This window comes from Vanellus vanellus (genome assembly GCF_965231255.1).
Source record: "Vanellus vanellus genome assembly, chromosome: 1".
Lineage (NCBI taxonomy): Eukaryota > Metazoa > Chordata > Aves > Charadriiformes > Charadriidae > Vanellus > Vanellus vanellus.
In genome coordinates, this window is record NC_138905.1 from 188,029,741 (window position 1) to 188,271,589 (window position 241,849).

The following is a 241,849-nucleotide window of genomic DNA, read 5'->3' on the forward strand; positions in this document are numbered from 1 at the left end:
TTTGGAAACTATAGTAGGTGACCTTACGGATGTTGAACAAATCCAAGCTGGAATGCAGATGTGGGTACAGATGGCATGGGGCATGATTTAGTCATGACGACAGCAAAAATATCTGGGACACCGTTCCTCATATCACTCTCCCATATAGCACATTTTCCTAACCAAGTAGCTATTTTTGGACTTTTTCCAAACCACCGTCTGCATGTAATATTCTCATCTTACTCTGAGAGCCTGGCCAGAGAAGTTAACATAAAATACCCATTTAATGATTTGAACTGAAAATGCTGTTCCTAAGAATGGGTTTTGTATCAAGTCTTGGTATAAAAAGTTTTTTTTTATTTCATGTTTGTGAGATGTATTTAGTTTATAGGTGCTCGGCAAATGTTTCCACACTCAGTAAGAGGTTCCAGGGACTTTAAAATTTCGTCTTGTGTTAGAAGGAACTAACTTGTATGCATTTAAAATGGAAAAAAGCTCACAAAATTAGTATTCTAGGAACATACCTGTTTCAGCCCAGTCCCCACATTGCTGTTTGTCTGATGATAAGGAGCTTCAGTTCATCCTGAACATGCATCTGGGGTAGGGGAGGACTTTATTTTCTGCCTGTTACTGATGAGGACGCTTAAGCAGAGAGTTGAAGGGCTGTAGCCAATGGGACCATAATGGCTCCAACGTAGCGCTGGCTTCAGAAGCAGAGATGTGTCTCCATGCCTACCTGCCCTGTGTGAGGATGGTTTTGTGTTGCGTGGTCCCTGCAGCGGGTCTCAGCCACAACACAGCAGCATCTCACTCCTGCTCAGTGAGCTGAACGTGCCTCCTCTGCCAAGCACCTTCTGGCTTTGGGATGTGGTTTTTATTGTGGGTGATTTTATTGCTGTGGCTGTGCCTGGCAGATCTTCCCAGCCCTGCTCCTTCATCTGCATGTTTCCACCTTTCTCTCTCTGTCTCCTGAACATGTTTGCACTGGCGCTCAAGACAAGCCAGTTCAGGAAGCTGAGCAGGTTGAAAACGAGGAATTTGTCCTTTTTTTCCCCTCCCTACCCTCTTCCCTTATGGTTGTTTTTGAACTGGGGGAGATCTGGTGCCAGATTATACCCAGTTGGTAGGGATCCGCAGCAGGCAACCAGGGGCAGGGTCTAGTTTCCAGCCCTACCTGGCTTTGCACAGTTCAGCCTGCCCATAGCAAAACTGTATGTGATGGCTGGGGAATCCAGGGTCAGAATCGGAGCTGTTTTTTACATTTCGAACTATCAGTATCATAGAATCATAGAATAGTTTTGGTTGGAAAGGACCTTGAAGATCATCAAGTTCCAACCCCCCTGCCATAGGCAGGGACACCTCCCACTACACCAGGTTGCCCAAGACCACGTCCAGCCTGGCCTTGAACACCTCCAGGGCTGGGGCCTCAACAACCTCTGATGCAGCCCAGGATACAGTTGGCCTTCTGGGCTGCGATCACACATTGCCAGCTCATGTTGAGCTTCTCGTCAATCAGCACCCCCAGGTCCTTCTCCTCAGGGATGCTCTCCAGCCATTCCCCGCCGAGCATGTATTTGTGCTTGGGATTGCCTCGACCCAGATGTAAGACCTTGCACCTGGCCTTGTTGAACTGCATGAGGTTGGCTTGGGCCCACCTCTCCAGCCTGTCCAGGGCCCTCTGCATGGCATCCCTCCCCTCCAGCGTGTCTACCTTGCCAAACAGCTTTGTATCCTCGGCAAAATTGCTGAGGGTGCACGCAACCCCACTGTCCATGTCGCAGACAAAGATGTTGAACAGTACAGGCCCCAGTACCGACCCCTGAGGAATACCACTGATCACTGCTCTCCACTTGGACATTGAGCCGTTGACCGCAACTCTTTGAGTGCGACCATCCAGCCAGTTCTTTATCCACCGAGTGGTCCATTTGTCGAATCCATGTCTCTTCAATTTAGAGACCAGGATATTGTGTGGGACAGTGTCAAACGCTTTGCACAAGTCCAGGTAGATGACATCAGTTGGTCTTCCCTTGTCCACTGCCGCTGTAACCCCTTCATAGAAGGCCACCAAATTTGTCAGGCATGAAGCCATGCTGGCTGTCACCAATCACCTCCTTGTTTTCTACGTGCCTCAGCAGAGTTTCCAGGAGGATCTGCTCCATGATCTTGCCAGGCACAGAGGTGAGACTGACTGGCCTGTAGTTCCCTGGGTCTTCCTTGGTTCCCTTTTTGAAAATAGGGGTTATGTTTGCCCTTTTCCAGTCAGCAGGAACCTCGCCAGACCGCCATGACTTCTCAAATATGATGGCTAGTGGCTTAGTGACTTGATCTGCCATTTCCCTCAGGACCTGCGAATGTATCTCATCAGGTCCCATGGACTTGTGCACCTTCAGGTTCCTCAGGTGGTCTCACACTTGATCTTCACGTACAATGCATTGTTCTCCATTTTCCCAGTCCTCGCCTTTGCATTCTGCGTCATGGGCAGTGCGGCTGCAGTCCTTGCCAGTGAAGACTGAGGCAAAAAAGTTGTTGATTACCTCGGCTCTATCTCTGTCCCGGGTAACCAGTTCTTGCGTTTCCTTCCGGAGAGGGCCCACATTTTCCCTAGTCTTTCTTTTCTCACTGACATACTTAAAGAAGGATGTTTTGTTTGTCTTACTGTCCCTGGCTTGATTTAGTTCTATCTGGGCTTTAGCTTGTCTAACCTGATCCCTGGCCCTGATCACAGTATACCTACTGTGATTAGTTTTTTCTGGAATAGGATCTTCCACAGGTGTAGCACGGAGGATACAGAACAACCAGCCAACGCCAGATGTTCAGACTAATGACGTCGTGAGTAATGTTAAATCTGTTTTTTTAAAGTAGATTTTCATGTGCTTATTTATCCTGTCAAAAGATGGAGAACAGATAGTCCTGAAAAAGAAGTTATTCAAATTTTATGATGCTGTCCTCATGTTTGAAAAAAAACCCTTACCTTCATCTTGAAGAATGTTGAATCTCTTCTTCAAATCTTCCCACATATACTTATTTCCCAGGAAATGTAGTTGACTTTAAAACATTTTATTCAGTGATGATGCTGTTCACATTGTCACAATAATCTCAAAAGCAAAAGCTCTTCTGAGTTAGACAATTTGTTACCTATTTATTTTGATGACACCGTGAACTTGAGGTTATTTTCACCTGTTTGAGGACTAAAGAATAAAAATAAACTTTTAATGCTTGTAATATCAGAGAATAACTTAGTTTTCCTTTCTCAGACTTGCTGGTAAAGAATAGATACTGTGCGTCACGCTGCAGCCATGTGCATACTGGGAAATAAAATACGGATAAAGTCGTATTCATGCAGCAATTTTGCAAAAGGATTTCCTAAAATAGCCTGCTTATGAATTAGTGCATGACTTGTGATAAAGACACACCTTTTCTGGTTTTAAGCATTAAAATGTCTGGTGTAAAGCCTGTCTCCTAGAAGATTAAATCCTTTAGCTGAACCGTTTACTTTGCAAGCATTTTGGTTTTTTTTCTGGGGGAATTTGTTTGCTACAAACTGCTGTAAACAATCACACATTCTTGAGTTAGAGACCACCAACATTCCTAGCAAAGAGTATGGTCACATCAAGCAGCTACCCTGAGAATTGTCTTGGAAAAAATTATTACTAATAGCCCAGTCCCATATGATGTGGGAGGCATTTTAATTCAAACCGGGAGGGTCTTGACTTCACTGGACTACTTCAAAATCCTTAAATGCTTTGAGCATCAATATCTACCATTCACTAACTGTAACACCCAGAGCGCCTACCCAGGGCGTTAAGACTGTAACTTACCTCGTGTGATGTTCAGGGGTTGTTGGACCCCTATTACGCTGGATAAAATGCCTTCCACACGTTATGGACTATGTAAGACGCTTCCACATATTGAGTGCTGTTACTACACAGCACACACAGAACACACAGAGGCTGAGAGGGAGAAACATTCACCTTCCTTTTCTAAAAGGTTTGTTGTCAGGGAGAACAGTGTGTTTACTCTTCCCAGATGCTGGCAGAAAGAATACTAAATGATAAAATGCAAGGTTGTTTTTGGTTTTTTTTTTTTTTTTTAACACAGGGCCAAAATAGACGTTTGCCCCGGAAGCAGCATTATTTAGGAGCGGAACAACAACTTCCATTACATTTACAGCAGACAAACTGAAGAGCTTTTACCTATTTACACTAAACCAGTAGCATTTAAAGGACTAACTAAACCCTGAACATTTCCTAATCTCGAGGTTCTGCACAATAATTATCTTTTCAAATCATCTTTCCAGATTCGATATATGGTTAGGAATTTGATTTTTATTTCTGAATAAATATCTTGTACATTTTCATTTTTATAGGGACATTACTTATTAATAAACATGATAATGTGCAATAGCCAACCCCAATAGCCGAGCCAATTGCTTGGGTTTTTTTAATTGTCCAAATTATTTTAATACTTGTTTGGTATTAATTAAAAAAAATAATCTTAACTGTATAGATAAAAAAAACCCTCTAGCATTCTTGCTTCTCTTACCTGTACTCTCAACTAGGCGTCAGGGTCTCTTTTTGGTTTGAATTTGCACACATAACATCCCATCTAAATCTCCTGTTGTATGCTCGTTTGCTGGAATATTACATCGGTATATTGGATCAGCAATTAAGATCTTTAGTCTCAATTTTAGCAGGTTAACAGTTAAGCTATAGCACACAATCGCAACCACTTTTGACATCCAGCATTGGTAAAGGAAAGAAGTGAAAATAAAAAAAAAAAAAGACTGCTAAAGTCAAAAATTATGAGTCCCTCCCAACTCTCCTTGCATTTCATGCTAACCCATCACTTTTACACGTAGTTGAGTGAAACTGCTATGTCTCTAAATGTTGAACGTGCTTTACTCCAACTGAAATCACATCTGACTGGGCTTTCTGTATATATATATATTTATTTTTTTAATCTCAGTTAAATAATAATCCTAAATTGACTGTGTACTGTCACTAACTGGCTAGTGAGTATGAACACATTACATATATAAAGGGACAGGGAACTGCTGGAGCGAGTCCAGCGAAGGGCAACTAAGACGATCAAGGGCTTGGAGCATCTGCCTTATGAGGAAAGGCTGAGAGAGCTGGGACTCTTTAGCCTGGAGAAGAGAAGGCTGAGGGGAGACCTTATTATGGCATACAAGTATCTAAAGGGTGGGTTGAAGGAGGATGGAGCCAGGCTCTTTTCAATGGTTCCCAGTGACAGGACGAGGGGCAATGGGCACAAGTTAGAACACAGGAAGTTCCGTTCAAATACACGGAAAAACTTCTTTACGGTGAGGGTGACAGAGCACTGGCACAGGCTGCCCAGGGAGGGTGTGAAGTCCCTTTCTCTGGAGATTTTCAAGACCCGTCTGGATGCAGTCCTGAGTAATGTGCTGTAGGCAATGCTGCTTTAGCAGGGGAGTTGGACTAGATGATCTCTAGAGGTCCCTTCCAACTCTGAAAACTCCGTGATTCCGTGATAAACAGAACTAGACCAAAATCTACATTATAAGAGTTAGCTAAAATCACTACTACTGATGTGACTAATGCTATTAAAGCATTAGCGAGAGGTCAGGACCTGCTCCAACCGGCAGCTCTATTCATTCGCCAAAACAGTGCCTTTTCATAAAACCCGATGAGTGCGAAAGTGCCTTAATAAACCATGAGAAGAGATGAAAAATACCTTAACGCGCTTTCAGAGGGATTGAGTGACACACAACGCTGGTGCGCGCATTGCAATGAGAGCAGTCACCGGTGCTGCTGTCAGTTAAACAAAGCCACGTTACTCTTAAGCATTTTACTAATTAAAAATAAATGCGTATTAAAAAGCTCTGCAATTCCCAGGGACATGAAAGAAGAGTGTTTGCTTTCTGAGTGGTGAAATAACACTGCCAGCCCTTGCGAGACAGGGAAAAGCACAGCTGCTGCTTTGATTTCCCCGGGGTAGCGATGGGCATTAAAGTAGGTGAAAGATGCACGACCAGGGGAAAATTTTGCCCTGAATTGTTACAATTTCGAGAGTTGCTGTTGGGTCAACTATGCTCTGCAATGAACCGTTGTCAAAAGCAAAACCCCAAACCTTTCCTTCTGTATCAAAAACAAAAAAAAAAGGGAAAAAACAAAAGACAATTTTCATTCATTTCTTCTCCCCTTCTCTCAAAATTTACCGGGAACTGCTTCCACCCTCTCCCAGCCACCCTCCCAGCCAGGCCTGGCCCTGGACATGGCCATGTCCTGTGGGCCCATGAAACATGAAGTGAAACACAACAGACGTCTCCCGAAACCAAGAATAAAATTAAACAGTACAGAAAGGCAACTTTAAATAGCATGACATGAAATACAATTTACAGGGATAATCAAACAAAAGGTTTAAAATTGGGCTTACCTTGGAGTTTCCCTTAAATAACACTATTTTTTTACAATAAAGGTAACAGCTTTATACTGCACGTAAATCTGAGGTGAGGAAATTTATCCACTCAAGTAATCTAGAAAGTGTACAGTATATCTGCTAATTAACTGTAATAAAATGCTTCTTTTTTTGAAGGACTGCTGGCAATAAAAGCAGAGATGCGGAAGGAATTTCCATGTAAAAACACATTTACTAACAGACTTATTAATATGCCAGTTCTTTATTGCATTTAGTATCTCATCGTATTTTTACAGGACCAAGATATTTATATTTTGAAGTGTACTTCCCCTTAGCAGCCGTGTCTGTGTGTATGTGCGTGTACATGCATTTGTCCCAGCCAGGGATAACCTTCTCCTCCCAATTCCCTTCTCTCCAAACAGGAATTGCATCTCCAGCCTCTTTGTTTTTGCATATATAGTTATCATAACAATACTAACAAGCCTTTGAAAAACGTCTTCCGTCCTTCTCTTGCCATAAAGTTTCAAAGCTGGCCAGGCTTTGGAATAAATATGGAACTAAATATGGAACATTTCTGATGCTCTGGTAAAGATTTTTGCTGCAGGACTGATGGAGTAGAGAATGACCACTAGAAACTGGACCCTTTAAAACTCTGACGGTTGTATTTAACAAGATCAAATTAATTTGCCTCCTCTTCTCCAAATATACTGCTCACAGTGCGGTTTGAGCAACTGTGGGATTAAGAGAAATATTAGAAGTGAAGTATTGCAATTGCTGCTTCAGATTTTTGTAAGTACTGTCCCTTGACTTTTTTCTATTCAGTTACCCTCAAATTAATATCAGCAGACTATTAGTGATGATGCACACCCCCCCGCCCCAGCTTAATTAAATCGTACATTCAATTCATCAAGTATTCCAGTGTTCCTGATGCACTACAAGATATCTATTCTTTAGCAGCTACAGAGGAATTATTGCCTCATGGGACAAGCCAAACACCAGCCAATGGAATTATAAAATAAGTCTTTATACTTATCCTGGATATTAAATATACCACAACACAGATATCTTGCTAAAATAAAAATAGATTTTTTTCCTCTTCCTTTATAAAAAAGACCTAATTTTCTCATGCCTAGATCTCTCCTCCGGTTTCATCTTCAAAAGACCCAAGCAAAACAGATCATGAAGGAGCTCTAGCAAAGCATTAGTAACTTTTTGTCTCCTGACTGTAAAGGCACTTCCATGTACTGGGGCCATCCCAGGGATTCTGGACAACACTGCCGTGGGACAGCATCATTGGTCATGCAAAGGAGATGCAGTAGTAGTGCCCCCTATGAAACACTGGCTGTTGGGTTCTTAAGACGGTTTTGACCCTTTCCCCTTACTTTTCACAGACAGAACTGAAAGAATCTTTTTTTTTTTTTTTTTTTTTTTCGTTTCTTAACAGCCACTTTCTCCAGATCTGACAACTGAGCACCGTGCCTGATCAGATAATGAATGTTTACACGCCACGGTCAGTGTTTCCAAACTGCTCCATTGTTCCCAGCATCCAGCGGTGAAGCCCCGATGCCCGTCAGGACAAGAAAGCAACAGCAGAGGAAGGAAGGGTTTCCTGCCTGACAAGAGCAGGCCTGTTTAAATCAGAGATGGAGTTGACCACCCATTCAAACATACACGCACAAACCACTGAAACAGATTGCCCGGCTCTGCCTTGCATAATATTAGCAAATCCCAGCGAACCGTGTTTAATAAAATAGGGTGAGATGATACCGTAGTGCTGGCAACACGGCAGGCAGAGGAATGATCACAAACTGTCCTTTTATTTGTTTGTCCCTCCGGAAAAACATTCGCCATTCTGCGATTTACCTCCGCCCTGCTGCAGTTCTTTGAACGTGCTAAGTCGGCTGAGAGATTTGGGGTGAAATTATACAGCCTGGCTGTCGTGCAGATTTGGGTCGCTTTGCTGATTAGAGAACAGCATGTATTTTATTAATAACTGTGTTTATCCTCGACTTTAGGGTTTGTATCTCCAGCAGGAGCGGGTTTCTTCTTTGAATTCACGCCCTGTGACATCAGTGATGCTTAGGCACTTGACAACATGGTAGATGTGAAGATCTGCTGCAAAATCTGGGGGATCTCTTTGGTATCCATGGCAATAAAAGACCGACCTGCTGGTAGTGTCCTCTGCAGCCTAAGGGGCAGAATGAAGGACAAGACACAATAAACATTTCAAATTATCTTCCACAAGCCAAGGTTCCTTAAGAACGGCTCTTTTTCCTTTTGAATACCTTCCCAGTCCATGCCATTCCCGTCGCTGTCACCATGCAATTAAAGGCTTGGGAAAGCAGCAGTGGGAGGAAACACTGAGAGCAGCTAAGTCACAGAAGTCCTTTCAGCAAGATAATCAAGGGTGTTTCCAGAGACTTCTATCCCTGCCCTCCTTCTGATGTGCAAAAACTCCATTTTGATCAAGGTACCAGTGACCCCATGAGGTATTACCACAACTGGTTTTCTGAGGGCAGCTAGAGATTTACTCTGGAAATGAAGATATTTACTTACTCTAAACAGATTACCATGAGCCCAGAGCTCTTTCAGTTCAACACCTCCAGTGATTCTAAATGTGCTCTTTGTATTTGGTCTTTGAGATTGCAGCAGATTAGATGGAAAGATATTTTTCTGCCAATATTAGCTTGACGCATTTTTATTCACAGCTTAACTCCCCCTTAAAAAAGCTAAACAAGATGCACGTCACAAACCCCATCTCCCTCATGTCCAGTCAGCAGGCTTGGCATTTATTTTTTTCACTGCTTTTTAAACGAGTTTATGCTCCACACCATTTCTCCAATGCTAAGTTAACTCTCACTTTTAAAGTGAGTTTTTAAAAAAGCTGCAACAGAGAATTCCCTTCTCCTTCCCCCACAGCAGTTACAGGAAGGCTTTGTCTAATTCTGTGCTTCCACGTACATAGAAATGCATTTCAGTCACAGCATTGTGTGCATTTTCCATCCCCAGTGACCTAGGCAATTATACGATCTCCTCTTACACAGCAGGATATGGTCAATGCTGTTTTTTTTTTATTCCTAGCAGAAGGAAAAGGACTTTCTGTAATTATAATCTTTCAGAATGTATTCTCTTTTCATGCATAATGCAGCTCTGACGCACAGACCTGCAGACACGACCAATGGTGGCTGTGGCAGCTGTATCTTTCAACTCTTTTCTGACTAAAACTATGTACCAAGGGCCAATTCCCTTTGGGCCTTCTCTTATTCTGCTCTAGTTGAAGACTCAAAGAGAAGAAGAAAAGGCACTGCTGATATTTGTGGCTATACCAGCTCTTTGCTGCATGTACTGCTCCTCAGTGGATGTGGAACCAAGGGACACCTGGGACAGAATCTCCTTCTTTTCCCCTGTGCCCAAACAATTTAAAATTAAATTATGTAGTAGCACTAAAAATAGGTATATTGGCTCAGATTCTCTGAAGAACTTGTCTCTAACACAAGGAGAATATCTGACTTAAATATCTGGCAGTTTTGAAGACCATTAAACTCCAGCTTCTCTTGCTTTAATCTCTTTTCTTAGGCCCACACACATTCCAACCGCGTACTGGGCAACGGCAAAGGCACCGTGTCTCCACCACTATTACGTAGTGATATTACATACGGGGATAGTGCACATCCTCCAGTGGGAGGACAGCTTCAGGTGCTCCCTTTGGATGCGCAGAATGCTCTGAACTATCTGGCTGTAAGGGATGTCTGCAAGGACCCATGAACCAGTCTCCTCCCTGACACAAGTCAGAAGCTACTGCTTCTCACTAGTAGATTAAACAAAAAAAAGAATGATGGATGAAAACTTTGACAAGAGCTGGCAATGTGCGCTTGCAGCCCAGAAAGCCAACCATATCCTTGGCTGCATCAAAAGAAGCATGGCCAGAAGGCTGAGGAGGTGATTCTGCCCCTCTGTGCCGCTCTGGTGAGTGGGACCTCACCTGGAGTACTGTGTCCAGCTGTGGGGTCCTTCCTCAGCACAAGAAAGACGTGGACCTGTTGGAGCAGGTCCAAAGGAGGGCTACAAAGATGATCAGAGGGCTGGAGCACCTTTCCTATGAAGACAGGCTGAGAGAGTTGGGGTTGTTCAGCCTGCAGAAAAGAAGGCTCCCAGGAGACCATATAGTGGCCTGTCAGTAAATAAAGGGGGCTCATAAGAAGGACAGAGAGAGATTTTTTGCCAGGGCCTGTAGTGACAGGACAAGGGGCAACAGTTTTAAACTGGAAGAGGGTAGGTTTAGACTGGACATAAGGAAGAAATGTTTTATGATGAGGGTGGTGAGACACTGGCACAGGCTGCCCAGAGAAGCTGTGGATGCCCCGTCATTGGAAGTGTTGAAGGTCAGGTTGAGCAACCTGATCTAGCAAAAAATGTCCCTGCCCATGGCAGGGGGGTTGGACTAGATGTTGAAGGTCCCTTCCAACCCAAGCCACTCTATGATACTATGATGTGCAAAATACCAGCACGGGCAACTATGCCTAACTTCACTGCAATAAACCCACAGTTTAGATTTATGATGAATGGAAAGAAAGTAAGTTATATTAGGCATAAACCAAATATACTTACCTATCTGCCTGGTCTCCTAAGGATCCTATAAATATGGCAAAAGCATTGACTTGAGCATTGGTGGTCAAGACCTGGGCAAACCTTGATGGCTGAATACCATATCGCTCGAGATTTGCATCACTCAAGACGATAACAAAATACTCGTCAGCCTCTTCTTTGGCGATTTCACGAATGGCGTGCTCTGTCCCTTCCAAGGTATGGTCTCCACTCATGCAGAACTGAGCGTGGGCATGCATGATCTGTGTGCACAGCATAACCAAGTGGAAATACGTAAAATGACTTTAGGAATAAACATTCATTTCAGCTGGCACAGGAGGTAGTAAATATTCAGTTATGCCATATTAGGGGATGCTTCAGAAATGTGGACAGTGCTCCAGATACTACAGAAGATGCAGATTTTTGTACAAAATATGTATTTTAAGACAGGCATCACTTCTTAAAAACACAGTGGGTCAAACAATCAAAACATGGACGTAATTAGATTGAGCCTTAAGGAAGGTAAAATACTTTGATCAGCTGCTGTTTGAGTAGCTACATTTCTATGTATTTAAGGAAGAAAACAGAGCTTCATTTCTTAATACTATGACCAGCTCCTGCCTCTTTGTAATTCCCACTAGACTTCCAAACCCTAGTAGTGGCACAGTCATTATCAAATATCTGACTCCTGACAGAGGCAGAAAGGTTTTAAAATGTTGAAACATTTTGTTTGAGCTTATATGAAATAAATACACTGTTTTCACTGATGAAGCTGTTTCCTATGCAGAAGGCAAGGAATTTTAGACATTAGAAAATCCAGTCCTTCTAACTCAAGTAGCTGCCACTCTTTTAAAATACTTTTTGAAGGTAGCTCAAATACACAGTTCTGACCTATGGAGCTGCCAACCAGGTAAATCCTAAAATATACTCAACTTCTCTTCATCCTTTTATAGTAAAATCTTGGTGAACACACTCACTTTGCAATTGTGATTTGACACTTTTTCAATTTAGCATCAACACATTTTCCCACTGCTACTGTGACACATAACTTCTTGAAGGTACCAGGCTAAATCACTGACCTGGGATCCCTCTACAGTTTAAATTAGTCACTTACGCACTAATAATATCACCACACGGTTTAGAGCGAGCTATCTGTATGACTGTATAATGCTTGGAACTTCCTATATTCTTTGACAGGTAGTGAAAATGACATATTTATGACACAGCAGTCCAGAAAAAGGCATACCTAGCTTCTGCTATTTTGGCATAATTTGTTTTCTGCCATGTTTCTGATAGGTCCTGTTTCAATTTTATGCAAATATTCAGATTCTGCTTTCTTGTCTTTCTTTTATTTTACTCTCCTTATGTTTTGCATTCTGTGACCCACCTACAATTTTATCTTTGCAGTCATAAAATCCTTAATTATCCGACATCACTTATCCGTAGGATTTACCTTAAGAATCTCTAATCTTTGCTTATTGTTCTTGGGAACTTTGTCACTCCCAACCAAGGCGATGTCGAAGCCATCTCCTGAATGTCCAACAATATCGTACTGCAAGAAAGAAACTTCATCAGTCATCTGTTAGTCACAAATGGCCCTTGGGTCACAATGACACGAGACAGATCAAAGGCAATTTGCTTTCAACAAGAAAACCCAAATACCGTTCCCTGCTTCTGCTTATGAGCTGCTTAAGGGAACTACTCGCAGTTTCTCACCGACATGAAAACATGGGAAAGAATTGCTAAATAATGAAATTACAGAACAGTTACTTATTTCCATGGTCTGTTTCTCACATCACCCCACCAATTGCAGAGCGGTGATGCGTAAGATCAAGACCTTGCCCTCTCACATTGTCTGTGTATTTTTTTAAAGTAGCGATTTTCATCCTCTCGAGTTTGACAAACAAGAAGTGCATTGTTTGAGAGTAGCTCCCATGTTTGATGGATCTTTTTTGTGACCTCATTCTGCTCTGAAAGAAAAAGTACTACAGGCTTTCTTTTTTTGAAAATTAGCACTCCTTATTTTTGTGCATAACAGATCAAAGTCATTGCTGAAAGTATGTAGAGAAGTGAATTCCAAGAGTCTCTGTATGTTTTCAAAGATGATGTGCACATCATTCTCCTGTGAAAGATGCTGCAAAAAGGACATGTAGAGCTGTAATAGTTCAAATTTCTTGTTGAACAAATAATGTAATATTGGGAAGGTCTTTGTTTTATGTGAGAGTTTTATTGTCTTTACATGAAAACCAAGACAAGCTGAGTTATGGCAAGGTCCTGACCTGCCCTTTGTGTTGTGGATGTGGCAGTCACCCCAGGGAGAATTCATAAGCAGGACAAAAGTGGATTTAAGAGCTGTCTACACCGAGTAATAGAGCACTGTGCATGGACCCTGAGCCCAGATCTGTGACCTGAGTTGGCAATTCCTCAACATGAATGTCCCCCTGACTAGCTGGCACAGACCTGTCTTTCGCTGACAGGGAGCCCTTGAGCAATATTTTGCTTTTCTGCTATCTTTTATTCAAGTACTGCCTACAGGTCCCTGACAGGTTCACCATCCCTAATTCCCACATAATAATTTCGTAAAAGGCAGGTCTACTCCTCAAAGTTTTTCTGTTTTTTTCTTTCCTATTGAAGACCACTTTATTTGGTGTAAGTTGGGTCCTGGAGACTGGAGAAATGACATTCTTTATTGACAAAGCTTTTCTTATATGTTTCCGTATCACTAATTTGCTTAAAAATATACCAAGAGTAGAAGAAAGCTATAGCAGCTGGAACAACACTTTTAAAGGTGACACCTCCCTCTGCAAAACAGCAAATGTGCCACATACCGTAGATTACTTTGCCCAAGGTCAGATCATTTTATGACAGCCCCACGTAACCCAGACTTCTTTCCCCTAGGAAATCTTTATATAATCTGGTCCCCACACTATCCCATTTATTTCTGCTCTCTTGGCTTTTCCCATTCCTGTTCTCAGCTCTTCCATTTCTCTATTTGCTACCCAGCCTTATGTAAAGCTTCCAGTCTGACACATGCTTTCTCTTTGAAACCTATTTTTTATCACCAATAATACTTCAGGCTCTCTTTCCTGATGAATATTTAGCTGGTGTTTCTGTCTTCCTCAAACTGTTATCCTTCCCAGAGAAAAGACATGGCAAATGAAAATACAAAAATTTCGAGAATAACGTTGAGGTTACATTCAGCATACTTCCAAATTAACATAGCAATAAATTCAGAATGTGAACCACACACAAAGACAGCGTGCATTTGTATTGTTTTAAAAACTAGAGGTTATTCAAATCAGAGGAACTAAATAAAGCAGTGGTTTAATGGAGCAGAAAATATATAGTGCTTATGTGGTTCTTATGTAATGTCAGAAATGTCCACAACTCTTCAGACTCTTAATTACAAAACCCTGCACGTCCTTTGCTGAACAGTTTTGTGTTCGGTATCACTTTTAAATCAACAACCTAATTACAGAAAGCAAAATGCTGTCATTCTCCTGCATAAAAAGAAGGCTGACTCCTTCGTAACGAGCTCCTTCCCAGCATTTCACGGACCTCTCCCACCAGGTGTCCTGGTATCAGCTTTGCCATGCTGAGTTCATGGGAAGAGGCCAAACTTTGCCATTTGGAAATATCATTTTAGTTCTTGGCACACACTAATAACAGACCAACCTTTCATCTCCAAAAGCCTGGGCTTAAACTCAGTGTGACAGCCTGCGTAAAGGGAACTGCTGTAGCTCCTCGATGAAACACCAGAGATTGACCCTACGGTTGGGGCCCCTCCGCATTCTTGCACGAGGTGGGAACGTACAACCCGGGTACGGGCAAGGCGAGGCTGAAATGATCTGAGCAAATTATTGCAGGCACGTAAAGGCATTCACCTGGGAACATCATGTCCTGTCTGTTCCCTCCTGGGGGAGCTGCGTATTATTCTCTGTGTGTGCCCATGCATGCGCCCGAGTATGTATACTTATATTTAACAGATGTTAACTGTTTCCTTGTTTCTTTGCTGACAGTTTACTACGCTATTTGTGATTAAAAAAAAAGCATGGTGAGGCAGCAGGGAAGAAGTGGCTGTTTGCTTCATCCTGGCTGCTGCATTCTGGGTCAAGTAGGGCCTCCCAAAAAGCAGGGCGAGATCCTGCCGTGCTGTGGAAAAGAAGTGCTGTGGTCACCAGCCCTCATATGTTGGTCCTCGTGGTCCTCTGATCCCCCTGAAAGTCAAGCCAAGGACCAGAGTAGCCAAAACCTAACGAGCGTGAGGTCACTTTGGGGTAGCTTAGCTCCTCAAACTGTGAGGTTGGATGAGTGTTTGTGCCCCAGCAAAGGAGGGGACGGAAACGAAGCAGTACTGACTTGGATTGACTTAAGTCAACATAGGAGTGCAGCCTGGGAGGCCCTCCCTAAGAGGGAGGGATGGATGGGAGCAGGCTCACAGCCAAGCTTTCGAGGTGACAGAAGGGAGTTGTTTCCCCAGGGGAATGTATGGAGTCTACCGCAATTTAGGAATACAGAGTTTGGGGCAGGAGTAAAACTGGAGCGAAGCAGCCCACTGCAAGAGCAAAGAAGGAGGATTTAAATCTCTCACCCAGGTTTTCTTTCAGTAAATTATTACCTCCTCCTGATCTGTGTTCTAGTAAAATGAACCCTTAGTGATTAGATGTTATCTTGGAGCGATCATTTTAAAGAAAAGGTGCAGACAGCTCCACAGCCCTGGCCAACTGGGAACCCCAACGCATGCAGGCACACGCACGCTTTGTCAGAACCAGTTTCCTTCCTTCGCAGTAGCTAAAGATGAGCACAGAAAAAGGGGCTCTGAGAAGCAAGGATCTGATGCATTTTTTTTTCCCATAAATTCCCTAGGAGAATTTATGCAGACGGTGTTACAAGCGAGAGAAGAGCTGTGATACGATCTTACTTGGAACTGACTTCCGTTTTGTTTTACAAAATAGATTGCAAGCATAGGCTCTCAGAACAAATTCAGCAGCAAAATACATGTTTGCCAGAGTGCAAGCTTAATTGAATTAATTTATTATTGTGGTAGACAGTGTCTTGTTTTCCAATAGCCTCAGGTACATGGAGACAAGAACTGCTCTATTCAGACCTGTGAGTACCCAATATGTAAACACGTCTCTCAAAATAGCATCATTTTGTTGGTTTCTTTCCTTACAGGTTAAAACAATCCCTATTCCGCTGTCACATTTGGCACTGAATGGATGGTTGCTGCTGCCTAAAATGGGTAAAATGGAAGACTTTGTCTTCTGCAGCTGCCATGCCAAAAGGTTTAATTTCCGAAGGCATTTCAAAAGCTGAAAGACGACGCATGCTGAATGTAAAAGGCAGTGTGAATTAGACAGGCCTCTGCCGGAGGGTTTGATCTTTATAAATTCATCTGTTCTTTGCACAACACTGAACATTCTTTTTTTCCTGAAGTTATTTCAACCCTTTTGTTTATTATTTAAAAGAGACTATTCTGCCAAGCATGTGGAACGTTTCTTCTTTTCCTGAATTAACAGTGCTGCCTCCATAGTAAATTTTACGAATGGGGAATGCTGAAATGGGCATATAAAATCTGCAATATCCCTTTAATATAGCTATAAATAACAATTTGGGCTTTTCCTGCCTGTTACATAACATGCCATTTATTGAGCCGTTTGCAATATTTTAAAGGCTTCATAAAATTGCTGTTGGATAATTTACTGGACATGCCTCCTAAATCTGCCATCATGTGTGCAAAAGATGGTAATTAGGGATGATATAAAACCATATGGTTTGTGTGACAGACATAATACTACCTCAGATGAAACAGAGAACAAACTGCCCTTCTGTACATTTTCAAATAATTGGCATCTAAAATGAGGTGTATAAAAGATGTAAGAACTTTAATCCTGCAAAATAACTTGCTTATTATAATGTACACTTATAAGTGATGCATCTACACATTTAAAGGGGCCAAGGGGCATTTGTAGGAACATACTTAACCCCAATTATTAGGATGAGACTGAGAATGTGGCTTCTATTATCTCAGTCACTCCCACTCTTTTTTTTTAATAAAGCACTTCAGAGGAAGTGTGGATGGGATGACATTGGAGGAGGGCTTTGAAACATGGCTGTTAATTTAAATGGATTTCCCGACTGTGGGATGAGCCTCCCATTTGCCCCTAGACAAGGAATGATTCACTGCCTGCACTTATGGGAAATGGAAGCAGGGAGGTTGTCCTACGCAAGCATAAAAAGCTGACAAATACCTGCTGGCACTTGTCTGACTTTCTATGAAGGATAACTTCGTTACGGGCTTGGTACAGCCACATACCCAATACTTAGCTCTTCTGTATAAAAAAGCAGGGAGAGAGTATTCTCTGCCTTCATTCAGTGCTGTACAGACCAATCATACAATCAAGATCACCAGTGATACCAAGGGGTACAATACATGGGGAGAGCTCAGCCGGTAGGATAAAACAACCAAGGAAAAGCCAATCTCATTAATTCACAACCTTTTTTTTAGCAGAGAACTAAACCAAGCACTAGCAGAAAAGTGATCTTGAACCACAAATTGGTTTCCGAGGTTTGCACTGCACTTAGATAGCAGAAGGGAACTTCACTATGTAAATCCCCTTTGAATGCTTTGCTCAACATGCCTGATGGTCTTCCAGGTTCAACACACATTGTACAAGAAACCCCTCAAATTTGCAGCACATGTTGTTGTGGTCCTGGCAGATGGGGCTACAACAGGAACAGATAACAGCAGGCATATCTAAACCCCAAAAGCGTCTATTTTTATAAACACACTGTTGGAAGGCGATGAGAGGAGAAGGAAGAGAAAGAAAAAAGTGATACACGGCAGATTTCTCATCACACACAACACAGTAGTGTGTTCTTTTCTCTTTTTTCATATGGTTCCTCTTTTAGACGTGAGAAACGTATGCCATTTTTGCGGGCGTACCCAAATTTCAGCTTTGTCCCGAGAAAAATTAGCAGCATCTTGCAAAGTGTCAGTGTTTTACAGACTGGAGTCACAGATATTTTAAAACAATCACTGGCTCTCTTACTCTTTGAAGACCTAATTACACTCATTAGAAAGTGAGGAACTAGTGCATGTTCTGGTTATTGATCGCGTTCACGCAGGTGTAGCAACTGCCATACCAGATTACACATAAAAAAATTAAATCTGTATTTTCAAGCTGGAGATTTTAGAAATGCTATTTATTGTTATCAAGGGAATGACTCAATGAGTCCATCAGCACATTTCTCATATGACAGGACTGTGTAATGTAGGTTAAAAAGAGATACTTTAGCCTAATCATCCAATCATATTAAGAATATGGTTCAAACGCGTCTAGTTAATAAATGCCTCTGTGCTCATTTTGGGGGATGACTTCAGTGGCCAGTGAAACATAAGGCCACATCTTGTTTGCTGTCCTAGTAATCTCTGGTCTACTCTTGTAGATATTATGCCTAGAGTAAATCAAATCCCAATAAGGCAGAACAGACAGATGTGGAGGAAGAAAAATACTTTTCTTCCCTTGGGCAAAAGCAGCTCTGAAGTTGACAGAGTTTACACTGGATCCGGCCAGCCTTGAATCAAGGGGGGCTGTAACTGCTCCCTCAAAGTTCTCTATCCAGTGGAAGGACCCCTTAAAAGGAGGAGAGTTACCCTAGAGGCAATTGAAGTCGAACAGACACAGGGGCTGATGACAACTTTTTTTTTCTTGGTACGTCACTAAAATTTCCAGCATCTTCCTCACCACTGTTATTTTAAATATAAAATTGGTGTTACAGCTGTCCTGACTCAGAGTTTGTAAGGATAACATTACTACTCCTGTCTTACTATTATGAAAGAGTGGCAATTTTCACATCTAATAACTACACGTGGGTTTTGTGTAAATGTTTTTACAAATGGTTAGTGGTTATTAGAGGGGCACATTTACTATTACAACTAACTGCAGTTTGAGCTATTTGCTCAACCAAATACAGGTTTTCACTATATGCATAGCAAAATACTGACCAATAGCAACTACTGCCAAGCAAAATGGAATAATCTGTAATAGACACAGAGGGATTTGAAAGGTAATGAAACATAATATTTTAAAATCCCAGAACTAAAGACAGTTCTTAATGATCTTACTAATTCTGCACAGTGGGCTGTCTGTCTACTTCTCCATGTTATTCCTTAACCATGCACCTGAGGGTCATGTCTGGGTTCTCAGCTATAGAACTGCACTGGAAATAAGGACAGCTGGTTGTCTACCACTGCACTGCATTTTTTTTTCAGCATCATCACCTTCTAAGCCACTGTCCTCTGTCGTGTAAATGTAAAATAATTCATTATTCTTAACAAGGGCAGAACGGCTGTAGTAGAACAGAACGAACAACTGTTCCCTGGTCACTGTTTCCATTTTACTCAAGGTTTTAGAAGTTCCTTGATTTTTATGTCCTCCAAACCAAGCAGTTCTTGCCTACTCAGCCATTCCTTGTATGTGGACACTTCCATGCCCTTTGTAACCTTTGTCACCCTCTCTTCTTTTTCAGGTCTAGAAGAACTTCTGTGAGATGGGGGACCAAAGTTGCACACATTATTCCTTATGTGAATGCACTATGGATGTTTACAGCAACATTCCGATGCTTTCTGCTTTATTGTCTGCTTTTTTGCTAATAGTTTCTAACACTCGATTAGCTTTTTTGACAGCTGGTGGGCACTGAGTATTCAAAGAACCATACAAGATTTCTTTGTTGAGCACTCATATATAGCTGAGAGAGAGCACTAAGAGGTAGCTGAGACTTCCTCACTGTGTATTTAAAATCAGAATTGTTTGCTTCCATCTGCAGCACTTTACATTTAACAGCACTGAACACCATCTGCCATTTTATTTCCCAGTCACCATTTATGGCCAGGTTCTTCTCCAACTTCTAGCAGCTGGATTTCCCTTTCTGTTTTCCCAAATAACTTCATAAAACTAGCAACTTTTGTCACCTCACTATCCACCCCCTTTTACGGATCACTAATGAATATGCATAACAACATGGGCTCTGGGACAAATCCCAACACCAGTGACCTTTCATCACTTCTTTACTCTAAAAAATGAACCACTTAAGTCTGTTTTCTACATTTTTAGCAGTAGTTCATTTATCTGAAGGCTCTCCCTTTTATCCCCAAAGCACTATCATTTCTTCACGAGCCTCTGGTGAGAGACTTTGTCAAATAATTTTGGCTAAGGAGACTCTATCAACCAACCTTGCTTGTCATATACATAGAGACTCTTGAGAATGCATTACTTCCCTTTACAAAAGCCATGTTGACTATACCCCAATATATTGTATGTATCCTTGTGTCCACTACATCTATTTTGTCTTCATTTTTGGATAATCCTGCATTTATTTGGCCATGCTAATATGTGTGCTGCTCAGATATGCCCGATTGACCAAGACACACAAATTGTGTTGTATAATTACACTGCCCCTGTTAATATATGTCATTGACTTTTCTATTAGCAGTGAGCAGGAAATACATGAGCGGCTGAACCAATAAACCCCTTGTTTCCCATGATTATCTTAATTACATTCGAGTTTCCACATGGCTTCCCTTGGTTACAGTCTAAGCTTATGGTCTCAGCATTTTTCTCCAACAGGAATACAGAGCATCACTCTCTACCTGGCCTATTTTCATGACATTTGCAGGAATTTAGTGTCTTTGGGAACAAAACCACGGCTTCAAATTTGTTTGAAATTGTGCAAAATGCTCTGTTTAAGCATGTTTAAGGGGAAGAAAGCATTATGGTAGCACACGCCTCATTTCCTTAGGAAAGTAGGCCAAAGACATAATGCCTCTTTACCTTTATAGCCTTTTACCTGGGAAATGGAAGTTTGAATGCCTGTACCTTAGAAGACATTCTAGAAGTACATGCCTCTGTGTGGCCTATTTTTGTACACGAGATTCTATGGAAGAATAGAAACCTGTAGGATTATGCTGTTGGAGGAACAATTTGAAGCAGATCTAGCTGAACTGATCTGCCCTAAATTTTCTATTAATTTTGTTTAAGAGATTTTACATTTAGTTTAGATGTATTTTCATAGAATCATAGAATCATAGAATCATGGAATGGTTTTGGTTGGAAAGGACCTTGAAGAGCATCGAGTTCCAACCCCCCTGCCATAGGCAGGGACACCTCCCACTACACCAGGTTGCCCAAGGCCATGTCCAGCCTGGCCTTGAACACCTCCAGGGATGGGGCCTCAACAACCTCTCTGGGCAACCTGTTCCAGTGTCTTACAACCCTCAAAGTGAAAGATTTTAAGTCTTATGTTTGAGATACTCTTTGGTAAAAGCATCAGACATCTTTATTCTTCCATTAAACACTAAGTCCGTCAAGAATTAACTTGAGACTGCCCATTCCTGTCATTTTTAAGGCTAAACAAACATACCCTAGACCTTGTTTAGGCTTATTGAGACAAAAAAGGGTATAAAACTTATTTATGTTTCCTTTGCAGGCTACCATTAAATAACATTTGGAACCTAATACCTTTCAGCACAAGAAATTATTTACTTGCTTTCAGGTAACTGGAAGAGAACACAAGTAAGGGACAAAGAAGTTTGGTCTTCTCCTGTGACAAAGTACTACTGTCTGTACTCTGGGCAGATGGAAAGGCAGGGCAAGTTTGCATGTTTTGAAGCTCATATTTACTTGTATTCTGTAGGCTTAAGTGTTTCTGCTCAAAGAAACAAATAAGCAGATAAATACAGAAAAAGGCAGCAAATTTCACTAAATCAAAGTCTTTAAAGTCTTAGATTGAATTCTCCTCTGCTGAAGCGTGTAATGTTTCTTATCCATTTACTAGTATTATTTTTCAGGTTGCTAGAAATAGATTAATGTCTTTATTTCCTTGCGGGAATGAATAACGTTCTTTGGCCAGACTGCCTGCTGAAACACTTTTTCCACTGCTCCGCACAGCCTGTGCAATAACCACAGAACTCCTAGCCCAGCCGTAATTACCTTGAATTTGTGCTCATAATTCTCAAAAGCTTCCATGACCATGCAGACAGCCTCCATGGAGCGTTCCAGTCGTCCATCCACCCCGTTAAAGCGGTACATGCTACCAGAAACATCCACCACCAGACGCAAGCGTTTAGGTTTTTGCTGGGGGCTCCCAGGCTGACAGGGAAACATAGCAGGAAAAAACCCAATATAAATAGGAAAGCTAAACATCAGTAATGCTAAAACATTTCAGAAAGAGAACCCAATGGACTTTGTGAAGCAAGAAACTTTTATCCAGCAAACGCTGATTATTTTTAAAAAAAAGAACAAAACCATTTTAACTTTTTTTTCTAACCGTTTCAGCCCAGTTACTTGACAGATATCTCAATTCATTCTTTCCCCTCACCTTCAATGACTGGAAACAAAATACTTCCAAAAATTCCACCCATGCTTGTCAGGAAAATAGTTTTTCTGCCTCAGTTTTGATTCTTAACATTTTATCTTAGTAATGAGACTCTCAAATTTGCTCTTTCTGCCAAGGCTCATAATGAAAATGCTTTTCCTTGGCTTATGGGACTAACAGGGACCTGTATAAGAGTGCAAAAACTTGCCTGGTGAGGTTAATAACATTCCAAAAATTTTTGAAATCTTGTTCTGATTAACTACTAGTTTCTTCTTCATTCTGATCTTGAAACTATTATTTTTTTCCTGAAAACAATCCCCATCTGTTTTAACAATTTTTGGCACAGTACATTCAAGGGAGGTGTTTTATTTAGTGTGCAATGAGCTGAGTTTGGATTCAAGTGTAAGGCTATTAAAGAGGATCTCGCAAAAAAAACGGTTACATTAAAAATAGATAACTAAAATGTTTCTTTTACCTGTAAAGGGTTGCAAGCATTTGTGTGCTTTATTCATTTAATTATTCTCTTAACAGACTGTGGCATCCCTGTCCTCCCAAAAGCAAAGGGAGCGAGATAGTCCAGTAAATCCTACATTTCTTTTGTTTTTTTTTACTCAAAACTTAAAGGTGCCTTTTTTTTTTCCTAATGGAACTATTTTTACAAAGCCTTAAAACTGATACATTGAGTAAATACATTTTGAAAAAAAAAGGAGAAACGAAGATCTAATCACTTTTCCCTTATTGATCTTTCACACAGGCAGTGCCAAGTTCCATAAACTGTTCAAAGCAACAGACACCAGGGCCAAGTAGCATAAAAAATAACACCAGGCATTCATCAGATGTGGGTAGCTGATGAGCAAAAGGATGTTGTACTCAGCTATTTAAAAAAAAAAAATAATCTTAGTGTAGTTAAAAATTGCAATCTGTCATTAAGTATTACTGTTAAATACTATGGACCAGCCCCAACAGTTTTGGCCAGGTTTTGTTGGTCTGATTCAAGCGGTTTCGGTGTTGCTGACTCACACTGGCCCAGCCATAATGTCTTCTAAGGAAAGGCTGGCTTGAGCCATAGGACAGACAACTTTATTGTATCTTAATGGCTTTTCCTCACACTTTTTCCCCATTATAATATTTATTCTTGTAAATCCAAATATCTGTGGAAGTTGAAATTCTTTGCATATCATGGAATAAGATGATATTTGTAAAAGTTTTTTTTTTTTAAACTTCCCAGGGTACCAGGGTATTTATTATTGAAAATGAAATGAAATTAAGTTAGTGAGAAAGTATTTTCCTTTTTCTTAGACAAACAAATGAAAATAAAATATAAATAAAGCTAAATAAAGTATAAGAACATAAAAACTGTTGCACTGGATCAAAACAAAGGACTGCTTAGATCAGCATCCTCTCTCTGAGAGTGGCAAAGAGCAAATACATGTGTATGACTATAAGAAGTGAAGCAGATCTTCCATCTTGTGGTTGGCTCCGTCTCAGGGACTTCCCAAGATTCTTCCCAATCTTGCCAAGATTATTCTGAGTTTCTCATCCCTATAACTCACTGACACTCCACTTATATTTGTACAGCCACTATGAAAACAGCAAATGGGTTAAGCACTTCCCCACTTCTCCCTGCTACTTGTTGGACACTTACTTGTGGTTCAAGTTCTCCCCGTCGTTTATATATGGCTTTTTCTCCTGTCAGCCCATCAATGATTTTGGCATCATCTAGCTCTCCAACAGCTTGGTGTCTCAGCCATTGTCTTTCCTTACCCTTGGCCTACAATGGAAAAGAAACCTTAGTTCACTCAGTGATGTGATTTTAAGCAATTTAAGACATACTGGCCATGACACATGAATGAATTTTCTTTGTAATGATGTGATAGTTTTGGCATAAGTCAAAGAAATCCGAACACATTTTCACAGCTGTCCTGTTCTTTTCTCTGAGAGAAAAATTAACACTGACAAAGAACACATTCCCTCTGTAATTTTGTCTTCTTTAAGTCATTTCATATATGGGAGTTTAACCATGGACTGTGGAAATGTTAACCTTTTTTCTTGCGAATGTGCTGGAAATCTGTGTAGCTTGTGCAGAAATACATACAACCAGAGGGACAGACACAACTGACCGTTTGTTATGTGCTCTCCATCCGAGCAGCGCAAGAAAAAATCATTGGGTGACCTAAAGGTAAAACTAAGTAGTATTTATCTTAGGTAATAGTAAGTGGTTTCTTTTAAAGTAATATTCATAAAAAAACATATTTATACTGTAAAATAAGAACCTTGAAAATTATGATATCTCAAGAGACAGTCCACCGAATGTTTCTTTTATTTTCTTTAAAAGAACACTGGTTACCTACAGCCTGACTTGATGAACATGCATTACAATCCAGGAACTCCAATATTCATGGAACTCCTGTACATAGAAGCAAGCACTAAAGATTGAAGAATCAAGTGTTTTCAGATTATAAGCAATATATTTAAGAATATTTGCAATGGATAGCTTAATTGTGGTTCATAATACATGTCAAACTGGCACAATACATAAGATCCATCTAAAGATGGCAAAGTCTGCATATATGGGTTTCACGGTTTATTTAATTCCTTCTGCTTAAATCTTCAGGTTGAAGTTGCTCATCCTAGTAGTAATCCCAGCAAGGAAAGAAGATTTTAAATGTATATATATATATATATATATATAATGCTTTTGCACTTTCAGCAAATTGCTGGTCAGTAGCTGGAGGAAAATCAAATATCCAGCAGGACACAAACTGCCTTAAACATTGGTTTTCAGTAATGAAAATCACTTGCTCTCCGATGAGCAGGAAGTGTTACATTACAAATCCCCAGTAAACTGCAGGGCTGGGATTTGAGAGGACAAATCTTTATAAGTTTTTGCAGTCTGAGCAGTCAGACAACAGCTTATTAAGCCTCAGAGAATCTTTGATTTTGCTTTGGTCAAAACTTATGACTTTTTCTTTTTGGTGTGTATGGAAGAAGGAGTTCTGCACTATTGTCTATTGCCTATAGCTACTCAAGACTAATTGACTATTTACCTATGACAATAAATGGGCAGAAAGAATACAAGACCAGAAAGAAAATGTTTTGATTAATTAATTTTAAAGTACAGAAATAATATAGTTGTGAAAAACAGGTTTATTAGTTAGGTTGTGTCAAAAGCTTTACAGATGTTTCCTGATGGGAGGCAAAAATAGTGCCAATACATGAAAACCTCAGCCTTTTAGTAAATCACAGAAGGGGAAAGTAGAAAAGTTTTCTTAGGTTGTGAATTCAGTCAGCTGTGCCTTCTGATACATTCTCATGGTGCTACAGTCAACCTAGCTTTAACCCACTTTGGCAGTGGGGCATCCATGAGTTTGTTTGTACCACCAACTAGTAGTTTCCACTATCATTAAATATTCTTGGGAAGAAATTTGAAGTCCCTTCTTCCATAGGATCGTTGGCTCCTTTGTTGCCCAAAGAGTTGAGTAATATCACAAAAAGACACCTGCAAATTCCAGGTGACCTCCACATGCTCCACCAAAATGCCACAGTGTAGGAGTTTTCCTGCTGTGAAAAACCCAGTAGGATAACCCATTGCAAATTTCAACAGCACTCCAACTAACCATTAAAAAAATGCTCCTGGAGACAACATGGAGTGAATGAACAGAGCCTGTCTGAAATTAATCATGCACCTTCCAGGATGATGCAGACGAGATTACTTTGTTCCTAGCTATTTTAGGACTATAAATACTGGAACAGAGGTAGATCCTTAATGCTTCCTTAGGGCTGCTGCTTTGTCAAATTTTTGTCATTTGCTTCCTTTCAGTAGGCAGGAGGGACAAACGACAGAAGATTATAAGGTTTTGGCTTCATTGAGCAAATTCTCAATGAGTTTCACTACTGTTTTTATTGACAATGCTTTAGTTTTGTGGCTATTTGCTGTTCAAGGAACAGCAGTGTGAGAAGAAAACTGCTTTTAACTATGGACATAATTAAAAACCATTTAATAACTTTTGAAGCTTATGCAACAAAAGCCAGTATTTGAGCTGAAATTTTATTGGAGGAAGAAAGAGTTGACATTTTCTCCTAAAAAAGGAAAGAATGCCAACAAAATCTGACCTCACTTCTTTCCAAAATAATGCTAAAATTATTTTGACTACTTAGCATCTGCCTCTTCCATGCAGAATTCCTAAGAATTTATTTCCTTTTATAAAAGCTGAAAAAAAATCCCCTTAAGCACGTGTTATACAATGCACATACATAAAAAAAAAAAAAAGCTTCAAAGCATTTTCAATATATAATTTTCATAAGCTTAAAAGCAACCTAAGTTTAAAAGCATTTACAATTGTAAGAGAAAAACAGAACTATTACATATATACCTTGCTTTGATATTTTACCAGAAAAGGCATACAACCCATTACTATTGCAATATACTGCGACCATATTGATGAAAAAATATTGTATATATATTCATTGTGTTGCTTTTGAAATTAGAAAAACGTGCGAGATACCGCATCTTATCCACATGGCAATGGCTGATCACAATAAACACTGCAGTAATTCTTTTCACTGCAAGATATCAAATACATATTTACAAACCCCCCTGCAAAATATAACTGTGATGTCTGTAAATATCACAGAAATAGTTATGTATGTGAAGTGATCACATCTACATACGTAACTCGTAATGGTATTGGATGGTATGAAATAGAGCCAGTTGTGGTCTGCATTTGTTTCTGGGAAAAAATTATGCTAATGTTCCCTTAGCTGCTGAAATCAGAGAACTGCTACTGACAGGGCACAGGGTGTTTCGCATCGTCAGCTCTCTAAGCTGTGTTTATTATAGGACCGCCACTATTTTATTTTTGCTGCTATGACCAGACAGTTCCCACGTGGTCTAAATCAGACAGACCCCCATGACGCTCAGTGACTCAGGCTCCCTTTTGCCCGGTTTAAACGTAGATGCTGAAATGATGCTCAGAAGCTACAGGGACAGTTGTCCCAGATTCCCTCTGTAATAATCAATAAAAAGAGAAGTACTTTCTGGAAGGCAAGTAATCTAAAATCCAAGGCGGCCTTTCTGAGTGACTGACTGACCACAAGCTTTTGAATCAGGAGTTCAGACAGACAAGCTTTATTCAGGGTTTGGCCAGCATTAGGAGAGAGAAGAAAGCTCATCATTGACCGGATTTCCTGGACTTCTGGCTTTGCTACTTCTACAGAAGATAAACAACAACTTGTAATGTTTTGTTAATGTTGTTCAAAGAGCTGAGAGAGATCAGTGAGTTATGCAAAGTAAAATGAACAATGAAATTACATTCCCAGACCATATTTATGTATCACTTTCAAGGATCAGCCTATTCCAAACATCTTTTTCTGCTGCTAGTAATTTTTGTGAGCCATCAATAACGGGACCTGAATCCCAGCCTCTCGATTCTTGGGATGTAAAATTTAATCAAAGGAAGATATTTTTTTAAAACCCCACAAACCTAACAATAAAAAGGCACATGTTGTAAAGAAAATCCAAGTTAAACAAACATGGACAATACATTTCCATTATGTGAATACACTGAGTTTGAAAGCGGACTCAAACATTTTTAAAAAGCCAAAAGTATTCTCTACTGAGAAGGTAATTTGGGATTTTTACAAAGTTAAAACAACACAGACAGCTGAGCTGCAAAGTTTTCTGCAATTGACTGTGCCATTGACTTGTTATTTGAGAAATGAGGAATGTCTAACTGATAACAGGAAGAAAACAGTTTTAGCTAAGAACCCATGGTGTTCATAGGACTATGCAAAAAAAAAAAAAGAAAAAGAAGACAGAGGCATGGTCCTTCATCAGGGTTGAATGACTTACCATGCTGAAGAATTCAAATAATATTTTTTTTCTCAAAAAGATAACATGAAACATGTTTGGACTCAGCTTCCCGATTAACAGCAAGTATATTGCAACTAAGTAACTCCTGTTATTATTTATCTTCATTTTCCTAGTGTATCTTCTAATAAAAAACCCTACCAAAATCTGTATAAAAATGTATAAAGTTAAAAATTTGCTTTTAATATTGCTCTTATCCTATGAGCTAGTTTTTCCAAATGCAGTGAGTTTGTTTTTTCATCATAAAGTACATTTACTAGCTCTATGGTTAGCTGTTACAGATTTTGTCAGGAAGTTAGCAAAGTCTCATAAAATACTGAGGCTTAAAGGACTTTGCCTTAATATTAAAATGACCTTTTTAACAAAGCAACGGGATATATCTCCTTATATTAAAATATGTTATATTTTGATTATGATTAACGTGATCTCTGAATGTAAGAATTTTGACTCCAAGGAATAGATAAGGCACTCTAAAAAAAGACTTTAAACTGAAGATTCACTTATTCACTTCCCACCTAGAATGTACTTCCAATGGCATGTCTACTAGGAATACTGTAAATAAAACCACCCACATATAAATGATATAGGAAAAACTGAGATTTATATGTAAAATTTTTCAACTGAAACCTGTCTTTACAAGCCAAAAGCCTATGTCCTGAACTGAAACATATATTAGGTGCATGAATCACCTCATCATGACAATCTTAAATGTTCATTATATGAGGAGCTCTCTGAATTGATAAATTCACAATAAAACTGGATAATGGCTTTCTGTGCATATATGTGATTGTAGTAGTGTTGTTGTAGTCACAATGGCTTAAAGATAGGCAAAGAAAAATGTTACCTTTCTTACTTGCAATACCAGGGGATTGGATGTTTTGACCCAGGAGGAGTCTGTCGATCATACAAAATAATTCCTTTCTATATTTCAGTTTTATTGCTTAAGCAAGGAGACAGATTAGACACAGCACAGTGACTAACTAACAGACTAAGATATATGTATACGAGTGGTTGGTAGCCTTCAACAGAAATATTTTTAATCAGAGACATCTTGTAAGGAGTAAAATTAATTTTCCTTTAATTTTCACTGAAGATTAGCAGATTCTTCCTAGAAACAATGCACTTTTTATTTTATTTACCCCGCATAAGAATACCAGTATTAATAAAATCTGGAACCAAAGGATCAATTACTAGAAGAAAGGCAAACTGGTGGGTTTGGTTCACTTTCCACTTAGATTTGGACTACACCTATTTTTATTAGCAAGAGTTAAAAATAGATCTGAGAAAAATTCATGTTTTCAGCTGCATATGCAGTAAAGCTATGACCTGGCATGTTTCTTTTAACATCTATAGCATTTGCATTTCTAAGCTAAAAAAGTCATTTGGATAGCAGGTAAATACAAAGGCTGTGATCTACAAACCGCCACGTATTCTTTTAATAACGTATAGTATTTTCTTTCACAAAATTTTACTCCTGAATAAGTAATGTCTGTAAGATGGGGTATGGCAATACTGTAATTTGTAGAGATGAGCACTGGGATCCACTTAAAAGCTGCCTTTGAAATAGTAATATGAGACTTTTTTTCCTAACCATGATTATAACGTGAATCTGCTTTTAGCCCTCAAAGGTATGATTGTCAGATGCTAACAGGATATTAGCAGGATAGTATTTGGGGTCTAATGTAACGAGATCACCGTGTTTCTTTATCAGTGATCCTAAGATTACCTGCAGATTGTCTAAGATGATGCGGAGTGACTGAACTTGACGTCGGACTGCTCCAGAGAACCTTTCGTAAGTTGATGCATCATATTCACTCATCTGAATCTCTTTCAATCTAAACCAAAAGAACAGGGAGCCAAAAACAGTTTAGGAAACATGCATGTCATCCATTTACAGATGTAAATTACAAGCTTACTCGATAACAGGCAAATTCAGACTGTAATAACCAGACACAAGAGACAAACTGAAGAAGTGGCAGTTGCTTTTGTGAATTTTTGAAAAGGCAGGTGATCACCAACATCTGCAGGGACTGCATTACATTAAAACTTATTAAAGTTACTAATCCTTTGTCTCTCTCCTAGTCTGCTTTAATGTTTGAGAAGTAAATCAGATGTTCTGAAAACTGTGATCAAATTCTAAAGGTTTTATTGGCTCAGGTGTTGCTATCTGTACATAAAAGGATCATGAGTGTCTATTCATTACTTCACCGTCGGAGTATTTCAAACATATCATGATCCACGCTTTAACACAAAGGTTAAGTAAAGTCACACTATAAAATCTGTCCTTGAAGACCTACAACTAGTAACTGTGTAAAATACCTATCTTTGTGCTTCATAAAAAGATGAAACCTTGAATCAGAGAAGTTTTAAAGAAACATTAACAAAAATGTGCTCCCTCACAAAGAAAATGAGTCGTGTCACCAAACACTATTCTGTCTGGAGGTCTAACAGAGAGTGCAACATCTGCACCTTAAAAAAGTATATATATGCTTTTTCTATAAGATAAGATGAGGCCACTTAAAGTTCTGTATAATTTTTCTCAACATTGCAGCTAAGCAGATACACTTAAACTGGTGAAACTCACAACTGGCATTTAATTACAAAGGTCTAGTGGTGAAGAATGAGCTAGGGGAGAGGTGGATATACTGGGATCGTGCACTGTTCAATATTTTCCATGACCCAGCATCATGTAGTAAGGCAGCAATTGTGTCTCTGCCCACCCTACCATCCAGCACGTTGCTGGGTTCAGTCCTGAGCTAAAACATATTGGCCTATCTATGCACAGCTCACTTCAGACAAGTGCTTTGTAACAGTATGACCTCACTCACACTGCTTTGAAAATACTGATTTTTAAGTGAACTATAAACGGATAGAAAAGTATGTATAGGCTAGTTGTATTTCTAATGACAAGTTTTTTAATATCATCGAAAGTTACTTGCCTGGAACATACACTATACATAAGAATTGCTGTTTAGACTAGCCCTTTAATGATAATACTAAAATCAAACATCAAATCTTTGTTGTCTTTAGTATGACTATGTCTTTTTCTGTTTTGAATTTTGCATAAACATAGTCACTAAAGCCAACTATTATGCATTAGAGGCAAGAAAAGGTAACTTTCAGTGCTATACACTTTATTTCATGAATCCTGCCAACAGAATTCAGTATCGTCAGAGCAAAGAAGAAAACATTTTGTTTCAAACAAAAAAACTCTCACGTGCAGTTTCACTTTTTTAGATTCTACATCAATCCACAATGAAAGCTAGTTCAGAAAAATACCATGAAAAATACTGCACCTATTCAAGAGCAGTTGCTAACTTCATTCTACTGAAATAGGGCAATTTAAAATGTTTTCCAACATTTAAAATGTTTACTATCTAGCCAGGAAAACAATCAATAGCTTTCATATTAAAATTTTCCCTTCCAGATAATCACATATAAAGAAAGCAGTGAAATTTGCAGTCCCCTTTATTTTTTTCTTTCGGTCTGAGGACTCCAACCTCCCTACTCTTAACTTTTATCTGTTAGTTCCCACAACTATCCAAGAAGTACAGAATCACAACCCAAGTCAAACATGGCTTCAGAATAGGCGATATTTACAGCTGGTGCACACCAGCTCACTGGTTTCAGCAGGACGCGAATTGTTGTCTCACGTACAGATATACAGATTTTACAGGACACAGCCGCATTGTTTCCACAACATGTAGCAGTATCCAGGAATTTCCCCTAGCACGAATTTTTTAAATCACCATACAGGCAGGTAGAAGCTCATCAAAGCATGCCATGTGTGTCTATGGGCATAGGCACAAGGAGATGTACAGTATCCAAGACCATATATATCAATTGTTTCTCTTATGAAGCAAATGATAAGCAATTTTCAAGAATGGAGATGTAGAAAGGGTTAAAATTAGTCCTTCTCACCTACCCCCCAGTAAAGCAGCAGGAAAAAAGACAAAATAAGCTCTGCCTTCCCCCTGGAAACAAAACCTTAAGTGACTATTTTTCATTTATATTTCTGTATGTTGCTTGTGTAAATTATATCACTATTAAAAGGTGTTTTGCCTTTCACGGTTTTTGCTCTGAAGCACTGATAAAAAAAGCTATACATTTTCCTTGTCCTGATTAATCCCTAATGCTCTAACAGCAATGTTAAATGCTCCATGTAATTTACTAATAAAAACATGATGAAAAAAGAAACTTGACCTGAATGCAATAAATAAACTGTTTTTTTTTTTAAATACAGTGATTTATGTACAGTATGTGCTGTATGCTTAACAGCCTTTTTATTTATACATCACTTGAAGCAAATGGCAATCTCACCTGCACCTCATGGCACGCAGATTTGCCCCCTATTGGGAATCACTTTGTTAACAGCATCAAAATGTGAGCTGATTAAGCAGCTTCTAAATTTATTTGCTCTGGTGTTTTAATCTGTGTCTAGTACTCTCTACTTCAGACAGATACTCACATCGCAGTATGTCCTGGGCTGAAACATAAAACTCATTTGGAATGACTGTCAATACACTTTGATTTTTTTATGCAAAGTACCAGAGTTTGACTTGAGAGTTCAGTCAGCGGAAGAAATCTGAATCTCTATGCACAGTCTGGGAAACAGTTGATTAGTAACCACACACTACAGTAATGCTGGGGAGATATGTGGCTTGTGTAAAAGTCTCTGCTGAGCTCTAATAGTTGAAATCATCTCACCATTTGGCTATAGGTCTTTCAAACAGAAGCAATTTGATCATAATAGTCCATTTTGAAAGACATTTGTCAGGTGATGAATTCCTAACAACATATAATCTGGATTCATCATAATTCAAACAAACTTTCATATGGTAGATCCCTTTTATAAAAAGATAAATATTCACATCAGTCTCCTTATCCACCTAGCTATGTTTTACTCTACCAAATCACACAATCATCTTAAAAGTGTGGCTTAATTCAAGAAAACATTCTATATATCTTGTCCAGAACAGTTAAACACATGCTGGTAAGCTCTGTTAAATGATAATGATCAAGGCAAGGTAGTCAATAAATACAGTTAAGAAAAGACAATTCTTTTTAGCTATCTTTTTCAAATTCTTCTGGGAAAAGGAAGGGAAAATAAAGACTTTCACATTACCTCTGTTTAAAGGCCTTTTCACCCATCTCTCGAGCAGCTCTCTTAACCTCCTCAGGAACAGCATCCTTTTCAGCTTGAGATATTTGATAAACCCTGTGGCCGGCATCCAGGCGATATGGCCCACCTTTGCCACCTAACCCAGCAGTGTCTCTCCCACCTAACATTGTTGAAATAAAAAATAATTAAAAATATGCATTTGATAATAAATAAAACCACATTTTCTTTAAAGCTCCCATTGTCATATCTATAGACATTCCAAAAATTTTGCCAACCATCCCCAGTAAAAATATTTATTGCTGAAGATTTTCAAAACCAAACAGCTATCACGGTTAAGAAGAACTCCAGTGGAATACTTGTGTTTATAGTCTGCTGAAACCAGATTCATAAAGGTTTCCACCTTGTACAAAGGGGACTATAGATCATAAAAGTATCATACATTTCCTCAAAGCTCCTGGTTCTTAAAGACATTCATTCAGACTGTCTTCTCCCTAGAATTTGTTGGTTTACACTGTTTCCAAACCACTTTATCTAGTGATTATTATCATGCCCTTTTAGAAGTAGGAGGCATTTTGCCTATTGTGTGTGCCTTTTGTCTACACCACCTAAACTACTGCAGCTACAGAGACATCTAAGACAATGGCAAATGACTCAGCCTAGTTTCTATGGCTGCAAGCTTCTGGTTCTCTATATGGCCAATGAAAAGAAACAACAACCAAATGTAATTGAAGTAGAGATCTGCTATATACAGATTAAGTTAGACACTGCAAATACTTCTTTTCACTAGCAATAAAGCTGTACTGAGTAAAATAGCTCTAAGCAGAGGGTGGCTTTGTATAAATCCATCTTTTGACTGGCACAGTATCTCCCTTAGACATCCTTTGATGATGCATTAAAAAAAAAAAAAAGAATGGAAAACCTGTTCCACCAGCCCATGTATTTCCACCAACATGTGGCATGTTGTCTGGATCCACTTTTCCATGTTTGGGGGAACTAACATCCAAACCACTGTCTCTCTGAATGGTTATCTGTAAAATAAAAAAGAGAGCTGTAAACCTCTCTTATAGCAAGGAAAATCACTCAAACCTAATAATAACATACTAGGTCTGCTGAAGAGCTCTAGGACCAGAATTAATTCAATAAATGCAACATCCCACCTGCTGGAGACAACGGGATAAAGGAGAGTAAAACGGGGGTCCTGAGCGGCACATTAGACCCACACCAGATCTAAGACTACTGCCACATCTGAAGCACCCAGTGCTTTCAAATCTTACCCACACTAGAAAAATGCTTACTGATAATTGCCAACATAATTCAAAATCCCCCTGTAGATGGGATCATCTGCAGTTTGGACGCTTCCCGTAGTATTGGCAACACCTCGCTGTACACCCATTCACAAATTTTAAGCACACCCCAACTACAGCTCCGCGACCTTTGTTGATGAGCAGACTGATCTTCCTTTCATGAACAGGGACTAAAGATACAATATGCTCTTCTCCAAGCTTTGTCAGTAAATGGCTAGTCCAAATGACACGCTCACGTAATCTTTAACTTCCCTGCCACGACCTGTCTACAGCGGTGGGTTTTCGACACTACTGACTGCATTTTCCCCATCGATTCACTGCACAGCTGAACACCCAACAGCTGTCAGACGGTCAGGGCTGAGTCACTTTAGGCTGGGGCTGGATTTAAGTGGGTGACTGAAGGTAAAAATACTTCCCATTACCAACTCTGAGTCATGTAGGGAATCAATGATTCATGTGTAAACTGCCCTTCAGTTACTAATCTTCTATAATTTAATGCCAGTTTATTTTTTTTTTTATGAAACTTAATGACAGAGCTGTAAAACTCACATCTTTAACCTCTACAAATTAACTTCCTTCTCATCTGACGTCTAATTCTCTGATGAATTTATGTGCCCCAATAACCACAATTTACTGCCTTCTCAGAAGTTCACTGGCATTATCAGGGTTTTCACCGGGACTGTGGAGCAGTTTAATCCTTGAATTCACTGTCTTGCAGACTCAACTTCGTGCTGACATGAATTCCATACATGTTTCTGAACTGAAAACATGTGCTCTAACAACAGTGTCTTGGCAGCTATTCAAAAAATCATTTTCTTTCTCTTTATAGAATTTATATTCATTCAAAGAGGTACAATACATTCTCTGTGAACAATGTCATTAGTGTAAAATCAAGCTCTAATCTGATAAATTACATTAATTTAACATTTGTATAGGAAGAAAGACACTTAACCACAACAGCATGTCACCCTTAGGGTTATATACATTTTTGGTTTAAGAGATTTCCTCCAAAACAAACAGTTCTTTTTTGCATAACTGGTAGACTTCAAAACCATCAGAAACACAGGTCAAGAAAAATAGCTGAACTTAGTTTAAAATAAAATCATAAAACCGAAACTGTAGTGTCAGCCTCATGAATCAAAACAAAATATTATTCTGTAAAAAGAAACAATAAAATGATGGAAAATCCTTTATTGAGTTCTTCATAGAAAAATATTCAAAATTCTGCAAAAGGAAGCTCTGAGGAAAACATAACCACAATCAATACCATATTCTATTTTTGTCAAGTTTTTCCATTAAAAAATGTCACTAAAAATTTTGCAATACAAGTAGTGTTTAAATTTTGAGTGAAAAGTTCTGTAGACAACAAAGCTTTGTTGCTTATGCAGATTTCTCACATATAAGAAGTTGTTCAAAAATAATATTTTTAGTACATATGTACTAGGTAAGTTTCTAACAAAAACCTGTTTTACAATAGTGCTGATCTGATTAAAGCAGGTATTTGTAACTTCGAAACAGCACATGGTTTACAGAAAATCTTTTATTTTATAATGATTTGACTTTTGTTCTTAAAAGGACAGCAGAACATCCAACATCTGATTTCTATTCAAACTTTGAAAAAAACTGCATGAGAGAAAGAAAAAGAGACAAGTGGTACAATATGACAATGTGTAGAATGTGACTTCCTTATTAGGTTTTTTTTATATATAGTTAATAGGTTACTGGCTAAAATAATTGAAGATATAAGGATACTAGCATGGAACACCACCAGCAGATGTGTAAATGTCATGCCAGTGAATTGCAGCAGTTTATTCATTCAGTTGTTTTTTAAGTAACATCTATGCACACAAAAGGTAGTAGACTTCTGCTACATCTGAATACTTTATCAATTTTTATTAGCACTGCTTTGCTGGGATAACTGTTTTTTAAATTTACCATACACTTAGAAATGGCATTAAATTAACACACTGTAGGGCCCTTTGAAGAAAATCTTCTGGATGTACTTTCCTGGTTTTCCTTTGAGCTCTTAGATAATTCCATTAGTGACGTATGCTTTTCTCCTCCCCATCCCTGTCTCCATGGAAGCATTTCAAGGTGATTTTACAACTAACAACTCTCTGCTCTGAAGGCACCTCTATAAAGTATAAGTTAGACCAGCGAATACCTAGCTTAGAAATGAAAATATGTTTTAGAAGAAATAAACAGTAAATCCCTGAGTCTGCACGTGAAATCAGAGGAAGGATGAGGAAAACAAAAAATGAAGAGAAAACATTTTGGACAAAGACACGTTCTTCAGCATGACAGATATAAAGAGCTGGAAGAGTTACAGAAAAGTCACCCCTCTGAGGGTTGGAGCAATTCTTGATGTTAGAAACGGTTTGAAAGGTAGATTTAAGGGGGAGGATCCAAAACTGGATGTATTATGAACCTGGCAAACTGAAAGACAGTCAGTAGAAAAAATCTCGTTAGCCAAGACAAGAAAAACAAGGACTGAAAGTAGAGACAAAGCTAAAATAAATCTAAGAAATCCACAGTAACTTTTCCAAGCTTGTCTGATTGGAATTTCTAAACCTACTGAATTTCTCTTAATGTTGTGATGGATATTTTCCAAATACAAAAATAATTTGCTGTCTCAAAAGTTGATCTGTCCCCTCCTGAATACTTTTCGCTTGAATCTACTGCAAGACTTCTATAAACTTTGTTTCTTTCAGCAAGAGTTTTGACTAAACGTCTCTTTTTGAGAGAAATCTGTGCTCTTTCTAGCTATACACTCACTGAAAGGCGCTATTCATTACTGCATTATTGTGAAGATTTCATACTGCCTAGTGTGCATATCACAGCTTTGTAAAACAACAGAAGAATTCAGGCAAGTAGCCTTCAGTTTCAGCTATGAGGTCAGAGTAGAATAGCTGGAAAAACTGTGAAATTTTCCTTCTGAGACTTCCTTTAGATTTCCAAAATAAGCGAAATTTCCAAAACACACGGCACACATGTGTCAGTTGTGCATTATCTAAACTTGTTTACACATATTGGTGATTCATGATCAGAGCACTTCTCCACTGCCTGTTTGGGCAGGTTCTTCTTCAAAGTTCTCACCACACAAGAAGCACTACTGCCATCCTCTCCTGAAATACACGTGATTCTTTATTCCCTATAAAGTCCAAATTCTCAGTATTCATCAATTCTTAGTTCCTGGTCTACAGTCTTGTTGTTCTCTCCTTTTCTTTGACTGTATTGGATTCTCAGGCTCTGACACCAATGGGTAATGGGTGCATTCAAAAGGACTCTGAGGATGGAGGCTCTGTAGGTCTCCCAAAGTCAGTGAAGCAGTCAGTGAAGCAAACAAACAAAAATTTTATGCGAGAAGAACATGAAGACTGTCAGGTCAGAAAGATGCTAAAAGAATGTGCATTTCTGAAGGGGCAATGGTATGAAGGAATCACTTGAGAAAAAAGAAAATGAAGAAACAACAGCAAATACCAAGACTTGTTAATGATTTGACTTAATTTTCTGGTCCTGCCTCTTACACATCCCTTCACCCCTGACAGCAAGGGCAGCCAGACATGAATAGAACTGAACTCTCATTTTACATTCAGTGAGAGATATGTGGTATCTAAACAACTCACTCTATATCAGTTCCATGAGATACATGAACGGATGCCAAAACAGTTTTACATGACTACACTTCATTTTTTTTTCTGACAACACTGGGATTCTAAGAGCCAACTGAATAAGGGAAACCGATACAAACATTCAGTTTGGAAACTAAGTGATCTTATAATCCTTCATACAGTAATGTAAAGAGGATAAAGAGGCTCAGAGAAGCCAGTTACATAATTTAATGCACTTAACAACACAATGAAACCACGTGTTTCACATCTGTGTCATATCTGTGCCAAACAGCTATAAAATGCATACCAATCCGTAATAGGAGGCACTCTGAAGATGAGTCAAAGGTTGGTAGTTTTGTCTAGACTTCAGCTGGTCAGGCAAACTATGGTAAGGGAGCTTTATACTGTGTACTAACCAAATCTTAACTATGTTGCGAAGTGGATCTAGAACCACATTCATGCCACTTAAGTGAATGTAGGGTTGAATTCTATTGAATTCCGATGTGAAATAATCCAATTTAATAAAATTAACCCCTGGAGGGTAAGGAAGCACTGGCATACATCACAGTTTGATACATTTATCATCCCTCAGTAAAAGACTGGAGCTGAATTTGTTGAGGATCACCCAGCTGACCCAGATAAAACGCGCATTGCCTCTACAAGACACCATCACAACAAAGAAGGAGCTTGCAATAACCCATTAACAAAAGTGTGTGAATTATGGGGAGGGCTGCTGTACTCTATTATTACAATGATTTATGTACCACACTTTCATTAGCATTTTATTCTAGTATATGAGCTGTTTCCACAATTATAGTACCTCCCTTTCGAGCTCAGAATTCATTTTCTTCTAATAACTTGCAAACAAACCTTTCGGGCTCTATGAGTAAAACTGACCAAAGGTCTTATCAAATTTACCTTCAGCTGATTTCATACAAATGAGCTTAACAATATTTTAGCTCCCAGTAATCTTGCTCATACATTGCAATGAAACTGAGAAGAAAAAAATTGTCTTTAAAAGAAGCTTCACGACCTCATAGGCAGTCCCAAGTAGCACAACTGTGCATTTCGGTATCTTATCAAATGCTGGTTACCCCCAATTTGCTTATGCTAAGCAAATAAATATAAAACAAGAAATGATAGGCAGTCTTCAGCATTTCACATTTATATGTCAGATGGCAATAAAATCATTAAATTGGCTGACTTTTCATTAGATGTTTTTAAGGAACTATTCAAAGTACATCTAGACTGAATATATATTGATTTATCTATTATTAACATGTTTATATTAGTATCCGATTTAATGAGTAAAAGACACTTAGCAAAGTCAACTGAAATGAACATTTCAGTGTGTCTAGCATTCAATTATTCATGTTTCAGAGTATTCAGAACCTTCACCACAGCCATCTTTTCACCCATGCATTTTAAGCCCATACACCAGCTGCTTGTTCAAGACTTACAATAAACTAAAGACTAAAATTCCAGGAGTTATCTCTATTGCAGAGACAGGGAAAGAGAGAGGGAATCTCATCTCCTCCTGTATCTTCCCGCTTGAAATTCTCTTTATTCCTGGGAGTTTCATGCAGAAGATAAAACCAACGACTCTCACTGTCTTAGATGCCCATACCTCCATCACAGTCTTGTAAAAAGCTCACTAAAACAAGGGGCAGAACATGCACTTGGACTTAACTGCTGGCAGAAAAAGAACTGGTGGTTACAGGTTAGGAAATATCTTTTAGACTTTGTAAGCAGAAGTCAGATGAGGTTGAAAATATTTCTAGCTTTGAATAGAACAGTAATAAATAAGTGATGGCTTTCAGTAAAATGTGAAGCACTTTTTTCTTGATGTAGCCCAGGATGCGTCTGATGTAGATCGATTTTTTTTGGTCATAGATATTCCTGTCACCCTAGCGTGTACACGACAAGCTTCTGTTCAACATGGCAAGGTGGCTGGAGAGGACATGATCTTTTAATACAGCAGCTCACTTTTGTATTCTGATGCAGTTAACTTCATTAAAATTCCTGAAGGGTGCAAGATGTGTCAGTGGCTCCCATTCAGAAACGCTTGCCAGGAAAGCTCCTTTGCAGTGCTCACAGCAACAAAAGCTCATTTCTGCTTGAGGACTGGGCAAGAAAATCTGGTTGCCAATGGGGGCGAGCTGCCCCACGTACAGGGGAACAGACCTTTCCCCTCTTAGTTTCAGTACATCTAGCCCTGCCAAGATTAATTCATACCTAGTCCTCTTATGCAAAACACAATGCTTATTTTAATACTCTGGATACAACTTCAAAAAGGAGAAAAAAAAACAAGAAAAAATACTTTAATTCCAGGCTAACATCCTGCAGGTGTAAAGGGATGCAATTTGTACTTTAAGAAACAGACTATATTTCCATTCCCCAAACCACCCCAAACCATATTTTTTTTTTTTATCATTTTGGGAAAGTTTAAACAGAGCTGGCCATTCCTTATAGGATTCTACATCTTCAAAACAGAAATAAAAGGAATGCCTCCTTGTTGTATGCGGTGACAAACAAGTAACCAACCTTTCTGCTAAGCCATTTTAAGCATTCTTTGGAGCATTCCACATACAACACCTTTACTAAAACAGAAACAGACACGATTTCAGGTGTTACAACTTAATAAACACACAAATGGGCAAACCATCACTTTACAAAATAAAAGCAAACAGGGCCACAGCTGCAGTATTTACAGCTGTAGAGGATATTTATGTAGGAAGACTTTTTAAAAAGAAAAAGCTAAAGTGACCAAACAATAACTGCTTTCACAAGCACTTATTCTAGTATTCGCAATAATACTGCATTATTGGGTGTTTCTTACTGTTGATCAAAAAGATTTGAGGTGGAATTTTAGGAAAGAATTTTTCACAGAAAGGGTGGTCGGGTATTGGAATAGACTGCCCAGGGAGGTGGTTGAGTCACCATCCCTGGATGTGTTTAAGAGACGTTTAGATGTGGTGTTGGGGGATATGGTGTAAGGGAGAACTTTGTAGAGTAGGGTAGATTGTTGGACTCGATGATCCCAAGGGTCTCTTCCAACCTAGACAATTCTATGATTCTATTCTATGAATACAGTTCACATGATTTAGGTTCTTAGTTTAATGCAAGTTAAGGAGGTGTGCAGTAGATTAATTATTTGCATGATCAGACAGTCCTGGAAAGCAGGCAGATGTAGGCAAGATCTCATTCTTCATTTAGTCTTTTCATCATAAAAGAAAGAACCATGATAAGATGCAAATTAGAAGATATCTGCTCTTATCACACCTAGGACACAGCAGGTTTGCTATTTTGCCTTTTTATTAATATACAATCTATTAAACAAGGCAGTTTATAGTTAATGAAGAATATATGTTACTTTCCATACAATGCAATAAATTATTGTTGAAAAATATGAATTACCTTAATATAAAAACACTACAAATACGATAAAGTTAAAATATCAATGTTTTTTAAATAGTTTGCTTTCTTCATTAGCATTGTGGAAAAAGATTGAGCATGTATGAGATCACTGCAGGAAAAGAAACTAAATCACCTTAGACTTCTGTCCTACAGGTGATTTGGGAGATGTTAATTTCTTCATCAATGCCACAGAAAAATCTTTTGTCAATACCATACATTACTGTGAAAGAAGACTGACTTTGGCCATAAGGAAACATGACTATTCTCCAGGTGAAAAAGGCATTAAATAATCCATCCCACAGTGCCACAAAGGATTAGGAAATGCATTCCATGGAAAGCAGAATGTATTTCAGCAGATGTGCAAAAGACTGATTTTTCCCTGAAACAAATCTTTGTTTTCTTTTATCCCTCCCCCTACCCCTGCCAACAACCTTAAAACCTCAGTGTTACCCCAGGCTGCATTTAACAAGTCACAAGAACATCCTTTCCTCCAACACATTCTTTATCAGCAGCATGAATATACGCATTATTTTCTCAAAGAGTATATAAAAATTCTGGATCAGGCAAATAAAAGGCTAATCTGCTTGTTCCATGGTGGTTTTATATTCTATTGTAAAACGGATTCTACCAAAGACAGACATAAAACGTTTTATAATCTACTTACACGAACTAGTGAGAGAAAGGCAAAAATAGGGAAAAGAAAATCTAATGGCTTCTGTTACTTTTACTTGTAGCTTATCATGTACAGCTTTTTACAGCGTGCTAAAAATTACTAGCACAATTGCTATTCACATCAAGAGTGCAAAATTGAGCCCACAAGTCATTTTTCCACAGAAGGAATACTCAGTACTAGACAAGACAATAATAATTTATGAAATACATTCTGTCTTCAATTGTATCCTGCAGTGAAAAAATATTAGTTGCACTGCAGTATAAAATACATTTAATAGGTTTTCTTAATTCATGTTGGCTTCATTTTGATTTTCTATCTTGTCTGTAAAACTTTGCAAGAATTCAAAATGAACCAATGAAGCTTCATGCATCATCTGACTCCTGTGAGCATTTCTCTCTAAAAGTAGCTCTTAAAATTCATACAGGCATTAAACTGGTGCCACAAATAGCAAAATCGTTCAAAGCATCACAGCTTTAATGGAATTTTTGATTTCTAAAATAAAAGTGAAATCACAGGTAGGTTAACCTGGGTGGGGAAAGAGGTGGAGATTTGGAGTGAAACACATACAAAGGGATATCTGGCTTGTAAATGAAGTTTTTATACACCAGCTAAAAAAAACCCCACTATATAAAATGCAGTTGTCACTCCTGTGGGTGGGTCTTTGTTTGAACTAAATGCTGTCACTCTAAGAACCAACTCAGAATCTCTGCAGCGGTAGATGCATAAGAGTCTCTTGTTCACAAATACGTACTCTGTGGCTTAAAAGCTGGATAAACTAAAGGAAGTAATAAGAGTGTACATACATTTGTTTCCATCTAACAGATTCTCCGTTACATTAACATCTGTGTAAATTCCATCTTCCTCCGTCATTATTAAAATGTGCCTAGTCAATCACAAAAGATGTGAGGTCATAATCTTTTCAGTATGCGAATCCCCTACAAAATATAATCAGAGCACACAGACAGTGTCCGGCTTGATGATTTATCGTGAATAGTACACACCCCCTGAAAGTTAGAAAAAATTACGCATGGAAGCAGAAAAGCCTCATTTTCTACAGACCTAGGACCTTGTCAAATCTGTTCTTAAGAAGCACAGACCTAAGTTATTAAGGATCAACTATGTTGGTTTGTTTTGTAAAGGAAAGCCTCCAATATTTAGCACTACTGTAACAGGTCAGATGATTTAAATTTTCATTACATTTCACTAATTAGGGAACAACTGACGTAAGGGCAGAATCATTAGTATGCATTTGTCTCACTGGGACAGCAGGATTTCACCGGTGTTGGGAGCTCCAGCCTTTACGTCAGCAATGTGCACTGCTGCAGGCTTTTTGAGATCTGCAAGACGGTGTTGAGGTTATTATATTTTCTCCCGTGAGAACTGTGGGTTTTCACAGGAAGTTCAAAGGAAGAAAGAGGAACTTTGTGCTGGATCCGCCTGCTCTAACAGAAAGTTAAGGTTACTTCCACTCCTGCTTTTTGTCTGTCTGCTCTAATTAGACTGGAAGATCTTCAGGAAAGGGAATGTATTTCAGACGTGTTTGTATAGTGTTTCCAGCAAGGGCTTCATTTCCACTGAGGACATTTATGAGGAAAAAGTATCTGGCCGAACCCATGATCTTTATCTGAGTTGCTTTACCCAGTGGAGACTTTTAGAGATACGAACTTACTGAGCTCTGTGGGTTCATGGCTTTCTAGTCTTATGCTTCCCCATACTCCAATGCCTTTTTTCAAGGGGCAGTATATGTTTGCTACTCCTCACTTTTCTAAAACGAATCATGCAGCCCAGTAAAAGGTCACAGACCTAAACTGTGTATTTGGGATTCACAGATCTCACAACTGCAAAGGCTATCAAACTATACCTTGTAATCCACTTACTGACTAGATAACTCTGTAATCTACAGAATTTCAAGTTTTCAGGATCCCGCGCAGGACTGCAGAATGCCATCCTATGGTTATTCTAAGCTTACAAAAACTCTCTGCTGCAGGTATTTTTCATAATTTATGGCATTTGTACCGACAGTATTTAAGAGACGAGCAAACCCACTGTTACTAGCTCACCGATGCCCTCATGTGGTGAGAAAAAATACTTTGTCTAAAGTAGAACCGGAGGTGGTGGTGGGAAGGATTAGCCACTTGCTATAAAGGTCACACTTTTATGTCGAATCAAGAACTGCAGCTCTACCCAGTTCAGTCTTAACATCAGGAAAAAGGTGGATTTTTGTTTAAATGTTAAAAAGTAAGACGTCACTTTTAAGAAACGAAAAAAAAAAAAAATTGTCAGTATAGATTAAAGTAGATCCTGAGCAGTACATATAAACAAGTTGGGATCATTGAAATTCCTGAATCAATTATTTTTCAGGTAAACCTAAAAAATAAATTTCATCAGATGAACCTGCATTACTCTAAACTTTCAAGTACAAACTGCAGCTTCAGAAAATCAAAAGAAAAAAAAATGCATTCAATAAAACCAAAAATATTATTTCACTTCAAGGGTGAATAATTCATTGTAGAGTTGTGTGTAGTTGAGGGGAATACAAATAGAATAAATAAAGGCTATTCAAGGAAGGAAGTAAGATGATCATCACCCAAAGACGGCGGAGAACTAAACTATTACAGATTTTCTAGTCTCAGCCCAAATAACAGAAAGAGGCATAAAGCAAACCCCTCTCCTTTTCTGAGAATCCAGTTCCTTAAATCCATAAATAATGCCTTGCACATCATTGGGGATGGGACTCGGATCCAGACTGCAGAGGGCTGAAGGTAGGGATCTCCCGTAAGCCATGTGTCTGAGATGCCACTACGGGCAGTGGCCATACAGCCATACAGCAGGAGAAACACCAGCGTCTCCTTCAGGGTGAGCTCTTCAGGCTCTCTTGGTGACAATGGGACCTCACATGCTTAGCTTAGAAGTAGGCACTGAAATGCCTACAGGTCTGGTGCCAGATCCTACTCCTTCTCCCTACTGTTACTCTTCAATACTTCCAAGCACAGCCACAGCAACCTGCCCAAGCTGCTTGTGTGCAAGTACATGCAAACGTTCACAGAATCACAGAATCACAGAATTTCAGAGTTGGAAGGGACCTCTAGAGATCACCTAGTCCAACTCCCCTGCTAAAGCAGCATTGCCTACAGCACATTACTCAGGACTGCATCCAGGCGGGTCTTGAAAATCTCCAGAGAAGGGGACTCCACAACCTCCCTGGGCAGCCTGTGCCAGTGCTCTGTCACCCTCACCGTAAAGAAGTGTTTCCGTGTATTTGAACGGAACTTCCTGTGTTCTAACTTGTGCCCATTGCCCCTCGTCCTGTTACTTGGAACCACTGAAAAGAGCCTGGCTCCATCCTCCTTCAACCCACCCTTTAGATACTTGTACACCATAATAAGGTCTCCCCTCAGCCTTCTCTTCTCCAGGCTAAAGAGTCCCAGCTCTCTCAGCCTTTCCTCATAAGAGAGATGCTCCAAGCCCTTAATCATCTTAGTTGCCCTTCACTGGACTCACTCCAGCAGTTCCCTGTCCCTCTTGAACTGGGGAGCCCAAAATTGGACACAGTATTCCAGTTGTGGCCTCACCAGTGCAGAGTAGAGGGGGAGAATGACCTCCCTCGACCTACTGGCCACACTCTTCCCTATGCAGCCCAGGATTCCATTGGCCTTTTTGGCAACAAGGGCACATTGCTGGGCCATGGGTAATTTACTGTCTACCACAACCCCCAGATCCTTCTCCTCCGAGCTACTTCCCAGCAGGTCCGCCCCTAACCTGTACTGGTGCCTAGCATTCTTCCTCCCCAGGTGCAGGACCTTGCACTTGCTTTTGTTGAACCTCATTAGGTTCTTCTCTGCCCAGCTCTCCAGCCTGTCCAGGTCACGCTGGATGGCAGCATGGCCCTCTGGGGTGTCAGCCACCCCACCCAGTTTGGTATCATCAGCAAACTTGCTGAGGATACACTCTGTCCCCTCATCCAGGTCATTAATGAATATATTAAACAAAATTGGACCGAGTATTGACCCCTGGGGGACACCACTGGTTACAGGCCTCCAACTAGACTCTGTGCCGCTGATCACAACCCTCTGAGTTCTGTCCCACAGCCAACTCTCAATCCACCTCACTGTCACCTCATTCTTTAAAGCAATGAAAATGAACTGCTCTTGCCAGTAAAAACTGAGCATTATTTACTAAGTACCGTAAATCTGCTGCTTTTTTTTGACCTAATACAATCTTGAAAAGAAGCAGGGTACAGGGCATAGTTGACCATGTGTATCCTTCTCTGGGAGGTAAATATTAATCTCCTAATTCTCCACAAAGGCTTGCGGAAGGCTGTGTGGAGTTTAGTGAGCATAGGTTTAGGTGAAAAATTGTAAGAAAGAAAAGGAGACCTTCTGTAAACAAGCTGAGATTTTAATAAGATAGTTTGATCAACAAACTCCCATGAGTGAGTTGAACCTGAAACATGTTTTCAAAGGGTTTAGCCATTAATAAAATGAGTCATGACTGCTGTAAAGGAAAACACATTCATTTTTTATAAATGAGAGCAATCTTTATGTTACTAATATTTTATTTCCACAACAACTGTACAGGTGATTCTCAAAGACCTCAAAGGAAAGCACATACATCATATTATGAAAACTCAAAGGCAGCTACACAACATCTCTTTTGCTGTTTAATAGCACTATGACAGAATGAAAGAAACAAATCTAAGAGTCCTTCCAAAAAATCAACTATAATTAATTTAGGACCAAAAGCAGTACTACATATCAGCCACCTTCCCCTTGCTCTTGTTCTGGATGTACAACAGAGAAGTCAAATTCCAAAGACTGTCGATCCAACGTATTTCTAATGATGGACCTGGCATCCCATAATAGCTACTTTGCCTTTGCCCTCATCAGATCTAAAGGTTAACTGATGGATTGCAGTCTGAATGTTGGGAACCGCTACTGAGTGCTGCAGAACTCATTGAAATGCTGGTTTTAGCAAAAAGCCCTTGCGTCGTGGGTGATTTGAGCAGTTAAGACACATGAAAAAAACACCCTTAATTTTTTTAGCTATTGGTGATGAACACATATACATCGCTGTTTTACGCTGTTTTACACTACTGACCTGAACCATATGTTAATGTCTTCTAGCTGTTCACAGGACATGGAATAACTTATGTGTTCTGTTATCATTTTTGAGCGCTGCTATAAGACTGTGAAGACAGCTATTTAAATCTGAAGAAAAAAAAATATCTATTTACTGCATTTCTTGACTTTTGCTGAAAATATCTATATTCATCCCAGCTAAGCAAGTTTCAACCTCAAGCTGTTGAGAGTTGACATTTGCTTCCTTAGGTGGCTGCACTGCATTTATATGCAATTTTTTGCCCAATTTAAGGTATGTTTGTACTGATTGCCCCATTCAAGGATGTTCAAGCTGTTCAGCTTGGCAACATAGGTACAAAATATGTTTATATAACCTTACGGGTGTATACTACATCTATCCCACCTATGACACTGTAGTGTAGATATATGGCATGCGCTTGAACAAGTGCCCTGACTTGCTTATGTCTCAGTTCCCTCCTCTGGAAAGCAATGATAATGCCTACTGGCTCCAGATGTTGCAATAATTACATATTTAAATGTTTAGGGGTGTCTACAGGGAAACAGTTATGGATGGATGAAGTAATTTTTTTCACTTCTCCATTTAGCTAGTTACAATGATTCATGCTTTGTGGAGACACTATATCAGTAAAATGTTAACTAGTCACAGCAGAAACCAAAAGAACATGCCTTTAGGGCTACTGGGAAAAAGAACTGCAATTTAAGACAAAAGCATTCATTTTTGACAGAAAACTACTCTCTCAGTCAGGTCTCCAGGGCAGATCTTGAATGAAATCTCCCAAAACCTTAATCTAAAGCCTTCCCTATTCTTACATACATTTCATTCATTTCTCGTTTTAGTGCCAATGCCCAAAACATATCCAAAATATATACAAGTCATGCTGAGTTGTTCACCTCTAGGGCCTCTTCTAACAGTAAGAATCTGGGCCAGTACTGCATGAATTTCTACATCTACTGCAGAACTGTCTCTAACGCATTTGTTGTTCACTGGTGAGAAGCAAATAAAAAAGTGAGAGAACATTTCCAGGCTGCTTCTTGTGTCTGGAAGGACCTGTTTCCATATTAAGGAATTGTCCAAATAAAGGTCAGCCCCAATACATGGACTATTACTGATAGACACTATGTGAACAGTCTTCAGTGACACAAAGAAATGTTTTTGACCCAGGCGGGTAGAAACCTGCCCTGAGCAGGTGTCAAGTGTCTCTCTTACACACTTCCTTTGGACTGACTCACCTACAAAGAAGTACATGATTTTTTAAACTGAATGTCGCCCATCAGTCTTGAGACTAAAGAGCTGGGATGACGGAGATGTTTTAGTATTCAGATTCTACACAGTGCATGCACATGGTCATGGGTGAGTATAGGTGTAATTTCACTACCTGAAGCAGAAGAAACTCCTGGTAGCTGAGCTATCAATGCCAAGTACGTTATCTATTTTTAAATATTAGCAAGGCTGGTGCCTACTCTACTCACATTTGCTGTATCTTTTCTCAGTTTAGTCCTACCGTATGTGATCTTGACATTATATCAGCGCAATCTGCATCATTTAAGAAATGTGCTTGAGCTCTTACAGCAGATATAGCCTGTGCCAAACATTTCAGATTTTTCAGGTTTTGAAGAAAACACATACTATACAGAACACTTATGTATTGTATCATAGAATCATAGAATACCAGGTTGGAAGGGACCTCAAGAATCATCTGGTCCAGCCTTTCTTGGCAAAAGCACAGTCTAGACAAGATGGCCCAGCACCCTGCCCCACCGAATCTTAAAAGTGTCCAATGTGGGGGAATCCGCCACTTCCCTAGGGAGATTATTCCAATGACTCCTTGTGAAAAATGCTCCTCTTATGTCCAATTGGAATCTCCCCAGGATTAACCTGTACCCATTACCCCTCATCTTTTCCATGTAACTTCATGTAAAAAGGGAGTCTCCATCTTCTTTGAAGCCACCCTTTAAATACTGGAACATGGTGATAAGGTCTCCCCTAAGCCTTCTTTTCTCAAGGCTGAACAAACACAATTCTCTCAGCCTTTCCTCATACGGCAGGCTTCCCTGTCCTTTGATCATCTTTGTGGCCCTTCTCTGGATCCTCTCCAGCCTGTCCACAACTTTTTTGTATTGCAGAGACCAAAACTGAACATTATATTCCAGGTGTGGCCTGACAAGCTCTGAGTAGAGTGGGATAATGACTTCTTTACTTCTGCTGGTCATGCCCTTGTTGATGTGACCCAGCATCCTGTTGGCCGCCTTTGCTGTGGCAGCACACTGTTGGCTCATATTGAGCTTGTTATCCACTCAGACCCCCAGGTCCCTTTCCACAGTGCTGCTCCCCAGCTGGGTAGATCCCAGCCTGTGCTGCACTCCTGGATTGTGTTTTCCCAGGTGCAAGACCTTACACTTGTCCTTGTTGAACTTCATAAGGTTCTTGTTAGCCCACTCTTCCAGCCTATCCAAGTCTTCCTGCAGAGTGGCTCTTCCTTCCAAAGTGTCCACTTCTCCACTCAGTTTGGTATGATCAGCAAAACTCCTCAGGGTACACTTGATCGCATCATCCAGATCATCAAGATACTAAATAGTGTTGGGCCCAATATCAATGCCTGGGGGACTCCACTTGTGATAGGTTACCAGTTTGAAAAGGAGCTATTTACCACCACCCCCTGGGTGCAGCTTGTCAGCCAGGTCCCCAGGCACTGCATAGACCTCTTGTCTATACCACAACCATCAGTTGCTCTAGGAGGAAGTTGTGGGAAAAAGTGCCAAAAGCCTTGGAGAAATCCAGGTAGACAATGTCTGCCACTCACCCCTCATCAACTGAGCAGGTTATTTTGTCGTAGAAAGCCATCAGGTTTATCAAGCACGATTCGCCCTTGGTGAATCTATGCTGGCTTTTCCCAATCACATGCCTCATTTGACTTGTGATAGCCCCCAGGAAGATTCATTCCATAACTTTCTCAGGGACTGAAGTAAGACTGATGTGCCTGTCATTTCCTGGATCCTCCTTTAAGCCCTCCTTGTAGATGGGAGTGACATTAGCCTTCTTCCAGTCTTCCAGGACATCCCCCAATCTCCATGACTTTTCAAATATTATGGAGAGTGGCCTTGCAATGATGTCAGCCAGCTCTCTTAATACCCTCGGGTAGATAGTGTGAGGGCCCATCAATTTGTAGGCGTTAAGTTCCTGTAATAGTTTGCACACCATTTCTTCCTCCACTGACATTGGGTCCGTGTTTGCATCAACCTGGATTTTTACCAAGGCCTGGGGCCCAGCAGTGCTGGTAAAGACAGAGGTGGAGAAAGTGTTGAGAACATCTGCTTTTTCAGCATTGCCAGTGACTAATTCACCTCTCCTGTTTAACAGCAGGCCAATATTTTCCTTCTGCTTCTGCTTGTTGTTTACATACCTGAAGAACTCTCTCTTGTAATTTTTGACATCTCTGGCTAATTTCAATTTGAGCTGAGCTTTTGATTCTCTAACCACATCTCTGCACACCCTTGCAATGCCCTTGTAGTTCTTAAAGGGCACTTGTCTGCTTTTCCATCTCTAGTACGCTTCTCTTTTGATTTTGAGCAGACTCAAGCTCTCAGTTAAGCCAAAGGGGTCTATTGCTCTGCCTACTTCCCTTACTTTTAAAGGGGATGAACTGTTTTTGTGCTTCCAGAAGAGTGTTCTTGAAGAACTCCCAGCACTTGCTAACTCCTTTATCCTTCACAGAAGCTTCCCACAGAATCCCTCCCAACTGAGCTCTGAGCAAGCTGAAGTTTGCTCTTTTAAAATCTAAAATCTATGTCTTAGTACTAACTTTCAGCGTGCTCAGTAGGATCCCAAACTCCACAATATGTGGATCGTATTGTGATCACTGCCACCAAGGCTACCACTGACCGAGATATTACAAAGCAGGTTTTCTTGGTTTGTGAACATCAAGTCCACTAGTGTCTCGTTCCTGGTTGGCACATCTAATATTCGTATGAGGAAGCAGTCCTCTACGCATTCCAGGAGCTTGATGGATGACGTGAGCTGCTGTATTGTTCTTCCAACAAATGTCTGGGTAGTTGAAGTCACCCATAAGAACCAGGTTCTGCTGACCCAAAGCTTGCTTAAGTGACCCAAATATTGCTTCGTTGGCCTTATTGTCTTGGTTTGGAGGTTGGTAGCAGATGCCTGCTGTAAGATCCCCCTTGGAGATGACCCCTCTGATCTTGACCCAGAGGCATTTGATAGGGATTCCACAATTCACATAGTTGACCTCTATACAATTCAAGGTTCTCCTTAACATAGGATGTGACTGCTTCTCCTCTTCTTCCCTGTCTATCTTTATGAAATAGCCTGTAGCCATCTATCACGATCCTCCAGTCATGTGAGTCGTCCCACCATATTTCAGTTATTCCTATGATATCAGAACTTTCTGACTGGACGTGGAGCACCAGTTCCTCCTGTTTGTTGCCCAGGCTGCATGCATTGTTATACAAACACTTGAGGTGGTTGGTCTTCTGGTTCTCATCATGGGAGGCAGCTAAGGAACATTTGTCGCTGCTCTGGTTGGCCTGGCTTATTCCCCAGTTGGTTGCAATGGCGTGAGCGTTGCCACTTTGGACCCTCCCCCCAAGAGTGGGCCTCTGTCCTAGGCCAAAGAAATGTAAGCAATAACCATCCTTGAAGAAGCCAGTGTACTGTAGAACAGGCAGGCCTTGAGCTTTAAGATGTGGGATCTTCCAGTAGATGTGACACTGTTTTAGGACTACAGCAGAAATATGGGAAAATGGAAAGTTTTGGGTTTTTTTCTGCTTGTTAACTATTCACTTGGATAAAAATATTATTTCATTTCAAACTAGGTACCTGAATGTCTATGAGGAAGGCTTGCTACACTGCCAATAGAAAATGAGAGAGAAGAGTCCATAGGAAAACAAGAGTTGAAACTACATAACTCATTAGGCATTTATATATAGCCATGAACGCACAGCACTGGAATTTCAAAAACTCATCTCATGCACGTAAGAGATGATGCACCTACTGCAGACTCCATACACACATCAAATTAACACAGATACCAAAAATACCGCCAAAATAACCCCCTAAGAAATTGCAGGTAACAACAGTGTCATTTTTTGGATCAGTCAGATCACTTCTTTGGACAATCTTGTTACTGAAATAACAAGGGACTATCCTCAGCTTTGGGATGTCATTTTGCATGATGATATTGTCTACACAAGGATTGCCAAAAACGTTGTGATTCAGTTTTGAGGTTCATATATATATGTTATCAATAATTACAAGTCAGCTCTTTTGTAATCTTTGACCAAGTACATTTTTATGATCTCAACAGGTTTGGGTATGTCCTGGGCCTTTTGAAAACAACGGCATTTTGAGTATAATCTTCACATAGCATAAAATATTTTGGGCAACAGTCTACAGCAAGAGAACATTAAGTGGAATGAATACAGAAATAAATGGTTTTACTGATAATCACAGCATAAATGAAAAAAGATTGTATTGTGGAGAATTCAGGTGCCTAAAGGGCACAAAGCTTTATCACCTACTTAAATACCTCTAAATGATGCACCTTTTAATTACTTTTATGTAAGCACTCAGAGCTCAGTTGGGAGGGATAGGAAGCTTCCATGGAGGATAAATTAAAACATAAGACAATAACCTTCATTATCAAATATCTGAAAAGGATTCGAAAGACAATTTATATTTAAAATCTTGCCCTAAAAGTTTCATGGCAATAGACAGACACTGGTAAGTTTGTGTTACTTTTTGCATCAAAGGGTTATTGATAGAAATTAAATAGAAAAAACACTGATTACATTCTGATATAGTTGAGCTATTTTTTTTCAGTAAGCACTGTTTACTGTTATGTCTCATTTAGGTAGAATACTCAGTAAATAATGAAGTGACCTTGTTTTCGGAAACACCAAACAGTGGAAAAGCTCAACAATTTTTTGATTTCAAGTAAAGTTCATAGCTTTAGAAAATGCAGTGTTTTGTTTAGATATTGTATTGTAGGCACTCCAGTTTAATCATTTCAGAATACTGTAGTCATATTTTGAGTTTAAAAATTCAATAAATGAAGAAAATTTCTGACCTGCCTCTATAAACGCAAACTTATGTAAACATAAACCATTTTTCCAGAAAATAGTTTTGTAGCCTCAAGACTTCAGCAGTTTGAACTCTGCTGAGTACCAACAATACAAACCAAATGTTGACTATTTTGAAGACTGTGATGACATTATATCAAGGGAGCCTAATTACTGAGTTTAAGTGGAACAGCTGTTTGTTTTCCTCTGTTTCATTGCTTATGTTCATACAGCCTGTTTCTGAGATCTAATGTGTTTGTGAAAGCCAAAATGCAGCCCTAGAAAACAGTACCAACAATTCCAACCAAAGCCTGAAGAGTTGTTTCCACTTCTTTGAACCTATATTTATATTGAAAGCTCTCTAATCCTTTTTCTTTCAAAGGTCAGGAAGCTTCAGAGAGATTCTGTGTGTTTTTGCAGAACAGTGGTTCCCAATCACCTAGACAGGTCTTGTGTTAGTCTAAGACCATCATCATGAAGGGCAAATAAGATTTGCTAAGCCTGTAGCATCTTTGTGGGATGCAGCAATAGCAGCTATTAGGGTAGGGTAAACTAGGGTTGGATGGGGAATGAATCCTAGTGGTACGTGGAACACGACAATTTTCTTAAGTGAGTTTCTGCTACAAGATGATTTGGAATGGTGGGTTTGGTTAAGGAATTACAGATGCCTCATTAGACTCCAAGATACTTAACGTGAGCATGAGCATGAAACGTTATACAAAAGAAGGTGATTTTCATACACCAGAATGAACAGGTCAACATGAGGTTGCAAAATATCTCAAATTCTATAAAAACAGATACCAGGAAATATTTAGCTGCATCTTTCTTAGCAAATTAACTGTCTCTACAACAGGAAACACTGGCGTTCTTGCTATGCTTACCTTACACAGGGTATCTACATGAATATATTTTCAAGCTAACAGGATCCTTTCATTTCCAGAAATGAATGCCTTAATGAAGTACTGCTTTTATGTCTAGGTCCACTGAAAAATTGAGTTAAGTAGGAAAGGTGAAGGCCCTTATCTCCAAATAGCAAAGTACAGAGTTTACACAGCAAGTACATATCTATTATCTTATTGGATATGTACATAAAATAAAGCAAAAGAATTAATTTATTGCTTATTGATCTGTAATGCTTTGGTAAACAAAGTTTCTTAGGTCTCACTAACTTTCCATTTAAAGCAAAGGGTGTAAAGTAGAGAAAAAGAAGTTAGTGATAATCATGCAAGTCTGAAGATCACACAGAAGGATTTGTTTTAGCCCTTTAGCTCAAATCAAACAGTATGCCATTTTGAGTTCTGACAAACCAGTGGCTTGAGCCTGCGTTGACAGATAGAAAGAAGAAAGATAGTCTAAGAAGATTTTACCCTCTCACTAATTAGAGAGCCAGACTGTCAGGAGAGAAAAATTCTACAACAGAACTTGAACATTGCTTTTTGACTGTGGGAAAACTTCTCAGCCTTTTTTTTTTAAATGGTTACTTGACATGACTAGTTAAATGACTTAAAATTTTCTGATGATGTGTACTTTCCAGCCAGTATTCTCTAATATTTAGTTGACTACGATTGACAGTATATTGATACTGTTGAATAAAATTCGAGTTTATCAAAAAACATTAAAACAAGTAAAACTCTAACTGCTCCTCCTGGCTCTTAATTTCTACTACTCAACTTGATCAGTAAATGAAATTGGTCTGGTGAAAACCGACTATATCTGACCATAAGATGGTGCTAGTGCTACTGCATTGGTAATAAAAATGGCACTGGTAAAGCAACAAACAACCACACAAACATGCTACTGGGTAACAGCTTCCTTTTCTCATTACTTTATAAAAGGCATTTGCTGAGGTCCAGTAACAAGAACACAACAGTTCTTGCACAAGTTTCTGTAACTGCAAAACATCTTGTAGAAAAGGAGCTCACAGCGGGAAAAGAAAGTGAAAGAAGAGCTACATTTTTCTGCCTAATAAATCTCATTCACACTTGAGATAGCTGGGCACCTTGTAAAAAAAATGAGAGAGATCTACTTTAGAAAAGACTCATCCCGTTTCTCCATTCTAATGTACTGTGAGAGTTGTTACAGATTTTTAAGAAACAAATAATTGCAATTGTTGATATAGACAGACTCTTTCCAGTGAAAAGTAGAGAAGTTCCCCTAATGCACACTTGTTCTTCGAAGTAAAGTGATACCTTCTCCAATCGCTAACAGACATTAAAGATGCAATTGAACAGTCCTGAATTTTCCCTTTGTGTTGCAATGGTAATCATACATATTAGCCAGTACATTAACACTTGCATATACATACATGCATGCACAGCATACATGTATATGTACAACATTCCACAAGAGAACATGGCCGTATGGAGATCCTTGTAACTCTGCTCAGCTGAGAGAATTTGCAAAATTAGCCAAAGGCACTACTGTGAGCTCAAGGCATCTTCCACCTACGTTTCATGTTTCTTTTCTAAAGTACAAACACAATAATTTTTTCCAAGTATTTGAACTTTGGAAAAGTATATGCTTTCCTTAAAAATTAATTTCATTATTCTACATTTTGAAAGCTGAAGTTAAAAATCAGCAGGAGATAAAGAATTCATTTGCATTTAAATGTGCTGGAATTTGGCACAAATACAAACAGTGCAAGACAAAGAGATTGTCAGTAACCATAATTATAGGGGTCACAAATAAGCTTTCTAATTAAGCTATTGTGTTTTTTCTTTCAATGAAAACATCTATTCAACTTTTCTCGAAGGCATATTTCTGCTTCATGGTGTTTTTCAACACAGCTCTCCCTTGACACCTCTCCCAGATGAAAATTCATTTGCATCATGAGCTTTGTGAACTCCTACCTGCACAGGACGACCGTCTTCTTGGCCAATCATGTTCCTCCAGTCCTGCAGCGACCGCTGGAGGCTGTCCAGCCCGGTCTCCCAAAGCCTCACACCGCCTCCCATGTCCACACTGACCAAACCTACTTTACCCAGTGGTGCCAACAAAGCATCAGCATCTGAGATCTTAGAGAGCCAAGATGTATAAGGAGAGAGAGATTGTGATCTGAAAAACAAGAATTAATGTGATTTTTCTTGAAGCTGCAATTAAAAAGAGCATGAGTATTTCTGTAGTTAAGGTGGCAATTAAATGAAATTACATCCTCATTCCGTGAGAGACTGTAACTAAGCCCTGCAGACCTGCTATTTTATCTGAAACATTCCATCTACTTAAAGTGAATGTGGTTGAAAGATACTCGTCAGTATAAAAAGCAGTATAAAAGACCAGGCTGAATGGGAATGTGTTCACAGTATCACAGTATGCTAGGGATTGGAAGGGACCTCAAAAGATCATCTAGTCCAATCCCCCTGTCGGAGCAGGAACACCTAGATGAGGTTGCACAGGAAGGCAGTTGCACAGTTAGGCGTTGCCTAACCCACTGCTATATCTCATCTACCTGAAGAAAATCACTTTACAAAAGCTATAAAGAATATGAAAAATTTAGAAATGTGTTACAGAAAAATACAAATATACAAAAGAAATAGGAGAGAACATGACCTGGGCACTGAGGAAAACACCTATCAGCTTAATGTAACACCTTTCTCTAGTGCTTTAATAAAAAAGGATGTTATAAACACTCATTTAAAAATGGCACAGCTTTATGCACAGAGAATCTTAGCACTGTTTTATACAGTCATCTTGCAGACAAAAATTTACTGCTGAAACAGAGGCCCCAATAGCTACATAATAAGAGGGGATATTTAGATAAAGTATGAAAGATTCTTTGCATTTTTTCAGTATTGTTAATGACATGCATAATGACTTGGCAACTTGCACTAATGCAACAATTAATAATCTTCGATGATAAAAGATGCAGTAACACATATGCTTCTACCTAAGACTGAAATTGCCATGTACTAATTCAACTGAAGAAGAGTTATCATAGCATTTGACCAGGCTACCTATGCCAGAAGGAGGAAAGCTTCTTAGATTTTAGCATAGAACTATTCATATATATGAAAAGTCACTTAATTTGTCAGTTCTTAATGGAGTACATTTTCAAATCTGGACTTCCACTCAGATTTGCCATAAATAGCTTAAATCCTCATACTAGGTTAAGGGTCATGATGTTAAAATTTGGCTTTGTAATTTCTTATAAAATCCTAGTGTAAATTAAAGTGTGATTCACTACTATTTCTTTGTTAATGCCTTACATTTTTGAATGACTGTGCAAGATGTAGGCCAATGGGTCAATTATGGATCCAATTTTGGTCCAAAATTAATTCTCTATTAATTCAAAAATTCCACAGAAGATTAATGAAGCAGAATTATTTAAATAAGAATCAATTAATACTATCAAAACCAACATATACTGGACAGAATTTTAAAAGAAGTATAAAATTCCTATTTAAAATTCCTATTTGCTATTTAAAACAAAAAACTTTATTACTAGGGCAGTGGAAAAAAACAATTTGTAACCAAAATATATTTATCCCATAAAATATTTGCAAATGTGCTCTACAATGGCAAGAGAGAAATGTTAAAACCATACAGAAGCCACATAGTCTGGCTATTTTAATGTATCATGCAAGATACTTGTGTATCATGCAAGATATTTGTGAGGTAATGTATATTTTCCAAAGGGAGAACCAAAACATAGAGAAGCTCAAGTTATTTTCAACGTGAACTTCATATTGGACCAGGACTTGATTCCTGGTTTCCTAACACCTAGATCTGGCTATCTTTGTTAGACCCTAAAGACAGAGAAAAGGGAAATGAAAATAAAGACAACAAAACAAAATGGAAGAGGACAGAGGATAAAGCAGGTGAAGAGGGAGAAAGTGCAAAGGGAATGAAAATCAGAAGATGAAGCTACCTTTCATATTTACTAATTAACTGCTATGTTTTCATTGCTATCACCTAGTAAACAGATAAAAAATATGCTGCAACAGTTGCAGAATTTTACACACTAAGTATGAGTTATTCTTATTTTCCACATCAGAAAAAATATTTGCTTATCCTGAAATAATATCGCACACTAAATTCTCTTTGCTTTTCCTGCAAGACAGAAGCTGCTCTAATCAATAAAATCAGTTACCTCGGAATAGCAATGTATTTGATTTTCTTTGAGTTAAGATCTGTTACTTCCAAGTATCCAGCCGCGTGTGGAGGAGTGACATCTGAAAATAAACAAACATGTTATTTTCCTGCTGCATGATTAACTGGTTATTGCATTTGCATTTAACAGATTAGATCTAAACATTTCATTTTACAGTACCTGTCAGAAAATGATAAGCTTTCACATTCAACACAGGAGTATAACTTGCAAATACGGAACTGTTTTACTATTGTGATAGTGAGCAACCAGACAGGCACTATTATAAAAGAACAATGCATTTGCATAGCAAATGTCAAAATTACACACAAATATAGCCCTACTCACAAAAGCACTAATCAGGCATTAATGCAGTCCCTAACTCACCGCTTTAATCTGCCACTGACGATGTCAGATGTATTTCTGACTTTAAAAGCATATTGAGGAATACCTCAAAACATTGTGCTTATGATTCCCACTTGAAAATTTCTCAATAATATTAACCTAAATATTGTTGCCTTAAATTGGACCATTCTTTTGGCAGGTAGATTCTCTGTATGCAAAGATTTTATACCTCCACAGTAAATAGCCCTAGACTATCAGGCACTTAATATTCTGTTTATAGACAGTTTCATGAATATAGCTAATACTATGGTCCCTCTCTCAGAAATAGATTTCTGCATGTGTCTGTGTCTGCCTACATTGGCTTTTGCCAACATATGCGTACACTCTGTCTGGGCTCAGAAGTGGCTTCCAGTTAGGAGCTAGCTTTCATCTGCTTGGAGTAAATTGAGGAACTTAAGTTTTTCAGAAAAGAAACCAGAAGACTGAATTACGCTGCATAGAATAGCTAAAAAATATCATGATTGCAAGATGAAAGCAAGTCCAGATTTCCTTCTGAAACACCTCCTTGAAATGAAGGACAGCCTGATGTTACCTGCAGAAGTGTTGACGATTGCATACAGCACACACAGAAAAGACCAGTATGATCTGCAGTATAAGGGGATCTAACATTCAAATGAATATAAAGAACAATCCACAACCACCCTTTATGCATATCTACTGTATCTACGTACCTATAGTACACATAGTACATATAGTGCACCCTCAGCAAGTTTGCCGATGATACCAAGCTGTTTGGTGAGGTAGACACGCTGGAGGAGAGGGATGCCATCCAGAGGGACCTGGACAGGCTGGAGAGGTGGGCCCAAGCCAACCTCATGCACTTCAACAAGGCCAAGTGCAAGGCCCTACATCTGGGTTGGGGCAATCCCAAGCACAAATACAGGCTCAGCGGGGAATGGCTGGAGAGCAGACCTGAGGAGAAGGACCTGGGGGTGCTGATTGATGAGAAGCTCAATATGAGCCAGCAGTGTGTGATTGCAGCCCAGAAGGCCAACCCTATCCTGGGCTGCATCAAAAGAAGTGTGGCCAGCAGGTCAAAGGAGGTGATTCTGCCCCTCTACTCCACTCTCGTGAGACCCCACCTGGAGTACTGCATCCAGCTCTGGAGTCCCCAACATAAGAAGGACATGGACCTGCTGGAGCGTGTCCAGAGGAGGACCACGAGGATGATGCGAGGGCTGGAGCACCTCTCCTATGAGGAGAGGCTGAAAGAGTTGGGGCTGTTCAGCCTGCAGAAGAGAAGGCTCTGGGGAGTTCTTATTGCGGCCTGCCAGTACCTAAAGGGAGCCTCCAGGAGAGCTGGGGAAGGACTTTTTACTAGGGCAAGTAGCGATAGGATGAGGGAGAATGGCTTCAAACTGGAAGAGGGCAGGTTCAGATTGAACTGTAGGAAGATGTTTTTCACTTTGAGGGTGGTAAGGCACTGGAACAGGTTGCCCAGAGGAGTTGTTGAGCCCCCATGCCTGAAGGTGTTCAAGGCCAGGCTGGACGTGGTCTTGGGCAACCTGGTCTAGTGGGAGGTGTCCCTGCCTATGTCAGGGGGGTTGGAACTCGATGATCTTCAAGGTCCTTTCCAACCTAAACCATTCTATGATTCTATGATATCTACAGTAGCACATCTGTTGACTTTACTCATCATTATCAAAATGGAAATATCAAACACATTGGGAACAGGAAAAAAAATTCTGGAAAAATGCAGGTTTGTGGACCACAGAGCACTTTTTGTTTTGCCTACATTTTGGTACTGTTTTAAAATGTGCTCTCTCTTTAGGTAGTAATGAAGAATAAGATATACATTAAAAATTCTGATGAAAATCTAGAACATAGAGCTGATACTGAATGGGAAGGGGTAGACTGTTGGATAAGAATTAAAAATTAAGTTAATAAATTAGGGGTAGAACACAAATTAACCAAATGAAATTATAAAAAGACAAAGGATTGCAGAGTAGAAAGCTGAAGAAAAGGTAATCAAATATTTAAATGCCACACAGAAACAACTGGCCAGGCCCCAGAACTGCACATGAACATCAAACAAGTGCAGTTTGTTTCTCTTTTGCTGAAGCCCCACGGAGAAGAATAGCGACACACAGCTCTAGACATCCAACTTTAAGGAAGACATAGGCACATGAGATAGTCCTGGGTGTGACAAAGACGTTAGAACAGATGGGCTATAAGGACAAATGTAAGGAATTAACTTTTTTTTTTGTCTAAAAAGAGACTTTATTTAAAAAAAAAAACAAACATGTCCCATAATATTGAAGAGATTCTTCTAAAGAGAGCAATACTATCCTGACTGAGTGGAGGTGACATGAAGTATTCAGTTTTGTTTACAGCAAAAAAAGCTGGATACCAGGAAAAGCCTTTCTTATACAAGGAGAGTGAAGCATTGCAATAGGCCAATTGTTTGACAAACATCAGTTAAGAACAGTCTAAACATGTGTCATCCTGTCCTTATATAAATAGGTGGACCAGATGATGTGTTGAGGTTATTCTTGTAACTGTGTGTTATACTACATGTTGTTGCAGTTGCTATCACACTAACAGAGATACACACTCAGTAACAGACTGTTATTTTATATTCATATATGGAAAGTGCTGAGAATCCAAGTAAATATTTGCTCTCAAGTAGCCCTCATTTCTACAGCCTTGTTTTCAGAATAAACATTAATACTTATTTGCTGGATTCTGCCATGATCGCTTGTCTGAGTTTATATTTTGTGGCCATACATCTATTTGGCAGTCTTTGGGGAAATTACTACTATGTTTCTTTTCAAACATAACTATTATCCTGGTTTACAGTTCCAATAAAACATAAAGGAAATTATTTCTTTGCTTGTTATTCCTGGAACAGTTTTGGTAATACATACTGGAGTACACTAGAGTTTGGCTGAGTACTTTGAATTATTAATAGAAATGGAAGGCTGTGTGCCAGAACTGACCAGTTGTCCAAGAAGATGAGAAAGAAAGCCTGATAGATATGCAAACTGAAGCACGAATATAAAACAATTTCTCAAAGGCAACATAAGAATTAGTGCAGGAACTTCAAGGGACTGCCACATACTTGATTTTATGTAATAGGATGCCTTTGCTTCACTATACCATCTCCCAGGAAAGGAAACAAAGACTTATGAATGAAGCCTTATACAACTTTCGTAGGTAAGTAACTGCGGGTTTCCAATGCAGAAACAACAGCACAGATGAATCACCAAATGTCCAAAGGCCCCAAAGGCAGCACAATCAGGAATAAGCAACACTAAATCTGCAAGGGACCAGGACTGTTAAGCAGCTACTGAATCTCAAATGGACACTGTAAGGGCTAGTACCTTATAATCTCACCTTCCAAGTGAGTACATGAATGCATGGGTCTTTTCTTCTGTCTTCCTGTTTTGACTTGGAAAGATTTTGGATTCATGCCACAACAATGGCAATACTAGGTCCCTCTAATCTAGTATCCTGTCTCCAAGAGTAATTAGATGCTTGAAAAGTGTAAGAACTGGAAAAGCCCATGGTATTTTTACCAAGTCATCAGCCAGTTCCAATCTAGGGGCTCCTTAAGCTGCATGTGGTGTCTATGGGGTGGGTTTTTTTGTATATCTATTTAGTAACTTTCCATGAGTTTGTCCAGTTTTCCTTTGGATGCCATGTTTCAGCATTCACAACATCCTTTGGGAAGCAGTTTCACAGTTTGGTTCCCTGCTCTGTGAAGAACCACCTCTTTTTTGTTTGTTTTAATGAATTTCCAACCAGCTTCATTAGCTGCCCCCTAACTCTGGTACCGACTGTAAAATTTTTGCTTTTTCCACATCTCCATGCCATACATGTTCTTGTAGAACTCCACCGTATCCCCCTTTCCTGATCTTGTCTCTAAATGCAGGAGATTTGGCTGACATAATATTGCTCATCTTTGTTGCCCTTGTCTGAACTTATCCCAGTTCAGCCTTCTCCCACCTTGGGACAGTGGACCAAAAATACACAGTGTTAAAGACACATGAATTTACACAACAGCACAAAGATGTTCTCTGGTTTTGCCTCTGTTTTCCCTCCTTTCCCTTCCCTTCCCTTCCCTTCTTCCCTTCTCCCTTCTCCCTTCTCCCTTCTCCCTTCCCCCTTCCCCTCCCCCTTCCCTTCCCCCTTCCCTTCCCCCTTCCCTTCCCCCTCCCCTTCCCCCTCCCCTTCCCCCTTCCCTTCCCCCTTCCCTTCCCCTCCCCTTCCCCCTCCCCTTCCCCCTCCCCTTCCCCCTCCCCTTCCCCTCCCCTCCCCTCCCCTCCCCTCCCCTCCCCTCCCTCCCCTCCCCTCCCCTCCCCTCCCCTCCCCTCCCCTCCCCTCCCCTCCCCTCCCCTCCCCTCCCCTCCCCTTCTCCCTTCCCTTCTCCCTTCCCTTCTCTTCCCCTTCTCCCTTCCCTTCTCCCTTCCCTTCTCCCTTCCCTTCTCCCTTCCCTTCTCCCTTCCCTCTCCCTTCCCTTCTCCCTTCCCTTCTCCCTTCCCTTCTCCCTTCCCTTCTCCCTTCCCTTCTCCCTTCCCTTCTCCCTTCCCTTCTCCCTTCCCTTCTCCTTCCCTTCTCCCTTCCCTTCTCCCTTCCCTTCTCCCTTCCCTTCTCCCTTCCCTTCTCCCTTCCCTTCTCCCTTCCCTTCTCCCTTCCCTTCTCCCTTCCCTTCTCCCTTCCCTTCTCCCTTCCCTTCTCCCTTCCCTTCTCCCTTCCCTTCTCCCTTCCCTTCTCCCTTCCCTTCTCCCTTCCTTCTCCCTTCCCTTCTCCCTTCCCTTCTCCCTTCCCTTCTCCCTTCCCTTCTCCCTTCCCTTCTCCCTTCCCTTCTCCCTTCCCTTCTCCCTTCCCTTCTCCCTTCCCTTCTCCCTTCCCTTCTCCCTTCCCTTCTCCCTTCCCTTCTCCCTTCCCTTCTCCCTTCCCTTCTCCCTTCCCTTCTCCCTTCCCTTCTCCCTTCCCTTCTCCCTTCCCTTCTCCCTTCCCTTCTCCCTTCCCTTCTCCCTTCCCTTCTCCCTTCCCTTCTCCCTTCCCTTCTCCCTTCCCTTCTCCCTTCCCTTCTCCCTTCCCTTCTCCCTTCCCTTCTCCCTTCCCTTCTCCCTTCCCTTCTCCCTTCCCTTCTCCCTTCCCTTCTCCCTTCCCTTCTCCCTTCCCTTCTCCCTTCCCTTCTCCCTTCCCTTCTCCCTTCCCTTCTCCCTTCCCTTCTCCCTTCCCTTCTCCCTTCCCTTCTCCCTTCCCTTCTCCCTTCCCTTCTCCCTTCCCTTCTCCCTTCCCTTCTCCCTTCCCTTCTCCCTTCCCTTCTCCCTTCCCTTCTCCCTTCCCTTCTCCCTTCCCTTCTCCCTTCCCTTCTCCCTTCCCTTCTCCCTTCCCTTCTCCCTTCCCTTCCCTTCCCTTCCCTTCCCTTCCCTTCCCTTCCCTTCCCTTCCCTTCCCTTCCCTTCCCTTCCCTTCCCTTCCCTTCCCTTCCCTTCCCTTCCCTTCCCTTCCCTTCCCTTCCCTTCCCTTCCCTTCCCTTCCCTTCCCTTCCCTTCCCTTCCCTTCCCTTCCCTTCCCTTCCTTTTTTTGACTGCTACTGAGCTTTGAACTGGTATTTTAATGAAATTATCTGTCATAACACCAAAACCATGCTCTTGAGATGTTCTGATTGGCCTCATAATTTTAGATGTAGAATTAGGACTCTCTCTTTCTTCCTTTACGTACATTGTGTTTATCTATCCTGAATCTGCCATTTCTACTGCAGTCAGCATTGTAGTCCTTCTGTAATCCTTCATGGTGAATCTTTATTCTACCACGAATAATAACCAGTATCATCAGCAAACACTGTCACCTCACTGTTCATTCATGTTTCCATTTTTTTTTCCATGACCATGCTGAGTAGCGCAGGTCTTGGTATGACTCCACTTATAGCTCTTCTTCTACTAGAAAAACTGACCATTAACTGAAAAATGGAAATGTCTGAAGTCCTGAAAAAAGGCTACTGAATAGAAAACCTAGAGTCTTCCTCAGGTCCAATTTAATTGTATCAGCAAGGTCAAATTAAAAATGATTCAGTTAAGATCAATTTTGGTAATTCATAAATTAAAACATCATTTAGAAAAGAAAAATCAATTATAATGATCTTCAAGAAGGCCTTACATCTTTCAACTTAAATGGCCATAAAGCACTGTACAAACTATACCTCATAGAATTTTCTATAAATTTAAAGCTATCAATCACTATTCATGAATATATTTCACCATAGTTGAGGGAAAAAAAAAGTTAGTATCTTGTTCAGCTATAACAACAGATACAAAATAAATTACTCAGTCAGACAGAAACCAATTCTTAGACAGATGATTTGCTCAGGTCACTGGTATTCAGGATTCACGAAGAATGTCCCCTGGTTTTTAATTATGCTAATCTAGCATTATAAATTGTTACATACCACAGCAATTTAAAAGACTTTTAGAAATAACTGTCAAGATCTCAAATTTAGGTATCATTTGAAAGCACTGTATCCCTCCCACACTCACAAATTAATAAACTAATTTTAACAAAAGCTCAGAAGATTTACCTTCTGAATTTTTATACCATCCACTTCAGAGACAGATTATTTTTTTTTACCATGAAGGCCTGAAAAAAATGACCCAGTCTGATCCTTCAGCAGTTTATAATGCATGAAAAGATTACAGCCTGAAGTGGTATAATTAGTTCCAATATCATCATGCTAACTCTTACTATGTTTTATAAAGTTTAATCTTTTTAAAAGCTAACCTTTTCTTTACAAATGTAGGTAACTTCAGTTTTCTATCCTGTTTGCATCCTTGACTTTGCTTCTTTAGTCAAGTAAATGTTTTATCCTTTTAGTAATAAATAATCTGCCTTAAATGAAGGCAGACATATGAGATCATTTATTTTGTAAAAGGGAGTTAATTTGGAGTAAAGCATTTATTGTGGGACAGAGAGTTCACATACAGAACAAATCATGAATAGCTTCTTGAGCTGAATTCGAAAAATCTGCCATTCTACCATATACAAATATTTTTGGAGTTTTCTCTTTTGATAGTGACCTTTCCTTGGAGATTTCTAGAGGTAATTAATGCAAAACTCAAAAAGGCTGTTATTCAGCACTAATGAGTATATTTTTAGTTATTGGCTGAAGAAGTTAAAGATACAATGATAACACAAAGCTTGGCATGGTAGCACAAAAAAGTCTGAAGGTCTGTAGTCTATACCTGCTTTATTAGTGTACAAGCAGGGGATGGTTTTGCTGTATGCGAATGTTGCTCATGCAACATCCTCTTGGTCAAGAGAAGAACTAAAGAAGCCTGGGTCTCTTCAGTTTGGAGAGAAGACAAGTGACTGAAGTTTATAAAGTCATGAAGGTGATGGTTAAGGTGAATGCAGAACTGTCATTCATGCAACCCTGCAATGCTAGATCAAGGGGCACTTGATAAACCTGGTAGCAGATCAGTTGATCACAGAGAGCAGTGAACCTGTGAGCTTGGTGTGGAGACACACGAGTTCAAAGAGGGACCAGACAAACTTGTGGACAACAGGTCCATAAAAGGAGATTTCAAGGCTGAGGCAGGGATGTCCCCTGCAACATCTCTAGCAAAACAACTGCAAATGTTGAGAAAGTATGAAGGGAAAGACACAGAAGTGGCCAGGCTCACATGCATTCCCAAAATAACCTCTCCTATTAGCCCTGCTGGAGACAGAAGACTGAGCTAGAGGGACAACAGATTGGTCTTATCACTGCATGTCTGTGTGGCACTGAGCAAAGGCTGGAAATACTGGCAAAGGCTGACTGCTGAACTAGAATGATCATATTACTGTAGCTGGTTCCCAGTGCGGAGAGAGGGAGATCCCGTCTACTGGGATACTCACAGTGTAGGTAGCCTGCTAATTCCTCAGAAGTATAATTTAGCACATTAATAAAATCCAAATTAGTTTTACAAATGAGTGCAACGAACTCATTCCTCAAATGCTTGCTTTGTGACTCTTGAAAAACATTTTGGAGAAATTAATGAGTGATTGCAGTTTACAAAACAAAAACAAGTGCGCACAGTTGTTGCAGCACAAGTATTTGAACCTCTTACCTTTTGGGTAAATGTCTTTCAACGGCACATCTCCAGGTGCTAAAATTCTGACTATTTGATTAGAAGCCAATAAAGTTGCACAATTGGTTTGTTTTGCAGCTCCTGTTTTCCTCCGGGCTCCATAATAAAATGGATCAGAAGGAGAAGCACGTTTGCGACTCAGAGAGGAGTTTCTTTTCCAGCTATACACTTCACTAGGAGACTGTAAGAGAGAAGGAGTCTACTGAACCAAATGTTACTATTATTGAGCCTAAGAACAAATGTTTCTTGTAAGTTCCACTTCTTACCTAATTTCAAATCAAATGTAGCAACTGTGGTTAGCTTTCATGTCACCACATGACAAGGAAAAGACCTGGATTATTTTGTCATTAAAAACTGCCAGAGGTGTGAAAAACAACAGACCACCTACACAAGTTTTACGAGATTCTTTGAAGATCCAAAGTTGAATCAACTTTTTTTTTTCACATTGAGCCAAGAAAGCATTGAAATAACCTAATCTGGAATCACTATGTAACAAACTGTTATCATAATCTAAGTTTCCACTAATGTAGATAACTGCAAACAGATTATTTCAGTAGTGAATTCAAAGCTAGGCATTAAGGCTGGGATTTGGCTCCCAGTGCAGAGACATAAATGTAGGTGTCCACATGTGAGCCAGGTGCTTCATCTCCCGTTATAGTCAGTAGGGCCTAGAGAATAAATCAGCTCATCTTGAAGAAGGCCTCTATGTTTGGTCAGCTGAGCATCGCTGCTACAAATTACAGCTTAGATACCCTGTTCCTACTAAATACCTACACCATAAACACTAAACACGGAATCTGAAGTTTTGTCCCACCACCCTCACATTCACCTTTAGCACTCTCTCTTTGACATTCACATGGACATTTAAAACCAATTATAAGGAAAGACAGGGCCTAGTCTAAATCAAGGAGAACAAAATGCTTCAGCACCAGTGTTGGTATTGAAGTGTGTAGCATCTTTAGTACTACCTCCTTTTTCCAGCAATAAACTCACATCTATTATAAATAATATGAAAAGCTAGTATAACCATCAGCAAATCAAGTAAAACTCAAAAGCTAATGGCAAAGACAAGGAACGTCTTATTGACAAAAACATATTTTTGAATCCTTTTGGATTTCAGAGGATTTTCTTTAATCATTTGGCTTTCCCAAAGTTCACGTCTGTTAACAGTTAAATTTTTAATGTGCCCCAATTTATTAAGCAGACATGGCATAGAATCATTTATTCCATAAGCACCACCCTTTTTATGTATCACTAGATAAGAAATATAAATAAATCCAAAGAATTAAGCATACTGCTTTTATTTTCCTGTGTTTACCTCTACTTGCAACAGCCTTAGTCATCACACTGTTAAGTTTCACTTTCTTTTCTGGTCCTTTTCTATTTGTGTCACAGGAGTGAGCACAACGATATGCAGTATTTACACTTAACTACATTATTAAATAGTGAAGAGGCTGTATAGTTTTGGTACCATTTTGGGGATCTTTTTTCTTTTTCTTAAATCTAGAGTCTTGCTAGCTGCTGCACACTGACCAAAAAGTTCACACTGAACAGTCCAAAGTGATACTGACATCCTTTTTCTCAGTGGTTATATTTAATTAAAAATCTACAAAACCACAGAATTTAGAAAATATTCCTTTTCCCAGCACTATTCAGACTTACCTACAATGAATTTTGTCTGTGCTAGACACTGTTGTTGAATTTTTTATTATTTCAAACTCCACTGAAATCCCTCTAGATTAGACTACCCTGCCAAACGGTGTACACTACATGAATTCGTCATTTACTGTCATTCCCTTCTTTTTCTGTATCATTTGGTAAACAGGTACTTAACTGGTTACAGAATAAATGAGATCATATTACTTCATTGTATAGTAATGCTGAGTATTTACCAAGAGGTCTGGGAAACCAATAACAATAGTAGCGTAATTATGTTCATCTGAGAAAATCCTGTTGGGGGAGCTGATCTTTTGTCCCACAGCTGCACTGAGGTTTTCTGAAGATAGCTGGTCACTCGAAACTGCATGCGGCACACACGGCTCTGACGCTAAACAGGGAAATTAAACGAAATGAAAGTCATTAAATCCAGATGTGCAATAGGAAACAATATTAACTGTAAGAGTGCTGAGCACTGATCATTGCTATTACTTTGACCATAAAATTACTAAAAAGCAGAAGATTTGATTATACTATACTCTAACACAGAAATGAAGTCAGAAGATAATGTTATTTATTTGTAAAGTTAAGTACTAGTTAAGTACTTAAAATCAGGAAATTCTAGCTTTGTAGTTGCTTATACCACTTAATTTTGCCCTCTGCTGTGCAAATGAGGCAGGAAGCCTATGGAGTAGAACAGCATGTGATCTCATTGAAGATTGTTATAATGCAAATGCACAAAAAGGCAAAATGTAGGTTTGCAGAGGTAAGTGTCAACGTGACATTTCTTGGTAGCTGTCTTGCTGTCTTTGCAATTTAAATAATGTTATTTGTAACACATTTCTGGTAAATAATGGTCTAGTTTTCTTTTTCTTAAAGCTAGGGAAAACTAAATTTTATTCTGTGTAACTGTAACAGCCCTTTACCTTGCCTGAAATTATCAACACAGTCAGAACCCGCTATCTTTAGTTCTGCAGCATACACTGTTTCCACTTCAATGGGCAGACTATCTCGGTTACCTGGCAGCAGGAGAAAATCTTTCCTCCCTCAAAGGATGAATGGGCTACTGGTTTGGGTCAGTGGCAAACCCACACTGGTCTACCTTTTCTTAGTTCTCCTGCCACAGGTTGTGCCTCAAAGAATGATAGCAGGCTGAAGATGTTACATTCGGGGTTTGCTGGACGATTTGGAAAAAAAGTGGAGAGGGGATATGATAACTTTTGAGATTGGAAGAGAAGAAAAAAAGATAACAAAGGATAAAAATAGCACAAAAAGCATGCAGCAATAAACTGTCCACAAATACTTTGAGACTGGAAATTATAATAACGTTTCTCCCCATCTGAGGAATGATACTCTATAATGGTTTCTAAATAAGGTAGTAAGAGGAAGGAAACTACTGTGCTCTGATGGAGCTTGATAAGTTGATAGAATAAACTGTGCAAGAGATAAAAAGGATCCTAGATACTTAAGCTGTGGTTAGAGTCTTTGGTATCCAATTTGTTTCTGTTTGTGTAAAATAAGCTGTATTTGTTATTTGTTAATAACATTTGCTTGTATCATGTTTACACTATGTTAATCTCATTCTTCATACTTAGGCTAGCCACAAGGACCAGGATGAAACTTTCTCCCTCTTTAACAGGTATAAAGTTGTTTCTCTATTTTTTTCCTCTGTCTCTCTGAGACACACTGGAGACAGACCAAAGCCTATAAACTGTTAGGTGGGATGCACGTGTACTTGCAGTGTTATTAAATCAGGTAGACTAAGGATTATGTGCACCGTGATCAAATGCTCAGGGTTGAGAATGTCATCGGATCTGAAGACAGGGAGATCTTACCAGGCAGAATGATGACCACTGGAGATTTCTGCTGCCTTCTGTAGATAAAGATATACCTCAATGCCTAGCACCATCTGGGAATTTTATTGAAAAAATTCCCCCTATGTTTTAACACAAGTGTGAGGGTCTCCTGAACACTCTCTGCAGAACTTTAGAAACTGTGATTTCTGTTCTGTTCTAACAGTAGGTCTTTTGTATTTTTATGTGTTGGGAAATGTCTTCTAGCTCATCTGCGTGTGCGTAACAGACCTGCAACAGCATACAGACTGGACTCATCAACATATTTCATCTTTTTCATTCTGTATGCTTGTACGTTTCCTGAAAGTCCATGACTGAGGGTCTTAAATGTTGCAATGAAACAAAGATGTGTTGTTCAAACAACCTGGAGTTTGAGTGTGGAATTTGCCATGTTTTGTGAAAAGTTATTATTAACCAAACATGATAAGGTGAGGACAAAAAGAGAATCAAGAGAGAAGGTTACCCAGACCTTTAAAGAGCCTTGTTTGTGCAGCTGCAAACACAGAAATGATTTAATAGTAATAATAAAAAAAAAAAAGAACAAGCCAAGCTTGCATTCAATACCCGTTGTTAAGCCAAATCCCATGTCAGCTGGCTCTTCACTCAAGGCATACAGCTGGCAAACCTCACTGTCTTCACCTTCCATATGGGCACGCTTGGTTAAAAGAAATTTCCTGTAAAGGATACACGTTTATAATAATTCCTGATTAAGCTTGTAACTCTAAACAAGGACTTTTATCTTCTGAAACAGCAAAACATTCTACATTTATATAAACAAGCTTATCATCACCTTTTGCTAAAACTAAATATGATTTACCAAACATCAGTGAGAGAGAAAGGGTAAGCCAGCAAGTGGCAGATTTGTCTTCTGGTAACTATTTACACACTTTTATTTGCTGTGCATTTATAAAAATAAGACAGGAGAGTAATATTTGTTTCACGTGACCATGAAAGTAAAGCAAGCAGACACTAACTCTGGACGATGTGGCTGTATTTCCAAAGCTAGGTCCACCAACATTCTCATTTCTAAAGATCACTACCACTTCAGTAAAACCAGTATTAACATGCATACAACCAAAGCTAGTCTAGATTTTCAGAGGCATGAATTTAGGCAGACATATCCTGTTCAATTCCTACTCTAAAAGCCAACCTGCACTTTCACCAGAGCAAATATGCATCTTAAACACAACTGTTTAAGGCTAGCCACTCTCACAAAGTGAAAAAACAACTCTGAGACCAAGAGTGAAACTCCTGAACATAAACCAGACACAAACAAGAAATAGTGGCATCAGGAAAACTAGGCTTAACTAACCGATTTGTTTCGTTTTCCACCAAAAGCCACCGGTCTTCAGCCGCCAGGAAAACAGATTTCAGACTGATTGGAAGCGAGATGGTATGAGTTTGACCCTCTAATACATCCAGTACAATAAGGCAGTTTCTGTAAAATTCGAAGCCAAGAAAAGAATAATCATATAGGCATGTACACGAGGAGATCTGTTATAAATCAATGTAATACAAAGATATAATTTATTCTCACCCTGCTTCTTTGTAGAACACCAGCCAGTTTTTGTGTGAAAACTCTCGGCACATTTTGTAATTGCTCTGTATAAAAACACATCATACAGCAATTAGTGTTTGTTAGATTCGTCCCAGTGAGTTTCCCTGACTGTCCTAAAATTGTACTATATTTTTCCTTTATTTAGAATAATCCACGTATGTATTACCTCTCAAAATGCTATCTAGTCTGCCTTGACCTAAGTCATATAGCTGCATCATAATTGAGTTCATTATTTTGGATATAATCCCTTGTAACAAAATGTTTTGTTATTCCCATTTCTAGCTCCACAGAGGGATATTTTAAAGATACATATCCTCAGACAATAGAACTTATTTATACCTTTCATATCACTATTCCATAGCAATGCTATTTCATGTTTAAAGCATTTAAACATACATAAAAGTAATTAATTAAGTGCTTGGGCTGTAAAACCAGAAAGATAAACGATCCTGGGGCAGTTTTTCCAATATTGAGCTTTGATTTTAAAAAACCCAGTATAATAGAGGCAGGTACTATTCCTTACCATCTCTTCTTTGTTGCTCCACCAAGATGTTCTCTTAGGAGACTCTTGAGCATCTGGTAAGAGCAAAAGTCGGCGAAGAGCACCATTGTTTGTATCCAGCAACAACACAACATTGCTCTGTAAATGAAAAGCAGATCCATGTACATCTCAAGCCCATTTAAGAGACTACAACAAATCTATCTATCTGAAGCCCTTTTGCAACTCTAGCAACTTAGGACATTTTGAAAAGATGATCTAGACTTTGTTGGAAAATGTAGGCTGAATCTTCTTCATTCATTTCACAGCTCATGAAGAAATTTAATTGTAGAGGTTAAGTACGTGCAAAAAAGGCTGGAATGATATTTCAGTTTTTCCATAATGTTTTATCTATACATCTCACATTCACTTGTACATAAGCTCTAGGAACTAGACTAGTATGGTTTACATGTCCAAGCTGTAGTCAGCTACATGTGAGAGAGTTATCAGTTTTGTTCTGTCAAGTCACTAAAATACATCATTTCAGTTTTTATATTTTCTTAGCATTCCTCTAAAGTAGCCACTACTTAAGTTACACTGAAGGTCACTGGGGAGAGAAGAAATGGCTACAAGTTCATACTTATGATACCATGGAGCTTATTAAATACCCCAGTGCGTGACAATCCTTCTGCAACCTGCACACTCATACAGCTTACAAGGTCAGAGGTAGGACAGCTGTTGGAGGACAGCGGGATGATTCGAGGATGGAGATCAAAAGCAGACAGGATACTGAACAGAGTGGTGCAAGCGTCCTCCACATATCACATGTGAAAATATTGTATGCTAAATATTGAAATTCAGATTTCCCAGTTTGTTACTCAATGCCCCACAGTCCACTCATGATGTCAAATGATGGGGGACATTTTAAATGCTTTTTTTTTTTTTTTTTTTTTTTTTCACAAAGTACTTAATTAAGAATTCAAGAGAACAATCATTCAGGGCTAACCTTAACTGCAACAAATGAAATTTAAAAGGTACAAAAGAACAAGTTAATTAAGCCTTGGGTTGAATTTTTTGTTTGCCATTCAAGGAAATGTTAGGTTCTGCAAGGACATTAGGTTCTGCAAGGACTTACTAAAAGTAAACTGCCTACGTACATCATCCGCAATAACGCATGATGGACGTTAAGGGAGTAAAACATAAATTTCCACAAATTCTCATAAATAAAACAAATACAAACATCTGAGTCACAGTGGTTTTGTTCTTTTTAGGTATGCCTCATACTTTCACTAGGATTATTCGGGAGAATTAACTTTATTTAATAATGATAATAATGGGAAGCTAAATATGGTAAAGCATTTAAAATATTACCATGTTATTTGGAGCATTTGGGAATTTCAGCTAGAGTTCAGTACCTCTAAAAAAAGAAGTTTGCTTATGTATGACAAACCAAAATTACAGAAATGTGGTTCAGGAAAAAAAAAATAGGGCATTTGCTTTAGATTTTGGTTTCCTGCCATATTTTATTTATATAATTCTGCAACAGCACCTCTGAACCAAAGCGATGCATTAGCCTTCCACGTGAGATAAAGAACACATATGAATCAATTACATTCCTCCAATTAGCGTTAAATTTATGAGAGCAGTTGGTAATATAAAAAGCCTCTCTACTCCACCCCTTTTGATGTTAATGGTTTCCTTCTGTGCTAAGTGACTGATGTATATTCTGTCTGTGTTTAAGAATAGATTTTTGCGTCACTTGCGAACACATCCAAGAGCAGCTTTGGCAACTCTTCAAGTGGGCTGGGAAAAGACGTTGGTGTGCAATTCCGCTGTGTTTGTTCTTGACTGGGAGAAAAGTAACCTTTGGGTGACCTCCCGACCCTGATGTCTGGAATTCCAAACTCTGGACAGATGCAATAACCAATCTCATGAAGTGGTGTGCCTTTATTTTTAGTTACTGCAAAGTTTCCCTTTCCTTACTGCTGTTTTTATTTTAGCCAGCATTTTCCTCTTAAAAGTCCTTAAACCAAACAGGGCTGTGATTTCACTTTGCTGGTATGGGAAGCTGTTCCTTATGGTCTTGCAGACAGAGAGAAGAGTTGGGGAAGGAATACACACAAATTTCAGAGTGGGACAGTACAAACAATTCAGTTTAACCCTCTTGTATTCTTCTCCCTGTACTCACTCCCATAGTTTTGTTCTCTTCTGCCCTTCATGCTTACGTCCCGAGCAAGCAAGCTTGCAGACGCAGATGGTCCTTAGCTGTCAGCTTCAGATGAGGCTGATCCTTAGCTTGGCAGGGTAACCCCTCTGTACCTCTCCTCGCCTCCTGTCCCACGAGCACTTTTCTATTAGTGCCACTCAAGGACCTCGAGTGATACACACATTAACAATCCTGACGCTGTAAATATTAGGCACAGATATAGACATATCATATTGTTCCTTGGGTTCAAATGAAAAAAAAAAATCTGTTGAAGAATTTATAGCTTTGGGCTCAAACCACCATGCTTTCAGAGGTGGGAAATGTACAAAAGCAGATTACTGGTGTTCCAACTAATGTGAGTGGTATCTTTGAGATGATTTGGGAGACTTGATTGTACTAGAAGTTTCAGGGAACTGAGAACAGCAAATAGAGATATAAGCTTTGTGCTTACAGAAAAGTCTTCACCTTTTCTATAGAAGGTGCGCACATTTCTATATAAACACACCTTTTCTTTTCTACAAGGTGTGCTTACAGAAAAGGGAAGTCTTTTATATGATCCAAAAAAAGGAACATTTAATAATGCCAACTAGTTTTTGAAGAAAATACACCCTTCCTTCTGAACGCATACATCAGAATGTTATGGTTTCAGACTATGGACTAGAGGTTTCAGACGTTACTGAAACCTACATTCAGATGTAGGTTGCAGGTTCTTCCATTCGGAAGTCCCCACTTGTGTTTCAGGGCAGATCAAAAACTGTTAAAAGAAAGTCTTCATTTAAAAGGGGTCTGCCACCTTCTACATGTAGTGAGCGAGGTGGATCTCTGTGTCAGCTGCTGTGCCACAGACTCTCTCGCGCCATTGCTATATGAGAGCTTTGACAAAGAGCTCCAGTGGCACGTGGGATAGGAAAAAGCACTTCCCTCCCTCCCTCCCTCCCTACCCCACTTCCTGACCGAGATAGACAAAAGCAGAGTTAAAGGATGCTGGCAGGACACTGCCTGGGCAAAGCTCATTGTGCTCCCTCAGGCAGACTGTAGGTTACTCTGTCCGTCCAGTTGTAGCCTTTCAACAGTGCAAACTTGTTGTATGAAAAAATGGAAGTGTGCAGTTAATTTGTATGCAAATCAATTCTCCACGTGCATTTTCCTCCTATAATCTCATATTAAATCATGCATAAAGTTCTCAAAATTCTTTTCAGGCTGTATTTGCTCTCCTCCTGAGCTGTAAAAGCAATAGGTGCAGAAAGAAAAAGGTACGTGAAGTAGGCAGGCATGAAGTTTTATAGGAAATAGAGGTATGCCCTGAAGTACTCTTGGGGAGGAGAGTGCAGAGGCATTGCTGCTTTGAAACGATGAATGCCATTCCCACCTTATGAGGAAATGACTTGAGATTTCTGAACAGTCTTTTCAAAGTCTATCAGCTTAGTCTGAACGAAAAGATAGAGTCAAAACAGGCTGCGCTCACCGAGACCAATAGCCACCACAAGGAAGAGAATCATCTACTCTTTCTTCCAAGAAGATGTAAAGGTGGCTTAAAAGCAGATAAATCTCTGGTTTGTGCTATTAAGTTAAATCCCTGAGGAGTTTAGTTTTAGTAAAATTTTATTTAAAAGGACAGGAAGGAATGGTGATTTTTCATTTTATTTCACTGGAGGGCTCTATTGAATCCAGATGGATGTCATCTGGGAAATAAATCACACAAGCTTATTTGAAGAGCCACAATATCATCTTCTCATCCTTTCCAATAAGTTTATCATCTGTTTAAAATTGTTCTTTTTTATAACTTAGTCAGAAACATTATTCTCCAAAGACCTTTACTAAAACAAAATATTGGGAAAAACCTTTACCTTTTGGTATTGTCTAATTAATGGATTATATTATTTACAAAATTTCAGCTGTCCAGTGGACTACTTTTTATTTAATGAATCCAACTTCTTATTTCTACAAATACTGTTAATACTTCCTGGTCTTGCAAGTACACGTGAGTGAACCTCTAAAGCATCACATACACCATTTACACCACTTGTTTTTCTTGAAGATCTGTTTGATGCACCCCGAGGCCCAAGTAGCTAACCCTTGGAGCCTTGCCCAAAGTACAGATGTGCCACTAATCTACTTTCTTAACATGTGAATGCTGCAAATTCTGAGCTTACGGCTGCCAGTGACCTTAGTACACCTGAAGGCAGGCATCTTGACTATATGTCAAGGCTCCTTCTGTAGACAGTGGAAAGAGAGAGGCACCTCCAGAGGGCAATTTACCATGCTCTACATTAGCTGTGATGAATTGGTCTTGCAGATCACCTTTATCCTCCCAACAGATACAGAAAGTACTTGGATGATTAGCTTAGACTATATGCTTACCTTCTAACATCAATAATAATGGATTTAATTTCATATACAGCAATATCCACCTCATTTCACAGGTGCACAAAGGAAGCACATGATTTTTCCATGGCTCCATTGCGGAAGAGTTGGGAATAAAACCTAAGGTCTATGTGGAAAAATTAAACTGCTTGAGAATCCCTCTTTAGATTCAGTGGGAACTGAAAATGCAGAGATCCTAACATGAGCCCTAACGTAAGGAATCAGAATCATTGAATGGCTTAGCTTGAAAGGGATGTTGAAGACCATTGAGATCCAACCCCCCTGACATAGGCAGGAACACTTCCCACTAGACCAGGTTGCCCAAGGCCACATCCAGCCTGGCCTTGAACACCTCCAGGGATGGGGCCTCAACAACCTCTCTGGGCAACCTGTTCCAGCACCTGACCACCCTCAAAGTGAAAAATTTCTTCCTAATGTTTAATCTAAACCTGCCCTCTTCCAGTTTAAAGCCATTCCCCCTTGTCCTATCACTACATGCCCTAGTAAAAACTCCTTCCCCAGGAAGGACAGTAGTGGCTATGAAGACCACAACAACAGCATTCTGCAAGACAACTGCATAGGCAATCACCACAAGCAGGTAATTTGAGAATCATATTTTCTCCAGTTGGCATTGGAAAGTGTCCAAGGCAAAGCTAAAGAAGGTATAGGCAGTCCTACTAAAGGCAGAAGAATTGTGTTTCTCATAAGGCATCAAGCTTAACAGTAGTGTTTGAGACCAGAAAGTGGTGTCATCACTTGACAAATGTTCCTGGAACAACAGTATCACAGAGACACTACTTATGAAATGACTGAAAACTATGTAATACCCCAACTCAATGTAGGAAAGGTTCTTTTTGATCAGAGTCTCTCACCTACTGAAAAATGGGCAGATGAAATTCAGAACAACAAAAGGAAAAGGAAAAACCAACCAACCATGATGACCGGATTAAACGCCCATGTCAAACCACTATGACTGGTAGGTAACATAATAAACTATTATTAAAATTAAAAAACAAACAGCAGCAGCACTGTATCAACTGTTGTCTATTCCCATTCCTGGGCAAAGAAGTTTTGAATTGGAAATGTTCCAATCAGTTCACTGATAGTAATGGAAAGTGCAAAGTATGTGGAAAGTATGCAATACTTCAAAAAAAGGATTCGAGTCAAACCAACACTAAAGTCGTAAGTGGTTCTAAATTTGCATTGCTGATACACTTGATGTCAAGGCTTACATAGTCTTCTTTCTAGTCTCTGTACTTCAGATGTTACAGAATGAGAAATATCAAGATTCACAAAACAAATAAAAAAATACAAGCAGAATTTTACTCTGTGACTCATAAAATGTCTCATATACTATTTGAAAAGTAAAAAGGGGACTAGATCAGAGCAGAACTTAAGTTCACAACATAAAACAGCTTACTCGGTACTTTGCATTTAGCAAACATAAGCTGCTTTACTGAGATTCCTGAACTCATCTCACTATCTCCCTTTCTCCCATGAAGGCCAATCTCCCTCTATCAGTAAGAGAAATAAGATAAGCAGGTAGAACTCAGTTTCAAGAATGCAAAAGGACATTGTCCAGCTAAAAAAGTGCAAGAGGAAAATCTCCATATAAAAACTAAAGTTGAAGGCAACTCCCAAGATAGTGAAAAAGAGAAAATTCAGAAGGGGGTAGGCATGTCCAGGCTACTTCCATAGAGGTAGACTCCTCAGTGATCCTACCCTTATGATACTACTTTGCTCATCACTAAACATTTAGCTGCATTTGAAATTTTATTACCTCCTCTTCATGTAGAACCACTTGACCTTTGAGTGGATTTCCCAGCGGTGCAACAGTCACAAAAGGTTGCCAGACACTTCCAACTGTTCTTGGGAAGAGGTCATAAAGATCCACAAAGTATCCACTCTTACTAGAAATGTTCATGAAGTACAAGGAAACAGGATTGCACGTGGCAACATAAAGAACATTTTCAGCTTCCTCTTCTGAAATAAAAAAATAAAATTAATGAAAGGCTCCTGCTATCATGCATTACTCTTCTGGAAATATATACGTAATAAAATCAGCAGCTGACAGAGCGAAATGTATAGCAAAATTACCACCATTGACACAGGAAAATAAAGAAAGAAACGGTATCTTGATACTAACTAAAAATTAACAGGCGGAATCTTGCCACAACACTTTTAACTCTTTAAACAAGTAGTCCACGGCACATTTGTGTAGACATGACTGTAGTGTCTGCCAGCTGCTAGTATACACAAAATCTGTCCAGATGTTTCTGTTTAGAAACTTGGTTCTCCTTCCTTCTCTACCTCATCCTCCCTTTCAATTAATATATTTAATACTTAAACAAGGGATGAAACTTCTTACAGAACTTTTCACATATAGCATCTTCCTGATTGATTTCAGACAAATTCTTAAAATCAATCCAAACCCATGTAATTTCTGGTTTGCTGTCATAGAACTTTGTTAATGTATTTGAAACTATGGCTACAGGCAGAAACAGCAGCATTCCAGTACTGATCATTAACGATCTATTTATAATACACAATAAAGTTTAGACGTGTTTAATGATGAACCCTAAAAACATTTATGAATATTCCCAATAAAGCAATTCACTTTGGAACATAAGTAGTATAGGTAACTAAGGCAGGCTTGATCCAGTGAGAAAGAATTTTAATCGGTAAAGCACAGGGAAAAAAAAGCACAGCACTCTGCAACTTACAAGATTTGTATTAAAACGGAATTAACCTAGAGAGAGAGGAAAACTCAAGGAACCATTTTTCTGAAGCAATACAGTGTCGAACACTGAAAACTAGACAGACTTGCAATTTTGTGGCTGTGTCCTACTTTAATTATATATCCTTCTCTTAGTCTGAGAAGAATGCATATCCTTACAAAGACCACGTTTCAGTGAAATTATGCTCCCATTTCAGTGGCTGATTATTTTTTGTATTTCATCTGGTGTTACAAAAAAGTGCAAAAAGATAAATTCTTATTCCGCTACTCCACTCCTATACTCCATATCCTCCATTCCTGTATTCAAATTCTTAGTATTATTCCTATACTCCATTGCAAACATAGCCAGAAACACACACTATTGTAAATACACTGAAGTGGTGTTATTATACTTAGAATCCCTCAAATTGCCCTTTTATATTCCACCACTGGTTATCAGCAAGCACTTACGAAGTCAACAGCCTAGTTCTTCCTCATCTCTAGGATATTTCATGTATTTATAAAATTGGGGATCATTACAAAAGTTATTAGTTTTTCTTACCGCACCTTTTGTTACCGTGACATCGCAAACTAAGTTAACTTCACCCAAAGGCAGTGTCCAAAAAGCGAGTTCTTCTGTAAAACTGAGGGATCTGGCTTCATGTCGCTCCAGTGGAAAGCCTTGAATATTTAAGTACACAGGGCCCTAAAACAAATTATAACAATGAGAGCTTGCTAAAATATTTCACTCACCGTTCTTTATGGAAATCTAGAAGTCCTTTTCAAGACTGTTAATACTATTAACAATTGAAACAGACTAATTGCTAAATAAATATAAGGGAAAAGGAAATGCTTTTCTGGAAGCTGTCTGAATGTGCACACTACCATCCTCTTTACAGTACAGAAACCATCATGCCTTTCCTCTTTAGTCTTCTATTGGTATGAAACTATGACTGCTCAGTGGTATGAAGGAGGTATCATGTTCTGATAAAACACAGTCCATACAAGGAAAACATCAGAATATTTTTGTTTCAAGAAGTTCAACAGCAATTTCTTATTATATAAAGTTTAAATCTCACCCCTACATCACATTAGCAGTTCAAGTTTTTCCTTATTCACTGGAGTAATAATTACTGAAGTTAAGCCAAGAACTCAAAGCTGAAAAGGACTTAGAAGCTTTGGTTGCAGGTCAAATTGTGCCAAAGGTTCAGATTCAAACTTGGCAGTGCCAAAGACCCATAAGAATTCAGCTGCATGCAAAATAGAAACAGAAAACAGCTTTCTTTTCAGTCTCTGATCTTATCAAAAAATTGAGATCTGAGGCCTGAAACGGGCCACCTCCAAGCATCCTACAAAGTTCCTTCAAATATGGTATTTTCAATATCCTTATAAAAACCTGTTTTCAAGAAATTCTGACCAAACTTACTGATTTTAAAGCACATTTCACATTTTTCTAGTCAGAATAAAAAACCCAAGAGCAGGTAACAAGGACCATGCTTTGTATATATATACTCTTTCCTGAAGAAATTAGTCATAGTTCAGATTCTTCACGTCCCAATACATAAAAACAGTATTATATGAATTAAAAAAAAAAAAAAAGACAAACCTTTACATCTATTTTTTGAGTTTCTGTTGGACACAGCAGTTTCTGTTGTGCATTCCCCGGCTGATCGATTTTCCAGTAGCCCATAAATTTATGATCTGGTAATGGCAGTCTGTCAAATAATGTAGGAACAAACGAATTTTTACACTCATTAACCAGCAACTGATATGGAATAAATCATTTAAACAACAACTGTATTTTTTCCAAAGAGACATATCTGAAGATTCTCTTGAAGAAAACACTTCCTCACTAAAATATTTCATTTCTTTTACATTTCAAATCACAAAAATTTTAGCCTTCTGGAATACTAATACAGTCACAACCTAAAAAGCATCATAAAAGAAGAAGCAATTCACGTAACATGGCCTCAAAAGGAAAACTTTTCCAGTCTGAATTATTTGAGATATGTAATAAAATATATCCAAACCATCTCTTGCTTTGCTTTATTGAGATCAGGTAGGGTGTGACAGTACCACTTAAAGGAACTCCTGTCAGTGGCACACTCATCTAAATGAAACAGCGGAATAAGCACAGTAAACACTGTGGCAAGTTAATCATGCAATAAAAGTTCAGTTAATTATTCCATATATTTTGCCACTGACATGAACTCAGGCAAAAGAATACAGCCATGAGAGTATTCCATTGCCTTTTGGTGAGTACGGTCTACAGAAAGGATGGGGACATCTCCAAAAGCCTCAATTGCCTTGGTCTAATTTCTTCATTTCTGTACCTTTTATTTAGGGAAGAAATATATGGACTGCAGCAAAACTTTCTATTCTATAGGAATAGAAAATGCTGGTGTATGACAAAGTAGCTTGACAGCAAAATAGGGACAACACAATTTTCATTTCTTTCCTCTGAAGTGATTTGCAACAACTGAAATCAGGTTGATTTTGTTAATTGGCATGAATACCTTCAAGCTAATGAACTCATCTCTTGGTTTCTTTTATTTGGGATCAGTTGCTCCTAAAGAGACCTCATATTAAAACTATATTCTGTGTTACACACTGTTGCACATTATTGTACAGCTACAGGACCTGGCAAGAGAACAGAAGACATTCCTTCTCCCGGTCTCTATAAATATCTCCAGAGTCTATTTTAAGGAAGATTAGACTGTTTGTTAAAAGTCTGTACATGGTCTCTTCTGTCCTGTCTGATGACACTCATTCCTACTGTTACAATTATTTCCTCTCTCCTCACCGACCAACCTGGCCCCTCTAGATATCAGAGGTCTGTTTCATTTCTTCTTGATATTCTTTTCAGAATGAGAAGGGATCCCAAATCAAAAAAACTCGGTTGAACTATATGTATGAATCTTGGGGAATTTTAATTTTACTTTCATCCCACTGGAAACTTAAAGGAAAATTCAGGGAATGAACGCTAATATCCTCTAATCTTTGCAACTCATGCAGGAAAGCTGTATAAACATTTCTTACTGGTATATTGACACCAAATCTCAAGCAACCTGGAGAAGCCGGTAGTCACAGGTAGAGAGTCACTCAGCCCCCATCCCCATTCTGCGTTTGGACTATCTGCCAAGGCAGTCAGATAGCCAAAGACACTTTTTGCAAACAGAATACGGTTTGGATGCTATAGATCATCAGTGCTGACAGACAAACACCCAGCTGCCAGCAATATGCCAGTGGGGCACGTAATGAGAAAAGTGCATCTCATTAGTTCCCTCTCAAAGAACCAGTAGAGTCTTCATTGCCTGTTTGTTGCCTAGTTAAGAGTATAAACAGATACCAATGTTTGAAGAGTGATTTATTCTGCCTCACTTCAGTTTGCTTTTTTCCATTCTTTACACCTAGCTAGTCTAGCCAGATTCTTCCCAAATTAAGAAGAGAAATTAAGCCAGACTCAAAAAAAAAAAAAAATGTGAGCACAATGTATTGTAGATTACAAAATTCAACACCTTTAGGAAAAAAAAACATTCAGGATGCACTATTTCAATATACACACAATTCTTAGATAAATTTATTCATGCAGTCAGAAAATGGGCAAAGAGTAAAGTCACTAGACTAAACGTCAGTTTATCCATGAACTGGAATTTTACTTCAGGCTTTCATTTGGGTTTCAAAATGATTTGTTGGCAAAACGTTGGTTATGTCTTGAGCCAAAACTGTCTTGTGTGCAATAAGAAACTGGAGATTATTTTTTTTTGCTATGGTGACTATAAGTAGCATAATCTCTGATATGCCTATAATAAGCAATAATTGTTTCCCGTTAGCACAATGGAACATCAACTTCTACAAGGATTTGGATTTTGGTTTTAATTCCTAACACATTACTGCCATGGACAACATCCTAGAAATCAACGGGTTCACTTCTAATCACAAATACTTATTAAATTTTAAAACAAACCATATGTGAATAACCAGCTCTAACCAAATACTCTGCTTTATATAGCAACAGGATTACAGATTGCATTCCCAAAGAAACAAAACATTTCCACTCTGTTTCAGCTTTCTGGAGATTTGCTTTGTTAATAGTTCCTCTCTTCCCTCAGGAAAACTGATTTCTCCTTTCTCCTAGATTCTTGAGGTTTTGTTCTCTTTCCTGTTTCTGAATGACTTAGTTTCTCTGGGGCAGCAGACCAAGTCATCATGAATAGCAAATAGGAGGGAATAGGTAGACCAGAATTTAGTAATAAAACAGAAAGCAGAATTCATAATACAAAGTTATTTTCAGGAGTAATCGGGATCTTACTCTTCCAGGGCCTGACAATTCTTTTTTACTCCATCTCACTGTTATCTCTTACAACTCTGGCTTCACGAGTATTGAAGAAGCTGGTGGCATTAAAGGTGTTATAACCAGTCTGCGTCCTGAACAATTTTCAGGAAAGACTAAGGATGCAGATGGACTGAAACAACATGCCCATGCTGAAAATGTGGATACATCTTAACAGTTTTCCTCTAGTGAATATATACGATACAGTGAAGAACAGAGATTTTCTTTTCCCAGGACTTATAAGTAACAAGCAAGTTTTGAAAATAACTTGACAGCAGTAGTAAAAAGCTTCACAAGGTGCTCTTGCCATACTGCTGTATTTGAAATTAATTAACCAAATACTGTTTACATAAAAGGTAGCCAGAATATTATGGAAGTGCCACTACTGGCAAAAAATCTGCTAAGCCAAGAGATCTGATGAGTGTAAAAAGTGCAGTGGCTGGGTAAGAACAGTACTGAAACTCCACTGCTCTCTCCAGCTGGGGTGTAGAGAGCGATATGTGATTTTTGCTTTCCTCAAAAGCTGGAAAGGGTTTCTAGAACAGAAAAATTACACGACAGACTGCAGCAATCTTGTAAGAAAGCCAAGACTTAAAAGCAAGTTCTAAGAAATTATTCCTGATCAGTTCTTTGATTATGGATCTGTCAAAGCCTGCTGCTTCAGGAAAATTTAGAAATATTTTTTAATGTTAATTTACTCTTAATTTTACATCCTGGTTTTCTACAAGATCACTGCTGCCCATGAAATGGTTATATAAGCAGGTATTTTGTTTAGAAAATATGATTGCACAGGACCTACAGCTGATGGGGCAACTCTACAAAAAATTACTATTTAGCCTGATTTTCTTCATGCACAGCAGACTAAGGGGAGACAACCTGTCGAAAGATAATTCTTTAGTGGCTTCTGCTGATGGAAAACTTTTCAGTGTGACACCTACAGAACACAATTTCTTATCATTTGTATCTTTTTGATTTAGAAAATAAATTCACTTTAGGCTAATTAAAAGAAAAAAAAAAACAATACAAAAAACCCAAGCACCAAACAACTGTGTTCAAAAAGTCAACAGAACCCGCTTTATAAAGTGATTTATTTAGCTTTCTGAGAACGTACTGGAAAACAGCTACGAATCTTGTAAGACTGAAATTCCACTAAATGCAAATTCTCTACAGTCAGCTATGGTACTGGTACAGCTGTGGACATGAACTATGACAGGCAACAAAGCTGCTTAATACATGATCTTGTAAACCAGCTCAGTGCTGGCACAGAATGTATTATTCAAGGACCTCAGTAACAGCCTGTGCTCTGCATCTAGCTGAAGAGACTTCAATCCCACCTAACTTTTTTGGACTTAAGTAAGATATAGTTTGAAACCAGGAAAATTCCTTGCCAACCAGATCTCCATACTTTATTTAAACACCTTTCCATTAAAAATATAAGCAGTGGATATACAGAACAGTCTTATGTTAGGCGTCCCGTTCCCTGACAGTCAAGGGCAGACAACCTCCCACCCCACCCCCCCGGCTTCCCCTGCAAAGCGCAAGACAAACAAGAGACACATATGGTATGAGAAAGGTCCAATAATTAACTACAGATTACCTGGGGGGAAATAAAACAACAAAGAGTCTCAAGAGAAAATTAAAGCTGTTAAAATTTACATATTTATATTACATTTAAAAAAATCAGTTCATATAAAGTGAACATTCAAGTTATAGCAAGCACCTGCAAGTGGGCAGTGACAGGAGGAAAAATATGGCAATTTCATCAAGGATAAATGCCAGAATTAGAGCTGAATGCTGTTTTACCTAGGAATTGCAAATGGTCTGAACTGCGCACCAAAATGGCAGATTAACATGAGTTCAGACAAATGTGACATAACAGATGTCAATGGAAAAAACAACGTGTAATTGTACATAGAGAAAGATAATGAGTTAGTACAATGAGTAATCCATTTTACCCACTATGTCTTGGCAAAGCATCATACACAAGCCATCTGCTTTACACACAATACTGATAAAAATTATAAACTATTGAACAGGTGATACCAAGAGATACAGACAGTATCAGGATGTCATAACCTGACAATACTGAACATGTCAGTGCCTTGAAGAATGATCATGCTATTTGGGAAAAAAAAAAACAACAACAACAAACTGAAGGAAACAAAAAGCCCAAGTAAAGCCTTACTCTACACGTTTAATATATGATACTAACTTTGGAACTAAACGAATTAGCATCCACAAATTAATTTCTCTCTTGAAAACATGACTACTGCAAGAATTCTTTCCTAAATGATCATTAGACACCACCTAATCTTTCTTTCCAAGATTAGGAATATTAATTTCAGAGGCTAAGATAAAATTCCCATAAGGGTCACTGGTACCTTAATTACCGTAATACTGTAATTTCAGCTGGATACAACCCTCGAAGTGCCTTCTATTGAGACCGTGTTGTAGTGTGTTGCTCGTGTGTCTCATGCTTTTGTTCCTATGTTTACAGCAGTTATGTTTGAGCAGCAATTTAAATAATTCTTATTTATTCAAGTTTTCTTTTAGATTAAGTAATACGTGACAGACAGAATTCTCCAAAACTTATTAATAAATTAAAATAAAGATTCACAAATTGTTTGATCCAAGGAGAGTACCTATATAAAGGAGTCAGCATTTCAGCACAATGACTCTCCTGTCCTAGAATCTCCTGGAAATGCTTCTGTATCGCATCTATTACAGTTCTTAATTGTACAAGATTCGTATTCTTATCAATAGCAATGATTTTGCTGCAGGTATGACTAACATCCTCAGGCAGAACAGGTTTGGATTATTATCCTAGTTTTCATGTTACTTAGACATTTATTATGCTAGCCAGTAAGTCTTAGAAGTCTTGAAAACTAAGACTGGAGCACAGAAGTGAACCTCTGTGGGAGTACACTGTTGTTACTAAGACACTGTAGAAATCCCACCTAGTAAACCTTCAGACTGCCAACTTTTCAGAGACTATAAGCAGGTAGGAAAACAAGCTTAAAATTCACAAGTCAGAGAAACAATCTGAAAAAAATACAATACAATAAGAAAAGTGTAAACACAAAGGAACTTGATTACATAAAGGGAAGATGGGGTAAGTGCTATGCGGGGTTCTGCAGAAAGGATCTGGAGGTTCATGTTTAGAAAACTAGACACGAGTTAAATATTGCAAGAAATGAAAACATACTGAAATTTTTAAAAGGGACTGCTGCATGAAATACTTCCCTATCCTATACTCTGATACTACTTTACTCGGCTCTAGCAGAAACCAACCTGACTAGTTTCATGCACAATACTTAAAGACAGACACAAATGAAGTGGAGAGGGGAAGCATAAATGAAAAAGAACCAGAGGCCTTAAAAAAGGGGGAATATTGAGAGAACTGGATGTGTTTAGTCTAGAGATGACTTTCTAATGGCAAGGATATTTAGAAACAAGACTGACTTGCTTTGGGAGGTTATAGAACTCCATCTCTGAAGGTTTTCAGGTACGAATCAGACAAGAAGGTTTTAGATTAACTTGCATCTTTTCTGAAGGAAGCGGAATGGACTAGATTAGCACCACTATACTACTCTCAGATTCCTGGAAAATAATATAGAGGTGGTCAGTACTCTGGTTCTAAACATGGAGCAACTTTGGGAAATACCTTTTCTGGAGTGGTCCAAACACCATACCCAATTACCTCAATGCGTCCATCATGGGAGTTTGCAATATAGGCTGAAACAGATTTGGAGAGATTATCTAGATGTTCTTTTACCCCAAGGCAGAATCAACTGTGCCTAAACCATTCCTAAAAGATGTGTCTGTAACTCAAGGTGATCCACCTGTGGCTTACAAACTCCACAGGGTTGAATATCATGACTAACAGCAAGGCTTGTTTTGAAATGGAGCAGTGGGACAACCTGAAATGCCAGCTGTGGTGGATGCACGTGAGATACCAAGACCAAGACTGCTGGATCATCAGAGCCAGGTGGTCAGCTTAGTTGCAATCTTGCATAGTGAGATCTAAGAAAAAGTTGTTTTTATCAACTGCATGTGAACTGCTCCTGTAGTTCCTCCTCCTTTTAGCCTTCAGTGTATAGAGTATGTGCTCACAGCTGCCAGTCAAGTGAAGTTTTTGATGAGCCTCTTGTGGGGGTCTTGTAAGTCTGACATCCTTGGTGTAAGCAGCACTATAAAACCTCAGTGTTGGATTCAAAATGATCAGGTGATTATCCCTAATTCAATATGATCAGATTTTTCTTCTATCATCTTCTCACTTCTAGACTGAAGATTTCCCAATTACAGCAGTCTTTCTCTTATCTTTTCTAGACCTCTGATCTTTTCATTACTAAAGAGTCCTTTCTAATCCACCCATGTAGACCCACATCTAAACTTTTGAAAATTATATAAAGTACAATTTTCCCAAAAACTATGACAATCATAATTCTTTAAAACAGAAATTACCAAGTGACTTTTAGCAAAGAAACTATGGCCAGTTTCAAGTGTGTACTGTTAATTTGACAGACACCGTAGTTGCTCAAGTACTGGTTCCCTAGGCATGTAATTCTTCTGTCATCAAAATTAAAAGGTACACCACAGTCATTACACTGCCAATCTTCTTTTAATAGTTATATTTAGGGTGTTAGATATGATAACAGTGGTGCTCAAGCAGGAGAAACCTACACATGGACTACTAACATCATGACATCATATCATAAGAATTAGTCACTCCTCAGCAAATATAAAATATATATGTCCCATGGCAAACTCAATTTTCCATATATCCATAAAGCTTTCTTCATGAAAGGGAAATATTTGTTTCTCCATAAATAAATTATGTATTAGAGTTCAAGCCAGAGTAATTTTTTTAATTGCTTTTCAGTATGATCTGCCTAAGCCTGTTACATGTGAATTGTAGAAGAATGAGTTAAATTTGTTTCATAATTTAGTTTGACTAAAAAAAAAAAAAGCTATTTTGATTTTAACTTCAGAAAAAGTATATGGTGTATTATGTCAACTAGTAACGTCATTAAAGAATAACAATGATATACAGACACATACAGAAATGGTTCGTAGAGCTTACATGCATTGTCCTGTTCTGCAGAAGTATTTTTGTAGACCCTTTTGTGAGCACCAAAGAAAAAAATCCCAGTACCACTGAAGACAACTTATTTGGTTTGCTACTGATTTAAGTGATAAATAACCAGACAGAAATGTGTTGCAATTCAATCAAAAACACAGGAGAAGAAACAAGTATTTCCCTTTATTAATATATATCTGTTTACCATACAAGCTATCAATATGTACATGGACATTAAAGAGTAAATATTAGTAATAAGCAAATACTCTATCATAAAGTAATTTATATCATTGTAACTTATTTGGAGGAATATAAATTTGAACCAGAAGAGGATTGACTTCAAGTATTCCAGGTTGTTTTTAAATCAGTTAGCAGCAAGATAACACACTAAAAACCCAGTGATAATGAGAGACCTGTCTTCTTAATATATATCTTATGTTATTCTTACTCCTTGGCCAGCTGTACATTGGTCGGTTTCGCTCCAATAGGTATCCCATATTTGTGCAAAGTGTTGATTAATATTTCACGCATTTCGTTGTTGTAGGAGTCAAAGTCAAATACATTACGAACAACATTTGCCAGTCCTTCAGTTGGAAATTTCTGTGAAGAAACAAAGATCCCCAAATTTATTTTACTGAATATCTGTAAATTACAGCATATCATTAAATACTTCTAAAATGAATTGTTATAACAGTAACTTTGCTCAGCTTAGACAAGTGCTCATCTTTAAGTCTGTAGAATAAAGAAAGTACTTTGCTTAAAGTCAGAATGAAATTACTGACACCAAACCTGAATTAAAAACAAGAAGGAGATAATTACTAAAATATTCAGCATCATTCATGTTTTAAAGAATTGTTTGCATTACACACATAACAAGATTATGTAAGCACTGGAACATATAATTAAACATAGCCTGTATTTTTTAGATTTAGAACTGCTTTCTGCTAGCCATGAAGATGACGCGAATATATGTATTTGTAAAATTCAACTATACAATTCATATAAGAATTCTGAGACTTAATGCTGAATATAGAAAAGTGGAAGATACACTGCTTACTAAAAATGACTTTAGGTCATGATGGATTTTAGTAGAAGCAGAAATTCACTTCAAATTCACAAACATTTGTTTTCTTAGTGAAGAATACTACTTGAAATGTGATGTGTCCATAAAAAAAAAAAAGTTTATCAAACTTTCATTAGTATTTACAACAAAGGAAGCTTTGCTGCTGAACTGGACTGATGATTTAAGGCCAGTGTGCTCTTCTCGGTTTCAGAACTGCCGCTCACATATTCCCACACCTTTTAATTATTGTTGTTCTGCAAGAAGACAACACAATTTCCTGCCTCTTATTTCCCACTAAGAGCTAGAAGCAAGTAAGACTTAAAAGCCTTGACTGAGCAGTCAATTGAACTTATGTAATAGGAATAAACTGAAATGAAGAAGGGTTTTATGGTACCTGCAGAAGACACTACAGGTATGAAAAGCTGTCTTAGCCTTTCTGCAAACTGGTTCCAAGTGCTTAGTCAGTAACTCCTACTGTCTTTTGATCTACCCTGGAACTCCAATAGCAAACATGTACCTGCCCCCATTTAAATTAAGGCAGATTCCAGTAAACATGGACCTTAATGAATGCAGCCATAATTTCAGGCTTAAATAAGATTATTTTTTAAAGGAACATTCAAGTAATTTAAACGGAATATGTATTGTGCAAAATTTAGGTTTGACTTGCCATTGATAAAAACAGCTATTTGTTGAACATGTTGACACAGCTAAGTCACTGAGCCCTTTCACAGACACTCTTTAATAAAGCATTGAAAAAATCATCTTACTCTTGTAAGATGTAAATAGAGTAAATCAAATAAAAATAATTTAAAAAAATAATCACCAAATTACTATATATCCTAGAATTTTATCTGCTTTATTTTACCTTTTTTGGCAAGAGAGTGGAGTGAGAAACTTTTTATTTCAAACTTCTCACTTTTTCTTCGTATGCCTTTCATTGAAATACTAGATCTCTGAGGCAAGGACCTGGATGCCCCCAGTCTCAGTATGGCACATTTACAGTGATGAAAATAAACATGTGAAGAAGTATTTTAGGGACTTGAAGTCTTAATTGTTTTTTCCCCGTTAGTAAACAAGGCTGCTACAAAAAACTTGAAGAACTGATAAAACACAAATGTCAGAAAAATTTATGAATGTATTAAAAGTAAAGATATTTGAGTCCTGAATAAAAACTGAAATAGAAGAAACCAGAAAATTTTCATAAATGTTTTGACCTGTACTCTTAATCACACATCAGCCTTAATCAGGAGTTTAATATTTTCCCAACTTAATAAATATCTAATCTCTGAAATAAAATAACCGTGACACAAGAAATACTAAAATTAGCTAGTTTCTGTGGTAACATGGAATACCACTGTTAGAAACAGGCTTGTACAAACGTTTTTTTAATCTGTGGTGTACATGCCACAGAATATTTCAGTACTAGTGTTGGTATAAAAGCACGCTAAACCATGTCCTGCTTTTTAGACCTGTCCATGAGGAACCTATTAGAAGTTCTGCATTATTACAGCTTAGCAAAATACAAGTTATTGTGGGATAATATAAAGTTGTCCTATAGCCTGTGCTATCCTGGTTACAATGTTTCATTCAGTAAGGAATGGACAGGTACTAAAAATAAAATTTATCCCAACAGCTATTCTATGTAAAGACTGTATAAATGTTTCACATGTAACATACATGCAAAAAGTTTGTGACGAAGTTTAGTAGTTAAAGTACTAACTTCTATAATGTAAATTTCACTTGGGAGTCAAAGTAAACATCATATTAAAAAAAAAAAGCAAGCCCAGACTTAAAAAAACATGCATCACAGTTAAGTTTAAAACCATATAAAGCACCAAAGAGTGGTGCTCAATGGATTTAAATCCAGCTGGTGGCCGGTCACAAGTGGTGTGCCTCAGGGCTCAGTGTTGGGACCATTTCTGTTTAATGTCTTTATTGATGATCTCGATAAGGACATAGGGTGTCTCATCAGCAAGTTCGCAGATGACACCAAGTTAAGCAGCAGTGTTGATTCCCAGGAGGATAGGGAAGCTCTACAGAGGGACTTGGATAGATTGGATCATTGGGCCAACATCAATGGTATGAGTTTCAACAAGGGCAAGTGCCAGGTCCTGCACTTGGGCCACAATAACCCCATGCAGCACTACAGGCTTGGGGAAGTGTGGCTGGAAAGCTGCCTGGCAGAAAGAGACCTGGGGGTTCTAATTGACAAGCGGCTGAATATGACCCGGCAGTGTGCCCAGGTGGCCAAGAAAGCCAACGGCATCCTGGCTTGTATTAGAAATAGCGTGGCCAGCAGAAGCAGGGAGGTGATTGTGCCCCTGTACTCAGCACTGGTGAGGCCACACCTCGAGTCTTGTGTTCAGTTTTGGGCACCTCAATACAAGAGAGATATGGAGGTGCTGGAGCGAGTGCAGAGGAGGGCAATGAAGCTGGTGAAGGGCCTAGCAGGCAAATCATATGAAGAGCAGTTGAAGGAGCTGGGACTGTTTAGTTTGAGGAGGAGGAGGCTGAGGGGAGACCTCATCACCCTCTACAACTATTTGAAAGGACACTGTAGAGAGGTTGGTGCTGGTCTCTTCTCACAGGTAATTAATGACAGAACAAGAGGGAATGGCTTCAAGCTCCAACAGGGTAGATTTAGACTGAACATTGGGAAAGAATTTTTCACAGAAAGAGTGGTCGGGCATTAGAATAGACTGCCCAGGGAGATGGTTGAGTCACCATCCCTGGATGTGTTTAAGAGACATTTAGATGTGGTGTTGGGGGATATGGTGTAGGGGAGAACTTTGTAGAGTAGGGTAGATGGTTGGAGTCGATGATCCCAAGGATCTCTTCCAACCTAGACAATTCTATGATTCTATGATTCTATTCAGCACTCAGTGTGCAGGACTCTATCTCAGTCTGTTTTCAAGTGAGTCTTCTTTTTGTTAACAGGAACAAAACATGTCCAGAAGTGTGCATACTTTATATAACCAAAACCTTTCCTTAAGTAATTATTTTAGAACATTTATGATGATGATGAATACTGCATTTTATGTGTTCTTCCCTTCTCACTGCAAAGCACAACGAACAAACTGGCACCAAGATATCCTCTTGTTCACTCACGACCTACTCTGTTGCCTGCCCTGCACTAGACACTGCAGAAATCTTGGTCAAGTGCTTCAACTATTATCTGGTGTTTCCAAGCATGTTCATGCATGTTCACAACTTTTGATATCTGTACCATCCTCCTCAATGAATTGCCTCAATAGTTCCATGCCTCTTACCAGTAAGACATGATAACAAAATTTATTTCCTCACGTACAACTGATTGCTGCCGTCAATAAAACCTGTTTTGAACACAAGCCACTTGTGAAAAGACCCTCTACTTCAATTATTAAAAAAATCACAACTCTCTTGTTTCAATCAGAACAAATCCAACCGCTTTTAACAACCCGGACAACTGTTTACTGAAGAAAGGCAATAACAGTTCACTTGAAGAAAAAAAGAAAAGAAAAGAAAAAAAAAGTTGAATGTTTGAATTGAGCATTTAAAAAAATCATTTGGTTTCTATTGATTTTTAAAACCAGATTACTGGAGAAAATATTGATCTCTCATCAGTCTGTCTGGTTCTCATTCACTGATTCTTCCCCTTACAAGTAACGTATCTCTGTGTACCTTAGAGTATTTTCAGTTTAGATTCTTGGCTATTCCTTAAAATATTAAGTAATACAGGTTTTGCTTTTAACAATTTTATATTTACATATATATATTATGCTTTATTTGATACAGAGTTGTGACAGAATTCAGCTTGGTGAAAAATCCATATTTTTATGGATCTAACTTTCCATGAGTACATGTATTGCTACAGTCTTCTTAAAAGCTATCAGCAAAATAGTAGTTTCCTACTACAAATACAGAATCTTAATCAAAATATGCTATACACATTGAGGTCTACTGTACTACTACCACTACCCTGAAAACAAAGTGACAAATTATCCGGTATCAAGTCTGTAATAAGTCCAGATTTTTGCTTTAAGACTTCTACCTTGTGTTCTCGCTACTACTCACTTCCCTACATATTACAGTGCCTCCAGATGCCCGCACATGTCCCATCCTGCCAGCACCATCCCAGGGGCCCACCCCTCCCCCACGACACTAACAGATCTCTCCCTACCTGCTCGTTCCTCCGTGCCCTTGGCTTACCCCTGTATGCCCGATGCCTTTTCACCGAACGCTGCCACTTTTCTCTGTGTCTCCTCAACTGTCCTGTCAGCAGGGCAAGAAGCACCACATCTATGGTTCATCCTGAGTGACAGGCATACTAATTGATTAACCAGTGCTCGTGTCTTTAGTGGGCATTGTCTACTGCCAAGCAAAACAGCTGGATTCTCCCCCTGCCTTTTCATTCACAGAGACGCTAATTTCAATCTGTTCCTCTCTGTCACAGAGCCGCTGATTTTGATTAAACCAGCAGAAACCTAATTATCTTTGAAAACTGGTAACTGAGATTCACTGTGGTTGGCCAAAAGGGTAAATGGTTATTATTGATGTGCCTTTGGCAGCAAGGTGAGAAAGGGATACCAACTGTGATGTGACAAGTCTACTTTCCCCTTTCAAGATTAGATTGAACAGAAAAAAGTGCTATCTTAACACAAAAGCTCACTGGGAAGGCCTAAAAGCCTGATGATCAGGATCAGGCCCTGACTCCAGGGCCAGAAGGTACCTTAGACATTCACTGCCTGAAAACTGTTATACTAGTGCCTACTATTAGAAATCAGTCTGAGATACAAACAAGAAAGAAGGCCTATCAGAAAAAATCTCAGCTTTCCCAAACTTAATAGAGTTAGTAAAAAAGCTATTTCCATTTTATCTGACTAATGTGGCTTGCCTGATCAACATCTACAAGGGACGTGGGGTGAATCTTGACTCTGTAAAACAACACACAAAAGGTCTCGTGAAAACTAGTGTATGAGATTGCAGAGAAGCAGTCATAGCATACACTGGTAGTTACAGACAGCATATGGCAACCCAATGAAGCGAGAGCAGAGCTTCTCACCTTGCCCGTAAGTCACTATTAGCATCAATATTTCTGACATTTGACACAACCTGAAAAGTGCAGGCGAGTAAGACAAGAAGCTATGTTCACCTGCAATCTAGAGCTGCAAGGCCTAATTCCCTATACAATCTGTGGGGAAAAATAGATGCAGCAACCATGTTAGACAGCCACAGTGGACAACTTTCCCTGTGTCTGCAGTTTTAGGTCCTGATAGAATGGATTAGGTTGGAAAGGACCTTGAAGATCATCGTGTTCCAACCCCCCTGCCATAGGCAGGGACACCTCCCACTAGACCAAGTTGCCCAAAGCCACATCCAGCGTGGCCTTAAACACCTTCAGGGATGGGGCCTCAACAACTCCTCTGGGCAACCTGTTCCAGCGCCTTACCACCCTCAAAGTGAAAAATTTCTTCCTAATGTTTAATCTGAACCTGCCCTCTTCCAGTTTAAAGCCATTCCCCCTCGTCCTATCGCTACATGTCCTAGTATGAAGTCTTTCCCCAGCTCTCCTGTAGGCCCCCTTTAGGTACTGGCAGGCTGCAATAAGATCTCCCCGGAGCCTTCTCTTCTGCAGGCTGAACAGCCCCAACTCTTTCAGCCTTTCCTCATAGGAGAGGTGCTCCAGCCCTTGCATCATCCTTGTGGCCCTCCTTTGGACACGCTCCAGCAAGTCCATGTCCTACCAGTTTGGTATCTCAAGATTCACCAAAACACAAAAAGTGTTACTTTCCTTAACAAAAAAGTTAATATAGAGGCAACCTGGCTCTGAATGCAGTGTCTAAGCTACAACTAAATTGCTATGGGTTCCCTACTTGCATAATCTTTATGGGGATATGCTCTTATAACTACACTGTAGACACAATCTTTTATGTTGAAGATCACAATTAATCAGATTGCAGAGTTTAGCCTAATAATATGTTTATGTCACAGTAATCAGAACATTCTTTACTGACTAGCCCTGATGCTCAGATGCTCTCTCAGATAACAGTAATCAACAGCAATTTTTTCTCTGAAACAACCAACTCTTTTTTGCAGAAGCAAAGAATTCCAAAATTATGTGAAAGAAATCAGCACAATAGTACAAAGAGAGTGGGGCTGTGGAACTGCTGTAAGGGAAATTGTTTAACAACATGACTAACTTCCCTCCTTCCTTCCTAAGGACCAGCAATTTTGACTCATTTCCCTCCTTCCTCTTTCTTCTCTACCTGAAGACCTAAAAGCTTCTTACTTTGGAATAACCATTATGTTTATATTCATTGTTTACATTTGGCTACTCCCAGCCTTTTTATTATTCAGACTGAAAAACAAGTTACAGTAAACAAAATGTTGCATCCTTTCAAAGAGATGGGGATCTTGAAAACAAATATTACAGAAGAAATCAAAGCTGCATGTTGGAGATTTATTTGGATATTTACACTTGACTTTGAAAGAATTGAAAACTTAGCAGACAGCAAACTTCCCCACTGAAGTCCAGGTTGAAGTGACCATGCTAAGCTGGTTAAGTGAAGGAGACATAAGCAGAGAGTAAGTGCTCTTAAAACAATTAGCAATGCAGCTCTTCCAATCTTCAATTAGAAGAAGATAAGAAGAAAAAAAGAATTAAGTCCATATGTTTCTGCACTATTTGGTGACAGAAGAGAGCACAAACTTCAGATTACTTGGAGACAGAAGATGAAGGAAGAAGGCTAGGATGGAAGGTAGGAACAGCCAGAGTAAGACTGGAGTAAGGAAGGAGTTCATTTAACGAAAACCCTTAAACCACCAGTTTTTCAGCAGCACAACTGTTCCTCAAGTTTGTAATTTTTTGCACTTTCATTTCAAATGTAACTCTGTCTTTAAAAATATCAGTGATATTATCAACATGGTACACGTTCCTATCAGTTTGCTAAGCAAATACCTTTCAACTGGTATTGGATCCTAATAAAATACTCTGCTTACACGTTTATTTGGATGTATTCCTCAGCTGAGGATTTTTGTTAACTCTTAGTACAAATTTATAAAGACAGAATTATTTTTTATTTATATTATTGATATCATGGTAGCACCAATTTACTTTCTCTTAAGATCTTGTTGCACCCTAGAGACCACAGAGCGTGAAAATCTATCCTTCCCAGAAATGTGGATCAACTCAAGATTGTTAAAAGTAGTAATTCTAAGCTGCAGGGTCTAAAAGTTTGTGTATATAGATGAATGTATGTGAATATGTTCCTGAGCACAAACACAAAACCATCATGCAACCCTGTTAACACTATGCAGTGTTAAACATGCGAACAGTAGGTCAAATAGAATTAGAATATAATTTCTCACAAAGTAATAATTACATTGATATTTCCACTAATCCGTTTCAATCTAGGATTCAGTAATTCAAAAAATAGTCTATAAATTAACAAATTACCGAATTTATGACTAGAAAACAGAACAAAATAAAAGCACTGCTATTTCAAAGAGCATTAAGATAATTTATATTTCAAATACTTTGAACAAAAGGGTCCTTCAATTTATAAAGATAGAAGTTAGGCTGTACTGTAATATTAAAAAAAATTAATCATTAAATCAGAATTCACGATTTTTCAGTTAAAATGTGTGTAGGAGGCAATCATGGATCCTATTTACCTGTTTGCTAAGTTGTTATCCATCTAACTTTTCCTTAGAAAAATTCCACCAGTGATGTATTACTGTTATGCAGCAGGAACTTGTATTCCCCCAGGAAATGATTAAAACCAAAAATTTTATAGCAGCATAAAGTGAACAGTTGAACTGTCCTAGTGGTATTGTATGCTGAATATAGAATTTTATAATGAAGGCTAGTATGAACATTGCATACTGTAGTCAGGGTTTCTTTTATATCTATAAATAAACATACAGAACAAATATCTGCCTTTGTACACCTGTGATCCTTAGCCTCAGACTATCTGAACATCTGAATATGACGATTACTTCAAAATGTAAAATTTTTCACAAGAATTAAATAAAAATGCATGAACAATAATGGCAACTTTTTCTAAAACCTTCAAGCATTAAAAAATTAGCAGTAATGAACTCAAGTTTTTAATGAAATCTGACATACTGTACCTGTAAATGTTTTACAATATTCACAACTTCTCTAGTTGAATAGGGATAGTTAATAATTCCTTGGTCAGCTAAGCTCCTGAGTTCTCCAAAAGCAGCCACCAGTTTCTGAAGAATGGGCTCTGGAACATCAGGACCATATTGTCTAAGCATAGCCAGTTCAGACTGCGGTTTGGGATTATCAACAGCATGGCAACTAAAAATGTCCCCTAAAAAGAAAAAAGCATACAGTTAAGTAATTTATAAAAAGATAGCATCACAACAGCCCCTTTAAGTTTCACACAGCACCTTAAATGGAAAAGCAATGGCTCAAGAGGATGCTGAGTACCTGCTTGTTAAAACAAGATAAAAACTACTTTGAAAAATGTGAAGGATGAACTCGCTATGCAGAACATCAAGGTTCCCAGAAACATGGAGGTCTCTCCTGTCATTTTAATGAAAGTGATCACAAAGGAGAAATTAACTTCAAGAAGAAACACAAGTCAAATGAACGCAGAAAAAAAGAAATGAAAAAAGGTTTACAGAAAGAATAACCGGTTGAATGGGACCAATTTGCGAACACCTTCAAAACACCACAGGATGCAGGGAAATCTTGATATGCAGGAATGCCCTAATGCAAACCCAGCTGAGAGTTCTAGAGGAAATACTGGTTTTATCTTTTCTCTCTGCCTGTTTGAAGTATGGTAAGAAATTTGGCAAGATATTCTTTCCATACATTCAAATTATATTGGTCCCAATCATATAACTATAAAGTTGAGTTAATTCGTAAAGAGTCCTTTAACAGTTGTACAAAACTTTGCAGAAGCATGATCAGATCCTGCTGAAAAAGGATTAAAAGCAGAAGAGCCCCTATGCTGGAAAAACAAAATCAGTGAAGAACTCCAAAACCTCAATGAAATTTCTGCCATGTGGGCCAAAAGCAATAATGCTGGGATGAGCAATTTTGTTAAATGGGTCCACGTAAGGAGGGAAATTAGGTTATGAAAAAGACATAGGCTATACTAAAAACATGTTGGGGCAACAAAGTTGGGTGAAATTCAGAGCCAATGAGTCTCTGACACAGAATGCCCATTCACTGGGAACTACAACGGATAAACAAAAAGCTTTCATGCAACATGGAATTGGGTTTGCACCTGCTTTTATGAGTAGGTTATTATTTCTTGCAGAATAAGCACTATGGCCAAAGCTAACAGATAAAACCACACAAATTAAGATGCCTGCAGACAAATGGCTAAATTAACATAGATAATGCAGTCAGTGGAGTCTGGAGGGCTATTCAGTTCATAGCCCTGGTGTAATGCTGCCAAAGGCCCATTTAGATTAACACTGGACTATACAAGCCAATGACTTCATCACTTGCCCTTATGCAACATAAATTCTTGCTTTTGCTCTGAGATGAAGCTGTGGGGAATCTTTGCTGATACACAGGATTTTTAGGACCTACCAGAAGCTTTCTGAAATAAGGCTGCTGTTGATATGAAAAACTTCGATGTGAAGGTTGGATAGCCTTACCTGAAACTAGGATAAATTCAATATCTTGTCAAATATATATATATTTTAATAAGGCCTATCGCACATAGCCATGGGCATGGAGAGGCTGAAGAGGATTAAGAAGCAGGTAGCATAGTGCTAACACAAAAAAAGACAGTAGCCTCCACTGCTGAGAGGAGAGAAAAGAACCATTCATCACGCTCCCATCTCTTGTACTGAAGAGGACTGCACCTGGCTGGTGGCTCGTTTGATATGGGGAAAAAGGAAGGGTGAGCAGTTGCGTTAACCATTGATGTCAGCTGCTTACATCTCATGTTTTTGCTATATTTGTATACAATATATGCTCATTAACAAAGATTGCTTGTAACCTTGTCTGCCTGTTGTGTTTGTCCAAGTCCCATAAAGCAAATTAGTTGCAACACGGATGACCACGTATAGCTGTTCACTTCAGGGCAAGTTCAGGCACTTTTATTAAGATATATATACTTACATCTTAGTCTTCAAGCTGAATCTCACCCTGAGTGTCTTATGTGAAACAAAGTATCAATATGCATAAGGACCCCTTCTCTACACGATATCTAATGAATAAAGACAGTCATTCTATTAACCAATTATATTAAAGATCACCATTTAATATGAATCACTTACCTAATGTGCCAAAAAAGTCATTACCCAAGAAAGGAAATCCAGGTCTATTTGCTAGAACTATCATTCTAAAATCAGGATGAATAACTATTACATTTTCTCTCCCCTCTACATGAGCTTGATCTGGAAAAGAAATAAAATTTATTAATTGCATATTTAAGCTTTGCATTATGAATGAATTAAACGAACATAATTAGATTAGAAGAATTCTTAGAATTAGAAGAATTCTTCTTCTAATCTAATTATGTTCTTCTTAGAATTAGAAGAACAGTTACAAATAAAGGCTCAATAGCTTCTTAGCATGTCATTCAACTATGAGTGTTCTAGGTCTCATTTTAAAGTTTCATAATTTGTTTCATGAAAATTTAACCCAAGTGTTTAATCTGAAAAAATAAAAATGCATCCACTGTTTTTGGGGTGGGGACTACCCATCCTGTTTATATTTAATTTCACCAAAATGCTGAGGCAAATGATGAATAGCATTTCTTTTTATGTAGGTCTGACATTATCTGATCTGGAAACAAAGGACTGAAATTCCTCCTGACTATTACAAAAATATGTGAGAAGCCAGAGACACATGATTTCACACATGTGAAGACTCCGTTCCCCCAAAATGAATAAAGTGGCCCCCTTTTTTTCCCTTGCAGCATGTTTCCAGTGGCACAGGGAGTTTGGTAATCCTTTTACCTCCTCTAAAAAAACTACAGTAATAATTGAGACTGGCTAGCAAGATATTTTAAAAAATTCCCCTCTACAGTTTATAATGACAAGAAAAATTAAGTGTTGTGCCATGCCAGTGCTGAATGATTGCTCAAACATTGTTCCCAATATTGTTAAAACCAAACTCATTACAGTGTCTATAAACATTAAGAGGGCATTTCAAACATGGTCTGTCTTTGAAAAATAATGAAAAATATTTAGTTCCTGCAATTCATATGAATTAAATTCTATTAAATTACAAAATACTTCCATACTGCAGGTCATATTTAAATAATATAAGCATATGCAATATTTGATTAGATGAAACCCTTAACAATTCAACCTTAAATATATCTCAATTCTAGATTTGATCAAATTATACCCCGACTGTCCAGATGGGCATAACCAAGATCATAATTTGGTCAACTAGATCCTTGTTTCTTGTGGTGAATGAGAAAATGAGAAGCAGAGACTTACAGTTTGTTGTTTTTTTTCTGTGGTTTGGTGGTGTGGTTTTTTTTAATTTTTCAGCAAAATTCGTGAGAATGCTAACTAAGAAAACCTTTGTGGATACTGAAAACGCAGTAAAGAAAACTACTGTAAATAGTAGTAACTGTTAACCCTTTAGCATCAAGTACTTTTCCCATTTGGACTCTTTTGGGTCTCTACTTAGTAACTCAACATGTTACATTTTACTGTAAATTATGAAAAAGCTTTCTATCTACTTACTGGCAACAATTCGCCTTCCGTCTGACAAAACCATTTCCCCACTTTCTACTAAAGTTTTTAAGATACAGGTAACATTTGTTGGTGCTTTGTCTGCCTCATCAATTACCAAAATATGTCCAAACTTCACTGCTTTTACCTAGAAGATAAAAGAATCAAAACATCACAACTCCCCAAAAATACTGCAAGAAACTGCATTACTGATTTCTCAGTCAGTAGTAGTGACATCTTGGTGGCATTGAGATAAGAAAGGTACCCAGAACAGGGATAAGCTATGACTGAACCAAGCAGAAAGAAGATGAAGTGAGTACGACAAGAAAGATGTGTGTTTCTCTTTCTTCAGGATAGGGATGAAAAGGGCTGTGCTAGGAAGGGAGTGAGGAGCTAAACTGAGATGAGGTGGAGTGCTGACAGAGAAGTGCAAAAGCCATTTGCATCTGTCAACATGAAACTGAAAGAAATAAAGAATGGCTGCAAGAGCTGCTTGAAGTCCAGTTTAGCAGGTAAGTGGGAGATGCTACATAAGAGGAGGAGGAAAATACCACTCTACCAGTTAGAATGTGTCAGGTTAATACTAAATTATTTTCCATACTTATTTTGTGCATGCAGGCTCTCAAGACTATCATCTGACTCAGCATTTGGCACAGCAAATGTGACAAATGTGACCAAAGTAAAAGTTAATGAAATGTTACCACACTCACTGACTATGCCATGACAGTAATCAAATCACAAAGAATCTTCTTATTTGAAAAGCCAGCATGTTTAACTACTTGTTTTTAATGAAAAACATTTCCAAATATGCAATCCAAATATTACTACTGACCAGTGGTGAATCTTCATATATAATAAGACCATCTTTAACAGAAGGTTGTAGAGTAAGGCTTTGTACAGTGGTATCCCTGAAATGTGGAAAAATAGACAGTATTAACTAAAATACACAAGAATTTTAGTTGCAATAAAATGCCAAATGAATAAATGAAAAACTGAAGGCTCTTTTTTTTCTAAGAGGAAAAAATATCTTTTTTTTTTTTTCTTTTCAGGGTGTGTGTTGGGGTGTGTGTGTGTGTATGTGTGTTTTTGGAATTCTTGAAGAACTTGAACCAAGAACAATGCAGTGCCAGCTTAGTTGTCAAAGGTTAGTATCCATGTCTCTGCCAGGGCTTTTAAGGTAGTTCTCAATTTCTCATAAAACCCTGGAAACCAAAACACCGAAAAGTGAATCTGTATCTTTTGCATATAGGCACATTACTACTGTTACTACTATTTCTAGTTAAGCGTGTTTAAACTGTCACAACAAACAGTGGAATCTCCCCCAAAAAAACCCAAACAGGAATTTGCAGTTTCATAGTCAAATCATTAACGTTTTAGTTGCTCTTCTACATCTATCACCAAAAGAAAAAAAAAAGAAAAAAGACTAAAAATACTCCTGTGGAATTCTAAAAATCAACTGCTTTTAGTTCTGTCTAAACCATACCAGATGGAATAATTTTTACTAGCACTTGCTACATTTTATATCATGGACTGTGTCAGCTTTTAAATGGGACAGAGGTTTTAATAGTGTAGCATTTCTTTTTGAAACTGTATTCCTGTTTGAATTGCTCAAATTACTTTTTCCTTCAAATGTAAAATAGCATTAATTAAAATCTGTAATGAGAATATTCCTTAATCTTTGCTATTTTCATCGATTTCAACCACCGCTGAATGTACAGATACATAAAAAACCATTGCAATTCAGAAAGGTCCAGCAACAGACATCGCCACACTGAAATTACCTATATAAATTATGTCCATAACCTACACCAAGCCTCTCCTGATTCTATACAATACTTGTCAAAACCTTTGTCAAGATCTGTAAAACCAACCTCACTGACCTTGGGGGTTCAGGGGGATCAATGAGCTAAGGAATAATCAAGAGGTGGGTGATGACAGAAGATCCCCGTGAATCCCACAGTTTCATGGGCAACTGGATATCCAACTTAATCTTAGGGCAAGCAGGCTATGCAATCCCTTTCCTCCTGTATTTCAAAATTTGTATTAGTCTGCATCAACAGAATGAGGGACTATTCACGTGTCAGAACCCATGAGGAGAGCCTGACCTATGGTGTTTGAGATCCACCCGCTGGTTGATAGGTAAGGTTGGTAACCTCTGCGCTGCATGCGAGATTTGATGCAACAAAAATCTCTTACCTTTCACAGCCATGCCACACAACAAAACTGTTTGCTTAAGCTAAGCTAACTCACTGTTCCAAACATCCACCTCAGCTCTATCTTTAATTTTTGTAACACCTTGTAAAAAAACAACAATATTCTGATAAGCTCCATGGGTACAGGAAATCAAACACAGTACTGTTTGCAGCAAACTATTAAATGGCCAGCTTCCAATTGCACTTTTAAACTGACAGCATAACATGCAAATTTCCTTTATTTGAAACTGCCGTCAGCAGGATTTCTGTCCCTAACAACTAATAATTTCTTGTTTAGCTTTAAACTCATGATTGATTTATCCCAGTGTTTCCCATGCACAGGAATAAAGCATAGGTCAGGAACAGAAATTCTTAATACTAGGCTACTTCATCTGAAATGTAATCCCAGATGGGAAAGGTTACAAAGGTGGGATCACCTCCACTTCATTTCACCCCATCAACCGAGGCCTCTCACAAGCAGCAAGAGTCCCCAAAAGAGTAATATTGATATTGTATTTAAATGCAACACATAATTTTTTTAACCACCAAAATAAGCAGTAGCATTAAACTATTACCTTAGAAATCCTACCACGGACAGAAAAATAAAGCTTCTATTGTCATCCTACTTGTCTGCTCATTTCTACATTGGGCAGAGAAATCAATAATGGATGCAAAAATAACAACAAACCAACAACCATTATTTCTTGAACACAGACTATTTAGGGACTAAATTCTCAGATTGTCTGTATCAGCCTACCCTCCATCAGCAGTTACCATTTCTGGTTCAATACTATACACTCACAGATGTAGAAGAATTTTACATATGTAAACCAAACCCTAGAGTGTACGCAGGCACAGTCACATGTTACTAATTAGTCAGAAATTATTCATAGAAAAAATATTTTAAGGAATTAATCCAAGGAGAAAAGAGGAAGGATTTGTCAAACCTGAACTGTAATCTCTTTTAAGTAACAGAAAGGAAAAAACCAGGAGGATCTAAGGAAGGCATAGAACAGGAATAAGGTAAAGGAAGGTGAAGCATTACAGGATGCTTTACAGATCATAAATTTGCACTTAGCAGTCAATGCATGGAAAAAATAAAGTGAGCAGAGAGTGGCAGGAAAGGAAGAAATTGGCATGGATGGGCAAAAGTGGCAACGGAAGAAAAGAAACAAATGTCAGACGGTGTTTTACTGTAACAAAATAGTGCGTTTTACTTTTGGTGAGCTAGTTAATCCTCTGGCTCTGCAGAGATTATTCACAACCACCTGATACAAAATACTAACTTGTGCTTACTAGCACCAGCAGCCCACAGAAATCCTTAGGATGATCTCAGTCTTCAGGGAAGACAGAATTGATCTTATCTCTGGGGGAAATAAACACTAAATCCAGTTTCTAATTATTTTTTTTTTTTTATTTTATCTGTGGTTCTCTCCTTTCTTCTACTTTGTTGCTATTCAGCTCTAATATTTTAAGGAAATATTTCAGGGGATTTACAATGTATTATAGAAGCTAAATATACAGCCAGATATTAATTCTATTGGCTTGATGACATAAGTGAATGCAAAACCCCTGTACTTGCTTAGGCTATTACATTCAGCCATGTATATAAGAATGATTTTGCAAGGGTTTCCTTTCAGGATCAGAAGCTATGCAATTAGGTGTCATTCATTTCTGTTCTTCAGAAACCTAACATGACCCAAACACAGTAAAGAATGGCTAAAAATAATCTGCCTCCTTAGGGTTTTTTTCTTCTTAAATTTCTACTTTGGAATGAATTATATAAATGTAAAGACACTGAAATACAGAATAATAAAAATAAAAGTATCCTAAGTCTGAAATATTTCTGAACAATACGGTATGCAGATTTTCCTAAATGTAAAATATGTCTGGCGCTCAAAACATTAGACTGTAGAATTTCACTCCCACAGGAAAGGAACTAAAAACTGTAATTCACATTCACTTATTAATATTAGCATCTTAATATTAACTAGGCTCTAACAAAGACATGAATATCAAAACCTCCTAATTTCATCACATTTGGCACCCAAGATGAAAATAGTTCCGACACAAAGAAGCAAGACTGTGGGAATGTAGAAGCGAGTGAGAAAAACTGTCTGACATACTGTCATCCTACTCAACTGAACTGATTTGTCTTCTCCTGATTGCAAAAGAAAAATATGAAAAGCTCGGTAATGTCTTTCCTAAGAACGTATTTTTATTTTTATCAAGGAAGCCATCCTCACAAACAATCTCTAAAAAAAAAAAAAAAATCTGCTACTTAAACTCAGCAACTCTTCTGACTATATCAATCAAATCATAGTAGGACTTCTGAGAATCCTTTTGATTTTTTTTTATTAGCTCACATCACTGTCTTTTTATTTATTTTTTGTTAGTGGTGCATTGTTTACCCTAAAGGCAGCTTTTTCTGAGATCTATAGACTTACTTGAACATACTAGTCTGTGACAGTTACTATTTCTTTGACAGCAATGCCTTCTTTCTGGGGAAGAACTATGAGATCTGGCAGAACTTTCCATCAACCACAGAGACTGTCCAGTTCATTCTGTCCCTGTCAATTTTAAAGATTTACCCAAATTCTATTAAATAATTGAATTGAAAAAATTATTCCAAAAGAGAGGAGAGGAACTGCACCTGATAACTATTTTATTGTTTAGAATAGAACTCTCCCCTACACAAATCCAATGAGTGCAGCATTGCTTATTCCATTCATTTGAGACAGAAAATTTCTTCCAGGCTCTTTTCAAATGAAAATCTGGAGTTGTTTGGAAGAGCGGAATACATCTATTGATAGACCTTGCAACAGAGCAGGATGGGTGGCAAAGATGGGAAGAAAGTAAATCTCAAAGCATTCTGCATATGCTGTGGTGAGACAGAAGCTGAAATTAGCTAGGAGGAAAAATTAAGGAACAAAGGAGAACGATGTTCCTCTTCTCCTGAAATTTGTGTTAGTTCATCTGGAGGACTATCTGGCTGAAAGATGCTTCTTTAGAGAAATTAAATCAATGTGTGAAATTCTTCATTAAAAATGTTAATGCTGTCTATATGACACATCTGCAAATACTCACTATATGTTTCGACACTTCTCCCCAGAACACTGAAATGGAACCACCAAAACAGAACTTTATCCATTTTATAATTTACTCATTGTTATCTAACTTAAGAAAAGGAAAAGGTATTCCAATGCTTTATTTTAAGACTTGAGCCCCCAAGGAGGCCTATGCCCAAACACAGGACACAGTGTCAGGACCTTAGTTAACACTGCAAACATCCATATCCCCAGGAATTACTCCATCTTGACAAATACTGAAGAATACTGTCCTGGCTTTTGTATGTACTTACACAGAGGCTGAAAGGCTAAGAGAAGATCTATGGAAGGTAACCTTGTGTTTTAAGGGTGGTGCTCGTGGTAACAACCTTAAACCAAATTCAGGTTTGGCCTTCCTCTTATTCTCCAAGCGAAACTTTATGGTAGTCGAAAGCAAAAAGCAGAGACACAAAATATATGCTCTAAGAATTGTTGGTTTTCATTTTTGTGAGATACCTATCTATCTAAATACCTATGTACATCGATCTATATATCGTCTCAATTACATTTCGATGAGACATGAATGTACCTATGTGCTGTGACCTAGTTTTAAGAGTATTTGAAAAATAATTAGGACAAGGTCCATTTGAAGCTGTTAATTGCTCAGCTAATCCACTCATGGATTATCCTGATGAAGAGCAGGCGATGTTAACACAAAGAAAGAATCTCCATGACTTTGACATCTACAAATTAATTTCTTTAGCCAACCTATCATACAGTCATTGCGTTGCACAATCTGACCACTATGTTTAGGGAACTCTGAAATATCTGAAAAGCCAACCGGCTGTCTCATTTCTCTGTTAAAATGATACTGTAAAGCCTTTTTGACTTATCTCTATGCACTGATAATTAAATCCCTGCTTTTCTTCTGCTAGGCCATTATAGCTACTCAGCAGGACATATATTTGTTTAAAATCCAAGAAATTATTTGGAGTATAAAGGTACTCATTAGTCAGTATGACTGTGGGTGGCAGAACAAAGGCCAAAGGGAATTGTATGTTTAATTCAGGTTGTATGCTTAAATCAAATTACAGAATTACTTCTACGTGATCCATCTATCCAAAGGAGATGCAATGTTTTCACCTAATTTGTTCTCACAACATAAGAAACTCACTCACCCTAACTATAAAATCCATAAATGAAGAAACACGACACCCTACAGCTTCCCTTACTGTGTATAAGAATAAATTTCACTGAGTAAACAGCGAGAAACTGTTACTTCAACTTTAGAGGAAAATGAAATAACGGGGTCTTCCAACCTAAGCTATTTCTCCTTAACAGCCACGCAGCATGATATTCACACTGAATAAAATTGCTACAAAAAGATAAATGAAGGTGCTCTCTAACACCTGGAATATGACAATAGCAGAGTAGTCTGACAGCTTGTGAAAAGCTAGCACTGGAAACAGAGACCATTAGCTTCCATGAACTATTGGAAGCTTAGCAATGCAACTCTGTATTGATTGAAAATGTATTTAAGAAAAGGGGAAAATACAACAAGAAAAGTAAAAAAGCATCAAGACACCTATTATATGCTAGCCAATACATTCAGTGCTTCACAACAAAAATCATAGAATTGTAGAATGGTTTAGGTTGGAAAGGACCTTGAAGATCATCGAGTTCCAACCCCCCTGACATAGGCAGGGACACCTCCCACTAGACCAGGCTGCCCAAGGCCACGTCCAGCCTGGCCTTGAACACCTCCAGGGATGGGGCCTCAACAACCTCTCTGGGCAACCTGTTCCAGTGCCTTACCACCCTCAAAGTGAAAAATTTCTTCCTAATGTTTAATCTGAACCTGCCCTCTTCTAGTTTAAAACCATTCCCCCTTGTCCTATCGCTACATGCCCTAGTAAAAAGTCCTTCCCCAGCTCTCCTGGAGGCCCCTTTTAGGTACTGGAAGGCTGCAATAAGGTGTCCCTGGAGCCTTGTCTTCTCCTGACTGAACAGCCCCAACTCTTTCAGCCTCTCCTCATAGGAGAGGTGCTCCAGCCCTCGCATCATCCTCGTTGCTCTCCTCTGGACACGCTCCAGCAGGTCCGTGTCCTTATTATGTTGGGGATTCCAGAGCTGGATGCAGTACTGCAGGTGGGGTCTCACGAGAGTGGAGTAGAGGAGCAGAATCGCCTCCTTTGACCTGCTGGCCACACTTCTTTTGATGCAGCCTAGAATACAGTTGGCCTTCTGGGCTGCGATTGCACACTGCCAGCTCATGTTGAGCTTCTCATCAATCAGCACACCCAGGTCCTTCTCCTCAGGGCTGCTCTCCAGCCATTCCCCGCCGAGCCTGTATTTGTGCTTGGGATTGCCCCGACCCAGATGTAAGACCTTGCACTTGGCCTTGTTGAACTGCATGAGGTTGGCTTGGGCCCACCTCTCCAGCCTGTCCAGGTCCCTCTGGATGGCATCCCTCCCCTCCAGTGTGTCTACCTCGCCAAACAGCTTGGTATCATCGGTAAACTTGCTGAGGGTGCACTAAAAATACGTCGTCTTATTATGTATTTCCAAACCTGAATTGCGTAAAGAATAAAGCACACACTATATGGCTACTGTGTACCACATTAAAAGAAAATATTCTAGACATATGCATTCATGATTCAAAATCATCAGGAAAAACTACATAGCCTTTTTTTTTTGTGGCTGCCAACATACAAACGCACAACACACACACATCCTCAGTGTGTTCAATGGATTCCTCTCTAACAAACCAGTGCAGTTCCAGAGCACTTGCTTCAACAACAGTCCACTACAAAACCAGCTTCTCCTGGTTGTTCACTGTTAAAAGCAGACCTGCAGAGCTATACTAGCATTTAAATTTTTTTTTTACATGGTCCTATATTCTTTCAAGAGAAAATAACCAAATGCAATTCTGAGAACAAGTACACTCTAATTCTACAGTATCAGGTGATCATCTGTGTCTTGGGTGAAGGAAGTTATTCCTTCTGAAACAACCTTTTTCATCAGAATTTCAAAAATCTGGAGTCAATAAAGCTGAAAGGGTAGTTTTAAATTATCTCAATAGGGGAAACAGGTAATTAGATTTTATACTGTTTACATGTGGTGAAAAAAGAGGGAAAGAAAATTAACATCTAAAGATTAATGGACAGTTTGTAGGAAGTATTGCTTGTAGGGACACCATAAGCTTATTTTCCTACCCCAAACCTCTCCGTTAATTTGATTGTTAAAGATCACAGCAAAATTACGTTTATTTTGAAAAGGATAACATATGTAAACTCATTTAATTCTTGGAAGAAAAGACCATCAGATTACTGTAATTTATTAGGGAACCAGAAAAAGCACATCACAATATGTAGTAGATTTTTGAAATGAACCCTCTATCACACTTTCCAATCATCAGTCACTAGAACAAACACAGTAACTTTGGCAGGAAGACACAATACCATTGGTAAATTCTTTGAAAGGAAATGTAACATTAGGAAAAACAGAGTAAGGTAGTGTAGTATCTTCTAAAATAATAGTAAGATTATCAGATAACAAATAGAATTTCTACAGCAGTTAGTATTCTGTTGACAGTGGTGAGACATGACATTTACTACAAAGCTAAACTGCTTTAGAATATATGTTAATGCCTAGATAAATGGAAAACAAGTGATCTCAACTTGTAAGAAAAGGTATCACATAGAGAACTAAGACTTCATATGGCTAATTCAAGGGCACAAACCCTTTTATTTAAAAGCTAAAGAAGAAAATTTCCTACATTCGCTATTTTCATGAAAAGGCATCATAATCATATTCATAGGCTGTTTTAACTCTCTCAACCTTACAGAGAACAACTCTCATACACCAAAAAACACCTCCTCTTTTTGTCATTTGACTTTATGAAGATTTTCATTCTCTTTATTGACAATAAACTAATTTTCTAGAAGATTATTTTCTTGATACTCAGGAAGAGAACACTTGAACAGGACTAATCATTTCATATCTTCTGCAGATTCACTGAAGCTCCAAGCAGCAAAAAATCCATTCATAAGCCATCGATAAATTATTGACGTAGATTACACTGCAGTCTGCTCAAAAGATTCTATTTCTGCAAGTGGCAGCGATGTTCTTACGCAACTAAATAATTACAGATCTACATACTGAAGACGTCAGAGTTGAGGTTGACTAGTTTTACTTATCATGGCTTCAGTGACCGAGTACGTAGTAGCTCAGGGGCAATCCAGTTCTCCCACTAGCTGCGAGTAACCAAGTTCCCATCACAGTGGAAAGGATTGGTACTTTCCTGAACATTTCGAATTGCTTAGAGGAACGCCTGTGGCAGACACACTACAGAGAAGATGGCGGGCTGCAATTTTTGCATTTCCTACAGCTGATCTCCGGCTGAGACAGCGTGAAGCCAGGAAACATCTCAGAGAAATTTCTCCTTAACAACTGCTCGTTATTTACACCCACATCATAACAATAATAAATGTTCTAGAAGTTATCAGACTTAATCTCATTACACAAAATGTTCTAATTTTTCTTGTTCTGAAAATAGTAAGTCGGAAGGTGCTTCTTAATTACCCTCAACTTTAACTACTGTTCCATACTGACACATTTAGGCATCAGCTAAGGACAGTGCAAATGGACTCCCCACATAGAACAAACACTGCTGGATTATCTGATTTTATGAAGACAAGATAAACTAATTCCTTTTTTTTTTTCCCTACTGAACAATTTCGATTTAGCAAGAATGTTACTACAACATACCTAGAATAAGAGCTAGCTGGGGTCATCCAGCTACTAGCTTGCAGAAATTGTTGGTAAATCACAGAATCATAGAGCAGTTGAGGTTGAAAGGGGCCTCCGGAGGACATCTGGTCCAACCCCCCTGGCTCAAGCAGGGCCACCTACAGCCAAGTGCCCAGAACCGTGTCCAGACAGCTTTTGAATACCTCAAAAGTAAAGGACTGTAATGTATACCAAACTTTAAAGAAAAGGTACTGACACAGAAAAATTAAGTGTGCCTTCCTGAACTAAGCAAATGTGCTGCTTGGAAGACAATTTTTCTTAAAGGGGCTAGCAAGACAGAGAGGCTTTTGTTTGCTATCAGAGTAATTGGGAGAAAACTCATGATGGCAGATAATAATTTCAGAAGGTTCCTGTTGCCACTTGCTCTTTGTGTCTATATGACCCAAATCCCAGCAGAACAGAGGTGACAGCTTTCACAAGTCTTTAGTTGACACTGTGTTCTTCACAGTATTTTTCCAGTTCTCTTTAGTTGCCTAAATTAAGATTTCAGATGAGAATAAATTACATGTAAATCTCCTTGCCCTTTTTTTAAGCTCCTGTATTAAAGACTAGAAGTGTATTTTAATGAAAGCTGAGATCAGATAACACCATATGACTCCAAAATCTTGATGTATATATTAATCCAAATGCCTTTAGCATGTAAAACCTAGCACCTCATTTATACTAGCAGAAACTACTATAAGAAGAGAGTCACTGGATTGTACATCTTCTTAGTCAGAACCTAAGCTTTTAGGGAACTTTCTATTAGAAATCTCTTCCCAATTAAAAACAAAAAGAAAACCCACACAAAAGCCCAAAACAAACAAACAAAAAAAGGGAGCCATAAATCAAGTTTGCATTAGAAACAAAAGGATAAATACTGTAGTTCTGTAATATAGTCTACACAAAAATAGTAACTTCAAGGAGGAGAAATCATTGTTATTAAAATTTAAAAAGCAGCTTGACAGTATGACGTAATTCCAAATAGGTGCAAACCTAAATGTTTAACTGACAGGTAAAAGACATTTTACTCCACCAAAGCCATTCTTTGTGTGCAATTAGTTACTAATTTGATGATAAGAGAAGTAAAATTAAGTCTTTTTTTCATTGATCACATCAAAGGAGCAACAGTCTAAAGTCCATGATACTTTCTTCTGACGTATTTATGCAGGAGAGCTAGGAGCTTACATTTTTATATTTATCTATTACTCTCATCAGTGCTAAGAAGGATTTTATAGTCTTAACAGGACACATGTTCTTCCCTGAGTCTTCTGTAAAGCTTTAATTTTTTTTTCTTCCTACTCTGGAATCCTCTTGGTCCAAGAGATTTTGTAATCAAAAGCAAGATATTATCTGTTTCCATGAAAATATTTTTCCTGATTCAATGAAATTTGCTTTACAGATTGATTATTTAGTCTACCAAATTTGGCTTCAGATTTCCGTGTAGAACCACTGGCAATTTATTTCCACACAACTCACATGAGAGATAGCAAAAGTCGTAACAGCAAGGTTCATAAAATGATGAGGTTTTCCAGGGTTGACACATTTAGGAGCAACACAACTACTTGACTCTCTTACATTTATTTGGAGGACATCAAAGCTTCTATGAAAATCATCCAGTATGTGTTTAATTTCTATATAGATCTCTTATTGGCCTGCGACTGCACAGGCCTCATAGATTGTCACCCTTCTAGCAGCATCATGAACGCACACTCAAGGTGAAAGCAATAAAAACCTAAAGTTTAATATTAGGCAAGACAACACTGCTGTATGTTCTGTAATGTGTAGCCGGTGTCCTGGGTGCACAAAACTGAGACAACCACCCCGAGGGGTAAACGAAATTTAGGATTTCTCTGCTGAAATTTATTTTTGTAGAAAAGGAGTGACTGGAAAATCCAAGCAGATGAAAACTCTTCCTTCAACACAGAAAAGGAGTTAGATGCTTCATAAGCCCAGTCCTAGAAAGAGGCTGTGCAGGGCCTACCCAAATTATCCGTTTCAGAATAAGTCCTATAACCCCACAATTAAAGCGATGAGAGAGCTGGTCAGCTCCTGATCAACTCCTACTATTGGGAAGTATGTGAGAGGAAGTAGCCAACCTTTTGAATAATTTATAATTTTTCTTAAATGCTTTCCTTATTAAATCTAATCACAGCTTCCTTCCAGTTGAGATTTTCAGTTTTATGGTCCAAAAATGATTTATAAGACTTAACAATTTCAAGAAAATAAAACTCTCAATGAGGTGCTGTAAGAAAGGTTAAGAATAAGGATTTATAACCTCCATAAGCAATCTAAACCTTAAAGTCGGGCTGACCCTTCCATGGGAATCAGTGGTAGAGCAAGTAAATACAAATGTCAAACGGATGTTTAAGGAAAAGCACTCTTTTTCTTCTGTCTTCTATTTCCTCTCATCATCTTGAAAGTATAAGATATAAAATGAAAGACTTGAAAATTACTCCTGGTAATAGCTCTTCGTCTCTAAGGCAAATATTCCCTGCTTGAATGTCACTGAATATATGGAGTGTCAGATCAGCAAAACTCCTTATACTATTTCATCAAGACAGTAAAAAAAACCAACAACAAAACCCAAACCAAACAAACAAAACCCCCACCCCCCCACACACACCTCTCCTTCCAAAAATCGCCCCCAAAACCCAAAACAAAACACCACCACCCCAACCAAACAGCCAAGAACCAAAACCAAACCAGGTTTAATAACATGTTTAGTTCTTTTATGTTCGTGTTTGTTGGCAAAAGGAGTAAGGTATTCTTCTATGAAAGACACCTACATCAATTACATTGCATAACAAAATGTACTACACTACATCCCCCTTATTTATATCACAAGCTGTTGAAAGTAAACATTTCTGGAATCTCTTCATGATTTTGGCACTTTAATATCGTTAAAAAAACAGGTCTTGAAAAATGGCAATTGGAGTCATAAATCAGAATACTTCTGAAATTCAGTCTGATTATTTTTGTCTATTATTTATTCACTACTTTTATTTATTACATAACACTACATTTTAATGAAGATCTTAATCACATCCATTTTAAAGCTCTTCTTACAGTTTTCTTCACTCCAACAGTTTCTTCTCTGGTTATATCTTAATTATTGCCACCAACAAGGATATTTTATAACTAAGGATCTCTCTCTCTACTCCAGAATGGCTACTATTCAGTTGCAACACCCATTCAGTACTGGCATTATTATACATACATGCATATTACTTTTTTTATGGCTAATTATATGAAGCGACAGTCAATACGGGCAAGTTCAAGAGCTCATAATGTCATCGTCATCCATTTTCCTACAGATTCCCTACCTCACTAGGAACTCAGAGCCTCGGGATATGCAGCTGACAAGTGCACGCTTATTTCCAGAGAGACTAGTTGAAGTGGAACTGAAGAGTCTGCAACCCAAATTACAGGGACTACTGAGGTATTACCATCTGTCAGACACATTTCTGAACGGGCAGAGAATGCCCACCTTCATCTGACACTGAATCGCCTCCACAGATTTTGCGAAGAAAGCAGTAAAATTATCTTTCCCTTCCAAAGTAGTCAACTAAAATGCATGCTTTGAATTCAATTGGTCTAGATTTATAATCCAGGTATCTGAGCACAATTAAAAATATGAAATTTAGAAATACTTTCCAGTTTGCATGCTTAACGGCACTAATGGTAGCTAGTTAGGAAATCTGTAGAAATATCCAGGACTATCAAAGATGAATTGCACATTCTAGCATATTTTCTGATAAAATACATCTATGCCATAAGCTACTGACTGCATTTCTCCCCACAAAATATCCAAAAGCTTAGTAGTGAACTGGCTTGGGTTTTTTTGTAAACTTACTCTTTTTTTTGCTTTGCAATCCAAAAGTGTACGCTAACAACATTGTAATCCTTGTTTAAATGCCCTATTGTAATCCTTGTCTAAATGCCCTATAAAGTTTATCAAGATATTATATAGACTGGGTTCTTCACAAGGTATTTCAAAATGCCACCCAAGAAATAGAAATTTCTGGATTTTCTATATCAGGAATTATTTTTGTAGAACTCCAGAGGACTACTCATCATTTCCTACATCAATCTATCTGTAGAACCCTGTAACCATAAACAGTACTTCACAGAGTTTATAAAAGTTTGTCTTGACTACACAATTTTTTTTTTCCTAGAGATGCATCCACTAGCTTGTTGTTACTAATACATTCTGCCACCCCAACATGACCTCAAACATCGTGCTTATGCAATGTTCTCCGGAGCTATCTGAATTTACGTTAAAGTACTGTTCTGTTTGACCACACCTCACTGGAGAACAATTTTTCAAAAAGACACACACTCTGAGTGACAAAATTCTGTAGTATTTTGTTAAATAATTAGGATTTGCAAAAATGATAGTGTATTTCATCCAGAAGGACAGGGTGGCTGCTCCAAGCAGAGAAGATGGTAGGAAAGTTACCACAAAGCTGAAAGTAGCAGGTTACAAAAGCATTATTTGGGAAAGAAGTGATGGAAGTCTAGGTGAGGAAGTACCAAAGAAAACAGCAATAGAAAAGTGATGAGAGAGAGCTATCCATGTATTAGGAACAGAAGGACAAGACATTCGAAGACAAAAAGCTGGAGAGAGAGTGTTACAGAGAATGTTGTTAAAGGGCAAAATATCAAAGATGTACATTTTTATTAGCGCTATTTAAAAAACAGTGATTATGGAAAGAGACAGGGTGATGAAACTAGGAAGTTGAAGAAAGAGAGGTAAAGATCAGGAAAGAAGCTGAAAAAGGATGCAATTCAACCAAAACTGATTCTTCTAGACATACCCAGTCTTTATTGCAATTTCATAGAATCACAGAATGGTTTAGGTTGGAAAGGACCTTGAAGATCATCATGTCATAAAAAATAGGTAGATAATTTGATACTATTTCAGCTTTTGAATTGTTTTCAATGAGTTTGGTTTTTAGCTTGCATGTGAAAAAAAAAAAATATAATTTTCTTATCCAAATATGTTTCTGGGTGAGAAAGATATATGTGAGGTCAGCAGGAGTAAGTAACCAAACCAAACCAAACCAAACCAAACCAAACCAAACCAAACCAAACCAAACCAAACCAAAACCAAACCAAAACAAAAAGCCTTTACTCTGTAAAATATTTATTTTCTAACGAGTGACATATTCAAACAAGCACCTTTGAACTTTTTCCTTCACACAGTACCTCATGCTTACGGAAATCTCTCCAGAAATGACAGCAAAATATTACTCTCTTCTTGAGCATGGTTTAATGTCAATACGCTCTGACTTCTACTTCCTCTTGTGTTAAGCAATGTGACTGCATTAGATTCTTGTACCCCCTTCTCAACCTGTCAGCTTATTGCCTCTGTCTATAAACCAGACACATTTCTGTGGTCTGTGTGCTACCAACCATAATAGGGTCTTTGTTCAAATAATGAGAACAAATTAAACTTCAGAAGCACGAGTTTTAAAGCGTGGGAAATCAGACTATGAACACAAAGTACGGAAGTGTAACACGTTCTTACCTATGCAGCTGTAAATACTCTCTGGGCCTGTTTAAAAGGTGAAGGAATCTGTCAACAATCTTGTTTTTCCCAACACCCTGGAGTAAATAAATATAATATTAAGACATAATACAGATGTACACACTTAAAAGTTATAAACAAAGAAAAGATAGCTTTCCAAAATTGCTGAAATACTCTCCATGTTCCATTATAGGCAAACACAATTTCGATCCATATCAAAGAATTCTGAACACAATTTAGTGATACATATTTTATTTTAAATATGTATTTATTTGCAAAATACTTACCTGTCTTACTAGGAATAACCAGAAATAGGGTTGAGTCTCTAGAGTTATGTCATGCATGCCTATGCATTCCTTTACATAACACCATTTTTTTTACAACCCTTTTATTTCACACAGGCATTGCAAGGCTGTGAATGCTAGGAAGTTGACTTCCACTTAATATGAAAAGATAATTCTCAGAGGTCATAGGAAACATCTTATAACTGTCACCTGAAATTAGAGCATTGCCTTGGTAATATTTGCTAATCCCATTCCACTGGAGTTAGTAAAAAAGGCCCAGATGGCGTCAGAATTGGGTTGGAGACCAAACTAATCTATAACTCTCTATTGCAGGTTGTCTGCATTAGCAAGATATGCAGAGCGATGACAGTGGATTGATGGAGTGAATCAGGTGTTGCTAACACCCTGGTGCATCCAGTACAAGAGGTTCAGGAGATGGCACTTCAGCCCAGGCCTAGACCGGTTCTATGGAAGGAATTAGTAGGGGAATCAATTCAGTGTGATGCTGGAGAACATCCTCCAGCTTAGTCTCATCCTAAGAGAACCCAGGTCATACATCCCTTGACATGCATCAAACTGCAGTAAGGACATTCCTTTCAAAAGTATATTCCTGATTGGGTCAAAAATGCTAATGTAGATGCAGACAAATATGACAGTACAGATGCTTATCCCTCCTGCAAGGACATGGCTGCAGATTTGGGAGCTCAGAATGACAGTGAGATTGCCAAGGGTTGCAAAGGAAAAAGGAAAAGAATTAGTAGAAAGAAAAGTTCAGTTGTAACCCAGCCAAAAGCTGTTTGACTTGACACTGTCCTCTGCTGAGATTCTCACTCTCACTGCATGAATGCATCTAGTAGTCCACACCAGCATAAAGTAAAGCAGATAAATATAACCCACAAAAAGATTAAAGAGATTAGATTAGACCAATTTGAGAGTCGCTAATCTGTTTCACTTGGCATTGAAACAGAATAGGAGCATTCAGAGCTGCAAGTTATGACATTTATGACTGTAACTTCTAGCTGAAAGACAGTAACTGCCAGCTGCAGAACTGCAAACTGTTCAAGCTTCTCAAAATGGGACCACAGTCTCTCATCTGACTACATTTATAAGAATGGAGAATTGTACACATATGTGTAGTAGTTGAAATCACAGAAGAAGAGTTCTCACCACAAGAGCAGAGGAAAAAATACCGCAGAGCTGTTAAAAATAGAACTACCTAGATTCTACTGCGGACTCAACTCCAACACAGGAAAGTCAACTCAAGTTAGTGATCTGCCACACGTCTCCTCACGAACCTTCTTCCATCTAATTCTTCAGAAGAATCAACAGCTTTACACACAGGTGTAGTAAGAAGCTGCGACACACTTAATATCTATCACCAGTCATTTCTGAAAACTGTCACTGGAAGCACAGTTCTCCACTGCTTTGAAACAGGGGTGACATTCTGCTAACAGATTCTTCCAGGAACTCAAAGAACATACCCATTTGGGGGGTAATACGCAACTTCAGGAATTGCATCAGAAATATCAAAAGTAACAAAAAACAGTAAGAATCCTCTAGTAGTGCACACAGGCAGTTTTATTCCTATGTGTTTCCTACTACTTCCAGTCAGATACTTGGAATTATAAATGGGTGAATAAACAGGAATAATCCTTATGTCAAACACAAAACACCCATGCTGAAAGCAGCTTCCTTTACTTTTCCTAAGAGAGCTAAAGATGACTGGGCAGATGTCAGCACGCAGTTTTCTGCACCAATCCCAAGTGGATTGCATATCCTTTTCTCTGCAGAGTGGGACTGCAGCCAGCTGTGGCAAGTACAAAGATGAAGAAATAGATCAGCATATTGAATCAATGTAAAACATACTTAATATCAAACAAAATGGTTACTGTAATTAAAAAAAAAAAAGGCTTTCATGTGCATATCGGAAAGTGCGTGTGGTTCATATGTTTATGATAGATTCTTAAAATTATGCCTGAAAATAATATTTTCCCAACTACAAAATAACACTGCTAGATTTTTTTTCCCCTCCCTCTCCCGTTCCAATAGAAAGAGAACTAAATAGCTGGTTTTGTGTATTTCTATCCATGCTGTTATCACCAAAGGTATTAAGGGGAGTGAACCTCACTTTTGAGAGAATGCTGAGAGGACTCAAGCCTGGAGGAGAACCACTGTGAAGGAGGTGAAAGAGCACGGTTACCAAAGTAACACAGTGAAGTCAATGGGAGTTGTGCCATGACCCCATCTCGCCCCTTCTTCATTTGTATTTGTGCATCTCGCCAGATTCCCCGCACACCTCCTTTTATTTCATTTTAAGTATACCTCTATTTCAGAACGTGATACATTTTTTAAAAGGTGCATGCAGTATTCAAATGCCAAAAGGCATTCCCACCAGATTTTAGCTATTATAAACACTTTAACGTTGCCCAACTTCTAGATTGAACTGCTTCAGACAGTACATTATGTGCCTTCCTAGAGGCTGTGGTGTACCACATAAAATCCTCGGTTGGCAAAAGTAGCTGGAGCAAAGTTCAAGTCAAAGCTTTTTGATTCCATCCCTCCACATTCCTACTACATGACAAGTTACCACTTCTCTTTGTCTCAGCTACTCCATTGAGAAGACACAACATAAAAGAAAGGAAGGAGGAGACCAAAGCTATTCAGAAGGCTCTTTAGCACCATTAAAAAACTGAAAAAAAAAAAAAAAAAAAAAGATCTTGGCTGAATTCCTTCTGTAAGTATTATTCATTAATGTAAGGCCAAGAAAGGGAGGTTTATTCCAAATTCACCTGATCTTCATGGGATAAAGAATATGCCTGGTAGTTTTCTCCAGGGGAACAAGAAACGTGGAAAATACTAACACGCTTTGGGAAAAAAAACCTCTGAAATGAGTTACTGGCACCTCAGAAACAAGGAATCACAAAAATGGCAACAAAGTCACCCTCCTTTTCCCTGAGTCTATACCCAGTGCCAAGGAACAAGCTGGATCTTCTGGACACCCACATAGCCAGCAGTCAACTATTTAAGCAGAAAGAATCAGAATTACATTTCACACGAACATACTAAAAGACTGAGTTGAAATTGGATTGGATTCAGAACGTAATCTCATCTGATTTGCAATTATTGCACCCTAAGGTAACATTCAGAGGACAAACCAGTTTGCCACTAAGATGTGCTGTATGTTATTTATATATGCGCTATTGCAGTTACTTAATTTAACAGAAATATAAACATATGCTAATTAGAGAGAAAAGAACATCTGTGTTGGTGTTTCAGCTGAACTGAATAAAAATATTTCAGAAAGTAAATATTAGACAATTTTTATTCCATCAGACATATGGGACAACTGAAACAGAAAAAATGGGAAGTAAATATCTGCACTAATGAATAACAAAAAGGAAATTATGCAATTAGAAGGCAAAATAATCCCTTAGTTAAAAATTCTCCTAACTGACACTGTAAACACTTGTTACCAAGGATAAAATGACTTAATCTTCTAGCAGTAACTGCAGTTTCAAATATAAACAAGGTTGTTACAGGTCCCAGGAGGCATTTTGCAATTCAGGATGCAGCTATTACAGCAGTGGGACAAATTTCTCCCCTGCACAGCCCAACTAAAGTCAATAAAGTTATAGTCCAAAAGAACTGGACACAAGTTTTTGAAATTAATAGTTTGCTTCTTAGAAAAAAAAAATAATTCGGGGAAAAAAAAAATCTAAACCGTAGTGCCTCATTTTTATTTTCTTTTAAGTGATTTGCAGGTCATCCTAAAGCAGTTAAAGAGGTCGTCATGCTGTCCTCTTCAGTACTGTCCTTCTGCCGAGACACTGCAATCACACCTTTTCCATTTCAGCACAAAGCCATCCGGCGTAGCAGAGCTACCTGTTTCTTTGCAAAAGAATGAAACAAAATTTGAAACTGGTGAAAAAAGTGGTTTATAACTTTTATTTTGCCTTAGGGAATTTTATTTTAAAATTAATTTAAATTATTAGGGATTATTATTATTATTAGGGAATAAACGACGATCTTGACTTTTCATTAAATACAGGACCCTCATGTCAGAGTTCTCAGTTTGTGACTTCATAGAAAGAGTTATACTGATAATGTCATTATCATAGAAACTTATGGCTGAACAATGAAAATGACAAAACTGAAAACACTTGCTAATGTACGGTTTCTAACACTGGGTCTGGCACTAAACCACCTTCCATACCCACAGCTTGCCTGTTTCTGCCAACAAAAACATTTGGAAGAATGCATGCATTTTGATTGAGGCTGCTATTTTTACACCAGAGGATGTAAAAAGAAATGTACTGTTATCAGCAGAGCAACAAGCAGCACCTATACAGAACTCTCTCAAACACTCAAGATGTTATTAAGCTCATCGCTCCCTGCTTGGAACAAATGTGAATGATGCAGTGTAATAATTTTCGAAGGTGTGGCACTGGCAGACACTAGATGTTGCTACCAGAGGACCACTGCAATAGAGCCCATCGTTGCTACCTCTCTTGGATGTCAGTAAGGAAAATAGCTGCGCAAAAGCAGTGGTGATTTAAGTCTTGCCCCAGCTGCAATCTATATATTTATTGGTCACAACCGTGAATGCTCTGTGGTTCAGTATCTCGTTATTTAATTTTGAGTTTATTATTTGGGACAGGCAAAAAATATGGTGATAGTAAAAGAGTAAAATTTCACCATAAGAACCAATAAACTTATTTCCCTGATAGAAGTCATGAATCAAATGCTTTGGATACATCTCTGACTAGAGGTCTAGATAATCTTGTAGAGTTTATGCCTTTTTTTGAATTTAAGTACAACCTTCAACCCAAAGCCGTGCCAGGCTAAATACAATCCTCACATGTCCAGCGAGGTAAGACAATTGTGGTTCAAGGGAGAGGAGCATCTGAAAAATTTACAATAGAAAGAATCTGTGGGAAGAAACATCTGAAAGAAAAATCAATTAACGATTCTTTTTTTATTTTGGTTCTTCAGTATAACTTGTAAAGGCAGAAAGCAAAAATGTAAGCAGCGACACATTTAAAGAGCATGCCTGTTCTCATATGTGCACACACTGTTATGACTGTAGCAAGTAAAAGATATTTTCTGAGTTTTCCCACAACTGTCACACAGAATTCCTTAGGCAAAAAATATAGTATTTTGCCCAATGTAGCTCATTTGGAACTCAATTTCTTTACGCTCATAATAATAATAAAAATTTGGGTTAGGATAGTACATTCTTGCCTTGCAGAGGAAGCTATCTACTTTCACACAAGTTGAAGAAGGAAAACAAAGTCCTTTATTCCTAGGAAAGTTAAAAGACCAAGCATTTTCTATTTCAAGTTTTCTGATGACTGATATTATTACACTCTCAGTATCTACTTAATTCAATTTCACAGTGAGATAAGGAGGAGAATATTACCTTAGAAGGATAGATCTATTCAAGCATGTCCTTTTAAATATCTTTAAGAAAGACTCAATCATTTGTCCTACTAAATTCTTCGAGAATAAAATAAATTCCTAGTGTGAGCCCAAGAGTTCGTTTAAGTTGATCTCTCAATTAAGAAAAGGCAGCAGAAAGGATGAAATTGCATTCTTCTATCAGGGAAATAATTACCAAACGTGCCAAAAGGACATTACATTCATGTATTTGTGCTAGTCTACTTACTGTGGGCTCACATCAACATTTTTACTAAGTGCTGCCAGAGATTTTGTCACGATCTTCTTTCAAATTATTTACAACAATATTCAACACCTTTATAGACTTCTTCATTCTTATTCTACTTCATATTTCTTTCTGATTTTCCCTTATCTATACGTTGCCTAATTAGACTGCAAGCTATTCAGGAACAGGCTTGTTTTGTTACCTTGCGAAGTGCTTTCTTTGTACATGGGGAAGTAGAGGGGAAGCAATTTTTACAATCCAAATTTCCACACCATCAAATGAAGAAGGACAAAATTTAAATGCTCTCTGTATTCAGCAGTAATTTAATCAGTAACTGAATGGCATTTCTGATTATTCTTATTGATTATTAACTTTGCATTTCTAGTTGAAGACAGAACATAAGCAACAGAAAAGCCAGAACATGATGTAGAACTCCAGCATCCACTAATCCGTAATAATACTTGTTGAAGAGAGGAAATATATTAATTATTGGTTTGTTTGGTTTTTTTTTTTTTGTAGCTCTTCCTTGTTAAGAAATTTACATAAACGCAGGATGGATACTGGTAACACAAATATTTCATAATCAAGGGTAGATCAGCCAGTACAAAATACTTAGAAACAGCCATAAAGGTTGCCAATGAAGAAAACTACAAGCCAAAAGAGAAACTGAGAATTCTGGAAAGAGAAAACCAAGCAAAAGACGACAAATAGGGAATGGTCCTGATGAACATGAGGTTATCCCAATGTATACTGCATTTCATCTGTCCACCCTTCAGGAAGACTAACGAAGACAACGGTCCTCATAATTTTGGTAATGTTTATACGATATGGAAGGTGATATCCACTCAATCACTTTTCATTGCTATGCTCTACACTTTGAAAATGGTATAAAGCCCATAACAGATGACTTAAGTATAGAAGGCCAAGCACTGTGTGCCAGTGCTGACAGGGTACAGTCAAGCAGAGGGGCACACACTGACTAAAATGCACCTAAGAATATTGGCTGTACATATTGAAACTTGAATCAAAATAAAAATACATGTATCATTTAAGAGACACATTATGGAATGGATAAGGGCTAGTGAAGCATTAACGACAATATGGCCAGGGATCGCACGCTGTTCTCGAGGCATAGCGGAACTCCTGGACCTGGTACCAGCTGCATCTGTCCTGTTACACAGAATTTCAGTTATGCTGTTTTAGATAACTCACGATAGATCATGGTAGGAGTGTATTTAAAAGATATTTATATACTATATTCATATTTGTAATATTTACAGTTATGCCATATTTATACAGTGAATGAAAACAGAGTAACTGTAAAAGCCAAAATGAACACTACTTGTTATATTTGTTAATTCTGCTACATTAACTATGCCCTAAAGCCAGAAATGTTCAGGATTCATTGCTACAACAGAATCTCTTTAATTTAAGAGATTAGATATCTGAACAGCTCGTACTATAAATTATGGCAACAGAACAATGCCAAATAAAAAAATATCCATTTTGTTTAACGTGGTTTGGTGTTTTAGAACTTCAGGGCTATAAAATAATTCAGAAGTGACAAGGCTGTGAGCCTTCTCTCTCTCCAGAAAGCCACAAATCCCTTGAACTACGAATATTTTGTTTGGCATCTTCAAAACCAACTGATGTTTTCCAATACTTCAGCTATGACCAATAAAGGTGAAAACATCCAACAGCTCTCTTTAGACAACTTCCAAATGCAACGCCTAGGGAAATGTTATATGCAAAATTTAAAATTGCCAGAAAAAAATGAAAGTCTTTCAGCCATTGCTATTTTTCAAGTTTTTCCACAGAAACAAATTCTGTTTATTAGCATAGTTTCTCTCCTATTTACCAAAGATAGGAAATTCAAGGAGACAGTAAAAGATACCAAGTAGTGGCCAATCCACAAACTGCACAATGTCCATCAGGAAAACTTTCACAAAAACACAGCCTAAAAACTGTCCTTGATAGTAAGAATAAATACTCCAGTCTGTCTCATGAAACTTGGGAGCAGCTGTAAGAACGATATCTAATGACTAAATAAACAGTCACTGCAAAGTTTGGAATAAGCAACCTTTACTAAGACGAACTCATGCTGTTGTTTGCCTGTTGCTTTGAGAGTAATAAATAGCTGCTTAGGCAAGGAAGAAGCTGCTTTATAGCTGCTTTTGAAAAGCTGTAGATGGTCATAGATAGTCTCATTCACACTCAGGCTACAGGCGCATTCAGGAAGCAATATCAGGAGCCATATAGAAAGCACTGGCATTTCCTTTAATTGGAAGCTATTTCATAGCTGAAAATTCGTATCTATCCGCTGCCTTTCCCAAGGACCCAAAGAAACTTGTTTGCTTACATATGAAATGGAAGCACCTTCCAGTTAGCATCCAAAATAAATCAACAACCAATGTAAAATATTTAGACAAAGTTATATTTCACATAGTACATTTATGCTGTGAAATCCTGGGCCATATAGGCTCCAGGGAAAACACATGAATGAAGTGGGTTATAAAGTAAGTTTACTTCAGAAGCTGAACACTTCTAAAGGCATCTGTCTGTATCTAACACTTGTCTTCAAATTCCCCTCAGTTTCACTAAGAAAGCCAGTCCCTAATATCCACCAAGATAATTTCATTTTAATTTATTGAATTTCAAATACTAATCATCAAATCATATCTTGAAAACAATCTTGATAAAAGGACTCTCATCAGGCAGCTGTTAACTAAAAACAATATGCAAAAGAGACTACATCTACAGAGTTTGAAACAAAGATAGAGGTCTTAAGCCAATAGGAATTTTGTGTGTGTACATGTGTTATGAAAACAAAAGAAGCAAAAGAGGAAAACCACATTCAATCAACCAAGCAAACCCAAATCCAGCCTCTAAAAGAAAGACTACAGGTCAAGCCTTGCGCATTGAACCACACTTGAACAGAGATACTCGCTTACATAGACATCACTTTGATGGACCTAATTATGTTCTAAGGCATATGCCAACTCATTCAAATATCTAGGAAATGACACAAGCATTCAAAGGGATGTTAGTCATGTATTTTGGAATACCCAAGTTCAGAGTATTTGAATTGCCAGTTATTTACACTGAATTTCCACGATTCACTCATTCACCAACAAGTACAACAGAAAGGAACTCAAAACAGCACTTCATATCTCCATGCAAAAACATTATCTATTTCTTCCCAATGAGGAACACGGGTCCACACCGATATATGTATCAAGCAATCAAAAAACCCTACCTTCTTATTACAGACTGAACTGTTAAAGTAACTGAACAGCAAGAACTGGTTTTTAATCATTTGCTTTACAAAATGAGGATGAAAACTCTACTATTTCGAATGGAAGGTATCTGCACATATAGCATAAAAGCATATTGATGTAATATGGTTTCTTTTAAAGTCCTTGAACAGGATTCAGCAAACACTGCAGAAATTTACAGTAATATATTTAAGGAATTAGCCAAGCAATTTCTAAATGACTAGTGATCGTCCCTGAGAAATCAAGGATGATTGGTGTGGTCCTAAAAGACTGCAGAATGGCAAATACAGTGCTCAAATTTAAAAACAGTATTTCAAAAAGAAAAGGCCAGCTGGCCTTTTCTTAGTCACACATAAAAACAGTGGAACAAATTAGTAAAGAGTAAACCTGGAAGTACTCAGAAGTATGTTAGCAATTAAAAACCAAAACCTGTAAGTATTACTGATTTGCCAAAGAGAAATCACAGCAAATCGATTTTCCAACTTAATGGTTCAGCTGAGCTGATGTCTAGAACCAAAGCAGTATGTTCCAATACTTCAACTCAGTTAAATCTTTTAACACTGTCTTCAATTAGAGTTTCATAAGCTTGGAGAAAATGTGGCACACATTAAATTATTAAAGATGAGTCTATCACTGCTGGGAAAATACCTTACACCCTAAAAATTGTACTTGCATAGTCTTCAAAATTCTTTTGCCAAATTGGTAGAACATAGGAAGCATGTGTCAAGGGCCCTGACTGTACCACCGGGCTCTGCAAGCTCTTCCCCCAGCTAGGGTTTTACTTGCCTGTGTTGATGGTCAGCTTTGACGTGGTGCTGCTGCCTCACTGGGGTCTCCTTTGACACCCCCACCCCCACCCCCAGCCCACCCCCCCACCCCCTGTGGCTTGGGAGCTTCATCTACACTCAGGCCCTTTCCTCAGTTCCTTCTCATCCTACACTGTGGTAATGCTGTGCCTGGCTCTGTACCTTGCTGATCGCAGCCCGGACCTGCTGACCTGACTTCCTAGATTGACCTCAGACCTGCCCCATCACCTGTCTGGTGGACCTGTCTGGAAGCCACTGGGCACTTGTCTGACCATGGCTGCTGTCCCCAGACCTGCTCGTCTTGCTTGGACACTGTGAGACTATGAACCTTGTCATTAAGGACACTGCCTCTGCCTCCATTCCCCTGTGGAGCAGCCCACTCTTGCTATTCCCTGACAGCAGGTCCTACAGACAATCTGCATTATATAACATTTTCAGTACCAACTCGGAAGCCGGCACAGAAAGCATCGTTTATGAAACAGAATAAATTGATCTTACTTCATTTATGAAATAGATTCATTTCTATTTATGAATAGATTAAACCTTTTGGGAGAAGCTGGCGTCATCCAGCAAAAGTTTACAGAGGATTCAAGTATAACATCTTTGTAAATTCAAGCTGTTAACAAGGACTCTAAATAGATGAGACTGTATATAACTGTACACTGTAATTTTAATCTACGCACATTAATAACAATCAGCATTTTATATTCCTTGCCATGTAGGTTAGACCATTAGTGTTTTGTGTCAGACTTTTTCCAAAGGCCATTGCAAAACATGAAGAGAAACACCTGCTAGAAACTCATCATACCCTTGCTAAGGGAAAGCTAAACTAAAGGGAGATTACTTTATGAGGGAAAACCCAACCTGGTAGCTTGGGAAGTATCACTTTCCTGAACACTTCAAACATACAGAAATAATAACAAAAGCTCTCTTTTTTTTCCCCAAAGCTAACTGGCAACGCGTATAAATCTGTTCAAGTCGCCTAACAGTTCCACTAATAGTTTAAGATGGTTCTGAAGAATGCAGACTTTCAAATGTACCCAATTGGAGAACATCTGCAAATCTTGGGGAACCTATAAACTGTTAGAAGGTGTCATGAAACAGCAATGACCAACTAAAAGAACACAACAGCCACTATGATCTCACCAATGAAGTCTCCATCAACAAAGATACCAGCCAAAGAATGAAGTGAATCTATATATTTTTTAGAGAAAACTAACATTTTGCTATCAATAAATAAGATTTAGATAATACTTATGTGTACACCTCTTATCTACCTTATCTACCTAGTGGAGGTTTTAACGGAGAGATTTGATACATAGCCATAAAGGATAACCAAAACCATTAACTGAAGATTTTAATGGCAATGGTATTACGTATAACTATTAATGTTTTGACTTGTTATTCTGATAGGAATGTAAAAAAAATTTAAGGCATTTACATTTTCCACAGATATGTGCCCATAAAAACGATGGACACTAGTAGATAGAGAATCCAAAAATAGGTCAAACACCTCAGCAGTGAAAATTAATGCAATTTCAATGAAGCAAACCAAAGACCTAATTTCATTATTAAATGATGAGTTAGTTCCATGCATTGTAAGAGATGTTTAACTCACCTGATTGCCAACTAAAAGAAGATGTTCTCCCAGCAGAAAATCCTTTAGCATATCTTCCATTACCATCATGTGCTAGAGAAACAAAAACCACAATTTTCACCGCTGTCTTTATACTCTCAAGTTTATGCATTCACTAATGATAGTAATACAACAGGAACTTTACTTCCAGGATTTGGTGCTAAAGTTTTTTGAACGTTATACTTACAGCTATTTATTTCATAGCAAAAGTCTCTCAGCCAATAACAGCAGTGCCAATCCATCCAGTGACTAAAACAATGAAACACCAATACTATCTCTCCTTATATATTTCCTCTGCTACAACTGATTGTGGGTGGCCGATTTCCCTAAATATATTTAATTCTCTGTAATCACTCCTAATGCATTTCTTTTTAGCCTAGTTGAATTCTTGTCACCTAGAGCTTAGCAACTTTCATTAATATGTGTATGACAATTTTCCAGCAATTGTACCGGGAGGAAGCAAAATGTATCCTGGTAGAACTTTACAGAAACCAAACAGACAGAATAAAAAGCAGCTGACATTAATATGTAAATTATACACATTTATTTTATTAAAGATTAAACGCCAAGTTTAACTTAATGATAAATACACTTTCCCATTCTAATTAACCTTTTTTTTTAAGGAAAATAAGGATAGGAAAACGCAAGCTCAACTCTAAAAGTGTTTATTATGTTTCTTACAGCTTCTAAATTAGACTGCCTAATTGAAGCCAAAGTACTTGAGGTGTATTTTCTATATATCCAATATCATAAAAGGTAACGCACAATGTGCATCATTTAACCTTACCTTGCTTCTCACAAATAATTTGTTTAAAAGGATCAAAAGGATTTAAGGATAATGTAGCGGTGCAGACTACTTTACTCACAATAAAGTCGCATATATTTCTCCACTGTATCTAGTAAAAATAGGTCATCTGTAAGTAGGTCAGACAACCTACTTAGAGAAATGAATGCTTGCCTTTAGATAAACATATATATTTTTTCACACTGTCATCTCATCTCTAATATTTGATTTAAACAACAAAAAAAAAATAGTCAGTAGCTTGCCTGTAATTTCTGAGCATACAAATGCTCGGTTTCTAACTGTGTGAAAGATGTTTTAGGTTTCCAAATCTCTCCAGAACAGAGGCTGGGGGTGGGGGAAGAAACTCTTGTAAACACAGCTTAATACCACGAAATCCTAACCAGGCATGTCAAAAGACTACTGAATACTCAATATACAAATTAAAGAGAGGACTTCACTGCAAATTACTGTATCTTCTGGCCTGCATACACACTGGAAATTTATAACTGATGAGAATAACTTTGACCAGATACAGCATAAATTCTAGGAAGTCAGTTTTGCCACACACACTGATTACATTTTTTATTTTATTGCTAAGGCATGAATACTTCCTTCTGATGACTTCTTTTTTTATCCTAAATTGCACAAACACATATACATTATAATTTCCCTGCAGCTTTCCCACAAGAGACACTATGTATTGATACCTTTTTTTTCCACCAGGACCTAAATTATCATTGTATTAGGATGCATGCAGACATTTCAGATTAATTATTTACACAAAGGACTTGTAAGTAAACACATCAATATTGTGTCAACTTTATCAATCCACATTCCCCAAAGCCTGGCCTGAAAGCAGCATTTGGCAATTTGGCAGATCACTTAAAAATTATTTCCATCCCTTTACCACTTTTTGTGAACAAGAAATGTTTCACGACCAAACACACAGAGGAAAAAACTATGTATTTCATTACATTGTGCAGTACTGAAAAGGCTGAGGATATATTTTGTTGTCTGTTTTGGTTTATTTCTGCAGTTTTTGCATACCGGAGAGGAAGTATTGCACTGGACTCATAAATCAAATTTGTTCTCCAGCAGGTTTTGCTAAACTATCATTACAACACTTGAATGACCAAACTACAAACTAGCAATACAGAAAATAAGAGTAGAGTTCATTTAGAAATGGGAATAGCTATCTTGACTGGTACTTGGTTGTTATTTCCTTCAGCATTCAGAGTGCATAGCTACCAGGGACAGATACAGAGCAGTGCGTTCTCTGCAGTACTTTTAACAGACGTTGCCTAAATAAAACAGACGCATAATATCTGAACACAGGTTGTGTACAGATTTCTGAAGCTATAAGCAAGAAGGTGGAAAAAGCAATGTAAATGTAAGTCCTAGCAAGACTCAGGATTTCGTTTCCAACAGACCCAACTTAAGTACTTTACCGAAATGGCAACATGGCAACACAGAACAAAATCTCATATGAAATGTTAGTGGGGAAGATGAAGAAGACTGTCATCTGTTCCCCTTGCACGGCCTGTCATCACCTTCAGTAGGTGATACTCATGTAGCATAGTCTTTCTGTGGAGAAATTGCAAGCAAGGGGGCGGGGGGGGGGGGGGGGGGGGGGGGGAAATAGGAAAGGAAGAGTAAGGCCCGAAAAAGAAAAATATTTCACAAGATCACACTATCAGTGTTGCCTTTGAGAAGTAAAATATCCTAAAGGTAACTCAGGGGGTAATTGTCTTGCTAAGAATACCCTTGTCTGACAGTTTTGAAGCTTCCACGCTATGTGGAGAATCACAGAATCACAGAATCATCAGAGTTGGAAGGGACCTCTAGAGATCATCTAGTCCAACTCTCCTGCTAAAGCAGGATTGCCCAGAGCACATTACTCAGGACTGCATCCAGGCGGGTCTTGAAAATCTCCAGGGAAGGGGACTCCACAACCTCCCTGGGCAGCCTGTTCCAGTGCTCTGTCATGAGAAGAAAGCTGCAGTAGGCCCACCTCTAAAAAAGGGGCGGAGGGAAATAAAAAACAAAAAACCCACAGTCACCAAGCCCTTCCCTTTCATTGTGTTCACTAATTACTCTTATGCTTCATTACCACGAACTAATTAACACTAATAACACTAATGACTAATTAATAAGCTATGCTAATTGAAATAAATAATTATTAACCAATTAACTAATAACTAATTAACTAATTACTCTTCACCTTGCTTTTCAAACATGCAGAGTTGATTCTACTAAAAGGCAGGTATAACTTCATGTGACAAGCCTGTAAAACAGGGTCTCAGGATGGAATTGATAATACAGCCCTAAGAGTGGATGAGTCCAGCAGCAGCCAAAAAAAACCAAAAACAGTCACTCAACACAACATCTGATCAAATAATTCTAAATAAAATTCAGTTTCAGTCACTGTAACATCATATTTCCTGAATGTTCAACAGGACTGTTACGATCTCTTCACAAAAGGATAGTGAAGACACATCTGAAATGAGCACCAAATCCTGTGAGAAAAATTTTCAGCCTAAAGAAACTATTTCAGAAATACACCCTTAAAATTCAGTTAGCACATCATTTAATATATATGAGCATGCACATTAGTGAACCTTTAACAAACTTTTTGCACCTCAGAAGCCAGAGATTTGTACTTACTTGTGTATTTTCATAAAACAAAACATCAGGCACTTTCATTTTCTCGGTTGAGTTATAAATTGGCATCGTCACAGACCCTATCTTCAGAATCCCATTGTTTATTTCACCTAGACATTTTTCAGGAAACAAGCAAATGCATTACTTACAGCATCTCTGAGCAGACATGCAATCGATCCCCAACACTTGCAGGGGGTGATTTACAAATTTTAACAAAGCTGTGGGTTGCAGTAAATAACTTCTATCTCAAGAAAGAGAATGCTTGAAAGAGTATCTGTTAAAAAGAGGTTGCATTACCATGAATTTGAATTGCAGATAAGTCTATTGTAATAAATGATGAATAGGTGATCTTATGGGAAAAACACCAAAAGAAACACTAGAAGTTGTGACTTGGTTTAATTTCATATTCTCATTTTATTATTTGAATATCACTAATATCATGAGGCTACACTTCCTCAATGCAGAAGTTTTCTCACCCTCCTTCTCCCTGTTCTCTCTCCCTGTCCCACTGGGGAGTGGGGTGCAATGGGGAGTGAGTGGGTGCTCAGCTGAGAGCTGGGGCCAACCCACCACAACAGTATAGAGCCACTGTTGATTCTCCCTTTCAGCACTGCATTTTTGTTCAAATGGGTTAATGTCAGAACATGGGCATATTTAACATTTTGGTGAAAAGTGGTTAAATTTGCACTTGCTGAAATTACCTTCAACTACAGCTCTGAAAGAAAAAGTACATTAGAAAAATTTCTTGGATCAAAAGAATCTGAATTCTGTCCTTAGGAAAATATCAACTAAGTGTAAACAATACCATTGTGCAATAAAAACAGAAAATTTTTTTTTGCCACTAATTTATTAATCTAGCATGGTGTAAAAGTGAAAATAGCATAACTTCTAGACAGATGTTTTCAGCTGTTCACCTGTTATTCTACGTGGTTCTATCTTTATGGCACGAAAGAGAGAAACATAAAGAAAATTCAAGGGAGGTATTGAGATAAAAGAAAGAATTGTAAGAGGTAGCATCATACAACTGTCAAGAGTTCAAATTACTTTATATATAATTTTTATATATTCAAAAAATGAAATACAGATATAATACATGGATGGGTGCATATGTATGTGTGTATATATGTATACACACATACATATGGCTGCACATATACATTATACTGTATATAATACACACATTACTACATCTGTATTTACATATGTATTTTTATATACACACATAAATAAAATCTATAAAAACAGAATCTATGTTAATTAAAACTAAAGATGTGTTTACTACTGCAAAGATCTAACAGTAAAAACACAGAAGTCAAATACATCACAAAACCGAGAATAAGCATACAGAAGAATGAGAGCAGAGATAACACTGGTGGAGTAAAAGAAAAGTTTAGTGAATGGAAAATAGAAAACGGCAAATTGCTCAAAATGTGCTGTGTGACAGAAGATACGAAAAGACATACAGCTAGTATGAAGACCAGGAGTCATGCAGGAATGAGAAAGCATGAGTGAGAAAAATGGCAGAAGCAGAAATATATCCATAGCACTGAAGGCTACTGCAGACAAGTACAAGTTGGAGGAGGTAAAGAAACAAAAGACCTGCTCAATACAGGTGACGTAACAACCACAGCAATTTAAAGAAAATAAAAAGAAGGGAAACTTTTACAAGAGTCTTAATGAGAAAAAAGTTGATTTTAACAGGGGAGAGAAAGAAGCAATGGTAAAAAACAGAACAGAGAAATATTAAGATCAAACCAAGAGTATAACCGTACAGAAGAGTACTTATCAGTGGTGAGAGGGGATAAAAAAAACAAAAACCCCCAAAACCAAAACAACCAAAAAGCAAAACAATCCAAGAAAACCTGAGGCCAGGGATCTTATAGGCTGGGAAACACTTAAACATGATGGAGAACAAAATTCCATGAGCTGGGACAAGACAAGACAAAAGTATCAACATACTGAGAGCAGCACTGTATTCTGATAGAATAAAGTCAAAGGGATATAACTGGAGCAAGCGACATTCAATTTTGAGTATAATTAACACACCTTTATATGCTCAACTTTCTGAGTAACATTCATGAAGAGCAGGACAAAAGATGGCAGAAACTTACACGTGTAATCCTTTTCCTCTAGTTTCTTCATGTCATCTGGACTTGTCTCAATACGAGAATCCTGCAGATTTTTCTGTAAAGCTGATCTGGCAAGGTTTGGTAAAAACCTAAATGAAGAAAAATAATGGGGAGGTTGTATTTTAAGGAACTTTTTAAAATTAAAAAGTTTTCAGTATTTTCTGTAATCTAAAATCAGTATAAGCTTTACTTGGACCTCCAAACCCTGAATGTCTATTCCTTTCACACTTAAATAGACTTCAACATTTCACTTATCCCTAAGGAGAGGAACTGAGCTTCTTCCATAGGCAATGAACTATATTTGTGGCTGCACGCTCATTTTAAAAGGCTTCCCTGTTATCAAATATTGCAACAGGGTTGTAACTTAGGATGGGTTAGGACTGGAAGCATGTGATGACCTCATTCCACTGCCAGTAACAGCTACAATCGAAACAATGTTTTTTCAGAAATACCTTTTCTCTTGATTCAGTTCACTTGGAGAGTGAGCTCTGAGGTGACGGGAACTGGGCCCTTTCAGTTTCCAAACCTTTTGATAATTACAAGTTGCTTTCTTTTGAAAAAAACAAAACAAAACAACAAACCAACCCATAAACCCACCAACAAACAAACAACAAAAAAAAAACACCTTAGATGTTCACATCTGTTTCAGATACAGCTTTTTGAGCTGAAACCAAGCCTTCACCAAACATCTAGCTATACCAGACATCAATATAACTCCTCTTTGAGTGTTTTGAGACAGTGAAGTAATGCTGATAATGGTGACCTAATTTATATAATGTAATGAAATATCTTCATAAAGATGTGAAAAGAGTATAAAGGCATTTCTACTTACCACCTAGATTTGAGAATAACAAAGAAATACTTCTAAAGAAATGACAATACTTCTAAAGAAATGACAGTATTTAAGGAGTAAGACAGCAACTGTGTTATCTACTAACACACGTTAAATGCTATCTTGCATGTTAGCAACTGACCAAGAAGCTCTTGAACTTCCACAAAAACTAGCACTTCTACCTGGAAAGGCAGGCTTTATTAACAGCATAGTAAAGGCTCTCATCTGGATGTTGTGACAGTCGACGACAAATCCGCAATAGCTGTCGAGTAGATAAAGATGAAGCCAGTGACTGTGCCTGTCAAAAAATACAAGGTAGTTTAATTATTTGATCTCTGGAACTGGATCTCAGGGTTTTAAACTGAACAAGTAAGGAGGAAAAAGTAATCCAAAAGGAATTATTTCAACTTTTCTCCTAATTCATAGGTGCTTTCTGCCTTCCACAGCAGCTTGTGCTTTTTAATCTGCAAGCTTGAAATTCTCTATTTGTTGCAGTAACTCACTGCCATGGAAATCATGATGTCATCAAAAGATTAGCCTTACAATTTCACTTGATAAGCAACAGGAAGAAAAATGTGCTGATAACTGAATTTTATTTGTTTTGTAAGACCTAACAGTAAAAAATATTAACAATAACAAGAAGGTTAGCCACTGTAAAAGGATCAATGTCCTAAAAATTCGTCTGCTCTTCACAAACTGAACATGAGCTCCACATGAATGCTCTGGCAAAAGGGTCTGGCAGGATTCTTGGATGTATAAACAAGACAACATTGGGCAGCAGTATGGAGATTGTATCACCTCTGCACACGCCTTCTGGGCGGGCCGTTACTGGAACACTCTGTCCTTTTCTGTTGTCCACATGTTAAAATAAATGCTAAAAACTGGATATGATTCAGCAAAGAGTTACAAAAATGATTCAATGCCTGGGAAGGCAGACCTCAAATACATACAACAAGATTTAAAAAACAAACAAATAAAACCCCAGAACAAGTGATCGTGTATTTAAAGAGAGATATAAAGACTGAGAAAGACATCATTCTATAATTATATCTACCGGATGAAGGTACCTAATACAAATAGGTTCCTTATTTTAGCAGGAAACACACAACAATGAGTGTGATCTGATAAGTCACGCCATGCTTTGCTTGGGTCAAGTGAAGTATTTTAATTAGGTAATTTCAAAATGTTTTGGTTTGGTTCATATAAATGATTTCTAGCTGCATTAAAATTATCTTAATATATTATGCTGTTTCAATTGGGGAAAAGTCCTGAAATTTGCCATCCAGGGAAAAAAATAGAAAAAGCAACACTTGATAAATTTCTGAGCCTTTTTCCCCTGCTTAACAACTTTTAAGCTTGAGAAATGTCTTAACATCAATTCTTTAATATTTAAAATAAAATATCATTCTATTAAATTGTACAAAACTGTTCTCAAATGCTAAGAAAGCAAAGGATAATACTTTTTAGCATAGCTCTGAGCAACGAGCAAGAATGATTTTGATTGGGCTAACTGCAAAGATTACTACTCCTGCTCCTCCTGCTTGCATTGATGGAAGATTGTGAAGCATCTTCTGAACCATCATAGTTTGCCACCCAGCATTATGGCCACTGTGATATAAATGATGGCATTTCAGGTATTATTTCAAGACCTACTCAGCCGTGTGTGAAGCATGGGCAAGGGAGAGGGGTGAGCGCTGTATCCTTGTTATCCCTGCTCACTAGCCAGAACCCTTGCTGCCTTTGGAGATTATATTCTCTTTCCAAAAGTATCTTAAAGAGCTGAAAGGTTCCCAAGAAGACTACGTTTTGGCAGGTAAGCAATGCTCCTAAGTCACAAGCTGTAGGACTGCACTGATGGAGAACAGCAACTGGGCACAGTAACTGAGGTAGTGTATTTCATACATTTTACCACCTTGACAAGTCCAGTCTCTCAGGACACAGGCATTTTAAAGTCTGAATTATACACAGCATCAGATCCTGCACTGAAGTAAATAAGCATTGAGGACAGGACCACAGAGGAAAAGCTGTATCACATCTTCTGAACATTTGCAACTAGCAGTTGAAGTTTAGGGAACAAAAATTCTTCTTTTGTCTTACCTGTTTGTTTTTTTTTAATATTTTATATTGAACAACTATAAACTCAAAATTGGGTTAGTGACAGCCTTTGTAATATATATCTATGAAGCATCTAATTCAACAGGATCTTGATTGTGGTCTCTAGATTCTATTGTAAACCAAGCAAACAATTACAATGACGTAGACAACGCCCACAGGCTGAATAGTCCACAGGTATTTTCCTATTGTTAACAAAATCACTTTAAACAATGGTTAATATTTCAGGATAATCTCTGGCAGAGGCTTACTTACTTAGGCAACTCTATAAATAGCCTAACATACCTAAGGCACACATTTCAGCTCTCCGCACAGGCATGCTATTCCCATGTCTCATGTCACTGCTGATCTACAAGAATCCTCCCTCAGTCCGTACTGTGACTCACTGCCCATCCAACATCATAAACTTCATTTAGATATTTCACAATGCTATAGACATCCACATATTTGGAAAGGATTTTTGTAATGCTCTGTTCAGGCATGGTATGTCTCCAAGTATGTCAAAACCCATACATTTATACATTAGGTGTAAGAAGCTAAATAGATGATAATAACAACACTGTCCCAAAGGTATACATAAAAGTTAACCTTTTTACTACTTTTTTTTTAAGCTCAGAAGAGCACAACAGTCTCTCTCAGCTTCTTAAATGGTAATACTGTAAAAACTATTACCCATGTTAAAGTCATGAAAACTAGGAACAGATTACATTTGCATACCAGCTGAACTGCCGGATTCCGCTAAAAATGTTTTACATTTTAGTTACATTAAAAACATCCAATGCTTTAGTTGTCATAGCAATAATTTCTTTTTCTTTTCACCGTGATTTGACTGTATCTTTTTAAAGAATTTTGTGGTTACTATGTCAGCAGAACTTATTTTTCTTGACAACCGAATAGCCTGTAGCAGTAACACAGCCAGGAGTTCTGGAGCTTTCCCTTTTCTTAGTCTTTGCTGTTGCCCATTGGCATTTTATAATGGTAAGGTACTTCCCTTTGCTCAAAAAGCCCGAATAATTTCACCCATCAAAGTTCCAGTGACTACAGCGAAGTAATCAAAAAATATTTGGACACACACGATTATATGCATACCTATCCAAAAGGCACCTCTAGCATGTTTCACTGCGAGCCATGTACTAAACCCACTGACAACGTGTGCTGTTCTTCCTGACTTCTCTGGGATTTGGTCAATTTCCTAAAAGCTTTATTTATGCAGATTCTAAAAATGTACATTATAAATCAAAAAAGTTTACAGTATGTGGTGCAGTAATTGCCAGCAATAATTTTCTGGGGCTGGTTTTCCAATCAGACAGTCTTTGAAATAGCACTATGGCTTAGCATGCTTCACCCAGCCTTTGTTAAAACAAACAGTCACAGTAGGAGAAAGTAAATTTAAAAAAAGAAAAAAAAAGAAAGGGCTCACTGTGGCATCATTTGTCTCCCGAAGCTTGTGTGTTAATGACAACAACTGCTCCACAGCAACACTGGGTACATTTGGAATCTGCTCAAAAGAAAAACAGTATTAATCTTACTGCAAGATGCGCAAGTTCCATATGCAGCTATACCCAGATGCAATGAACTTACAGTTACTGAAGTTGTTTTATGTCAACCAAAAAGGAATACAGTTTTAACGAAGCATTTTTCTATTACAGCATCATTTAATATCGCAATAAGAATGCTAATTTATATCAACACCATTAAAAGATAAGCAGATATGCTGCTTTGATAAGCTTTGAAAATGAAGACATTTATGCTACACTGCAATAGCAAAATATTTGTTATGTAGTAAATAATCATGTTTAGTAAGCTACAGTCAATAAGTGCCTAAAATACTGAACGTAGTTACCATTTCTTTAATAACTTGAATTTCTTCACTCTTGCTTAAAGATCGAATATTATGAAAAAGAAACAGCGTCAGAAACTCTGGACCCAGCCATTGTTGGGTACTACTTCCAATGACAGGTGGTTCTGCTAAGACCACTATTCTGAAAGAAGGATGGATAGGAAAGATAGACCTGCAAAAAAAAATTTAAACACGTGTTAACTGGCTTAAGCAGTGAATATCAAATGTAATTTTTACAATAGAAAAAAAAAAAAGAATTAAATTATTTTACTGAGTCATATCACTGCCCATTCAGTTCATTTGCAATGAAACTTTATTTTTAAAAATAAAGACAAAGACTGGATAATGCAACTTGCAATTTTATAAATTTACATTTTTTTTATGCTCGGAAGGGTACACAAGTCTCCTCATCTGCAACAGGACCTGCGTGCCTCAAGACAAACAAATACCAGCAACTGAGCTACAGTCTACTGCATTGTATGCCTGAAACAGACACATCTAAAGGACTTATACAAGCGCTTTACCTAAAGCAGGATGTCTCACAGGCAAATCGGGGAGAGAACAAGAGCTACCAGAGCTGCAGTAATGAGTGAGTTCTTTTACTCAATTAGACTGACAGAAAAGATGACACTATAGAGACTGGCCTAGATACCATGAAGAGCTGGATTTAGTAACAGTTTAGGAACATTTCCCCTTACTCATGCTCTTTGTGGTCCTTGGAAAATCACATAGACTCTTGGGGTGGGATTAATATGCCTAACTTCATAATATTTCTGAAAGTTAGACTTCAAAGACCAAACCAGTCACCCCACCCTTGGCTCATTTTAGAGTCACCATGGGGAGACAGGTCCCTCCAAGGGCAGATTAAACACTTACAAGAACTTAAGAAATGCCCTACTGGGTCCTTCAATCCACCCATCTAGCTACGTGTCCTGTCTCTGATTATCATAGCTGGAGATACTCCTTGAGTAAAGTACCTAAGCCTAGCAACTACCTGTCCTGCTCATACTCTCCCAGCACCCTCAATCATATCTTCAAGGACATTGGAGCGTAGATCTCTATTTGCCTTAATGTCTGTTTACCCACAAGTTTGTCTAAACCCTTTCATCCTATGTGCCTCCACAACTTCCTGTGCCAACACATTCGCTGTTCATTGTTGTAAAAGATATTTCTGTTACTATTATTTTTATAAAATCTTTACAGAACTGACCTGCTAGTTTCAGTGTCCCCTAGTTCACACTGCAGGATTTGGTGACTAACAGTCTCTTAGATACCTGCCTATTTGATTCCAGTGAAGATAATGGGAGCTTACTGCGATCAATACAAACTAAAATATACATTTTTAGATGTGTGTGTTAAGGCAGTAGAAGACCACTGCCTCCGTTTTGGGTGTCTTTGCCTTCTTCACATCTTTTGTCTCCCTTATCTATGCAATATTATCACCTCTTCTGACTGGGAATTCATTAGTACTCATCAATCAGCACAACTGCATGATCTCTAGAAGCAGCAGAAATAATAGACAGTAACAAGTCAGATACAAAAGCCAGTCAAATTGTGCAAGGAGGGTCTGTTTTCAACAATTAATTTCACAGTACTCCTACTAAAATAGGAGATGTTAATTTGGAAAAAGCAAGTGAAATTTAATTAGACAGCTTATATTACCAGATATGCCTGTTATCATGTCATTTTCCATATAAAATACTGCATTTGAAATCAGAACACTTGGCGGTAAGTATTCTTCCCGGGTAAAGTGAGGGGGGAAATGATGGCATAGCAAGAAAATCTGAAGACAGAATATGACTATTAAACACAAATTAACCAATCTACTGCATAGTTGGCGCTCATCTGTTCATCAGAACAATAAACCTGTGATACAACAGAACTATTATAGCAGTCTTTTGTATCAAAGCAAACACAGTGGGGTAGCATGAGTTATTCTCAGCTGAAAGTCATAAGCCTAGAAGCTACTCCCTGATTGATAAAAATAGAAATAGATGCCTGAAAACATCACATGAAAGAGGAACCAATGGGAGTGTCACTGTCACTAAGCATAAAAGAAGGTCAGGGAACATTACCCAACCTTATTATAGAAGAAAATGTTTCCTGGATAGGATAAATACATATACTCCCAGACTCACCTCCTATCCCCCATTACTAAGAGAAAAAACAATGCTCTTCCAGCAATCCACCAAATTCAAAGGACCAATTTTGGTCCTTCTGCAGTACAATAACAGAACACAAGAAGCATTCAGCTTTCCCTAGAAATGGGAACACATTTCTCTTGTACCACCTCCATGTCACTGCCTGACTCGAATGGCATGGTGGGGAGAGCCAGGGAGGGCATGGGGAGAAGCGGGAGGAGAGGAGATGCAAAGTCAGGGCAAGCTAACTTGGTGATATCACTTAAAGTCACTGGACTTGGATGTATCACAACATCACTGCTCTAGGTTTCACGTTTGTAAACATGAAAAAAGCTATTTGGCTACTTCAAAAGCCTATTGTTTGGACTGATGTTTGCAATGTTGAAAACGTCAAGCTAAGTGTATTATTATAATAAATGACACAAATGACTCCTGCAATGCTCTGAAAGTTCCCAGCTTCCATCAGCACAACTGAAGTGCTTCAAAGTTGTTCCATCATATTTCCGTATTTCAGATCAAGTCTCTAAAGGAACATAATATGGAGCTCCTACGTGGAGCTATATTTTATAAAAAAGAAATCCTTGACATCTTGTATTCTTTGCAGATGAAGGCCAAGTAAGTATATCTTGTTAAAAACTTGACACCTTTTAAATTAATGAGCCTCAAGCACAGTGGGAAGATTTGGTGTTAGTTGATTAATACAAAGAGTCTCTATCCTTCTCTCTATTAAATGTTTACTGACAACACAGTGAGCAAAGTACTCTCTGAATAATATGCATGTCCCTCTTTCGACATCAGTGTTTAATTCCAAACAAGGATTACCGCCACTGCTCTAAAGAGGAAGATCAGAACACAGTCTGTTCAGGGTGATTTTAGGGAAAGATTTTCTTGTTATTGACACATGGTTCTGATTAATTGAAGCTTTTCCTAAAAACAAACAAACAAACAAACAAACAAACAAACAAAAAAAACAACAAAAAGAAGCAGAACAGCATTCCTTTTGGTTGTCTCTTTCTGTAATGTGATTTAATAAATCTCATTTTCTATCAAATTTTATGAGTTGGGAATTGTTATAATACTAGGATCACAATGACCTATTGCTGTTTGCTTGTTGTTTTTCTTAAATTTCATCACAGTCTAAAATTAACAGATTGCTTTATCTGAAAATTGATTAACTGGAAAAAAAAAACACAACAAAAAAATGAAGTAAAAGCTAGGAAATGTAAGCAATTAAAAAATGTTATTGCTTTTTAAATTCACTCCCTGCCACATTTTATATTTGTCTTATCTACTTTGTGTTCCCTTCAGCCTAATCGCATGGAAAATAATCCACTGTCTTCAGGGCATTAAAACCACCCATGCATTATGAGTGACTTCTTTTAGCTTTTGAAGAATCCTATTATATACCTACTTCTAGATTTTCCTATAATAGCTGCCTTTCTGCTCACCACACCAAGGACTTATCTCTCTGTGTGTGTGCACCTGTGCTGGGGAAGGGGGATATCCACCCAAACAGGTTAAAATACAGCACCATAACACAAACCAACACTTTTACAGTATCTGTCTCAGTGAAGTAATGGATGATTACAGAAGACATTCTATGCAGAAATCTTGGATATGCACAGTACTTGAACGCACTTTCTCCTTATCTCTGAACCTGTTCATGAAAATGAATCATACAATCATTAAATGAATAAGGAATCAGCAGCTATAAATTCCTTCTACGTAAAAGATCTTTAAGGACCATCTGTCACTTTCTCAAGGGCAACTTTTTTTTTTTCTTCTCTTCAAACTCATCAACTAAAATACCTAGTTTCCTCAAATGAGTGAACGTCATCATACTATGACTGTTTGCTAACTTAACTCCACAGCCAAACTGGCACAAGAAAAGAATAAATGAAAAAGTACTCTGTGCCCACTGCTAGTTACCTTGCAGCTTACAGGCTTTCAGCACGCCAAGTATCCCAAAATCTCACAAAGACTGCTTGCACTTGTCAGTCCTGACAGAGCTATTGCACCCACCAGTCTGAAGCTCTTCTGAGAAAAATGCTAGTAGATACCACAGATGTAGAAACGTAATGAAATAATAGTGAACATATAACTCAATGACAATAATTAACATAATTTAAAGTAAGAATATATTTTATTAGCTCTTACAGAGGTAATAAAACTTTTAAATGAAGTTGTACAAAAATATAATTTATGAATAATAGTGTTTTAACCTGCAAAACTTGAAAACCATCTGAAAACCAAACAATACTTTCCTCTTTGTCCAGCACTGCTAATAACACTGCCATGGTTTAAGTACGTTCACATTCTCTACTGTAATACTGTTTATATTTGTATACAGAGGCATGTGATTTCTTTATACCACAGTGTGATCTGAAATACTATCACTTAAAAAAAAAAAACAAACAAACAAAAAACCCCAAACAAACCTCTTGACTTATCAGGGTTAGAAATTAAGTGACAGATTGTGCAGTATTGTCCTTTCTATTCTACTACACATATTGAGTATTATTGTTGAAGTACTAAAAATTAAACGCACTAGGACTGTGAAAAAAAATCTTTTTTTTTACTATCAAATATTTTCATATAGAAGCATGAAAGTTTAGTACAAAATGTGTCTTGCTTGACTGAAGAAGAGATCCTAAACTTCTCCATTAGTGTCTCAAATTTTTCTCTTCTTAGAAGTGGGAAAAGTCTTTAGGTGTGTCAAATCCTTTTATAAATACAGACTAAAAAAAAATGTTTACAGAAGTTTTGCCTCATTGGTTAGCAATAGTATTCCCTTTCTCTGAAACAGATTTAAATGGAAATCCTGTTTTAAAATTCCATTCATAAAGTACTGAGTCCAACTAGTCCACTAAAAAGCATTAGCAGTTGTTCTTTTCCATTATGAAAGACATATTTGTATTTATGTAACTTACAACTGCATCTAGACACCTCATTAGTGAGTCCTAAATTAAGGGAACAGGGAGCAACAGTGAGTTATTTTGTACTTATGAATGATTAGAAGTAGCACAGAAGACAGAAACTGCAAAATATACTACAAATAGTCACTACAATCAAGGACACTTATGTACAGCAAAGCTGACCCGAATGGGGGGAAAAAAGTATGTGCTCCATGTTCTCAATTTTTTAATTTTTTTTTTCTTTTACACATGGCAGTAAGGTATCAGTTCTTCTCCATCACTGCTGCCTTCCAGCCTCCCGCTACTGCTTTTTCTGAAATCCTGAAGATGGCCCTGCCCGCTCCCGAGCTAATGATTTCCTAATGAAGCTTTTGGCTTCTTTCTTTCAAATTCCAGTCCTTCAGAAATATTGCTTTTTCTCTTGATTGTGTATTGCCTCTGTTTATGACTATTTTCAGCTACTTCATTTAAGTCTTGTCTGACTGCTTAGACATTTAAAACTGTCATGCGCTTTCACTGAATCATTGATGTGTCTTTTGGTATGTTTTTTCTTCTTCCACTGTTTCACACGAGAACTACATTAGTACATGAGATCAGGTAGATAATAAAAAGGTTAACACAAAATAAACTCCCTACTTTTTTAACTGAACAGTATATATTCTACGTACAATATTTAAAATATGTATGCTGATTCCCAATATATAAATGAGAATTCAGGCCTCAGACAGAATGAGTGAGACTGGGAGGCAGGGGGAAAGAGGGGATGAGGTGGGAAGTCAGAATAATGTCCTGATTCAAACAAAACTTGAAACCACCTTCCCTAGGGAACTTTCTTATTGGAAAAGTAATCTTAATGTGTCACTCAGCAAACATTCCAGATTCAGTCGCAGAAGAACTGGGAATGGCAGCGTATATTCTGTGTGCCTGGCAAAGAGCAATTGTACTGAAATTACTTTAACCAAATCCAGTAAATCAGGATAAGTAAAGCTCTCACCTTGCTCTAACATCAGAACGCTAGCCACAGCCACTGACACACAGTGAAAGACGTACTATTTCTCACCGACATGGAAAGCATCTCCCAGTCATGATTTAGAAGTAACAATTTTCCCAGCCAATCTTCTAATAAATTCAAGGTACAACATATTCTCTATAACATCTCCACAAGGCAATCTTTTGTGGACAAACAAGGGATGGTTAGCACCATGTTGTCTTCTTAGGCTGTGATTAAATCAGCTGTCAGTACCTAGGTATCACCTGCTGAGAAGGTGTCTGGAGAGAAGGGCTAATTCTGCACAGCCATTCTGCACCACTGGAAGGTACTGAAGCTTGCAGTGACGGATAACTGCTGCTGAAAAGGACGAGTAGCAGGAAGGAATGCAGTATTGGAATCAAAGAGCAACTATTGCCATTGTGTCCTGGAGCCAGTGAAAGGTAGTGATGTTTGCAGAATACATAAGGGACCAAAACCAAGATGATGTCCTGGAACACCTTCAGTTCCTCAAGGGCTGATGAGAACAGTGCCCTCTCTACAGAGGAGTGGTTCACTGATGCCAAAGAAGCCCATGGCCAAAACCAAGGAAGTGGATACATGTTTGCATTACTTTACCCTGGCTTCTTTTGAATAAGTTACTAGAGGAGAAAGTTGAACAAGGGCCAGATTGAACATTTCAGCGCAATGGACTTCAGCTAATTCAGTACAAAACATTTTCATCTGTACCCAAGACAGTGCTAAATGGTCACACTGAGCTTCCAGATGCAAGAATGTCTATATAGTGAGGTTTCTCTTTATTTTTTTTTTTTGTTTTAAGATCAAGTACTAATCAGAAATTCCTGTCTAAGAAAATAGATACCCTGCATTCATGGATTAGAGGGTGAAAGCTAACTCTCAGTTGAGTAGATCAAGTAGAGTTAATAATTCACACTAAATTCTGTTGCAGAATATAAAGGTGGCTAGGTAAAAGCAGTACATTGCGATCTGAAGGAAAGGGGACACCCTTCTGAGGAAAGCCAAAGACTTTCAGAGCCTCCAAAGTAGTCGAAAGCAATGCACAATTACCATTGAATAGTGGAACCAAAAGGTTACTCAATGACACCAAAGGGAAGGAAAGCGGGTACAGAGGTAGCACAGTAAGAAGATAAGTCTGCAGAACAGTCATTAAGATGACAGCTTGGACAGTTGTCATAGTCTAAGAGATAATGTAGGTTATAAGGGAGTCCGCTGCCGAAACAGCCATAGTTAGGACAAACAGGGAGACATGGAATCCAGATGGAATGCTCTATTCTTGTGAGAGACATTTGATCCAGGAAGATGGGCAGCACTGAAGATGAATGTGTGATGAATTTTCCAGGTTTTTGGAGTATATTGGCATGAACTAAAAGGTACCACATAGTAAGCAAAACAGCACAGCCACTGCCATTCTGCCTGGAAGCACCTCAGACAAGACCATGAACACAGAGCAGGGAGGAGACTCACACCACGACTAGATGTATTTTGAAGTACAAAGTCCAATGAAAAGTTGGGATACAATCGAGATGGATCCTTGGGGCTTTTTTGCTTCTCTTTTCAAAGCCTGGGCTTAAAACCCTGATAAACAGAATGCTTCCCCGATACACAGTCCTTCACTCAAATAAAACAAATGCAGGAAATGCCCATCTAGCTGGGTGTACGGCCTCAGCAGAGTGGATACAATTTGCAACAAGTAGGCTTAGATCACACCATACCCACAAAGAATCAAAATAAATGCTATGGAAGACTTAAAATGAAGTTTGTTTTGTTTCGTTGTTGGTTGTTTTGTTTTGGGTTTGTTTTTTTTTTAAAAACACAGTATTTTGGATCAAAAGGGAACCAGAAATAACAAAACAACCAGGCAGTAAAAGAGAAACAGCTTTTTCAAAGGGCAGACTACAAAGGAGGTCAAAGAAAAAAAAAATCGTATTCGGAGAAACAATTGAGAGAAATGGGGTGTCACATCATGAATGCGTCCCTACTATAGCTGATAAGACCTCTTCAAAGTTTGGTCACGTGCACAAACTGCAGTGTAAATATGAGCACAGACACCTGATATAAAACTTCAGCTGTTCTTTCAGAGGTTAGAGCCATTTAGGAACCACAGTATGTTTAGCTCTTTGTATATTACTGAGTATTAGATTGTAGTTGTTTTGATGTACAGTCAGTAATACCCCTCCAATTAACTAAGAATTGGTCAGCAGTGTTTGACTATGTATCAAGTATGGCCATTAGAGGACTAGAAAATGTTTCTATCTGTGGAATGTTTCTAGCAGACAAGTGGAAATGAAGAAACAAAAAGAACAAGCATAATGTGTCCCAACCCATCCTTAGGATTTCCTGCCCTATATTACTTGTAAATTAAATACCAGCTTTCTAGCTAATGAGGTAAAAGAAAGTCACAAGTTGCACTTAACTTCAATTTAGCTTTATTTTCCAACACCCTTAATAAAATGTTCCAAAATCACATATTGTATACCTTTATATCTATGTTTTTATGTACTTATAATTTCTCTTCAATTTCTAACTCCTTCTGTTAAAGGATATTGAATGTTTTCCTTTTTAGTTTGAGCACTCTAAACAGGATATAATTTTCTCATGCCACAAAAAGAAAAAAGCTCTTGAGGAAACTGATGTTTAAAATACATTTCTCTTAGTGATTAGAAGGTATCAATTTAATAGGGAAGCATTTTGGATTATGTTACTGTGAAAAAAACAAAACAAAACAAAACAAAAAACAAAAAACCAAAACAAAACACAAAAAAAACCAAAAGAAACCTCCCCCCAAAAAGGAGATTAGGCTCCTTACAGGATGAAATGCTGTTTGCATTATATAGTCGTAGCTGACACTTTACCTTTCCTGTAGTTTCTCATCAGAAATCTGTAATTCTTCTTTCAAGTTTTGGTATCTATCCTTCCTTAATAATCTGGTACCATCATAAAGGGTCAGTTCTCTGTCATGTATTAATCTGTTTGAAAATGAAGAATAAGCTTTTGATTGTTTTTTAAAATACTTGTATCAACTAACACTTTTCTAAAAAGCTACCTCAGTCAACAAGGGTCATAGTAAAAAGTTATACCAATTTAAGATGCATCCAGGTGTGGAGGTAAAATAATATGCATAAGTAAACAGATTCAACGCCTAGTGAGTTAGTGAACTTAGTTTAAATAGATGTGGTGAGAAAATGAAAAATAAAAAACCTCTTTCTTACTAGTAGAGTGTGCATACATGGCATGTAACAGCCATTTTATTATACTTGTACCAAGTAATATACTCCTGTTTTGTTTCTTTAAGCAATATATTTCAGTTGACTTTAATGATTAGCATACATACAGACCCAGCTGTTATTTTTTTAATGCAGAAGTTGATTAGATATAACACATGCACAGAAGAAGAATCAGAAGGCAAAGCTAAACTGATTAAAAAGGAAAAAAACGGGCGAGCATGTTTCTCTTTTCTGCCCGCCTGCATACATATATAATAAAAGCAGGCACAAAATGTTTTTGCTACAACCTGCTTTTAAAGCTGGTGATGTCCTTTAAGTTTGCAAAAGGCAGTATACGATGCAGGCACATGAAATTGCAGAAAAATTTCACCTGACAATATAGATTATTATTAACATAGTATTTGCTATTACTACTTCTGTTCTGCAAAGTTTAATATATTTTTTATTGAATTATGAAATAATGTTTAGAAAGAGTTCTTTGCAGTCAATATAAAGTATGTTTTTACATATAACTGTAATGATCACATTTTATTTAGAAGCAGAATGCAAAGTATTTTAAATGTTTTCTGGCATCTTGCATTTTCAAATCATTGCAGAAATATTACTAAGTTTTAGATTTCATAAGTTCAGATTTTTCATAAGTTCATTCTTCAATTCAGACTTACATTCTGTATTTACAAAGAGCTGAAACTTCTTGTATTCTCATAGATTTACAAAGAACATGAAAGAATTGCTCCTGCTTTTAAGTATGTAAAGACTGAACATTACATATTCTATGAAACTTCAATGCTCAGCTTCATTTTTAGAGTATTCTTGAAGTTATAAAGCGTTATTCACCAGAAGGAAGTTAATTTCTCAGTATGCATGCGCTCAATAACAGATCACGTGCACCCAACTTATCCATGCTCACAACCTGACCTTTGAAGTACAGCTAGAGTGCCAGGGTTAATTCGATGAATGCCATCAAGAATAACAAGCTTTCCTTCCAGGGCAGCAGTAACAAGTGGCGATGGTCTCCAAGCAGTGTCTCCGTTAGGAAGAGTATACCTTTGCTGTAGCAAATCTCTAGCCGTCATATCCTGTAAGTATCAATTCATAAGAAGAATGTATTTATGCTCCATTTTCTTCATCTACAAATACATGTTTTCTCCTTTAAAAAAATGCATTCTGTTTTTCCTGAGAATATACTCGAAGAACATTATCAGGAAATCTTCAATTACTTTTCCAAAGAGTATTAGAAATACACACACACACAAAATGTTAAACAGTCTTTGGAAGTTCTAGACTGCCAACATCACCTCTTTGAATCCAGAATAAAAGCCCTTTTTTTCCCCCCCTCTTAAACGTAATGCAAGCACATGACAACTTGTACACAGCTTTGTGTACAGAAGGGGGCAGCAATTTATACCTGGAACAAACAAGAGTCATTTATTTCACATAGAAGTAGTCACCTGAAAGAGCAAAGATTTCATCATTAATCTTGAACACAAACCAGCATGACATTCCACCTCTCAGCAGGAAAATGCAATGGAAGCATCAGAGAATAAAGGACAGAGTAAGAAAAAAAAGTCAGAACACACAAAATATCAAAAGTACATAGAATATCACAAAATAATACTTAAGGGATAAATCAAAACCAAAGGCAAAAATCTAGCATATCCTCCAGCCCACATATTTCAGATGCTCCATTATAACAGGTAAGCACTAAAGCAACAAAGACGTAATAGCCATTGTGTAACCTGGAAGATGAAATTCCTTCCTCAGGCTGTGCTGTGAACACAACTTAAACCTAAAATCAGATGCGAAAAATATTTTCTATTGTAGCTGTAGCTTTTGCATATGTCCTTTTCACAACTATAAAACCCTTTGAACTTTAAAGAATAAAAATAGAACACATTACGTCATATGCGCTGAATCATTTCCTCTTTTTACATTTCCTTAAAAGCCTTAAAATAACAGGACAAAGTCTGGTTCCCTCAGTGCTTCCACGTTTGTATAATTTAAAGCCTCACATTCAAATCCACAAAACCAGACCACATTTTTATTGTTGTATTTCTGGTTTTTTACTGCTGTGTTTGCTCTTGTCTGTTTTATTAATGAATTAAACTATAAGCAGAACGTGAAATATTTTTATCAAAGCCAGAGATGAATGCAAGTTTTTTTAGGACTCGCAGCAGAAGTGTGCATTCAGTAGATAGTAAATGCTGTATAACTGAATATTTAACTAACACACCTTCTGAAAATTCACCTCTAGTGGAATGAAACAAGGTGCAGTATGAATTGATTGGGAGCCTAGTATGCTATATAGCATGTCCACCTATAATCCAAAAACAACTTGAGAACCATGCATTAATTTTCCGGAGATAAAATCAGAAGAGTATTTTGCTGCAAAATATTTTCTGAAATATAAAATGAATGTTTATATTGAAATTTAAATGGTTGAATGATATGAAATTTAGTGATGCGTTAAAAAGAACTATCATTCACTAACACTTGCACAATTTCTGTAAGGGATTTGTTTTATAGCTAAGTACCTGCCCAGTGATTTATTGTTTCTATTTACTTACTCTAAACCAATTTTTAATATATGATATTAAAAATATACATTATGAGATATAGTGTTATAATACTCTAAACACTAAAAAACCTTCCCTTTGGAGGGGAGGTAATAGAAATATATGAATTATTTTTTTCCCCTTGTTTTGGGCAAAGAAATGGCAACATTATATTGCCTTGTGAAACAAAATGCTTATTTTAATTTGTAACAGTCATTGTAACTTACGTGTTTTATATTGCATTGCTTATTTCCTAAAATATCTTTTATACAGGATATATACAGTATACAGGAAAAAAGATGTTTAGGAGAGAAAACAAGTAGGATAACTTCTATTTCAGCCCCTTTAGCAGCTATAGCAATACAAGCCTCCAACCTAGCCGTTTTCCATGGCTCACAGTGATAATCATATTCTTGGCAATTATGAGGTGAAAAATCTACGTCTCCTGCTTTTCATGCCAATTTGGACTCATATTTTGTTAGTATTTCTCAAATAAAAAATTGGAAGGAATTTTTTTTTTTAAATTATGCAAAAAAAAGAAATAAAAAGAAATCTTAGAAACAAAAACATCACAGTACACAAACACTAGTGATGTGCTTAAAAGACTGGTTTTGCTGGGGAAGAAAAGGAGCAAGCTGCTGGAAAATGTTTTAACATCACTTTGAATATTGCTTTTTGTCCCCCCTGAAACTCTGGGGGGAGAAAATGTTTTATTTTAAACAATTTAAACCAAAAGTTCCCTAACTACATTCCATGAAGAACTAGCTGGCTGCTGCTTCTCATTTGCTGTTGCTTAACTGCATTAAGAGACAACATAAAAACAAACCTTTCCTAATCAGGATGAGTTTCCTTCGTCAGCAATTTGCCTACATGGAATTATATATAATGAGAAATCCATATAATGATGTCAGATATCACAAACAAGACAGGAGTTGTTCTCTGAGCCAACTGTTAGTATAAGAGATGATCAATGTGCTCAAAAGGTTTGGGAGTTTTTTTTCCTGTGAAATCAATATAAAGAGCTATGCCTGTTCACACTATTCAAGCCCTTAAATCAACTTCAGATGGCAAAAATGATGAAGCAAATATTAAAACTAAAAGTAAACATTATATATATAAACATCTAAGAATTTGTCACAGAGCTTGAAGAAAACCAGTGCTATTGCTTCAGATCAAGGATAAGTGCCCCACTACTTATTTTTGTGCCTGCAGAAATTATTGGAAAACAAAAATGAACCATAGGATAAATAAAAGCCTCCTTATTTTTAGAAATGCATTGAGGACAATACGATGTCTCTCTCAAAAAATCAAAAAGGACACTTTTTTGAACCAAAGTAGAAAAATCTGATAGATTTACAGCATTATCAAACTTCTCATAGCCTTCATTGCTGAATTACTGTATGAAATAATACATTTAACATTTGTACTGTCATTTAATTATCCTATTATTTAGCTATGCAAAGCCCCGATAAGTTCTTACATATTTTAAGACAAACAAATGCATTCTTAAAAGTTATCAGAAGATGTATAGCTGAGCTACATTCAATCATTTTTTTATACGCTACTTCCAGTAAAAAATTTTGAGATTATGTAAGACATTGCACATAGGAATTATCTACACACATAGATATACATGTGGATCTTACCTAGACTTGACTACACAGGAATTCATAGTGAACAATAAGCTCACAAACAGTCATTTATTTGCCTTAGCGATAGTGTTCATTATCACCAAAAAGCCTCTCTATAAAAACCCTCTGCCCTTTGAACTTGGTCAAACCCTGGTGAAACCAAAGGAAAGGTTTGCTTCAGTGGGAAATACTTCAAACCTTTGGCCTAGATTTTCTTTCTGTAGGAATTACAGATCCCTCCGAAAGAAAGATGTTTACCAAGTACCTAATTTGTCAGCTCTTCTCATGTGTCTCCAAAAAGGAAGTCTTCTGCTCCTATCCAGTGAAGCCATACTAATTAAAGGTAGGATGTTGAAAAACAGTGGCCATGTTTTTAACCAAAGAATTGTCTAATTTTGCTGGCAAGTACCCAATACCATATTACATGTGTGCCTGTCCTTAAGCTGGTTGTCAAGTCACAAAAAGTTTTTTCCTGGGATGATTTAAAAATACATTCACGGTGACAAATACAGAGAGAAGTATGCAGGCTAGATGGACACATTCAGTTCTGGCTCAAAAAATGCACACCTAACTCACTATACCACTGTACAGATCTAATAGGCGCTGCTGGGAATCCAGGTATATTACTATAAACACAACACTGCATTGATGAGGCTACATAGCTTTAGAACCGAAATCTGTTTGCACCTGGCAACGTTAAAGCATAAGAAAAGGGCACAAATCATCCGTCTGACTTCATCTACCCAGACACAATTTCAGAGTCTGTGCCTTTATCAGCTGAAGCCACATAGGGGGAAGGAAAAGCAGTGGGATCCTGTCTGGGGAGGTTCTCAGCAACGCAGGAAAACATAAAATGGACTGGCTTTCTTTTTTTCATCATCAGTAATATTTCCCTTTTCTATTTTCTCTCACTTTGTGTCTGTTTCAACCCTTCAACCCCACCACCCATTTCTGTCAGTGTCTCTCTCTCCCCACATGCCACTGCACTGCCAAATCAGCTGCCACTGCCATTTCTTCCTTTGGAGGTCTCCATGCTGCCTGGGAAAAATTTAAATAAGCTAAGGGATGGAAGAAAGACCAATATATTGCATTAAATCTGATGCTAAAGTTCCCCTGCAACATTGCCAATTATCACTTACAACTGTAAATCCTGGTGTATTTCGACTAACAAGGTCATGGGAGCCTCTTGACTTCATATTTTATTTGAGAGTGTTTTCATTCCTCAAGGTTATGGAGAAAAAGAAAAACCTTACATATTTGATCCCTACTATGAAAAGCTAGCAAATTAATTAATTCTACTTTTTAATCTTGTAATTTTTCAGTTTCTGTCATGAGGTTAGAGCATATCAAGATCTAAGACTTACAATACTTTCCAAACATGTACTAAGTGACCACTGGCTATGGGAGATCACTGTTAAGCATGACAGATCTTGGGGTTTGCAAAAAATCCTCTAGTGCTGTGACAAAGCCTGAAGCACTGTCTGGATGAAATCAAAGGAAAAAACCCTAAATGTACAGCAACCCCACTGTGCCATGTTTACCATACTCCAAGAAAACCGACAGCTCCAAAACCTTCATTCCCATACTATTCTGCATGTCCGACCTTCCTGGAACCATTCTTACTACTTCTATGTTAATCTTTTTAAATACAAACTTCACATTTCACTCAGTAAAAACATTCACTCTGCTGTCACCACCTTCAAAACCCATGGATGCCCTTAAGATTTCTCGAGTTCTTCTTGTCATTTTGCCCCATGACTGTCCTTCTAAGGCAACTACATCAACTGCCTCTGCACCTCACAAACAGAGTTTGTGCACATTTCTCCCCAAATTTATCTTTAAAGCCACATCTGTACTACGATACAACATAAATAAACTAGAAACAATTAGGCTAAGGGCAGAAGATTGCTGTCTCTTATAGCACCTATGAGTAATGAATGCAACATTTTTGAATATGGAACCTTATCTTCTAATCTCTACTACAACACAGTCCCACCACAAAGGTAACTGTCAGACTAAACAGAAACATAAAAAAAGAAAAGGCAAAGAATCTATAACATTGATTAAAATTCCACCTGTTAGGCACCAGAAAAATAAACATGTAAGAGAATATTAGGTGACCTTGACAGAAGAAACACACACCCCAAGAAAAAAAAAAAAACAAAAAAAAAACCACAAAAAAGCCAAAAACCAAACAAACAAAACCCCCAAACAAACAAACAAACGCACCAAAAACCAGAATAAAGATTAAGCCTATGGAACATGAGAAATAACTTTAAAAAAATTCCCCAGAAACATAAACCCAATTATGTATTCTCAATACAATAAAGAAACTGTCTTTCATAATAATAAAAAAATAGTATTGATACTGGAGAATTCCATTATAAGATTAAATAGCATATGGACAAACAAACAGAAAAAAAGACAGACAAAAGGTCTTCCGGAGGCATTCAACATACATGAATTACAAGTGGTTATCACTCTGACCTATAGGCAGGAAACATACTTCAAAAGGGAAAAAAAAAAATCAAAAAAGACGACAAAAAAGACAAAGTTTTTTTTATTACACTTAAGTCACACCAAATCACAGAATGAGTTGTCAATTCTCTGCAGCTAGGAGAAAGACCACTGTATTAAACTATTCTCCCTACATTTTATTTAGATTACCTCTCTTTCACATTCACAATGAAGTCAATAAAATCAAAGGAAAGCAGTATCAGGGCTTGTTTATATATAACAACATTGTGCTATCTATACTGCTGCACAGTACTCCCTCTGTTTAGACCTGCAATAAGACAACTTTTTAGATGAGTATTCTAACAAAGAGAGTAAAAAATGCTCTAAAAGGATCAGAAAGCTTTGCTGTCTTTGAAATGTTTGCTATCCTTTATTTTTTAACCCATATGAGTGATTATCAGTGATTTTAAAAGCTGCAGCTGCATGTGAACATATCTGCAGCTTTTAAAATCACTGACAGAGAGAAATGTACACAAAGAATTGACATGTGCATATTATATTTCGGATCATATTTAAAGCACGAACATCAGCAGACAGTTTACTTACCTGGTACAGCATGATAGGTTCTATGCTGTATCCCAGTATATCAGCAAACTCCTTGGCAATAACTGTTTTGCCGCAGCCCTAAAAAGTTGAAAAATAACTAGATTACATTCTAAGGAACATGGGGAAGGAGGGAGAAAAGAAATTTAAGTGCTTACTTTTCCTCCAATTAAACACATATCTTTAACCATATGGGACTGCATCATTTCTGCCAACAATTGATTATGGCTGGAAGTCCTTATGAAAGTATCTGATTGAGGATGCTTTTTTAACAGCCCAGTCCCAGCTGGAACCTATAAGAAAAAAAAAAAAAGCTAAATAAGCTATACTGCGATAACTCTAAGATTTGTGTGGACTGGCTTATGCTTCTCCAAAACTACTCTAATATTTTGCTGATGACTGTCATCCATCAAAACTAGATGTTTCATTTAAAAAACATTAAATCATATAATTTCTAATAGACAACCTCCTTCACACCTCCATCACCCATGCTTCATGAAAAAAAATGTGAACCAATTCAATCACAGCATTGTGGTCTGCAAAGAACTCGAGGCTGTTTGTGCTAGAAATAAAATACAGAAATCACCAATATTTATTGCTCATCAGAGAAACATGGAAGAGGAAGAGCAATTAGTATTGCGAAAACCTGAAGGAGCTACTTTGACCAGAACTTCGGAGAGTCCCCATGTTAAGGCACCTGCTATATTTCCACTTCCCATTCTAATTTGGGAACTATTTCATCTGTAAACTACTTATGCCCTCCTGCTCCCAAAGACACATTCTGCAGATGTATTTTCAGAAGGTATCACCTACACGTCAAACGAAAGTAAAAACTTTCACCTCAAAAAGAATTGAATCAGGTCCCTAAAGATGCACCTTTTTCTGACAAATTCCTATTTGCTGCTGTTCCCCGTTTCACTTTGTCATGCCACAAACTCTCTGAGAATATTCTTCACTGACAGCAGCCCTGCAGAGAAGGACTTGGGGGTACTGGTGGATGAAAAGCTGGACATGAGCTGACAATATGCACTCACAGCCCAGGAAGCCAACCATATCCTGGGCTGCACAGTGACACAGACAGTGGGATCGAGTGCACCCTCAGCAAGTTTGCGGATGACACCAAGCTGAATGGTGTGGTTGACACCCTTGAGGGACAGGATGCCATCCAGAGGGACCTGGACAGGCTGGAGAAGTGGGCCTGTGTGAACCTCGTGAGGATCAACAAGGCCAAGTGCAGGGTCCTGCACCTGGCTCGGGGCAACCCCCGGTATCACTACAGGCTGGGGGATGAAGGGATTGAGAGGAGCCCTGCCGAGAAGAACTTGGGGGTACTGGTGGATGAAAAGCTGGACATGAGCCGTCAATATGCCCTCACAGCCCAGAAAGCCAACCGTATCCTGGGCTGCATCAAAAGGAGCATGACCAGCAGGCTGAGGGAGGCGATTCTACCCCTCTACTCCTCTCCTGTGAAACCCCACCTGGAGCACTGCATCCAGCTCTGGAGCCCTCAGCACTGGAAAGATATGGACCTGTTGGAGTGGGTCCAGAGGAGGGCCACAAAAATGATCAGAGGTCTGGAGGACCTCTCCTGTGAGGACAGGCTGAGAGAGTTGGGGTTGTTCAGTCAGGAGAAGAGAAGGCTCCAGGGAGACCTTACAGCAGCCGTTCAGAACGTAAAGGGGGCCTACAGAAAAGATGGGGACACACTTTTTAGCAGGGCCTGTTGCAATAGGACAAGGGGTAATGGCTTTAAACTAAAAGAGTGAAGATTTCAATTAGATATACGGAAGAATTGTTTTACACTGAGGGTGGTGAAACACTGGCGCAGGTTGCCCAGAGAGATGGCAGATGTGCCATCTCTGGAAACATTCAAGGTCAGGCTGGACGGGGCTCTGAGCAACCTGATCTAGTTGAAGGTATCCCTGCTCATTGCAGAGGGGTTGGACTAGATGACCTTTAAAGGTCCCTTCCTACCCAAACTATTCTATGATTCACCAATATTATCTCTCTGACTCCCATTAATTCACCTTCTTTTCAGATTCTCTAGACTCTCCAAATTCAACATTAACTTCAAATTCTCAGATCAGCATCTGTTTCCTGAATAAGACCGTATTTCACCACCTAGCAGGTCACAAACTTCATTGGAAGAAACTCAAACTAATCATATTTGATGTGATTACTTGTGTTCCATTTTCCCAACATCCAGTGTCCGAACATTACCAAGCACTCATTAGATTTTATTTGAAGTGTAGACAAAGACAGACTATTGTTTTTATTAATAGAAAAAGGGAAAGCAGCACCAAGAGCATCACAAGTACTCTCTGTTATTCTAATCCAATATAAAAATATGAAATTTAGAGGCTTTACTTTCATCCATTCTTTAGCATTTCTTTTAACACAAGAAACTTAAATGAATCGCATGTAGACAAGTATGAGTTTCTAGAAATAAAATCTCATGTGTCCATAATCTAACATTCCAGTATCTAAATGTTTTTCTAATAAATATCATGCGTTACACTACCAAAAAATATTCAATGCAAATAAGTTTTAATATCAAGTGTAAGTGTCAAATTCTTGATGACATGAAAAGAAGTTAATGATATCTAAAAACATATATAGTTTGATGAATATATAAATTAATACCTGGAATGTCACTTCTTTTTCACCAATCTGGACAGTTACATCAGCCTTGAAGGGTTTGTTTCCATGTGCACTTTCTACCTTTGTAATCCTTCTGGGAAGCAAGTGGCTTGCTGAATCTTGAAGCTCAAAACGCTGTAGAATTGGGAGGTGGGGGAAATTAATTATTAAATACAGCTTTCCGTTTTGTTGTTGTTTTTTTTTTTTAAAAACTGTTCCTTCTGAAAACAAGGCCAGAAGCATATTCAAGATTAATTGCTTGTGAAGTCCTAAATCCATTCACTTCAACTTTTACTTCACATACCTATGTTCACATTCTCAATGAACTATATACTTTACATTTAAAACCAAAGCAAAAAGATCATATACCATCAACTTATTCTGACTGTAGTGACAGATGTAAAGTGAAAATGTCATATGGTGACTTTGCCAAGTCTTAGCCTGACAGACCAAAATAATATGAGAAACGGATGATAGCCTTTAGCATGTGTAATAATAGATCACCTATCTCTGCAGGTCATTATAACCAATTGCAGATTTAAACATCTGGCTACCAATAAAAATAGCCATCAAACATTCTGTTTACTTAGCTCCACTGCCTTATCATACAATGAAAATTGAGGACAACCTTTACAAATTAAGCCTTCAGCATGTTCTGGGCATATCAAGGACAAAAAACAGGACGTTTGTCTTCCCAATCCTCTTTTGAGTGTTACGCTCTCTATTTTATGCTGTATATGGAAAGCATGAAAACTATTTTTAAAAGTCCTGTAAAAAGTCTATTTTGTTGGAGAAGGGGAAGTCCTATCAGGGAGGGTTTATGCACAAAAAAAGCCACTAATTGAAATTACTAAAATCACAGAGCCATTTTATTCAACAGAGTGAAAGCTGAGTAAACAAGAGAAAAAGGAGTATTATGCAACACCTTAGAATTCTTAGAAAAAAGATTTTATAAACAGACATCACAAATGTAAAATAATTCTTAAAAAGCACGTAGTTTTATTACTGCTAGGATTCACAGCACCACCTATTAAAGTTTAGAAAGAAAACTGAGATGCTTTGGCTCTTTGTTACCCATTCTGGAACAGAAGCCTACAAAAATTTCATGTTTAAACATGAATTTAAGACAAATGTGCTTTATTACGAGGAATACCTAGGTCTTGGTGGAGTCTCAGTGAACAAGGAGGCATGTAAGGAAAAGATTTACCCAATTTGAAGATACTGTTTGGGAAGACAGTGCCCGGAGAATACGATCTCTTCAAGAAATATGCAAAGGGGCTAGCAACTGCCAAAACCAGCTGTTTAGCCTTACTGCTGGCTATCTCACCACTCAGCTCTGACAGCTAACTGGAAGGAAAGACATCCTGAAATTCAGATATGTTATCAGCTAGATTACTACTTCCCTGTATCTGTCTCCAAGCCTGATGCCTAAACTTTACATTTTATTGTATGAAATTTGGTTTTATTTTCTTTAAATGTTACCTGATGTTAAGAAGTGATTCAGTTCACACACATTAACCCATCGATTGCAAATATATTTCAAGTATTTATTTTTTCAACTCTCAGTACCTCCCAGTTAATATTAGTATTTTCTAACTGTATTACACAGAGAAAAGTATTCAGTGGCAAATATTAGCTAGACATTCTTCGGAAATCTGTAGGAAGGTAGAGTAAGAAATCACCTTGCTTCTGCCAGACTCCTCTCCCTCACATTTCTTATGAAATGGGAAAAAAATAATTTCTTATCTATATTTAAAACAGTTCTGGAACTGCTATTACTAAAATATCATTATAAACAGAAGTTCCTCAGTACAACCAGTTATTTTCTATATTTCTTAAGGTTCATTGCTTAACAAGATTTGCTGTGTGCAAATAGAATAAAATACCAAATAAAATTATATGTACTTGTTGATATAATGGGACAAGTTTGTATAAGTAGTGATGAACACATTAAAATGTAAATTATAAGGAGGTATTTAAAAGCAGACAATCATTGAGAAAGATTTTACTAGTCAAATCAACCTGCTTTACACAGGAAACAAAAGCATGTACAACACATAAAATTAAATATAGGAAATGGAAAGTGGAGGAAACTAATGGTACTGAACATAAGGACATTCCCCATCTATAACTGATAGGGGAAACAAAATTACACAAAGGATTTAAAATAAAGGCATATTAAGAACAGAAGCGACCGTTACTGCTCTGCTAACAGATAGAAGTCTGTATTTCCACCCCGACCATGGTTCTTACAGGCAACTTCAGTCACCCTGACATGCGGTGGAAGGGCAACACAGCATGACACAATCAATCTACATTTCTGAGGCTGCCTGGAATAGCGTTTCAACCCAGGCACTGCGCTGGCTAGGCAGGGCTGGATGCAGGGACAGCTCCTGCTATTGACAAACAAGGAGCAACTGGTTCTGGATGTGGCAATCAATGGCAGCCTTGGCTGTAGCAACCATGAAACAACAGAGTTCAAAATCCTGAAGGGGAGTGACGAAGGCAAGTAATACTGACTACAGATCCTGGATTTCAGGCAAGATTGGCTTACGCAGAGAAGTGGTAGGTAGGACCCTACAGGAGGCAGCTTTGAAGGTTTGTGAAAGCTAGCACATCATTAAGGACAACCTCCTTCAAATGCAAGAACTGTCCATCCCAAAACTCGGGAAGACAAGTAGGAAACCAGCCCAGTTAAGCAGAGAATACAGGACCGAACTGCAATGCAAAAAGGTGGTATATGGGAGGTGGCAGAAGGGATGGGCTACAAACATTTCCCTGACATATAGGCTTGGTTTTAGAAAAAACAAAAATTCACTAGCTACAAAGGTGGTTATTTCTAAATATGCATATACAAATAACTTAATTTTCAGGACTGAAAGAGTTGGGTAAAATGCTCAAGGTTGTGAACGCTAATTTTCAAAAACATACATAACTCCTAGAACATATTCAAAAATGGAAGAAAACCAGCACTGTGCTGGAGTTTTAAAAGGATAAATGGAATAATCCAGAATAATTATAGGCTTTATAAGATATTATTAAACATGGACAAAACAACAAAACAGATCTGACCAATAACAAGCAACCAAAGGCTAACACAGACTAAAACCAGAGACTAGTAGAATCCATAATCATGCTATACTGGATGTATTTTGTGCATATGATCTCTATTGTCATTTTAGTATCTCCTCTTAAAAGTCAAATGCCAGAGGTATTTTTTAAGCATTTGACTACCTAAACCATGTAAGTAGCTACTTTCATGTTAATTAACCCCTTACATAATTAGGGTTTTTCTATAGTTTTGAACAGAGGACTAAATACTCTACAGAACTTAAGAGGTTTCAGCTTTCCCCTATAATGAAATCTACTAGCTTATGAAGTTCAGGTTTTTTAAATACTGTTATAGCATCAGCAATACTGTAGCCATTTAGTTTACTTAAGAATTTGTTGGTTTTTTTTTTTACAGAAGTAATGAAGCAACATTAGTCAGAACTACTGTCATAATCCATCACTCGCTGGAATTCTAATATATATGTGTAATACTTACTTTTAATGCATCTTTGACTGCAGTCCTGCCTTCCTTTCCAAGGAAAACATTATAGGGGTAAAGCCGGTCAATAACATGCTGGACTGACATCATAGGGAAGGAATCCTAATTCAAATTAAAAAATACAAATTTAAAAAATTATTGGCTCGTTCTATCATCACCTATTAACCTGAAAATCCTATACCACGCTGAACTTAAAATAAAATTGTAAGGGCAATATACAAATGACCACTATATGCAGTATTCAATCAAATGTCAAAACAGGCATTTGTCACATGCAATTCATTATAATATAAATGTCTAAAGTAGATTAGAAGAACTACGTCCTAAAAATGACTTTATTTCCTGTGCATAAATGGATGCTACAGTGACTGGCTCAGACACCTAAAGACATTTAAGGTTAGGAGAGACAAATCCCACCACAGGTACTAGAAGAAAGAATCAATATGATAAGAAATCTGTATTACGTTGATGATCTACTCATTCACAGCAATTTCTAGTACTTAATTTTGATTTTATTACATTGTACAGAGTCTACTTAACAAATCAGTTCCTAGAAATTTCGTAACAGTTTGATCAAAACTGTTTTGTTTTGAAATGTTACTAAGTATGCTTGCACTTTCTACAAAAAAATTGAAAACTTTTTTTTTTTTAATATCTCCTTGTTAGTTGTAAGTACTAACTCTTTTGTCAGTTGCTGCCTGAACTAGACAAAGATTTAACTACTTTGCTGCAGTAACAGAGACAGAAATGGAAGTGTATTTAGGAATACTCAAGAAACATGCATAAAGCCTTTCATGGTGAAAAAAAGTATTTCAGTCCCCCTAAAGTAACATTTGATTGTTTGTTTTACAAAAGACCTGCAAATTTTTAAGGGCTGCTTGTGTGTAACACTGGTGAAAAACAGTCAGTGGACTGGCATTACTTCATCATAAGCCTTCATCAGAGTAAGTAAATAATGTAATTCAAATAAAATCAACTGATTTTCAGTTATACACTTAGATTTAAATATGCACTCAACTGAAAGAAGAGTTGCTTAGAAATGAAATCAGGAGATGCATATTTTATGAAATGCATAATTCAATTCATACGTATAATCAGTAATACTATTTATAATGTTCCATATTAAAAAAAGATCAGTAAAAATAAACCATTTAAGGCACTGTAGTAAATGTACTGCTTAAAGGATCAGGGAGCCTTTTATTGCATTTTAAAAGCCCTCTGTCTATATATAAAGACGTAACATATAATTTGTCCACATTATCTCAAATTAATAATAATTACAATGGCGAGTATGAAATTAGCCTCTTCAGAACAGCACCCTATAAAAAATTCTCCCTTTCAGCGGGCAGGAGTTTTCAACCTAAGAAATACATTTTGGGACTACGTGGATCCATGATAGAAGATAAGAACCTAGTCATTACAATGCATTCCCTCCACACTTTTAAACGGTTAAATCAACCAAGCTAGAAGTAGAGGATGGCAGTGACCCAGCATGGGAAGAAAAAATGCTATAGCTAGAATCACTGAGAACAGTCATCTTAGAAAACCAAGTGATTAAAACTAATTCTAAAAGAAACAGTTCTCATCTACCTAAAAAAGACACTGTCATACAATGATAACACTTCACATTCTCTAATGTAAAATAAAATGCTTCCTTCGTTCCATAGTTTAGATAATAGCTTAGGGCTCATTTTCTTTCCATTACTCTGAAAGCCATCTGGCATTCATTTAAAAATAATTTTTCACTACAGGGCTCAAAGAATAAAGTTGCAATTTATTTTAAAATCCAACATGTATTTCTTTCCTAAAGCCCTCCAAATTCATTTCTCTGAACTTGAAATTTAATCACTTCTTAACATCCGATGTAGTATCACTAATTCAGAAAAAAAATTACGTCTGCAAGTATCCAGCACAACTGAGGGGACTGAGGACCACAGTAACACAAGGAATTGCTATGTTTTAATGTATATAATCCAATACAATATGTAGACGTAATCTGCCACTGTGAAGTACCATAGCACAGTGACAGCACAGGAGACACGACAGGGGATTATCCTGAGTCCTCTCTACAGATACCTGCACCTTGAAGAGAGGGTTTGAAAAACTGTCCTGGTATTTTACTCTCCTGGGTTCACCGTATCTTCCTGCATGCAAAAGGGTACAAACCCCTCTCTCTCTCGTTACACAGACCTCATCGCCCTGACTTCCTGCAGCAGGCACCTCCTGGTTTTACTTTCACTCTTTACCGTGTAAACAAAAGCCTGTCAGGGAAAGTAGAAAGACTGACACAGCTTTAGTCCTGACCTGCCACTATGAACTCAGCAAGTGTACAGTTGTTATATTTCCCTATGGACTGTAGCTGTCAGGAAGTATTGCATCTTCAAGTGTGCACAACCTGCATCTCCAGGTAACCAACCCCCTGTGTCTGTGTTTATTCTAAATCCACCAGCCAACCCAAAGACCTAATGTAGACTTTATCTCATACAACTTAGCTGTCTCCTATACCCGCATTTGAATAGTTGCTTTGGGTCCTTTTAGGTGTCAATGGAGAGTAATAAGTGTCTTTGTAATGCAATCAATCTGATTTATATGCATACCATTAAGTCAGAAGCACTTTCAGGCTGTGATTTTTATTTTTCTCCACTGACTACCTCAGTGTCACCAGGTAAACTGTAGATGGCCTTGAAGTCAGGTAAGATGATTTAGCAGAATAAAAAACATTATTTTGAGCACTAAGATATATTTAATCACATCACAAATCTTAGGTCATGCCATACTTTGTCCTTCAGTGTTATGCTATATACTTGATTAAAGTATTATCCAGAGATCTGACTGGGGCTCTTCTCCCTCAAACCATCCTTAATTTTTTCGGGTTTATTTTTTAAATGTTCATGTTAATCTTCTTCTAACAACAGGAATAATCCAGATCTAATTTTGAGAAATTTTAAGCCCATACAGCTTCACAGCACAAGTGTATGCACATACCAAAATCTGAACTGCAGCTGATAAGCTGTCTAACGGAAAATCTGGAAGTCCCAATGTAGAAGATTCTTGAGAGCAGAGAGTTGTAGCAAAAGACAGGAGCTGAGAAATTCTGCAGAGGAAAAAGTAATTACAGAGTTTTATACATGCCATCTATATTTAAAATACTAAAGCCTAAAAAGTTAAATACAGTATAAGATGCTGAAACTATTTCTGAGCACAAATAAGTTAGGTGTGATTGAAGTTCTAAAGCATTAAGGATTCATTATACGAAGGCTGCATATGAAAAGCTGTGTGAGCATACACCCACACATATTAAAAAACTTCTTCAGTTCTGGTCTCCATGCAGTGAGAAAAGATATAAAAATAGCAAGGAATCCTGAAAGGACACTGCTTTTCTTCATTCATTCCTTTTTTTTTTTTTAATTATGAAAAATTACCTCTCTGTGGAAATGTTTGATCCAATTGAATATAATAGCTGAAGATGGTCCTGAAAATAGAACATAAAAAACCAGACTAAATTAATTTTGGGATCATACTGTGGGTCACAGCTTATGATGTATGAGGCATTTTCTATTTTTCCCTCTAATTTAGACATGTGGAGTCTACTTGCTCCTTGAGACAGAATTACTTTTATTTTATTTAAAAAAAAAAAAAGACAATCAAATCTTTGTTTTGGGGCTATACTGTTTTACGGAAGTTTTTTTTCTGCTGTAGCATTCCTTGGCAACTCTAAGCCTGCTTTTGAGGAATTTATTAGGCCCCAGTATGAAAAATACCCCTGAAGATAAATTTATTACTCAAGGATTCTTTTCAGAGGTGAGGTAAGTAAAACATAACGTCAAAATATTAGCTCTACTCAGTACAAATACTCCAAGTCTTCTGCTAGGAAATTTACCTTAAAGGGCAGATGATACACATCTCTAGCTTGAAATCGAGAGCGAAGGGGCGGATCCAAAGGGTTACCAGAGTATTTAGGTACTGGCAGGCCCAAAGCTATCACTCGAAAATCTTCACTAACCCGAACAATCTTCCACGAGTCTAACTCCGATTTTGTATGATCCTAAATAAATTAAAATAAAGCAAGAAGAAGTAAATAACCTATTACATCATTAAAAACTTATGATGACTAAGCTGCAGATTGACCAACAGCCCTGGTCCTACAACCTAAATGTTGAAATGTTCTTGTCTTCAATTCAGAGGGTCTAGAAAGCATTGGACTAGTCAAATTTGTGGATGGTAAAAGCAAGTTTTTCCAAAATGAACGTAGATAGAATGCTTAATCAGGTGCAGCTTTCAGGCCTGCAGCAATTTAACCAAAGACCCCACAGATGGCTAAAGCTGAAAAGGTATCATTACAACATTTTTTTCATAAAGAACAGAAAATAAACAGACCACAAAATTTACTTTATTCTAAAACATTAGAAGTGGGTTACCATGAGCAAGTTTTTTTCTTTTTTCCCCTCTTATAACTGTAAAGGAGACTAAAATCTGCATTTAAAAATTTTCATTTGCAAATTATGCTTTGTGATAAGCACTAATACAGAACTAGACTCCTTCCTGAGGACATTAATTGTTGTATTTCAGTTGTCATGTAAAAGATTCATTGCATAAAAAAAAAAATGCACTCTTTAGTCTTCCCCCAACACAGTTAAGTTTTCCTTGAAACCATATATGAGTACATTTCCTGCAGACCTAGATGTACAGTAATTATTCACACAGAAGAGAAAATGAACATTAGCTTATATAACACAATATTCCCCAAACAACAAAACAACAATATTAGATTTAGTATCATAGCAAGAGATTTATTTAATTCATATACTATTAGCAGTGTGCCTGAGGCACTCATTTTGAAACATTTTATCATTAGAAAAGTGTTAAAAAGGCAAAAAGAAAAGAGGAAGATGTTTTGCATAATTGCAACCAAATCCTGCCTAAGTCTGAATTCTCATTTTCAGTCTTTAAATACAATTAAATTTTAAAAGCTTACTTTTAAAATACACTAATAATGCTTCCAACAACCGCATCTACTAATTAAATATCATAAAAATGGTTTTGGAAAAGGCATGGATCAGAAGAATTGTAACCACAGATGAGACGCATACGAAACAATTATATATTTTCAGAAATCCATGACAGTACTTCAGTGTGGTTGGCAACTTCATACAATTGGGATCAATGACAGAAGGCTTATTGCAAAATTCCTTCCTGTGCCACATGGGTCTGAACTATATACCTAACCACAGTTTAGGACAACAGACAGAAACAGGAGTAAGCAGGGGTCAGACTGTTACGGGAGACTGACAGGTATGTGATCGGAAACTACAGTACATGAAAGTAAGATGCGGAGTAGAACTGGAATCTGTCTGATGAAATTTACTGAGGTCCTCAAAAGCCTGGAAAGTATCCACTCAAATTTAAGCAGTAGAACTCAAAGCCCAAACAAAAGGAAAATGGTTAAAGTAGCAATGGCAGCAGATACTAAAACCCCATTTCCTATCAAAAGAAAATTCTCTAACCATTTCCTATAATGTAGATTGCCTGTTTACATATACTTTTGAAAATTAAAGGCAACACAGCACTGATAAATACAGCGTCACTCATCTTAACCTCACTTTTTTTGGTATCCAAACATTTTAAAAGTTTAGCGACAAGGTGATTGCAATGTTGAAGCGTTATCTGAACTTCATGGGAACAATTTCAACTTAACACCCTTTTCAGAAGTATATTTTGGTTACTCACACATTGTGGTTTTCACATTTTAGAAATATACAGGCTTCATACAAGGTTAACATGACTACTCTTTTTCATGTGGATAGACAAGATACAGATGAAAACCTTTTTTTGTTATTGCAAGCAGTATTTTGATTTATCGCCTAGTTTTCATCCTGCCTATTTCATCCCATGGAACATCCCAGAAAAAAACACCTTGTTGACATTTCCCCCACTTAGCTCATAGAGACTTTCTCCTTCATAATGGTATTTCAGGTCTATCACGGAAAACAAAAACGGAAAATCCAAACAGCATTTCCATACCTGCAGAAGTTTGTCATAACGCTCTGCAGACATGAGAAAACGACCATCTTCAAGCTGCATTTCCCTATTCTCCAGCAAATTGTTTAATACCGGCAGGACGTTCCGCTCGGCCTTCTCCAAACCTTCCAGCACCAGGATTCTACCTTCGGTAGCCGCACGAACTGCACACTTTTCAAAAATAAAACCCAGATATTATAATAGAAATAAACATTACATATCTTATCAAATCCTGCTGAAAAAGAACCTCCAGGTGCTTCCCAAAACAGTATTCATTTCTGTAAGAATCAGTAAGATTCACATCAGTAGTGACCAGGAAGAGTAACAGCTGATTGCTTTAACAGTGCTACACATTCATGAGCTGGAGTTTTATCTCTTACTAAGGGACTGATAAAAATAAGTTCCAGTATCTTGTATCAACAGAATAAAATGTAAAACCTTCAAGACATTTTTACATGTTTCACATGTTTACAACTATATTAAAATATTTAGGAAAAAAGTCAGGTATTCTTCTGTATGGGTCCAGTTACGCAACAGTTTAATTCACCCTCAGTACATTGCTTTAGTCTGACTAGGACATAAGTCTACTGAAACCAAACACGGATGATAAAAACAAAATAATGCTATAAATAATCAGACATTTAAAAATGTGATAAAATCTAAAAGATTTCAAATTATATTCTCTGACTAAACATGACCTTCTCAAAAACGTAATAAAAATGTAGCCACTAACTTGATAATCCTTTGGAGCCTTTGGGACAGAAAGTGGTTTCTTGCCTATATTTCACTTTAATAGTTTATACATAGCTGTTTATTTAAGTGTATAATGTGGAGCCAAAATGTAAAACTAAACTCTGGTGCTGGTAATTTTGTGCAACTTTCTTGCAGTCAATGACATTCACTCAGGTAAATTAACTACACTTCATATCTAATATTCACAATTACTGTCCAGAAAATACTCTGAAATTCAATGCATTCTTGTCTACTTCCAATTTGCAGAAGTTTAATCAGATAATAATGAGCAGGTTTAGGCACAGGCAACATTTAGAGGCACCAAAGAGTCTTCCTTTGTATTCCTATAACATTTTAACACAATTTTAGACACAAGCACAGTTGCAAAGGGAGAACAAATGAAATCTCTTCCCAGCATCTCTCCTATAAACTCCCTACAGAAGAACTTGTCCTATGATGCAAAATGGAAGTCTCTGATGAAAACAATAGATGCCAAAAACTGGGACAGAGAGAAAGAAGGAAGCTATGAGAAAAATTAATGAAAAGGTACCAGAATATAAAAATAATTACACATGAAAGGACAAAAGCATAATCATAAACTAGAAACAAAGAACAGTTCAGCACAAATGAATGTACAAAGCATAGCACATAATCAGAGATCCATCTGCAGAGGTAAAGAAGACACTATATGATAAGTCTATCTAATTTAGATGCTTCTTATGTACAGTATAGAAGCATAAATAACTATTGGCAAATTAGCCATAATGTAAGGTTTTCACATCGTTATTAAGATGGAAATAATTCCTTTATCTAATCTGGATTCAAGCAAACGTTACAGAAAAAAGGCCCTCACAAATCCTGGTACACACATCCAGATCAAGCTTCCTTCTCTGAAAGACATTCTAAACAACATTTTAACACTTAGCCTCATAATCCGTATCTGAGGAACCTGGAACAATCCCATTAAACAAGTAATAGTCCTCAGATTATTTCTCTTCCACTGAATCACTAATTCTTTCCAAAAGCAATCAGTATGTGAATTGATTATTTTTATTTTGTCAATTCTGGACATCATACTCTACTAACAGGCAATATAAAATTCTTCTCTCCTCATCCCATAAAAGTTGTATGAAGGACAAATTTTGTACTAACATTCTTCTCTAGGAAGGTCATTGGTCAAGTCAAAAATCTGCTCCAAGCCGCTTGAATAGAAAACCTGAATCTCCAGTGGCCAGTCCAATACCCAGCACGAACAAAATGCTACTTTGTCTAAACGTAGTTTGGAGATGCAGCCAGAATATGCTTTAACAAACTATTTATTGCCAAGTTGGTTGAATTCTGCATATTATAAGTCTATGAAGACTTTATGACTGAGTTTTACTAGCTAGAGGAAAATACACATTCTGTTCATATGGTTTCAAAATATTTTGAGTATCCATAGAATCTTGTTGACTCGAGTTGAGACACACACTATACGGATGAAGGCTTGCTGAAATAACAGGCTTCCAGTATCAACACAAATATCTCTCCTGGGCTTGTACGTGAAGACAATCTGCTGTAGGGGTAGACTGTGAATATCTGTAAGTATATACCAATCCTTAGCTTCAAGAAAGATGTTCTCCATTATCCGTGCAATCTTGAGAAACAGCCTACTACGCTATGTTGCCTGCTGATCATCAGCTTACAGAATCAAAATTTTAAAAGTACAGTGTTTCCGGAGATTGGAAACTATTTGAAGTTTTTATTCAAAATTCTATTGCTCAACACGATATTTCAAAAGATATACTAGAGATGGTCTTTGCCTACCTATATGTATCTTTTACAATCAGCTTCAGGAATGTCTGAGTGCACAACCATCGCAACAGGCCCTGCTAAAAAGTGTGTCCCATCTTTTCTGTAGGCCCCCTTTACGTTTTGAACGGCTGCTGTAAGGTCTCCCTGGAGCCTTCTCTTCTCCTGACTGAACAACCCCAACTCTCTCAGCCTGTCCTCACAGGAGAGGTCCTCCAGACCTCTGATCATTTTTGTGGCCCTCCTCTGGACCCACTCCAACAGGTCCATGTCTTTCCAGTGCTGAGGGCTCTAGAGCTGAATGCAGTGCTCCAGGTGGGGTTTCACAGGAGAGGAGTAGAGGGGCAGAATCGCCTCCCTCAACCTGCTGGCCATGCTCCTTTTGATGCAGCCCAGGATACGGTTGGCTTTCTGGGCTGTGAGGGCACATTGACGGCTCATGTCCAGCTTTTCATCCACCAGTACCCCCAAGTTCTTCTCGGCAGGGCTCCTCTCAATCCCTTCATCCCCCAGCCTGTAGTGATACCGGGGGTTGCCCCGAGCCAGGTGCAGGACCCTGCACTTGGCCTTGTTGAACCTCATGAGGTTCACACAGGCCCAGGTCCCTCTGGATGGCATCCTGTCCCTCAAGGGTGTCAACCACACCATTCAGCTTGGTGTCATCCACAAACTTGCTGAGGGTGCATTCAATCCCACTGTCTGTGTCATTGATGAAGATATTGAACAGTACTCATCTCAGTGCAGACCCCTGAGGGACACCACTCATCACCGATCTCCATCTGGACATTGAGCCATTGACCTCTATGCTCTGGATGCGACCATCCAACCAATTCCTCATCCACGAAACAGTCCACCCATCAAATCCATGTCTCTCCAATTTAGAGAGAAGGATGTTGTGGGGGACTAAGTCAAAGGCCTTACAGAAATCTGGATAGACAACATCTGTAGCTCCTCCCTTGTCCACTGAGGTAGTCACTCCATCATAGAAGGCCAAGAGGTTGGTCAGGCAGGACTTGCCCTTGGTGAAGCCATGCTGGCTGCCTTCAGTCAAATCCTGTCCTCCATGTGCCTTGGCATAGCTTCAAGGGATGTCACCTGGCTACTGTGAATTTTCAAATATCGTGGAGAGTGGCTTGGCAACTACATCAGACAATTCCCTCAGGACTCTGGGATGCATCTTGTCAGGTGCCATAGACTGCTGTATATTCAGGTTCCTCAGATGGTCATGAATCTGATCTTCTCCTACAGTGGCTCCCCCTGTCCCTGCCTTGTGGTCCATCCACTCAAGAGGTGTGGGCAAGAGAGGTTGCCAGTGAAGACAGGCAAAAAAGTTGTTGAGTACCTCAGCATTCTTCCTCGTCCACTGTTACCAGTTTCCCAGTCTTGCTCATCCCAGGGTTATTACCTTCCTTTTCTGGATGACATACCTGTAGAAGCTCTTATTCTTCTTTGCATCCCTTGCCAAGTTCAGCTCCTGCTGCGCCTTGGCCTTCCTGACCCCATCCCTACACAACTGGGCAGAGTCCCTATAGTCTTCCCAGGATACCTGTCCCCGTTTCCACTGCCTGTGCATCTCTTTCTTGCCCTTTAGTTTGACCAGCATGTCAAACTGAGTCTCTATTCAGCCATGCCAGTCTCTTGCCTTTCTTTCCCGATTTCTTACACCTGGGGATCGAGAGCTCTTGTGCTCTACGGAAAGAGTCCTTAAAGATCTGCCAACTCTGTCCTGCTCCCTTGTCCCTGGAGGGCAGTTTCCCAGGGGGTCCTATTGACTAACTCCTTGAAGAACTGGAAGTTTGCTTTCCTAAAATTCAGCATCCTGACTTTACTCTTCCTCTGACCCATATCCCTCAGGACTGCAAACTCCACCAGTGCATGACCTCTGCAGCCCAGGCTGCCTTCAATCTTGATGTCACCAATTTGCTCACTTGCATTGGTGACCACCGGGTCCAGTATCGCATCCCTTCTGGTGGGGCAACTGTTCTCCAAAATACAACAAAATACAAATTGTTCTCCAAAATACAATGAAATGCATAATTCATCTACCTCTAAAGTTCCTGTGTTAGATAGCATAAAGTCTGCTCTTAAGACCAAAACAGCTGTATATCTCTGGCTGAACTCAGTATTCCTGCATTCTGATTGGTAACGAGTAATAAGTTTTTCCCATAAGCTAGCCATACTACAAGGCATCCTTTGAATCATTACTTCAGTTTTATCTGTGTATTGGTGGATCAGTACAGAAACTAAAATGCATTTAAAAAATCAGAGGAAGAAAAGTGAGTTTGCAATCTGTCACTGAAAAGATTATTTTAAAAATGCTTCCAAGAAACAAATCTTCACAATTCTATAATGAAAACCTGGAAAGAGCCGCGCAGCCTCCCTCTCTCACTAGCCTTGTTTGTTTGAAATGTTCGAAACATAAAACACAGTTTGACAGGGGGGAAATTACATTGTGCAACTTTGATGATACACCTGAGATTAAAAGCATTAATTTCTGTTAAAAGGCCAGGAGGGATTTGTTAAATGTCTATTTTCAGATTTATTGTAACTGCAGTGAGGGAACATTTTGCTCATCAGAAGAGGACAGATGCTGCTGCCTCCCACCTGCGCTCCTAGGGCTCTGGGAGGATGGTAACCTGGATACCTGCTCCAGGGAATACCTGCAGTTACCACAGGCCTGGAGCAGAAACCCTTCACGTGGTGCTGCTCTCATATTAATGGCTTTATGCAACAAATATATAACACAGATTGCTTACCCCAGTTTAACACTGCACCTACAAAAATGTATTTTTATCTTTAAAGGCAAAACCACCATAGGAACAAGACGTTCCTAAGCAGACTTTTTGTCTTTCCTGTAGCTGAACTATGGTGAGCTTCCCCACTTGAGCAATGCAAAATACGACAACTGCAAGAAGCTGTAAACCCCAATTTTGACACAAATCACAGTGTATAAGCACACGGATGAAGTTATACAGTGTCAGAAACGGAATAAGGACAGAAAAAAGCTCACCACAATGCATACACTAAAACGCACAAACACCAGAGAAAGGAGGACATTTTTATAAAGCTAAGGGAAATAGTTTGTAAAGACACCAGAAATTTTAACAGTATGGTTTAAAATACCAGAACTGAAATGGTAGTTCTCTTTTTCTCAGGAAAATGCATATTGTCAACCAGAAAATTCTGGTCACCCTGAAATCTGTGAGGAAGGTTCTTGGGGAACTCTAAAGGGCTTTAATTTTTCAGACCTGGGCATCATTCTGAATATGATTTACAGGCTATGTTTCAGAACCATATTAAAAAGTGCTGCTACAAATTGCTGCTACAATTGTTCAAGTAAATAAGTGTCTTTTTTTAAGGAGCTACCTCAAGACAAGTCTGTTTTTAGAAGATGACTTGCCCCTGGTCTGAAAACTGGATCCCTGTAATGACAATACAAGCACGGCAACCAAAACTACAAAGTGGCAAAACAACAGAACAAGTAGCTCAGTGAACACGAGACCTAATGAGGTAAGGTTTCCCTACATCTGCAGCCTACATTTCAGATGTTCTTTCCAACACAGTATCTTGTTCCCACCACCCACACAATATCCCACACAAACTCATCCACTGAAGTCTTTCCATTCACTCCTGTATCTCATAAACATTCCAGATGTCTCTTATGGTGAAAAGAGACCCTTAATAACCATCTGGTAAAGAAAACACAAAGCTTTGGCTGGTTTCAAACTAAGATGATGCTGCCTGGTTGCAGCAGGCTAACAGAACTTGAACAATTAAATCCAGCCTGCCTTCCAGGGATGGGAGGTGGACGTTAATTTGAGGTACCTAACAAGCTACCAAATACCACAAAACTCAGAAAAAACTTCTAAATTTCTTTCCATGGGTCAAATACAATTAAGCAATTTTTTCAAATTTAAATCATTAAAACTAACCAACAAGTGAAAAAGTAGGAAAAGAAATGACAGAGACGCAGAATGGAATATGCTATAAGGTTTTACTCCTCATTTTACCAGGGAAGGACTTGTAATTTACTGTAAGTGCCTCAGGTTATTCTTTTAAGAAGATGCAACAGAAATAATAAGATCATCAAATTTTTTATAATACTTACATGGAAATAGCAAATTATCTAGACAGAGACAGTCTTAAGACAGATGTATAAACAGATGTTGAGGGCAGTGAAGCATATAAGGCTGTCTCCAATTGGGGAACCTACTTTGCTAGATTTTAAAAATAACTGTAAACAGCATGTCTAATGATATGCCTCTACCAAAGAATATCTTTCAAAATATTTTTTCAGTTTTAAGGCCTCTTAATTCCTTAGTTACTGTTTTCCCTCATGAACTGAGTGAACAGGAAAGTTGTTGAGCAACACTGAAATGGATGACTATTGAATGGACTGAAGTGATAACATACTTCCTCCAAAAGAAAAGTATTGTCAAAAATTAAGTAGTAAGATAAAGGGCTATTAAAAGTCATGTTCAGCCAGTTTCAAAGCAATAACGTCAACTTTTTATAAAAGCTTACTGTTACCTTTTTCCTGAAATATTTGTAAAATCTTGTTAGTTGTTTAAAATAACATGTATTTAATAAAAAAAGTTCTGAATGTATGCCATTGAAAGTTGAAATTACAAACAGACCTACTATTCACTTAAAATGTGTATTCTACTTTTCATGACAAAATTTTTCACTTTGTAGAGGCCACAAACATACTGTTACATGTATTCCAAGTTTGATGTTCAGGTTTTATTAAAATCAATGTAATAGTAACTAATGTAGTTAGTCAAATTAAAAAACTTAAGAACTAAGTAATTCAACCTTTTTCTCCCTCTGTAATGGAGGGGGGGGGCTACATCCTCACTATTCGGCCTACCTCCCTGCTGAGTTAATCAAATGTTTTCTGGGTGGCTTTTATAGCTAAGTGAGGTTAGGAAAATTACAGGGCAGGTTGCATTTAATACTGTCATTCACTCCCTTTTTTTTTATTTAAAAAAATATATACGACAGAGAAATCGCAGTATACCAGAACACCGTCAGCCAGGCTAGTTAGTATCCAAAGACTCCAGTTGTCTGCAGTAGTTAATGTTCCAGTGAAGAAGAATGGCCTGAACTGGTGAGCACCTAATTCACGATGCAACACCACGGCACGGCATGAAAAGCAATGAAAAAAAGAGACAACCTGAGTTTATTGGAGGTTTGAATCAGAAAACTAGGCTAGAAAAGTTTACGCTAGGAAGTGAATCGACATATGATAAGATCATAAATATGTTAATGTGACAAGAACTGGAACAGTCTTTCATTTCATAGTCATTGATTTTAGCTTCCCCAGTCATTGATTTCAGCTTCTTCCACAATTTTTTTTTTTTGTTTTTTGAACTACACGTCAAATGATCTATTTTATTTACACCACCCCTTCCTCTAACACAACAGTCAGGTGTTTTTGCAACAGTGCCTGCAAACTGCATTTACAAGAGATTATGTCCCCACCTACGCAGGGGCCGGCCATTTTAGCCACTTTTCACCAGGTATATTAGTACAATAATACATTTACATCAGGTATGTGAAACGTTTTGCATCTTGGACAGAGAGCAGGCCCAGGAGCAAGCAATCTGAGTTTCTGAACAGATTTACCAGTGCAAATATCTACAAAGAAACCTAGGGGGTTTTATCTTCATTCTATACAACTCTTGTCTCCTAGACAAGAATAAGGGAGATGGGTTGTTTAAATTTTTCTTCCTGAGGAGTAGCAGAATAAAAAAGAAAATCAAATACTTGACAGGTATCTAAAAATGATAGTTACTTATCACTTGTAAATCACTTTGATTCACTGCACCATCCCTCAATACATATTACCTATGACCGTTATGACCCCACATATTACAAAGTATTGCCCCTTCCTACATTGTAGGAAATAGTAGCTGAAAAGAAAGTTGAATATATACGAAACAGACACAAACATAAGAAAAGAGAACCCCACACCTTTGAATCTAGAAGGAATTATAAATACACGGTCCTAATATTTCTCACATTACACCACAGACATTCATCTATATGCCCTCTACATCAAAACAAGATACGAGTCTGAACTGCTAACCTAACAAATCCAGTTAAAAGATGATACATACAGAAACATAAAAGAAGTATTGCAAATGATTAAAACAAAACAACCTCTAAGAGTTAAGATGCTACTATATAGGGGTCCTTACGATGCATTTTCTTTTGAGAGAGAAGATGTCATCATCAGTATGTCAACATCAATACAGATTAACTTCATCCAAATACTGTTGGTTTCTACCTAATATTTCCCTCTTCCTGTGCAATGTTGGACACAAGAAGAAACTTAATATTACATTCATGCTTCTGGAGCACTGCATGGCTTACCTCTTCTTTCTACAGATTTTGCTATCTAGCTCCCTGTACTAGATAGACAGATATTGTGGTGACAGTCAGTCAACAAAGTTATTCTTTCTGACAACGCTTTTGCTGCGGCTAATTTACTGGCTCATCAAAAATCTACTGTCACCTCCAAGGTAGTAAGTGAATAAGTTACAGATTACACAATTTGCACTCACTGGTAATTTTTTTTAAAAGTGGAATTATTCTTACCCATCTCTTTGCCAGGGTATAGAAAGAATTTTTTTGATATGTATACAGAAACATATATACATAGGTATACACACACACTCTCAAATATGATTATAATTTCATTCAATTAATCTCATGTCTCATTTTTTAATCAAAAAAGATTAGAAAGTTAATTATAAGAAACCAAACTGAAGTCTGTGTAGTGCTACTCCAGGGGATTTCATGTCATGTTCATTTTACAGACAGGATAGTTTAAGCTGTCATTTCTGTCACTCTGGGTATTTAATTTACTACTACTTGAAGTCTTTCAAGCCATGGTAGAAGATAATTTTTCTGGTATCTTGACAATCAATTTTAAAATTTTTCATTGTATAACGTATGATGCTGGTGCAGTTAGGGTTGCAAAAGTATTCTATTAAAATGAGTATGTTCACATAGTTCAAAGATACACCAAAACTGAGTCTAATTCAGAATATGACAGTGATAGAAATACTTATCGACTCAGTGGATACAGCTTAATCAGCAAATCTTCAAAAACATAACATTGTATTTGTAATTTTTAGTTTTTCAGCACATAACCATATGATTTTTTTCTACTTTTTCCAACCCCAGTTAGTTTGTTTGTGCCAAACAGAAAAGACTGTACACTTAACATAGTAGTCTGTGTTTGGGAAGCTTGTTTCATTTAATGCAAAAGCTGGAAGATGCAGGGTAAACAAAACTAGGCATTCCAGACAACTTGGTTTGTGGCACAGTCCTGGAGCAATACACCTCTCAAGTGCTAAGAAAATGGCTTAGCTTCTCTCCCAGTTGCATCTACTACATTAAAATAACATAGGATTTCCTTAGATGTAATAGTTAATAATGTAGCAGGCCGTAGTAATAGGAGTTCAAACCAAAGGTGTGCCTTTTATAGCTGCACACACACCATAAAAAGCAAAACTGCATCAAAAAAGGCAGAAAAGGGGCATAAAAATATCACATCTAATTCCTTAATTTTTGAAAATACAATAGACTGATATTGAATCTCCATCCTGGTTCAATCAAGTTGGTGGCTCAACTACAAAGAGTTAAAGAAAAAGAAAATTACTATGCAAGACAAGCTTTTCTATCAATATAAGCAAAATTTGAAGCTGCCATTTAAATATTTAAGTAATATAAAGTAATTCTAACCAATTAATTGATACACAACATAATTAACCCATGCAATAAATTGCAGGATAAAACCAAGAGGTTACTTAATTGTCTCAATAACAGCAATAATGACATTTCTGAGGCTTTTAACAGTGAATTAACAGCTGAAAACCATAACTTACAGCCCAAGGTAAAGAGTAGAAAACCATTTTCTGCTGACAGTATGTGAATGAGAACAAATAATTCACCATTACCCCATTATAAGTCCTTTATTTTACACAATTTTAATTGGGAATGAATTTGATAATTCAATGTTTACCTTTATTTTAATAGTCCCTATTTCTGAGGTAAATAAAACCTTTTTTTCCCCCCTCATAAGATATCTCTTCTAACTTCCTAACTCCAAATCTTCTCCCATTTGATTCACTCTAGTACTAAGAAATGCTAATACGCAAGGATATTTGATACATTGACACTTCCATATACATTTCAATATGGAATTCCAATCACTGCTTCCAAATCACCATCTTCCAAATCTATCTTAAATAATTAACTGCAATCATATTCAGTAACTTCATGTTAAAATATATCAGATGTTTTGAAACCTCTGAGATATCCATTTACAGTATTTAACCTATCACTATTAAATGTAGAGCTAGAAACAACCACAACATCTTAACAATCACCCACAGGCAACTTTGCAAACCTTTGTGGGTCTGCCAACCTGATGATTTGCTATATTCAAGTTATTTCTGGTAACAAGATGCCAGCATTCGTTACAGTATATTATTATTCAAAGTGTAAGATAACTACACTACTATAGTATGACTTGCATGCAAAGAGCCTCATCTATCTTAAATGAAAGCGAAGTTTTACTTGACCCACAGAATTCATACAGTGGATGTTCTGGAAACTAGACTTGCCAGCTTTTCCATCTTCTCTTTGGTGTCATGAACTGCAAGCATGAGATTCTACAGGAAGGGACATGGTTTTAAATCGTTTATAGAGTAGTGGTGTCTGGCTTCTGTAGTGTTTTGAATTGGTACAGCCATCTACAAAACTCAAAATCATTAAATGAACTAATTAAAATTGAAACCCCAGCATAACCTGTAAAACTTTATTCCCTTTTATTATTAAGCTATAATTATATCTGTGATGGTTCTAAACATAAAATATGGTACATAGTTATGTGTCTAACTAAAATGTAGGACTAGAAAACTTCAGCTGGAACATCCCTCCCTATGAGATTCATCTTTCATGTTTCTAATATTTTAAAAGTGCTCATCTAAATACCAATTTCTTATTTTCCTCTCAGAGCTTAAACATACATTGGTTACATACGTGATGAGTAACACATGAGATGAGGAAAGACATCACGATTCTGATTGATTTTAGTACTTTGGTATCTTGCTAAAGGAGAGTCTTGGTCGGAAGTACTGCAGTGTTGGATTCTGGTAAAAACCTTTTAACTGAGAATTTCCCACAGACTGAGGAAGAAAAGCAATCTTAGACCTTTACCTTAGAAAGCTAATCTTCCTAGAGTGTTCTTATTGCAGTGAGATCACTCAAAGTAACTTTACAAACGTGAAGCAAGCTGCCTCATACATACGCTGGGATCAAAGTCTTCAGACAAATACAGGTTAACAGACCATCTCACATCTTGGTGAGCTTCTTACAGGCCCCGATACAGTGTCTCTTACACGTGTTAGTTAACTAATGCTCTTACACCAGTGGTAAATTACCTTGACCATCCTGTAGCAAGCATGAGGGTAAGGTTGTCCATAACAGCAGTTAGGCATAGAGCAAACATGAGTTAATGAGTTAACCCCACAGCCTACACAAATACTACTATCCTCTGATAAATGAGAAGCCATTTACAGCCCTAAACCACAGTACAGTACTTTAAATTATCTCATATTATGCAACCATCATATTTCCAGATAAGCATGAGATAATTTGAAGTCCTAGAATTAACTAAAAAAAAAAATTATTTAGATTAGTTGGTACCCTTTTTTCTGAGGATCTTCCATCGCTCAAAGTCATTTATCATGGTTTCAAGAAAATCTATTTAAAGTTTTCTTTAAAGTTTGGAGGTTGAAAAGAGATCATTGGGAATTAAAAAAAAAAAAAAAAAGAAAAATGTTCCTTTAAAACAGAGAACAAAGCTTTTAGGTTCTCTTTCCTCTCCTGTTTCCATCTCCCTTTCCACCTACAAATCACTCATATGCTGGTGATATCAATAACCCCCATAGCATCACCAGCTGAAAACTGTTTTAGATAACACATTGAAATTCGCACTACATCAGAGGAACTCACCCACCCTATTTAATTAGAAACCTAATTTATATACAAATTTAGGTATCTAGGAAAACAGACATTCAAAATTAAGTGTATATATTACCTGCGTAATCAAAAGAGAGAGATGTTGTTGATGATAACTTAAAAAGAGAAATCTTGCCTAATCTAAGTCACTGTACAGTTGTACTGAATCAGCTAATGGGTTGGGGCAATACTGATGGCAGGAGTGTTTAAATCATTATTTTAGTTCAGATCAGCAGTGATCTTTTGTATCTAATCTTCCAGCTGCCTCCATTTACAGTGTTTGGGTTTCACAACACACAGCAGTCTTAAAATACACGAACTAGACTCTTTGTCAATGAAACTAGACCAATAGATTCATTTCAGGAATACATCTAATTTGCTACAAGTGTTAGGTAAGAAACACACCTAGAGAAGTGCTTGTGAAACTATAATCTAACTTGGACAGAACGGATCTCGCTCTGCGTTACAGAAGCATAACAAAAATAGTCTGCCTAAATTAACCTCTTATGAGTACTCTTATGAGACACAGTAATCCTGTATTTGGGCAAAGGTAACATTTTCGTTAATAATGAGATCAAGAGTGATATATGAGACTTTCTAACTGCATCAGAAACGTGTCAGTCACTCTGTAATCCAACATACTCATTTTTCATCATATAAATCATGACTTCCTTGAAACTACTTGTAAACAATAATTAGGTGGTATATGACTGCAACTTGCCTGATCAAGATAAAAGGCACTACCATCTCGGATCTCTCGTCGCTGTTTGAGGTCAGTTTCTGTGGTGTCCCTCGATAGCGCGATATATTCAACCTCCCGCTTTGTTAGCTCCTGTGGACAACAGTCTGAAGTTATTACAAAAATACAACTATAACCCCAGTAAGTAAACTTTAACAATAGGCCTCGTGGTATAATGGTACAAAAGAGCTCTAGGCAGCAGCACAGTGATTTGAAATAACTCTGAACAAAATCTAATATCTCTGATTTTTAAAATGTTTACAGTGTGTTCTGCCTCAAACAAAACAGTTTGAATTTCTGCTCAATAAACTTTTTTCCCCAAACCCGCTCTAGAAACATAATAAACAGCTATATATTCTTTCCATTGAACATGTGTAACAACCTGCAAGTTACTCTTCTGGTTCTGGACTCTGAAAAAACAATCATAATCTGCAAATCATGAATAAAAATCAGAAGTTTTCTGTAAAAGACTGAAAATCTTCAACTGTCACTGCTCAGTAACACACTGTGATGTGGTTGTGATTATTACCTGTGCATGCTTTGCCAGTACGCTGAACTATATTGTTCTTATCCTCTCTCCCTTCAATGTCATGAGATGCAGCTTGCATCTCTAAAATTAGACTATTTAAAATATAAGAACCCTTGGGTTATTGTTTTGTTTCTTTTGATTCAATATGATATACTTAGAATTTTCTATCTTAAATGAAAAAAAAAAATCCCCCACGTATTTATACCTGATGTTCCTGCTACTTCTGTATCTGGGTTTTCACGCGTTCTGCTACAAAACAGATTCATGCTGAAATGCTCTTAGCCTTTGCCCCTCAGTTAAAGTTATGACATATTTAACAGGATTTTCTTAAGAGGCAGCTTTTAACTATAGTTGTATGAAAAAATTCCAGCAAAGATATAAAACCCCGGGGAAATTATTTTCTTTCCACTTTTTCAGTGCCAATTCCTTTATACTGCAGGTAGATACTATTGTACTGTCTTAAAATGAAAGGAAAAAAAACCCAGAAGGTGAAATATAGGAGAGTTTTCTTCAACAATTAGCCCCATGTATCAACACATAGTAGTAGCTTTCAGAAACAGCAGATGAGAGTTTTCCAGGCTTACATGCTTCATTTAACGGACCACAGCACGTATCAGCCCACATACAAAGACCTGCCTTTGCGTAACTGTTTGGCATGGCATTGAAACAGTAAGCTGAAACCTTTCTAATACAGCTCAGGTGCACACAAACAGTGGTATGAGTAACAAGACACATTCTGTGTCCCATGCCTGGATATCAGGTGTTTCCTAAGTTCTCTTTTTAGGTTGTACCAAACTCTTATGTTTTAAGGAACGCATTGAGCTATCTGGTAGCATACCTGGTTTGCTGAATTAAAAAACCCTTGTTCTCCGTTCCGAAGTTCAAAATCTTGTAGCTTTTTCCTGTATGCTTTACCTCTGAGAGCTAGTCTTTGAATTCAGATCTTTTGATTTTTAAAAGAAATGGCTGATATTTATAACAATTGTTTATACATCTCCGCTTGTGATCTTTCAGCCCAACCAGATTCTAGAGAGAGTTCACGGCAGACAAAGTTCTATCCACATCACCTTTTGGGGCAGACAACCCCCTCTTCCTGATCATTTAAGGGCACCAATGATTTAAACATGAAATTTTGCACATGGTGCTTCCATGGTTCATGCAGATGGATGTAGGCAAGTCCTTCCCACATTCCAAGTGAGGATCACACACACATCTACTCTTTCTAATCACTCACGATAACTGTTCCCAAATGTTACTCAGAACACTCCTCTCCCAAATCCTTCATTTCTTTTTTTATATAACGAAGCAAAAACGATTTGTTGTCTGTAACAGTCGGCAGATATCTTAATCTTCTAACATACATAATGCCTAGAACAAACTGTTTCTCCATTTGTGATAGCATATGGTAACACAGTTTTCCAACTCTTTTTTTTTTTCCTTTCTCCCCCCTGGAGTTTAAGCAGAAAAATATGTATTAAAATGTCTGTACTTTCTATTCATCTATAACAAAAATTGAACTTTGGAAAGCACATTTATGGAAAAACTTATTTACCTCCTAAGTAGCTTGCTGTAAGATTTTCTAGGCCTACCTTTTACAATTTGGCTAGCAGAGGAATGAATAACTGACATTAATGACTACATCTCCAAGAATTTAAACCAACATACTTACCAGATACTGCATAGCAATAGATCGCCGGAGTGGCCCAGGAGGACCAATAAGAAAGACATCTTGGCCAAGAAGATCTTTCTGCATTATCCATCTTAGATGGTGGACTACAGACTGGGCCAAAGAATCTGTCACTTTGAAAGAAATACAAAGAACACATTATTTAAACTTGGAAAGTGTTAGATACCTGGCCATTCATACTTTTTTTTTTATTCTTATCTCCAGAAATAAAGCAAAGACACAAAGATGTGCTGCTCTAAAGCTGGCTAGCTGAAGACCAGGAAATTCTACACACAGTTTATATTAGACTACTTAACTTACTTATAAGTTTATACACCTATCTTACCCATTGCCTTTTTCTCTGCCCAACTTCATCCTTAAAAAAAAAAAAAGAAAACCAAAAAAAAGTGTCGTTGATTCTCATTTGACATAAATTGATCAACGCAAAGATTGTTTTTTATTACCCAATGTTGAGTGGACTTCTCAGCATCAGTTAATATAATATAGATAGTTTATTAATAATTTGCAAAATATTTATCCAGCCTATATCCCAATGCTTCTATGAATCATGAACTTAAAAAAAAAAACAAACAAAAATACTGTGCTTGCATCAGATTAATGTGCAGGGATATATTTAATTTGCCATTTTCTTAAAAGACAACTGTATTCCTGTTTACATTTTGACACAGTAAAATACAGAATTAAATTATCAAGGAAATGCAAACCTTGCAATATCACTACATCAGTACCATGCAGTTTCCAAGTCGTAATAAAAAACTCAAAGCAGATCCACTTATTTCTATTTAGAATACCACCCCTCTATTATTTCAAAAACCAATAACCTGACTATAATTAAACTGAAACCTTTACTCCATGTATGCAAATGTTGGCAGCACTGGAAAGCACCATGCAGAAAGAGCACACTGAAGGAAGGTGCACCCTTACCACTGCCCTATGCACCCTTACCACTGTCCTATATCACTCTGTCCCCAGAAGACACCTTCCCATACCTCCCAGCAAAGCCTGTCACTTTCTCAGACACAATCAAAAAGGACTCGCACAGGCGGAGGAGAAGAACACAAGCAAGCCAGGAGGAATGTTTATGTATGCATGTACATATATGGTTGCTTTCAGAACAATCTGACAGGATCGATGATGGGGTTTGAAGCTGGAGCCTCAAGGGTTGTGTCTGGGATGCTGACATGCAGTAAGAAGAATCAAGAGGCGATGAACTCTTCAAATTAATACTTGGTTATTTACCTTTTTTTCAGTGTGATTACTGGTTGCAATTAGAAGCCAAAATTTTAAAAACCAAGCCTTGGTTGTACATCAGCTTTCCTGAGGCAGGGGAGGCAGTCCATGCAGGGCAGAGTTAAGGACAGCAAGCAATAGTGCCCCTCGGTGCTGAGGGGTTTCAGCTCACTGTTGAGTCTTTGTATGCCGGAATTAAAATTCATTTTTGTAGGATCATAAAAACAATATTAAATGACAGTATGATATTCAAGGAAGATTTTTCAAGCATAAAAGTGGATAAGGAAAACTTTATCAACAATTTTAACTGAATATTTTGATCTGGCACTCAGGAAAACCACTTGAAATCTTCCGCTTCCAGAGAAATCTACTATAACCTTACCACCAATATGAACAGGAATACCATACACACATAGGTGAGCAATCTACGCATTAGGATTATCAGATTAATTGCAAATAAACATTTCAGGTTTGCTTTTTTGTTTCGTTTTCTAAACATCTGTCATTAGCATGCCTGGAATTAGTTTTCAGATATGGTATGGTAAGATCATATGAATGTAAGAATATTTTCTTCTTCTTCACTGCAATACTGTTTTCCAAAAGCAATACACATCACACGCACCACACAAAACAGGCCAAATGGAATTAAATTCCTCACAGAGAATCACACGTTCCTATCTACGAGATTTTCAGGAAAATTAAGAAAGTTCCTATCACATATATTCTTTGGGAAACAAGGGGTAATACATCACACCAGAAGAACTGCTCGGTTCAAACTTTGCTACTGGGCAGGTATGGTAATTTGAAAAGCACCACACAAATAAAAAGTGTTATATCAAAGATACCATTAAAATTGCAAGACAGAGATCTTACTGAGAAGCACATTCACTATTACTTCTACCTGTTGTATGAACATGCCAACGTGCCTCTAACATATTTTTATAATAGCTGTTCTTTAAAAAAAGTCACTTTACTTAAAGTGGACAAATAAGCTTGGAAATCTTGCTGAAACACTGAACTCTTTCATGTCAAAAGTCATGCATTAGAAGCATGGCAAAAACAGCTTTGACACAGCATGACTACAAACGCCTCTGGTGTAATTCACATTAATATGTGTAGCTATCTTTTTTATTTTTAGGATGCCCTGAAGAAAAAACTTGGGTCAGACTTAAAAGTGGTACCATAAATAAAAACAGGATTTGAGAACCTTCAGCAGCATCTGCAAGACAAACTGTCACGTAAAAGAGAACATGACTGTACAGCATTCAAAAAAAAATCCAAAACAAATCTAAAATCTTAGGAACGTGATTCCCCTGCAAACCTTAAGGAATTTCAGGGTGCTTACATTCTCGTCATTGTGTTTAAACAATCCAAATTTACTTTGAAATATTACTGTAAAAAAAATTTAACTTTTAAAAACCTCCTATAATTTCCTAGCTTTGCTTTTTGTTTTGAGAAAAGGACAAGAAAGACACAATTCCTTATCGATACATTTCCTAGAAAATGGTTTCATTGTTTCACCATTCACATGATTCACCTTACATACAGATTAGAGCTGCATCAATTACAATACATGTTTTCAATCACAAAGTCAGCGCAGTGACCATCTGCAAACTCACTCAAAGGAAGCCTGTTACAAATAACACCGACAATTCAAAGCTAGCATTCCCTTAGCTGAACTGTGATGACAGCAGTTGCAGTTTCCACATGTCAGTTCCTTCTATTCTAACATGCAATACCTGTACACTGCTCCAAATATTAAGCTTACTTCAGTTTCCCAGTTATGTCCTGCTACAATCAGAATATAAAATTTTCTTTGTACATGCAGTCTATGCTGCATAAACTGTTTCCAAAGCTCAGTATGCTTTTCAAAAGCAACTTCAGATGTACATACACAGTATCTTGTATATTATTTCTATATATTTAGACTACTTGTACTGTGGTATCTGCATTGCAAACATAACTTGAAAACACTCCTCTCTGTTCAAGAACCATATATTAACTTTACTACAAGCACCATATAATAATTTTCTATGACATTTAGAAGACAGGGTAAATTACGTGAAAAAAGCATCAGCATGTATATTACAGCAATTTTTATTAATTATCCCATGAGTCAGATAGCATCTAATGCAAACTGGGTTTGCACAATCTGTTTAGTGGCACTCTGCTGATTTGCAGTAGTTAAGTAGCTGGCCCCATATTCTTAATCTGCAGGATGGTGCGTAGGAAGCCTCTACAGTGTATTCTCAAAGACACCATCTGGCACATGCAAGAAGGTGGTCGGTGCTACAATTTGCTATTCCTGTGTATCAAGGATGGCCAGTGAAAGAAATTGCATTCTATTGCTTTGTAATATGTGATAAGTAGGACAACACCTACCAGAATCCACGCAAACATTTTGTAAAGTGAGCAGCTGAAGCAGAGTGGAGAAGTCGCCAAACAAGTAAAGAAGAAAACGTTGTACATAGATTTTGAAACAAATGCAGCAGCTGCTCTTGTTTGATCCACAAATCAGCTTTTGATAAAACCAAGGCTGAAATGGCTTTGCTAGCCTCGAAAATTTTCCTGTTCACTCATACTCAAATTCTTGGCACATGCTACACTCACTGAAACCGTAAGATTCACTGGAGATAGCTGACAGTATCTGCTGGCACGTCCTTGCGTCCCACCTACAGAAGAAATCCCATAAATGAAGGAGACACCTCTTCCCACTATTCAGAGACAGACAGTTAAATGAACTGATTCCCAAGAATATCTATTCCAGATGTGGTAGAAAATACATTAGAGCTCACGTCCCTGCATGACTCTAGTATGGTCAATCACATAATAACGAACAGGCACTTAAAAGACACCGATATATATAATTTACAACAGAATAAGAAAAGACCTCTGCATACCCTGAACCTTTGCTACAGTGCATGTTCAGAATCTGAGAATGGCTCAGGGGAGGCAAAAGTTCATGAGGTGAAAAAGATCATAGAATCATAGAACGGTTTAGGTTGAAAGATCATCTAGCTCCAACCCCCCTGCCATGGACAGGGCCACCTTCCACAAGACCAGGTTGCTCAAAGCCCCATCCAGCCTGGCCTTGAATACTTCCAGGGATGGGGCCTCCACAGCTTCTCTGGGCAACCTGTTCCAGTGCCTCACCACCCTCATTGTGAAATTTTTTTTCTAATACCTACTCTAAATCTACCCTCTTCCAGTTTTAAGTCATTACCCCTTGTCCAATCAAGACGTCCCTCTTGTCTGATTACTGAGGGGGTCCTTTAGTTTTCCACAGCAGTTTGCAGTACATCCAGCCCAGGGGGCGGCTGCTGTAAAATATGGTTGAGGAAGAAGGGGACAAGGAGGGACGTCTTTGTTTAAAAATATAAACAGATTTCAAAAAGGGAAAATGTTAAGAAACACCTGAGCTCACTGAAAGTTATTTCACAGCTTGTTCAGGCTGGGGGACAACGAAGGGACAGAGTGATTTGCCCAGGACAAGATGAAGGAGGCAGCATGGCCAAGGTGAAGAGGGAGGCACTCCTGTGTGGCCTACTTTCAGCTGCTTTCATTTAGCACTTCACAAGTAAAACATTGCTGCTCTTCCAATTTTATGCTGATGCACAGAGCCCAAGGAGTTTTCAAAGTCTCATAACATGGTTACATCACAGTTTTCACTGGAATACTATTTTTCCTCATAAATTTTTCATGGAAACAGTCTTCACTCCAAAAATTTTTGTTCTTGCGGTAGTAAGGAAGCAAGTCCCAAGTCTTTGCAGGGGCTTAGAAAGGGGAAAGCTACTTCTTGGATGAGACCATAAACTCATTTATCATTAATTCCTCTGAGTCAATTGCTTCACAGGAAGGTGTAAGATCTACATAGGTAAATCATATTTCTCCACATGAGAATAAACGAAAAGAGAATATAAAGGAATCATGTAAAACCAAAGAGCTTTCTGGAAGAAACCCTGAACTGGGCTGAGAAGACTAAGTTTCTCTTAGTGACATATAAACATGGAATAAATGAAACTGTTCTTAGCTGGATGTACAACTCACAGGGAAATACATAGCCAGAGCAGTTATCTATAGCTCAGACTCCAACTGGAGGGACACACTGTGTCTGCTTTTGAGTGCAACAGCTCAGTCCAGCACTGAAAAGTTTGAGAGATTCTAGAAAAGAGCAAAGAAGAATTACCAAAGGAATCGGAATTCAGTCTAGAAAACAAATTACTGAAAATCATAACAACTGTTTTCCAATATGCAAGTCAGAATCACAGCGAAGAAAAAAGTTATTTGTACATCATGGTTATGCTAGATAGAACAAGCCCCAGGGAACCAAAAATATGTCCAAAAAGATCTGAGAAATCAGAAAAAGCTTTTTTCACAAAAGAATCGTTAATTACTAGAGCAAAGGGTGCAGAGAGGTTCTGGAATCTACGTCACCAGCACATTTTAAGAACAAGGAGGACAAACATCTCAGGAACGGTTCAGATTCAGCTGACCCTCCTTTGAGGCACAAGGAACAGTGCAGACAACTCCTTGAGCTCCACCCAGACCTTCACCAGGGGTTTCCACATCCCCATGTCTCCCTCTGCCTCGCTCTCCGCGTAGACAGAACGGAGATAATGGTGTAAAATGTTCAGAACTCTACTGACAAAAACTCCACTCTTTCAGATTCTGGATTAGGTGGTAACAGCCAAGTAGCAGATCAGCTGCAAGTCTACACGAAAACTCAAACTGCTGAAATCACCATCTCTGACAACAGACATCTTTCCTTAGGCTAGGAAAGAAGAAATGTAGTGACAAAAGTCTTTGTTAGCACAAAATTACAGCCATCCAGCAATACAATCTGTCTCTGTAACATGTTGGACTCTGACACTCAGATTTAAAGTTAACAGAAAGAACAAACACACATTCCAGCATAAATCTGAGTATGCTTTGAGCAATAACTGAACACACACATTTGGCCCTGCTTCAACACGTGGTACAATACCGTTCTGGGAGGAGGACACAGAGCCATCTTACTGTTAAGGCAATACTGATCTTTCAGGTGAAGAATAAATAACAGGAACTGCTGGCACTGCTGAGCCTACTACAGAGAAATAATCCAAATTTCCTCAATATTAAAACAAATCCCTTTCAAGCCCAGAAATCCACGTAGTGCTACTTCTTTTGTATTTCATTACTATACACACAAACGTTATGTTTAAATTCCTCATGATAATTAGGCTTGCATATATCTCAACTGACAAAACTAGCGGGGTTTATCACTTAACCCCTTGTATACACGCATGTTTTGATCACACATTGGGGAGGGTGGTCAGACTCGGGACACCCGGCACAGAACCACACACTGTTTGAAATTAATCTTCCACAATTCAATGCAGTTGCATGTAACATGACTACAGCCAAACTCCCAAATGCACTTGCTCCTTCAGAGAGCACCAGAGCCATCATGACACTGCAAGAGAACATCCCTTTTCCTGCCTTAACAAGGATTTGCCGTCATTGAACAAAGAGTCCTGGAAGAGCTGTATTAGGAAATGTTTTGTCAGGATTAATAAATATATGAAATATCAGGTACATAGTCACTTTCATAAAATTTCCGGAAGCCAACAACAAAAGCAGTGCACTGACATGAACTCAACATTAAAAAAAATTATGTGCATTCTCACAATTCCATTTTAGATCTAAACTACCATGGAAAGCCATACAAAGTTTCTGCAAAGTATGGTTAAAGAAACAATTGTGCTTTTCAGGCATGGCAAGATTTTTAAAATGCAGGTTTTTTTTTTACTGATGAAAGAACAAGAAGTGCAAAAAAAAGTGCCCTCTTTCTAGAACATATCAGATGCAGTTATGACAGAAATCCCGTTAACAAAATTCCCTTGTGTATGACTCATTTTTACTTGTCACTTATAAAAAGAAAAATAAGAATAATTCAGATTTTATGTATCTTTAATTATCATCTTCGAAGAAGATGCCTTTTGCCAACAACAGCAAAACAAATTATTATTTTATATTAACACACAAAATGGAGTACTTCATACAGAACTTGCTAGGTACCTAACATAAAACCTGAAAAGCAATGACTTGAAAATGTAAGGTAACCAGCAGTACCTATCCTATCCATTTCAACAAAATGTAACACGGTTCAAAAAAAGGACTTAAAAATCAGTTTAATCTGGTAACACAGAAAATGAAGTATTTTGGTATCAATTAAGTGACAAAATTACAAAGGTAAAATTTTGTAGGTACTTAATACTTTTATGTTCCTTACTGCTTTACGTTTGTTTTTTTTTTTTTCCTGAGTTTTAAGGCAGTTTTTAAGCCTAGAAGAACAATGCTGAGTTTAGAATAAGTTATAACATCCCTAAAATTTGAAGTAAATTATAGATATGTGCTTTTAACATTACCATGTTTTAACATGGTTCTTATCTGGCAGAATAGCTAAAATTCTATTCTACACAAATCATGAGCTAGAAAACAATATCATATGCAGTACTAGAAAATTAACTATAACTGCTTCAATTCCTTCCTCTTATTTCTTACTCCACTGCAAACATTACAATGTCTGAGACCTTTGTCAGGAATATTTCCCAGTTAACTGGATGACCAAATTATTTCTAGCCTAAGTTTAAAAGAAATCAGGTAAGTACCTTGGTCATTCAAACTTAACACTAGTTACTATAACAAAATTCCAAAATACGTAACATTTCAGTTTATAGATTAGTATAAATATTGCAATTACACTCGTATTTTACATCAAAACATCTTGTATCTACAGCAGTCATTCACACAGCAAAACAAAAGGGACCCTTAAAATAAGAAAAAAAAAATGTTCAGTTAAGTAACGCGCATACTCTCTAAATGCCTCACAAAGAGGGGATAATTGATATGGAGCAAATACAATTTCACTAAAAGAATATAACTTTGTTCTTTGTAGTAACATAACTTAAGCACTGCAAGATAAAAAAATGTCCTAAATTTAAACATACAAAGAAATTGTACTCAAGTGCTTGAAATTCATTTTCTGCTATTAAATACGAGTATTCTACCTTACTTAATTCTAACTAATTTACTATTTAGATTTCTAAGCAAAATTTTGTACCTTTAAGTAATCCTACTGTAAGTACATGAATACTGATGAACAACAGTATCCCAAGCATGCCATCGGCTCCTTTTCATCATGATTATTAAAAAAAGAGAAACAACTAATAATACACCTAATATGTGCTAATAAATGTTACTTTTAGTTGTAGTACCAGAATTTAGCTAAGATCTCATCATTCTGTACAGTTCCATTTTTAATAACTTTTTTGCTGTCAGATTAGTTTTCAACCACTTTTTCCTTCTTATAATTGTTAACTAGAAAAATCTCTGATACTTTGATTTTACCAAATGTTTTTGTATTTCTTTTGTTCCCAATCCAAAGAACTGAAAGAGATGCTGCTAACATTTATCTCACTGAAAAGTGCAGATTGACCAAAACATGTAATGGCTTGGTGTGGAGGAGTGGAAGGCAGGGAGGCATTGTTAAAATTAACACATTTAGTAGAGCACAGAAAAACAGACAGCAAAACAATCCGTAAATAAGTGAAACAGATCACATTAGTCATTGACATAGATAACCGATACCCTTTGTGATCAAAATGAGAAAACAGGCATACAGAATAAATGATGAAAAGCAAAAATTGATCTATAAAAAGTAATAATACAGAGCAGCATTTCTCAACTGCTTGGCCGTATTCCCAGGGAACTCACGAGGTACGAGAAGTCTCATTACATTCTGGTCTAAACCAGAAACCCTTTCCTCATGGGCTACCCTGTAACAGCATGGACTCACACATGTCATAGGAAATGTTTGGCATCTAGATCACCTGGCAGGAAAGCATCACAGTGTGATGCCTACTGGGGTGGCAATTAAGCAGCCCATGATCCAGATGCAGACCAGTGATCTGGCCTACTGGAGTACTGGCAGACTTCACGCTTGTCAAAGACTGAAAGCAAACAAAATCTCCCTCTATATTCCTGCTACAGCTCTCAAAGGACAAACATTTCAGAAGAAAGTTAAGAAACAGTAATCTAAGCACATCAACAGTAACACAGATGTACTATCCCACAGCTACTACAAAGTACGGAATCACAGAATGGCTGAGGTTGGAAGGGACCTCTGGAAGTCATCTTGTCTAACTGCCCTGATCAAGCAGGGTCACCTAAAGCCTGTCAGATCAACTGATGTCTGAAGAAATGAAGTCCTACAGCCTAAGAACGCAACAATATAAGCCTTTACACAGCAGCTCCTGGCCTTTCTGAATAATGCACCAGTAGCACTCCCTGTACACCTCTAACATCCCTGTTGCCCTCAGTATCTCTCTCCTCACAGCTATCTGCCATCCTGCCAGTGGTGCAGTGGTAAGTCTACTATTGATGTCATCGATGCCATTCTTCTGAAACCAAACCAAACAAAAAAAACCACCCTCCATCCCCAAAACCCAGCAATTTTCTTGATGTCCTCTTCAAAATGTCATGGAAAGAATTTAGACATGTTGGAAAGCAAACTGGCTTGAAGTGAATGACTATGCTCAGATTCCAGCTGTGGGACCTCCCAAGCCCAACAACAACAGTCACTAGGAGTTCTCAGTGCTTGGTCAAATCTAAGCACAGTATAAGATTTACATATCCATTTAGAATGCCAAGTGTGCTTGATTTTGGTCTAAGAATGTATCTGGGTGGAAAAATCAGTTGTTGGCAGGTTTGGGCTTTTTTTAATTTAAATTTTGGACATCCAGCAGCCTATATGTGAAAGTGCTGAATAAATGGCAACTCATCATTTTGGATCCTCAGGAAATAGTTGGCCTGTACTGTCCTAGGAAATGTCACAACGAAAGCGTGATTCACTTGCTGATCCACAGTGCAAAAGGAAAAGCTCAAGAAGTATATATTCTTAACAAACAGGAAATATGTATAGGTGAGAATCGTAGCATTTTTAACAAGGTATCAAACCATAATGTGAATTAATTTTAAGTACATGTATTCACATTGTTCATGTGCATAACTGGCTGTGACTTCTCTAAGTATTTGATAGCATTTTTTATCACTATGCAATTGACTTCCTATTAACTTGATGGATTTCAAAGATCTGTATGTTTGCTGACAACAATAACATGACAATCTGGGAATATTAAATATCACAGTAGAAAAACACCATACGTCTGGCATATATCAGAAAACTCCTAGGACATACAATCATATTGCAAACAAATGATAATTTTAAACTGCCACAGTTTTATGGCCAAACAATTTGAGATTACTGTATTATTTTTAGAAGTAATTGCTGGATGAGACCCCTTTTGAACAAAATATTTAAACATACATAAACAGTCCCTTTTACTGTCCCACTGACCAGCGGCACAAGTTATGTTCAAAGTTAAGAGATTCCTGTGTAACCAGCTGAACCAGAGATACAGTAAAGAACTCAGCAAAGATAGCCTTTCCCAAATTGCACACTTTTTCAAAACATGTTTCTTAGATAATTTCAGTAAAGTCAGTGGAGTGACTTTGAGTGAGTAAAAGTTTTTTTAATAAAGCCTTGAAACCCATTCAAAAGTAAAGCAGATTCTTACTGTAGTTCTGTGGAACAAGTTCTGGGTTCTTCGGTGTTTTGAGTTTAAAAGACACATCTCCAATAGTGACAGTATCACCTAAAAAAAAAAGAGGAAAGAAGTCTTTTAGTTTCCAGATACTTTTTAAGTTTTTAATGTCCTTATATTACCATAGGTCTGCTGCGGTAAGGCTGACTGTGTGTTCACAAAACAGCCTCTAATCTGTTTGAGAATTATTAGTTTACTAATTAGGGTCCGCTGCTTTTCAACAGATCAGGTACTAAGGCAATTTACAGTTAATTAATTTTCCTTAACTTTTTTCTTTTGTTGCCGTTGTTATAACCATAACTTACTTTGTTGGGAGCTATGGAATTCAAGCTCACTATACTACCCCATTCCAGCTACCATTGTTGATTTATTGAAATGAAATCCTTAGACTGTTTGTCTGCAGAACTAGCAGCGAGAAGCACTTGGAGGGTGATGATTTTCCTGGGTTTTCAAGCAGCCCAAAACAGTTTCTGTTGGAGGTATGAAATGACATATTCATGTCAGCAGGCCTTTCCTGCACTCTCTGATTGTACAGCTACGGAACCTGGCACCTTTAAGAGATCTCAAGCATTTCTTCCTCTGCATTTCACTGAAACTAAAACACCTGGTCATTTTATTTACTGGTCTCTTACTAGGACCTGCCTGTCTTATCTGTCTTTCTGCACCCACAGGCTTGAAAAAAATTGCAGAGCATGCCCTGTGTACTTTCTCATGAAGATCTAGTTTGCAGCCAGGGAAAGGGCGAGCACCAAGGCAGCAGTGGTCACGCAGAAAAACAGCACAACACCCAAAACCCATGAAGCCAAGAAAATGAGTTGCAGACTGGTACCAAACTCAAAGTGTATTTTTTTTTTTTTCAAGAGAACATCTGGGCCATGCAAATGAGTTCACAAGTATTAAGACCATGAAGACCATGACTCTAGTAAAATCATGTTTTTTCCATTACTGTTGCTAAAGATAATACCAGCTTCACTGCCCAACAGACACAGAAATGTGTGCATGAGGATGGAGAGGATTACATGAGTAACACTGCTGTGCAGGGGTGCAGTTTTGCCACAGCACTCTGTATACACTACCTTTCCGTGAACTGAGGCCAAGTTTTGGAACTGTTTCTTGTGCTTGTGCTTTTCTGAGAAACGAGACATAGAAAAGACACAGCCCATGAACAAGATCCAACTCTAAAAATCCTTTTGTTAATCTGCATCTTGTCCTATAGCATCCAAGAGGACCCAGTCTACAGTCACCTATTTCCAGCACTGAGTCAAAGAGTTTGGAAGACCAATGCTGGAACCAGAGAGGGAGATCCTGAAGAGGAAGCTTGTCCAAAATGACAGAGGCACCTAAAACTCCTCCCATACATACAGCAGCTCTCCTTTCAGTAAGCAATGACTCTAGTTTTGCACTCAAATGCAGTTGTCTTCCAGCATACCCAGATGTTACTGCTCATCTCACAGGACTGAGAATCCCCAGGTTCTGACATGACTCAAACAATCCATGGGAAAGGTTACACATTTAGACCTAGATTTGCAGCAGTCAGAGGAGAATCACCTACATCAACAAACAGGAAGCAGCGAAGAAAGGATTATAGCTGATTTCCGCCCAAATTTAAGGGCTTAACAACAATGCTGAGACTAGGATTCACAGCCTGCATACATGCCTGCATGTTGCTCTTAAAGTCCAAATAATCAGCCCTCCATTTTCCCCTTAAAATAATGGCAGAAGGTGGTAAACTGGTGGTTGTTCCTGCACTTTACATGACAATACAGTGCTTCAATGGCCCGCCAGAAAGTAGACTTAGACAACAGCAGTACTGCTAAATAAAAAGTGGCCAAGGATTCATCCTTGGTCCTAAGGACAAGCAGCAACAAGCAGTCCCCACCCTCCTTGCTAGAGCTAAGCACCCTTCTCTGTCAGATCTCTGCAGGAGCCGAGGAGTGGAATGGTCCCAAACAGAGCTGGGGCTAAGCTAATGACTAGGCAGCAGTTCAGGGCTTTCGGTCATTTCTTGGCCCTTGTTGAATTTGCAGTTCAAATTCACCCAAGAGTACTGTGCCCTCTTCAGCCTAAAGTGTTCAAACACACTCCAGTTCAGAGGCTTCGTCCCTGTTCTGGGAAGTGTTATTTATCTTAAAAAGTCACTGGACAATAGACATGACCACTGCAGGGAGTAAAATCTAGGCTTTGGCTTTCACAGGGTTTTGCCCACTTCTCTGAATTTTAAAGGCAGAAAAACTATTTTACTGCATAAGCATCATGTCCCATTCCCCTTCTTCTGCTGCAGCTCCAACTACTCCTTCTCACTAGGGAACAGCTACAGGATTGACCAAAACGCCTCCAAGTTGATGTAAACAACCTAGGAGCCCACTGCTTCTTGCAAAAGTTGACACCTCTCTCATTAGCTCAGCTAGGAAGAATTTTAACTTTCTAAAAAGAGCAGGTTGCCCAATATATCCTTAGGAAATTAGTGCCAGTTTATTTTCTCACCATTCCCTAGCCAACTTGCAATGAGACAAAAGTATATGACTAATTAGCTCCTAGCTTAAATCACCTCAGCTCAAGTTGTAAATGCTCTTTCATGCGTAAACAGTCGTAGGGACAAGATGCTGAAACAACAAGGTGTCAGACTTTTTCAATACATTGGAATGATGAGATCATCTACAGGAGAGAATTTTAATTACCTATTTTATTGGCACAGTACTGAAAAGAGTTAGTTGATTTCCTGTACTCCCTAAAAAAATAACCAAACCCAACTGAGTTTGGTCTATGTGAAAAAATGGAAAATGCATCTGTTCTGGTGGTATTTTTGTCAGTCTATAACATGCTAACCCTTGATCAACACATCTTATCATGTCCAAAAATTCCACAAATATTCCAGCCATAAACGGTCGCTGTAAATTTTCATGACAAATGCGCTGAGAGGGAACTATATGCAAGATGTGGAGATAGCTCAGCAGCACAAAATCCCTAGCATAGAGTCAGGGTGTTCAGCTTTTAAAAAGTCTTTTGCTGCCTGGAGACATATGTTGCCTCCAACTTGCATCTGTCCACAAAGCAAAAATATTAGCAGTGTTTAACAGAACTTTAAGCAAAAATAAACCAAGACAGTAGAATCTATTTTCCTAGCTAAATGAGCACAGGAGGGATTAGCCCACTAATCTTATCGCACTTCCACCTGGGCTACATTTTCTTGTCCCATTTTTTCCTTCTGTACTTATTTAAAATGTCATGTTTGGTTACTCCGTTTCCACTGCATTTCCAAACTCTTTGAACAGAGATGTCATCCCAGACAAGCTCTTTCCAACATTTCACCAGCTGGCAAGGAACTGACAACAGCCTGCTTGGTAAAACGGTGGTGTTAAATCAGCAAGGCTCATAATTTGAGAACATATATCCCAAATTATTTGTCTCCACTGCAAATTATGAAATATCCCATGAAAATTGAAATATTTATGAAATATGAAATAACGAAATATGAAATATTCCGACTCAGCTCACAAGCAAATAACCACACTATTGTGGACAAAAGCTGTACACAGGAGGTTTTGCAATGGAGACTTTGTAGCCTGTATCAGGCTTGCTTAGGCAAGCAGTGAAGATGTGCCCCTGGTTTCTTATCTCCCACACAGAAAACCGTAATCTTAGGTAGCACAGTCTTTGGGGAAAACAGTGGGATATAAGCAGCGTCCAATGTACACAACAAGCTAGGGCTGCTGAAACAAAACAAGTGCCAAATAAGCCAGAATCCAGAAGGTAAGGGGGAGATCCCATTCAGGGGGCTATCAGCATACAGACAAAACACGTAGTTTGAGAGCCCGTGCAATATGGGCTAGAAATTGGGGGCACATAAAGATTGTGACCCAATAATGGTACCCTGAAGAGACTCTCTGAAAGAAGGAGATGTGAAAACAGCCTCAACATGTGCAACTAGCTCTTTCTACTGCATCTGGAATACACGGGTGTGAATTTCACCTCTGGCAAAATGGCAATTCACACAGGCACAAACAGCTAGCCAGTAACCACACTGAACCTGATATGCTCTCTTCTTTAGAGCTACAGACAGAAAACAATATTAATACCTATGTCTGCTTTTTATGATAACTGCCAAGGGCTCTTCAGGTGAGCAGGCCTATTTCTTCCACTCAGACCAGTGAGGGCTACTGAACAGAAAAGCACCACCTCCAAGCCCCTGAGCTGCAGAGGAGGCAGCCGCAGGCTGGGAGAGCACTTTGGCAGGGCACCCCTGCACGAGCACCCTGTGCATTTATTACCCCTTAGCACCTCCAACTCATCATTCTCCGATATGGAATGGTAGGACTAGATGGACCTTTGTTCTGACCCACTGTGGATGCTTTTATGCTATAATCTCAGTAAGAAGGCTTCTTGAAGATGCAGCTTTATTGTGCGCTTGGCACCTTTGACCGGTCTTCTATTTAAAAGCTATTATCACACCAACTATCCATCTTCTCCTCTCCCCCTCCCGAGAAGAGACTATTCCTTAATCCTATGTTTTCCTATATGTTGAGAAGAAAAAGCCACTGCTGTTTAAATTATTTACAGCAACGCTGGTCATATGTGAAGATAAACAGATTGCATCTCAACTACAATTTAAGAACTTAAGCAGAAAAAGTTTTATTTCTTCTACTCACCGTTCTTCTGGTGAAATAACGCATTAAGAAAAAAGAAGGAAATGAATAAATTTGAAATGGCTATTTTTAAATAAAGAAATCCTACAGCAAAAGAAAACATCTCGCACAGATCTATACATGTGTTTAGTTTTTTGAGAAAACAGAAACAGTTCCAATCTCATGTGCAAATCTTTACATTATCAGAGTTTTTATAAGACACTACAATGAAGCTTCAGGAACATTGAGTTTTTAGGTGGCTGAAATTATTGCCATTTGGACTCTTTAGTCCTCAATTTATGTGAGATTAACACACTCCAACAGTCATCTTAGTATATTACACATTCACTTGTACACAGACCATCCATCTGGTCTCAAAAGCCAGTAACAGCAAGAGCTTATTAAAACTGTGAAGGTGCTAAGCTCTGCTAACATTAATTTCTGTGTGATAAGGTCACACCTGTTAGAGGAAAATTCAAAATCTGTATTATATTCAAATGTATATTTCCAGGTCATAATTTCATTCTAACATGAAGGAAATGAGAAGGAAAAAAAAAAAAAAAAAAAAAAAAGAGGCTTTTCACTGATATTTATCCAGCACATTTCCATAGGGTCATCGAAAAGAGTGTCAGCCCTCATCCTCGAAGAGCCAACTTATTCTGAAGAAACAGAAATGACACTTTCCAGGATTTGTTTTTTCTTTTTCCTCAACTATTCTGAATCCATTATTCTGGGGGGGAGGGGAGGGAGAGGCAGAGGAGGTGGGGTAGAGGAAGCAGCCCTATCTACACAACTTACTTATTTCTCTCATTTCATAGCAGCTCTTACTGACCATCTTCATGGCTGTAAACATTACACACAGTCACTGGGTAGCACTCTAACCTATTTTGCATCTCATATTGGTACTGGCAGTCTCCCAAACATATGAGGACAGAAACCCATTCCCCTCACTCACTAGGTTTGCTCCTTGACCACCTCTGCCTTCACCTAGAGATGAGATGGAGCTCAGCTGCTGCCCCCAGGACACAGCACACTGACAGCTGCTGCTGACCAAAATAGTTGGATGTTTACACAACAAAACCCATCTCCAATCTAAGCAAAAAAATCCACTTCACTTATGTCGCCCTTTTTTATGAGCAAGAGAAAGAAAGCCTTTCCCTCTAAAAAATGAAAATAATTGCTTCAAACATAGAATTTGAATATTACTCGATTTCTACTCAACGTTATTGTTAGACCTTCTATTTTTTTTAATTTTCAGCTGTGAAGATAACACTTGATTTTTCAATTGTCTACTTTAGGTTAATGATTCTCTTTACTGATTAAAGTCCAAAGTGTCATTAAAACAAAATCTTGGTATTAACTTTTTCCTCTGTTTTTCTGCATTAGTAGAAGATCAACAACATGGACGCGGAATCTTATTTGACATTCAGACATTTAGGAAGCTTACAATAATTTCTTAGCAGAGAGCTTTTTTCATTTGGGCCAATAGCATACCCTGAAGGTAAGGAGTCTGACAATGCTCAATGACAAAAGTGTTATGATGTGAAAATTCAGTTTTGAATGTGTTTAATAACATACAGAATATCTCTTAGTAATATGCTTACCACGTCAAAGAAGTACTAAGCTGCCCATTTCATGAATTACCAAAACACTTTAGAAATACTGGTCATCTTCTCCAACTTCCTGCTCAACATCAGCTTACCACCAAGACAAGATCGGATGAGCCATGGCTCTGGCTGACTGAATCTCAAAAACCTTCAAGGATGGATCTTCACAGCCTTTCTAGCAAACCTCTTCCCCTGCTGCACCACTCCCCTAGTAAAAAGGTTTGTCCAATTGTACAGTCTGAGCCTCCCGAGCCCCAATTTGTGATGACTGCCTCTTGATATATTACCTGCCACTATTAAGTAGAGTTAGACTTAATCATTTTTGTAATTATAATTTTAAGTTGCCAACAGATTTCTCCTCCCTTAGGCCCCTCCCTGAAAACCTAACAAGCCCAGATCCATCAGCTTCTCCTCACCATCAGGTGCCCTAGGTCCCTAAGAATTTTGGTAGCCCTCAAGGGGACTCCATCAGTTTCTCACTACCTCCCTAGAACCAGGGAACATGAAACTGGACACAGCATTCCAGGCAGAGCCTCATCAGTGCTTTCTAGAGATGAACTCTCCCTTTACCATTGCACACACTCCTCCTAATGTAGCCTAGTCTGTGGTTCACCTTACTCGCTATGAGGTGTTGGCTCATATTCACCCAGACATCCACTACAATCCTACAGCCTTTTCAGCAAAGCTGCTACTCAGCCAGTCCCTGCTCAGCCTGTAGTGAGACACAGCCACACTTAAGTCCAGTAGCAGAACTTCATCCTTCTCCTTCTTAAACTTTTTGAGGTTTCTGTTGGCCCAGTCCTCAAGTTTATTGAGGTCCCTCTGGACTAAAGATCTGCAGTTTGTCAGAAGGTAGGGATTTTGTCCCTACATACCAAATAGCACTTTTACACTCCTCTTCTGTTGTCTGTCCTTATTTGCAATTTTGTATGCCCCCTTTTTGTGCTCTAGTTCATTGAGAAGTTCCGTGCTTGGCCAAGCAGGTCTCCTGCTGAAATACCGAATCTTCCTGCACTGTGGAATGGGTCATTCTTGAGCTGTCATTAATTTTTCCTTAAAAATCTTCAAGGTCTCCTGGGCACCTTTCTTCTTCATGGTTGTTATCCAAGGGATTCTACCTACCTATCTCCTGAATAAGTGAAAGCCTGCAGTCCTTAAGTCCACAATCCTAATTCTGCTGCTCACCTTACCAGCCTTCTTCCAGGTCCACAGCTCAATCATGTTACGGTCACTGTGATCCATCTATGATCAAATTGGCCATAGTTCTTCCTACTTGTGAGCAGCAGATGAAGCGAAGAGTTACTCCTAACTAGGTGCGCTGGCATATGTGTTACAAAATTTTTACCAACACAGTCTAGAAACTACCAAGAATGCATGCACAATGCCAGACCGCCCTGCTAGCAGATGTCTGGATGGCTGAAATCCCCCATGAGCATGAGGGCACACGAGTGGGAGGTTTCTGCTAGCTGTCTGTAGAAAGCGATATCCACTACCTCCTCTTAGTCATACGGTAACAGATGCTCACCACATCCCCAGTGTTCCCTTTCAAATCTTCCGTGGCCACTGCTACTTACGTGAAAAATTAGCTCACAGGGTTTTCAAACTATATGAAGGTTCCCGAAATACAGTTTGCTTAGTGCAGAAAAGCCAGACTATCAATCTAATCTAAACTGAACTATCAAATGCATTAGTATAATTTCAATAATGTATTTCAACTAAAAAGAAACTGCAACTGAAAATCAATAGAATTGCTTTTACAACTTCCCATTTACTGAAAAGATAACCAAGATAGACAATATAGCTTTAAAATTCACTATGGCATCTCCTACACAACTATCCTGAGTTACTGAGTTTGCCAAGCAGGTTCAACTTCAGCCTCATGTATTAAAATGGGCAGGAGTTGCAGAACACATCAACACGTATCAGGACTGTAACAGTTGCTAAACAGGAAAATTAAAATTTTGAACAACTGCCAAATATTAAAACTCAGAAGCTATTTACTGACATCTACTCATGGGAACAACGGTGAAACCCTACCAAAGAGCATATCTGCCTGACAGCTCATCCCTTTCTTCCAGCTATATCAGTGTGTCTAATAAAAGACACTATTTTTTTGCCACCAACCTTTTCTCTCTTGGATGGATGTTGGAATAATTTGAAATAACTCAGGCATACCTCTTCAAATTTTCACAGCAACTGGCTTTGAAAATTCCTGTCTCCATTCACTGCTTTCTCATTTGTGCTGATGCAACAACTGTTCATAAGGCCTTGTCATAAATCAAATCACTGGAACCGTTTCAATCACCACAACGCACAGCCCCCTAAGTACCACTATGGAGGCAATGAACAATAGCAGGAATGTTAAGAGAAAGGTGAAAGAACAAAGTCTCTTAAATAGGTTTTGCCAGTGAAAAAAATATTGCCAGAACCACACTCCCAGCTGTCTACACGTGAACTTCAACAAGATAACGACACAGGTAAAGTCAGAAAAGGGAATGTTGGAAAGCATTCGCATCCATCATCAATCAGTTCTTTAGTCTTTAGACAGTGATAGACCTTGAAAAAAAAAAAAAAAACACACAAAGCCCCTTCTAAACACATGGTCCCATTCATAGTCTTCTTTCAGACTATAAATTTTTACCACAATCACTTAGATCCTGTATACTGATGATTAAAATCACAGGATTCTGAAGTCTGATACAGTTTTCACAACTGACTCTGTTATACTCAGCAGATACTCTTGTATGTGTCACAGATCTTTCAGGCTTTAAACACGGGTTTGATTAGGTACTGGGACCAGCCAGGTTTTGGAAAGCCTATGAAGTGAACCTGGACAGGCAGAGCTGCAGAAAACAGTGAATCAAGCTAATATACATTTTGGTCTACACAAGTGACACAGCATAAGTTGTTTTATGTACATTGAGCAGCAAAGCACATGAGAGACCTTCCTTTGCCTGTACTGCCATCTCACTGGCAATGATTTTTATTTTTCCAGCTCTTCAGTTTTCACCAAATTCAGCATTTGTTCCCACCAACCCCTTAAATAATCTCTGATATTGTGTATTCGGTCAGACTTTTTCAAAAGTTTCGTATTACATACAGATAGATGCAAATAATTAAATGTCAGTGAACTGAGTTACGTAGAACTTCACTTTGTTCAGCTCATACTGTGTTTAAAATAATAATTCATCACAAATAATTCTGCAGTCTACAAAAACCTGATTCTTTTCAGTCTTTTGGAAGAAAATGCAAAACCTGCATTAAAAATTATCCTGCTAGCCATCTTTCCACAACACTTGCTACTATAAATTGTTTCCCTCATTAAATAAGGTGTGCAAACCCAAACCCTTCCCAGATATTCCCATTATCCTTTAGTCACTGAGTGCCTCTGTCTTTCACTTTGAGATTTCTCTTAAGCTTTACCACTAAATAGTTCTAGCAGTTCCTCCACAGCCCCCAGTGCACCAGCAAGCCATATTCGCATTACAAAGACAGACCTGAAAAGCTAAGCATGGGTGCTTCACATATAACAGGACAAAATCAGGCAACAGTTTCTCCCTTACACTTAAAAGGTACCATCACAGACAGTAAATCCAATCTGGCAGGGATGTCAGATCCAAATTACTGGGTAGAGAGCAATTTGCTCTTTACTTGACTGTTAGCTTCCAGCCTTTTCAGAAATATTTTATCAGTAGAGAAGAGACACACAACCTCAACAGTGCTTACAACAAGACTTGTAATCACAACAGCTGCATAGAAATAGCAAAAACACATATCGCACACAAAATTTCAGACCATCTCTTTGTAACTTCAGTAACCACAAAAAAATGACAGGGCCTGCAAAAGGACATGCAATCATCTTTAAAACAAAATTAATCAAAAAAAAAAAAAAAAAACACAACAAAACGCAAATAATGGTATTCCTAATATCAAGGTCCCAAATTCACAACAGCACAGGAATCAGTACAATGAATAAGATGTCTCAGGTGCTGGGAGGGCAAATATCCCTAATATTATCTCTTAGCCTGCCTTTAATAAACTACAAAATTGTCTAAAGCTTTGAGATTTAAATCTTTCTACCAAAACTATTACAACTATTGATTGCAAGTGGGAATACTCGTATTATTCATTACATATACAGTGTATTCATGAATACTGCTAAGTTACACTCAGTTACATTCCACAGCACATGGAAATTGTGACATATTTTTAGTAATACTGCATTTGCTACTGTTTCATTTTGTTGAATTTCTTCTTGTTTTTAAGGTTAGTCATCCTAATAAGGGGCTGAAAAGTACTGAGCTGCCTTCTTCAGGTGCTTGTTTCATACATTGTTAACTTGTTCCCTTTTATTCCTATTTGTTTAAGATAAATAACTATTTTTTTTAGTACTTTTGACCAATAAAATATTTGCTATTCAAAAATTCTTGAAGGAATTTTATGGTTATTTGTTCCTCAAAGGCTTCTTTCTTGAGAAAACTTTGAGAAACCAAACAAATATTTAAAGAAATGATCAACTAATATACAGATTAAAAAATAAAAATGGAGTTAGATGGTATTAAAGGGGTATAATTAAGAGCTTTAGCAAGTACCCCACTATCCAAATCACCTGCTGTCACTCTGTCGCTCATTACTCCCTCTGTATTTAGTAGCTTTGTTGCTTTTGGCATTCGCCCTGAAAAGTGCCAGCTACCACAGGCATATGTCACCGTTTCCAAACGCCACTTGTGTTCCCTGTACAGGCCCGTCATCTGTCTCAAGGGTCACCAGAGGATACTCTGGGACAGTTCAGGTCATCCTTCCCAGCACATGTAAGCTCAAGGTCAAACCCCTATCTCATTACCGTACGCTGCCTTGGCATCAGCCTTGGCAACCCCTGACACGGACATGGCTTTGGCTTAGCTGCAGGAAAAAGCCATGCAATGCAGGAGCAGAAAGCATCGCAAGGCGCTAATAAGTCGCTTGACGGAGAGGAGCGGTTCTGGCAGGTACAGGCTACGGGGCTGCTCCGTTGCTTCGCTGCGGGTGAAACGCTTTGGAAGAGAAGCTATGGACAGCCACCCTCCGCATCCCTGCAAGCCCGTGACTGAACTCTGCCCTTTCCCCTCACGCAACACTCATAAGCATAAGAAGGAACAGGGATGGCAGCGCCAACTGGACAAACCAGAAGATGGTAACCTGCCTCCAGGCCTCCCCCAGGCCGCCTGGCTGAGGGGACAGCGGGGCTGCCCCACATCCCCGGGCTCGGTGTCAGGGCCCGGGGGGTGGCCGGGACAAGGGGAGCCGGGGGAGGCTGTAGGGAGGCCCGGGCCGGGTCACCCCCTGTTGGGGGTGTCGTTACCTGAGCCATGCAGCGCCCTGACCTCCAGGCGGCCGGACCGCCCCGCGGCGGCCACCCCGCCGCCCAGCACCTGCCGCAGGAGCAGCCGGACCCTACGCGCAGTGGGGCCGCCGGCCCCGCCGCTCAGGCACAGCACCCGCGACTGCATGGGCCGCGGGGAGGCTGCCGCCGCTACTACCGATGCCGCCGCCGGGCCGGGCCGAGGAGGGGAAGGGAAACGCCGCCGCACAAAGTCCCACCGGAAACTAGCGCCGGGCCGACCGGCGGCCGGGGCGGGTTGGGACCGGCGCGGGTCGCGGGGGCGGCGGCCGCGGGCCGAGCCTGCCTGTGCACCCGGGGTGGCTGGGGAAGGCGCGGGGGGGACTCCGTTCGCCTCCAGTTGTGCCGGAGGAAGGGGGGGAGCCTAGCCGGGCGGCAATGGCAGGGGGAACCCTGGGACCCCTCAGCGCTTGGCCGCCGCGGCCGCAGGGGGAGGCGATGGCGAGAGGCTCCCCGGGCCCCCTCAGCGCCGGCCGCCGGCGGGGCTGATACCCTCGGTGTGTTCAGTCAGGAGGCTCGGGGCGTCAGCTCCGAAGGACACGTGGTTTATTATTATTTTTATGGGTTTTTTTATAAAAAGGATTCAGATCTCCCTAGCTGGAAACGTTTAAAACGCCCTGGAAAGCAAGGCGCAGGCAGCGGCGGCTGAGGTAAATTTGTGCGCCAAAGGTATTTCCTACCTGCCATTTCTTAAATCCTGCTGAACTCATGGGCCCTTCTGTCCCAGTGCCACCCTTCACCTGTGTTCTTGGGATTAAGTTATTTTGTACTTCAAGAAGAATTTGAACCAAGTTACTCAGGAGTGGCGTTTTGCACATGCATGGGTTAGATGTGAGATTTTTGTAAGAGATGATGTTACAGAAATAGGTTTCAAATCTGGCTTGTTTCAACTAAAGTTACTGTTCTGGATCTATGTAAAAGCTCAGGATTAATTATAGAATAATTTGTGAAAGGCTGAAGCTTTTATAATAAGGAACTAAACCTAGTTTCAAGGAAAATGCAGTTGAGACTTGGATCTCAGCACTGGTAAAAAGATGGTGAGGGAACTTAGCAGAAGGTAGAAGCCACAGTCAAGTCAATGTCTTTATCACCTGTACTTCAGGTTTTAGGTGTCTATCTCAGTGTCCACGGGGCTGGGAGAATTTTTCTCCAGTAAATCTCCCATTTCCTGCATGCTTTCAGCATTGAACAATTATCCCAGAGGACAACCAGTAAAGAGCAAGCTAAGCATCTGTTTAAACGTAGACAACTTAGACTTCTAAGCCCCCAAAAGATACTATGAATTATGAATATTGATCTAGTCCTAGAAGCATTTCTGCAGCTCGGCATTAGTTGTTTTAAACGGTTAAAGGAGGTGAGATTTCATGATCTTCAGCGTTTCCTGTTGGCTAGAGTGTTGCCTGGATATAAATTCTATTCTTAGTACCTGATATAGGTCTGTGAACCTGCTTTCTAGGTCTAAGGCAGGGTAAACTAAACTGAAACATCCTTTTATGGATATTGCCCTAATTTCTAGTAAGCTGAAGATTGTGAATGCTGGAGACTGAAGATAGACTAAGTAACAAGAAGGTCTGGTGGAACAGAGTAGAAGGCCAATGAGGCAAAATAACAATGGAATCGTTTATGAATATATTTTACCAATCTAGGATATTAAATTAGATTATTACATTGATCCTCTTGTCATGTCTATAGAAAAAATAGTAATAAATAGTAATAAACTGCAACAGATATGCAAGCAATTAAATGCATAACCTGAATATGGCTGGCATACCTCTCCAGAGGGCTGGAGCAATTTTCCTATGAGGACAGGCTGAGAGAGTTAGGGTTGTTCAGCCTGGAGAAGAGAAGGCTCTAGGGAGACCTTGTAGCAGCCTGCCAGTACTTAACAGGTGCCTGCAGGAAAGATGGGGAAAGGACTTTTTATCAGGGAGGGTAGTGATAGGATGAGGGGTAATGGTTTTAAACTGAAAAAGGGTAGATTTGGATTAGATATTAGGAAGAAATTCTTTCCTGTGAGGGTGGTGAGACGCTGGAACAGGTTTCCTAGGGAAATTGTGGTTGTCCCATCCATGGAAGTGTTCAAGGCCAGGCTGAATGGGGCTTTGAGCAACCTGGTCTAGTAGAAGGTGTCTCTGCCCAGAGCAGCAGATTTGGAATTAAATGATCTTTAAGGTCCTTTCCAACTCAAACCGTTCTATGATTTATGAAGACTGAACAGATTTTATGCTATGCTGGAAATAAAGAGACATTTCAAAATTTTGTACAGATTCACAGTAATTTCACACTGTGAATGTACAAAGCATCCTTTTACCTCTATGTGTGTGAATATATACACCTGTCAAGCTAAATGCTTTAAATTTCAGCCTTTTCTGAGTCATGTGTCTATAAAATGTTTAGCTTTTTAAAGCATTGTCTTAAAATTCTGAATTAGTCAGCTTTGCTAAAACTTTAAATTCAGCCTTGAGTTCAGCCTCCAACTTTCCATTTGCAGCAAAAGAAAACTATATTTACTGATTTTCAAACCATCGCTGGGAAAGTTATAATGGAAACATTGTTATCACTGTGCATAATTATGAGGAGGAAAATTTTGTTGAATACATATGTGTATACACGCATAAACAAACAATTTGATGGGCAACTTGAATGTTGCATTGTTTTTATGCTATACTGTCAGGCATGACACCACTCAAAATTTAGTATAAATTAATAATGTGAATGTGTAGAACCTAGTTTTTCTTGTATAGACATGTGTATACCCACATGTGAAATTTTATCTGGCTGTACAGTATTACATTATTGCTTGAATATGGCATCTGCTTCACTTGCTAATCATAACTGATGCATATGCGCTTTACATATCTGATACTTGCTCACTCCTCTCTATGGAAAGCACGATTCCGTCAGTAGTTTGGTGCTGTCATGAAGTGGAAGGATTTAGCAGTCTGCATCTGGTGTGTTTGTGAAGGCTTTCACAGATGATTTACAGCACTAGTAATAAACAGCTATTTCGTATTTTCATTCCCTGGCTTAACAGCATTCTTATTTGGAACATGAAGTTTCTTAAAAAAAATACTTTTCCTTTGATTAAACAGAAAATAACTTATTCCAAAGAGTGAGAGCTCAAAAAGCATCTCTGTGAGTTGACAGTTTCCAGACTGTTCTCTCTAGTAGCTGTCAACTACTTTGCTGTGTAGCTCTAGCTGCAAGACTAAATTAGACACAGGTGCAGACTATAAAGAACAATGCATCATCTCTGCCTAGTTGTAGTCAGTTCTCCTACACAAGAACAGAGAAGACAGCTGAGATGAAATCCTGGCTTCATCTGAAGTTCGTAGGAAATTCGCATTGAATACCACGAGGTCTGAATTTTATCCGAATGTTCTGGCTGAATTACATTAATGCAAGTAAGCCAGTCTTCATTTACTGTTAAATCTTTCTTTAGAGTGTAGGTCAAACATGAAACTCCTCTGAAACTATGTCCAGAAAATGTGAAGGGGCAGAAAAGGAAGTCTATTAGAATTCATACAGTTCCCTAGGGGTATGGGTTCCATCTGGCGATACTAACAGAGAAAGTCAAGCCATAGAGGCAGGCTGTGCTTACCAATCATTTTAATTCCTGAGATTAAGAGGTTACTTTTGTATCTTTTTTTCAGTTAGGCACAATTAGTTTTTTTGGTTTAAAATTTATAGTTGTTTTCCCAAATTATCTGTAGCCACTGATGGCTTGCTTTAGATACTAAAGATAAAACTTGCTCGTTTTTTTCTGCTGTGTATCAGTTTTGAACAAATGTAAGTACTGATTTCCATGGAGCCTTTCTAATTCACTATAATGACTCTTTGTAATACCAGAAGGTGCTTTTCTTGTATAGAATCGATTGGGAACAATATAAATCAAATAAAAAAAGGAAATGCACAGCTGTTCCTTTGTTGACTTTGTTGAACCCTAAATCTGTCCCCTATTTTAATCCAAGTTGATTTAAAAAATGGATCCACCAATAGGACACCAAGGTTCTAATGTAAACTGTCTTATATCCTGATTTTTGCTAAACTGCCTTTCATTCATAATTTCTTTCTTTGCATGTAATCTTTATTAGAATATCCACCTCTTTCCGTCTTCACTATTATAAAATAGGCAAGAGCCAAAGCTAGATTTTGTTCTACAAATGGTGTTTATAATAGATATTTCACCCCAGAAGAATGTATGATGACTGCCTTTTTAGGTAAGGGTTGAAAGGCTTTTGTTCTCTGTATGACAACTTGCTTTCAAGAAATTAAAATCCATTCCATTAGTATCTATTCAACTCCTCTGTCTCTATGTGTTATTCTATGCTGTTTGCACTGTTACATTGAACTAAAACAGCAAGTAAGGATAAAGTCATTATTGATTTTTGTAAGAAACAATGACATCGAGGTAAGGAGGTTCTTGCCATCTGATTGCTCACTGGGAAGTTGACCTAATGGCCTCTAGCTACTTGGAAGTACATTTTTTGAAGATTGTTATTGCAGCCATAAAACCTGTATAATTTTTTTTTTTAAAGGAACATAGAAGGTAATAAAAGTACTCTGCTGAGTGGTACTGCATATTTACATTTGTATATGTGTTACAGTATAAATGCTCAGAGAGTGTAAAGGCCATAAGTGATGGCATCTTAAATTTCTTATGCCAAACTCCATCTGTTTTCAGTAGTTTGTAACTCTGCCATTCTTTAATAATTTGGGCAGAAATTTCTCATGCTGAATTTCTGCCTCAGGCTGAAGACTTCTTTTGAAAACTTGAACAAAAATAGCTTAGCAACTTTTCAGAAAAGAAAAAAGAGTATTTTACTCAGGAACAGCTTATATGACTGGGAAGGCTACACAACTGAGCAGCCACATCACATGAGGGAAACATTACCTTCCTTGGTGCTACTGGAGAGCTTTGGGGAGGCTAAAGAAGATTAAAACCTCTGTCCTGCCTGATAAATCTGCATCTGGTTTTACCCACATGAAAACTGTTCTTAAACTAGAAGCTTCACAGTCCCCAAGCTTCAGAACCAGGGCTAGAATTCTGCTAAGAGAGTCATTCTGGTTTCAGAAAGATGCTTTTTGATGACCCCAAACTTTTGCTGAACTATGAGCTTCTGAAAATGGAGGAAATGTATTATATCTTAACAGCTAACTCATATTCTGTTTGTATGAAGTGTGACCTAGGATAAGACTGCATGGGTTGAGACAGACTTTCCCCTCTTATTTCTCCTTCAAGGCCAGGGAGGACTACAAACGAAGACGCTCTCTGACGTGCTTTCAGTGCTTCTCCTTTCCCCAGGCTGAGGAAGCAGAGGGATGAGGAGCCAAGCCTGAAGGGACGGTTAGAAAATGGTGAATTATGCACCAGGAGCCCAAAGGGGAAGTGGAAGGGTCAGCAAAGCCACTAGATGGATGTAGGCTGAAAGTAAAAAGCTACATGACCAAAAGTAATGAAGGATGAGGTTAAAACAGGGGCTGAAAGCACCATGACCACTATATTTTGCAAGCCCTGGACACTACTGGAACCCCCAGTATTCTGCTGCTGACAGAAACAGTTGTGAAACCCACTGAAAATGTACTGACCATGTTCATTCATGCTGTTAGTCTGAGGGGTGGTGGGATCTCTGCTGTCCTGCTGGTGCATTATCGGGACTCAGGGGCAGGAAGGTTGTTTCTGTTTGATTCCTGTAGTTGTTTTTTCTTTTAACTCTAGAAAACTACAAAATGCTTCAGTAAACTAGTATAGCAGTTCAGTGATTTCAGAACTGCATGGAGTCAAATGTTCAGGAATTAAATGCAAAAATGGTATTATTAGGTTATTGACATTAAATGCTGTTGATATGAAAATTTTCATACAAGTTAGTGAGATGATCAGAAACTGTGATTTTCTTGGCTTCACAGATATTCATAGGCTGATAAAGCCTGGCGTTTGTTAACAGTGTATATGTAGAAGCTAATAGAGTTAGGGAATATGTAGCATAGTGTCAACACTAGAAAAGATGATGACCCCGTCCAGAAGAGAGAAACAGAAAATGGTGAAGAGGACAGCATCTGGGCAGTGACTACTTCAATTTAAGGAACTCAGGATTGTGTGTTTTAGAATCATAGAATCATTTAGGTTGAAAAAGACTTTTAAGATCATCGAGTCCACCCATTAACCTCACACTGCCAAGTCCACCATGTCCCTAAGCACCATGCTTACCCATCTTTTAAGTATCTCCAGGGATGGTGACTCCACCACTTCCCTGGGCAGCCCATTCCAATGCATGACAACCCTTTCGGGGAAGAAATTTTTCCTAATATCCAATCTAAACCTCCCCTGGTGCAACTTGAACCCATTTCCTCTTGTCCTATCACTTGTTACTTGGGAGAAGAGGCCTACCCCCACCTCTCTACAACCTCCTTTCAGGTAGCTGTAGAGAGCGATAAGGTTTACCCTCAGCCTCCTTTTCTCCAGGCTAAACAACCCCAGTTCCCTCAGCCACTCCTCATAAGACTTGCTCTCCAGACCCCTCACCAGCTTTGTTGCCCTTCTCTGGACACACTCCAGAATCTCAATGTCTTTCTTGTAGTGAGAGGCCCAAAACTGAACACAGTATTCGAAGTGCGGCCTCACCAGTGTTGAGTACAGGGGGGCAATCACTTCCGTAGGCCTGCTGGCCACGCTGTTTTTGATACAAATTAATCACCAATGTAGGGTATCGGCTTATTTGTGGCTTATTTGATTTAGCTGTACTTGCATCAAACATATGCTCATTGGCAAAGATTTCTGGTGTCCTTCCCCGTGTCCTTCACGGTTGTCTTGATCCTCTAAAACAACTCTTGTATGCTCTTCACCCACCCAACACTGATGTAAAATATCTGCTAAATAAACGTCACCGGTTCATATTTACTGTTTTACTCTGTAACTGGGGTGGGCTACAACTGTACACAAAGCTGGCTGGTAGAGTCGATGGGTAGTATCTGGGTAAAACGTGGTAGTTCCATCACAGTCCCGTGTGCCCATATCCTAAAGCTTTTCTGGACTTAGCCCACAACTCAAGGCAGCCACAATATGTTAGTAGACCTGTTACATTAAGAGCTAAGCAAAATATCTGATCAAAGAGTACCTGAAAACTTAATCCGTTTTCACGTCGAAATGGTAAGTTTCCTTTTTTCTTAAGTTATAAACACCTTCGCTTTTCCTAACATTTATGTCTGGATGATTTGCGTTTTGCTATCTACAGAATATCACACAGAATAATCTCTAAAGGATCACTGGTAGCATGTGCTGGTGACAGAACATCATCAGTAAAACGCCACAGTGCCTGAAAACAGATTAATTTTACCCCCTTATAATTCAGTGCTGTCCCTGTTAAGCATAGGCTAATTCCATGTATCACAAAGGTATTTAAATTTCAATAAATTGTGAGGCAATCTCACAAGCTCATGTTGGCTGTTAACGAACAAAACTTAATTTCACTCTAGCTGCGGAACTTGCAACATTAGTTCAGTAGGGCCTGAGGCCATTTGTGGGGCTTACACAATCCCCAAAGAAGAAAATACTTATTGCCTCATTCCTGAACCTTTGAACTCTCTGTAGGCATTACTTCCACGAAAAATCATCAACCTGCTTGGCTGGTCACGGGGTAGAGCTATGGGTGACACGCGGTGAAAGATTTAGCCCAGAACGAAGGCTGAGGTGAGCACCCAACTGTTCCATTTAGACACTAATATCCTAAATCCTTGCTTAAGGGAGCTGCCAGTGAATCCCCTGCTGGCATATGTTCTGGGTCCATCTAACAGGAGAGTTCATAATCAGCAGCCTGACCCCGCAACCTTGTCAATGTAAATAAAATACACAAAATTGTGCCTTCTGTGCTGTCATCTGTGGGAAGAGGCGTTACAACCCGCACGTCACAACTGCATTTGCATTGCATGAACACCGAATGAAAACTTTCACAGGCGACGCGTGCACGAAAGTGCAGATTTAAAGTAGCTCTAAATGACCTGGTCTGAGATTTGAAATCTCACACAGAGTTGCACTGATATAATCTCTTGTGTTTAATATAAATTAGAAAGAATGAGATTATTTTTTTCCAGGAATTTTATACTGAAAAATGATTAAATCTGTATTTAAGGAATGACCTAAAAAATCTTTAAGAAATGAAAAAAACCCAAACCAGCTGTCATAGGGCGATGATGGGATTTTCTTTCTAAAAAAAGACCTTGAAAATGTTTGATATTCATCTCTCATGAAGTCCATATCTGAAGTGAAGTACAATCTACTTTCTCAGGACAAGACTATTTAACACAGGTCCTCCAGGGAAACTCCAACTTGATTAGAATTCTCTTTGTGTTTCCAGTAGAGCAGCATTGTCTTTTAAAAACTAGTCAAAGACAAACCTTATACAATCTGATGGTTGTTTCACCTATTTGTTTTGCTTCTCCATTATGTTCAGATGAAACAGTTCAAATTGAAAATTAGAAACATTAACTGCACTAAGTGAGGATAGATTCCATGCAGGAGATACAAAAACCTCTTTCTTTTCAGGTCAACCAGAATTTCAGCGTGTGTGAATATGCAACTTACTTTCACCTGCTCTCTTTGATGTACTGTAGCTAACTGTCATTTTATCAGAGTCTGTCTGGGAAGATTCAATTTTATGACAAGTGAAAGAAGAGTGAAAATGGTAATTATGAGAAGATTGAAGTAATGCAGTACATGTTTAACTCATACGTTAGGAGGTGGATTTTTTTTCTTTCTTTTATGGTGGCTGTAGGGGTTTTGCTTTTTAAAATAAACACTTTTAAAGCCCCAATGGAGCCTCTTAAATAATAAAAGATCTCAAATTCCTCTGAATGAATTTTCAGAATTGAAATACAATACCTCTCTGCGTTGGAAGGAGTAACCCAGCCCATCTCGACTTTCACTTACTGTCCTGAGCAATGGTTCTTTGCTGTCCTAATATCTTAAATGGATTAATGTTCTAAGAATGCTTAAATGGGATTGTGGAGCTTTCGTTTACACTTGGGCCACTATTCTTTTTCATTCACAATTCCTTTCTCAGTATTCAGCATTGGTTTTGTCTGAAGGTCGATTTAAGGACATCCTAAAAGCATTGCCTTCATTTCTACTTTTATTTTCCTACTTCATAGTACCCTGAAGTAGTTCAAGAGCACTGCAAAGCATGTCAGATGCAGTTTTGTCTTCAAAAATCTCAGAATTTAAGGGCTTAACCCAGTTTGCATGCAACTAGTCTGTCATACTTTGATTTCAAAAATGAGTACAGTTATTCAGGTAGGTAGGCGTTAGCAGAATTGGTCCATGCAGAACAATAAATGAGTTCATGGGAGGGAGGATTTTTTTGTAAGGCTTGAGCGTGTGTGGCCTTGATTTGTACTGCACAGAGTGGCTGCCAGCCTAACCATTGTTATGTTGTGTGGTATGGAAGCAGGTAGTATAGTAAGTAATGAGGGGAAGGTACTAATGCCCTCTTACACTATTTGTCATGCTAAATCAACACCTGAAATCCCTTCCTAGGTAGACAGACGAAAGGCAGTAGGGATAGGTATGAGTTCCTCTCTGCATTCTCTGAGCTGGTGCAAGATGAATCAGCTCACTGCCATGTAAGGCAATGCACCCAAATAAAAGTGTGCTGGCTCAGTAACTCGGTATGCTGAAATTTAGGACCCCTTGGGAAACTGCCCTCCAAGGACAAGGGAGCAGGACAGAGCTGGCAGATCTTTAAGGATGCTTTCCATAGAGCACAAGAGCTCTCGATCCCCAGGTATAAGAAATCAGGAAAGGAAGGCAAGAGACCAGCATGGGTGAATTGAGACCTGCTGGTCAAATTAAAGGGCAAGAAAGGGATGCACAGGCAGTGGAAGCAGGGACATGTATCCTGGGAAGAGTATGGGGACGCTGCCCAGTTGTGTAGGGATGGGGTCAGGAAAGCCAAAGCGCAGCTGGAGCTGAACTTTGAAAGGACACAAAAAATAATGAGAAGGGCTTCTACAGGTATGTCATCCAGAAAAGGAAGGTCAAAGAAAGCATAACCCTGTGATGAGTAAGACTGGGATACTGGTAACAGTGGATGAGGAGAATGCTGAGGTACTCAACAACTTTTTTGCCCCAGTCTTCACTGGCAACCTCTTTCCCCACACCTCTTGAGTGGATGGACCACAAGGCAGAGACTAGGGGAGCCATATCCCTCCCACTGTAAGAGGAGATCAGGTTCGTGACCACCTGAGGAACTTGACTATACAGAAGTCTATGGGACCTGATAAGATGCATTCCAGAGTCCTGAGGGAATTGTCTGATGTAGTTGCCAAGCCACTCTCCATGATATTTGAAAAGTCAGGGTAGCCAGGTGAAGTCCCCGGTGACTGGAAAAAGGGAAACATTGCACCCATTTTTAAAATGGGTAGAAAGGAGGGCCCGGGGAACTACCGGCCTGTCAGCCTCACCTCTGTGCCTGGGAAGATCATGGAACAGATCCTCCTTGAAGCTATGCTAAGGCACATGGAAGACAGGATTTGATGGGTGGACTGTTTGGTGGATGAGGAATTGGTTGGATGATTGCATCCAGAGAGTAGTAGTCAACGGCTCAATGTTCAGATGGAGACTGGTGACAAGTGGTGTCCCTCAGGGGTTCATATTGGGATGAGAACTGTTCAATATCTTCATCAATGACACAGACAGTGGGATTGAGTGCACCCTCAGCAAGTTTTCAGATGACACCAAGTTGAGTGGTGTGGTTGACATGCTTGAGGGACAGGATGCCATCCAGGCTGGAGAAGTGGGCCTGTGTGAACCTCATGAGGTTCAACAAGGCCAAGTGCAGGGTCCTGCACCTGGCTTGGGGCAGCCCCTGGTATTACAGGCTGTGGGATGAAGGGATTGAGAGGAGCCCTGCCGAGAAGAACTTGGGGGTACTGGTGGATGAAAAGCTGGACAAGAGCCGTCAATATGCCCTCACAGCCCAGAAAGCCAACCGTATCCTGGGCTGCATCAAAAGGAGCGTGGCCAGCAGGTCGAGGGAGGTGATTCTGCCCCTGTACTCCTCTCCTGTGAAACCCCACCTGGAGTACTGCGTCCAGCTCTGGAGCCATCAGCACTGGAAAGACATGGACCTGTTGGAGTGGGTCCAGAGGAGGGCCACAAAAATGATCAGAGGTCTGGAGGACCTCTCCTATGAGGACAGGCTGAGAGAGTTGGGGTTGTTCAGTCAGGAGAAGAGAAGGCTCCAGGGAGACCTTATTGTGTCCTTTCAGAACGTAAAGGGGGCCTACAGGAAAGATGGGGAGAAATTTTTTAGTAGGGCCTGTTGCGAGAGGACAAGGGGTACTGGCTATAGACTAAAAGAGTGAAGTTTTCAACTAGATATAAGGAAGAAATGTTTTACGCTGAGGGTGGTGAAATACTGGCACAGGTTGCCCAGAGATGTAGTAGATGCCCCATGCCTGGAAGTGTTCAAGGTCAGGTTGGATGGGGCTCTGAGCAACCTGATCTAGTTGAAGGTATCCCTGCTCATTGCGGGGGAGGTTGGACTACACGACCTTTAAAGGTCCCTTCCTACCCAAACTATTCTATGATTCTATGATTCTATGAACTTAACAGTGAGTTTTACTGTTCTTGTTCTTAATTATTATTTCCATTAGTACAAGATGGAATTTGAGGAATAGAAGGTGGGAGTCCTGTGAACAGGGAACAAAAGACCTGGGTGTCACTTCACAAGCAGTTATGGCGTGTGGCTCACAGCATTTATCTAACTTTAGATTTAATTGTGCAGCTAATTGCTTAATTACAACAGAATCTATTTAATGTCCTACTTGAATAGCAGTGCTGTCTGGAATGAGTGTTAAGGGCAATAAAATCATCAGTACGATTTGAATGTATTCACAGGAAAAAACTTGCGCTTTGGAAGAGGTGTGCCCCTTCGGACATAGCAGTACCAGTGGTCATTAGTTTTTCCTTCTTCAGGTCTGCATTTGTAAACCTAAAACCTCTCCTCTTTCTGCCTATAAAATACCGCAGTCACAAAGATATTTGGCAGCCCCTGCTAATATTAATAATATTCAGTAACTGCTGTCAGTTCTTATTACCTCCTTTCATTCCCACCTTCTGCTTGCTGAGTCCACTTCTTTGGCTGCCCTGCCTTTTGTAGCGTAAGGTCTTTGGGGCAGGAAATAGCCTTTTTGTTGTGGTCTGTAGATATTAAATACAGAAGGGCTCTGATCCACCACAGAAACTCTAAGGTCGTAATACAGCTCATACAAATAACCCAAAAAGAGTCTCCACATTTGTTATAATTAATTGTATTTTTTTCCCCAAATTACAGAGGTATCCTTTGAAAAATAGAGTAGGCCATATTATCATTTATCCTTCAAGCACTAGCATGTATCTATGTTGCTGAAAGATTATAGTTGCTGGAGGCTTAGAAAAGGCACTCCATATTTGTGACATGATTTAACTGTGCCTAGCTTAACTTTGTTTCACCAGGTCCTAACTTAGACCACTGAAAAGGCTGCTTGACACAGACCTCCATTCTGAGCCAGTCCCTGAACTGATTTGGGAGACAGGAGAATGACCGAAAACCAATATGTTATAATTATATTTTTTTAAAGTAAGAAGAGGATTGAGCGTACTCTGCGTGAATTGTAACCCAGACAGCTGATACCTGGGGCAATAGGAACAAATAGGAGTTTGAAAGATGCAGTCATCAGGGACAGAGGCATTGCTGTGTATAGGTTATTCAATTATTATAACAACAGTGTAGCCACACAGTACAAGTGAAGAAAAAAGAGACATTCAAGATTAAGGGGTAATCCACTAGAGGGAGACAAACTGAAGAAACCATTGCACTGAAATCGCCAAAAAAAATGAAGTGGAAGAAATAGGAAGAGTATATACAATTAAGCACAATAATCCCTAGTTTGGTTGGTTGGTTTTTAATGAGTAATTTATGCAGCATTCTTACTTCTCTTACTTCCTCATCAGTATCAGGAAATCTAGATTTTCATTTTAATTTCTTGCAAAGTGTATTTGCTCAGGGGAAATGTTGCCGCTAAAAATATGACATCTCTATTTCACAAACTGTATTTCTTCGTACTGGAAAGATTTCTCACCATTAAGAAGTCCATGTGAAAGAGCCATCATTTAGATTCCTACTGTTTCTTGACAGAAAGAATGAATAGTGCAAAATATGTTTAATGATAGCAGTATTTCAGATTGCTTTTATAGCTCCAGGGGTTTGTAAACAATTATTTAGCAATCTTTTAATTCAACGAGATTGACCAACGTACAAAGTCTTCCTGACAAATAGGCAAAGTAAAGGATTTTAGTACAAGACTGACCAACACATAAAGTTGTGGTGGATTGACCCTAGACAACAGCCAGTACCCACACGGATGCTGAGCTAAATTTTCTCATGCTTCATATGCTTACTTCCCCATTTCATACATAATCACCATATGTAGCCCAAAGTATTTGCACTCCTCTTTCTTTGCTGATCAAAAGGATATTTTTTGTTGAGGAACTGAAGGAAAATTTTTCCTTACTTTCTTGTCAGGACAAGATACAGATGTTGTCCCACTTCTACCCAAGGAAATCTAATAAAAATCTGTCTCATTGTTTGTAATTCTCTTACAGCATTTATTTTCATTGGGGGTTTTTTGGCACAACTCGAAGCCCTAAAGTTTTGAAGAATTGGAACTGTGCTCAGAAGAAGGAGTTTGGCAAAACCACTGTGTGACTAAATATGCCCTCTTATGTTTCATACCCATCCTTTTCTCCTTCCTTCCTTCTCTTATTACTCCTTCCCTGCTTTATCCGGCCCTCTTTCTTCTTTCATTCCTTCTCTCCTTCATTCTTCCTTTCTTTTTTCCTTTCTCTCCCAAGCCTTTTAATCTGCCAACTGTTTTTTAACAGATGTTTCCCACACAACCACCCAACTTCTCATTCTTTTACTTTTCTTTACTCTGTTTCTCCTGCTGGACTGTATTATCATTGCTACTCATGCATTGCACATTAAAAATCCCACAAATCTAGTCAACAGAGGTTAGATTCAAAATTGCGTTTGAGGGCAGGTCTCAATCCCCGTTTACTGAAGTCTACAGCAGAACTTTCCCTGCCGAAGCCAACCACTCTGTCCTAACTCGCTTTTGAGACTCACATCAGAGAATTGCAGTAGGTTCTGAAACTTTTAACCTGAGAGGCAGGAAGTTATTGGAAAACAAGCTCTTGTTTTGCAGTCCCTCGTGGATAACGCCCACTTGGATGAAGTTGCCATCTGTTGTTTTCTTGGATCGTGTCAGAATATGTGAAGTAAACTGGAAGAGAGAGAGGCAAAACGACAGACAGATGCAAGTGGGAAATAATGTTTGGAAATTTACTGTTGAGGTTCTACAAAGCAAGAAAAGGACATGAAATGTTATATGTTAGGTCTGGAAAAGACCTGCTGGGGCAGTAAGGTGATTACACTGATCACCAAAAAGTGGCTGGAGCATAAAGCAAGCTCCCTGGCTGCCATAGATCCAGCATCATTGTTCTTCATTTCTTTTTTCTCACAGTTTTTTTAGGCATAAATGGGCCAAATGCTGGCAGTGGGAGGTGGGACCAGAGTCATCCTTTAGACCACAGCAAGAAGGGCAAAGGAAAAGAGCAGTTAGAATAAATAAAATTTGAGCTTAATGACGGGAACTAAAAGCATGACATTCCCATTAACCTCTTCTCTTCAGCAAAGCTGAGTTGTAATGAGGAATCCAGCCTGTATCTTATAATTTATCTCCAGTTCCAAGACAGTAAATGACAGGAAAAGTTGAGGTACAGGGTTATGATCAGAAGTTTCATTGGTTTAGTGATACCACATATATTTTCACTTAAATTTAAAATAAAGTCTTTTAGGATTCAAAACCAAATAGCATCAATTCTGTTGGTGAAAAAGAAAGTGTTGTTTATCCTCATTAAAAAAAGAAGCGTAGTTTTCTGTTTTCCTCCTTTCAGCTACCGAGAAATACATACCTGTAATATATAAAGAAGATACATATATTATTACAAAACCCCAAACTGGTATATCATACAGAAAGTACATTTCCTGAAAATATTTTCAGAAATGTTTTAATAACAAATGCTTCATCAAGCTGTTATATCGTGTTATACCCAGGAAGAGAAAAACTAACACAGAGCTAGTTCATCTGCTAGCTTCTGAATTTAAGCAAACACTTAATATACCAGTAATATTTATTGCTGTTATAAGATATTAGGCATGCCTGTAAGTAGTATTTAAATCTGATTCTCTTAAGCTGAAACAGTTTTACTGACTCAATGATACAAGCATTTCCTGAAAAAGAAGGACATATTTCCTGCATTTTGTTAATATTTGACAGCACTGATCTTAAACCAGTAGCAACATCACACTGATTTGTAAGACAGATTTTGAAGTAAGGTTGAAATTCTGTATTATTGTATCCCACATAAACTTGTTTACCAAGCAACAATTACATAATAAATTACATTTAAACCCCAAAATAGACCCTGTTGTCCTTATTTAAGTCATAGAATTAAGCAGAGCTAAAAAGGAGAGAGGATCCTGCAGATGAGCTCTAAACTGACAATGCTTTGCGTCCATGCGCTGAAGTTTCCTCAGCTTCAGAGCAGGCTGTCAGCAGAAGTCAGTTCCGTGCTTTGGGTTCATCAGAGGAGTGAGTTTTGCCCTCCGGGCTTAGTTTTCGAAAAACAAAAAACAACAACAACAACAAAAAAAAACCCACCCCAAAACCCCCCGAGAAAATCTTCCTAACTAATCTTCACAGAAGGGACAAAGCTCTCTTTGAGATATTGCAAGCTTTTAAAAGTTAATGCCAGTTATTTGCAACTGCATTCTAGTTTCTGCAGAGAGACAATGGGAAGTTTGGTCTCAAAGAACTTGTGCTTTTATTTGGCATTACTCAACAGGAACATCTAGTCTCTGAACTTGCAGCACATGAAGTCGAATTTGTGCATCAACCTTCACAGAATAATCCTTAGCCTGAGTTTATAAAGATGTCTGACCCTGTCTGAGAGCACACCCACTAAAATAGTTGGGTTAACAAGAATGGAGGGGAACACATAATCTGTGTTTTCAGCAACAGACCCCACATTTTTGTCACCATTTTCCTCCTTGCGCAGGACACAAGGGGATTTTTTTTAACCTGAGCTGTAGCTGAAACACAAATATCAGAAGGGATCCCCTCAACTCTTCCACCTCCCACAAAAACTAAGAGCATATAGCAGGAGCCTAGACTGATCAACAGATTAAAAAATAGGCATTGAAGTAAAAAAAACCCACAACCCAGTGGGTTTGATCTGCTTAGCTTGTGTAAGCAAAAGTTTGATGTAGCTTCATGACAATTTGTAATTCCCATTACACGGAGCAGCGATTTGGTTGCAGAGGAGTCTTTCTCCCAACAGAGTGCAAGAAATTCCAACGATCAGAAATTAAGGCTAAGTTAGTTAGATGGTGGAACAATTTATTCAGATTGTGTTGTAAGCTTTTGATCCTTTTTTTTTGTGACTCTTTACTGGACATTTACAGTGTCCAGGCCAGCGTCAAGGCTAGCCACTATATTACACCAATGTCAGAGATAATACAGTTTCCTATTATACAGTAAAGATTGCGTTCACCCTTACTAAGAGGATCAGGGTGAGAGCATATGTTCAGCTCTCTAGCTTCCGTGACCTCGGATGCTTTGCATTGTTCTTCAAAGTATTGTTTTGTATGCCTCTGCCCTAAAACTTTCATAGCTAGCTTATCAAATGATCGAGAGTGCTCAGTCACCTGTATTCTGCGATATTTGCCATTCCTGCAGACCTTGTATCATCTGGTAACAGTTATGTTTGTTTGCTTTGGAATTACTGATGATACTGCACTGTAGCATAGGAGCAAATCCCTTTAATGATAATAAGGCACCTTTCAATTAGTCAATTTTTAAACCACTGATAATTATCCTCATTTTTGATTATTCTAAATTTTGGTTACATTGCCAAGAGGTACCAGATCAGATGCCTTACAGAATACGCACATGTATCCACACTTATTCTATGAGCTTTTGGTTTGGAAACTGCACCCCATACCAATTCTATCCATTGTCTTGTTTCCTGTCATAGTCTCCTCAGAAATGTGTTAGAGTGTTGGAAAGTTGGATTCATACTGACTTGGTTCTTCCTAGGATCAGTTCTCTGTGCATTCCCGGTGAAAGGCTTTCTACGGTGCAAGGCAAAAAGCAGTTTCCCACAGACTTTGCTGCTGAAAAACAGTTTAAAACAAATAAAAATCCATACTTTGTGGAGTGGAGGAAAATAGAACAAGAAAAGGAAAAAGAGAGAATTGTATCCCTAATCCATGTAATTTTGATAATATTCAAGTTAAATATATAATATATATCGTATCCCTAATCCATGTAATTTTGATAATATTCAAGTTAAATATATAATATATATCCAGTTTCTTGGATCATACGGTCATTATATGGGAAAAAAAAAAAAAGGTTTTAGTTCAGCGCTATGAAGTAGTCTTAGAATAAATACTATGTATTTTCACAATAGTAAGGTGTGCCCCAGATGAGTGACCTAGACCTTCTCAAGTTCAAGGTTTCCCTACTGCCAGAAAAGGATAATATCTGCATGTTTTGTTTTGTGCTTGTACAAATTATTCCCTTCATTCTTCATCTTCTATATAACTAGAATCTGACATTTTTGGCTAGACTCAATGGGTAAGGGCTCTGAAATTCTCTCGGCACCTCCTAACTTCATACTGTCGTGTTGTAAGAGTTGGGTCCTTTTTCTTGTACTTTTGAACAGCTAAAACTACTTCCCTGCTCATCACCCTAGGCATTACTCTTTTTCTATTCAAATTCGCTCCCTCCTTGGTGTTTCCTTTTCTTAATCTCTTTCCAGTGTTGCATTTACAGCCAAGGTGAAGTTGTTGATCAGTCGCCCTATTAACCAGAGCCCGTATCGCTACATGGGTCATGGCAAGGCAGAGTGCCATGAAAGCTTTTTGCCTAGTACTTTCCCAAGTAGATTGTGAAATAGTCAATTCTGCTAATAATCTAATTTAAACCTCAGAATTCAGTTCCATATTACGGCATGGATTTGCTTTAAATCCTTGCTGGAAAGATTTGCAAAGTCATTCTTTTGGTTAATAAAATAAACTATAAAATAAACTATAAAATAGAAACCTCTCTTTCTATAAACACCTATAAAATAAAAACTTTGAAACCACTTTTTGTATGGATATTTATATATAGGTATGTAAATTTTAGAAAGGAATAGTCCTGTTCTGAGCTGCTTCTTGTATTTTTTTGCAGCAAAGTTAAAGAGTGCAATCACTTTGTGTGTAGACACCATACCAATGACAGAGATAGTTTTAAACTTAGTGTGGAGATAGACGAGTAGCAATTCACGATAACGCCACATTATACCACCTACATTGTACCATTTGACGCGTAAAAGATATTTTTGTAACATCCAGGTGAATAATAGGTTGCAGTCTCTTCCCTTCTCTTCTCCCTTGAGATCTACAGTTTCTTGTGGGGGATATGTCAGATCCAGGCAAAAATGTGAACAACAAGACAAACCTTCAGTCATGCAGCACAAATGTATCTAGATTGCTTTTATTCTCGTGATTGATAAATGCACTTTTTCTCTTAAAAACTTTCTCTCTTCCAAAGGGTTTTCATTCTTCTTCTATGCCAAACTACCTGATATAAAACATGTTATTAATTTGTAACGGTTTTAAACTGAAAGAGGGTAGATTTAGATTAGATATTAGGAAGAAATTCTTTACTGTGAGGGTGGTGAGGCACTGGAACAGGTTGCCCAGAGAAGTTGTGGATGCCTCATCGCTGGAGGTGTTCAAGGCCAGTCTGGATGGGGCTCTGAGCAACCTGGTCTAGTGGCAGGTGCCCGTGCCCATGGCAGGGGGGTTGGAACTTGATGATCTGTAAGGTCCCTTCCAACCCAAACTATTCTGTGATTCAGCAAGTCAGGAGTGGAGTTGCGTAGGTACTTTAGCGGTGGTGTTATTCAAAAAAAGAATGGCCACATGAACTAATGAAAAGCAACCATAGTATTTGTGGGAGCAATATTGAAGACGGCTAATTCTGTTTAGTTTTAGTCTTTAATAAGATGGGACAATCTTTATTGACAGCTGGTTGGCTTGCATTTCTCCCAAGATTGGAACAAAATTCAAGCTTTTCAAAAAAAAGTGAAAATATGCTTTGGGTCAAAAGAAATATGTAGACAGGGAAGGATAAAAAATAATTTAGTATGTTAAGACTGGTTTGATGCAAGAGGCAGTTCAGACTTTTTCCAAACAAGATGTTAATTAACATTTCGCAGGGGTTATTTTCTAAAGGGAAAACTTGCTTAGGCAAAGCAACAGATGGTACAAAATAGTTTATGTGGAATTTTCCTTCTAGGTGAGATAGGTAACACATAGCACTGTGTTGCATTAAGGAATGTTTTATTGTATAGCATGAAGTTGATGAGTTTTGACAAGTTAACATATTGCCATTGAATAAAGGTGTTATATTCATTTAATGGAAGGAAATGTACGTTATTCTCCACACTCCCCTCAGTCTACAGAGGCACTACTGAGAACACCAAGAGAGGGTTTTACGAACAGAAATTAAAATAGACTGCACTTGTTGGAAGTAGTTGCTATCTTTACTTATTATTTGTCAAATATCTTAACATCACATTTGACTACCTATTATGGCACGGGACGCACTTTAGGACTATTACTATTTGTGCTCCCCTTTCCTCCTGTAGCTGGGAGAGACTGCAATATACATACTTAAATGAATAGCTTAAATTCAAGGATCTGAATGTGTCATGCAGACCATTTAATTATATCAAGCTGGCCAATGGACATGGCTTGGAGGCGATGAAAATGCATTCTGCATGCGTGAAAGGCAGCAGATGGATTTATTGACTGCAGATGCAGTCAGGGGACACAAAGTGACATTTATTCCTTAAGAACCAGAAACAGCAGAATTTACTAGTCTGCGTATCTGTGCACTAACACAACAGATTGTGACTGAAAGGTTTAGCCTCCTTATGTACTCGCGTTTAATTTAAATCAGTCATTATTGTGTTCAATGTTTGTATTTCTATCCTGCTAATCCGATTATTCGCAATTTTTTTTGTTATTACTTTTTACGAAATGACCTGAATTTGGAGTCTGTTCTATATTAAAGGTTACTGACTTCCAATTCTCCTCCACCTCAATGGACTTTTTATTCCTTCAGGAAGAAAATCTAAGAATTGAGTCCATCTGAGGTTGTGTTCAAGATGTGGATATGATATACAGCAAAACCTAATGGATGGATGCAAGGCATAGGCAAAGAAAGAACACAAAACAAGTTTGGATTGGCCATTATCCATCAGAAAGTTGTCTGGCATGATGCCTCTGCTGCCTTTCATGTCTCTAATTTTCTTGTGTCTTGAACAAATAAAAATGCATATAATGACTTTGCTTGTTTTTTCCTGTAGTTTCTGGTCTGACACACTTCTACTGTATTTTTCTAAACTATTTTTCCAGCCTGCTTCAAATGGATGTCCTTTTTGACTTTCATTTTATCACTCTGCAGTTCTTTTCCACCCTTTTTTGAAAATAATTGTACTAATTTGTACTAAAAATTTCAATCAGATGTTTCATTGAGCTTGCAGAATAACCATGATCTAACAGAAGTAAACAAATGAAGCACCTCACCCTTAGGACTGAGCATAAACTATTTATACTGCATTTTATGGATGCCTAAAAATCACTATGCAATACTGTAATCCATGCGTGAAGAACTAATTTCAGCTTCATTGCCTTCCATGGAGCTGCAGAAATGATACATTTAGTCTGGCGATTGTAAGAGTGTGAAAGAGTGTGTGTTTCTTATATTCTCATTTATTTCTGTCTTCTCGTATCCACTTGCTTACTTGAGGTGGAAAGGAATATGTAATCGGTATGGTTGAGTGAATTAGAAAGTTGTATGTGAAAAAGAAGCCTATAAACCCTTTTCACTTTGCTGATGGGAACGCTACGCAGAGGCACATAGAGCACAATACCAACTGTAACATATGTATAGACAGCACGATGACTGTTGCTTACATATGCTCCCATCTTCCATTCCCTATAACTAGCCTTCATGATATTCCCGTCTGCATTTTCCCTCCTTTGAAATGTCATGTCCTTCCTGCTGCTCAGTTCCACCAACATACTTCTCCTTATTACTTCCCCTTCCCTTCTGATAAGGGATAAATATAGCTGAATAACTGCGTGCCTTGGCCAGTTTTACATTGTAGTCCCAGTCCCCTGTGATAACTCTCACCGGCTTGGTCACAGACTTTGCTCTTGGGAATTCGAAGCCACTGGCTATGTGGAAGCAGAAGGAAGTATGAAAGGAGATGCCACTCTGCTCAAGTACAGAAAGTGAAGAGCACTAATGTCTGCCTTCCTACAGCAAAATGTTGGTGTAATGGGAGTGATCTTCCCATGCACACCCATGGTGTGAACCACCTTTGAAAGGGCGACTGGTGTCTTTGGACTTCTCCTCCCTTCTGTACTCAGCAGGAGAGACAATTGAAAAAAAAAAAAAGGGAAACTTGATGCACCCTTGAGGGGAAATTTGCTGATAAAATCAGTCACGACGTACCTCTCTTTTGCTGTTTGTCCTCATTTCATTTGCTAAACAAGAATTTTCCTGGGTCTGTGTGGTGCCTTCATTTAAGAATGTTCCCGTTTTTTTAGCAGCTGCAGCTCCCTCAGCTTCAACGATTGGATGTGTAAAATTGATATCAGCACCAGGCAGGCTGTGCATGCTTTCTCCCCATGATCTCAGAGGCAGCCGATCTTATCCCTGTAAGTGCAGATTACTAAGGCTCCCCAAGAAAGTGGAGGCTACAGACACATGTGGATAAACTTGTTAGACAGGTCAATGTCAAAGGAGTCATATCTGAGATGGTAAGATGCAAGCAAGCAACAGGTTTGATCTCATAGTAAACAACCAGCTTATGAAAATTGTTAATAAAAAAAATAAAATTAGCTTACACCTTCTGCACAGCCCTGTTTGAAGACCCATTTGGTAACATTAGGTAGAAAACGCTGGCTCAAGGCAAAGCTGTCAGCTCTCCTTCCCTGCTCTGAGAACCCTCCCCTCTCTCAAAGGCATTGGACTCAGAGAAGGCTGGCAGGGCTCGTCTTCTTCACTCCCCCCGGAAGATGTGAGTAAGGGCTCCTTCACCGTTCCAGAGGCCAAACAGAAAGATTTCCATAACTGGAGCAGAGTGCCTGAGGGCTGCTTGGAGCTATGGTGGTATTTTTTTCCACATTAGCCTAGCAGGGTTTTTTTGGGTTTTGTGGTTTGGTTGTTGGTTTTTTGGGTTTTTTTTCGCCTGTTTTAGTGGTAAGGGAGGTTCTGCAAAGTTCTGCATCTCAGTGTCATGTTTGTCCCTGAGCCTGTTGTTGTAACCCAATGCAAAATAGACTATTTGTGTGGCTTTTATGAAGAAGTCAAATCCTGTAAGTTCTATTTATACACCTCGATGAGTTGAAGAAAGGGGTTAACTGTATCCCAAATACTTGGAATCATCAATCATTGCATCACTAATAGCAGCAGGAATGCTTTGTACCCCTTTAGACATCTGTTTTTCCAATGATTTCTCAAGCAAAATGTATTTTCTTCCCTGTTCAAAGGGTTTGGTTGGTGGGATTTTTCTCTGCAGTGTGGTACTGATAGGTGCCTGTTCATGGAAAAAATGCAGACGTGGCATTTGGATGAAAGTCTGCTTCTCCCTGGGACCCGTGCTAAAGGATTTGGTTCTCTGAAACCAAGAAAGCTGATGGAAGGAAAGATACTCACTGAAGAGCTTCAGTGCATCCATAAGTGGGATTTTGTACATCACCCAAGAAAATCAGAGAGTCATAGAAGGGCTTAGGTTGGGAGGGACCTTGAAGATCATCGAGTTCCAATCCCCCTGCCATAGGCAGAACACCTCCCACTAGACCAGGTTGCTCAAAACCCCATCCAGCCTGGCCTTAAATACCTCCTGGCATGAGGCATCCACAACTTCTCTGGGCAACCTGTTCCAGTGCCTCACCACCCTCACAGTGAAAAACTTCTTCCTAACGTTTGATCTGAACCTGCTTAGTATCTAATCTAAATCTCCCTTCTTCCAGTTTGAAGCCATTCCCCCTTGTCCTATCACTACATGCCCTTGTAAAAAGTCCCTCTCCAGCTCTCCTGTAGGCCCCCTTCAGGTACTGGAAGGCCGCTATAAGGTCTCTCTGGAGTCTTCTCTTCTCCAGGCTGAAAAACCCCAACTGTCTCAGCCTGAACACAGTAGTTCAAAGGTGTATAACTCATGAACAGACACTGGTGATGTATGGATCAAGTTTTCCTTCCTGTGGCAGTTGTGAGGGTGATGCTATGTGAGGCGGAAAAAGAGCTGGCAGCATCTCTAGGCTTGGCTTGCGTAATGCTTTCCACCGTTACGGATACCAGGGCCTTGTCGTTTGAAAGGAGGCGTTTGGAAATTCCTTAAAATACAGATGAGTTATTTTGTGTGTCATGTGAAGATCTCAACACAGGTTTGCCACACCAGAGAGGGAAGGTTTGCAGAGAGGATGAGAGTCAGCATGATTCACCAATTAAGCCACATTCATGCTGACTGACTTCTCTACTTTTAGTCCATATGGACAGGAAGTAAAAGGTAATGTGTCAAGCCACTTAGAGGGGTTACTACAAATGAAGAATAAAAAGAAATATCAATTAGTTTCCCACCTAGTAAATAGCAAGTACCTGCAGCTGGAATGAATCAGGAGGGAAAAATAGTCTGTAATGAGAGACTGGCTCAGACTGGGCATTTACACAACAGGACCATATTGAGTTTGCACAGACTGCCTTAATTTTGGTATTTCTTACCTCTATGACTGCTTCCGTTTGTAGCCTTAACATTCTTTTGAGGCAATTATTCCACTGTATGCAATGCACAGCTCATATTAGGAACTTATGCAGTTTATTTATGGAGGCACAGTCTGTCACTGAAAACATTGAATAGCATGTAGGTTAAGGAATGTTAAAGAAGAACCTCTTGAGGGGCGCATGGGTGGTATTCCCTGGAAAGCACCCTGAAGTATTTTTAGCTAAGTATTTTCTCAATGTGGGGTGAAAATAAGCCAAAAAAAAAAAAGGGGGGGTGGGGGAGGGCAAGATGTATCCTATGTACTGTATGACTGTATGAAAGACTGCATTCTGAAACTGCATGAGAATGAGAGCCCTCGGACCTCCTAGTAAAAGAAGAAAAAGAGCACCAGACTTATTGTGCATTTTTATTAAGTAGTGCTTTCAGGGGTCTTCAAAACGATACTCAAAAAACTGCGCAGTAAGGTTGTGAATTTTGTGCTTTGAGGATTTCACACACAACTGTTCCAGCTACATGGAGGTTAATGCCTCTTCATAAAGACTTGAGCCTTTGTGGATTCATGTACTAAAAGCTGTGTGAAAGTCAGCAGATAAGAAGGTGACACTCCTCTGTCTGGGACTGTTCCATGCCCTGAAACATGTTTTTAAAATTAATTTTCAAAATGCAGAGTAATGAGATAGATAGAAACTGATCTGGCTTTCACAGGGGCAAGTTCATCTACAGCCATGAAGATCAGTGGTCTCATTCCAGATTTCTACCACAAAGACTGCACTCACTGTCTGTCCAGACTTCTTGAAGTCCTTGTTTCTCATGCTACCTACATTTTAAATTCTGATATTGTAATTCCAGACTTTCCAGGGCATTCATCCTTAAAAATCAGTTCACCAGAATTCACTCCTATACTGACCACACTGATGCCTATATTGCTGGGTTTTATGGAATATTCCCTCCCAAGGTAATTTCAAAGTGCATCTTTGTCACCACACCTCCTTCCAGGTTTGAAAAATAATATAATTATTGTGGCCCAATGTCCAACCCACTCACCTTTATGGTTTCTAAAATTGTTCAGCCAGTTGACAAAGAAGTTATTCATTCTTGCACATCATTCATTTACTACGACTACTACCATCCTTAAAATTTATTGGCATGCCTAGGTCACGCAGCACCCTCCCAAACCCCAGAACTCAATGTAGGTCAAATGTGAGGGAATTTAACCTCTTCCAAATAATGGTCTACATCTAAAGAGACACAACTTGACTTTGAAACAGAAAGTTCAAAGTAAACCATCCTTACCTCCAGCTGTTTTCCTGAAAGCGTTCCTGTTTTGGCTGGAGACTTTTGTTTGCTTGTTTTTTTTCATTTCAGGAACCACTGGCAATTTCAAAGGTATCCCAGGGCTTGGCAGTACTATCATTTGTGGTTGGAGAGCAGGCACAATAAGATTACTCTTCGGTGCCTCCATTTTAACTCTCAGTTCCGCTTGGCTCTGAAGCTGTGGTTTGACAACACAGTGAAGCTGTTTTGGGGGGCACTTAGTGTCAGATCTCAAAGCCACTGTAATCATAAGAATGCAATATACTGGTACAGTCACTCCGCTGATTCAGATTTGTTAATATATTGAAGACAGAATTTTGTCCTAGCAGATTTAATGTAGAGCAAGTATTCTCTGTTTAGGCAACTCTAACTTCATGCTGTCTTCCTGCAGCCAGCATAAAATCAACATAAAATTATAAAGTGAATGTAAACACTGTGCGCTGTGCTCTGGCCAAACCAACCGAAATGGAATCATATGCTCTTGCCTGATTTTGATCAAATTTGTACTGCTACATGAAGTACAACCACACAGAGCTTGTATTAAATGATCACAGAACCGCTGTCTCAGTAGTCTACCAAAGCAACAACTCTGTGGATGGAAAATTAAAGACATTTCATCTTAGCATCTGCTCTTCGCTTGGAATTGCAAACATCCTCATCAGCGGAAGCTGTCATATCTAATAAAGAGACAGCTTCAGTCATTGCCATCTAGGATGTCATTGGGAGCAGAAGATGGAAGATGCAGAAAACGTGCCTTAGCTATAAGATTCTTAATGCTCCATTTTTTATAGTGAACCAGACCTCCTCTCATGACAAAAAATATTGCTTTTGGGGCAGGATGAGGATATTTGTGTGCCCCTATTTGCTCTAATAAAATAGTTTTTTTCTAATCTACAGAAGATGTATCATATTTCTATCATTATAAGCTCAGAAGATTTCCTGGTGATTATTTAGTCAGTAGAGATCACACACTATATATACTATAGAAGATTTTACATGCATAGAATAGTGGTGGTTGATTATTTAGTTCTCACAGAGAAAGTCATAAGATACACCTGAGTTTGCGTGAGAACTTCTTTTAAAACAATACCCAGCCTTCTGTTTAAAAATTTTGAACCACAAAACTTGGCGTGTTATTCCAATGATTAATTTATCCTTACTTTAAAATCTTTCTTTTTTCTAGCCCTAATTTGAAACTTATGGTAGAGAAGAGTTTCTGATAGCTCTTGTGTAAAGGGAAGAAACCCCTTGACCTCTTCCTTATTTTGGGACCTCCAAGCTTTGATTAAGTTGTCTCTCAACTTCCCTCATTAATCAGAACAAACTCCTTGAGTCTTTAACTATAAAGAATGTTTTGTGGTCTTTCAGGTGCTTTGCAGGCTCTTTCTTGCACCTTTCCTACACAATAATCGTCCGTCTTGGACTGTGGACAACAGCACCAGATGCCATACCGCAGCTGCGTGTACCTCCCTACCAAGCACAGAGGCAGTATCACTCACTTACAAGTGTCAGAAATTATTCTGTTCATAGATCCAATTCTACCCATAAATCCAATTTACCATTTGATTCTGGCTGTAGATCTTACACAGCTGATTAATCACCATGACCTCTAAAACCTTTTCAAAATCAAGGCATCCCCTAAAGAATCCCTCATAAAGATAAGTGTTTCCTAGAGACTTTGTTTTTAAGCACACAGCTCTGCGTTTGACTGTTTAGAAAGGTATTTGTTTATGTTCATCTCACCAGCCAATCCAAATAATTTATTTCAATGATTTGCCCTTTTCATGATTTACTATCCCCTTGGTATTCATGACATCTGCAAATATTATCACTTAAAGGCTGCGTGTCTCTGATTCCTTCTCTGCTTGTTTCCATGGGATTCAGATGCTTTCATCTTAGAAACTGACGCCTAATAAATCTGGTTGACCAGGAACCGCTCAGTCTCTTTTAGGTTCATCAAGTTGGTACTTTTCCATTCAAACCACAAACCTTTCCTCCTGGCATAGCTTTACCCGCAGGTCACAAACATGAAACCCCCTCTAAGTTTCACAAACGGCATGCAGGAAAAAAGCTTGGTTATAAATCATATTCCTGTTCCTTCACCATATGACTGCAGAAAAACATAAAGCAAAAAGCACCTCCAAACTTTGTCCTTAATTTACCCTTGTGCTATTCATCTGGCCAAAAATGTATTTTCTAGTCACCATTGCCTTGCTCCATCCTTCCTGGCGAGGGGAGAATTAGCCCCTCAGGTATTCCACAGCCCAGCAGATCCATTCACAGTGCCACAAGTAAACAGACTTATCTCCTGCCCTGCACAGCTTCCCAGCTGTACCACTCCCAGCAAACAGGGAGGCCAAACATGCCTTCCCCACCATCCCATGCCCTCTGTTCACAGGGCTGGCAGGACCCACCGGCAGGCACGCTTCTTCTTCTTCCATCCAGCAATGACAGATTTCCATTATTGTAGGAAAAATCTGACAGGTCTTACTTCACTTACTGTGAAGTAAGATTTTAGGACCAACCAAATCTCTTAGAATTTGCTTGGTCCTAAAATACCAAGGAGGATGGAGAACTATACCGGCCTGATCTAGTTGAAGATGTCCCTGCTCATTGAAGGGGAGGTTGGACTAGGTGACCTTTAAAGCTCACTTCCAATCCAAACTATCCTATGATTCTATGATTCTATGGTATGCTTTTATTTGGCAGCAGTAATGCAGATTGGTAAATTCTATTAATAAACTACAATACATACTTGTTCATTACACCTCGTTGTAGTACTACTAATATTAAAATTTTAACAGTGCAAATCTTCAGTAAGACGATAAAATATTTTTCCCTAAAAACAAAGATAAACTTTATTCACATGTGACTTCCATGATAAATGACAAGATGACGGTCAACTTCGGAACATATTATTTTTAACGTGAGTTTTCAATAACAGTATTTATAATATTCACCCCTGTACATTTCAGCTCTATTAATCTAAAATACACAGAAATGTCCCTTTTATTTACTTTTTCATTTACCTAAACTTGCCTTGGCTATGTCTATCTGATGTTAATTTGGAGCTCTCCCATATGCTATGGCTGTTTCATGGGTTAAGACTCTTTAAATTAGAAATACAACTTAAACAAGGTTAAAGTAGCAGGAATGTATTTTCTGTTCTGGTAAGTCATGTGACATCCTCTCTTTATTAAAAAGTAAAAATAGCTATGCAGACCATCTGATGGGATCCCTTGAAAGTAATGTGGGAACACTATTAGAGCAATGCCAGAATTTCAACTCCACATTAAGTAAGTTAATAGACTCTATGAAAAACTTTGCGGAGCAATTTGTCCCAAGATAATTGAATTTAAATCACAGGAATTATAGTAGGAATTAATTTAATCTTGTTATACTTGGCTCAATTACTAAAAGCATCAGTTTTACTGAATACTGGTATTTGTGGAGCTACTGACTTATTTTATTTACTACTGTAAGAAAAATGTGTCATCTCAGAAAAGTAAACAGACACATCCTTCATTCTCTGCTCTGTTTCTCATAGCCATCTCCCTTCCTTTCATGCTTTCTCTGTAGATCAAATATTTCTCTTCTCAAATCTGTCAATTTGCAAGGTTCCAAACTGAGAGTTTGTGCTTTCAGCATGTGCTGGAAGTGAAATAAATGGGACAAACTGTGTGCTTAAAAGTAAGCATATACCTCACTGGCTGGCCACAAAAATGTTCAGCGGTTTCCAGCAGTACATCCACCAACCCCTGTGAAAACTAATTTTTTTTTTTTTTTTTTTTTGCTATGACAGCAATATTTGGCTCAGTATTCTGTAGCTCACCTTCAAAGAAGATCAGGACCATGGCCACGAGTCCATCTTGCTTATTCAGGATGACCACACGGCCACATTTATACTCCCCCACCACTTCACACACACCTTGTCACTTCTTCCTTTCACTTGTGCAAAAGATAAAAACTCCACTAGGATAAGTCTGTCTCTTTCATCTGCTAAGCAGGGTTTTTCTTGGAAAAAAGATCTGGTTTAATTTTTATTTGAACATGTACCATGATAGACTGCAAGAAGAAAACTGACCAAAGCAGGAATTTTACATATTGATTTGCTCTAATTGGAAAGCTCCCAAATATTGTGCTTAGTAGAACACATAAAAAGATAAAAGGAACAGCTCCATCTCAGTGCCAAGTTGTTGGGTGGGCTAAATTCTTTCCATTTTCCGTACAAATAATTTTGCCACCTGTTATCTCCTTTTTAAGCATCAGGCGGAAGGCAAAACTCTTTTTCCCCATCCCAATTTTGCCGTTATAAACCTTTAGTGGTTTAGAGATTGTTTAAATAAAATGTTTACTTCTGTTCTGAGCATTTTGGAAGTAATATATTTATTAATTTGTATGTGATTTTAAAGTATGACATTAGTAACCCTTATGCTTTACTATTTGTTTCTCTTTCTCTTTTAGAATAAATTTTTGTCAAAAAGTTGCATTCAAAGAAGCAGATACTTAAATCTGTGCCAGACTTCCCAAAACCTGTAACTACAAATGCAAAACTCCATCAAAGGTATTTGACTCCTATGTAAAAATGAGGTGATGATACATCCTGTGTTTAATCATTTCAGTTCTTGGCTTATGAAGTGAAACTTTAAAAAAGGAGAAAAAAGAGGAACTCAGGAACTACTGAGTTCCATCACATAAACTTCAATTCTCCCCAAAATAACAACAAACCTTTTGTAAGTACTTAGAAGATGACAGGGAGGGGTGTAACAAATATATGTTTTTCAAGGACAAATAATGTCAAACAAATCAGGCCTGTGGATGGAGTAAATGCCACGTACATCGATTTACTACAGCTTTTGACACTGATGTGACATCATACTGCATCCAGCTCTGGAGCCCCTAACATAGGAAAGACATGGACCTGTTAGAGTGGGTCCAGAGGAGGGCCACAACGATGTTCAGAGGGCTGGAGCACCTCTCCTATGAGGAAAGAGAGTTGGGGTTGTTCAGCCTGGAGAAGACTCCAGAGAGAAGTTATAGCGGCCTTCCAGTACCTGAAGGGGGCCTACAGGAGAGCTGGAGAGGGACATTTTACGAGGGCATGTAGTGATAGGACAAGGGGGAATGGCTTCAAACTGGAAGAAGGGAGATTTAGAATAGATATTAGGAAGAAATTTTTCACTGTGAGGGTGGTGAGGCACTGGAACAGGTTGCCCAGAGAAGTTGTGGATGCCTCATGCCTGGAGGTGTTTAAGGCCAGGCTGGATGGGGCTTTGAGCAACCTGGTCTAGTGGGAGATGTCCCTTCCTATGGCGGGGGGGTTGGAACTCGATGATCTTCAAGGTCCCTTCCAACCTAAGCCATTCTATGATTCTGATTCCATGATTCTATGACATTTTCCCAGGAAACCACGCTTCTGCTGAAATATTCCTGGGAGCTCACAGAACCGATGACACGCCATTGGGAAGAAGCCCTGCTTCACATACAAGCTGGAAGGATGTTTCAATATCCTCATTAATGGTCAGGATGATCAACCAAGGAGCACGTTCATCGCACCTGGACAAACCCAGGCTGATGTTATTTAAGGTGAGGCCTCAGCTGGAGCTCAGATGGGCACTGCACATCAAACGATGCGCAGGCAACGCTTTTGGAAGTGTGAGCTGAGAGGCCATTGATGAGAATGAAATTGGGCTGGTTTAGGGTAGAAATGCATGACAACAGCCTCCAAACACACCAAAAGTTATCATTGAAGAGGCATAGAATAGGTTCTCCATATTTTTGGGGGATGAGATGAAAATTGCAGCACAGCAGATTTAGGTTGCTCACTACATCCTTGGAAAGATACAAAGCCCTGCTCATCATGGTTTGAACAGGCAATGCCTGTTAAGGATGTTTTGAACACAGTTGGTGCTGCCTTGAGCCAAGACATTGGAGCGAATGACTTTTTCCAAACGGATTTTCATGAAACCATCCACGGCAAGCTAGAATGGTTCAGCATAAATCTGGTTCAGCAATATCCTTAAGTGAATGCAGTAGTACATGCCCTCAGTTAGGGGGTCTGGCAGAGGTCATTAGTGAAGGTTAGCTGCAGTTTAAGAATTCACCACCTGCAGCAATCTGTGCTTTTACGTCATTTTTCTGCTGACTTTCAGGGTACCTGTTGCAACTACAGCAGCAGGTCAGGGTGGTGAAAGGGGTGGGATGACAAACACACTCCACTCCAGATGTCTCTGAATGAAATCCATAAGGGAAAACACACTTCGGCCCCGTTAACCCCTGATGCTGCCACTCAGAAGGAGGTGTTGAGGTGGTTATCCACACCAGCAGAACAAGCAGGAGATGCTGATGCCTGAGGGGAGAGGGGGGGCGGAACTAAGAAGGGGAAAGAAAACTGGTGGGAGGGCAACGAAGGGGCTGGTGAATTGTCCCTCCAGAGCTCTACTGCTGCTCCAGTAGAACACTTTTCTCCTAGGCTTTCTTCTCACTGTGATTTCTTGCTTCCTAAAGCTCTTCATTTAGAAAATAGACAAATTTCTGCCAGGTGTATAAATAATTTCCCTCTTGTGCAACCCAAAACTCCAGGGAATTGTTTAAAAGCATCCTGTCTCTTACAGGTACGTGCAGAAGTGGCTGTTGGAATAATGAGAGGAATAATAATAATGAAGAGAGAATGAACATGGTAGAGAAAGTCTATGAACAAAAACCGTAGGCTAAAAACATTTCTCAGGTGCCACGTGCAAGGACAGTCCCAAGCAGCAGGCACTGTAATCTGGGAGAAATGCAGAATTTCTACAATAGTTTGGATGATCTCACAAACAGAAAGTAGTGGGTTTCAAGGCAGCTATGAGGATTTTGCCTATAAATGTTACTGAAAAAATACACCATTGTTTTTTAATTTTTTTAACTCATTCCATTACTTCAGTGCTATCTGAAGGGTTACCAGATTGAGAAGTATGTGCGTTTACCTCTTCTTTTAATACATTTATCATTTTAATGACCCACTGTGGGTTGTTACTGCCTGTCTGTCTAGCAGGATATACCCAACTACTATGCTGATAAAATCCTACCTTCAAATGTCATGCAAAATTATTTAACAGAAAAAAAAAAAGGGCCAGCTGGCATGTTTACAATGAAGAGAATGAAGAACAACATTTCCTTGAAGAAATTACTTAAATTAGGCTTGCATACTACGTGCCGAGAAAAGAAGGGAATTTCATGTTAGCATAAATTGTTGAAAATTAGTGTATACTCTTTATGTGATATATGCTAAAGGCAATGCTGGTGGAAGAATACAGAAAAATGTAAAAAAGCTCATTCTTTTAATGTGTTTCTACCTCAAATTAGAAAAAAATTTGAAAGTTCCTTTATTTCCCCCCCAGGGAATGGAAATACTTAAAGAGGTGGGGACTTTCTTGTGAATGTCTAAGCACAGCACTGGAATGAAAATCTGTATGTTTCAGTGTGTCCAATGTATCCAAAATATTTTGCTTAGAAAAGTCAGGCATGTGTTACTATTTTCAATGCGCTTCATGTAAAAAAAATGTCAATAATGAAACATTCGCTTTGTTGATCCAGTTTTCACTGAGTCATTAAGGACAGGGAACAGAAGAGACGGAAGGACATGTGGCATCTTTGAACACAGTAGATAGAGCAGGCTACCAAGAAATTCAACCCCAAATGTCTAGACTAAGTGGAAAAACTTGAAAAGAAGAAATAAAACAAACAATCCAAACAAACAACACGACTTGGAACCAAATCAAAAAAAAATCAATGAAATTAAACCAACCCCCAGGCTGTCTTGGAGAGATGTTTTGATGCAGTTTGGTAGACCAGCTAGGAGAATCACTGGCTGTTCCCAAGCTGGTTGCGAAGACCTGCCTCTGGTGAGCTCTTCTGCCAAACCAACATCCCCGTCTTCTCAAGGGGACAGTTGGTCTCTCCTCGTTTTTGCAGGCAGCTCCTCTACCCCTTGCTAACAAAGCTTATTCTTGCCTTGGGCCTGACTTCATAGAATCATAGAATTGCTGAGGTTAGAAAGGACCTTTAAGATTATCAAGTCCAACCATTAACCTACCCTGACAAAACCACTTCTAAACCATGTGCCCAAGTACCATATCTACCCTATTTTTAAACACCTCCAGGGATGGCGAATCCACCACCTCCCTGGTCAGCCTATTCCAATGTTTAATAACCCTTTCAGTGAAAAAAAAAATCCTAATATCCAAACTAAACCTCCCCTGGCATAACTTGAACCCATTTCCTCTTGTCCTATCACTTGTCACCAGGGAGAAGAGGTCAGCCCCCACCTCTCTACAACTTCCTTTCAGGCAGTTGTAGAGGGTGATAAGGTCTCCCCTCAGCCTCCTCTTCTCCAGGCTGAAGAACCCCAGCTCCCTCAGTCATTCCTCCTAAGACTCGTCCTCCAGACCCCTCACCATCTTTGTAGCCCTTCTCTGGACACACTCCAACACCTTAATGTCCTTCAGTTCCCTTGCGCCTCTGTAAATGTGGCATCACCCTCCTGGACAAAAAAAAAAAAAAAAAAAAAAAAATCCTGCGATTCTGACATCTGTCCTCAAATTCCATGGCAGCTTTGACAGAATTACGTTTTTCAGCAACATACTTTGCCCATGGTTTTCAGCCAGTGTAGCCAAGCAGCATGGAAACCTTGGTCTTGGAAGAAACTGTGCTTCTCAACCTGGTGAGCAGAGCTCACATGCAGGGAAATCACACGAGGCAGGCCTCCTCAGCGAAGGTCAAAATCTCCTTCACAGAAAGAAGTGCAAAATCCAGTTTGGCATTCAGGACCCTGAAAGGGCAGGGCTGAGCTGCAGCTGCATCTCATGGGTTTCATTTAGACCTGGCAGGATCTGTGCAGTGGCTGATGTCTGTCCTCCTTATCCAACAAGACCTTGAAACGTACCTTCAACCTAAGTAGGTTGTTGTAATCTTCTGGGGCCTATACTAGCTTTCCACTTATGGAAACCAAGCTTTGAACTCCAGGGCATGAAATGAGGTGAATGTAATTGCTTATCTATTCACAGGTATAAGATTCAGGGCACGTGAAACAGCAAACGGGGCTGAAGGCAGAGCAAGAATCTGAATTTCAGGGCAAAAGGGTATGTATAGCGCTTGAGCTGAAGAAGTAACTTCAAGTTGCTTAAAGTTCCTGTAGATGAGTTTTCAGTTTTTGTGGTTCAGCAGGCAAGGAAATGCGAGGCGTTAGCGTGACATATATTTCATGGCAGGCCACTTTTGCCACAACGCCCCAGCCTGGCCAAGGCTAAAGAGGCCATATGTCGAGAGGTATAAACAACCATCATGTGAGATCCTCTGGTGCATCATGAGGAAAGGAGGGGAGCTGACTAATCTTTCTCTGACACTCCTTCTTAGCGTAAAGCCCTTTATAGTATGACATTCCTCAGCAGTATCTCACCCTCAGGGGACAAAGGGAAGGAGACCAGACATCCTTAGACAACTGTTGCTCACCATCACCTTTAGAAAGCTGCCTTCCAAAAAGCAAAACGCTCTAAGTCATCTTGTTTGCTTCCTTCTGAGGTTACACTCTTACCATCAAAGCAGTTCATCAACAGACCGCTGATAAACTTATTATCAACAAAAATAGTTCCTTTTTCTACTGCTGGAAGAAATGCAGCAATTTCGGTTCCTCAAATGAGCTATACCGCTGTCATACTTCTTTGGGCCTGGCTTAGGGGCACACCATCTTCACTTAACGGGAGTTTTCTATAGGCTTAGTTAAATGCATAGATAAGACTTTCCCTTTTTTCAGCAATAGCACTACTTTTTGTGAATTGCTGATGTATTTTGCAAAAGCTGTTGGGTGGCAGTGTGCCATTTTTTTGGTATAAAAAGCACAAAGAAAAAGAATATATCATTAAATAAAACCATTACAAATACAAATTCCTTTCTTCTGCCTAGTGAAATCCAACTCCTTTTCTGATGTTTGCACTTAGAAAGTAGATGACCCAGAGATTACTTTTTGTAATCAAGCGTGATAGCTGCAGATTCCAAAGGCCAGGCTGGAATGAGGAGGAATATAGAAAAACTGGGGTGAAGAACACCGTTATTTTGGATGGTGACTGAGCTTCATTTTTTCACTCTCTCCTCTAGTCTTCCCTCCTCCGGTATTATACTCTTTCATGTATCCCACTATTCTGCAACAATGGGGAGAAACAAATGAGTGAAAGTGTTGAGTTTGTA

At 38.5% G+C, this 241,849-nt stretch overlaps 1 protein-coding gene across 1 annotated transcript; it reads right to left on the reverse strand.

The window, feature by feature from the left end:
• Positions 1-6,186: 6,186 nt before the first annotated feature.
• VWA8 (von Willebrand factor A domain containing 8) lies at positions 6,187-206,476 on the reverse strand (the record flags this gene model as incomplete). The annotated part of the gene is made up of 45 exons (XM_082496817.1): positions 6,187-8,566; positions 10,987-11,225; positions 12,416-12,514; positions 21,954-22,112; positions 23,984-24,109; positions 29,934-30,042; positions 33,333-33,489; positions 34,249-34,357; positions 56,358-56,562; positions 58,595-58,676; positions 67,053-67,254; positions 68,966-69,120; positions 71,147-71,256; positions 71,895-72,020; positions 72,120-72,184; positions 72,664-72,780; positions 78,969-79,171; positions 80,472-80,610; positions 81,511-81,619; positions 89,766-89,917; positions 98,493-98,698; positions 100,629-100,748; positions 102,054-102,189; positions 102,874-102,949; positions 117,605-117,681; positions 129,250-129,321; positions 132,716-132,822; positions 134,824-134,930; positions 135,856-135,971; positions 139,206-139,283; positions 139,629-139,797; positions 148,543-148,656; positions 149,833-149,993; positions 156,164-156,241; positions 156,319-156,453; positions 158,804-158,935; positions 162,348-162,452; positions 165,336-165,444; positions 165,773-165,822; positions 166,231-166,395; positions 168,372-168,539; positions 181,651-181,761; positions 183,867-183,997; positions 194,732-194,809; positions 206,329-206,476. 45 exons carry the CDS (start codon positions 206,474-206,476, stop codon positions 8,458-8,460), a joined length of 5,721 nt encoding a protein of 1,906 aa, XP_082352943.1. The 3' UTR covers positions 6,187-8,457.
• Positions 206,477-241,849: the final 35,373 nt, after the last annotated feature.